We start from the raw sequence: 232,773 nt of genomic DNA on the forward strand, positions 1-232,773 counted from the left end.
AAGAAATGAGTCAATTTCTGCTGCATTTAAGGATATAGACTTTGGCATCTGAATTTTCCTCCTCCCTCTATCAGCCCAATGCTGCTTTAAACATGTTATTTTCTGGCTGTCTTCATTTTCAGTGCACCATTCCTCTGTCATTCTCACTGTCACAAGAATCAATAGCATTAGGAATAATGCAAGAGCATTACATGGGCGGGGGTGTTGCCTTGCAGTAACTTCTGGAGACAGAGAGATGTGCTTTATTAATTTATCATGTATCTTTGACCGGCTCTTTTCCCCTTTGCTCCCTTACCTCCCTTCCAGGGCTTTGTGCTAAGGCTGCGCAACACTGAGAGGCTGTAATGCATATCTTTATTTTACTTAGATCAAGCGGTCAGGAAAAAGAATTCTTCTTTTCCTACAAATATAAAATCACCTTTGATAAATATTACACTAACATGTACAAGGTCTAGGAATGACGAAACTTGCTCCCTGGTTTGTGAGACAGAAATATATGTAATAACATTCCCGCTCAAAAATTCAACAACTAAAACCACTGTGACAATGAAGAGTTTTGCCACACGGAAAATGGAAGATTGCTAGTTTCCCAGTGAGCGTCAGTTCCTTCTCCTAGCCCTGGATGAAGCCAATAAAAATGCTGAGAAATGCTGAGAAAAAGTCACATTCATTGTATTTTATTCTGTCTTACAGCACAACGCAGTTAGAAGACAGGGAGAACAGGACTCTATTACCTTCCTACATGATAACACTGATGGACTGAGAAAGCAAAATCAAATGAGATATGTTACTTGAGTTTCACATAATAATATTTCACAAGGAACAGTTTTTGAAATTGTGGACACACTTTTATTCCTACCACAAATGTCAGTGTAAATGAAACCAGCTCATACCAGGAACCACTGACCAAGAACACCTGCTACTCCTAACAGCAACTGCTTGTTGTACACGCTGTTTATCGACCTATTCCATAAACTGCATTTATTTCTGTTTATAAAGGGTTTTAATGTGAAACTAATAAAAAACATTAAGATTGTTGTTTCATAGTCACTAACACACAGACAACAGAAATGTCATTTTAAAGACACGTTAAATAAAACACTGGTTTACTTTTTCAGCTCTGGCTGCCTAAATCAGCGCTTACTGTAAGGGTATAGGATCAGGCTGACTTGTCAGTACTGCCCACCAGTGAGAAGGAATGCAGTCAACTCCTGAGCTGCCACCAGCAACAATAAAGGACAAGAATCCTTCCACATAAATACCAATTTTATTTTTGCTGAAATCTAGACTTGTTGTTTCATGGTATTTTTATAGACTACACTTCATATGCATTACGTTACAGGAAGCAGTTATGATGCAAGAATATTGTTACAGTCCCTTTTATAGTTATATTATGAAATAGTGCAAAATGAAAGGAAAAAACTGCTTCAGTAGACCACTGAGACAGCATTGTACTCCAGGAGAAAAAACTAGTGCAGGCCTCTGTTTGTAGCATTCAAAAATCTTTCCTCTGCACAATTGTAGGGTTTATTTAGATACTCAGAGTAAGGAATATTTTGCTGTAAGAGAAATAGCTGCCATTTGTTACTGGGAGAAAAGTCCTTTATGAATGCTTGTATAAGACAGCTTTATGTTCCTCTGATATACCATTTACCTGATTTGCCATAAACGTATTGCTTCTTCAAGTACCTCAAAAACAGCAACAAAAAACAGAGGCAGGGTCAGTCAGTCACAAGAGTACACACAAGTAGCTGGAATGCTGCAGTTTCTGTTTAAAAAGAAAATAATTAAAGCAATAGATTGGAACTGCTACTTTTATCTCTGCCTAGCCCATCCCAAATAATACAAAAGTTCTCTTGTGATTGGGAAATTACTACACATTTTAAGTGAATGAAAAAGGTGATGAAACGTTACAAGGAGACAGAGAGGCACGTGTCTTTTTATATGATAGGACAGTATTTATATCATGTCATTATCATCTGAGAGAGATGCATTGGTTTTGATAAGAAGGAGAGAGGTGATTCTTCCTTCAATGGATAACATGGATATGCACATATTTTGCTTAATTTACATCTACAAATACACTTGCATGTCTTTTCCTGATAGTTCATGATGCAATTTATAACCTTCACTTCAGAAACAGCAAGTCTAACATTCCCAGTAATTTTGTAGCACTGACAACATAACAGATCACCACAAATATGGCCCAGAGTCACTGCGGTGGCACTATGGGAAATACAGTACGCACACAGCCTCCAGCATGTGCAGGTGCCAAAGAGGAGGAGAAGCACACAAATCCTTTCCCTTTTGTAGGTTCACATTGTTCCCATTTCCTAAAAAACAGGATTAGGCATGTGTCAGCTACACCAGCTCCTACAATGTAGGGAAACAAAAAGGATCCTTTAGCTGCAGCAGTAATGGGAGATTCTTTATATTTTTCTTTACTCAGAGAAACATTTTGAAAAGTTGTCTTGCAACTGAGGTCAAGGTTGTAAGTGAGGTTAATACAAGTTTCCACCTGTGTTAAGAAGTGATGGAAATGGAAGAGTTTTCTTATTCTCTTCCAAACTAAAATTCACCTGGGAGGCTTTTGGAGACTCTAGACAAGGACTAGTGCTTCATTCCTTTTGTATGGCTAGAAGTATCCCATCTTGCTTCTACAGCATGAAGAGGAACAGGTACTACTGTAACATGCACAGATCCTTTACATCTTAAGTTATTTAGAACAAATGAATTTGAAACTTCCTTATTTATCCTCAGAGGAGTTGTCTAAGGAATTCAATATTCACAGTTATGTATTTTTAAACAAAACACTTAAAATTATATCAGTAGCATACCAGCTGATGGGCGTTTTATGCCCTGTTCATATAAAAGCCCATTCAAATAACTGTGTTTCAGCCTTTGGGGATGGGAGGGAGGGAGGCTTTAGCTGAACTGCACGGTTAGCACTGAGGAATCCCTGCACACATCTCTAGCAATGTAATTTTCATGTTCTTTCTCCAGCAGACAGCAGCACAGTCATTAGAGAATATAAGAGTTTCCCAAAGCTTACTATGCTTCTCCTCTCTACATCTAGCAGTGACTTGTCCACAGTAAGCCTTTATACTCGACTATAAACCCACCAGTATGGGTTTGGTCTACTTAGTTTAGATTTCCTAGTTTTTCACACCAGCTGTGCTTTTTATGTCCCAACAGGATGCTTTGAAAGTCCTACCCTGTACAGCATCATCTGGGGTTCAACACTCAAGACTTTTCACCTGATGCTTCATTTTTCCTTTTCACTTTCTCCAACTGGAATCTCCCTTCCCATCAGAAAAGGCTGGCTAGTCCATCATCATGCACACATATTATTCTCAGCTGAACTGTGTCTTTGGCAATCAGATTGTGGTAAATAAAAGGTATGGCCCAGGGAGGGTTCTCCTTTGGTTCTTATTTGCTTGTGAAGCAAGAAGGAAAGGGATGTTTCTTCTCTCTGTGTAAGACCCAGTTACCAAAAGAAATAATTGTGGAAATTCTGTATCTACCAATCTGCTATCTTTTTCTAAGAAAGACTATTCTGTAATACACTCACTTAACCCAATTATATGATTGGGTTTATCTTTTTACATGTGCTTCTTTCTTTCTGATGGCAAGCTTATCATTGCACTCCGCACTTATGCAAAGCAACCTCTTGGACAAATCTTGCTCGACAATTTTACCAAATGATAGCTGTATTTTAATACGCCTGTGATCCAACAGACAATAAAGTAAACAGGGAAAGCTCTGCTGGAGCCAGACTCTCTGGGCTTTTCAGCTGTTTCTGTATGTAAAACAATTAATATACATGTACATATTCACGCATGGGGGAGAACAAGTTCAGATTTAACTGTCAAGATGCATATGTGCGTACCAGAGTACGCAATTTGTTGTTAATAAAAAAATCTAATAAACAATGCTTTGCAAGTTTACTTTTCATTCGATAAGCTCAATAAACGCAAGTGCTGGCTTTCTCCTAATCTCCTCTCACCAAATAACCTCAACATAACTTATTCTACCCACAGAAAATTTTCACTGTTTATCAGTTTAAAATTGATCACTCTTTTCTTGTTCACTGTTGTAATAATGGCTCTGCAGCTGAAAGAAAAGGGCTTTATTCGCATAAATAAAAGGAACACAGTCATATTCATGTTAAGATATTTCCCTCATATCGTATAAAAATGGAGAAGGAAACTGTTGGAGGGAGAGGGTTGCCACTCTGCAAATTTCTATTAAATGGAAGCAACAATTCCACGGAGTATGGCTACCCAGTTCTGGCAGTTTTTGCCCGCTTTTATTCCACTTAAATTTTACTGAATAAAACTGTCTTCTATTACATCTGCATTTCTATTTGTCCTACTAAAGCAGCATCCTGCTGGCTGCAACACTAAGTTTCACTGAGGTCATCGATAGCTCAAGGTATTCAACATCTCCCTTAGATTCTGATCCAAAATTGATCAAGATAACTGATGTCTTCCTCTTAGCAGAGTACGTTTCACATCACAGTTCCCTGGGCAGGCCCTTTTTCCACCAGGTGGTCTGTTATACTCTACACCATCTGCACACTTGGCTGTTCAGAAATCGTGTTGTTGACATGTGGGTAGGAAATTCCCTTATACCTGAGGCACACACAACTGCACACTGCTGGCTAAGGCCATACTCCCTTAAAGTCAGAGGTGACTCTTCCAGCAATATCGATGGGAGCCGGAATGGATCCCTTTGTCAGCATACCACAGCCCACAAACCCAACAGTATTTGTAAGCTACTAAAGCTGAAAAATTTAGAGGGAAAAAAAAGATATGTATTACATGTGCTGGCATGGCCATAAACAAATTTCACCTACTCAAATGAGTTCCCTCTAGGTGTCTCTCTCCAAAAATATGTCTTCTATTCTTTGTGGACTTTTCTAAATATCTTAATAAAATAGCAGCACATTTAAGAACAGCATTAGAAAAGGCAGTCACATATTGTTAAGCATTTCATGCTTATTTTCCATGAGTCCAGCAGGGGTCATATGAGGGACAGTGACTTTTTTTTGATACTGTTTTCCTTCCACTCCCTCACTTCTCCAGGGGCTGTACAGCCACAGAGGGGCAAAGTGGGAGCTGGAATAGCTCCAAGGAGCCGGGCTCATCCCCTGGGCTGCCGTCCATGACACAGAGTGGTAAAAAGTGCACTGTCCCTTCACCAGCATACAAGTCTTGCTGCAATTTGGCTCTAATGATTCCAGCCCACGACCTCGGGGACGTGCAATTCCACGTGGCGATGTTGCTCTAGCAAAGTACCTTATCTCCTGCTCCATCTGTGTAATTTTTTCCCCATGGTGAAATACAATAGGGCTGAGCTTACTGCCTTACCCCCTGGGAACTTCTGACTATTGAATGCTTGATCTCATAATCCTAATACTGTGTGGAAAAGGGTTTTGATATTTAAAAAGTCTTCCCAAAAGTATTTGATTAAGTAGGTCAGTCTCTTACCTAGATGACATATTTCCCTCACTTTACCAGAGAGCAGTCATTAGGCTGTACTTTCAAGCAGTGTTTTACCACTTAAGAAATTTGCCTGCACTCAGCTAACAAATACATGCGTGGCCTTTAACTGTTTATCTCTGGCTTTCTACATCATTGGTTTGGCCTTGCGAATGCAAGTTGGCACCTGGCCTCAACTCCCACTGAATTCATCTGAGCTGAGGATCTCCAGCATCTTACCAGAAATGCACAGTGTAAATCATCCTTAGGCCTTTTGTATAACCTTTTTCCTTCTTCACTGCCTACATCTTCTGGCCCCTCAGATCTTAAGCTGATACCCTGAAGGGAAGTGAAGGTATTCTGTTGTATCATGACACATTCACAACATATGTGTAGTTCTACTTGATGCTCGTCTCTGCTAGTCTGTTGCTTCACTGCATAACCTCTATTTTGCTGTATTCTCCAGCAGTCCGCAGTCCATCAAAGTTAGTTAAAATATGAAGTTCCTCTCTACAGTCCAGGTGGTTGACATTGGGTTTAATTCCCTTTCCCAGATCCTAGGATTTAATAATTTCTGCAGGTGGTCTACCCCATAGAACTTTATTCCCAAACACCAAGGCTTAAGTTTGCTTTGAAACATCAAGTGCATTTATTTTATTTTACATTTATTTTGATATTATTTTGGTATAATTTCTTCTAAATCTAATAATCACTTGGTTTCATTTTCTGCACTGTATGTATTTTCTTTTGTTCCATCACCCAAGTAGTTGTTTAATGCTTAGCTGTAAATTTGCATTTGTTTGATCTCAGGTGTCTTTCTGCCTAAAGAATTAATGGTGCTTTTGATAATATATACTCCAAAGGTATATTGTTTTGAACAAATCTTTTGACCTACTTGTTTCCATAATGTTTGAGGTTTCTGTCAATGTGATTTCTCTTTATCATTTTTCTTCCCTTCACTCTACCAGAGGCTGATTTTCTTCTAACGACCTATTTCATTTCAATTCAGTAAAACTCTCTTTATTTTTTAATTTTCTTAGGTTACTGAAGTCCCCAGATTCCAAAAACATTAATTTTACATTTTGTCAAATAGAAGGAAGTTCAGTAGATTCAAATAGAACCAGACTGAATAATCTTACCTATGTAACGTCCTTTTTCCTTCACTTTGAAAAATTCAGCAACTGTGGATGAAATTCTTGTTCCTGTGATAGGTTGAACAGAAAATTAAAGTAAGTCTTATTTCATTAGATCTGAAATATAAAACTTGTTGTCTGTTTTCAAAAAAATAAAAAAAAATCAATTCTTTATACAAGTAACATGCAGACACTCCTGATCCATCTAGTAGGAATTTTATTTTACAAAGACCCCAATCTTGCAATCCAATCTGAAGAGGAAAGCCCTTTCACTTCCACTGAAAGCCCAGTGAATCTATGAGGTACTAGGCTTACAGAGGTGTTCTGGCACTAAAAAAACCAGACAGGCGCATAGTAAGATCTTAAAAAATGTACAGAAGGTGAATTCCTATTGAAATAATTTCATAGACTCATAGAATCATAGAATGGTTTGGGTTGGAAGGGACCTTAAAGATCATCTAGTTCCAACCCCCCTGCCATGGGCAGGGACACCCTCCACTAGACCACGTTGCCCAAAGCCCCATCCAGCCTGGTCTTAAACACTGCCAGGGATGGGGCCTCCACAACCTCTCTGGGCAACCTGTTCCAGGACCTCACCACTCTAACAGGAAAGAATTTCTTTCTAACATCTAATCTAAATCGACCCTCCTTCAGCTTGAACCCATTACCCCTTGTCCTGTCACTACACTCCCTGATAAACAGCCCCTCACCATCTTTCCTGTAGGCCCCTTCAGGTACTGGAAGGCCACAATTAGATCTCCCCGGAGCCTTCTCTTCTCCAGGCTGAACAACCCCACCTCTCTCAGCCTGTCCTCACAGGAGCGGTGCTCCAGCCCTCTGATCAGCTTCGTGGCCCTTCTCTGGACTCACTCCCACAGCTCCATGTCTCTCCTGTACTGGGCCCCCAGAGCTGGACGCAGTACTCCAGGTGGGGTCTCACAAGAGCGGAGTAGAGGGGCAGGATCACCTCCCGCGACCTGCTGGTCACATTTCACTCCAGCCCATTTCAGTGTCTGTAACACAACCCATTAGATTTTAAATGAAACAAGCCAACAAAATTGAAACATAATTTTGTTTTTAAAACAAAAAAATCCAAGAATTGAGATTTCTGTCCCATGGAACAATAAAAGGCTGCTTTGGGGAAGGTTCAGGTCATGTGTTCTAAAGGACCTCTGATTTTGGGGTAAAACAATTCATCTCTATGAGCTCTGTCACACGTTCAGAGATGTGCTGAGTACCACTTCACTGTTTCTGCTTCCCAGCAATACCAAGTGCACATGCTCCTGAAGCAGCAAAAGGCCTAATTTCACATCTGCACATACAATCCTTGCACCAACAGAGAATGAAGGGTGTGATTGCTAATTTCAGTTTTCTTTAAAAAAGACTATTTTGTTGAAAGGCAGAAGAGCTTCACAGCCAATAAAACATACTTTTAATAAGTATTACAAATACACCAAAAAGGCAATGTTCAGATTCAGGTTATCACACCCAGTTTGAAGATTTGCTTTCCAGGTCGTATCTCAGAGACGTCTGCATTTGGCTTCAGGAGCAACAACATTTTCAAATTACTTTTCATCGAATATGAGAAAAGTTTCACTAAGTTCTAGCCGATATTGGATCCAACCCAAACTCAGAACTAGTACTTGCAGCATGAATGAAGTGCCTCTTAGAATTAAAATATATTTGAAAGTTTGGTTATATATGGTAGCATCTAACTAGATAGACTGTAAATGTTTATGTAATGATAAACTATTAAAAATTATCACTTACCAAATAGAGAAAGGTTTCTGTAAATACCACAGTGATTTCATCTTGGAAAGAACAAATGTTTAGGAAATGACTGCAAGCAAAACTGACAAGTACAGACACAGAAGAAGAACCCCTGAGCTATCTCAAGATAATTTTGCAAATCACTGTGTCATTTACGCAGCAAGTTTAGGAAGCTGCTAAATTAGCATTCTAGGAACTCGCTGGAAATCTTCTTTCCTCTAACAGTAGCCTCAGCATTAGCTCAAATGCCTTTTAACCAGAGGAAACCTATCCTGCAGACACAGAGGTGCGCTGGCAGCAGCGACACCAGTCATGCAGCTGAGATCGGAGCAAGCGTAGCAGCGCTTCGCTAGATCACGGCCTGTATCTGTGTCCGTGTTTCAGAGGTGGCCACATTGGACAGGGTCTGGTTTATTTTAGAACTTCTTGGTATCTGCACTAAAATAGAGAAATGGTAAAATAAAGAAAGAAAAAAGCAAGCATTTTTATGGTGTAACACCACCATGCTCCTACAATTATCTTGAACGCTTATCATTTAACATTATGAGTTAAGGAGGGAAAAGTGCAGAAATTGTTATGGCAAACTGTCTTAGAGGGGAACCTGATTATAAATATTTGAGAATTGTTCTTTCTTAACAAGACAATTTTATCCATATAAATTGTTGCAATTAGGTATTCATTCATTCACACACTCCTGCACCACTGATTAACAAGCTAAAACTGCAACGGTTAAGGCTATGAAGAATTATACACTCTGTATTCATATGGACTTTTACTATCTCTTTATAACTGATTGAGAATGTTTTCTGATTTATATTATTTAAAAAAAAAAAATTTAAACTGCTTGACAAATATTTCATTGTCCTCATACAGCTCACTGCTGCCACTTGTTTGGAAAAATGAAAGGTAAGTTGAAAAATGCACCTTTTCCATTTTCATCTCTAATTGAATTCTCTCTTGACCCCCTTATTCCCCATGGCTGTATTTCAGGTTTTGATGATAAGAAAAAGAATTTTGTATTTGGATAATACAATTTTCTCACTTGCCTTCGGCGACCTTCAGCTCAATTTCCTCTCCCCAGAGACACTGTATATTATAGAATTGAATCAAATTCCTTATTCATAGAAAAAAAGTTCCAATTTAATCTGAATATTCAGCATTTTACACTGGTCAGGGTGATGGATGGCAAATTGAAATGCTTTTGGTTCAGGTAATCAAATGGTAGAATTCAGACTTGTATTGAAAAAAATAATGAAGTCTATTCAATATTCTCATAAGGTGCAAAAAATGCACATTACACAGTAGAACTGGGGCTTTTTCTTATTACCTAACCAATAACATCTCCATTGCAAAAAGTGTAGTAAAACATTAAGAATTTATGGAGGTTAGAACACGCGAAAAGCAGCCACCGTTGAGGGAAAACACAGGCATCTTCCTAAGAGTGCTCCAATGAACAAGTGCAAAACTGGGAGAAAACCAGATCTGTTCCCAGTATGCACATGTAATATTGAATGCTGGCTTACTGAAGCCTTTTAATATGTTTGTAAATGCTTTTAGAGAAATAAACATAGACTTTTTTAATCACTTCAAGTTGATTAATACACTAAACTACTGTAATGCTTCGTTTCCATCCCCCAAAAGTTTTGTCAAGTAACATTATCAGGTATATCACTATTTCTAAAGGACTACCGGTTTCAATTTTTCTTACTGCTTTTGAAGTTCAGCCCCCGAAAAAACTACTGATTTGAACAACTTCAGCTTGGCACCACCTACTGCTGCAGCATGCTTGGACACTTGGACTTGGACAAGATGTTTCCTGGAAAACAAGAGGATAATAATGCTGCATGAATATGGGTTGGTTTAAAAACTCCATCAACAGTTCCTTGCTTTACTTCTAGAGATACATGGAACTATGGAAACTGTTGGGGGTTTAAATACTGAATTAAAGTTATTTCTTTTCTATTTATTTGGAATAAGGAATGCTTAACTGTAGGCACCACCAGCATTTAATTAAAATTGCAATGCAGCAACCTAAATGTTAAGGCACCATGTTAAAAATGTAGTGCACAGCCGTTATCCAGGCCAGGCTGCTGAGGGGAAGTCCCCTTCGGAGTAACTTCCCCGTACCTGGCAGCCATGAGGTGACCTTCACAACCAGGGAAGAACACGTTTCCTCCCTCCACATCACAAGCAGCTCGCAGGGACAGCGCTCAGACTCAAGCTTCCTACGCGGAAACACGGAGCTCTGCATGATGCTGGGCATGCTCACCGGGCATTTATTTTCTATAAGGAACCTGTCGATGGAGTTCACCTTAATAGCTTGCATGTGCAGTTTCATAGCCACAGGGTAAAGACGGGGTGTGAAGCATGTGGGAAAAGCAGGCACAGAAGCACTCGCAGGAACAGGGTAAGTGCTCAGACTATCAAGGATAATGGCTACGTTAGAAACATTTACGAGTAGAAGCTCTTAATATTGAACTAACTCTTCCAAATTAAGAAGGGCTGGCAGGAAATGGTGAATGCTAGCAGGAACAGTAACTTGTGATCCACCAGCACAGTAAAGGGAGAAGAGCTGAACCTAGAGACACACACAAATATATACATTTCAGTCAAGTCTCAGATAAAAAAACAGATTGCATGTTTCCAACCTAGCCCTGCAAGAGCAATTTAGGAACCAAACACTACATGGCATCACTGCATTGGTGTAATGGTGGTTCTGCAATGAAAGCCACTAACAGGTACAGCGATGAGTAAGAAAATAGAGCCCAATGACTATTCCCAGATCCCTTACTTCTTCAGGACTAGCAGGAAAAGAAGTCATTAAAATCCATTACTTTATACATTAAAGTGAACAGATACCTTATAGATACACAAAGGAATAATGTGTGGGGTGTTTTCCATAATCAGAACCACAAAAATGAACTTAACATGTTATAGAACAGGATTAAAAAATGTGATTTTGAAGTAATTCAAGCAGAAGCTTGCACTCTGTCCTGAATAGGACAGGAAATAAGTGCGTACTTCTGACTAACCTATTAGCTGCATTTCAAGGTCCAGAACACTACGGACATTTGCTGCACGTGCTTACTTCTGCCGACATTTATTTGGAACGTCTTTTGTGAACACCTCTGTAGGAATATAAAAAGTGTAAGACACACATGTGACAGAAATTTGTACAACATAGTACAAAAGGAGATTAGAAAAATGTTTTAATTTTGTTGAAAAGTTGCATTCAGGTCTTGTTCCTTCCAGAAAAGTTTTTAGTATCCTTTCCTGTAGAAGGGCTAGGTACGGAGTCAGGACAGTACGGCTATGTGAGGAGGTGCTTAAAAGTCAGGAAACGCCAGCATTAAAATACTAATACGACCTGGTGTCATGTTACCATGGGGACTATTCCCAAAGGCCACATTAGCCTGTGGACACTAAGCCCCACGGGAGACCTTTCACAACAAGGAACACCAACAGGCTCTTCTGGAGGGCGGTTCAGATCAGGAACCCAGCTCGAGCTCAGCAGAAGTCTGCATCACCCAGATATATTTAGCCCCTGTGAACACTCCCCATACATTCAAATTATACTCTTTAGCCTCAATTATCTTCCCCAGGAGCATGTGGGACATTATGCAAGCTTTGTCTTCTTTTGGCTTGCACTTTTCTCATTTCCATAATAGTCCAGTATTGTTCTAATGACCCAGATCTTTTATGAGTCCAAATATTGGATCTATATCTTGGCAGTTGCTGACCGCTGTCACATTCACACCTCTTTTCAGCTGATAATATTAAAAGCTAAACATTAATTACAGGGACTATTTCTCTGGGACAGACTAGTTGGGAACAGTATAGTCCATCACAGCTGCAGTCTATTTGATAAGCATTTCTTAAGAGCCAGACTACTTGTCTGCTGGGTGTACTGCCTCACTGACGACTGGGGGAGTTGGGGGCTCTTAAAAGGAGTAACTTGGCTCGAGGTGGCCATTTGGTAGCGCGCCTCAAGTGCCTTCTTCAGAGAAGAAGACAAACAGCATTGTGACAGTGCGCAAAACACCTTGGCCCAGCATTCAAAGGGCTTTTGTTCTTCCTCTGTACGCTAACTGCGGCAAACGTGGAGGGAAGCGGAGGCTCCCGTGTTAGCTGGCACACCGCGCGTTAGCTGCTGATATGCTGTGTCTTGTTCACCGTGAATGCAAGCCAGCTTGGGCAGCAATTTAATAAAGCAGCTGAAGCTAATGCCATTTTTTGGCAGCACATAAGAGAGTTTGTTGTAGGGTCACATATATGCATATAAGGGGTCATGTACCAGCAAATTTTCAGGAAATAGTAGACATGCACATTATTAGACTGAATTGCTGTCTGGCTCCAATATCTGAAATATGTAACCAACTCTTCACCCTAAGTCTCAGCGCTCTGATGCATTTAAATCACAAAAACATGTAGGTTTTTTATGTCTTAAACTAAGTTTCTGGAGTAGGAAAAGAATATAAAGAATGTAGCACCAGATCCTATACAGAAATACTTGAAGAGCAACACTGCTGGAATTAGTGCTGCTACTGAAACAGTATTTAGAATAATAAACACTTTTAAAAAATCTAAGATTGCTTCTAAAATCTTGATTTTAAAGAGATTAATCTGGACTTCTTATACTTTTTTTTGATTAGAATTTTTAAGCCATTAATTTTATATTTCCAAGACTTTCTTTGCAACCACAAGGGCTCTTTTTAACGTACGCATTTAATGGAAGATAATATTATTTCATAATCATGGGACTCTGGAGCTAGAGCTTTATAAGAAAAACACTAAATCTTATTAAACTTGTGATAAAATTATTGGTGTTGGCAACCTTGCAGACATATGCCTAGAGCTGCACAGTGTTTTCCTCCTCTAACTACTGTAACTAAAAGGACTTTAATGAGAGCAAAAGAATGTGGCTCTGTCTGCCCAGAATCTTTTGGAATTTTCACTTTTCCCTAATGAAAATGAAAACAAATACTTTTGTGGGGGGTTTTTTCTTTTTTTTTTCTGTAAGCTTTTATGGACATCTGAACTGACTTTTGTAATGAAGAAGGATTAAGCAAACGCAGGGAAATGATAAATGTGGTTTGTATTAGTGTACTAATTAGCTCATAAATTTAGAAATAGTTAATCTTTTCGTTTTGCAGAATTAAAATAGCGGTCAAATCACAGATCAGATCTTGGAACTGGAGTAATGCAGTGGTGAATTAAAACCCCCTGAGCATAGGTGTCTGATCCCATAGCATTATGAAAACTGGAAATTTTGCTACTGGCTTTGAAGAGCACAACGTGAATTTAACCAAAGTTGTAAAATATTACTCAAGTATCCAGATACTTAACAGATAATAATAAAAAAAAAGTGATTTATCAGGTGCGTGCTTCTCATTGTGTTGCAATGCAACTATTAACTATGTTAATTATTTTTAGTTCAGTGAGCTAATTTAGAGCACTGGTAGCTAGCATAATCTTGTGTTTTACTGCAGTTTCCATTTAATGCATATATGTATGTACATAGATATTCAAAGACCATGCCCTAGAAATATACATGTTATTTCAGAAACAGTTCTGGGTGCCAAGTGACTAAAATATACTTGCCCATCACACGATTTACTTTTCTTTAGAACTGTCAGAGTAGAAAAGAGAGTAGAGGCATTAGCTGTTTTACACTGCCCCCTTGATAGTCTGATGAGGACTGCTCTGATGAAACACGGAGAAATGCATACTCTATCCCAAAACAACTTCGGATCTCGGTTCTTCGGACTGGGTCCTAGCCATGTGGTGGAGATGCAAGAGCCAAGCACCCGGGCATGGTTTACGGCATGGTAGCAGACATGCAGTTGGCCAACATTGCAGGCTGCTGAATACAATAGCTCAGAGTCTCCTCTCCCCTCTAATGGTCGCACCAGGACAATGTTAGAAGAGAACTGGGCTTAGTAACACTCAATGTGGAGAATGAATCGACTCCCATTCTCACACCCCATAAACATCCTCATGCACACCTTGTTAAACACCACCCCAGAGACTGCATTTCAAGCAGTTTTCCATAAACTCCATGTGACCTGGATACAAGGCTAGATAAAACCATCGGATAAAATACAGCACTAGAAATATGTGAACCTGGGATTAGAAGATCAGGGTGACTTAATGAGGAACCAGCCTTCACATCTGGATTGCTGTAAACATTGCCCAATCCAAGGCCCCTGTGGAAAAAAACAACACACCAATAGTAATTCAGTAAAATGTACAAGAAATGTTCATTGCTAGCCCTGCAGTGATATGCAGTAGGAATTAATCTAAAACCATGAGGGCAAACAAGTGCTGAACCAATTTTCTTCTTTGGCTTGCAATGCACCTGCTCTTACAGTATCTACATTTTACACTCTCTTTTTTCTTGCAGAAATGTAAATGTTCCCACATTAAACCAACTACTTGTGTAAAGAGATAGCCAGTGACAAGGCCTTAGTCTAACTACATGGTGTGATAAGGAAGAAATAAAATGTGTCTGCAAGTACAGAACGTTTAAATGCCTGTACTCAAGACACAAGCCAGCAAGTTACAAAGCAATCTGTAATTATACCTCCAGCTAGCTCTTAAGGAGTTGTGCACCAGCAAGCTACTAACCAGACCCTGTATTACTGCAGTATTCCACCTCAAAGTAGTAGGAGAGAGAGAAAATTCAAACCAAGTCTCAATATCAGGCTCTTCTGAGAGCACTGCAGACTGCCAAACATGTGCATCAAGTCAGCATTGCTGACATTTTTTTGTCTGCGTATGATGCTACTTCTGGAGGCCATTTGATCTGTAGTTCACCATTCTAGCTCTATTTTTGGTAAGCTGCTGCAAGAAAGGATGAAGTGGCATGGTTAGCTGGTATGGGTGCACAGTTGAAGGGATTCCCAGTTATTACCAATTGCTTAGCCTTTCCCTTCAGCTTAAGTGAGGCTGCATAAGGCACCCAAAGTCCTCCCCAAAATAGTACCAGCACTAGCAATTTTTGAGTGACAGAATGCTAGACTTCATCTTTCACTAAGTGGAAAGCAACATTTATACTTTCCTGAAGTCTCTCTGACTGCATACCATAAGCAGGTTTACAAGGAACATCACCTTGACAGTGCAACCTCAATGAGCCCTTCTGGCCAAAATTTTCAATTACAGCGACTTAAATAAAAATGACCAGCTTGTCAGAGATATTCAGCATACTGGCTTCCAACTAAGCACATTAGGAAACCAGGACACAGTTATTTTAGTGCTTATATATAGGTTAGAACCGAACTTCAGATGCCTAAATTTGAAATTTGTGAAATGTGTCAGCAAAAGCATTGTAAGAAGCCCGATCAAAATGCAATATTCTCCTTAAAGCAACATCCCAAAGAGTTACCGTAGTTCTCTTCCCTATATGACAGGCATATGAAAAGCTCTAAAATAAGGACTCATAAAGATCCTGCAGTAAACTGCATTTTGATCTCAAGCACGGGTTCCACCTCAGCCTCGCACTCTGTGGAACGATGATGACTCTGCTTTTGAGACCAGATGAGACATCATCTAACACAGCCCTGTGCAACCAGGTGAAGGTAATACTGCAACACATTTATCCTACCTAACTTTAGACTTCTAAAATGTGGTTGTGTATACCTCAGATACTAATTGAGATTCTTATTAATTAGTGGAGAGGAACAGGCCATTTTAAGTCATGATATATCTGACCTAGGTTAGATGTCTACCTCAGGATAACATTAATCAGGCCTCAGAAGTGCTGCTTGACTCCCACCAAGTACAGAGGGAGTGGAGACAACTCTTTCATATCCAGATGTCCAAGTAAAGTTATCAGGGAAGAAGCCCAGCCCTCGTTGCAAAATGCTGATCGGGAATGGGAATATTCCCAATGAACACCGCTGTCCTGTGGCACCATAACACTGACAAATAAGGGCAAAGAAGGACTTTTATATTTAGCCATTAGTGTATATTGGCAGTACTGCTAGTATCACCTTGTGTGTCAAGACGGACAGAACAAGGTCAGAAACGAGCTGTATGCAACAGAGCCAACAAGAACTGGAAGGCAGTGTGGCTCTTCAGTTTCTGCACCGGGGTCAGCACCTCCCCACACTACATGGAGGGAGGTGCTGTGCTACACGAACATACTAGTGTGGGTGTACTAACTCCACTGCACTGTGTAGTTTGGCCCAAGCACTCCCATCATTAATTGGTATGAATTGTACCAACACACTACTCTCTTGCACTTCTTCAACAGAGCCCTGCCTTATCTGAAGTGTAGTCTGGATCTTTTACAACAGTGCTAAGTGCGACCCCATTACTTTAACTTTCAGGTATCAGTTGGATATTGCGCACTCAGTACTTTTATATTTAATCATTATTTAATGGACTTTTAAAAGAGCCAATCCTTAAACCAGATAGATACGCTTCCCATAAATTGTAACACACTAGAACATATTTCTGTCTTCCATACATTGAAAGCAACATAGAAAAAGTGCGACTTCTGTACTTACCACGTCAGCAAGAACATGGAAATAGTAGTCAAAAATGCATTTCAAGTTTCAATTCTTGGTGGAAGATCTGAACAAAGACATTCATTTTACGTATTCTTCCACTTTTGGTGAAGTTTGGGTTCATATATCTCTACAAACACACACCCCTCAGTAGATACACTGCTGAGGAGACCTGATCCATCCAGAGGCACCTTCAAAATATCCCTGTCAATTGCAAGTATCAGTACGACCCGGTGATGATGCCCAAAGCACTTTCTGTTTAACAGAAGACACATTAAATTGATTCCTCTCTCATACCAATGTTAATCATGACAAACTCTTGTATTAAAGTCAGAATTAGTGTTGCTTTGAATATACACTAGTATAAATGAAAGAATAGCGCGACTGTGTATATTTCTCAGAGGGGTTTTTTTTTGTTTCTTTTTTCTTATTTCTCCCGTTCCTCTGGGAGATCTCATTGCTAGTTTCAACAAAGGGCATCATATCTATGCAGATGATATCCAACTCTACAATTCTGTCAAGTCACTCTCTGATCCCCTTCTTGCCACCTGTCTTCAACATGTCAATCAACAGATGGCTACACCATCACTAAGGAATGCTTCAAAGGCATTCAAAATGTTTTAAAAGTCCTCTTTGTTCCATGTCTGTAGCTCTGCTATCAGTCTTCTTAATTCAGCCCTTCAGTTCTCAGCCAAAAATCTTGCTGCTATCTGTAACTCAGTTTTTGTTTTCTTTTCCCCTGCCTTAAAGATACTTCTATACTATTTGCAGATATATCCATACTTTGACATCTGCTTCCTCTGTGTTATGTTAAACGCTTTAGTCTAGTTTAAAATAATGCCATTTTGTCCACTTTGGTTTTCTAAAAACATAATTTCTATGGGCAGGAAAGACAGTACTACTCTGCTTTGAAAAGTGAAGACTCCCTCAAAAACTTTCAACACTCTACAGGTTTCCATGAATGCAGAATCTCATTTTAAGACTTGTGAAAACATATTTCAGTGTCTACAGCAGTAAGTCAAAGCCCTCTGATATACTTACAAAAGTACCACTGCTTTTGCTGGAAGGTAATATTATTCTGAATATTATAAAACTATAACTGTATTGATCTGTACTAGATATCTCCTATGGCATCTAGCCTTTCTTACCTCTGTGTCCTCCAAGACCCAAGAAAGTCCATTCCTTCACTTACCCTATTTTAATCTTGTCTGCATTTTTAGGGCTTCTCTTCAAACAACAGAAAGATGTAAATGGTATCATCTCTAATACAGCCTCACTTCCACAGTACTAACATTCCAAGAATTTGTGATAACAACCTACCATAAATCTTTGGAGCATCTGTCATAGTAAAGGAAGAGTGTGAAAGGAATAAACCAAAGTGAAGCACAGCCACATAAGGAAAAAAAAGAGTAGTGGAAGTAGGGATCTGATGTAAAAATAGACAACTTGCTGATGTACAAAATACCAAGGAACGAAGACATATTAGGGCAAGGCTTGGCTATGAAGATCCCATTGCCATGTCTACCTAAAGAACCTTGCAGGAGTGCCCGTGAAGGCTGGCAACAAGTTTCCAGTGCATGTTACCCAGTGCAGAAAGGGGCCACAGACAGATTGGCACACGCTGTTCTCTTATTCAGGGAGTTATCTTTTTATTTGCTATTGCCTCCACTGTCCCCTCATCCTTTCACGTGTAATCCTGTATCAGTAATGGCAACTACAGCAATTACTTGTGCGTAAATATTTTGTGTTCTCCTTCGAGCAGGATTTAACAGCTGGAATAAGCAGAGGTAAGCTCACGCACTCTGTCAGCTCCTCTCAGAAAAAGTCGGCGAGGAGCTCGCTGTGAGCCAGAGGTCAGAACATGAGGTGGTGTCGCAGCAACCCCATGAATTCCGTTCAGGTGACGGCACCGGGGAGGCCCTGGGACCAGGCCGACACGGGCAGGCAGCCCTGCCGCACCTCGGGAACCGCACCCGTCCCAGCGCGGAGAGCAGGGCACCTGAAGGATTACCGATCAGCCCACAGCTTTTGGGGCGGGAGGCCGAACGACCAGCCCGGGCGCTTCAGTGTCCCCGCCCTGCTCCTAACGGCCGGCCGCTGCTGCCGGCCGCTCCGAGGCCGAGGCCGAGCTGGGCCAGGCAGCTCCCCAACGGCAGGGGGAGAGGGGGGCTGTGCCCATCGCCCAGCACCTCGCCGCGACGGGTGCGGACCCTCGGACCCGCGCTCCCCTCTGACGGAAGCGCCACCACGGCCACTCGAGGACAGCGAAACCGCGCTGCCCCCGCAAAGGCCGCTGGGAAGGCAGGAGTCGAGGAAGAAAACCCACCACAGCCCTCCACCGTGACGTCAGGACGCACGCAGAAAACGCCGCGTGCCCCTCCTGAGCCCCTCCTCCTCCCGTTACCATAGTGACCGTCCGCCGCGTCTCCGGCGGGCAGGGAGCGAGGAGCTCTCGCGAGATGTCGGCGGGCGGGGCGGGGCGCACCCGCCGGTGCGGGGCGGGCCGGAAGGAGGCGCGGATTTGAAGGCAGCGGCGGGAGGCGCGGTGTGGCGCAGGTGGGTGGCTGCCTGCCTGCGGCTGTGTGCTCCTGCCGGGCTCGGTCGCGGTGCGCGTCCCGCTCGTGTCTCTTGCATCCCCCCCTTGGGGTCGCTGGCGCGGCGCTAAGCCACGTCGCTTCTGAACTGCTCGGGGGGCGCTTGCCCCTCTGTCCGCGCGCCGTCCGTCCGTCCGTCTCCAGGGGGAGCAGGTGCGTGGCGGTTCTTCTCTCCTTCTCTCCCCTCCCCGCTCCGGGGGCGGTGCCGCCCTCTGCCCGGCCCTGGCGGCGGGGCTGTGCCGGGCCGGCCTTTCCTCAGTGCTGCCAGCTCCGCGGGGACGGCGGCGGCCCCGGTGTGGGGGGTGGTCGCTGTCGCCCTGCGCTGTGGCCGCGCCTGGCTCTGTGCCCGCCGCTTTGCGACGGCCCGCGGGAGGCAGGCCTTTCCCCTCGGGCCCGCCGAGGCAGGCGGTATGGCCGCCCGCCTCTCCCGGCCGGTCTGGGGAGGGGGCCGCTGGTGCTCGGGGGTACCGCTTCGCTTCCAGGCCGGGCTGGTGCTGCCTGCGGCTCGGTGGCACGGCCGCGAACGGGGTACGAGTGTCGGTCTGAGGAGCTAGTGAAGCGGTGTGACACTCAGTTTCAGCAACGGAATAACTTAACCGTGAAGTTATTAAATGAGGACATTTAAAAAGTTTAACTGGTGCAGTACTGTGAGGCTTATAGTTCTGCCATGGGGTGAAGACTGAGGTTTGATTTTAATAGTACATTCTGCTGCTGGGTGTTCATTTCCAAGTTCAAGCGCTCATTTTAAGGCTTCTTTAGCAAAGTGTTTACATATCTGTGGCCTTCTACATATGGATCAAATATTGATAAAGGCTTAAAAAAAACAGGAGGAAGCACAGAGTTTAGTTAAACTGTACCAGATCACCGAGTAATTTGATTGTAGAGATGATGATAGTAACTTGGGTTCTGTTCTCAGTATTTAGCTCTAGTCCTCTGGCTCTCAAAAAAACATATATTCCCCTTGTTTCAGGTGATCAACTGAACCTGAAATCATACTGTCCCAGTTCTCAAGTCACATCAGGTTTTGCATTGCCTTTAAAAAACTGTAAAAGTCAATGTCAAATAGATTAGTTCTTAAAATATCAAATGACGGTGTGGTACCAAGTGGGCAGGCAAATCAAATCCTGAGGAAGGATCTTTGGGAGTTCAGCTGGGCATCACTCATATGGGAATGTATCCTGCACTGCAATATGCAGTGCAAAGAATTTAAATCAGAATCGCAGACTTCAGAATGAAGTTTGAGCCTTTGCTCTTAGCTCATAATTTCTTGACTGAAAGGCTTGCTTCTTAAATCTTAACTGTACTATCACTAAGGCTTTGCATAAACTGTTTAGACTTTTTAGCTCTTAGCAGGTTCAATTATAAGTCTTTCCAAGGCATTTGTCATAATACATGTGTATTTTAATACATGTTCTTGGAGAACACTTGTTAGATAGCTCTTTGAGAAAGTCTGAGTGCAGTTTCTTTCTCTCCAGTCTCCATCATATACATAGTATGATTTTTAAAAGAAACTATCCCCTAGATTTGACTCTGACTGCTTAATGGCTTACACTTACAAAATGATGTTGTAGTCATGTGTTAGTGTGTATCTCACAACACCTGTTGGTATCTTGAGGGAATAAATGTCAAAACTTCATTAAAACTGTAAGATTAAATTTTTCTTAACAGGAACTCTGGAGTCTGTGAAACACTGCAAGTCAAGTGGCATAAGCAGATGATTGTTGAACTTTTAGTTTGAATTTGATCCAACAAAAAGGGATACTGGTAGAAAATGTCACCTGGGAAAGTTCTGCAACCTGTACTGAAAATGAAGGTGGATGAACTCTTTTTGTGCTGGTTGAGTCAGCCTGCAACTCAGTTGATGCTAAAGGACTGCTTGAGAAGAATCAAGAATGAGGAGAAAACAGAGATTGGTAATGGAGATTCAGGAAATAGTAAAAATGAGAGGGTGACTAATAAAAATTCCAATCAATGCATATTAGGAGATACCAGATTGCCTTTGTTATCTTTCAATCCTCCTCAACTTTCTACTATTCTTCCATTGGCAACTCCAGCTGGCCCAAGGAACGCTTCTAATGTTAGAGCAACACGTCGATCCTCAGGAACCAAACTAGTAAGTTTTGTTTCTTACTTATTAGACCTATGTGTTTAAATGGAAGTGAATTTTGTATTTGTGCTATTGGCAAATTATGCAAGTAATTAGTTTCCCCACAGGAGGTGTCGGGAGTGGAGTGAAGCAGCAGCACTGAACATAAAATGTCAATGTTTGTGTGTCATTAGTGTTGTTGGCTAGGTGGCCTAAACTTCCAAAAGACTGTCCTGGCTCCTTGCAGCTCTGTTGGTTTTTATAAGCTATACATGCCTGACACAAAATGAAAACATGAATTGTTTTCTATTTCAAATAACTCTTCTGGCCAGGGCAATATTGCCCTTGCTCTTTAAAACTGCAGAGGGGAAGGCATCTTAAAAATTCTATATCTGGTACAGCTGACTGGATTTGGTATATCTACCCTGCTTTTGAGCTATAATTTCAAACATCATGCGATACTGACCTTTGTTGCAACTACTCTGTGTTTGCATGTTATGTTTGCTTCAGTGGGTGCAGCATACATAAGGAAAAAATCAAATTAAGCGATTCTTGCTTTCTGAAGTATTGCCTCTCCTATGCAGTAAGGTTAGGGTTCTGTATTCTTGCATTTCTTAACAGGCACGAACAAAATAGAAATGGTGGTAAAGCTAGAAATATCCTTATATTAAAAAAAGTAGACTTCAATAATATCCTTGTGTCCACTAAGCAGTGTCCATTGTGGGGGAGAACCTGTATTTAGAGCTGGAGAATGAAAGAGAACTAACTATAAAAGCCAAAACTTAGGCAGATAGGTCAGATAGCCATGACTAACCAGGTGTCATTCATGAAATACATCTCACTTTTTATATAAAAAGAAAAATCTAGCATTCTATTAGATGTAGTAGTTTAGAAAAGCTATTTAGTAAACTAAATAGATCACAGTTGCTGGATACATCTTGTTTTGTGAGAGGTAACCCAAACCAGGTGTTGATGCTTCAGATGCCACGCTTTCAATAACAGGCCCTTCCATTGTTAAATGCAATATAATTGTGGATAAATGTAAGCCCCTGTGTTTGTTTGCAGTGTGGGTTTTTTATAACTGCCTTGACTGCAAATATTCCTTTGTCTGATGATACGAGGCACTATTGTTAGTACAAGACTCAAATTTGGCTCCACTGAATCTGCATATTAACAGACTAATTGCTTTGGTACTGCATGGTACACTCAGTGCTTCCTTTCTAAGGTCTTGATTTATAATAGACAATGCTCTCTGTGCAAGAGTGATGCCCCTGCCCCCAACCAGAGTGGGGTTTTTTTTTAAAACTTGCAGTTCTGTTCAATCTAATTTCTAGCCCTTTTCATAAATTGTAAAAACTAAACTGGTTAGAAAATGATGTGGGGACTGACAAAACTAAGCATTGCATATATGATCTACCTTATATCAAAGGAGTTAAGAGGTATGCTGTTTCTCCTATAGGACTATAAATTCATATAATAATACTGGTAAGTTGTAAGTGGTCATCACTCCCAATCACTCTACATACTTTGATGTCTCACTCAATACACTGGCCAAACCTCCCGGTGTCCCAGGGAAACCTTCTGAGGTTGCTAAGTTAGAGAGGTTAGAGCTGAGGATGTTTAAAAGTTAGTTACTTCTTGTCTGTTATTGGTGTGTAGTCAATGTATATACTTACCTTTTGACCCACAGGAGTAACAACTGACTACTGTTTTGCGCTAAAATATTTAATCTGAAGTGATGCCTTGATTTTGTAAATATTAATTTTCAAATCTAGCTTGGCAACTTGGAGTCCCCACTTAGTTTCAAGACATCATGCTTCCAGTCTAAAGTTTGTCTAGATTGACTTTAAAATAATAGGGACTTGTATTTTATGTGTAATCCCTAGCCAGACGGCAGGGCATGACAATTGATTTACTAATTTTTTTCTTTATGCTCATGCCATTATATTTCCTGTTCTAGTGAAATGTAGAAAGTTACCAGGTGCTCAAGCTATTGTATTGGATAAAAGCAAGCAAAGGGAGAGTTTCCATTAAAAGCCATTGTTACTTGATGTACTTGATCGCTAACTCATGTACTGCAATTTCTCTTTGTGTGTGTTGGTTGATCGCTTTGAGTAGATCTCGTAAAGAACTACTAGAAGAGATTAATGAAGAGTAACATAATCACTTAATTGGGATTGTTTGTATAGTGCTGAGAGAGAACCTAGAGGGTTAGGTTGTTGGGTTTTATTGTTTGGTGGTTGGTTGGGGGGTTTTTTGTTTGTTTGTTTTGTGGTTTTTTTTCCAAGAAGTTGAGCAGGGGGAAGTTTCTAAGCAATAAGAAATTTATTTGTGGCTTTATTCTGCTGAACTGAAGCTTCATCCAAAAGTTTCCTAATCTTTAAGAAGTGTAAATTACATTTGGAGCAGGCATCAGCTCTTAAAATACCACCAAGAGTTGCATAATTGCATGTTCTGCCATGACAGTGTATTTTCTCATGGAAAGCAAAATATACCCCTTTTCCTTCTCATACTTCCATAAACTACCCACTGCAGTGTCAAAAGTAATGCATCTGGTTTTGTGTATTTCATCATGGCTCACAAATTGAGCCACAATGGTTTTATCTAGCTCGTTTGAGTTTGAGGTCCTCGTCTCATTTCTATAAATGGAAGAAAATGTTTGATAGTGTTTTAAAAAAACCTAAGCTTGTACTGTAGGTCAAGTAATACAGATTTAAATTCTAAATAGCAGTCCTGGAAAATGGTAAAAGTTAATGTGCTTAACTCTGTGTGCCTGAGAGTGATATTTGGAAATGGCTTTTACATCCAGCCATAAAGAACTGGAGAATTATTTCTTTTAGGGCTATGTAAGTCCACTTAGGCATCTTACTGAACTCTTTCTTATTGTATATAGGAATTCTTATAATGCAGTGTACAAGCAGTAAACTAATTTTGGCAGGATACATTTTCAGTATTACTGAGCTGAATTACTACATTTGATTATGGGTAAGGTTGCTGTACTCCTTTTCCTGTTCCTTAAAATGTTCCTGCAAACTTTTTGAAGGACACCAAACAATAAAGCTGATAACAGAAAACTATCATCCTCATGTTGTTACTAGGTAGTAAGTATGAATGTGTAGGAAATCACACTTTCATGCTATGGTTACTGTACTTGTTAGAAAAACATGTTTTGCAGAATGGGAAGCATTCTTGGAAGGCCAGTCTTGAAACTAATTAGATATTTAATCTTTAACACCTTAAACAGTAGCATATGAGCAAAACAGTAAGTGTTCTAATGGCAACTGTTAAAACAGCATTGTCCTGGGTTCAGCTGGGATAGAGTTGATTTCCTTCCTAGCAGCTGGTATAATGCTGTGTTTTGGATTTAGGATGAGAGTAATGCTGATAACATATTGAGATTTTAGTTGTTGCCAAGCAGTCAAGGACTTTTCAGCTTCTCATACCAGCCTGCCAAGGAGAAGGTGGGGGGCACCCAAGAAGCTGTGAGGGGACGCAGTCAGGACAGCTGGCCAGAGGGATACTCCATTCCAGATGATGTCATGCTCTTTCTATAACTGGGGGATCTGGCCAGGAGGCGGTGCAGCTCAGGAACTAGCTGAGCATCGGTTCCAGGTAGTGAGCAATTGTGCTGGTGCATCACTTTTGTATATTCTTATCATTATTGTTATTATTATTCTCCTCTTCTTTTTCTGTCCCATTAAACTGTCTTTATCTCAACCCACAAGTTTTACCTTTTCTCTTTTTGATTCTCCCTATCCCATTGGGGAGGCCTGTGTGGTTGTTTTAGCTGCCTGCTGGGTTAAACTTGAAACTAGCATTAAAAGCACTGTAGCTGGCAGCTATTGTATTCAAGGAGATCTCTTCTCTTTTTTCAGAGGTTAGCTTGTAATTGAAGTTTGAGGGTTATATTTTTATCCAAAATTCAGAAGTTGCCATGTGTTTTTGCTGAAACACTAATGTCTTGTTAGAGGAGAATTTGCTGTCTTTCAAGACAGTTGAAGTCTTCCACTGATTAGCGAGTCCAAAGTAATTTCTCAGATAATGAAAGCACTGATGTGGTCTTTATGTTAAAGATGATCAAAAAGCTGAGGTGCTTCAAACAGGAATTTTTTTTTATCTGGACAGGCCACTTAAAGCTAGGTTCTGGAAAAACAGTAATTCAGGCTTAATCCACATGTACATTTTGAAATCTGGACAGAACTCTACCATGACAATTCCTCTTATGGTATGTTTTAGTGTAAGTGAAAACAAAACAGTGTTTGTTTAAGGTATGTTGTGGGTTTTTTTCTTTTAGGGGATGTACTTCCCCTTCACTTGCATGGTGTCTTTCAGAGTGAGGTCAGTGTCTGACTTCATCTGTTGGACAAATACTGTCATTGCAAAGTCCTGGTCATCTTAGTTATATCGTGTGAAGTGCTTGCTAGCACTCTGTATTCTGCAAGTTGGCTTGTGATTTGTATGTAATGTATTAAAATAACAGAAAATTGGAGGCATAGAAAACAATCTTAGTTTTAAGAGAGTTAATTCAAATTTGTCTTGAATATTTTATGAGTGTATTCTTGTACGGAAAGGAAATTCTCAAGTTTTAAAGTTAACAGCTCTAGGAGTAGCTGTCATGGCTTTCTTCTAACCCTTATCACTACTGTACATGGATTTAACAGTGTTTCTGGCACTCTAGATTATCTTAAACATATGGGGTATACACAATTGTACACTGTTCATCACATTGTCAAAAATGCCAGGCCTCAAGGCCTAAAAGATGCCGCAGGCAAGATGTTTAATCCTAACCAGCTGGTGTGCAAGGCATCTGGGGAAACAATTCACAGAATTCCCTATGGGCATTTTGGGGGGTGGTGGTGCAGAGAGAATGTGATATGATCTGAAGTACTTCAAAGTTATTTTCTGTTTCTCTGCAGGGTCAACCTTTGATATAGAGATGCTTCTTGGACTGGTTTCTGTAGATCCTTTGCTTGATAAGCATACTGTTCCTGCCTGTTATCCTGTGATAATTATTAAAGCTCATTGTCTTGTATTTCTGTAATTAGTAATTTTTTTGCTACTTTACTATGTTGCTGCAGTTTCTTCATCACTACCATTCTTGCCAAATATATGTTACCAGTTCTTTGATTCAAATGGAGTGGTACTACTAGAATCCATTTTAGTTTAAAGGGAGACTAGAATGAAACCTTTTAATGTTGACAGAAATTTGAGCATAATAACATTTAACAGTTGCTTTTTGGAACAAGCCAGTTCTTCTGAGGACTTGAGTGAGAGGGTAGCAAGGCTTACACTGCATCCATTAGACCAGTGGTGGACTATCTCCATGTTCTGCAAGTCTTTTTTGGAGGACCACCTTCTACTAGCAAGGAGAGAAACTATGTTCATAAACCATCAGAAAACTAAAAGCAATGACAGTGTTTGAATCCTGTGAGCTTTTCACTTTAGTTATTAAGCTTTGATGTCAGCCTTGATGTTTCAAGTGTCTATTCTTAAATGCATCTGAGTTGCCACCTAGTAAAGTTTAACACTGGAAGCAACATTAACTACTAAGACTGGGTTGCATAAGCTGTATTAGCATTGCACTGCACACCAGGTTATGCTGTGCAGGACTGAGCGTGGTCTAGCACATACGCTCCCAAACCCTGTGTTATGCAAAGCTAGTGTTAATAGTACCATGTCCCATCACTAAGTGGGGAGAATGGTGGACTTGGCTTCCAACTCAAGCCCGTGACTTAAAGGCAGACTGTAAATAACTTGGTATCAAACTGATGTACTTCTATGATGATAAGAGGGTAGTATGACAGATGTCAGCACTAATGTGTTCACAATAAAGGTCCTTCTATGGTGCCAACAAAGGAAGGACAGCCAGAAGTTCATATTAAGGTCTGGAAGAGTGCAGCTGTAGGTGTTCCTAGAAAATCATTAGTTTCAAGTGTGGTGAAATAATAGTAGTCAGCATAAGCAGCACTGCTAGTATGTTGTGATGGTGTTCTTAAGCTTTGCTGTACTGAAAAGCTTGGAATAGAAGAATCTTTGTCCTGACTAGAGAACTAGCTATTCATTTTATGTAAAAAATGAGAAACTGAAAGTTATTCACTGTTGTAGCTTTTTGCTAGTGCTCCTTATTCTAACTGCATCTTGTGCCCTGTGACATAAGTGTTACACTTTTCTTAGCAGTAGTATTAATTCTGTTTACACATTGTGCTTTGTTAGAAATAGTGATCTTCTGTCCTCTTTCAAAGTGGCAGTTGCACTTGAAAGAGAAGATGTTTCTGTCCTACTGGAAACTCATAAATATTTCTTATATGCTGCATCCAGTCTTAAGAGGCTTTGGCATTTCTAGTGCTGAAAAATAATTGAATTCAGAATTATGCATGGCTTTCTTCAAATTTAAAATTCACCTGAATCCTGACACAGGACAAATTCAAATATGTGGATGAAATTTCTTAATCACAGGCACTCTCTCCTGTGTAACTGTCACTTAAAAGCAAACCAACAAAAAAACATAGCTGTATGAGATCATTACTTCCAGTTGCTTCTCTCTGCCCAGTCTTTCAAAACATTTCAGCTTAATTATAGCTTTACATCAGTCATTAAAACAGTTAATTCTTTTAACAGGTGGCTAGTCTGGGGAGAAATTAGATATTGATATAGTGGAGATAGCTCACTCTTTTTTTCTTCAGTGATGCTTGAGAACCCATCTTATATTTTTGAGAACATCTCCATATGCCCTACGCTTAACTGTCAGCAAGAAATAAGCTTGAGGCCAAAGTATGTATGGGCTTCATTACAAAATAATTAATGTAGTTCATCCAGTGAACTAGTTTGTCCACTGATAGACCTAGTCAATGACTGCACAGAATTTGTCAGCAAGCAACGTTATGAGAAAAACCTACAAAATACCAGTGGTAATAGTATATGGCTGAGTCTTGCAAATTTAGAGGTACATACAACTGCCTTGAAAAATCCAGTGAAAGTTAAGTTGCCTAAGTAGTTGCGTTGGTTTGAGAAGATACCAGTTAAGCACTCTTGTTATTTTCTGCGGTCCACAACAAATGGTTACTAAATTTAATGTTCTAACTGTGGCATTAATACATAAATAACTCCTTTGGGTTGGGTTAGTCTGGTGTTCTTGTCTTCAAGTTAACCAGATGGTACTAATGTCTTGGTAGATAAAATTAGATTGTCTTCTGCAAACAACAGATACAATTTAAAATGGATCCATAGAAAGCTAACCAGTGATCGAGAGATGTTTTTAAAAGTGTGTTCTGGTACTTCATGTTAGATGTGCCCCTTTTGTGTAGCAATCGCTATTCTGTTAAAAAAAAAAAAAAAAAGCTGGAAACTATAGAGTCACCCATGCAGCATTCCTTGCCCTCAGTTTACTTGCAGAGATAATGGGCTCTTCGGGCTGTTAGGATGTGTGCTTAAATAACCTTATGCATACTGCTTAGTTTTATTTCATATGGAAATAGCCTTATGTATTTGTTCTATGTAGATCTTACTAGTAACTGCCTGACTTCAGGCAGCAAATGAGATGAGTTGGGAGACTACAAGGAGACTTTCACAACATTTGTATAAACCTCTATGCAAGGAGAATGCAGGGAAAGACCTTATGAGTGGGTGATGAGGGAAACATTGCAAAATATCTGTAAAATGGAGTTGTAAACTTGCCCACTGTGAACAAGGTTTGGTTGGGCCACCTTGACATTATCTTGACAAAACAAGACTTAGAGTTTATGTAATGGCCTGACTTGATCTGGTTTTAGAATTCAACAGAACCAGGAAAACAGCTTCTAAAGGAATAAAACTGTTTAGAAGTTAGATTTGTATTGATGAACAGCTAGTGTTCGAGATCTTGTAAACATTTCTACATATATGATCATCATTGATATATCTTAAGTAATCCTCATCCTTATGGCATACATCATTGACCAAGAAACTGATGGGCTAGATTTTTCTTACTTTCATCTACTAATAATCTTCGTGAATAGTCATCATTTACAGCAAAAACTTTTCAAGTCTTCAAGCAAAAAATAACCAATTTTATTGTATTTCTTGCTGTTAACACACTAAAAAATACCTCCTGAAATTTTGACCACTTGCTTATTTATCAAGTAACAAATTTAAGCTTGGTATTTTAGAAAGAGCTTCTAGACTGTTTGAAAAAAAATTTAAGACTTCCCGTGATAGAGAATGGAGGAAATTGCTAGTCAAGAGTACTGTTGCTGTTCTGGCAATGTATTTATGTGGTTATACCTCTGTGAGTTGTCTTACTTAAGTCTTATTTCTTCATGTGCAATGGTTGCCCCCTTTTGTTATTATACTGGAAGCTAAAGCTCAGTTGGTTACCAGTGATCAGCATCTGTGCTCAGCTGCCTGCCTTTGCTTTGTCCTTTACCACTGCACCCTGCTTGCAAGTTTGGAAGTGCATGGCTTTTCATTTAGCTCTGTAGAAACCAGTGTAGTTTCTGTTGCCTCTCCATTTCCTGTATCAGCAATGATTTTGTACTGATTCATGATCAACACAGTAGTGTTAGTTCAAGAGTAAACGTCTGTAGGGGTTCTACCAGAAATCCCATTGTTGGTTGGTAAATTACAATTTGCAGTCTTACTGACTGACTTGTAGAACAAGGTCTGTTACCTTAAGCTTCCCGATTTGTTGGTTTTGCTTTAAGATCTTCGGAGAGGAAATCTCAAGTGAAAGCATAAGCAAGAAGCTGTCCTGCAGCTGTCACTGACTCAAAATTATTGTCTTGTGATTTCAGGGACTAAATTACATGTCGTGTTAGCCTGTGATGCTGGAATTAAAGTAGTGGTTGTACTTTCATACACCGATCATTCTAGTTTTGGAAATGATGAAATTCCAAGATATAGATGTGTTTTTGAAAGGATTAATTGAAAATTCTGTTCATGTCAAAATGATGAAGTACTGAACAGCTGGTGCAATGTTTAAATAAGTTGCTGGACAGTTATAAAACATTGTCATTCATGTTCTTTATACCAGATTACTCTGTCAACTTTTAAATTAAGGTGACACAAGGTAAATAATACCAATGTAGAAATGACTAAACATCCAAAATGACCTGTGGGACTTTAAAAAGTTGCATAATGCATAGCATTAGACTCTGTTATAAAAGCTGCTGTCTCCTGTAGGAAAATCTCAGTGGCATTCCAAATCAGCCTGAACTGATTCTTCATTTCAACCTGTTCTGCTATTCAGAGGCTTAACTTGGTAAAGCTATAAATGTGTATCTTGTGGACTGTAGCTTCCTCTGTGGATAGTCTCTGTAACATCATGGTTCATTTAAAATGTAAAACCCCAGCATCTTATTAGAGCAACCATGACTTCAATTTGTATAATCTGTACTAGATGTTTTGCTTATGTCTTTCTCTGTTTAATAGCCACCTCAGCAGCAACAATTTGGGTGTACCTGGTTTTCATGATCTGATTAACAGGGTCATCTGAAGATAACGAATAGTAAATCGGCTCTGTCTGCAGAGCACCATTCCTACAACCTGTTTCCATTAAAACTCTGTTTATGCTATATACAAATAAGTAAAATGTAAACTGATAACATTTTCCTAAGATGACAGAGAACATGAGAATTGTTCTGACAGGAATATAAACCATCCATTAACTGTCAGGCTTCAGTTTTATAGTATCTAGTGTTGACGCTTGCTGAAGTTAGTCTGCCAGATGCAGTTAGCAATCTAAAAAGGCCCATGCTATGTCTTTGGAGTCCAGGCAGTGTAATCATAGCAAGGTGACATGTATCTTATCTTGCTTATAATCTGATAACAGCCCATGGCGTGGTGTACATACATGGCATTCTTTTGGTAATGCGCAGAGAATCTGATCAGCCCATCTTTCCTGGGCTACCAACGTGACCATATATCTCGCATCTAACTGGTGTCTTTTTATTCGCCGTCTTGCCTCCTAAAAATTCTGGATTCTCCCAGCAACTGTGGAAAGAACCTCCAGGCATTTCTCTGTCTAATCCAAGAGTATTGGAAAATTTAAGTAATTGTTAGAGAAGGCATGCGCATGCAAGTCTTCCATGTTTTTTTTTAATTGTCTGAGTGTTCTATGGGGGAGGAATTGTGTCTTCCAAGGAAAAAAGTGCATCTAGACTCAGATTCATATGAACTTCTTTCCAATGCCAAAGGATCAATTTCTCCCTGTGAAGGTAGGTTTCTTAACTATACAGTGACAACATCTAGCAGTTTATCAGTGTAGCACATCATACTCAAAACACTATTTAAAAGCAATCCGTTTGGGTAGCTGGTAGCTGGGTATAAGCGTAACAACTTGATTCCTTCTGTGACCTAGACATTGTAGACTTTGTCCCTCTTGGGTTTTGTCAGTGTACTGCTGAAAAGGGGTGACTCCCATCCAAAGGAGATGGATAGTAATAGTTTGTTATTCTGTGCAGCTCAAGTGCATTGTTGTCTTGTTCTCCTCTGGTACAGAGAAGTTAGAAATGGGAAGTTACTAGCAAGAAGCAAGCTACGTAAATGTCTGAAGAACTAAGAATCTAGCTTACATCTGGGTCGATGAAGGGAGAGCAGTGGATGTTGTCTACCCTGACTTCAGCAAAGCTTTTGACGCTGTCTCATAACATCCTCATAAGCAAGCTTAGGAAATGTGGGCTAGATGAGTGGACAGTGAGGTGGGTTGAGAACTGGCTGAATGGCAGAGCCCAGAGGGTTGTGATAAGCAGTGTACAGTCTAGTTGGAGGCCTGTAGCTAGTGGTGTGCCTCAGGGGTCAGTACTGGGTCCAGTCTTACTCAACATAGTCATCAATGACCTGGACAAGGGGACAGAGTGTACCCTCAGCAAATTCGCTGACCTTATAAACTGGGAGGAAGTGGCCGACGCACCAGAAGGCTGCGCTGCCATTCAGCGAGACCTGGACAGGCTAGAGAGTTGGGAGGAAAGGAACCTGATGAAGTTCAACAAGGGCAAGCGTAGGGTCCTGCACCTAGGGAGGAATAACCCCAGGCACCAGTACAGGTTAGGGGTTGACCTGCTGGGAAGCAGCCCTGCGGAGAAGGACCTGGGAGTTCTGGTGGACAAGTTATCCATGAGCCAGCAATGTGCCCTCGTGGCCAAGAAGGCCAATGGTATCCTGGGGTGCATTAAGCAGAGTGTGGCCAGCAGGTCGAGGGAGGTTCTCCTCCCCCTCTACTCTGCCCTGGTGAGGCCACATCTGGAGTTCTGTGTCCAGTTCTGGGCTCCCCAGTTGAAGAAGGACAGGGAACTACTGGAGAGAGTGCAGCGGAGGGCTACAAGGATGATGAGGGGGCTGGAGCATCTCTCGTATGAGGAAAGGCTGAGAGAGCTGGGTCTGTTTAGCCTGGAGAAGACTGAGAGGGGATCTAAGTATCTAAAGGATGGGTGTCAAGAGGAAGGGGCCAGACTCTTTTCAGTGGTGCCCAGTGACAGGACAAGGGGCAATGGGCACAAACTGGAACACAGGAAATTCCACCTGAATATGAGGAAACTTCTTCACTGTGGGGGTGACCAAGCACTGGAACAGGCTGCCCAGAGAGGCTGTGGAGTCTCCTTCTCTGGAGATATTCAAAACCCGCCTGGATGTGATCCTGTGCAACCTGTTCTAGGTGATCCTGCTTGAGCAGGGGGATTGGACTAGATGATCTCCAGAGGTCCCTTCTAACCCCTACCATTCTGTGATTCTATAAAACTGATTATTTGGGATCCCATTAAATCCCTTTTCTTATCCATCAGCATAGGATGGATAGGTTTCAACTCTGTGCATCCTTATCTCATGATGGAGCCAGGGCTTTTGGGAAATGAAAATAAAAATCAATATCTGTGAATTCAGTATTGAAAAATCAGTATCATTGGGTTTCCTCCCCACCCTTGAGTGGGCGACCTTCTCTATAGATGTTAATATTCTTGATTGCTTAGACAGTTATATGGATAAAAAGCAGAATTTTCTTTGCTACTTCCCATTTATTCTTATATTTTCCCATTCTCTAGATGTTTCATGTTTTACAGTACCTGCTCTACTAAAATTCAAGGTCAGTAAATCTTGCTGTGTAGTGTAGTCTCCTGAGAAGGGAATGTTTTGTTTATTGCTCGTAATAAGGTAAAATAACACACTTAGACAACTGAGACTTTAGTCCTTTGTTATAAAGAGGTTTTCCCCTGCAAGGGCCTTTTTGAAGACTTGAGTGGGAGTTTTAGAATTCTTTCCAAAGAGAAGGACTGTTGTTCTTCATTCATTTATTTAGACTGTGTCAACATTGGGTGTTGCTATGTATAGTGTTATGCAGAAAGGTACTGCAGATGCTACCAAGCCTAAGTTGTGTTTTCCCACTTTGTAGGTCACAAAATCTGAGATGAACGTTGCCTTCTAATCTCTCCCCTTGTTTTTCACTCAATACCTTGAGAACTGCTGTTACAACCATGATCTGCAGGCTACCAGTGGTCTGCAGGATTAAAAATCTACAGGCTAGTGTAAAGTCAACAATCATTATGCTTACTGAAGTGTGATGTTGTTTGCAGCTGCTATTATGCAGTAAGTTTTGCATTAATTAGATTTGTTAGAAGTTCAGTTTGAACTGTGGAGCTTTGGCCTGAGTTGGGAACCAAATAATCATCAATCAAATGTCTAATAACTGTACAAATAATGGGACATATCTAGTTCCAGCATCTTCCAGTAGAACAAAGGCCAGGTATGGACTATCTGGTCTAGAAATAACTTTTGAAAATATTAAATAATGGTCATAGTCTAGTCACAATTTTTTGTGAAGACTGAGGAAAAAATGAATCCAGCATTTCAGGGCTTTTTGTCTTGTTTGCTTGTTTTCCTTGTCTAGCAAAGAATTGCTGCTTTCATTTGTCTGTCTTTTAGTTTACTTACATACTTTCTTCTTTGTCTTTCCTGCCTCATCGCAGCTGTGTCTCACTTAGCATCATTAGCTGCATTTTTTTATATCTTTCTGAACTATTTTTTTACTAATCCTGCCTTTTTTCCACTTTAAACATCTGAAATATATCTTTAGTAAATTTAGTGATGCTGTTTCATCTCTTTTTCTATGTTGATAAAGATGCTGCCTTGCCTTAGTTATCTGCTCTTAACTGCTCTGTTCTGTCCCTCACTAATCAGTTACTTTTGGAAAGGGTTACGCTAGTTGCATAACCCTTTAGTTGACTGTTGTGGAGATCTGACAGTTCTCTTTCCACAGTTAACCCAGGAGCCGCTCTAACTTCTGCAGCATCGCAGGCTGAGGGATTCTATTAGGCTGCACACTGTTGCCACTGAGCTTGCTCATTCAGCCTTATTTAAACTGTCTCCAAAGGCCAAACAGGCTTTCTGTCGTCTTTGGTTCACATGGTACTGGGTTGGAGACTGGACCCCAGCAACTAAAGATTTTGTATGGCTGGATACATCTTATTACATATTTAACTTACTTTCTTGGAAGCTTCCTGTAATGCCTGGATGCTTTTTTTCCCCGAAGACTTGAAGTCAGTTCCCCATAATCTCTTAAGACTTGAAATCTGTGGTCAGTATATGCTTCTGACAAGAAATTGCATTTTAGTAGGCAAATGCTTATGGGTGTTTTTGGGGTATTCTTCAGGCTTCTATTTCTTCCACATTACCCAAAATATTAGTGATCCTCACTTTTGTCTCACCTGAATGTTTTTGTGTTAAAGCCACATAAATATTACACTCCTATTGTGTATGTTCTGATCTTTGTTAAAGTGGTAAACTCTTTAGCCACAGTCCCTTGAGTCAGATCCATTCATAGTGTGTATCTTTAGCTTTGGAAGGAAGCTCTGAGCATGCATCTTCCCCTCTGTTTATCTAGCTAATAATAAGCTGCTAGGATACTTAAACAGCTTCGTGGCTGGCATCCAGCACTTCACCCAGGAGAGGATTTTGCCATAGCTTTCACTGGAGAGAATTCAGAGTTAGAATAAATGTAACACTTCACCTGAACACTCCTAGTTCAATCTGGATAGAAGCTGACTTTCCCTTTCTCCTGTGGCTAAATAATGACTGAAAAAGTTAAAACAGATCTTGACCACGTTGCTTTACAAGTGCTTATATCGCCTTAAATGTGGCAATACAAACCCTTTTCTGTTCAGGTGGTGAAAAGGAGGTGTTTAATAGCTGTCAGTGTACTTACCTCTCACAGTGTATTGCAACTAAGTACTCAGTTGCCTGTAGATTCTTCATATATTGCAACCTGTGAACTTTTGACAGCTATATTGCATAGAGGTATGGAAACAACCACCAAGTTTGAAACCAGACTAGTGACAATAGTGCTAAACCAATTTTAGGCTAACAATGGGATTGACTTTACTTCACTGCCTGAGGCAGACATTATATTATGACAACGAAATACAGAATATTCAAAGTACTGAACGTAATATACTGGTTAAGTGGTGACGGACCCTGAGCTCCATTTGAAAATAGGAGGGAAATCTGCAGCTTTTTCCAAAATGGAGTTCAGAACACTGATTTCTTACTGAGGCTGCTTCAGCAGGTTCAGGTGAACTGGAACTCTAGTTGTTTAGGTAAGCTCTCCATGTGGCAGTCAGTAATCTTAATGACATACTACAACCAACTTCAAACAGCACCGTGAATGTAGTAGTGAATGGGAGCGCATCAGCTGGTGAAAAGGGTTGAGAATAGAAAGCAATTTAGGTGAGAAGATACCTTTCCTTACTTTAAGTAAGGCCTATTTTGCCTATGCTGAAATGCAACCTGCCTTGCAATACAACCTTCCTGACCTTCCCCAAACATCTTGGTCTAGAATGGGTATCTGTTGCCAAAGCAGGATTCTTCTCCTACACTTAACACCTCAGTCCTTCGTCTCAAGTTCCAGGCATGCTGCTGTTGTGTGCTGCGTGCCCAGCTCCCTGCTGGTTTCCCTGTGGCTGAAGGGTTATCACAGGTTAGTTGATTTGATCTTCCTAAAAGATGGTGAGTGACAGCCGGTTTTGCTCAATGCAGTTTGATAGTCTGGTCATGCCAACCACAACATGTCTGACTCTTGCCTCGTCAATTCCTTTCTTGTTCTCCCACTTCCGAAAGAAATAAATATCTTCATAACAAGTTGCAATGAAGAAGCAGGTGGGGAAAACTGGATACTAAATGAAAAACAAGAAAACAGACTTCTTATCATTTGCTTTCTAGCAGTTTGTGAGAAACTAAAAAGGATCCAATTAAGACAAATCATGTTTCACTAATACTTTTTCATAGTTTCCTTTTCTAAAACTTATGAGGATATTTACCGTGGGGTTTTGATAATTGTTACATGATAGAAGGGCTATGAATGGATGAATAGGGCTAAAGTTTACCAATAACACAATTTGGGGGTCAAATAATGCAGTTCAGTAAGAGAAACCTTGAACTTAGTGGTGAAAGAGTTGGTTTAGTGTTTCTTGGGCTGTGTACATCTTTGTGTAATCAAGAAAGTGGCCTTATTTAAAGCATAAGCGATGAAAACAGAGTAAGACTGGCCAGATCTTTCCTTTTGTGCTGTTAGTAACTAAACTTGTGCATGACAAGGTACAGATAATAAATGGGCAACATACAAATATCTTAGAGAATTTGGGCGTGCTAAGAGTGTTCACAGCTTGAACTGGAATAGCAAGAGTTGCTATACCCATAGCTATAATGATGATACTTGAAAAAAAACTTCATCAAAATAGCAGCATTTACTAAAGATTTGCTATAGTAAAGGTATACCCATTCACAATGTGAAAACTTCACCACTTATTAATTAATGTACCTAAAACTGTAAAGGAGGAAGGACAGAAGGTAATTTTAATTTCCACAAAAGCTTATTAGTTTTCTGTTTCTGGGAAGCAGATTGCTGTGGACTAAAACATGGCCTCACCCCCCCATAAAATGCATTTGAGAGTCAATAAACTGAAAATAGAGTGGTAGCTGACTCTAACTTAAATGCTACTGAAATGTGATGGGTATGCAATCTAGTACCTGGATGTTAATGTTTATAAAACTTATTTAAGCAAAAAAAAGTATTCCATCAGCTTTTTCAGATTTTGTTACATCATTGATATTTCTAGTGCAACTTTTCTGTAAAACATGAGGTAAAGCAGCATTCCATTGTGGTAACATTTTGCCTCATTTCTGCTACTGTTTTCTGCCTTAGCATTTGAATGATTAGATTCTTGCAATACAGTAATTTAAATCTAGATGAATGTAAAAAAAAAATATTTAATGAAACTCCATGAGCCACTCTGAAAGTCTCTCTGCAGATTTTTCTGTCATTGCCTTCATTTTCCCAGTGTAATCGGGTTCCTGCTAAAGGACTGAAGAGTTTAAAAGAAATTTAATTGCTGTGTAATAAGCCTTATCCTTGGGTGAGGTACTTCATTGAAGCTAGACAGTGAGTGTTTTGTGACAGAAGGAAAAGCTGAGGGGGATGGGAGGAGGAGGAGGAAACTGCAAAATGACCATGGCTGGCCTCTCTGCATTCCTGTAAGGCTTGCTTTTTTTTAAAATTGGAAGCTGCTTTTATAGATGCTCCTCCAAACAGGTTTGTTTTTTTCCATACTGTCCCATTTAGACTTTGGAATGCATGTACGAAAGGGCAGGCCCCCAAAGTGACTTTCCAATCTGTTTTTGTGATTCCAGCCAAGTTCCCTTTAATGTATGGAGCAGGCGAAGTTGAGCTGACTCTCTTATAATATCACAGAACTTGGGTGCAGCTGCTGCTTTAAGTGGCACTGTGTGATAATACAACAGCTCTGCTATTTACTGGGACTCGAGTGCCTGGACTGGCACACAGAGACATTATATGAAATCCGAAAGCATGAGGATAAAGGAGATTTCTTTGCGGCAAGATCCTGATCTAAGGAAGGAGTTGGCATTGCTAGCTCGAGGATGTGATTTTGTTTTACCTTCTAGATTCAAGAAGAGACTGAAAGCTTTTCAGCAGGTCCAGGTTTGTCATCCTCTTCTACAATTAAATTATTGTTGTCAGTTGTACCTTCATAGCCACACAAGTTGCAGGAAATACATGCAAGATCTTCCTCAGCTAGCAGGATTTTGATAGTCTGTTCCTTATATCATGATTTTTCTGTGTTTTAGAAGACTGCAGGTAGTTTTCTGCAAACAAAAAATGAGAGTTTACTGAAGCATGTAGCATAGATAAAGTATGATGCTTGCAGAGGCATATGCAGTGGAAAGTCAGTGTGTTTAATGCTATTAGACTTTTAAAGACTGTTTTCCTTAATCTACATAATCATAATAATCTGCATGCATTTCCCCAGGGGTTTTAATTTGCTGTTTACTGAAATTGGGCATATAAAAGACACTTAACTAGGCTGTAACTTTGCTAACTCAAACATAATATGTTAAAAGGTGCTTTCATACTTACATGATGATCTTGAATTCCTTTAGGTTATGTTTATTTTGGAGTTTGTATTTGGATGAGATCAGTTGCTGCTACGTGGTGCGCACATGTGCCTCTGCTGGTTTGCAGCAGAGAGTTAAATCCACCATTTTAAAGTGATCTCATAATTGAGAATAGAAGCATTTGAAATGTGTAATTAGTAGGAAAACTACTTATAAAGTAAATGTGCAAAGAGATTATCTTTTGGGAGGTAGGAAAAGTGTACAACTTTTATTGGAGAAATTGGAAGTTGATATTTCCTCAAACTCACTTAACTTTAAGGCTTTTGGTGGTATGTGAAAGCATTCACTCTGTCCTTACCTCACCCTCACTTCTAATTCATGTACTAAAGGTATATCAGTGATGGTATGTGTGACTTTTTTTTTACTCTTTGATTAAAAAAAGAAGTTTAGCAGTTGAATGAAAATTACATTATCTTAGCATTTCTGGCTTTTAAAATCATTCTAAATATAGGCTGCTACTTAATTTTGAATTCAGTGCACTAGTGTCCCTTTCAGGTGACCTTCAAGAGAGGGCCATAGAGCCCCATGACCCTAAAAATGTGTTAGCCTTCTGTCTTCTATATTATTATTTCAAATTTGTTTCAGCTGAGCTATACAGGCAATGTTTATTCCTTTGTGCAAAGCAGAATGCAAGTGCTGACCCTGCTATTTTATGCCATTCAGCATAAACTTGTGAATGAAAGGATTTTACGACTTGAATCTTTTGTGCCAAACTGGAGGTAGAGAAGGAAACTTGTTGACTACAGACAGCAGGAAAAGAAAATACTATTTTAATTACCTAAAAGTAGCAGTATCTGTTAATATTTAGGCACCTCAGAGCATGAGGCAAGTTTAGTCTAGTCATGGCATCCCGTTGTAAACAAACACACTCTTACCCTGTGTGGTGCCGCTCCACTTGATCTGTTTTTCATCGAATGGATCACTTGAACTTTTACTGGGCTTTCTTATGTTGAGCTAGAAAACATCTCAGTGTAGTATGGTATGCATATCTGCCAGCAACTAAGTACTTTAAAAAACAGCTTGTCTAATCTGTAGGATTTTTTTCTGTTTTAGCATGCTGCTGGCTATAAAATTAAAATGCAGACAATGAACAAATTTTTCATTTTTGACCAGACTTGCACTTCTTGGATAAATGGCAATTGTAGAATAATGTCTGTTTAAAACACATATTATATTACAGATTAAATTATGTGGGCAAAACAGGCTTAATATGAGTGTGAAACTAAAATCTGATGTCTGTCTTTGCTCAATTTGATATAAAATATTTTATCTGAGGTTCTTTTTTTAAATGGTACTTGATTTGAACTTCATGAGTTTTAGGAGATATTTTTGAAAATACCTTAAAAACAAAGCATGTGTGCTGATAACTGTTAGTATAGAAGATGGACATTCTTTACCTGACACTTCATGTTAATGTTAATTTCAAGTTAGGTGTGTTTCAAAGAATAGCTATTAATCATCTACATAATCATTGAAGAAATTTCATGTTGAAATTAAATTGCTTAGAGTTTTTGTACAATAACTCGAAAAATTTTTCTCATTTCAATTACTAAGCTTCATTGCCATTGGAGTTTACAACCTCCTATACCACTGTAATACTGGCTTTCAGACAGAACAGTTCATGAATATGATGTAAGATTAGAATGCTAAAATCAAGCCGAACTAGAAGCCAGTCTGTTTTTCTTTACTTTTACTACACTCTTCTAATTTTTCATATCCATACAGTTTCTATAACTTGTTAAACAAACGGCAGATTCTCCTTAAGAGGTTTAGTGCTATTAAAGCTAGCCTCTTAAAATAAAAAATGAGTAGTGGTGTAGATGGTGAGGTAACATGTGGCTCAACATCTGCTTGGAGGTGGGTTGGAGTGACTGGGTCTTCCACAGGTTCTGGGAATTCTAAGGCACGGGCTTTTTCCATAGAGCCATGTCAGTGATCTCTGTAGGTAATCCCCTGTGTTTTGGAAGGGGTGGTCATTGGAGTGTAGCAAATCACGTTTCATTAAAATCTTTAAACAGACAACCCGTAGTGAGGTGGGTGGCTCTGGAAAGTGGGTGGAGCAGGCTGTTTCTCAGTGGCTGCATTTATTAATGAAAATTGATAAAACTGAGCAAAATAAGGCTTTCTGGAAAGACTGGTTCCTCAAAAGGAAGATAAAACAATACACAACTGTTGAAATATCCTCTGTTACTTTGAGGAACTGAATTTTCAAATAGGTAACTCTGCATAAAACTCAAGTCTATCATCTCCTGACATTGGTTGTAGGAAAGACCTTTCTTAGGTAATTTAACACCTACAGAATATAGTGAACTGGAAATGCAGCACTTGAAGAGGCACTGTGTCCATCCGCTCATCAATTTCCCTCCAATTTTGGAGGGAGAAGAAACTATCACCATGTCAAATGTACTGGCAACTTCAAGATGTGAACTGAAAGGCTTATTACCTGCTGATAGCTGAGCAGAGTGTTTTAGCCAACAGCTCGTGACATCTCTACCTGTCAGAGCTGGAATATAAGCATCTGTACCCAGGCCATGTGCAGAAAATATGTCTGAAGTTGGAAACAAAATAACAGAATAAAATACAACTGTGTACAGTGACATACTTATACCCATGTAACTTGGTGTTAGCTAAACTAGGAAAATAGGGCAGTTTTTTGGCTAGTTAGAGGCTGTGCCATGTTGTTGAACTTTTAGTCAAATAAATCTGTGCTAATGTGATAATTTTAAAAAACAAAAAAAAAGTTGGCCTAAATCTTGAATTAATCCTCTGAATGTCAGTGCCAGAACTAAGTGCTGGTGTATTTTCTGCTACTTTAACTGCATCATACCTCTGTCTGCTGTTACTGCTTGGTGATTCCTGTAGTTGTATGTTTCACACCTCAGCGTGGAAATGGAGAACTAGTAGTTCTGTGTCCACCTGTTAATGATACTAAGTGCTGCTTATGCATGCTATTTATGTCAGCTGTATGAGAACTATTTCTTTGACTTCTGCAATGCTTCACAAGATTGGTTTTTCTTCTAAGTAAGTTTAGACATTAGTGTGCCTCTTGATCACTTTTGCACTCCTCTGTTACCGAAATGCTTCATAAATGCCTGTGGCATGTTGAAGACAGCAACGAATACAGAGCCTGTAGGGGCTGATGTGTGGTTGTGCTGTAGTGCACTGATTCTTCCAGTTGTGAAGATGATGTTCCCATTTCTGAGGTGAAAAGCATTTGAAAAAGTTTAAGTGAGGCAGTTGGTTTTACAGTTCTAGTCACAGAAGTAGGTTGCGTAACAATTAGAGGTCTCTGGCAGGTCAGCTTTCCTATTAGCACCAATTTTTTTCTGATTTAACATCACTTGGAGACCTTTTCATGCCACAAAGGAAGGACTTCATATCCATTTTTACATACTAGTTTTAAATCAGGCACACATGTTGTTTTTTTCGAGAATAAAACCCAAGTGTTTGGTGGGGGGAATAGAAATATCATTCTGGCTGTAGCATATACTTACACTTGATGCTACTTTGCTCATATAATGCCAGTCATCTGGAGCAGATGCCAGCATTTAAGCTAGAATGAAAATATCTATGCTACCTGCTGAGGCTGCCTAGTTCAGATGAGAAGTATTCCATAAATGGTCCCTTGCTAATGGATTGCTAGGTCTTAACCTCTAGCCTCTTAAGGGACACTGTGAGCAAACTGCTAGTTTTTTACCACGTCTGCAATGGAGACACCAGGTTCGAGCTTAAAATGTATTTGCTGCCCTGTGGTAGCAGCTGCTTTATCTGCTCGTGACTGGTAATAAATTTATGGAAAAGTGTACTGGTACTGTAGAAAAGCCAATGTGGTGCAAGTTTGTTACAGTTTACTTTGCATGCGTGATTTAAGAGTTTAGATGTTAGTTCCTTCTGCAGCTAAGTTTTTTGGGTTTTTTTTGACCCAACAATTCAGACATTGAAGAGTTCCTATTTATTTTTTTTTTCCTGTGGGATAAGAGAGTGACTAGCCTTTTCTCCATTTTAACATACTTCCCATACCTTTATAATCACTAATGCTACTAATAGTAGATGTTCTATGACTGATGGTAGTACTTTGTATGCTACAAAGCCTGAAACAGTTTGGCATACCTTCATGTAAAATATCCTTCAACTTTTACAGGATCAGAGGGGTATGAGATTGTTTTTGCAGTTGTCCAAATCAGAACTTGTTGGGGCATTGCCAGACAAGAAGTTGAGGGAATACTTGCTCCAACTGTTGACTCTGCAGCTCAGTAACAAGGCTGAACTTGTCGATATTTTTCTTGAGTGGATTTTTCTGATGCTCAATTGCACTGAGTGATTGAAATTTGTTTTGTTGTGAACATAGAAGGATGAGAAACTATTGCAGAGTTTAAGAATTAAGTGGATGTCTGTCTTAGCCCTATTTGTTACTTTTGATGTCGAACTGATGGCCTGTCCTGACAAGGCCTGTTTTCTGCAGACAAATATTAGAATTGCCTCAGGTCTAACTGACTGTCATTTTTTCCCCATTAAAATGATGTTTAGGCAGTCATGGCTCCTTTACAGGTAGCAAGTCCCAGTGTGATCCATTGGCTGTGTACAATCAAAATGATTATGTACTAGGAGGATCTTAACAGCTTGTCTCCTGAAAATGGCTGGGACAACAGAATATGCTGGTAAAGAATAACAGTACTGATTTAACCTATGACTGGAATATTTTCTGAGAAAGCTGTAACTATATGACAAACCGGATATATTAGTGACTGGGATACTTGATTTGACATAATTCGTAAAATGGAGGCTGTTTGACAACAACTTACAGCCAGTGATTAATATTTTTGCATCGCTTCTGTCTTAGCACAAAATGTAGAAATTGCCTTTCACAGGATAGATTTTTCTGAAGAATCTTGCTTTTTTCCATTTTATGTCGCTTTTTCCTTTTGTAAATTAGCAGGGCAAGTGGAGGAGACAAAGTATTTTCACTGGTCAGCCACACCGAACTGTTAGAGGATCCTACTTCTAAAGCTTTGGTAAAAGTTTTGTCAGCAAATAAAACAAGTTACTGAGGGACACGCACGTAATATGCAAAGGTCTCTTGTACTCATGGCTTTGGGGGAGTGGTAACTACCTCTTCCTTTTTCCGTTCAATCCCCACACCAGGCCATTTATGAATAAATCATTAAACTCTTTCTAACTACATAACCGTGACTTTCTTGAAGCTGAAGCTCTATGTGACTGTCCAAAAAACCAAACATATGCAGCCGTGTTTGGAGGTGTTTCTACAGCAATGATGCATTTGCAATAGCATCTTCCAGTTCCCAGCAGGACTGCATGATTCATCTAGGTCAGCTATACCAAACTGCAAATCAGGAGAATCCTGGTATTTCCAAAATCAGTTGTAGAGCCCTGGTAAGAGATCTTAGTGCAGATACACACACATATATATATATGTATTTTGTTGAAAGTGAGGGGAGTGGCAAGTGCGTGCTATAATGGTTACGTATCATGCAGAGAAGTGATGCTAATATCTCAGATGGAAAGTTCAGTCTTCGCTGAACTAGTGAAAATGAGGTTTTGACCATTTGAAAGTTTTCCTGTGCTTACTTGTTTATTGCATGTGACTTCTATATGTGTACATGTAGTACAATTTGTCTGTGGTGACCATTTACATGTGCTTTTAGTTGAATGTGTTTATAATTTTAATGTGCAAGATGGTATGTATGAAATGTATTTCATAGTTTTGGGTGGAATCTTTTCCTGGATGCCACTACTTACTGTCTCCACCTAAATGAGAATTAAGATGCTATCCCAAATAGGTTTGTGTAGATGGTGCCCTGCTGAAATATTGAGTCTTGAACATAGAAAGCCCCTGCATAGAATTCTTGTGGCCTGTTTTGGCTGTTTAAATATAGCTTGATTAAATTAAAGGGGAAGAGTTGCTGATTAGTTGTGCCACTATCAAAAGTTTTTGAAATAATACTTTCAGCTTTAGTAAGACTTTCAGGACTACCTAGTGATGATCCTTACCATAGCAATTTCACTCAAACTGGGTGGGTTGCTTCTTTCCCAAGCTATCATGCAATTAAGAGTAACTATCATAGAATGGTTTGGGTTGGAAGGGACCTCAAAGATCATCTAGTTCCACCCCCCCTGCCATGGGCAGGGACACCCTCCACTAGACCAGGTTGCCCAAAGCCTCATCCAACCTGGCCTTGAACACTTCCAGGCATCTACAGCTTCTTTGGGCAACCTGTTCCAGTGCCTCACCACCCTCATAGGGAAGAGGTTTTTTTCAAATAGCTAATCTAAATCTACCCTCCTTCACCTTAACTAGCTGAACTACTTCTTACTCTGCTGTCTGGAGACTTAAAGGGAGAAACTAGCTTCAGGTGGCAGACAAGTAACAATTCTCTCTTTTAACCTCAAAAATCAGAGGTTACCATACAAACAGTGACAAAATAGACCTGAATTCTAGTTTGGTAATAAGCTGAATTTTCCAACACTACATTGTAAAGTAAATATAAATTCTTATCCCTGCCACTTGGTAGCCAGGGATGCTCTGGATGGATTGAAATTTTGCTGTTGAAGTTGATGTTTGCTGTCCAGATGGACCATGTTAGTGGTGAGTTACTGCACTAAAGGTGCAGTAGAATTTGATACTGAGTGATTAAAAAAAAAACCCAAACAAAAAACAACCATGCAAATCAACTAAGTTTTCTGAGCTTTCTATTTGTAGTTTGGCTGTCAGTTGCCAATCCAGGAAGGGTTTTGCCTGACTCAGGTTGTCAGTGGACAGAAGAAGGAACAGATCAGTATAGATTCACCATATGTTTTATCTCAACTTCCAGTAACAGTGTCTGCTCTATGAATTTCTGAACACAACAAGTTTGACATATAACTAAACTAAATATACAAAACGCTTTCATCCTTAAGCATATAAAACAGCTCTACAGCAAATAAGAAATTTAATGTATTTTTAGGCCAGAGCTCTAGTTCTGTCATATTCCTCCTTCGTTCTACAAGTTGTAGTGCAAGTTTGTGTTATGCCTTAGACTTCATTTTTATTATTGTAACATGAGGAAGGATCCTGGACTCCTGACTGCTAAACCTCACAATCTCTTTTGGTTTGCTTATGGAATTGCTCCTTGCTGGACTATGTCAATCCCAGAACCTCAGGGTACTTTAATTCTGCCAAAATGGGACAGAGCAGTGTATGGCTCCATCTCTAGAGTAAAGTTGGTTTGGCATTGAGGATTATCATTTGCATTGAATCACAAGACCAAATGACCATAGACTTTTGTGCAGAAATAGACTTGAGAGTAAACTCCCAAGAACATGCATAAATGAGATTGATAGCAGTCAATCTGTGTAAAACGAAGATGAGCACACAACCTGGCATGCAGGCAGGAGGCTCCCAACATATTTGTCTGGTCAGAATTTGAAGGTGAACATGGAGTTGCTAACTGGAACACAGACTGCATTGGGAGGGTTGCTGAAGCCTGCTCCCTTGTGTTGATTCAGGTGACCAGTATGCATAAAATCAGAAACAGTATAGTTTCAAGTACTTTTTTTCTTCTAATGATATATGGCTAAACTGTATAGAAAAGTGTATTAATTTTTCCATTTCCTTCCCCTCATTGTAGCACAAATTTTGACTACAGACCAAACTGGATCAGAGAAATGATCTGAGTTAAGACTAACAGCAAAAGTAAGCTAGTCTAAAACTGCATCAGAGTTAAAATTAATGGATGTTTATCTCTTACTGTGGAAAGGAAAGAGGATCATGTATGATAAAATTAGTCTCTATAGCACATCCAGAAACAGCTGCCAGTGACTGAAGGATAGCAAGCTGAAGTCCAGGATAGGAAGAAGCAACTGGGACTAAAATGTTTGTTGCCAGAGGACAGACTTCTGCATATATACCCTAACACCTGTTTTTAACATAGGTTCATTCTCCATAGGTATGTCTCTGAGCTTGATCGTTCACATATGTCTTAACTTTCTGACTAACTTAAGCAAGATGAATCATGATCCTAGCAAGGTTTTGAGCCTAATGTAAACTTATTTCAAATAATACTGCCACAGTATTCCTCTAATCTTCCCTATGTTAGTGTCAGAACCATGTTGCTTCTAAGTGGAATCAGCTGTGTGAGATTGGATGAGGAGGAATAGGTGGGGTATTTTAACTTTGCTTTTTAGATGTTTTGGTGATCTGAGCAATTCACCATACTGCTTTACTATCACTAGTACCAACACATGCATTGGTAAACTATATGTGGGAGCAGGGGAAGATGCAGGTGTACTGTGGTGTAGCTTGCCTTATGCCGTTCTGTGGAACTTCATTATTAAGTTTTCAGATTAACTTACTGTGTTTGAGCTAGTTTTCAGGGCAATAGCTAGATTATAGAGAAATCTAGCTTGTAAAAAAAACCCCAAATTTTGAAAGATTTAAGCTGTCAAAGGATTGTTTTTCACAGAGAAAAAGTACTGTTAAGCATATCAAGCTGAAAGGGAAATGGTACAGTCAGTGAACTCTTGCAGTAATAAATCTGTCTTTTTAGTTTGGCTAGAAAGAGACTAATAAAGAGCATACAGAGAACAAGGGAAAAAACATCACTTAACTTGGATAAATGGAAATCAAATGTCTACCACAAGGTCAAGAAAGCTGGTGTTACAGAAGAGATTTTTCTCTGGGCTTGTCCTGAGGGAAGTTCTGGCAGTAAGCTTACTTTACCTATCCTGAAGCAGATTTCTGAAGGCACTTTTAACATGCCAAAATATTTGATGTGTTGGAACAGATTTTTCTCAATTAATGTCTCTTTCCTTCCAAAGGAGACTGACTCCTTTTCTAGACAATAATAGCATAGATCTTTTACCTAGTGTCTTCAAGATTTAAATTTTATATAACTACTGATCATGTCACTTGCTTTTCTGGAGGGAAATGTTGAGTTTTGCTGCACAATCAAATAGATGGTGAGTTAAAGAAGAAATATTCCAGTAATTAGTGGTCAGACTTAAACTGGTGGCTGTAAAAGATCACAAAGATGGGAAGGCTGGTCATGTATTCCTTTTGAGCCTGCTTACTGATAACATTTTCCATTTAACTTTGATAGACTGTAGGATACCTTGTATTCTCTAAGAACTTACTGAATTTAGTAAAGAAGAGACTTTTCATTAAAAAAGGAAATAATGTAGCAATAAGCTTTGAATTCAGTTCATGTGCTAAACAGCATTTGGGTCTCATCGCTACCACCCTGTTGTCCTGTGGGTCTCTGCATTGACTTCCATTTTCTGTTGTATATCAGGGAACTTCATGCAGTATCTGCTTGTGGTGTTGGGTGATTACAGGGATGTCAGGATTTTAAAGGCTGAATAGCATACCTCTGCATAAAATCCTCTTGGCTTATTATGCACTTTGTTTTATCCAGGTAATATTAGCATAAAGTGTGATATATATATATATAAAATAATATATAATATATTTGACCCAGTCTATTGACAAACTAGATTAATTTATTCATTGTTCTTTTGAAAAGTATTGCAACACTTCTTTTTAATTCCCTTGTTAAAAATACTAAGGATTTGAATCAAACTTTTACCTATTTGATAGGTAAAAATATCTTTACTGTATTTTCAGTATTTAATGCCATTCTTTTTGGGGGGATTGTGGTGTACCACTTAGTAAAAACTTAATGTGAAGTTGAGCATAAATGTGAGGTTGAATATTTTGGGGTCTTATTGTCTTGACTGTTGTATGTATTCCATTGACTTTTTTCTAATATGGACATCCTTATGGAAATTCAAATAATACAGCAAGAGCTGAATGCTACCTCTGTAAATATGTTTTAAATGTTTCTTCAGAGAAACAGGCATAACAAATGTTGGTGTCTGTCAGATAGTAGGAAGCATCAGTGTTTCTGAATGAAGTTATCTTTTCCTGTAGTCATGTCAAAACAATGCAAATTCCAAATCAGCTCAATGAGCTTGTACTTAATCAGTAAGCTGTCTAAAAAATATTACATTCATAAACATTTACCTTGTTCCATTTTTCAGCAAGTCCTTTTTAAGTAAGGTCTCACTTCCTTGCATTTCAATCCACATATTCAACCCCTTTTTGGCGTTCAGTACTTCTGGGTGGTGGTCTCTGTGTAGATGTAGATCTAGACTTGACTGAGTATACAGTCTTAAAATGCCTGGGAACGAGTACCTCCTTCCTTTTATTTCAGAACTACATCCCATTGTTGAACCACTCCATCATGGCATCAGCTCTTTCTTTCAGTTCAGAGAGAGAGGGTAAAGGGCACCTCATTTCAAATTCCCTGCTGTCTTCTTTTTTTGCTTAGAACCAAGTTAGCTGCATGCAACTCATCTCTTGGTAAATATAAGAAGACTATCTAGCAAGAAGACTGAACTTCTGTCTTTGGAATGAGGTGTATCCATGTTCTCTATTAGTAAATAACATAGGACTATATTGTAATTAAGATAATAGTTTTGTACCATTATTGTAAACAACTGCTGGACAACAGTTGGAAGAGTTGCAACATAAAATGGGAAGTTTGCCCTTTGAATGGTCACCCTGGTGGGGTATAAATTTCCACTTCCTCCTTTATAACAGTGAAGGTACATAAGTGTTGGACAGTCTGTAAGGTTGTATATGTCAGGTTTTCTTGAATTCTCTTAAAGACAAATTTTACATAAGTTTGTTTACATTATTACAAATGAGGAATTTTCAAGGAATCCTTGCTTCCAATCTTTTTCATGAAACTTAAACTGCAGAGGCAAGTTCACAGTAAGATTACAGATTCTGGATGTTACATATACTTGTTGCAAAGGTTAATGTGCCATTCAGTCGTGACACTGCAGCACATACCTGCTTGAATGAGTTATTTACAAACTTATACAGCTGTTATCCTTAACTCCAAGCACATTGGTTTTTGTGCTATTTCTTGGCAAGTTGCAGTGAAAAATCTTACCAAACCAGTCTCTTTTTTGTTAGTTTAGTTTACTGGTACAGGTATTAAAGGTTTGAACTTGAGCCGTAAGAAAACATAGGTCACTTTCTAAATGTTAAATTGACAACTGAAATGGAATCTTTGCGTAAAGAATAACGAACTGTGGCTGCAGGCTTTCCATTCAAAGATCCAGTGTTAGCAGACTTCTAGCAGTTCTTGTTAATGAAGAAATTCCCTGGTTAAAGATATAATTAATTTTAGAACAGCTTAATCTAACACAATTAGTGCATTTTGATTGCCCTAAAATGACAGAACTGACTGTTTTCATCAGCTTTACAACATCTGCATCTACAGAAGTAGCTAGATGAAATTATAGAAGATAGTGGAGCTTTCAGAGCCCTTCTAGCATCACGTGTTCCTTCATTAGAGCTCATACAGCAGAGTAGTGCCAGTTGTACAAGGAGCCTTTCGGTTGTCAGATGGGATTCAGACTGAGAGAAGAGAAGAATCGCTGGCTCTTCTTGGGAAGGTGAGGAGAGAGAAGAGATGTAACTTTACAGTGCATTAGTTGGAGCTGATAGTTTTGGATGACCTGTTTCTTTCTTTGGTACAGGCTCTTATCCCTGTGTTGACTGACATTAACAGTACAATTCAGTTGTCCAGTTGCAAGTTGCTAGTGGCATTTAAGAAGCATTAGTGTGCTCAGAATATCCGCGTGGCAGATGCAGAGCGAGAGCTGTGCTCTGAGCTGGCTGCTGGATACCATGTGCAATACACAAGGGCATTTTGGGTTGTGCCCTAAATGGTATTCTCACTAGATACCTATACGTAGGCACCACATAAATCATCAGAAGTGATTGTGAAGAGATCGTATACTTTCTAATACAAATTAAGCATTCTTATACTTTCTTCTTTCACTGACTTGGAGAAACAAGAAATATCTTTTCAATATAAGAAGCTATTTTGTCTGGTAGTGAGAGGTTTGTAATCTATAATTGGTTTTGGAATTCAATAAATACACTGTTTTATAGATTAAATATTAGATATTTTTATACTAAATATACCAAATTCAGTCAGAATTAAACATAACATTTTTATCTTGGAAAAATCAATTTTCTTCACATATACATCTTGTCTTCAATTCTGAATCTGTTGCTTATGTTCTTCCTCAAAATCATGGTCTGGAACATGTTTACAATGGACAAAAAGATGAAAACTAAGTAAAAAGCTTTTATTGTATAATTCTTTTAAATAATACCCGAGGAAGTTACACATACTAAAATAGGTCTTACTACAAATCCTGAACTGAGATTTCCACATGCATTTAAAAACAGCTTTTAACCTGGACTAATGGAAATAACTTATTGGGTATTCTGAGGTATCTGAAGTAAATGAGTAGTTTCTGAAATAATATAAAGTTTCCAGTGAACGAATACTTCTGTTGATAACCTTTCTTCTTCTTTTGGGACCTTTTCCAATGTAGTCTTCCCTCTGCCCCTATCTTTTCTTTTAAAATAAAGGGGTTTTTTTAATCTGAGGGTCTACATTTTCCTAGCTGTGGATTTTAAAAATGCCTTGTCTGTCTGTACTAGGTTTTTTTGGAATACTGATTTACCTCCTGTTACCTGAAATGTTCAGGGGACGTTAGTAGTCCATAACTGACACTTAGCCTTTCCTCAGCTGCGGCAGACCTCATCGGGCACCTCAGAAGAATTGGAACACCTGCCACTTTGGTGGCAATCTGAGCAACTTGCATGAGAACGGCTGTCCAGGCAGATCTTGTAAATGGGGGAAAAGGGGAAATAAAATAAAATAACCTTGCTCTTTGGAACCAATGTAAGGGTTTGATTGCCAGTTCTCAAAAGCATTGCTAGCTATCTGGCTGTGTTGTACCAGTCCAAGGAACAGGTCTCTAGTCTGGTTTTGCACAGGGTAACTGCTAGTGCTCTATTAAGTGCTGATGCTGGGTTTCTGAAATGAAACAAGGTGTTAATCCAATTATATACTGTATTTGTACTGCTGATGGTAATGTTACTTAAAGATAGCAACGTTTTATTCTCTATTCTTCCCAAATGTTTGGAAGTCTATGTTTGGAAGGGGTTTTTGATGCTTGGTGACACTTCTGTTTGAGCTGATACCTCATTAGCTGGACTGCTAAAATAATGTCGAGGTATCAAAAGCTGTAACTTACAGGATTCTTAGAAAATGGCAGGCATGACTTTAGGTGTCCCAGATCCAAGGTAACTTTTTCCTCTATGAAATAAAACTTGTAAGTCAGTTGAGGGTAATTCTGCAGCTGTGAACAGGAATGCTGGCTCAACCTTTCTTTCCCCTCCTCTGCATTTAATTCAGGCATTTTTTAGCATGTGTAGCATTCCAGTTGGAGGCTCCTGGGTTGGAACCTTGCAAACTAACATCTGCTGTCTGTAAGCACCTAGTTCTTTCACCGACTTAAGGAAGGATTTTGATTGTGGTTAGAAAGCCAGGTATCTGTACAGGCACTTTTACAAAGGTGATGAGGAGTAAAATGAGGGTTAGAGTTTCTTGGGGTGGTTTTGGGCCTTGGGGTTCCCCTCCCCTCAATTCTGTTTGGAAATGAGAGATGGAATTCAGGGATCTTGAACATATTTAATACTAGGATAAGCCTCTTATAGCATTAACCAGTGTTTTAACATTTGAACAGCGACCCTGGGGTGAAAGGCTTCATGTTTAATTGCTAATTTTGAGTTGCTACAACTCTATTGTTACTTTGCTTGTTATCTTTGTTTCTCTGCTTTATTGGACTTTCTTTTGGAAACTAAGTATTAGGTAAATTCTTTTTTACTGAAGCTAAGTGCATGTAAATAAATAATTTCTCTTGTTACTGGTCATCTTTTTTTTAGTAGTATGGTATATCACAGATTCTTGAGAAGCAGATTTTGAAGCTCTCATGCCATGATTATGTGTAGTTTACAAAAAAAAAAATCCCCCTGCAGGAATCATTTACTACCTTTATAAAATCAAGCATTTTAAGAATTTAAAAAAAAAAAAACAAAACACACACACAACAAACCATCTTCACTGTGACTAAATTGGTGGTGGTTTGTAAAAAAAAAAAAAGTTGTCATGCTTATTGCAAAAGTTTGAAGCTGTGAAACTAGAAATATTTCAAAAGCAATTTCTTTCATGACCTGTGTGTTAAGCTAGATGTTGAAGTTTTTTCTTCTGAATCTGATAATATAACCTGAGTTATTTCAGATGTTTCCGAGAAGCTGTCTAGTGTATTAATCTTGAAACTTCATACATTGAAGACTGAAGTTGTTTTTATTTTTTTAACATCCTAGAAATCTTTCTAAATGACAGGTTTTTTTGGAAATACTCATGAATTTTTCCAATGTGCCCTCATTCTTAACTAGCTTATTCAGCCTGTCATCAGAAATCTTTTTGAAGGTGCGTTGTAACATATAATACCAAGAGGTTGAAGTCATCTGAGGATGACTTATATGTGATTTCATTGTACCTGACTGTCAAATGTGTACTTATCTGTTTAGGTTCAGACAAAGAAGGAAGAAACTTTGCAACCATCACTTAGTCAAAACATTCCAACTTTCTATTTTCCTCGAGGATGTCCTAAGGAAAAAGTGAATATAGATGCTGTGATTGCCAAAATTGAGAGAACTTTCTCTGAGTTTCCAAATGAGAGGGCAACATTAGAAGACATGGGGAAGGTTGCAAAGGTGAGAACTTGTTGGCTGTTTGCTTTTAGTACTGTACACCTATGGAAAGGAAACATGAGTTCTGTGTTTTGTTTTTTGCATTATGTGTCTTCATCTCCTATAAGGGAGTACCAGTAAGACATCACATTCAACATTGTTGGTGGCACAGTTATGTGTGGAAATCTTTGCATTAACTATGTCTCAAATGGCCCTGCATTTTGCTTACAAAAAGAAACAAACATTAAAACAAAACTTGAACTGTTATTTTTATTTGCATAAACAACCAAATACTGAAGGGCAGGCTGTATGTTTTTCTGTGTTCTGTATTGACCAAAAGCACTGCTAATATACATTTTGTTTTCGGGCATCCACACAGTGTTTTTCTCATTTGGCAGTGTCATGAGCCTACATTGTAAAGACATTGAAAGACAGAGATTATAACTTGAGATTATAGCCCTCTAGTCACTACTGTATAGCTAACTTAGAGTTATGGTAGAATGACAAAATACTGAGCTTAGAAAGCAGCAAATATTTTTAACTTCTGCGTAAAAGACAAACTACTTAAGTTTAATTTTCCATTTTATTATATTGAATCAATGCCTGAAATGTTATCACTGCAAGTCATGGTCTTGGTCATGAGTGGCAGGTTCTCATCCCTGGTCCTGTCACTTTAAATGCAAAGTCCAGGGTCAAAGACTTTTCACAAGAGCAGGACTGGAGTCCAGAAACAAGGAGTTCAGAAACTCCTTGTTTGCCTTGCCAGAAGTCTGTAACTGCTCATCTGAATGATAGGGTTCCTGCCTTCCACAGCTCCTTTCCACAGAGAAGTGGGGAGAGGTGGAAGAGATCCTTCCCTCTCAGCAAGAAAGGTGGAAGAGTCCAGCCATGCACTATTTGGTGATGAAAGGCACCCTTCTGAAGTGTAGGGAAAAGCCTTCTAGACTAAAGACAGTATTTGTCAAACTTTTTCTTATTTTTTAAAGTACTTGTTAAACTATTGCATGAGAAGTAACTGTCCTTTTGCTCCAGTGACCTTATACATCTTGCAGTATTCACAATCTTATTGAGATCCAAATGAAATTCTCAGAGGTGCTGGCATGTCTGATGATTCCAAGTCACAGTCAGTTTTAGGCGAGAGAGAGGTACTTAGCTGTTAGGACTGAGGAAGCTTGGAGCAGGCACAGAAGCAGCGCTGTAGCTGGGAAGCAAGATCCTGCTGCTCAGGGCAGGCTGGCCTGCTACTTATGATTGGATAGATGATGTGCATCCTCTAAGCCAGACAAATGTGAATTTGCTTCAGTTCAGAAGCTGTGTAGCTGTGCTGTCTTGAGCTCAGCTTAAAGACATCCAGCCCTGTAGTGGAGTTTACTAAGATGGACTCTCTGTTCAGCTGCTTGGAGCGTGGACAGAGCATCTGTTAGGAATGCGGCAAGTTGCCCTATGGTTTGCTTTCCACTTTTGGATTTCAGCCTAAAGCAGTTGCCTAAAATGAATTATTTTGGAAGGTGCACTTGGTTTCAGACACAGTTTAAAAAAATCTGTGCCTTAATGTTTTCTTCTTAACACTTGTAAAACTTAATTTTTGTAAGATTTATAAATGGGGGAGTAACCCTCAGATAAGCAATCAACAAACTGGCTTGATGTATACTTTCATTCTAGGCTTGTGAATGCCCACTTTACTGGAAAGGTCCTTTGTTTTATTGTGCTGGAGGTGAACGAACAGGATATGTGTCAGTTCATAAATTTGTTGCAATGTGGAGGAAGTAAGTAGATTTTTTTAGAAGTACTGCATTTTTTAATTGAAATGTGATATTTTAAGCTCTGAATGAGATTCAGTCTGTAAAGGGGAATAAACCACTTTGCTGTCAATGGTTGATTATGGCAAACTTGTGCCTGGGAAAATGTAAATAAATCATCGCTTTAACATAAACAAACAAACAAATCTTTATTTACAGTGCTTATAGATTTTTAAAATACTTGGTAAATGACTGGTTGTTTACGGGAAAAGTGAAAACCATGGCCCTCACTTGTAGATGCCAGTTCTGGACAAAATGCTTTTTCTTCTTTCTAGTTCTCTTTCTAGTTCTTAGTTAAAAATGTCCTTTCATGTAATCAATTACGTGGTGTACCCACCTCCGTTAATGTAAATGTATGAGACAGTACTGCTTTGATAAGTTCACTTGGAGTGTACTTTGACATTGGTGATTAGCTTTTGAATTAAATGTTCTGGGCCGTGCTCTAAGGTGCCTGTACAAGGTAGCATGAGCAATTTTCTGTGTAGAGTATTAAATGGAAATATTTATATTTCAGAATACTTCAGACCTGCTATGATGATGCTGCAAAGTTTGTTCATCTTCTAATGAACCCTGGATGCAACTACTTGGTGCAAGAAGACTTCATTCCTTTTTTACAAGTAAATTGCAACTGAAACTAGTTCTGGAAGCACAACAAAATGAGAGCTGGCAAAGCCTTGAATTTTTTAAGCTAAACATACTTTTTCATGGTCTTCATTAAAGTTGACTGATAATATTTAGTGTAACTCACTTTGTATGGTCCACTGAGATGCTAGTGAGTGACTTTTTTTACAGTTAAGATAACTAAGGTTATCCTAAGATAAGGATAAGATGAGGTCTCTTTTTAAGAGCTACAGTAAGATGCACCGATTAAAAATTGTTTGCAGGAATAGCATGTGTCAGAATATTTATGGTTTAGAAGGGCAGTTGAAGACTTAAGTCAAGGAGGCCCTTTGGGGGGCAAAGGAAAAGTAGTGCATGAATTCAAGACCTAATACAGTTTCTCTCAAAGATCAGCAAATGTGTACTAATGAATGAATAAAACCTAAATTGGCTTTTACTGAATCATAGTCACTGGATTACAAGCTACAATGGTTAGCAGTGTTCAAAATCTTCAGCCCGTCTAAAATATAGGAAAGCTTTTGTTTATCTGGCTTCTTTAGAAGGTAATTTTATGTTTAAAAATGTCGGCAGTGTTGTTTACCTGAAGCATGTTGTAAATGAAGTTATCGTTAATGATTGTGGTACTTTGAACCCTTAGTTTAAGGAAGCAGATGTGCTATTCTGTGCTAATTGTTTTATATAGTCACTAATGAATACTGTTTGGGATATTGTCATTCTTTTTGTGTAGGATGTGGTGAATAGTCATCCTGGTCTATCATTTTTAAAAGAAGCATCTGAATTTCATTCTCGGTACATTACCACAGTAAGTGATTTGTATTTGGAAAAGCTATTTTTTGTTATACTAAGTAGGAGAATCAAAATTAAGATTAGTCAATATGTCCCTTGAGAAAAGTTGAGTATGCTGTCAGTCTTCATTTCTACATAACTAGAAATCTTGTGAAGAAAGACTCAATTTCTTAAGCATCAGAATTTTTCTTAATGTTTGTAAGAAATTGCTGAACTTAATACTAGTAAGAGAAACACTGATTTGTAATAGTGTAGGATAAGTTAATAAACATTAAATGAAGAGCAGAATGTTATCTTAAACACTTGAGTATAGCTATAGACTGTACTCATAAGAATCTTGACCTTACTCTGGGTTTAAGGGGAATTTTGAATGAAAGGTCTATAATGTGATTTATGTTCAGTATTAAGTAAAAATGATACTATTGAAGCTGCTTGCCATTTTCCTCTGTCAGAATTTTTCTTTCTAAGCAGGTTTTATACATGAAAAGTTCCATTTCTCTCTTCCTAGGGTCATGTGACAGAAGTATTCTTTCTGTACCCATGGAAAAAAATCAGTGACACTACACTTTCTCAACTGTGGACTAGACAACCAATTCCACTGAAGTGTCAAAAGATTAAAATTCTTGAAAATGATATTCGGTTCACTTTCTTTGTGCATGTGAAAAATAACTTAATGAATATTCTCCAACAAAACACATGCAGAGTTGATCATCTTTTATCCAGCTTATAGTATGACCCAGACCAAAACTGTGGAAGCTTTTTTAAAAGCATTTGGGTTTGGTTCCTCATATTTCTTAGAGTGCCAGCCTATCTAGTATGTCCTGCTGCATTAGATTTTCCTTCTTGCTGTAATGATTACATGAGCTCCCAGAACTTTGTCAGATGTGACTGAAGGAAATGTTCTGCCTGTGAGTAGTTTCTTAATTGATTCTGGGTTGTATCAAAGCCTGCTCTGCTTAAAACTGTGAAAGCTGTCCTGAAGGGCTGTAGGAGGGAAAAGTTCCTGCCATTTGCAGTTACTTTGGAGGAACAGCTTATTTGAGTAGGCCTGAGTCTGGCAATAATGAATAAATTAGTCCTAGCAGTACTTTACTAACAAAACTTAGTGTAGTCTTCAACAGAAATCACTGTTTAATCAAAAATTCCCAAAGTAAACCAGTATTGCTATCAATATAGCAACAATATTTGGAATATTGTTCTGCAGATCAAGAAATGGCAGGAGGACTTTCTGCCCCTTCTTGTCTTATTTTAAGATGGAGTAACTGTTGCCCAGTATACTCTTCTGAAATTCTGTCCTGCAAGTTATTGCTAATAATAGTAGATTATTTTCTCTGAGATGAAATAAGGCATTTCGTACCTTAGCTTTACTTTGCTACGTGAAGCTTTATCTAAAGGATTTTAAGCATTGCAGTTAAGATTTAAAGTCTGTTCATGCTAACTTCCAGTTACAAGTTAAGTGATCCATTTTTCTGATGTGTTTGTATATACATGCATATATATGTGTGTGTGTGTGCATACATACATTACATACATCACTTTAGTGAAGCAGGTGTCTTGAGTGTCATTCAATCATGGAAGCAATTGGTTCTGTCGGGCTGTAGTACAGGTTGGTTGGGTCAGTCCAGGGGTAAGGTTAGGTACATATGTTCAAGGTAAAGCTGAAATATGTAAAAAACATTTGCCCTTACAAATGAGAGATATACATAACATACTTGCAGATTAAATGTAGTATCTGAACTAGGAATTCTTGAAACTCTAATCTCTATATTTGACTATTTCCTCTCTTCTGACAAACCACTGTGCAGCATAGTAAGGAAGACAATTCTCTGACGATTTGCTTATGCTCTGCTTTGATTCACTTTAGAAAACTGTTTCTTAAGCCTGTTCCCAGTTGTCTTTAGCAAACATTCAATTTTGTTTTTATTTTTAGACCAGTTAAATGTATAACAGATGAGATAATGACATGCAGATGGATTGAGTTGCAAAGCTAAGGCAAAACCTTTTTAGAAAAAATTGCTTTGTAGTATAAGCCAAAAATGGGCCTTCCCTAAACTCGCAATTAGAATTGAGCTAATTAGGTTTCAGAAGTAGGCTAGTCTATTCTCCTTTCTGGTTTTATTGAACCAGCTGGTTTTATTCAAAGAGCTGCAGAGCTTGCTGCATGCTACAGTTTAAGCTTTAGTTTAAAACTTTATGAATAAATTACTCTTCTATTTGTAATTTAGAAATTATTGGTTTAAACTATCGATTTAATGCAATTAAAGTCTGAAGTGATAAAAACTTTAAGTCTTTAGTTTGGAAGAGATTTTGTTTGTTGGAAAAGAGATTATTTTTTTTCCAGCTAGTTACTACTGTGTTGCAAATGAAAAGTTAAATGTGCAATATTTAGTCTTGCTGATTAGCAGGTATAATCAATCTCCAGTTAAGCAGAGTTCATAATATGTTTAGATTTTTTGTCTGCTTGAAATGTATATCCGATTGACTGAAATCAAATTGAGGTGAATACTGAATTCAGTGAAGAAACAGAAAAAACACATTTTAAAGTCTTATGATTGTAAACTAAAACTAAGCAAATTATGCTGAGTGCATGGGTTTACCAAAATAATGTACATATGAAAATGATTTAAACAAAAGTATTGGATACTTGGCTGAATAAATTTTTCTGATTCTGATATCAGTCGTGGCACAAGAACTAGTCATATTTCTTGCATAGATTTTTGTTTTTGTTCTTCGGTTAGAAAACATTTATAAACTTCTTTTAATACTAGAGATAAGTTTGTGGGGGTTTAAGTAGCTTTAAATAGAATAAAATTAAATGGTGGGAAAAAACTACTCTCTCTACCCGCAGGAAGTATTTCTGTCAAATGTTGGTTTGTTGTATTTGCAGACTTTAGAAGTAGCAGCATTCCCCTGTACTGTGATCCTTTAACAGTCCCCATTCTATTTCTGTAATTTAATTTATGAACTAAAGTATTGTTGTAGTAAATATAGGTCTTAAAATCTGAAGTAATGAGATTTTAATAGGTTCATTGGATGATATCCTGTAGATATGTAAGACTGAGAGGTAGTGAAATTGTCAATAGACATATTCTGGGTAGCATACAAGTATTCTGCAACTTTACTGTGGGAGAGATGGGTACTGCAGCATTGAAATAAGACTTATCGAAGTGAGCTTAGGTGTAGAATTCAAAATGGTGTGGTAATATGACGTATGAGAGAAGTATCAACCTGCTAAGCAACGAGAAGAATAGAAATAGAGGGGACAGATAGAGTTCTGTAATGCAGCTGAACTAAGACTTATGTTTGACAGATGTTTGGGAGGTTATTTAGTTAGCATACCTAAGATCACCTTTCCATTTTTTTCTTGCAGGTTATACAGAGAATATTTTATACAGTAAATAGGTCCTGGTCTGGGAAAATAACTTGTAACGAGCTCAGGAAGAGCAACTTTTTGCAGGTATATAATAACTAAAATCTTGCAAGACAGATTTTTCTACAAGTTTAAAAACTGCGTTAACAACATGCTTAAGGGAGTAAAATAAGTAGGATTTCTTCTTTCTCCAAAAACCAGTGAAGACTCAATTGCATTCATTCTCGTACACTAGAATATGCTTAAATGTCATCTTTTATCTAGAGCTGTATAAATATTGATGTGATTAGCAGAAGTCTGGCTGATCTCATTCTTCTATGGACACGTTAGTGTTTTATTTTGTGTGTTCAGTCTTTGCTGTCATGCTGCATGGTGTGCACTGCCTCTGAAGATAAAAATTGTTCCACTGAAATAGCATTAGACATTAACTTGGTTATGACAACTCAGATAATTCAACATATGTCTTACAAATTCTTTAATGTGTTCTATTTATCCTTCTGATAATAGAATGTGGCATTATTGGAAGAGGAAGCTGATATTAACCAGCTGACAGAGTACTTCTCATATGAACATTTTTATGTTATCTATTGCAAATTTTGGGAGCTGGATACAGACCATGACCTCTATATTGATCGGAAGGATTTAGCTCGACATAATGATCATGGTATGACAAATGAAGCACCTTTGTTTACATGTATTAAATGACCCATAAACTTTCAACTGAGGAAGTGGTTAACTGCGAAGGCCAATGTTCATGAGTCTGTTGGTATAGCTGATTCTGCTGACTCAGTGAAATAAAGCAGGACAAGTCATCTATGATGCTGCTTTGTGTCTAGCAATACCAAATTCGAGGAAAACTCTGAATTTGAATTCTGATCTTGGCAAAGAAGCAATGGAGAGTATAAATTTGTAAGTGTGTAGGCTTGATCTAAAAAATCATTTAAGTCTTGCTATATTATAAATGGCTGCATTTGCCAGGTTTGGGTCATTACCTTAGAAGTAATCCATTTTACTGGTATTATTCAAGTAGCATGGCTCTCTTGGCAAGGTATGGAAAGAGTAGAAAAAGGCAAACATACATTCAGGTACTTTGCTTATTTTAAAGTTTTGTTAATTCAGCTGCAGTACATCTTGTTTCAATGCTATTTAGAGGCTATACTCTTTCTGCATTCACATTATACAACAACTGTGATTCTGTAGTCTTGCACATTCGTAGCTCTTTTAAATGTTCTTGTAGCTTGTATGGAACTGTTGGGGTTTTTTTTGGATGCTTTGTGTCCATTGTCACCTTAAAAGTATTCCCTTCAGGACTGGAAAGCTTACTTAAGCACAAAGTGATTGTGGAATTTATCCCACATTAAAAAGCATAAACACAATTCTGATTGCTTCTGAAAACTTGCCTACTGAAGTCTGACTACACTTTAGGACCCTGAGGAAGGAAAGCTTCTTTCATTTGAGAGGTTGCTGTACTGAGTTAGTACACTATAGAAAAGGAAGCAGAACTGATAAGTGTCACTTGCAATTTAGTTTTGCATCCTTTAAACCATGGCATATTGGTTAAAGCTTAACAGCTGCTGCTTAATGAGAACTAGACTAAGAAAGAGCATAAAATGAATATGATAACCCTACTTTAGTCTTAAACTTTTTTTTTGCATGTCAAAATTAGGTACTCTGGTTTCATCAGTCCCTTCCTTTTGTACTGCCACTGGTCTAAAATTAGGCTAGATTAAACACTTAAATGTAGTAAGAAAAAGAGTAAAGTATGTAGCTGTTGTTGAGAAGGTTGAACAACTTCAGTGTTTCAAAAGTAAATAAGAAGCAGCATTGCATATCTGAAACCAATTGGCTGTCCTACAGTTCTGGGAATAAATACGAAGTAGGGACCGGTGTCCTTACTAGAATAATACAGTGACAGCATCGCCATAAGTACATAAATCAGATGAACTGTTTGAATGGTTAACCACCTGCTTTATTTATCAGTATTTCTGCAATGCTGAAAAAATTTCAGAGCTAGAATAATGAGAAGTAATTCTCCTTCTGTGAGAATATTATCATGTGCTGCTTTGAGTAACATCCACAAATTCTTCAGGGTAAATTGCATATCCGTTACAGAGGTAGTGCTCAGTTAAGACATGTCTCTCAAATCCCTGAAATGGTTTCAGAATAGAAGCATGGATCAGAACTGTGTCAGAAATAAACCCATGTCAGAATCAGTTAGGTATGTTCATTATGTATTAATGTGCCAATTCTGTTTTGGCTCTTTGCCAAAACCAAGGTCATATAAAATGCAATGGCACTTGAAAACATGATTTATTTGTCAAAGAACTGGTAAATAATGTCTTATTAATCAGCTAATTTTATCACTTTTATTAGACTACTATTTCTGCATCAAATCTGAATTCAAAGCTGGTTGGTTCTAGCTTTGCTTTGGAGACTTTGTGTTAAGTGATCCTCTCCAAGAGGACTCAAAGGGATTAACGAGCACTACACTTGATCTTTCTCACAGTTTATATGTATAAGAGGTTTCCAGTAAACTCTTCAACTAGACAATACAATGCAAAGCAAAAATAACTTGTATACAACTGATACTATTTTAACCCTTTTTTCACAGCAATTTCAAATAGGATGATAGAGCGGATCTTCTCAGGAGCAGTTACAAGGTACTTATTTTGCATACTGATCTAAATCCAATTTAATATTTGCTTGTTAAATTGTGCAATGTTTCCAGAAAAAAGTAACAGTGAATTTCAAGATTTAGTATTGTAGTTTAAACTCTAGTAGTACTAGAGTGCTCTTGGAACCTTTGGCTCAGTCCAAGCTCTTTACTCTCCTTTGTTTACTCATATAAAGACTTGCCATTGGAGATTGTATGGTTTAACAGGGATGGGAATGAGGAAGGGAAGAAACGTTGGCACTGCTGTTTTCCCATCCCTCAAACCTGTAAAATTTTCAAAGGGAATTCAGCTTTTCAGTACTACTTGTAAAATCAATGCTTATTGCATCAACAGATTTACAAAGATGCCTCCAGTTGAGTTCATTCACATTTTTAACAGTCATTCTTCGTTGTTCCCACTTGGATTGACTTCCTTTTGTGTATTTATGGCACTTTACTGATTTTTGAAACATTTTGCTAGCACAATATCTGCAGCTAGAAAACAACTGACAAACAGAAATAGCAAAAGCTGAAATCAGTGAAATGACACTTGGCAGGCATATGTCTAGAGCTTATTCCTTTATGTGAGTGTTTTGGGCAAGACACATACCATATTTTTCTAGACATCTTGAGGATAAAACAGCAAAAAAATTATTTTAGGAATGAAAGGTAATATGTCCAGGAACTGCCTACCTGACTTTTTACTAGAAATGTTGACCATGTGTCTTCAGAATGTATTTGGATGCTGTGTTCTGTTGTATGAGAGTAGAAACAGGCAATTGTGTTCTTGCCATGAACACTTCCTGAATGTTTTTATTTCATTTTTATCTTCATATTTCTATTCCAACACTTTTAGCTAGTGGAGTTCTGTACAACTTTTAAGTTCTCATCACTTCTACCTGAATAGAAATTCTAAAAAGCATGTGTATTTGATGTAATTTTTTTTAATGAATTGAGATATCTCTTTTGTTAACAATTAAGCAGCAGTATTGCTGCCCAGGAAGGAAAGCTGTAACTCCTTCTGCACAGGAGACCACCCTCCTTTTCCAGCTGCTACCTTCCTCTTTAAATACCCATTGCAGTAGAAACAGAACAGCACACAAGTTCTTGTCTGTGACAAGTCACCTTAGGAACACTGCATCTTTTAGGAGATAAACAGTTAATAGCACTAAGGAAAATAATCCTTAATTTTGGTTAGTAAAAGCTAGGTGTTTTAAAAGAAATTTCTATCTTTTCCCTCATGGGCCTTCAAGAGGTAGAAAAGCACAAAAAGATGGAAAAATTAGCTATGCTGATTTTGTCTGGTTTTTGATATCTGAAGAGGACAAGAAGACACCAACTAGGTAAGAATGAATTTATATTTTAACAGAAATAAAGACTGACTTTATTGGTTTTCGAGTCTTTAGGGGCTGCTGATGCTCAGCTGGAACTGTGCTGGAAGAAACTAAATGATAAAAACATGAGTGGAAAACCAGCCCAGCTCGTTGCATCATTCTTATTTATCAGTGTCTTCTATTGTCGCTGCTGTAAAACTTTTCAGAGTTAATCAAATATCATTGTTCCATATGCTGTGTGTGGCCTGCTTACAGGGTCATAGATAAGGGAAATTACAGTCGTTTCATGATGCCAGTGACTTTGGGAAACCATACAGCTAGCAGTAGCTGTAGGGTATTGATAAGAAACCTATTGTGTGGTATGTCACTGGCTTGTTCAATATGAAAAAAATAACTTGGGTTTTGATACACAATTCAATTTTTCATTGGCTCCCTTGAGCTTTTATGTAAAGCCACGTGTATTAGTTCTCTCTTCCCTCCCTCACAATTAACAAGTATGATTTCAAATGCAATGATGTATGGCATGGCAAATACCAGAAACTGTTACCACAATAGGTGGTGGTTAAAGACTTTGTATGGCATTATGGAATGCAGTCTCAAGTCTAGTTTTGCATCTGTAAGTAGCATAGCCTTTAAAACAGGCAACATAAATTCCTGAAATCCTGTATTAAGGCTGTGTAAACAGTTCTTTGCTATTAATTACCAAATTTCAGCATTGAATACTGGTTTCGCTGCATGGATCTCGATGGGGATGGTGCTTTGTCTATGTATGAATTGGAGTATTTTTATGAAGAACAGTGCCAAAAATTAGATAACATGGCCATAGAACCTTTGCCTTTTGAAGACTGTTTGTGCCAGATGCTGGATCTTGTGAAGCCACAATATGAAGGTAATAAAATCTTTTTCTATCTGTAATTTCTGTTTCTTTGGATTAGGAGTTAGTGCACCCTTAAGAGCACTCAGTTGGTCATACAAAGAATATGCATTTAGGTTGTCTCAAAAGTCTGTTAGAGCTTATTAATCAAATGGTCTTCCAAGGGCAGGCATTCATTTTCATACTAAAATTTAATATGCTACTTTAAACTTCCTTGTAGGTTTTTGGTTTGGGCTTGCAGCCATGTTTAGTGTTAAACGAAATTTTGTCACTATCTGGCTGAGGCGATGCTCTCCAGAAAAGCTCTTGACTGTTCTGTTCACTTGCCTCTTACCTGTTCCAGTACTCATTTAGTTGACACTTCTTTAGAGGGGACAGTTTCTAAACAGTGTGTGTCTCTGTAGATCAGTAATTACTTATTTTAGGTTAGAAGTCTATGCTGTCCTTCGGAAATTCATGGCAAGGGGCTTTAAAATAACAGAATATTAAACAGTTCTTAGTTTTTGGCTATTTTATACATTCATTTGAACCTTCATAGACCTGCATCCTGCCTTCCTGCATTTGACTTATATGATCTTTAGCTGATGAAACTTGAGTTTACATTTTACATCTGAAAACAACTCATCAAGTGAGGATGATGTTCACTTCATGTTTGCCCTTCTGTGCTGCTCAATACTAGAAATATTTTTGCATGCCTTAGTAAACGTATTACTGTGGTGTGGAAGAGTGGTAGCTTGCATGTTCACGGCCTCTACTTTTGTGCCGTTTCTGGTGTTTGTCTCACAAGTTGATTAAAACTGTTGTATCCATGGTACACTAGTCTTCAGGGATTTGTTGAACTCAATGCAATGAAGGTCAACCTGTATCTAAACTTAATGTCTCAGTAGCTGACCACAGTTAGCGCTAATAAGAGTTATTATGGCTATACTTTTTAACGTGAATTTCAGTGTGTAAAAGGACTTGGCCTACAGTCTGGTTGCTATTATTGTACAGACTTTGCATTACAAGAAACTTAGAACTTGCTTATTGGCTCTTGAAGTGTTTGTTAGGAATAGCAACCTCTATTGCATATGCTAATGTTTGCTATTTTTATGGTAAAAGAAAGTTGTTGACCATCCTATTTAATGCTTTTGTTTAGCAAATGTGATGTTGTGCTAGTATTTCATGTTCAGACACTTCTAGAATTTCAAGTGTCACTTTAGTTGTGTGTGTAAGATGGTGGCTCTTTTTACTGTCTATAAAATTGTTAGAGAATCAATAAATAGTCTTGCTTATTGCCCACCTTCTAGTAATAAGAATATTTAAATTATAAGAAACTTTATTTTTAAAAGGTAGTTGTCTTTTTTGAGACATGATTTTTTTTTTGCATGCTATGGGAATTGAAATAGCTCAAAACCAGAATTCAAAGCTTCATATTCATATTTAAACCAAGTTAATATGAATTTTCTGGTGAAAACACATTTCTAATGGTAAATAAAAAAAAATTGTAAATGAAAAAGTGTTAAGTATGTTTTAGCTGGAAGCTCAATCCTAGATATCACTGGAATGAGGTGTTAGACCAACATGTGGGGAGCATTTAAGATGAGGTGAAATAAGCTCCAAGGAAAGCATTTATGTTACATAGCCGCCTACGATAGCCTCCCAAACTTAGGGGTTCCCTTCCAGTCTTGTACACTATACTTCTGAAAGGCAGACATTTTCAATGTTTCTGTTCTGCATTTTAAATGAAACAAGATTGATGTATCTGTTCTATATCATGAAGATGATAAAAGGAGGCTGTGGAACACAACCAAGACAAAAGTTATTTAGGGCAATGAAAATGAAAGCCAATTGTGAAGGGTTGATGGGGGTTTTTTTTATAAAAACTGAGTGACATTTGAAAGATGGATTAAGATCAAACTTTTTCTGTCATTTTCCTATACAAAAAAACTAGTGGCATAAAATGACATTTCACTTGGTAGATTTGAAACAAAAGAAGGCACTGTCATTCACTTCTGGCTACATTGTGATACAATTTGCTACTGGATGCTCTGTGTACCAAAAAGCAAAGTCTTTAATTTGTGGAGACCTGAATTTAGTTATTGCGATTTCATTCTTTTTTTTGTTGGTCTTTCAGAGACAACATAGGCATCCACATAAGTGTTAGGTGTCTAAGCTCCTGTTGCAATAAATGGAAACCGGAGAGCAAATCAACGAACCAAATATAGGTGTCTAACTTAAATTGGGAGCTTATATAACTAGGACTCAAATCAGTTGCTTGGTTGTGGAGAGCTGCTGCCACTTGAGATGGCCCAATGCATCAGACATCTGTGTGGGTCTGACAGATATGACACAGGTGCCACGAGGGATTTGTGTCGTTCTGGAGCATCAGCTGTAAACCAGGCAGAATACACAAAGGTACTTCAGATGGCGACAGACAACAACTGTGGCAACCATTTCCACATGGTTACTTATTTTGCTTCCCTCTGATGTCCTTGAGTTACACGTTGTTAGAGGCTGGGACAGTATGCTGAGGAAATACTGTTCTGAGTCTGGCTCTTCTTGAACTCTTCTGTACCATCTGCAGTTAGCTCCTCTTTGATTGACAACAGAAGATTGGCCAGATTTAAGGTGAATCAATAAAAGGGAGTTTTCTTGTATATCTGGTATTTTTCAGTCTTTCTGCCAAAGCTTAACGTTCAGCTTTGAAATAAGGTAACATTTCTGACAATCTGACAAATACTTCTAATTGTTAAGGAATCCATTGATTTGTCTTTAAAGTATAACTTTATATAAACAAACAAACAAAACACCTCTGAGCATTTAGCTTTCCTCTCAAGCAGTAAATATTGATCAGGCTGGACAAGTGTGGCAAACCAGTCTCTATGAAAAATTCCTGTGTGTGAAGCATAGTCACACACTGTCATCTGTCATACTTTTTTTTTCTTTTCAAGTCAGGGAAGAAAAAGGGCTACTGCTAGAGGAGATTTCTACCTGCCACCCAAGCACTTCTTGGGGAGGAATGGCTGGCTTGCTGGTGACTTCTGTCTCTTAAGGAAGCTTAGGCAATTAGCTTAAATGACTTTGAATAGCTAATTGAGGCAGGCTGCATCTCACTCCAACATTTTGAAGGACAGTAGGATGACAGCTAAAGCAAGTAACAGATCTGAAACACTTAAAAGTTTTGTCAACTTTGAAGGACGCTTCTTTAGGTGTGTATTTCATCTACTCCTCTCCCATTGTGCTGAGCATCAGTGACAAATGTTCTTGAGCATAATGATGACTTAACTTTTTAATAACATTCCTCTTTTTTGGAGAAAGGATAACTTCAGCTCTAAATATCTTTCAATCTTCTTTACAGGAAAAATTACTCTGCATGATTTAAAGCGATGTAAGCTGACAAATGTGTTTTTTGATACTTTTTTCAACATTGAAAAATACCTTGACCATGAACAGAAGGATCAGTTTTCTATGTTGCGGGTGAGTATGAAGCTTTCAAAGCCTTTTTAGCGATGTGCTTAACAATTAATATGTTTTTGTATAACTTGCCATGTGATTGTTTAGGATGGCGAAGGTGACAGCCAAGAGGTCTCTGACTGGGAGAAGTATGCTGCTGAAGAGTATGATATCTTGGTAGCAGAAGAGGCAGCAAGTGACCAGTGGAATGACGGGTAAGAATGTACCAGGAGACTTGGTACGAATCCTCTCTATAGAGCCTCACCATCACTGTCATCCCTGATGCTATTTTTGTACAACGTTGCTGTTTATCACCTTTAGCCATGTGCTCAAGTGAGGGAGGAAGAACCTTGTTTGTATCTCAAATTAGATACTCCTTGACAGTTTGTGATTGCATTGGTTTTGTCAAAGAAAAGGTCCTACTTCGAATTTTAGCAGGACAGAAGATTTGAAAAAGCTTCAACTCAACACAAAACACAACATTTAATTTTTTTAGCTTGTTGAATGAATGAAGAGCTTCATTGAGGGCTTTTGGGGGGAAGAATTCTCATTTCTGAACTCAGTTATATCAGCTTAGAAGTATTTTCTCACAGTTCTCTAAGAGGAAATAAGATAATAAATCTTGCTGTTTTGAAAGCACTCCTTTACTTTTGCTATGTCGCTTCCAGAACCTCTCAGAATCCAAAGTCCTGAATCTGCTGTTCATTGTTTTTGTTATTTAAGTTTGTACTTGTTTTCCCTATCTTTTTAATTTGTTTTAGGCCTTAAGTTAGTGGACCAACCTAGAGAAAACACATTTTCCTGTATTTCCTACATCAATATTCTGTTTTTAGATGTGTCTGATTCTTGCCAAGCGTTTAGAGAATGACTAGCTTGGTATTTAAGAGACTGCTTTAAAACCTGAGAAAGCAAAATCCTCTTAACATGGATTTCAGAAAACTCTGTAACAGAAGGAGGGGAGTGAGAGAGTTGCTATCACCCAGCACTTCAGCATTAAGGGGGATCATACTCTTAACTCTTCATGGAATCTTCCACTAGAATTGGTTAATATTACAGAATTAACAAGCCAAAAAGTAACTGAAGCTTTGTTGTGCTGTGAGTTAGGCAATATTAAACCTTCAGTGTTTATCTCACTTGATCTCTTAAGGTCATAGGCTTAGTTTGGGGAAGGTACAGAATAGGTATGTACACTTCTGACAATTGAGACATTGTGATGCCAAGTGTAATAGCTTAAATTTGATGGATCAGAGGAAACAGCCATTTCTGTGGTCTTGCTGGCTGTGAAGTGTTACTTATTTATAACTCAGCTGACAAAACTAGTGGGCTTCTTAAACCAATGAAGGATTCAGATTTTCGGTCCTTGGTTTTAGAATGCCCTTATAAAATTAGCATGTTTAAACCATTAGGAGTCATTTTTTTTTAAGTTACTGGTGGACTTAGGCCACTCCTGACAGGATCAGACCAGCCTCCGCAGTGTCTGCCATCATCTCAGTGCCTGTCAGAGGGGCCCCCTCAATACACCATGGTGAATCAGTGCATCACCCAGTCAACCTGAGAGCCCAGGCTTGACAGGAATGAATAATAGCATTTAGGAGACTTGAGGTGCTGTTAAATCTGAACATCTTAAATCTTAACTGGAACCATTTCCTCAAATGTTTTATACCTTTGCTGGTTTAGCCTTATTTTCTCTCTCTTCTGCCAGATTTCTGTTGCAGTAGTTGTGTGGGGTTTTTTGATGATTTTTTTTGACTCAAATTGTCTCAAGCTCACCTGAGAGTTGATAGTTAAATGCAGATTTCCTGGATTCCATTAAGATCCTATTATTCTGTCTTACAGCTTTTAAAGCCTCGTATAGCTTTGCAGTGGCATACCCTGAGAAACTAGGGGTCTTGTCAGTTAAGACATACTGAAGGTTCAGAAGTTTACTACGTGGTCTGTAAAAGCTGATCCTTAGCTAGGTTGTCAAGGAAGGATTTCAGCTGGTCCTTCAGCGTTCTGTCCTGGGACCACATGCAGTATCATCTGCCTCCGATGAGTTTGTGGCCAAGTGTCCCTTTGTCACTAGCAGTAAGGGACCTGCATGGGAGGAAGTCAGGTTACTCTGCATCTCTGATTAAGGGTTTGAAATTGCTGGGCGGTTGTAGACAAGTGTAATTTTGTAAAGTTCTAAGATAAAGTTTAGGTACAACTTCACCCACAAGTGTGGACAGGAGATCAAGTAAGAGTCTCAAGGTGCTTTGATTCTGGTTCAGTTATGAGCTCATTGACTGCAGCTGTTTCTCTGAGCTAAGAGCATGTCTGTGATTGTTTAGACTAAAGGATTTTATTTTTATGTATTCCCCCCCTAAGATGTCTCTTCTTGTGAAGATAAAAGCCACAAAATTTGCAGCCAGTATTCTGGGGTTGAATTGTTTCTATTATTTAAACCAAAAAAAAAAAATTCATGGTGTACCTAAAAGCATGGGTCTATGGCTTTACACAGAAAATGGACAAAATAAACTGAAATACAAAATGTTTCTCAAGTAAAACTTTCAGATTATATTAAATTCCATAAACTTTAACTCTTCAGTAACTTCTGACAGGTCTTGGACACTTAGTTTTTTCAGGTACTTCCATGAAGTTTGTTCTCTCCGCAGCATAGGCACAAGCTTCTTTATATGCCCATGCAGTTACAGCTTAAGCAATACAGAGAATGTTGTGGAACCTAGGGTATGTAAAGCAGTATCCTAATAACCTTAAAACTTGAAAAAATGCACCTTCACTATGTAAATACAGTCCTTAAGGAAAACTAGTGTGGTGGTGTAAGAATAATGTAGTGGAGTAGGCTGGGATATGAAGGAGATGTATGATGCCAAACCACCCAGTTTCTCATTACTTTTAAACCAGGTGTTTGTAAACACAAGTGATTCATTGGTTGTAGGTTGTCTCTGCTTCTGGCATTAGCAGATTTGTCACAGATCTTGTAGAAAAAAAAAAAAACCTGACAGAGACAAATATTTATCCTATGGAAGCACAGCCCAAAAAAAATCACACATTTTATTACTTTCTGTATCTCTAGTTGGGTTTGATGCATAGGCCATAGCTGCTGGCCCTCCACACAAATGGATAAAAGCTTTTATCCAAGTGTTCCTGAAGTTTTGCTGCTTCGTTTCCTTGGAGTATAGATTGTAATGCTCACTGACAAATTATGAAGTGGTTGTTAATGGAGACAAAGTGTTTCAAGTATCATACACACAACCATATGTAAGATGTGCTTTGGATTGACTGCATAGAAACAAGTGTTATGCTTCATCTTACTGATTTCTGCCTACCCTTATGTCAGAAGCTTGTGAAGACTGTTGCATTTAAACAGCCAAATTAAGATTCTTTTTTTTTAATAGAGAGCAAAGTTAGGATACCTTCCAAATTGTTTGTCAAATAAGCAACTGAATCCAAGTTGTGGGCAAAGAGATTAAAATCTAAAGAGAAGAAAAAGTACTCTGATCTGACTGAGGGAGTCATTGTCAAATCTGACTTAAAGTTTGAGTGCTTTCTAACAGTGAAGGTCAGCAAAAGTGTCTTCAAAACTTAATACTGAAGTAGGACTCTGAATCTTATTTTTTCCCTATAATTGTCCTGAAAAATGAAGCTTATTTTCTGTTGCTGAAGCTGAGAGAAACACAAGACTACTAAAAGTTTCCTTGGTGCTGTTAGGAGAGTTTAATGAACAAAAACACTACCTAAAAATGCTCATAACTTTAGTGTTGTAGAAAAACTTCTTCCTTAAAATCACCTGTCGAAAGGGTTGTAATGCCTGAACTGAGATGACTGTTTGACAATCCAGTATGATTTTTTTATTTGATTACTTCTATAGTACATATTTTCCTGATGTTCCTATTAAAACAGTTGATATGAAACTTGGGAGTGGTATACAGAAATCTTGAAATAGGCTGATTTCTTCATATTTACATGAGCTTTACAAATGGGGGGGGGGAAGTAGTTTTTAGAGGTGTTGTAGCTGTATGGTTATATTCTTATAAAAACCTCTGTGCTGGGAAGTAGCAATAGATTTTTCTAATAATGTGAGAAGTAACTCAAGTAATTTTAGTGCCTAGATGTGAAAACTGGGACAGCATTTCTAAATTTCCTTAACTTAAATATCTTGGAAAGGAATAAAAATGATAGATATTCCATGAGGCCACCAGAGCTTTGGAAGAGGTGGGATTTTCATTTGGTCCCATAATGTTTGAATAACACTTTTCCAAGTACGGGATGGATGGAACCTACAAAGAGTATCTGAGAGATCCTCATGCTGCCATTTTAATGACAGGAAAAGCTGCTGTTGCCTCTCTGTATCACTATGCAATAAACAAATCCAAAAGGTGCGTTCAAGATATTTCTCTTTAAAAGAGAAAAAAATAATCTTTGTCAAAAAGATGGAATTAGTGGTATAGAAGACTATAAATAACAGGTTTGTGAACCCAAACTGCTGTTATGGTAGAATATGCATCTTTCTTCCAAATCCTTGTTTTCAAATGTGTAACTTAGTAAAGTAACTCTTAGGATGACTTTTGTTTCCTGTTCAAATCAGTGGTGAACTTCTGGCAGAAACCCAGGGTGTTCTGTTCACTGACTGATGCTCACACAATTCAGGCCTTAATACCCCTGGGAAGAATGAAATAACAAAAAGGAAAGAAAATCAGGAATTCTTTTTACTCAGTGCTTAATCTTTACCTGATGTTATCAAAGCATCTTTATTTTGCTAGATTTCTTTTACTCAAAATGGCAGTGAAGCTGGCTTAATATGTTTAGGAAGTTTATCTATGAAGTGTTTCAACAGAATTGTATTCACTGTTGATAAATGTTGTTGTTCTTCCTATCTCTGCTGTTAATGCTGCTCTGTATTAGTGTTCACAGTGGATTCTTACTATTTAACTCTTCTTTGCCCTATGCCGTTCTCTGAAAGAGTACTTCTAATCGCCACGTACTGCCATGACAGAGTCACACTTAAGAACAGATACCACAGTTTGTAAAGCTCGTGCTTTGCCTAGTCTTGTTATAGAGGCGGAAATGATCCTGTGCGGAGATGAGATGCAGCATGAGAGATGATGTGCATGAACCTGAGTCAGCCTAGCCCAGGAAGTGGTCAGTTCTTTAATCTGACATCATAAATCTCTAAAGATTTCTGCTTAGTTTTTTCAAATGGCTATCAATTACAGATTTGATCCCACCTGATCAGTGCTGAAGCAGATCTCTTAAATATCAGCCTTCACTGACTTGAGTTAGTTAAATGTTACATTTCATTATCCATCTGTTCATTTTCATCAGCAGCAGGATGTTATCAGTAATTTCTCATTAAACAATTGGCTTTAGCTTTCTAGCATCTGCTTTAAATACACAGTTGGTGGCCATCACTTCCCTGTGCTCATGTGCATTTTAATAACACTTTCAGTATTTGTTCTCTTTTGTTGTAGCTACTGCAGGTGTAGTTTGTTCTACCTAATTCAGCATAATTTCAGCTTTCTTGAAAAGAACAGGAAGGGTTTCTTGCCAAGCACTGAAGTCTTGCATTTGACCATTTCTAATTTAGGAGTTCTCCACTAGAGTAGTGCGTGCTTTGAGTCCTTTCAGTAAAGCTGTGTATCTAAGTTTTGCACATGATGGGAGAGTAAGCTAGCTTAAATTTAAGTCATTATGACAGAAACCTAGTGCTGCTTCTGGCTATGAGTTTTTTAATATAAAATACTGGAAATCAGGCTCTTTCTGCAGGAGTCTTGTCAGTGTTCTAACACTTGGGCGCTTCCCAATGTAGCTGGACTTTCATTTTCTTTTTTTGTTTGGGTTTTTTTTGGCCCATTCCTAGGTATGAAGCAGAACTGAATCCTGTAGACCATCAGAAGGCCAATGTCCTAAAGTATCAAATGGAGAGAAGACCATTTTTTGAAATGCCTTCCCATCTGGCTGATGTAGACTTGGATGAATATGACTATGAAGAGGACTTTGAGTAGTGGTTACTTCTGGTCAGTGCTTGCAGAAGAGAATGGACAGTCTGCAGCAGGTCTGCTACACACCTGTATGTCTCAGTGGGGTTTGTTTTCAGGAAGTCAGTTTAGTTTTGTGCTAAAAAATATTTAATCACTACACTATCTTTTAAATAAAAGAAGCGCATTTGTATGGAATGATGAAACTTTTTGTATTTATTCAATAGTCTATAGTTTGTAAAATAGATTAAAATATTTATTTACAGATGTTGCATAATTCCTTTTTGGAAGAATAACAATATTTGACTTTAGAGAAAAGTAATTTACTGTTTTTATGAGAACTGTATAATTCTCTCTAAGTTGATGTGTGGTGCACTGACCATCTCCATCCCGTACGTGATGAGGTGTCCTGTCCTGGTATGGGAGGTAAGGAGACAATTTATAGCTGGCCTGCAAAGCTTATGTGCTCAAAGAGACAGCTCTAGGGCTTTCGTGCCTTGGCAAGGTGGAGATGTGACTGAGTGCGTGATTAGCGCTCATTTACATGTAGAGTTGTGTTTGACAAGCTGAGTGTATTGGTGCACAAGGAAAGTGAATGCTTGAGACAAGTCGCTTCTCTTCTCCATGTAGTCCTTGTTTGCCCCAACTTTTAGTTTTGCTTGCCCTTTTAAACTTCAGTCTTTTCATCAATGTTCATTATAAAAAGATTATTTAATAATGAAGTCTGGTTTAGTGTTCATGCTTGATCCAAAATAGGCGTGTTAATTCATGTAGAAGGAACCAATTTTTTTTAAATCCTTTGTATAAATGTTACTTGATCAGTGATGTGCACTAATTTGTTGTGGGCTTTTGTCTGTCCCATCTCTTGTTTGCTATTGACACATTCCATGGATATTCATCAGTGTCACAGCAGCTTGAAATTGTTGCCTCACTCTTACTGTTAAACAGATTTTGTTGGAGAAAAAAAATGTACAAAAAGATGTAAGTTATTTTTTGGTTGCAGTGTAGATCTGTTAAAATGTTTAAAAATCATGTTTGTATTTTCAAATAAAGATTTTCATACATGATTTTAACAGTTCTAATTATTATGTTTATATACTGCCTGCAGTTAACTACTTCCTATTAAAGAACCATTTAAGATGATGAGTTATGCATGTACACAGTCTGGTTGGATAATTACACAAAGCTGAATATTCCAAGCAAGCTCTAGCAGGTTTTTCCTCATCTAAAAGCCAGTGTTGCTGAACAGCTGGAACTGGCTCAGAAAAATCTGTTCTGCTCAACTCCTTGTGCAGAGTTACGAACCTGTGTATCTTAAGTAAGGAAACATTTGTTTAGTGAACCTTACCAAGGAAAACTCAAGTCATGTTTAATACCATTCAAAGGATTTTTAAAAATAAAGTCAGCGTTTATTTATTCACATTTTGATGAGTTTCCATTAATGTCAAGCTTCTCTAGCATTGGCCAGATACCTTTCACTATTTGCCCATGGTTTGGGGTTTTTGAACAGTAAAGATACACAGAGGCTTTGTGTTAAGCTCTGTTCCCAAAGGTGCTGTGGGAAAGGATGACCAGCTGCCTTTCTAGAAGATGATCCTGAACTTCTGGTGCTGTTCAAGGGGTGCTGACTTAAACCCTTCTTAAAAAGGGGCTTGTAAATGGCCATGTACAGCTGCAGGTTTCTTACCATGCAGTGATGTTTTTCCATGAAGCACCTGGAGCTGGGTGTGGGGCAGGCCTCTCCTGCAGCTGTTGTTGCTGCTTTGTGTTTGGTGAAGAGCCTGTTAAATCCTGTTCCCTATTGTGCTTTGGATAACCAAGCTCCTTTTTTTTTTTTTTTTTTTCCTGGAGGATTTGCACAGCTCCAGTACAGCAAATTATGGTGTTGCTGTGGAAGTGACTTTTCTTGCAATACATGAACTGGAAAGATGACTGTACCTTCCCCTAGAAAGGTAATTCCCAGCCCAGGTCCTTTGTTACAAGAATTAAAGCATCTGCAGGTTTGATGTGGTCTGAGGTCTCAGTGTTTTCTTAGTCCAAGTCTAGCTGTAGACTTGGTCTATTCTGACTACCTGGTAAGTGTTTAGGCCTAGATCCGTAAATCTAGATGAGGGGAAACATCACTATCACAGTTGAGAGCTGGGAGGGAGTCACAGGGGAACTTAGAACAAGCTGATCTGGGTGAGAATCAGCATTATCTAGTGGACTGCTCCCTCTGTCCTTGTGTGAGCCTAGTGCAAAATGAAACATAATGGGTTTACTGCTGCCCTTCAGGATACCCAATACCTGGGAGATACTCATGCTTCTAGTCATGGGAGCTCACCTTGAACTCCATTAGAGGGCAAACTACAAGGCCAGTAGCACTGCTGCTCTTCTTTCTCCAGACTTAGTATGGGAATATCACTTGCACTTTCAGTACTAATAGATAGCAAGGGTTATGTAGTTTATTTTACACAGTTACAATCCAAAATATATGTATGTATAAAATAAAGCTGATGATAGGATTAATGCAGTATACAATTCCACAGAGCAGTGACAAAGGGTCAGCAAAAGCAGCCAGCACTCCCCAGTCTACTGCCTCCAAAACAGCCTTGAGTGAAGATCGTTTGCAAATTCTTAATGGAAAACTACTTTTGAAGGGCCATGGTAATGGTCTATTTACATTGCCTTTTCAAGCTTTATATTTTCCAAGTAAATACCACATGATCACTGTGTATGAAGGATTTCTTCCAGAGGAAAATACTCAGTCAACTGGTCCACTGTTTCTTTGTTACTTAGAAGCCTTGATCCAAGTCTCCTGGGAACATGTCGTGATCCCCACAGACAACTAACCACTGGAATTTAGAAATACTTTGAGACTATTTGATCCAAGTTTTCAATTTTACAGACCAGAAAGGGCACTGCTAAGTCACCTGCCATCACCCAGCAGGTCACAGCCTTCACAGCTGGGCTGGGGTCAGGTACAAGGAAACAAGTAGATATCCATCTTGATCAACTCAAATGGTAAAGAGTGGATCCAGCAGCGTGCTACCCCCAAGCTTCTCTTGCTTCTTTCATCTAGTTTACAGAGCCTTTGACTCAGTATTTGTCAATACCCTGATTCCAGTCCTTAGGTTGGGAATTGTTCCAAAGGATACAGTTGAGTAATGCTCATAACTCCCACAACCTTAGAAGCGCAACAGCCAGATCAGTAACACCACAAACAGCGATGTGGAAAAATCAACCACAGTGCTAGTACCTAGCTGGTTCTGGGTGGATGCCTACAGGCAGAGATTCGACTTCGTCCGTATCTCCTGCTGCCTTGGTTGATGCCATCACAACCCTATTTCCAGTTAAACGGCTTGCAGAAAAAAATTGGTACCATGTTCTTTGCTCCCATTTATCCTCTCAGCTTCTTAACTTTCCTATAACAGAAGAAAAAAAAAGGATTGTTGGTCTCATATTATCAAGAAAACATACAAGAGCACATAAGGGATCAGAATAAAAGCATAGCCTCTGCCCATTTAGCAGCGTGGCCATAGCTGGCTCTTGGAAAGCGCTATATTTAGCTTCCACAAATGGAAAGAAGCATTTCTATACCACAAGGAGCCCGGAAAAGGCACTATAGGGAAAGGCCACATGCTGGATAAGTAGTGCACTTTCTGTATGTCTTCCATCTTGGTCTACAGATTTAAATTCTTTTATTATCTACCTTCAATAGCAGCTGCTCCAAGCATATAGTACAAACAAACAGTCTACATTTTAAAAGGCATACAACTGGAAGAAAAGGTAGAAGTCTCTTTTTCCTTCTAGTCCTCTTAAAAAAAAAAAGAAACCAAACAAACAAAACCCACCACTCAAATATGAAAAGAAACCATTTGTTCAACTTTACAGGAAAAAACACATTTAAAAAGTCAAAAATCAGACAAGGTCTTTGAATGTGGCTCTTAAATACCAGATAACCAGAGGCACTGGAAATCAAGGGGCTGCCTGAATCACTGCAAAAACACTGTCTGCCAAACACTGGGTTTACATTCTATTAAAGATTCAGAGAGCAGGAGGGAATACGGGAGAAAAACCTGAAGGAACAGCTCAGCCCCTTGCAATGGCTGACACAGCAAGTCCTTAGAGGACAGGAGCAATATCATAGGCTGCGGCACAGGAACCCTCATGGCCTGGGTTTTTTTTGTTTTGGTTTTTTTTTTTTTTTTCCTTCCAGTACAGTCACTGCTGCAAGACCCATGATATCCTTTCACCCCTGTCCCAAAGGGCTGAAAGTTTTTCCCTGCTACAAGTTTCCATTCCAGGGCTGAGCTGAGGCCCAGGCAGACAGCTGCAGTTTTGCCAAACTATAATCTGATCCCAAAGGCAATTGCTACCCACAAGAAAAGCCCCAGGCTATGCTGGCTGCCACTCTAAGCCCACAAGGTTTACACGCCTCCCTTCAAATCCCCAGCTGGTTTGGGGACAACAAATCTCCCCACCAGCCTTGACTGGAAAAAGGGTAAGAAACAAGGGTCACTCTAGTGAGAGCCCCAGGTTGACCAGTGACCAGACACATTTCAAGCCTTTTGCTCTAAAGAGCACAATGCAAACACCACTTCTGAAGTGGACGTTCCCTGCAGGCCGTGCAGCAGTGCCATCTCTGCAATGCGCCAGTAACGGGGAGCACCTGCTGCAAGTGCTGCTTAATCAACAAGCTGCACAGTACAGGGAAAAAGGAAACTGGATCCACCTCAGCACGCACCCTAGCTGGTGATGGCTAGATCCTACAATAAGAATTGCCTTAAAAATGCAGATCAAGTTGAAGGAGGAGACTGCAGCTGGAAAGCGAAGAGCATAGAACCTCTTTTCTCAGCCTGAAAGGGGTCACAAAAGAGCAGCCCCTTTGCTGCTAGATGGGTACTTGTGAGATTCTGAACTCAGACTCATCCACTTCAACTTACAGCTGTCCTCAGAGCTAGAAGACCTGAGCCAGAATTACCTGGTCGGCACCAACCACATCGACATCAACATCTTCCATTGTGTCTTCTGCTTGACCCTCCTCTGAGACATCTTCTGTCTTAATCTCATCTTTGCTGGAAAAAAAAAGAAAAGCTAAGTCTTGAAAAACTTTATAATAGAGATTGCACAGGTGTGCTAAAGGCAGAGTAGTTCACATAGTAAGATCTGCTGCTGAGATATCCACGTAAGGCAGCCCAAAGTTTCTGGCCCAGTATTTCCCAGGTATGGAAGAGGTTATGCTCTGAGGAATTTCCCATAAAGCAGTTTAGAAACAAACCCTTCATCTAAACAGGGGCTGGATCTGTAATCACTTACATGTTTAATAAATTTTTGTTCTGTTTTACTTGTATTCACCAGGTCCATTCAACAAGTGTCCCAAAACCTGGAAAAGCATGTCTTTTCTGGGATTTGTGTTTCATCTTTTAACTTACCAGTATGGGAAATGGCACCTAACACCTCAATAAATGAAGTGTATTAAAGGAAAATATCCCAACTGAACACTTTGAGTGCTTTACAGAGCTCAAAAGTAGACTCTGGACTCCGTGTTTCATAGAATCACAGACTGGTTTGACTTGGAAGGGACCTCAAAGATCATCTAGTTCCAACCCCCCTGCCACAGGCAGGGACACCCTCCACTAGACCAGGTTGCCCAAAGCCCCATCCAACCTGGCCTCAAACACTTCCAGGGATGGGGCATCCACAGCTTCTCTGGGCAACCTGTTCCAGTGCCTCACCACCCTCACAGTAAAGAATTTCTTCCTTGTATCTAATCTTAATCTACCTTCTTACAGTTTAAACCCATTACCCCTTGTCCTATCACTGCACTCCCTGATAAACAGTCCCTCTACATCTTTCCTATATTTCTGCAATACCTCTCTTCCATCCAAGTTCTGTGGGGTTTCACTCAGGTATGTGTAACACAGTAGTTAATAGCAGGTCTGCAGAGACAAGAATCCTCTTTCATTTCCAGAGCTGCAGAAAACGCTCATCGTCAGGCTGCAGCAAAGAGCCAGGGAGTAACCGACACCAGAGCCCTCTAATAAGGACCAGAGACAAGAGAAGTGGGACAGGGAACCCTCCTCCTTCCTCACCTTTTTCTCTGCACACTCAGTATTAGTTCAAGAAGGCAGGGAAGCCCTGCAGCAGTGGGGAACAATCAGGCTAAAGCAGCAAATGTAGATATTGGACTGAGAAAAACAAAACCACAACCTGTCCTTGGGACACAGCCTGTAAGAAAGAGAGGAGGGGCACACACCCTGTGCCATTTGCCCATGGAATTATTACAAAAAACAGAACCAGAGGTGGATAGAGAGACCCCAACCGTCAATACCAGGACAAGTGAAGGAGCTTGTAAGACATACAACTCTCACCAGTATCTTCTCCGGAGCCCTCCTGGACAAAGGAATGGCAAATGTTCCTGCAAGTGCGTCTCTCGAGATTTTAGCCTCTTTCTGCTTTTCCCTGCTGCAGAGGCAAGCTGGGAAGCACGCTGAAGGTCTGGAGCTTTGCTTCCTGCTTCAGTCTGGCTGGTTTCAGGCAAAGACCCTGTAACAGACAGCGAACAGACTTGTTCTCCAGCCTCTCTCAAAGGTCTTGAGATGGACATTTCCAACATGTTCCCCACAGCACTGAAGCAATGGGACCAAGCTCAAAGAGAGATTTGGAGCAAAGCATTCATTTATTGAAGGAACCAGCTAAAAGCCACATAAAAGAAAATCAATTTACTTTGCCCACTGGTCATTTTTGCAATCTAGATTTATGACCTTGGCCCTGGTCCACAAGTGCTATAGGTACTGCTGAGTCTGTATAACCCTCAAGAAAGGAGAGCCTTTGGGACACAAAGGAACAAGCTTTCTGAAGGCAGGTCACTGAAAACAAAATTTCTGAGAAAGCATGAGAGAGAAATTAAAGGATGCTCTGGAAAAATTCCCTTTCCTCCACATACAGCTGCACATGTCTACAGCACTTAGCATTTTTACTAGCAATTGGTTTCATCATGGCTTTACTACATTTAACTAAGAAGTCCCACAGTGAATACCTCATTACAGATTGCAAGTCCATGAGAGATGCTAAAGCCTGTATTCAGCCCACCTAACTATAACTCTTTAAGTTAGGAGTATAATCCTACAAGCTTCCTAGAAATTCAACAGAGAGAAAGACCCCAGAAGATGATTTGGCCCAGATCATCAGGCTGAAGATCCGAATCGCCTTCTGGAAATACCTCTCCTGTCTCAATTATCTACAAGGCCTAAAGCAACAATGCCCTTAACTTAAAAATTGAAAGCAATGAACCAAGTCTCAATGGTACAGACAGATGCCAGAGCTCCATACAGAGCAGAATTCAAGATATTACCTAAATTTGGCTCACACAAAGTCTCCAGATCAACCTTCCTGCTATTGAGTGATGAAGAGGCCTTTAACAACAACAAAGCTGAAGTCAAAAGCTGCGGTTCAAACTGGAAAGTCAACAACATCCAACAGACTGTGGTACTGCTAATGCAAAGCATGAAGTGCATTTTTGCTGGGACACAGCAAATACAGCTGATCCAGAACGGGGAAGTTTTCATACCATTAGACAATTTCCTTTTAAAAGAAGACGTCTTAGACGTGCCCACGGGGGACCACTCTCCTGAACTGCCGAGGACAGAGCTCTCCTCATCTTCATTTGCCAGTAAAGAATTTCTGTACCAAATCAACGGCTGCCATTCATCTCCTCTGCAAGGCAGTGGTTCTGCTATATACCTCTGTAAATAAGCATACCTGGAGAAAACCAAAAGCAAGCATAAGAAAACTCAGTATCTTTCCCCTTAACATCTAGGGAAGCTCTTGCCAAAAAGGCATTTTCCCCAAAGGTGCAGACAGAACTGCTGAAGAAAAAGAAAGGGCATCCCTTTTCTCAGAAATATCTGGCATCTCTGAAATATCTGAATATTTAAAATGTACATGTTTTCAAAGCCAAAAAAGTGCTTGAATTTTAGCATTAGAAACAACACTTGATTCACACGAATCACAGAATTACATCAGTCTCTAGAAAGAATTTCCTGTGCAGGAAAGGTCACTGCCAATTGCTGCTGCCAGGAGCAGTGTGAACGGAGCAGAACTCTGCGAGGATGCACCCCTTCTCCTGGTGGTCTTTTTCTGCCTCACTGACTGCAATGCAAAGGAGATCCCAGGCTAGAGATGCTTCTTGTGATTCAATAGCACAGCAGGTCAGGAAACGGGGCATTTATGCCATGAATGCCTGTTTTGTCAAAATTAAAAAAAAAAAAAAAAAAAAGAACAACAACCAATAAAACCACTTTTCTACAATAGCATCTCAAGCTCAATCCAATTCTCTCAGGTCCCCAGTAAAATTTCAAGTGTCTGCAAGAAGCAGCTAACAGCTCTGCAATTATGACAACACACAGGACGTGGGAAACATTGGTTCAAATCCCTGTTCCGCCTGATTCAATCCACACACTTGACACGGGACGTCCCTGAATCCCAGCTGAAGCTATCGCCTTTTCTGGAGCAAAGAGGTCTCCTTCAAACATTCTTTTTGAAAAACAAGACATTTCTGACAAAGTCTTTCTGACCCATTCCTACTTTACAACAATAAGAAAAGAAAACCAAAGTCTGACTCAGGGTTAAAAACTGGATATTCACTACATTTCAGCTACAGCTCATCACTTTAAAATCAAGCCCAGTGTTGTTAAAACAGACCCCACCTTAGCAAATACCAGAAGTGACAGTTTTAACACCAGCCTGTACAGTATATTATTCCTTCTTTCATTAGGAGTGTGGCCTGGAAAATATCAAGCATTTAATTCGCTTTGCAAAACAAGAAAAGTGGTGCTGGGAGGAGGTTAGGGTAAGCACCAACTCTGAAACAATTAGAGTCACGGACCCTGGGGGCCCCAGGGATCAAGAAACCCTGGTAATGGAATTTGTTGGTTTCGAACAAGCGTGTATTGTAACTACTGTTTTAGGGTCTAATCCAACTGCTATCAATGTCAATGGAAAGACTCCTACTGATTCAGGAATCAGGCCCTTCATGCTGCTTGCTATTCAGTAATTCATTTCTCGCATGCATTTTGTGGCACAGAGCAATTGACAAGTCAGATATTTTACTGCTACACCCTGGGCAATTACAGGGGAGGAGGTTAAAATCCATTTACTTTGATGGTGTTGAAATATACTCCTTTCTAACAAATGCCCATATTCTGTATCTCATCTGTTACAGGTACATTCACATATGTTAACATACAGACCTGGACATCAATCCTATGATTAATAACAAAAATGAAAATAACCAGATGTTTATTTCTAAAAGTTCATGTTGACCTAAAACATTCCATCCAGTAATTTATGATGAAGCTAAACCTAAATATTTCTAAGAGGAAATATAATCTCCAGCCCCTGCAAGGCATTTTAGGCCTCCCAGAATAGAAACTGTTACTCTAGAAACATAGTCTGAATGTAGTTGTGGATAAAATTGCAATTTCCCCCCTTGTGAATTTTATTGTTTCCCATTTGTTCCCAGCAGCAGTGGAAAAGTCCAAAGCACTAAGAACTGAAGGCAAAGAGCATTCCCTGCTAGGTTACGTATTTCCCACAAAAGTTTTCAGTGAATAAACCTACCTGAATGTATCTAATACATTCAGAAATATACTTCTGGAATATATCCAGTGGTCAAGAAGTTAAATATAGCCCTACGAAAAAAATCATCAGGATTTAGCTTTAAATCTACCCACATTAAAGATGAAATATTTTCCTCTTGTTTAATTAAAAGTTACTCATTGGAGGTAAATGAAATGGCAGAGTTTTTCAGCGATGGATTACCAGAAATCCACTCATTGCACAAGCGTCACCATACAGATAATAATAGCTCTTTAAAATCCACATAACATGGACAGAATTGTACAGAAAGTGTTCAAAACCAACTCTAGTCATAGATCTCAAAGATCCTCTCCAAGAAAAATGCAAGAACAGAAAGGAAAGTTATCACTACCCATAGATTACCCACTTTAGATTTACCAGGGTTTGTAATCAGTATATGTTGAATATTTTTCTTCTGTATTTTGCATTTTGGGTTTGAATCCATTTGTTTAAATATTTTGTCTGGGTAGCTGGCAATCATTAATAAATTGTATTTGTCATGTAAAGTAACGGGAAAGTAGACATTTTACCACTCTTGACCCTTGTTATATAGAAACTTGTTGACAATCCCCATAGAAGTTAACCTCCAATTTAAGACAAAGTGACACAGGAGCAAACAAGTTACACAGAGCTTAGCAAGATGTAGTTGTTGGGTTTGGGTTTTTTCCCATTTCTGCTGACTTCTTCTCCAAAGTGTAACTTTTCCTGTCAGGTACTGGAGTGATTTGCTCAGAAATTCAAACAGGCAGATGTGTCTTAATGTTTCATCTTACATTCCCGTGTCTTCATATATGCTCTCAGGAAAATGAAAACAGCTGTTATATATTTTGCAATATTTTTTACAGTATCTGTAAATAGAAGGCTGAAGTACAGAGATCCAGATCCAAAATAAGCAGCAAATAGAAGGAAGGTCAAATAGAAGGAAGAACATTACTTCCCTTCCAAAAATGACTGGAGTTGAGGCAGGTGAAGGCGGCAGTAAGAGACATAATCATATGTCTCTCTGTTCAGACGCATAATGCCCCATAATGCTGAAATAAGGCTGTCATTCCTATATTATTAAATGTAAATATTTAAGCTACTCTAAAACACAGCTGGCCCAGCTGGATCGGGGCATATTCCCCTGTAAATAGTAAATTTTTGAATTTAAATATCCCAATTACGAATAGTGTCGTGTATATTTCTATTCCAAATATATTCCATGGAACTCAAGTAATTCAGTCCTGAAGCTATGGAATTAGATCATTACAAAATAATGATCTGGGCATTACCTCTTCCTCAATCTTTTCTGCTTTGCTTTTCTCTTCAGAAAAGCACTCCTGGCATTCCACTAGCCAGTCAAGTTGCAAATCTTTTCCACCAAGTTAACATTGTCTTTCCCTTAGAAGAATTGCCACACGTGGCCACAACTATGTCTAAAAAATATGAAATAACTACTACTACAAAATTCTACAAGTGTCTTTCAAACAGCCTCAGGGGCAGATTGATTTCAAAAGATCTCAGTAAAGCCCTTGAGCAACTTCTGCAACACTGAAGTGTCCCGTGTACAAGGACACACAAAACACAAACTGTGTATGACTGCACAAGAACTTAACTTACACTAGTCTTTTGTCAGGCTTTAGCAGCTTGTTGGAAAATTCACTGATGATTGACAGAAAGCTCAAGTTAGGAGGCAGGCATTTTCCATCTACTCCAGTAGCTCCCTGAAAAGCAAATTCAATCCCTTCCCTATTGGAAGAAAAATAGAGAGAGAGCAGAGTAATAAAACAGACAACTAACAAAAGCAATGACCATGGACAGGGTGATGTTATGTGGCACATACTTGTGTATCATAGCTACAGATTCTCTAGATTTCACTTGGTCCCAGCCAAACGTCAGTGAAAAGCGACGAGCAAGTTCTTTCATATTTATGAAGGAAGCAGAGGAGAAGTCCACACCGCTACTGCTGTCTTGGCTTTCTGCATGTGTCCGAAACAGCTGCAAAAGAAGTCTCAGATAAGCAACCAGATGTAATCCTACAGGCGAACAAAGCACCAGGAGGACACAGAGCCATGCACAGCAAGCAACAGTGAGCTTACACAGACAGAAGCCTTACAAAAGAGCAGGTAAGCCGTGTGCTTCAGAAGCACACGACTGGAACAACGATAAGGAACTGACACAACAATGACATTGTTGTGCTTAAGTGACAAGCACAAATTAAAAATAAGTAAAAAATGATGCGCGTACACAGAGAACTGGTTCTTGAAGATGTTGCCTCCACTAATCCCATCTCCTGTTGGGATTTCTGAATCAAGCTCAAGAGGCCTAATTTGCCTGAGAGGCGTTCAGACTATCAGAATGCAGATATAAAGCAGCAAGTTTGGCAGCAGCATAGTCCAATTTCTGAGAGTGAGACTGGGCCAAAAGCAAATTAACTATGATTTGGGGGTTTTTTTCCCTAACAGAACCTGGAGGTAGCTTGTTCCCTTCAACCTGTTAACTTTCAAGGTCAAGCAAAGGCCACAAAGGGCCTGTTGTCTATGTGATACCTAAACATGAAGTCCTGACTATGTCAGCAGAATATATGTAGCCAAATGCTGCTTAGTCTCATCTAAGCTCAGATTTCAGGGGCTAGTTCACAGATCTAAGCCCCTGGCAATGTGTGTGAAATAAGCAAAGCTCACGTATCAGTACCCCTGGGGAGGAGCCTGCCCTGTGGCTTACGGCACGACTCCAAGCTAGAAGCTGCTCTGGTCATGGGCAGTGCCGGCAAAGCAGCTGCAAGCCCCAGCAACTGAGACCCTTCAGGAGAGCTGCGACCCACTTTCTTCCAGAAGAAAATACTGAAAATACTGGGGATTAGAGCTGGCCAGCCACAGAGACATTTGTGGTTCCTCGACTTCAAGACAGAATAAGGTCCTTAATGTTTGTTAAGGTTGAGACAGCTACCATGTCCCAAGAAACACTCTGTAATCTCTCATCAATCCTAACACAATATGAATTTGAAGATTAAAAACAAGACAAAAAATCGTGCACAAAATTGCATTTTAAAACAGATGTAATGATTGAAAGGAGTTTTAATTATGACATGCAAAACCAACATACACATAGAAAGTACAGGCAAGGAAACGATTTCTCCCACTTGTTTTTTTTTTTAATGAATTTGAATAATTACAGCAAGCTAGGTAAAAAACTCCAATATGAATACAGCTGTCAGAAGAGCTCTTAGCCTCTTGCTTTAATCTTAACCTTACCTGCTGCAGACAAAGAATCAGTGTCTTGGCACTCTGAATTTTGTTATTGTGCCTCGTCTTGCTTAACGTTTCTTTAATTATGTCTCCAAAATCATTGTAGCTCTATTAACAGCAACAAATGAGAATTATTATGCCCCTTCTTTAGCACTAAGAGTACATAAAACACACAACCATGTTCATGTGACACAAGTTCATAAAACACTTCCAATATCAGAACACCCAAGCTAAAAGATGAAAACTGGACTTTTTATATTATATTTCATATGTAAAGCAATGGTATGCTCCTTTAAGAGTAATGTGAGGATTAAAGTTACACCTGAAATTGTTAAGTATTTATTATAACGAAAGAACAAAGCCTCCTCAGGAGAGAAATAGAGAGTCTTCTGTATTTAAGCAGCACTTGCCTTGGGCCCAATGAAGTAAAGAACGAGATTAGGCTATTTCCAAAGTCCTGTCGACTCAAGGAAACTGCCCCCTCTGTGCGGTTCTCAGCCCTCCCAAAACCCACTTCAGAGTGGCTGAAGCTCGACTAGTTGTCTAAACACTGGGACTTGCATGAAATCTAGGCCATCTGCATATGGACTGTGTGAGCTGTATGAAGTTGACTGCTTCAGTGTGAGAATCTCTACAGTTAAAACACTCTCCCAGCCATAAACTGCTTCTCTGCAATGCCCTCTCTGGAGAAGCTGAGGAGCAGATGCTCAGGCAGACATACCCTCAACTCAATTTTCAGTTACTTTGTCTGCAGTGAGGTACCTTTGCAGAGGAAAGAGGAGAGATTTGTCCCATTCTTGCTTGATTTTACAGCCCTTTTGTGGTTGTACAAGGATTCTGAGCCGTAAGACTATTCACCCCACATCTTTCACAAACACTGCAGTCACTTTCAAAAACTAAAATGCACTGATAGGAAAGCAACCTTATCTACAACATTACCTTCACATAATACTTATAGATCTCAGCAGCCGCAGTCATCTCTACCACATTATACACTATTAACTTGCAATATGCTGCAAGAAGACTCCGCTTTTTGTGCAAGTCGTCAAGTTTGCAACTTTCATCCTTTCTCTCCTCCTCTTCTGTCAGGTCTACGGAAACAAAAGCATTGAAGCTTTGTTCTACTACTTTATTCAAGATCTCTCAATTTTAATGACCAACTTTCATTCAAATAGCACAGACTCAGCTGTTCAGTCAACAAGCTAAGTAACAGATGCTAGTGCTCATTCCTGTGTATATCAGAAAACACAGGTTTATTTCCATTTCAAAGCTTGTAGCTGATGACAGTGAAAACGAGTTACTTCCAGTTTTCTACTCTGATCTTCATATGGCTTTCACATTTCTACTAGTCAGAATTTCCTTGTACAACACTGCTCACAGCTACAGCACCAAACCAAACAGAGCGCAGAATAAAAGGCATAACACACCAAATAGAAGAGACCAGACAAATTGTAACCACGTTTTTTTTCCTAGAATGACACAGATGCTAGAAAACCAACACATAACTCATCAGAAACCCCACAAAAGTTGCCACACACAGTCAACAAAAGAAGAGTTCAGATGAAACTCTCCAAGTGGAATCAACAAAAGTAAAAGAAAAAAGTCATTTCATATCATTAAGAACACATTAAGCCTCTGGAACATGGGTTAATTACTAGCTGGATAACTTGTGGAAAACAAATACTCCTAAGAGTCTTTCAACACAGCTACAACAGTGCTTGGGGAGGGCTTCTTGCAGGAGGAGAGCTGAGATACACTCTTTCCTGCTGTGAATGTAATCTATCAACTGCCAAAAGGCTTCAATCTTTGACCTATAATTTTGATGTGGACTGTTTATGCTTCTGGCATGACTGTGGGCCTAGAAACAAACATAAAGCAAGTGATTTGCAAAGTATCTGCAAATTAGACCTGCCAGCTGTGCACACAGACAAGCATACCCATAGCATGACAAAATCACTCGTTCAGGAAGGAATCTACAATGGCATGACAGGGATCCTTTGTGAGGAGAATGGCAAATTGAAAACATCATACAAAATGGGTCTGAAACAGATCTCAGGCCATCTAATCCAAAACAGGATCGATATCAGTTTCAGATACATAACATATGCAACCTGAAATACAACCTGCTTCAAAAACTCCCAAGACTAGGATACTACAACCTACTTGAGCAATCTTTTCTATTGTATCTCTACCTTTACCAATAAGGATTCTCTTCTACTGTCTCCCTGTTGCAGTTTAGGCCCATCATTTCTCGCATATACACTGTGACCTGAAGAAGTGTGGCACCCAAAACTGAACACAGAACTCCATCTGAACAGCTGAAGGTCAAGAGTTTTACACAGTAATCTAGAACGCAAAGCCTGACGCTTGAATTCGGCCTCAAAACCACAATGAACTAACAATCTATTTTCAAACCACTCCCAAAAGAAACCAGCCTTCACAGTAACAGCCTCAATATGGCATCTGAAAGTGTTTGAAAAAGGCAACAGAGCAACAAGTACTATTTCCCACTAAATCTGCCCTGCACATCCCAAATCAAAATCCACTAGTCCTTTACTTTGATGGCTCAGAAGCGTCCATGCATTGACAGAGTCACACTGTAACATTGCAAGGCCTTCCTCTAATGCCATCATCTGTACCACCAAAGTCAGTCTACCAAATACTTTTACATTCTCACTCATCCCTGCATTACATCAGCCCTTTTCATCCTACAGGTAAATTGGCAGCTATTTCCTGTGGTTGATCCACAGTGGATACAGAAAAGTAACAGGTCAGCCACTTTTTTTGTCAAGGGTCCCAACAAAAAAACAAAAACCAAAACAAAACAAAAAACCAAAACCAAAAGAAAACCCAAAAAAAGACCAGATCTTTTCCCTGATATGTTCTGTGCAGATGACAAATGACAGCGAAAGTGGTAGATGATTGTTTCTCCAGTGATAAAGATGTCTAACCTTTGCTTCCCTCTCCCTCCTCCATGAAAACATGTTCCTGGATGAACAAAAGCAGTTTTTCCTGAAGTGATGTGCTAGGAAGATAATCTAGAAGTCCAGCTGCTTCTTCATTATTATTTGAATCCTGATGACTCAAAATCAGCAACCAGTCACAAAGTATCATGAAGGCCTGTATCAAGCAAACAAAGACAAAGAAGGATTTAGAGACCATGTCTTTAAGATTTCTGTTTGTCCCAACGTGTGGTAAAATGCCACAGCTAAGCCCTTCCAGAACTTATCCCTTGGGATACAGTATATACAAGTATCATGCTTGAGCATCACCTGAAGTTTTTCAAACTTCCATGGGAAGGAAGAAGAGCTCTATTATGCTGGAATATCCCTCTTTTAACACATGAATCACTGGACAATTTCTCCAATTTTTTTTATTTTTAAAGTAATATTCATAGCAAGGCATTAATAAAGCAATGATAGCAACCAGTACAGGGATCAGTCTAATCAGAAAACACAATTATCAACTGGCAAATTATGTCATCCAGGTTCAGGCCTTGATTCTGCAGATGTACCTATGCAGACACATATCTATGCTTGATTAAAGCACTAACTTCTGTAGCATTTTAACTAACATAACTTTGATTTTCCTTTAAAATAAATAGTTGAATTTTTTTTTTAAAGATTTATTTCTCTGCTGAGAGACAAAAAAATTTCAAAAATCAGTAGAAGGAAATACTAGTATGAAAAGAAAGGCAGGCATTTAAAATGAGGACTGAGCATGAATACCAGTTAAGTGATGGAGAAACACAAACCTTTTCTCTTATATCTTTTTCATTATGGTGGAGTAAGCACATGCAAATCTGACTGTAACGTCTCAGCTCTCTTCTTAGTGCAAAAAGAGTCTCCTAAAAATGTATTTAGGAAAAGTGACAGGACAAATATGTTAGGGACTATGATTCAATAGAGAATTACAGAACAAAGAACAGTTGCATCTTTCTTCCACTGATATTATTCATTTAAGATAGCACAGCTGATGACGTTATTAAAGAAGCTGACATCTCACAGTACCAACAGCTTACTAGCTACGAACAACTTAAAAACCATGTCTTGTTTTCAGGCACAATATCTGGGATAGAAAGGTCAATCCATAAAAATATATACTTCCCACACACACTCTGGTGCAGAAACGTGACAAATACTAGTAGGACACGTGCATCTGTCACACCTGCTGAGGCTAGCCGTATTCAGCAAGTCACAAACTTGTTTCTCCAGCTGTAGAATGGGCAGCTCTAATAGCATGTATTCCCTTATTCACTTCAGCTTATCCTTATAAAGCAGTGATACTGATTTCCACTTTAGAGATGTAAGTAGAGTCAAAGAAGCTCTGGTCCGTTCCACCTACTTTTCAATGTGACTTGCCTTCTGGAGTGGCTCTTCTCTCTCGCTCAATTGACTACAAAGGGAACGCAGTTTCGCTACGCTGCTAACTTCAGCACTCAGAAACTTAGACACCTCTATTTGTTAAGATGAATCCCGCAAGAGCAACTATTTGATTTGCCCAGAGCCACATAAAAGACTTGCTGATCCTTCACCAGGTCCCAGCTGTTGCACTGCACTGAGCTCTGAGCAGTCAATAGAAGAGGAATGCCCTTGCAGGACGGCTGGGTTTCACGCTATGCAACTGTATCTTTATAACAAAGGGGATCCATCCCAGGGCATGCTGAGAAGAAGCAGACCATTGTGGGAGGAGGGGAGGGAAGAAACAGTCCTAGAGCTGCTGTCCAGGAAATGTTCTTTTCTGCTCTTGGAACTTCTTTCTCTGCCAACATCCAGATTTGGCCCTGCAGAGTGGGTGGTAACATTGTGCTTCCAATCAAAATCTGCTCCCACATGAAAGGCCGAATTAAAATATGTGCGGCCCCATTATCAGTCAAGCTAACCGTGTCTGGACTGAAAGGCAGAACATATTAGAGCAGTGAGAGATGCGGACATCCACACAGGAATGGAACGGGACGGGAATAGATAGTGAATCAGTCACCAAATGGGGTAACCTCCCAGCTAGCATTTCTCACACAAAACAAATGTTCATGTCAGCATCCTGTTCTGTACACACAGGAGCACCAGCCCTCAGTGTACTCAGAAATCACCATAAAGAGGAGCCACACAGGTACACATTCATACGTGAACCAAAGCATAAAAGAGTTTTCCTCTCTGGTGTGTCAGACTAGACTGTCTCCTGAAATACCTGCCAGACCTTGGCACTATGTAAAACCAATTAAGAAAGTAAGTAGTCAGCTGATGAAAAAATTACCACTTTCCTCCAACTTTTTGTCAGAAATATATAAGTAAATCAAGAAAATAAAAACAAAACAAAGCAACAGGACTTTCTGGAGTTTTCACTGAATATTCTTCGGTGCTTAAAACAAGAAAACAACAAACTGTTTGGCAGCGTAACAAGTTCCTTATCTCCATCAAGCCCCAGGAATTCGATGCACATGTTTTGCAGTAAAAATAGAAGTGAACCATTGTTCACTTATTCTCTTGCAGACTGAAAAAACATAAACACTTTAAAAAAATCAAAAAAAAAGAGGGCAAGACAGAGAGAAAATGCCTCAACTCAGTTTGGTTTTCTCAAGAAAACACACACATTATCTTCTTGAGAAAGCTTTTGGGTTTTTTTTCTGGTAATCTGAGAACAGAAAAGCAACTTAAACTTCTAGAAGCACAACCCTGGGTTTCAAAATTATGTGGAGTGGCCAACCTTGGGAGAATTTTCCGAAACTGCAGCTAGCTGCCACAGGAGAGAAAAATACGTGCACTGGAGAGCTGGCAGGATCATCTGCAAATAAAAACACACCCTTTATTTACATGAAAGGCTCAACTGCAAAAAGCTTAGATTTAAACAAAGCATCCAAGCCTGACATTCTGCATGCTGCTTGCATGACCATTTCTGCACTGTATTTAGACCCTCAAAATAAACATAATAGGTTTACATACAAGTAAATATTGCCTCCTGAGAAACCTCATTACTAAGGTGCCGCTTCTGCAGAACTCTGACGTCTTGACGAGTTCAATGGAAAGTAATCATGCACTAAAAAGGCTGTTCACAGAGGCTAACTTTGGCTTAGCTTCTTAGGATTTCTCTGCAGTCTTTGGTGAAAGGCAGACTCCTCCAGAGGGCAATTCAGACCAGAAGCCAAACCGTGGTGCTCTGATGCTCCAACTAAAAGTGTCCACCTCTACCCACTGGCTGCAGGCTCTCTCTATCCAGCTAAATTCTATCCCTTTCCAAATAGCCTCAAGTTCTCTCCTGAAGATGGAGGCTGATGAACATCCATCATTGCTACAGTACTTCACCTTGTAATCCCAGGATATACCTCCATCTTGGCATGGCTAATGTTTGAGTTGAGGCAACCAGACAATCAAAAGGCCACAGTGGAGACAACTGGTAATCATAAACCATCTTCACCAAGAGTCAGTCGGCAAGCATCAGGTCCAAAGTATTCCAATTTCTGGTTACATGCTATCTATAAGGGGCTCCTCACAGTCCCAACAATTTCATAGGTACTGAGAGCAAGATTATGCAATCAATGGGAAGTACTGAGCATGACAAAGGATCAGTCCAGATGTCAGGTGATTACTCTAGTTTTGGACAATCTCCAAAATAAACAAATCTATGGCATGAATTTACCGATTCCAGTAATGTTATACCAAAGACAGCCTCAGTTTCCTAGACTGAGAAATGGAAACAGTATCTTCCTGCCTCAAAGACACTGACATAAAAGATTATTTACTATTTCCTAATTTTCCTCCTTTCAACAAGAAAAACATCTTTCAATGTTAAGTATTAACAACTCACCAGAACAGGCAAACTCCCATGTTCCATTTCAAACACCAGCAACCTTAAAGTCTTGTCATACAGATTCCACTTGGAGAGATCATGGGCACTGCAAGTGAAAAAGAAACAATAATGATACACTATGCAAGAAATGAAATCTCACCTGACCAAACCAATTAAATGTGTCCTGTTTTACCTTCATTGGATGTACAGCAATAACTTTAAACAGCTAAATATTAATTATAAGGGAGGAAAAATGAAATTAAGTTTTTCATGTTCTAACACTGCAATCTTTAGTCCACAGATTTACAGACTGCATTCCTACCACAAAACTGCAGTGCCATGAGGAGAAGAAAAAGAAGCTTGAGCTCTATACCTTTTCTATACTCTATCCACACTCTCTAAGTGCCCACAAAGGTCAAAAGAACAATTTCCCCGCCCTGCTTTAATACAGTGTTTCTAATATTCTTGAGTGTTCACAACTCAACATTAGACTTCTCTTTGCAAAAACAGAGCAGCCCTAGCATGCAGGATAGGTAAAAGACACATTGAGAAGGCAGCCCAATTCCCCCACCTTCTACTATCTTGCATGATAATTTACTTGGTGAACAATCCCTGGAGAACCAAGCTTTTGAGAAATCCATCTTTTAACAAAAGAAGATCAGATAAACTAAACAAACAAAGCAGATTACATCTGCTGGGAAAAAGACTGCATTCACTATACCCTCTTCAGACTGACCACCAGTTTTGACAATAAGGCAGTGCAAAAGCATCCAGTTAGGAGGGAGGCACCACAGAGAGGATCTCTGTCCACTCTGACATTCCAACTCTGTAGCACACACTTCTTAGCCACATTAAGGCTGATGCTCCAACTTCTGTAAGGAGTCCAAAAAGAATTCTGTATCCAAGAGTACGGTTGTCTAAAGAAGAAACTAAACCTTGTAGCACCTCTGTCCTGGTTTCATCAGGGATAGTTAATTTTCTTCCTAGCAGCTGGTGTAGTGCTGTGTTTTGGATTTAGGGCAAGAATAATGCTGATAACACACTGATGTTTTAGTTGTTGCCAAGCAGTCAAGGGCTTTTCAGCTTCTCATACTGCCCTGCCAACAAGAAGGTGGGGGGCGCCCAAGAAGCTGGGAGGGAACACAGCCAGGACAGCTGACCCAAACTGGCCACAGGGATATTCCATAGCATATGCTCAGTCATGCTCAGTATATAACTGGAGGGTTGGCCGGGAGACGGTGTGGCTCAGGAACTAGCTGAGCATCAGCTTTGGGTGGTGAGCAATTGTGCTGTGCATCACTTGTTATGTATGTTCTTTTATTATTACTGTTATCAGTCATTGTTATTATGAATATTATTCTCTTCCTTTTCTGTCTTTATCTCAACCTACAAGTTTTCCCTTTTTCTTTTCAATTCTCTACCCCATCCCACTGGGGGCGGGGGAGGGAGTGAGTGAACGGCTCTGTGGTTGTTTTAGCTGCCTGCCGGGTTAAACCATGACAACCTCTCATAGGGATCATTTTCATTCTCTTGTGAAAAATCTTGTAAAACCCAACAAACAAGAGCAATTCTCACTTTGCACCTGTTAGGTTAACACTTAAGTATATGGTGAAGTAAACTATGTAAATAAACATCTCACTTATGAAAAGCTGCTACTCTTCTCAGAGCAGAATGCATCCGGGAAATTCCTCCTGCATCCGTACAAAATCCTTCTTCCTAAGTTAGGAAAGTTTGGGAAAGAGAAAGGAATTAGCCAGCGTGGGGCAAGGTAACTGCAATGTTCTCTTCCCAACCAACCCACAAGCTTGAATTACTCTCCTCCAGCCTTCCCCAGTCCCTTCACCTTTAACGATGCTACTCATGTCTTCCTCTACAGCAAAAAGAAAGTAACACATTGACTGCACAGAAATTTTGTATAAGAAAATGTCCCTGTCATTAACAAACCCACGGCAGCCTCCCTAGACTACAGTACTGCTAACAGAGAGTAAAAACTAGCAATTAGGCTACCACAGAAGTGCTAACCCTCAGACTCACAGGCCATTCACAGTCCCTCACACAGTTGTTAGGGATCTCTGGAAAGCTGACTGTTCACATGGTGCTGACTCTCCTTGCTTCCAGCTGCCAGATCACATTCAAAGTAGCTAAAAATATATTAAATACTTTCCCATAGATGCAATTGCTGTAGTTTCCACAAGGATACTACGTGATTATGGGAGATGGTATATACAACCAGGAATTAGAAGGGAGGGGTTCCAGGAGAAAATCTCTTTATTTAGATATGGATCACACTATGAAGGAGTTGAAGAATCCCTGGTCTAGCACTTACCTTGTTTCTCATAAGTACACATTCTCCCACATTGACATAGATATCTATTTAAGACCAACAAAATAAATCCAATCTGAGGTTAGGGGATTTTTTGGCTGGACGCATTTTACAATATCCCAGTGTCCAATAAAAAACTGCCAGTGTTAACTCTCATACCATGGCATGACACCTGTTCATGACGGCACAGTTGATCAGATCAGCTGCAGGCTTCTGTTGTTCAGTTCAGCCAGCAAGCTATTCATATCACCACCAGCTGTTTCTGCTTTTTAGAACTAATGAAAAACTTTGAGGGAGACTCAGCAGTCCTCCTTCAAGGGGAAATTTCAAAGACCCCAAAGCTATACAATCTGTATTAAAGACTGCTGGGTGGTTTGGTTTTGGTTTTTTTTCCTTGTACTATCTCTACAGCCAAAGTGGCAGCACAAAGGGCATCTTATGAAGAAATATGTAGAAGTACAGAACTATACCTTTTGGAGAACAGTCTCATCACCTATAGATTCACAGCACTTCTTAGCTGATCTTGCACATAGTATCTTTGGCACAGTAACGGAGCCACCAGGAAACAACTATGGAGCTTAGCTCAAGAACATTCAGAAGGCATAAAACAACCTGGTGCTGGTGTGGACTACCTCATTTATTATTTTCTCTATTCTATTCCTGCCAAAGTACATCTGCTTCATTAAAATGTAGACAGACAATCTTTTCAGAGGTGCAAACCTATCTTTGAAAGCTCTGCCCCCCTCAAGCAGAGAAACAGCAGGCAAAGAATAGTTTCATATCCTCTCAATTTTATTGTCTTCTTTTTTCATAGGGAACCACTCGGTTTATCACCACAATGAGTCAAACTCACCTTTTCCCAGAAGCCATCTAGTAGCTGGTTAAGCTGTTCCATCAACTCATCTATCAGTTGAGTTCGGGCACGATCCACCTGGCTGTAGATGGCACTTTCTTCACTGCAGAAGATATAATAAGTCCTGGAGGAAGCCTCAAGAACAGACATATCAGAGTGTTTGGCCACAATGTCTTTTACCTCTCTCAGCAAAGCATCCAAATGCTGCAAGTGATAAAAGAGGTATTATAGGCAGATTGTACAAAAATCCACTTGTGCTTTAGACACTTTTCACCAGGTCCATTATCTCTATAGGTCATACAACCAACAGGAAATAAAGGCCAGTCTAAGGAGCAAAGGGGCATGATTAGAGGATACAACTTTTTTCTAGGTTTATAGCTCTTTTTCATTATTAGTGCCTCTGGATCTTCTTAAAAAATGAAGCAACTGCTTTAAGTTCTACTTTGGCAATATACATTTGGCACTACATAAAAATAAAGACAAAGGTAGGGAATAAAAAATGCCTTTCTAAAGGACAGGTGGGTCTCCACACAACAGAAGTTGTCTCCCTCAGCAGCAGAGGACAGAGAATGTTTCAGATCATGTCAGCAACTGGGGTCTTCACTGTTAGTGAGAGGAGGTAACTTCTGCCATTCTGCTGACTCTCTCTGTTCCAGTTAACGTTTTGTGCTGAAATTAACCTAGGAGTGTTCGCCTAACATTACCTCCCTGTAAACATCCCTGCTTAAGAATACATTGCGCTATTTCAAGGATTTCATCTATCCGTTTCTGACCATCCCTCTCCCATCAGCAGATATACTATCTCCAGTCTTATCTTTCAGTTACGATCATTCCCCAGCAGCTGGGAGTCAGTCTTCAAGGAGAATGAAACCTATTCTGTAGTAAACTCCTGGGAGGCACTAGCTCAGACACATGGCATAACCCACCCTCTCTCCACCCAACAACGAAAAAACCCAGAGCCAGGCCTACCACATGAAACCACAAATCATTACCTGCCACGGCCAGTCACAGCACTTCAGAACTGACAATCACTAAGGCTTTTCTTTGGCAGACTCAAATAAAAAAGTCAAGTCTGAATAAGACCACCTTCCTCAAGTTATGAGATCATTTCTTTGTATTTCAACAGTCTCCTTCCTGCTTGTTCGAAGTCACACTAAACTCTGTACACTGTCACATAAATTTAGTACATTCCGCATTAATCGACTACCCCAATTTCTATTCACCTTCTCTAGATGTCCCGTACTGTAAACATCTAAATCATAATACTGAGGAATCTGCAGAAGATTTGCCACTTTTTGTGCATCTGTTGAATACTGCAGAGGAAAAAACAGGATATGAGTACACGGTAGGAATGTTAATGAAATACTTAACATGCATTCACGGAGCAGCTGTTAGTTACCTTTGCCAAGAGCTGAGGAAGCACCATAAGAAAGTGTTCAGTAATTTTGGTACAATCTTCCAATTGTATTTTCTTCTCTTTTACTGACAGAATCTGCAGATAAAGCACTGTGTTTCGATTATAAAATCTCTTACATTCGAGTGGAATTTTACATGTAACCCAAGGTTAACTCACATGCCTTTGTCTAAAGCATATCAAGCTAAGATAAAGATACTCTTCCGTGGAGACAACCAGATGCTTTTTTATTTTTTTGTTAACCTTAAATTAGATGCAAATTGCTGAACAGCTATATCTTGTGGATAAAATGCTCACCATTTGTCAATAACATGCTTCAACTGGCTTTCCTCTAACGCTTATCTCCTTCAACATCCACTACTACTAAGATCTAGAGGTCAAAAGACTGCGCCATTTCATAAAAATAAGCCATTTTATTTCCGAAGACATACCTACCACTAGGAACATGCTGTCTGGCAAAGCACATCAGGCAAAAAGAATGTGATTACAGGACAATAAATAAGACTAAGATGCACTGACTTTTTTGGCTGCACCTCTGCTCACTGGAGGATGACCTTCAGCCGCTTCTCTAACCGTTGCGAGGATAATTTCAATGAGAGCACTTTCATGGGCATCACTCAGGGCTGTAAGTAAATCAGTCTCCTTTCAGCGTCACACAAAAGAAAAATGAAGCTGCAGCAACAGCTAATGTAAAGCCTACTCATTTATCTGAGCAACTGTGGAAGGACACTACAGAAAGGAAGATGCAGTGTTGCTAAACAAACACCTAGAGAGTGTTTGATTTAATTTAAAGAAAATTATTTTCTACATTTACAGAACACAAAAGCAATTATTCCTCTCATGGCTAAACTTTTTAGGGCAGTTGGACTCCCAAAAGCTTTAACAAGGCCTATTCCTACTGACTATTATCTCATTTGCTTATTTGAGTACCAAAATGCTTTAACTCACTGGGTGTACAAACTTTGATTTCAATCACACAACCACCTCCAGTTCTACTACAACAACTATTATTTAAGTTCACTTTAAAATACTTCTACACAAAACTAATCCTTTAGAGCGTTTGACATCTATGAACTCAGCACATTACTAATTTTCTGTTCAGGGGTGAACAATAGCCCAACAACACTGCACTTCAATCAATTAATAATTTTAGATTCTTCAGTTTTGGACAAACAAACAAAACAAGTGAACACTACATAAGCATTATGGCTTAATTACACAAGTATTCTTGCAAAGTTTCTAAACTAACATTATATAAATACAGCATACAGAATACCGAATAAAACAAGTGTGTTGATACAAATATTGCATTGACAGTGCATTGAGTTGCATCTGCTTTATGGCCCTTGGGGAACACAATCTGGGATCCAGGGGTATTACAATATGGAATGATCCTAAACTAGCTGAAGGCAAAGTTCAAAAAACACTATCAAGAGACTCATTCAGACAAAACTAAGCTCTTTGCTTACCCACCTTCTCCATCTTCTTCACCATTTTTTAATAGAAGAGTGGTCATGCACTCCCAGTCCTTCAGAAATTTGCCTGCCCAGTCCCACAAGCTGTCTATGAGGTATGCAACATGTTTGTGTAGCTAGGGATTAAAAACACAAGCTTATAGAAGAAAATGCATCATTAAAAGAAATACAGTTTTGTATGTTCGTCTCCTTTTTTCCAATTTCAGAGCTTGTCATTCACACATATATTCACACACAGTATTCCAACATATTTAGTTTGAGGCTAATGAACATTTAAACACCGTGCCTTCAATTTGATACAAAGCAGGAAAATGGGGACGAAAAGCAGGAAAAAAGCTTGGTTTTCTTTCCTTTGCAATTTAAGTCATCTTTTTAAAACTAGCTGCTGTATTGCTTTTATATTGCTGATGATAACAACCAAAATCCTACCTTGGGACTAGAAACAAGTCAACATTTTGAGCAACGTGCGGGAAATTCTTCACAGAAAGACTCAAAACTCCTGTGCCCGAGACACTTTGGCCAGACATAGGTCTGCACCACTGCAAAAGCCAAATAGTGAAGTAGAGTACTTAAGCTGATAAAACTCTCAGCAGAACTATGCAGTTCTTAGCGTAGAGCCATGGTACAGCAATCCAAATCTGCTGGCAGAAATCACGGACACATACCAAAAACCCCTCACTCAGTGGCATTAGTCTTTGAGGTTGTTTTCAGAAGCTGCTTCGGCACTGATTCTCTCCATTAGCATAGTTGTAAATTAGTTTTAATACAACAGAACAGAAATGTCTTCATTAAAAACTCATCCTAGAGAGCAACAACATCCCAAACACCAAACATTTCAGAGCTCACCACCAGAAACAGCTTTCAAAAGGAAGCCAATAGTTGATTTAACATGTGACACTGGATTTAAAAGCTTACTGCAGGGACTATTCTCCTCACCTCACTCTCCAGGAAAAAACGTATTAATCTTTTCAACTGGTCAGTACTCGCCTCAAACTTCCCTCCTCCTTTGGGCTGAACTTCTTCATCTCCCTCATGACTAAGCAGCCTGCCAACAGAAAAGGAAGTCAGTCCAGTTCTGCCATTCTCCTTATACTCATTTACCAATGTAACACTAATTCTGTCAAGATCCCAAGGATTGTATTTCTTCTAAATGTCTACTTATTTACTCCAAATCACATTAGACTTTTTTATCAGATGAAAGAAAACGAGATTAGATTGTTTTCCATTATGAGAGATCTGTTATCCCTCTGGATGTAGAGACTGTTTCTGACAGTTTCACAGGTACTCTGCCAGCTTTCTGGACAACAGATGCAGATCCCACAGTGTTAAACATATAATGGGGTAGGCATTTGCTCATGCTTGAAAAGGGGCTTGCTCTAGGCTGAATTTAAACCTTAACAACAGAGTAGAGATATTGCTACCCAACATTATTCACATCATGGTACATTTTGGAACTGAAGCTTCTTAAAGACAGCATAGTATCTTGTAAGTGGCAATTCACTCGACTTCACAAATACAGTGGAAAAACTGTTCTTCCTTTTCTGTCTGAAATATGAAGCACAAAATGACACTTCAATTTCTATTTCCCTCTTTATCCAAAATAGTGTGACTGCACTGCTCACAAAAGGTGCTAAGCCCAAAATAAATACAGGAAGGCCGTCCCTGCAGATTAATGGAAGGCCAAAACGGCTTGGATTTAAGAGAAGGACCACACTCCTCAAGGTCAGTAACACCTTATACTTTCAGAAAATGCTTCTGCTGGTATAGTTTATGCCAGCTAAGTAAGTAACCTAAGTTAAAAATGCAGACATTGAGGAGATTTCATGCAAACCAAGAAGGGGAAAAAAAAGCCTAAGCATTTATACTAAAACTTCTACCAGTATGACAAGGGAAAGGAGGTTGTCACTAACATCTCTAACAGACTAGAACAAACATTTCTATACTGGCAAAAGTGCACAGAGAAGAACTGGGCAAACAAGAACAAGGATGAGGTTTACAGGGTCAAAGTGTCCACACTTCACTGGGAAGCTGGGTAGAAAAAGTAATGGCAATCACTTCAATAGCAAAAAGCAGCAGTGTTCTGAGAGGAAAAACATCTGATTTATGACAGAATATTAGGACCAACACAGAAGACTAAGACTAGCAGATGTGATAGAAGACTCATCAAAACAGAAATTTATCTTCATTTGTCTCTCTGTTGGACTTGACTCCACAAACCCCAGAATGTGAGCAGTTCAGCTAGATAGGAAGAGACAGCTAGGAGGAGATTTTGCACATGTGAGAAACACAAATCATTATTATTTCTGAATTTTTCCCCACAAAAGTCTTGCCAAAATGTTTTTATTTTCATTCCTCTTTGTAAGGCAAAATTATTTCTCTCAGTCATAAAGACAGAATATTTATTTCTTTGCTTTTTAGCACGCCAACTCCATTCACTTCATGCAACCATTGTTATAAGAAGCCCATTTATAAGAGTTACTCCTGGGGAAGATAAACCCTGTACTTCATTAACCTGACAGAAAATTGGGAGAACTTTTTAATCTGCTGCATCTCTCATTATTCAAAGCCTTTACAATGTATAAGGCAACTTCCAAAGGGAGAAGAGGAGGCCATTTTTGTGATTAATCACCAAAGCTATGGCAATCCAGCAGATGCCAGGTGATGAATTAGCTTGTAAGAAGCAAAGCAACAGGAAAAGAAAGTAGAAAGAAAGAAGGTATGCTCTCAATATAGCATGGCATCTGTGGATCAGTCAGTTGTTTCATATTCTCTACGTCAGTCTTGCAACTTTCCTCATGCCTGTCGTGCCAGGGCTGTGCAGGGGAACAAATGATTAGCCCCAGACAGCATTTCTCTTCTGATTCAGCAGAAGAAAGCACATCTACTATGATCATGGCACACACTTCCAGCAGAAAAATGAATGCTTAATGTCCCTCTTAAATAAATCGACCTTCATTCTGAAACAAATGAGAATATGCAAGAAGTAGGCATGCAGGCAGGCAGGCAGGCAGAGATACCTTTTATAAAGGAATTCCCCAGCTGCTACTGCAAGCGGACGGTGTGTGGTATAAACAAACTGGTATAGCATTTCACAGTCTTCAGCTGATAATACATCCTCGCAGTTCCTAGGCAAAAATAACAACGGAAGTTATAGTTCAGGTTTATCTGCAAAGAATATTATGAATGCCATGTCCAGCTTTTATGAGACCTGATTCTACACAGCCGTGCAACTTGTTTACACAGCTAAATTTTTGTAGGACGTATCTAAAAATGCTATCAAACAGAATTGGCAGCATTCTTTTACTCACTTTGTACAGAAACAGAGGTCTGTGCAAGCCATGATGAATCAGGTCGACTGCATGGACATGAACATTAGTTTAAAGTATAACTAAAGTTGATTAGTGGTCATGGTAAAAAGAGTAATAGGAATAAAATAGGAAAATCATGCCTCTACTTTATGCTTACATATTCACCATAGAAGATAATAAACAAGAAAAAGCCATTTTGCAGTACAAATTCTTTTAAAATTATTTATTACACACTATATTCTATTACACTAGGCTTACACAGAGTCATATGTAAAAAGGAATCAGAACACATTCTTGATAGCATGCTTTTGACTGTGACCTATCTGCACAAACACGCTCAAAGTCACAATTTTTTTCATTCAGCTACACATCTTGAGAATACCACATGCCAACTAGTAAACCTAGAACACTGTATGCGGGGAAGAAATGGTATTAATATCAACCCTTTACAAAAAGGGAACTAAAGTATCAAGGTTGATTAACCCACTGAAGAAATATCAGAGGATTGAAACCCAAAGCAAGGATTACAGTTTCAAAATGCTGGCTTCGTACTGCCATACCAATGTCATTGGACTAAGCTACTTCAGAGAATGAAAGAGCAACACATGAGATCCTTACACTTACTATAGCCAGGTGGGGGGAAAGGAGTTTGATTCATTACTGCACTCAATCCTCAGGTAGTAACAGTTTAAAACCATCTACAGCTGTGGTCCAATACTTTCTCTAAAACTGAGGATTCACGCTCTTCATTTACTGGGAGTATATCTTACAAAAATTAACAGCCCATCCTGCGCTTGCCCTTTTGTCTCCAAGCCCATTTCATCCTTTAGCATCCTAACAAGTCACAAAGCCCCAAAACATCCTCCAACCTGACTGAAAAAAAGTGAGCTTACATTAGGTGAGAGTATCACTGGAGTGTCCATTGCAAATATTTTTTAGCACAGTCTGGGATTTAAAATCAGTAAGGGAAAAAAAGAAAAAGAAAAAAAAAAAGCACTCATTTCTCAAAGCCAATAGAGGTTGATACCCCCTGAATTTTAGCTTTACAATGCATTTACTCATGTATCACTTGAATTTTTCACATTTTTCCTCATGGGTGGTTACAGCGGTCACTGGAACAGTAAAAAGGTATTTAAATGGAAGTGCGGATGGTATGTCTCCAAAAGTGATGGGTCAATCTCACAATGCTTGCCCTCAATCAAAAAGAAAAGCTGCCTTACATAATTCAGACAAGTTTTGGTGGCATCTTAACATGCAATTCCCTTGAATATTTATTTGCAGTAATAGGACATATAAAAAATGCTCTGAGTATATATTTCATGCAATTAGCATACAGGAAAACATTTATGTGACTCTTATTCAGCCATCTACAGAATTGGGGAAATAGAATAAAAATGTGTTTATTAAGATTAAATAGCAAGAAATTGCAAGAAGTAACATGGTGTGTCAGAGTATATGAATAAGCACCAGTGTGTCCTGTGAAGCCATGAATAAAGTATCAAATTTATTAAACTTCTACAAGTTTAACAAGTGAGAGTAAAATAAAGGCTGACAACACATTGCACTTACAGGAGTAAAAATAGGTGATATAGTAAGTTTTTATATTAAAAGCCTATAAGGAATTTGCTGAAATAAACTAGCAGTCTGACAAGGTTTCTTTCATTCTTTTTAACATTAATCTATTATTTAGATCTTTTAAAGCACTAATTTCTATGAAGCTGCCCTTGTTGTTTTCTCTCTATATATTTTTTAAAACAGCTTGAAAAAGAAGAAATTTCTATATAAACATACTGTGATCTAGAGTGGGCCAACACAGAATCACAGAATGGCTGTGAATGGACAGCACTTCTAGAGATCATCTAGTCCAACCCTCTGCTCAGAGGAGGATCAGCTACAGCAGGTTGCTGAGGGTTATGTTCAATCGGGGTTTGAATTTCTACAAAGTCAGAGACTTCATAACTTCTCTGGCAACCTGTTGCAGTATTGGACCAACCCCATGGTAAAAAACTTTTTTCTTATGCTTAAATGGAATTTCCCGTATGAACATGCTAGTCAAATGTACACTTCTTTTATGTTTGAATTTTTTATTCTTTACATTTCAGGTTTTCTCTTCTTAGCACATTTATGGAAATAGTGAATGCAACACTTGTGTGTCTCTATTTTAATAAAATTCCTTGCCTAAATTGTTTGGATAGCTCAAAGAGCTCAGCAGCATGCCTGCCATCTCTTTGGGTAGATGTTAAGGACTCTGCCTTTCCAGTACAAATGAAACTGTCTTTCCTTAGAAATTTCCTTTCCTTAGGAAATGACCTGGGGGTCATGGCGGGCACCGAGTTGAACATGACCCAGCAATGTGCCCTTGCAGCAAAGAAGGCTAATGGTGTCCTGGGCTACATTAGGAGGAGCATTGCCAGGGTCGAGGGAGGTGATCCTTCCTCTCTACTCAGCACTGGTGAGGCCACACCTGGAGTGCTGGGCCCAGCGCTGGGCTCCCCAGTACAAAAGATGTGGACATACTGGAGAGAGTCCAGTGAAGGGCCGTGAAGATGATTAAGGGACTGGAGCGCCTTTCCTCTGAGGAAAGGCTGAGAGAGCTAGCTGTGACTGTTCATTCTCGAGAAGAGAAGGCTCAGGGGGGAACTTATGAATGTGTGTAAGTACCTGAAGGGAGGATGCAAAGAAGATGGAGCCAGGCTCTGCCCAGTGACAGGACCAGAGGCAATGGGCATGCACTGAAACACAGGAGGTTCGCTCTGAACATCAGAAAACACGTTTTTACTGTGAGCAGTGGCACAGGCTGCCCAGAGAGCTTGCGGAGTCTCCAACACTAGAGATACTCAAAAGCTATCTGGATGTAGTCCTGGGCAACCAGCTCCAGGTGGCCCTGCCTGAGCAGGGGGGTTGGACCAGATGACCTCCAGAAGTCCCTTCTAACCTCAGCCATCCTGTGATTCTGAAATCCCAACCTCCTTGTTTTTAACTTTGTTTTCAAAGAGGCTAGGTATTTGCCACAGTTACATTAATCTACAGCAGTGTTATTTCCTCTCTCCTCAAGATAAGAGTACCTCTGGCCATGTATGAAGCAAATGAGGGGAAAAAAAACCGGGTTTTTTTTTCAGCACAGACTGACCAACACTCATGACACCACTTGAGCACCTGACCTTTTTTTTTTTTTTCTTTCTTGAATGGGAGGAAATACCTGTACGTACTACTGCTAATTTTTACACACTGCTCAACCACTACCCTCTGTGATACAATGAGGTTTATACTCATAACCCCCACTCAGATGAGTGTTTAGGGGTTTTACTTGCCTCTGGAAGTAGCAGCACTTGACTACACCTGCTACCACTAATACCACCACAGTAAATGGGTGCCTTTTTTTTTTTTTTTTTTTTTACATACATAAGCCAATCAACAAACATTCAAAGAATACTTAAAATACAGCAATAACACTGCTGCAAATTTACAGCTCTCAGAATGCCGAGCAACAGATAAAGGTTAAGCCAGAAGTGCCTGCCAAGTGCCTAAAAATAAACAGGCATGGCCTACCACATACCAATGTCATGACATACCATTTTCTCTGCACTTAAGTGTGAACATGTCATGAAGAAGTTGGAATACTCTAGGGGGAGATCACAGACCCATTTTGTTCTGCATATGGCACCACTTGAAATATTTCATATCTTACTTTTTGTTCCATTTTACTGTACACAAGAGACATGACTGCTGGAGTCACATCTCTTGGTCTGTGCTATTGCTTATACAAAGGATAACCATCAAAATCACAACAGTAAAATAAAAATGTACCTGATACACTTTTCAAAGTTTTGCCACACTATTCTTTTCAGTTTTAATGGCTGTGCAGGGAAAGATCTGGCACATGTTATGGGGACATTGGTAATCCAACGTATAGCATCTCAAACAAAAAAAAATCTGTTAATTTTGCATTTTGAATTAAGTTGAACATCCAAATCTGCAAATACATCAGAAAACATTATTCATGCACTGAGCACTATCAACCAAAAAATATACATTGAAAGTATTCTAATGTCTGAGATAAATTTTTTAAGTAGAAAAATTAGCTAATCTGTTCTGTTATCTCCCTCTTTCTACCCTGCTGTCATTGCAGGTATTTCAAGACAACACTTTGGTGATCAGAGAGATAACATGGTTGCCACTACAATATAACAAGAGTCCTTTCCCACTCACTTTAAAATAGGATTAGCATGTTGCGATATACTGTGATTCTATGATTATACTGTGACAGAATGCAGGAAGATACACATTAGACAAATGCTGTATGGTATGCTATGCTATTTTGGTTAAGAAACATAACCCTAGGACACATGCAAGTCTTATTTTTTCTTGTTAACACTTTAGACAGGAAAGATAAGATTTCAGAACAGATCTCAAGGTTCTTGAATAGAGGTGCACAATGGCAGAAAATTGCTGAGGGTAACTTCCAAGACAGCATAAACCCGAGAGGATGGAGAAAAGGAGAAGACAGAGGAGAAAGCACATGCCTTTGTTCCATTTTGGTCTTTCACTTTTGTTTTGTTTGGAATAGGCTTGAAAAAGCACAACCGTAACTCCACGTGAATAGGGGTGTGGTGGACCTGAAGGAATCACAGAGGAGCTGTGAGGAGCTCCATGCCATTCCCTTTTGATAGTACCTAATCTGCTACAAGCAAGTTACTGATGCAAGAAATCAGAACTGCACAGTACAATTTGCTTCACTCCTTCATATGCTACTTCTATCAGCTTCAAGGTAACATTTCTTTATTTTTTCCTCAAAGCCACTAAACAAGACAAATGTGGATAATTTCCTTATTTTTACGCAAAGCAGGTCTGTCTTCAGCTTATTTTTTACAATCATGTGAAAGCACTTTATTATAATAACATTTAAGCCTTCAATAAACTTAACTGGTCTTCTGCACAATGGCTTGTCTGAATAACCTTGCAAGATACAGTGCATTTGCCTAACAAATGTCAATTCCTCCTCCAAAGTCCATGGCTTAGCTATGAAGTAACACAACAGAATCACACAGTTCAACTCTCTGCTGACACCAAATTACTTGTCACGGGACATCTACAGCTACCACTAGAACTAGTAACATGTATTATATTATTTGCCATGGCATCCTTTGCCAAGGCATCCTTTGCCAAATCCTGCTTTCAAGTTTCTCCTACCGTGTAGCCCCTCCCTGTCCAAACTAAAACATCCTTTCCAGTCTAGTTGAGAATTGGAAAAGAGACTAAGATTTTTAAGCACAACAGTGATGTACCCCTATTTGACTCAGGCCTCCTGTGCTAAGCAGGACACTGGGAACTTAAGAGCCTCGCTTTCTTGACTTTTAAGTCAGGTTAAGTCTACTGACCACTGTCAAAGCACTGTGGTGAGAATTAACATATTTACCAGCTCCATTAAATAGTTTTTAAACTATTTATATGATGTTCTCAGTGAGTGCAATATACTCATGCTTCTCACAAAGGCAGCTCTTCCAGATTTCAAACTTAAGAGTTTTGTGTTTAAAATCCAGTTTAATTTCTAGTTACATTTAACTAATGTCATGCAAAGTAATTTTCCCCTTTGTTATTTACACACTCAAGCTATTTGTAGATTTGTGCCCCTACCTGCACCACTTGTAACCTTTTCTCATTTGTCTACTACAGTTACCTAATTACTTTTGCTGCTCTTTTCCAAAATCCCTCTACTCTTTTAGGCAGTTAAGCACACAAAAATGAACAGAATTGTCTGGCAGTAGGCACACTAAACTAATTTGCCTCCTAAAGGCCGATGCTTTCAGTAAGATTCCTTGGTCTCTCACTGTCACTCATGTTTTCTCCCTCTTTATTTCCTTCCCAGTTCTATTCCCTCTCACATCCTTTGCAACATTAATGCTAACAATTATGTATAATTCAGTAGCATTAATAATTTCTATTATGCTAAACCTCATAGGCTCATTTGAGTTTCAGGATCACATCATGCTGTGTAAAAATAGAAAGCTACTAGCCCAAAGACCTTGGCATTCAATTGAGACAACATGCAACAAACAACAAGAAAAAATCTCAGCTGACAGAGATAGGCAAGATGAAAATACAAATATGGATTTGGAAAAAAAAAAACAAAAACAAAAACAAAAAACACCAAAAAAACCCCCAGGTATATGGATAGCAAGAGGGTTTTGAATCAGCATTGGAATTTTTTATTTTATTTTATTTTTTTTACATAATGCAACACATCTAAGTGAATTGAAAAGATCAGTATTTTCACTGCTTCTCTAGCTAGCAAAAGAAAGAATGCAAAGTTTATGGGCCAGTAGTATGCAGAATAGTCAATGTATATTCCACAGGACTGGAATGCAGTGATGGTTAAGAGATGGTCAAAGCTGTTACTAACACACACAGATCACAGCTCCACTGCAACTGTAATACATCACAAAAATAATTAATTAGCAATGAGGTCTTGCTACTATACTTACCCAAAAGACAATTATGTAAGCCAGTAAAAAAGAGCTACTGATATAGTAGATTTTCCCCGAAGAAAGTCACAGAGCAGCCAATGGACTAACTGAAGGAAAAAAAGTTACTCCTGGCCTTGCTTCTTGCCAACATGTCACAAAACAACAAAATATTTATTCCAGGATTAGAGACATGTTCTAAAAGTCAGTATCTGACCAATTAAGATTATATTATTTGTTAAAAATAATCCATGATTCCAAATCATATATATAGGGAGTTCATGAGATAGAGGTGTTTACCAGTAGCTTTAAAAATAGAAACTTGATCTGAAAGGTCTTTCATGTCTCACTAAAAATGCAAGTTGGGCAACTAGAATTCAGTTGCCAAGTGTATCAAGCAGCATTACTGCTCAATATCCAGATGCTGGTTTTGAACTATGAGACACACCTGTTTCAGACACAGTAGCCCTGAAATTTCTTTGCTTCTGCAATGCCAGCAGCAAGTCCTTTCTGACATTATTGTAGGTACTGAGGCATAAGCTTTTCACCTGCTAGAAAAGCATCTTGATACAGGCTCTTCTTAAGTAGTCTGTACATGTGACTGTCTATATTGTCTGCATTCTCTTCACACAGGTTTTATAGACTGGTCAGTACTAGTCTTGTCAAAGAAGAGCTGTCATTGACTTTGCTTATTGAGTCCCCAGTTCCCACTTTCATCACTCCAATAATTAAGCCAAATCAACAGAGCTCAGAGCAGCTGACATGGCAGGGGGGCAGAAAGCAGGATGGCTACTCAAAAGATGAGCAAAAAGAAAGAGAAGTATGTATTTGCTAGGCCTCCATACAGCCTAATTAAAAACAATTTCAAAATGTATTAATTTTACTTAGGAAAACTGCATTTTATGATGGAAAATGTCATTCAGAAAACTTTAGAAGGCATTTATTCACATTGGAAATCATATTTAAGAAAAATTAGGAAAAAAATGCTTCCGGGGAAAAGCAACATTGATCAAACTTTTATAGCAGCAGCTTGCATTAATGAGAACATGATCCCTTATAATAAACAGCTGCAGTGCCAATATAGCACTTGTTAGTTCAGATACAGAAGGAGGGCAGCCATAACTGGTGTACAGCATCTTTGTACTTCAACAATGGTGTGCTGCTCCTCCTAGCACAGGGACACGTTACACACATAGACACAGCATTGTGCTTTGTTCCAATAGCTACACACCATGGAGAACCAAGGGATGTAGAAATAGACGTTGTAAACACAGAAACAATATAACCCTAGCTACTACTAGTGAGGCCCAAACAATGGTACTGCCTTCAAAAAAGCATACGATGTTCACAGCATTGTATGCTGTTCTGATGTGTGTGTTGAAGTAGGCCTAGAGAAATGCCACTCAAATCAATAGAGTGTGAAGTGAGATAAGAGACCATACAGTAGCACTTCAATATACAAACGTTCTTGAAATTTAATGTAAATATCTACAACACCATATTATTTGGTCCGTTAAGGTCTACATCCTCATCTAGCAATGATCAATACTTCTGGCTTAAACAGAAAAGCAAATCCCACAAGGCTGTTGGACAATGCTGTACATGGAAGTAAGCACCTGCATCAGCAGAACTCAACTTATATTCTGAGACAGAAGAGACACTTAATGAGTCCTAACATCTCAGCTGTATGAACAATGAAAGGCAGTGAGGTTTTTTATTCTCATTTTGCATTGCAAAATATGTGAAGAATAAATTCTTGGTCCCTCTTTTTCAAATAAAGCCATTTCTAAAATAAACATGCTGCTCAAGGATGTATCAGAATAGGATTCATATACTTCTGTAACATTAGTCTAGTTTTGCCCCACACTTCCAGCTTGCCATTATCCTACCAAATCTGGCAGGTAATTTCCCAAGAAAACAACTCTTCTGTTAGTTTTCCACTTCAGCAAAACCAAGACATCATACACTTGCTCATTTCCTGCCAGTCAGTCTGCTGTGGGCTCAATAGCTCCCAGGTTCTCTGCCATGGAGCCAAGAATCTGAAAGTCCAAATTCTAGCAACAGCCTCAAAGCTCAGGGCTTCCTGCACCAGGTGGGGAGACCGGGAAGATGGCAGAGTTCCCTGAGCTCCTGGTCAAGGCCTGGCAACCCTGGGACACAAGATGGGGTGGGGACTTCCCCCGAGACAGGCAGATACTCTATTTGAGGAAAGCCAAAACGAAAGCGTGGAATTTGCTTTCAGAGGGAAGTACAAAGATATAAAAATGTAGTTTTCATACTGAAACTCAGCACCAGGGTTTTCTTAACATTGGTATTTCCCACAGAAAGAAAATGCCATGTCTTGAGCAGCTTTAACTGTAACTCATATCCTGCCAGGAGCAACTGTTTCCCAGCATGTAACTGATTACAAGAAGATTCATCAGGACTGTATCTGGATCTTGTTGCCATTAAAACAATACAGTAAATTAAAAAAGAAATTATTTACTGTGACATAAGCATCAAGAGTTTCATGGCTTGAACTGCTACTTCATGGTCCTTGTCCAGAGGCATGGACACAATTCGATCCTAATGGATGTAAAATGACAATAAAAAGATGTAACATGGTTTGTTCTCAATAAACAGATATTTTTGCTACAGCTAGATCATCTACACTAGTAGAGCAGAGATTTATTTTTATTTCAGCAGCTATTTCCTTAGAGACACAAGGCAACTTGATTACTACCAAGTAGTCCCCCAGCCCCTGAAAATTAACAGCATGTTAATTTTTTAACTGAATTAATCATGCAGTAATATGATATTTTTATAGATGTAAAGTATGCGTTCACAAGAAATCAGCTACAGTCTACAAATTAAAAGTGACTGACAACTTGTTTCTAAGATGTTACTACTAGCACTTCAGTATGTTAAATGAAGGTAGGCCTCACATTACAAGAATTATATAATCAGTTTTCCCCATCAACAATAAAGTGCGTGTACCTACACATTACAGAAGCCAGTGCCTCACTGGAAAGACAATTAGGACTTGAGTCATAGAAGTACTTCGTGGAATAGCAGCAACATTCCTGACCTCCAGAATTCTAACTCGGTACACATGCAAACACCTCAGAAAAGAGTAGAAATTTTCCTGTCCTACATACCCAAGAACTCAAACCCCTCAGCGCAGCTGAGGTATATACTTTAAGGTATATTAAACCTTTGGACTTGCTTGTTTTGGGACCAACAGCTTTCTCACTTAACGTATCATTCCTAAATCTCTAGATGCATTTTACTTTGCACCTTCCTTTTTCTCACAATCCAGGTGAGAAAGTGTGGAAGTCCGTGAATCGTGAGTTCAACACTCAAGGGTAACAGTGGGAGCTTGTGGGAGATGGATTGATGGTTATATAATTACATTTCCCATCACTGAGAAACCATGATTTAAACTTTGGAAGATTCCAGATCAGTCTGTATTTTGTGTGAAGCTGTTTGTTTACACGGGAAGGAGGTGTTGTGTTTGGATTGGGGTTTTTTGATTAGTAGGATGGAGTTTGCAATAATCCATTTATATAAGCACCCTCCACACAAGGGGAAATCGCAGGACAGACCGATGGGAGCTATTTCATCAGTCTGTGAATACCAGTCCTGCAGTTGCTTACACAGCTTACAGCAACCTTCCTTTAACTAGAAAGATAAAGGACTACCACAAAACTGTTTAAAAACAGGGGTTAATCTTAGATAGCCAAGTTTCAATCTGAATAATTTATTCTTAAGATACCAATATTAATCTATTTTTTGTTCTTTGAGAACGTACTATAGGTATTTTTTACTATTAGCAACTGTTTTGACATACAGGTAAGCCCTGCACCTGCCACAAAAAGAACATGAATTACCACCATAGGCAGGCATTGATTATGTACTGATTTAGAGGAACTGAGATATCAATCACAGCACTTTGAGTTTTCTCATTCAAATACCGAAAAGGCCCAGGCCTGTAGGGGTAAGAGTAGCTGATGAAATCATTACCAAGGGCAGGATTAAAAAAGTAAAGGGCTTACTTCTTAAATGAGTCAGGATGTTGGAATATGATAAAGGCAGAGTACAGGGTCAGTGCAGTCACAGAACAAGCTCTCAAAATTATAGCGTATCATCTGTAATGTTCAGAAAGGAGATAAGGGATCCTTCTTCAAGATTTATACCGATATGGTGGATCAACAGAGAGCCATTCCCACATCAGCGTGATACATGGTCAGCTAATGCAATATCTACAAGGTTAACCCATTATCAGGAGCAGCAAAAAAAGGGATCTTTAGAGTATGAAATTCTCTGTCATGTGCCAAAATCCAGCATAAAAATCTGGGCTGTTCTGAATGAATGGTGGAGATAATTGACATGTGCATGTTAACACCATTTTGTGCATGAACTAAAGTGAAACAGAAAATTCCATGGAAACACAGGGGAGCATGTCTGCGAAACTCCTTCATCCGCTCAAACAGGCTGTTTCTGCAGTAGTCTAAGCTCCCATCAGCCAAGAGAGTGGGGAGATCAGCTCTGATCAAAATATCAGACCCTGTGTAGATACCCAACCCAGACTGAAAAAATAGTAAACAGTAATCTATTTACCTTGAATCTGCTAGTAAAGAGATCCATCCTGGAAACAAGTTCTTTTCTGCTATAAATTCCTTGTAGTCCCAGAAGACACTTCAGCCGCACTTCAGCTTGCTATAAGACAAAGAAATCAGCTAAGAGTAAAAACATGTATCTTTGACGTTATTCACTACTGGCATTTATATTATGTAAGTAAGAGTTCTTTGTGGGTGCCTGCAGCAGCCTACCCAAATACTGCCTCATCTTCTTTATTAGTAATATCAGTACCATTTCATCTGTGTGCACACATGTCTGTCTCTCTCTCTCTCACACACACACACACAGAGAAAGCCTGCAGTGAGTCAAATTTAAAGGTGACATCAAAGTTTGTGTTAGGTTCCCTAAGAGACAAAGAAACTCTCACAGACTTTACAGCTAATGAAAGCAACAGAATGCAAAAGATGCAGGAATTGTGCTATACACACAATTAAAGATATACAAAGACAAGAGTATGGATGACCTGCTTAATACAATCAGCATGCTTCCTTTCAACATTTGACTCAGTCATTAAACACTGATGAGGACTCCAAGAAATTCTGGTCCAGCAAAAATTCCCAGAGGAAGAAGTACACCTCAGAAATGCACTAGCTTATCATTGCAGGCTCTCACAGATACAGAGTCAAGTGTTACTCCTTCTCCCTATTTCTGTTTTACACTAGAACACTGTATTTTAAGCATTCTAGGAAGAGAAAGGTTGCTTTAAATTTGGCAAAATATTTTTATCCGTGCAAGGTGTTATTTCATACTATTCATACTGCTGCTTCACAGATGTCTCAGAAAGGACTTTTCCTTATCCAGCTTTTAAATTCTTATGCATATTGCTAAATCTTTCAAATAACAAAGCTTTAAATGGCATTAGGAAAGCCATTTTGAGGATCTAACATAGAAAGATCACTGCATTCTGTAAACTTATAATGCTAAGGATATCAGCAGATATACTTAAATGAACTACAGGCTTTCAATCAGTCTCTTCATATTTCTTCCTTAATTCCTCTTGCTAACAATAGCAGTAAGAATAATCAAGGAAACCCAAGAAAGGAGACCACCTACACATAAGCTATCCATTACTACAAGTTCCTGTTCACCTGCTTAGATGGAAAGCAAAGGATGATACACAGAAGCAGGTTTTGACCCACAGTTTTGCATAAGGCAGCTTTTTGTTAGAAATGTAAAACGAAAGATCAACAGGTGACAATGAGTAGTGCTCTCTAATCCGTCTGTGACACCCCAGCAGTACATATTCTATATTGTATTTTAAAATTAAAGGCCTTGTCTGAGAAAGACACTGTTTCCCCCACTTGCTGCTTCCTAGAGCTCAAGGGCTCTACAGCTCAGAACTCACTCACAAACAGTCCCAACTCGGTACCTATCACTGCACACTGGCACAAACTCAGCTCAGCCAGGGTACTGCAATCCTGGCTTCAGCTGCCCTCAGTATTTTATCATGAGGCTTTGCTTGTGAATAGGGACTGCATTTGTTCTTGAGAAAAAGGGGGAAAAAAAAAAGGAAAAAAGTTTGTGATATTTTGTTGGATGGTCATATAGACCTTGGTGCACAGCTAGTAATGTCATTTACACTTGTCAGTCAGGTGGTATCAAAGTGTAGGTCTGCAGATATAAAGTTTAAAACATTAAACTAAGCCACTTGCCTTCTAAGGTATCCTCTTCCCACCCGAAAGCTCTCGGTCATAACTCTGTATGTATATATTTCTTTTAAGTTTTTTTCTCAATTAACTCTAAGAACTAAGAACAAATAACTACTACTACTACTAGGATGAGTTCTGCTGTCTTCCTATGTTTTCAGCTGCTTTTTCTCCTTCTCAGCCACCTCTCCTTTCCTAGATTTGTCACTCCTCATAGTTTCAGAAGTATGTAAAATAGCTTCTTGATCATTCAAAAATCACCTCACTACCTTCAGGTCCGTTCAACAGTAACATAGGCAAGTACAAATACCCAGCCATCTACTCCCCTCACCAAAACTATGATTCTAATCTTGATGAAATACATGCCTGTTTGGCCTTTCAAAGCTGTGACAGAGTAAAAGGGAATTATGTAAGCACAGTTTCAGGATACTCTGAACGCATGCTGTCCCTCAGCTGTATCATAGTATATTTCTACCCTGACCTGCAAACAGACTGGCAGACAACATCAGTAAGACAGTGGGCACCTCTAGTGACCCGAAGAGCTCTGCATGGGCTCCAGCACTGCTTAGACACATTCAGTTACAAGATTTCAGCCTCCCTACTATCACAGAGATGGGGCCATTCAATAAGCCTTGCAAATACAGGCTGGGATCTGGATGATTTGATGGGGTAGGGTTGGGTCATTTTTTCCTCAACATTCTCCAAATAACAAATTGGAAAAACAGGTCTACTTCTGAATTACTCCTAAATAGTGACAATCCAACTTATCTGTCCTACTGAGATAAAACATAATTAAAAAAAAACCCACCCCCACAAAAAGCATCAGTACATACACACAGAGATGACCTTTGGAGCAGAAAACCACTATTTTTACATGAACATTTGAAGAAAGTAGTATTGGTCAATAGCCAGCTGTCTGCCCAGGTGGCCAAGGCAGCCAACAGCATCCTGGCTTGTATCAGAAATAGCGTGGCCAGCAGGATTAGGGAAGTAATTGTCACCCTGTACTTGGCTCTGGTGAGGCTGCACCTCAAGTGCTGTGTTCAGTTTTGGGCCCCTCACTACAAGAAAGACATTGAGGTGCTGGAGCATGTCCAGAGAAGGGCAACGAAGCTGGTGAAGGGTCTAGAGCACAAGTCCTGTGCTCTATGAGGACCAGCTGAGGCAACTGGGGTTGTTTAGTCTGGAGAAAAGGAGGCTGAGGGGAGACCTTATCACTCTCTACAACCACCTGACAGGAGGTTGTAGCCAGGTGGGTGTTGGTCTCTTCTCCCAAGTAACAAGTGATGGGACAAGAGAAAACAGCCTCAAGTTGCACCAGAGAAGGTTTAGATTGGATATTAGGAAAAATTTCTTCACCAAATGGTTGTCAAGCATTGGAACAGGCTGCCCAGGGAAGTGGTTGAGTCATCATCCCTGGAGGTATTTAAAAGATGTGTAAATGTGGTGCTTAGGGACATGGTTTAGCAGTGGACTTGGCAGTACTATGTTACTAGCTGGACTTGATGATCTTAAGGGTCTTTTCCAACCAAAATGATTCTATGAGTCTACGATCCATGATTTCAGAAATTGCCGTAACAATAGCATCAATTTCTATAGCCATTTTGAATAGGAGGCAAAACTAAAAACCCTTTCAATTTCCTGAAATTTGCCAGGAGGATCACGTGGTTAGGACACAGATGTTCGTTTCAACAGCAAGTTCCTGTTTCCACAGAATTTCTTTGGGTATTTTTCATAGTCTAATGAGAAAACCTCAACCACTTGCCCTGAAGTTCCAGACAAAGCTAGTCTAACATGGTGGGAGGTCCCAAGTGTGCATCCACATTTTAACTGTCTTTCCTTTCCTGACTGCTGGTTCCGCCTTCCATTTTCCCCATCCTTCTTCTTATTCATCTCAATTTTTGTGGTCTTGAACACTGAAGCTTTTACACAGCACTTCCCTTCAACTCTTGCCGCTCAGAGCAGCACTCATTTCATTGGATCTGGATGCTGGTTTAGTAGCTATATATGTACCCTTGGAAGAACACTAGTGTCTTTGAGCATGAGTTAGGTGCCTGGGTTTCACAAATGCACTGGGCTTATATGTAAGATTGTTCAACTGTGCACAGCTGTCAGACTTCGTATTAACTGTTGCTCAAAAATAATGAGATAAATTATTTCTAGCAGATGAATGTGAACTACTTAAAAATGTATCTTCATAGCACTGTTCCACAACTCTTACTGGGCCAAAGATTGATCCTCCAATGCAATTTTGAGTGTATTACCACTGAATTTGAAGCATCTTCTTGCACTAGGAAATAGCATTTCACATAAAACTATAAAGTCTCATATCAGGTTATAATGGCAAAATGGTATCTCATGGGGAAGAAAGAATTATTATATTCAGATAAAAAACTCTGAAGACAAAATGTTAATTTCAGTCTTCCTTCCCCCTCCCCTCTCCGCTTTAGAGACTCCCAGATGACTGAACTTAATCTCTATTTACAGCACTGTAGATGATCCTGGCCAGGTTTTCCCCCACCGTTAGAATACTTTTGTCGTTGTTCCACTCTGGGACCTAAATTATTTGGCAAACTTCTCTACATCATATTCTAAAAGAAAATTGGCTCTGGGAGATATCAGTTTCTTGCCACCCACCCCCAACAAGATGGAATGGAAATGCTTATTAAGGAGGAGTAGTGGGAAATAACATTCAGATGTATATAAAAGCACTGCTGCCCCTGTTGCTGCCAAAAATGCCCTGCTCTCATTTTGGAATCGGGCAACTTAACAGTGGCTGCAAATTACAAAGCACAGCCGGGACTGCAACTACCAGTAGTGGCACACTACCAGGTCTCGGCCAAATGTGGAATATGGAAGACTTCTCACTTTATCTCACTCTGCTTGCATCTGCATTGCTTTCAGATAATAAGCTTCAGAAAAACAGCTGTTTCCAGTTCCCAGCAAATGACACTGGATGAGCTATGTGCATTAATCAGAGACACCAGCTGTTAATTTTCACTGTACAACACTGGGAGTGAAGACACATCATCTTCAAAAGTGACTTTTTGGGTTTTTTTTGAGAATTCTCCCCATTGAACATATACTAAAATGATATTCTGATCAAATAAAATTTATGCAGGAAAAGAGGACAGTTCTTGATAGATCCGTTGTTCTAAAAATCTAAATACTACCTTTACAGTAATCATAGAATCGTTTAGGTTGGAAAAGACCTTTAAGATCATGTAGTCCAACTGTTAACCTAGCACAATGCAGGGAAGTAAGAGGCTTTGTGCTCCCCCTCCTGGCTTTGTGGGAAACTACAATTTTATTCACAGAACACAAACATTACTTAAAGTCAACACAAAACTGAGGACGTTTCAGAATTTATACAAAAGCTATATACACTTTAAAAGGTGCCCTGCAGAAGTACAGTGTGCCAATTTCGGTAATTAGCCATTCAAAACAAACATTTAAAATCGCACAGGCATTTTAGAAGCATGAGAAAAAGCATATTTTTGAGTTACTGTTTTCTTTTGATTTTTTGTTTTGTTTTGTTTTGGTGGTTTGGGGGTTTTTTTTTGGTTTTCAAATGTGCTTCTACTCAAAAATAAAAAAAAAAAACTTACCATAAGGAAAATGAGAAAATCCTTTGGGAAATGGCTGGACTTCCTGTAAATATTTTCTATATCCATTTAATTCCAAATGAGAAATACAATACTGAAGACTATTTTACTGTTGGCAATATTTATTTGTTCATTTTTATAAAATAAAGCAAAATTCTAAATGCAGCCATCAAATGTAAAAGGATAATTTTAGTCAACATTTAACACTGCATGTGCTCAAAGGATATAGTCCATTTTACAATTCAGTAATAGCTCCTGATGCAGTAACATATAAAAATAACGGCACACACAGTGGGGGGGCACTGCTACAGAACTGGAAAAATGTTCTCTGCTCTTTAGTGCTACAATGGCTTTAAAAATAAAACATGAAAGGGGGAAGAAATTAAATTATTGTTTCTACCACCACAGTCTTAAATGTCTACTCTCAAAAATGTAAACATTAGGATTCTTTAAAGAAAATTAAAAAAAAAAAAATGCCATCTACTGTCCCCAGTAAGAAAAATTAAAACTTTACCTTATCATACAGCATCCAGCCAATGTACTTTAAGTAGCTATCATTTAAAAAAGCATCTGGGTATGTTTTCATCCAGCTGCCAATTTCTTCCATGCAAGTTGCTCGGATCTCGGGGATCACATCACTGAAATTATAAAATTGTAATATTAATACATTAAAAATACCTAATATGTACTAATTATATTATTTGCGATATTTTTATTTTTTGGAATTGCAGAAGCATGTGCAATCCAATATTACAAGTATCTTCACATTAATGTTCTAAGTTAGTCTTCAATCAACAATTAGACCACTTTTAGCTACAAATGTTTCATGCAATAATTATTTTGTAATTCCGGATATGTTCTTGGTCACAAATGCACTGCTCTAGAGCCAGCAAGAAAAATTAAAGACACATACTTGAGAGGTCCTTTCATAAGCCCAAAGTCTTTAAAATAATTTAACTGCTACACTTTCCTTGACACCATCAGTGTCTCTAGGATGTTTAAGTTGATTCTGGTATCTGGACAATCTAAGCAAGAGTTTCTTGGGAACACAGATACACATCACAGCTTTATTTTTATTCTTACCGATAACGGTTTAGAAACGTCCCTTTGAAAATAGCACTCATCATGTTCTGTATCTCTAGAAGCTTATGCTCATACTGAAATACAAAGAGAACTGAATGTTAATATTGGTCCCCCAATTTATTACACATGAAAAATTTGCATCAGTTCACTTACAATACTACTGTGGTACAATCGTCAGCGTTTACACGTGGTACCACCACAAAATGAGTGATCTATATCTACACTAGCAATTGGCCTTTTTGTAGCTACATCCTGATGAAAGATTTATCAGATACCAACTACTAGCCTGGAAAACAAGGTACAGCAGATAATATGTTTGATATAGTGAGTCTTACTCTATCAATACACAGAAAGATACAGCACAACCATTAAGCAATCTTCACATATAGGTCCAAATTCTCTTTTTATGCACTTAAACAGAGATGGAAGAAAGGCAGACAAGGGAATTTTCAAAATGCACTTCTTCCACAATGAGCATGTATTTTAACCAAGCCCTGAAAATCTATTTTTGAACATATGGAAATCTAAGCCACTTAATAAAAACAATCTCTCATCAACAGCATCAGGAAGGGTGACAAGTTTGTCTCCTCCCTCCCCCCCCCACATTTCCTCTGTTTTCCCCATAAGATCAGACTTATGATGATACTAAAAACCCCTGTCTCACCCAAACACTTCATCCCACAAAAATGGGTTTTCTATAACAGAGAAGTCCATGGGCATACAAAGCTCAGAACAGAGGTAGCTGATTCTAAGGTCAGGAGAGGAGGAACTATGCTTGATGTTCATACATCAAGTCACCTCTGCCCTCAAGCCAGAATCATGTCTTACAGTTATAGGCCTGTCTCTGGGAGTTGATAAGGAGCTGTCTGGCCGAGCAGGGAAGAAATGACAGAAACTGAGCAGCAAGACACAGGTCATACTTGAAGTTATGACCATTTTTACAGTGCCTTACTTACACAGAGACTTACACAGACAGCTATCCTGTGTCCTTTTTCATTCACTGAAATTCAGTTCAAGAACTAACATTTTGGCTTGCAATTTGTATAAACATATGCAAAACTGCGCTCCCACAACACAGAGCTACTAATGCAATTACATGTGTGGGTAAATCCATATTTGTGTACAGATCAAGGGCTAATGATGCCAATCTATAGAAGCAATTAATTGGACAGACATCGCAAGTTAACAGTACATAGGTCAGTTATTACCTTAATCATTTTTGTACCTCTTAATCTAGCCAGTCACCACTGCTCTGCACCACACGTTGGATAAACATATAAACCTCAAAGAACTGCAATAACCCAAAAGCAAGCTGTCAGCAATCCTTCTTTTCATGGGAGATGTGTGAAGATGTAAAAGACACCTGCCTAACCTCTTTCCTTTTTCTCTCTAGTTGGTCAAGCCTGTAATTGGTCCTCTTGCCACTTATCCTCTTCTTCTCCACCTCGTATAATCTTTGAACGTTGTGCTTGTTGACATCAAGGTTCAGATGTACGCTTATAACTGCTGTGAGAAGTTTCATTGCTAAAAAGGAAACAAATCCAACATATTTAGCTTAGCTCAAAGATATTAGCGTAAATACATTCACCACTTTTTACCACAAAAAGGATATGATTAGCCAAATCCAGTTTATTATTCAAAGTACCAACATTACTAGATTACAGCAATTTGTTTTAAAGTACAGTGTTTATTTTAAAAGGTAAACAATGATCAAAAAAGGAAAATTTAGTGATAGTACTGGTCATTTACAAGTTTTGTCCAGAGTTCTAGTCAGAGAAATAATTTACTGGATAACTCTCTCCTTAGTTTATGTATTTTTGATTTTTCTGCAAAAGAACCTAGAGTTGTGGAACAGGTGATTTTCAGTAACCAACCAACCAAAAAAAAAAAAAAAAAAAACCCAATAGTGAAGCTCGCCCATAAAAAACTGGGAATCTTAATATTTTACTTGAATTGACAAAAATTCATGTTTTTCTAAGGATCACTAGATGTTGTTTTGCATAGATTCCAAGTGGGTTTTTTGAGTTTTCAAAGCCAATGGTGTACTTTAGAACAAATTATACTTTAAGTGTTCTTTGCATGGCAGAGAGGGTATTTACTGGCTTTAGGGAAAAAAAAAGTACATTCATGTTGCATGAAAAAAAAAGTGTTACAAGCAATGTTCTTTTTTGCACAGATACCACAAGAATAACAGCTCTCCAAAGGAAGCTTTCATAGGTGAAGCATTTAATGCAAGTTCATCACATTAATTAGTGGAGGGAAGAAAATAACAAAATAGAAAACTGACTGTGAAAAATCAGTTACTGCAAAAATCAAAAAAAAGAATAATCAGAACACAGCATAATTCTAAAATTAGTAATGTCAGACATTAAAGACATTTTCTTTAGAAAGAAAAATTGGTCTAGATCTATCATACATAAAGCATCCATTCAGATATAAATAATTTGTTCCTGTGTGTACTACAGTAACATAGATTAGGAGGAAGGCACTGTCAGCGCATAAGAGAACAACTGCTCCAGTAAAGAGAGCTTTTCAGTTTTGAGCAGGTTTTTTTGTAGACAAGTCAACAAAACTAATGATCTATGGCAACTCTGTGAGTTATTTTACCTGCCAAAGTGCTTGTGTGTCTAAATGCTCTGACCATGGAGTCTGCTAAGCCTGTAAGCAGCGAGATGATAGTGTCCATCAAGTAGCTATCATACAGGATGCTGCACTGGCACTGTTGGACAAGCACTGCAATAAATTCACAGAAATTGGCCTTGAACTTCTTCCAATAGGGTCCTGTTCTGATCAACGGGTAGTCTTCATTGTCCTGCACAAGAAAGAAGAGTCAAGAGAAAACACACTGATTAGTTTTGTTCGTGCACACCATTTACATCTCTCTCTCCCACTGAACATCAAAGAGGGTTTTGCTGACAGTCAGCTTCACCTCACCTCCCCAATAACTTTGTTCATGGTTATTACACCAAAGTAGGGACATGCAACTAGGTTACAAGCAAGCACAGATACAAACTAGCCTCGTTAGAGCTACACTGTCATGACAGCTCACATCTGAGAGCAAGGTATGTGAGGTAGCTGTGAACAGAGAGGTGGGAGAGGGCATGTGAAGTCATGGCATCATAAATAACTCTCACTGCCATAAACCATGAGCACTCCTAGCCTCTTCTACTTCCTTACAAGTAGTAGTGCTTCCCCACTTCCCCGTCCTTCCTTTTTTCTCCAAGTGCATGTTCAAATCCAGGAGGAAACTGAAGTGACTGAAAAAGAGCAGCTACTTTGCCAAATTGTTTTTCAGTGGCATCAGTTCCCCAAGATTGTTTAGCATGTAATTACACAAATGTGTCTTAAACAAGAGATCTGATCTTGGGGAAGTGAAAATAAACATCTGCAGTATGGGGCAGGATGGGACTGTTTTCCTCACAGCAGCACTGCCAGCTTAAGGAATTTATCAGGCTACAGCTTCACGAAAAATACTGAGTTACCTACACTACCAGCACCTAAGTCTCCAAAAACCTCCACAGAACAGTAAACAAGCAGTACCTTTGACATTATGCAAAAAGCAATAAAGCTTACAATAAAGCCACAACAGTGTTCAGAGTACAGTTGACACTGCCAGGAAGAAAGCAGACAGATGGTGGTTCAAATGACTCCTCACACAAAATGGGGCGCCTCAAGTGAAGAGCACACTAGGAAGACTTTGTACATGGCAACCTCAGGCAGTGTGAACATTTATTTCATTTGCATCTCACAGATCCCAGGAATGGCTCTGAATATTAATTTGCATCCTGATAGTTTCCAAGTATGAATGGAGCCAGGGAATTCCAAAGCTTCACTCACTATGGAAAACATAATCCTGAAGGCACGCCACTACTCAGCTGGTCCCTCAGTTGGTGAAACACCTTCTCAGATGTTTTCTGACCTGCAGCTTCACACCCAGAATAACCTCCTGTACTTAGAGCACTTTATGCTCTTCTCTTGTAGCTTTGTTTACAAAGCACAAGATCCACTGCTTTCTTGGAGGAAAAAGAAAAACAAAACCCCACACCACCAAAAAAACCAACACCACAAACACAGACCGATCTTAGGGATGCCTGCAACCTAAAGCACACTGGAAATTTGGAATTTGGGATGCATTCCTGATCAGGTTGCAAGAGTCAGTTCAGAGCCTAACAGTAGTAGCAAATATCAAGACAGAAAGGGAAGTCCCCAGCGGGCACCATTAAGTGCTCCTTGATTGTGACACAGACAGTAGAAAGACAACCTACAACTTCAGGAAATACCTACTTGATCACAGTAGCTTACTCCTCAATATGAAAAGCAGCACAAACACAGAAAGACATCTCACTTCTTAAAAGCATTTCTACTGTCCATGTATATCATACTGTGATACTCATTAACAGTAATATGCATACTGTAAATACATAGACAGCATAATGGGCACACCACTTAAATAAGGCACCTAACTTGGGATTCCCTTAGATTCCCTCCATACCCAGTAAAGAGGAGCAACTCTACTTGCAGAAACCAAGTCAGATTAGGCACTTAACTGGGTTCTTCCAGAGAACCATTCAAATCACTCAGTGGAGGCTCCTGCTTTGACTCATCCTGGAAACATTTCTTTCTTTCATACAGAGTCAATGGAAAGAGAGGAAAATCAAAGTGAAGTGCCAACAAGGAGTTAAGATGAATTCCCCACAATGCTGCAAGTGTGTTTTGGGTTTGCATGGCAAGGTTTTGGTAGCTGGGGGGCTACAGGGGTTGCTTCTGCGAGAAGTTGCTAGAAGCTTCCCCTGTGTCTGACAGAGCCAATACCAGCCAGCTCTAAGACAGACCCACCACTGGCCAAGGCCAAGCCCATCAGCAACAGTGGTAGCACCTCTGGGATAACATAGTTAAGGAGGAAAAAAAAAAAAAAAAAGGAGTGGCAGCTTTTGCAGCCAGAGAGAGGAGCGAGAAGATGTGAGAAACTTTGCAGACACCCAGGGCAGTGAAGAAGAAGAGGCAGGAGGTGCTCCAGGCGCCGGAGTAGAGATTCCCCTGCAGCCCATGGAGAAGACCATGGTGAGGCAGGCTGTCCCCCTGCAGCCCATGGAGGGAGGATGAGGGGGTGTAGCGATTCCACCTGCAGCCTGTGGAGGACCCCACGCCGGAGCAGGTGGAGACACCTGAAGGAGGCTGTGGCCCCATGGGAAGCCCACACTGGAGCAGGCTCCTGGCAGAACCTGTGGACCCGTGGAGAGAGGAGCCCAAGCCAGAGCAGGTTTGCTGGCAGGACTTGTGACCCCGTGGGAGACCCACACTGGAGCAGTCTGCTCCTGAAGGTCTGCACCCCATGGAAGGGACCCACACTGGAGCAGTTCATGAAGAACTCCAGCCCGTGTGAGGAACTCACATTGGAGAAGTTCATGGAGGACTGTCTCCCATGAGAGGTACCTGACGCTGGAGCAGGGGAAGAGTGCAAGTCGTTCTACCACTGAGGAGGAAGGAGTGGTAGAGACAACGTGTGATGAACTCACCACAACCCCCATTCCCCGTCCCCCTGTGCTGCTGGTGGGGGGGAGGAAGTAGAGAAATCGGGAGTGAAGTTGAGCTTGCGAAGAAAGGAGGGGGTGGGGGGAGGTATTTTAAGATTTGGTTTTATTTCTCATTGCTCTACTCTGTTTTGCTTGATAATAAATTCGATAAAATTTTTTCTAAGTTGAGTCTGGTTTGCCCATGACAGTAGTTGGTGAATGACCTTTCCCTGTCCTTATCTTAACCCACAAGCCTTTTGTTATATTTTTTCTCATCTGTCCAGCTGAGGAGGGGAGCGATAAAGCGGCTTGGAGGGGCACCTGGCCTCCACCCAGGGTTAACCCACCACAAAGTGCTGTATGGGAAGAAGCATTACAGAAAAGTTGTTTCTGTTCTCAAAATACTCTTACAATCAAACATTTATGTTTGCAAGAGAATATTTTGATGAAACAAGCTTTTGAACAAACCTGTCTGTCTAAACCTGTGTGCATACATGTGTGTGTAGAGCTTGCTGGAAGGGATGGGGAACGTTCTTGAACACCACTGCAACTTGACATACATCAGCCTGTTCAAAATGCTATATGAGCAATTCATTGCACCCAACTCAATGAGTCACCTTCACCTCCCTTTGAAGTCAATCACAAGAGACAGGCACTTTGAAAGCGTGAGTTGCAAAAAACTACAAAAGAACCTTACTGTGTCCACTGGCCAAGTAACCGTCAGGATCCAAGGATAGGCCACAAATTTCTTATACTGCAACCCGGTTTCCTATAACACATGAAACAAAATTTTAAAAGCTTTTTGATGAAATGCACAGTTGATTCATAAAGACAAAAACATCAAAACCATGCACCATATTTAAAAAGCTACTAAAACTTAAGGCAATTTGTATTACACATGGCTTATAAAATCCAACACATTAAACAAAATCTTGTCCCTTCTCATCTCGTTATTTTTATAACTAATGATAGAAGAAAAACACACTTTTATATAAAAAAAACAGAGTTTTCTTGCTAGAAGTAAGAGACAAGTTGGTTTTAAAATTTATAAGCAAACATATACAAGGTACAATCCTCATTATTAATTCTAAGATATGCTTCCCCAGCAAGTCTAAGTATATATCCCTTTCCAACATTTTCTGACTAGGTACTTGTAGTCGATTTGCCATGCTTCCCCATATTTATATTTCAACCATCGGCCTCCATACCACAGAGGCTTTACCCGCTTGGCTTGCTTGATTGCGGCACATGTTTCACATTGATGGATGACCTGTGAGATGGTGTCCATGCTCAAGTCCACCCCTCGATCACGGGCCCATCTATATGTCACATCTCTTCCTTGATGGCCTGAGGTGTCATGGGCCCACCGAGCTAGAAATAATTCACCCTTACCCTGCCAGTCCAAATCCACCTGAGCCACTTCAATCTTGGCAGCCTGATCCACCTGCTGGTTGTTCTGATGCTCCTCAGTGGCCCAACTCTTGGGTACGTGGGCATCTACATGACGTACCTTTACAACTAGCTTCTCTAGCCAGCCAGCAATATCTTGCCACAATGGGGCAGCCCAGATGGGTTTGCCTCTGCGCTGCCAGTTGCTCCGCTTCCACTGCTGTAACCACCCCCACAGGGCATTGGCCACCATCCATGAGTCAGTATAGAGGTACAGCATTGGCCACTTTTCTCTTTCAGCAATATCTAAGGCCAGCTGGATGGCTTTCACCTCTGCAAACTGGCTCGATTCACCTTCTCCTTCAGCAGCTTCTGCAACTCGCCGTGTAGGACTCCATACAGCGGCCTTCCACCTTTGATGCTTTCCCACAACATGACAGGACCCATCAGTGAAGAGGGCATATGGTTTCTCATCTTCTATTAGTTTATTATATGGTGGGGCTTCTTCAGCACGTGTCACCTCCTCCTCTGGCAACATTCCGAAATCTTTCCCTTCTGGCCAGTCTGTGATCAATTCCAGAATTCCTGGATGATGGGGGGTTCCTACTCGAGCCCGTTGTGTGATCAGTGCAACCCACTTACTCCACGTAGCATCGGTTGCGTGATGTGTAGAAGGAGCCCTCTTTTTGAACATCCAGCCCAGCACTGGCAGTCGGGGTGCCACGAGGAGCTGTGCTTCAGTGCCAATCACCTCTGAAGCAGCTCGAACCCCTTCATAGGCTGCCAATATCTCCTTTTCCGTTGGAGCGGGCCTCGGATCCTCTGTATCCCCGACTCCAAAACCCCAGGGGTCGACCTCGAGTCTCCCCTGGTGCTTTCTGCCAGAGACTCCAGGTAGGGCCATTCTCCCCAGCTGTGGTGTACGGCACATTTTTTACATCTGGTCCTGCCTGGACTGGCCCAAGAGCTACGGCAGGAACTATTTCTTGTTTAATTTGTTCGAAAGCTTGTCATTGCTCAGGGCCCCATTTGAAATCATTCTTCCGGATTACGTGGTAGAGAGGGCTTACTATCAGACTGTAATTCAGAATTTGCATTCGCCAGAAACCCACAACACCTAAGAAGGCCTGTGTCTCCTTTTTGTTGGTTGGTGGAGACATGGCTACTATTTTGTTGATAATATCCATAGGGATCTGACACTGCCCATCATGCCACCTTATGCCTAAAAATTGGATTTCCTGCGCAGGCCCCTTCACCTTACTTCATTTTATGGCAAAGCCAGCCTGCAGCAAGATTTGGATTATTCTCTTCCCTTTCTCAGAAACTTCCTCTGCTGAGTTGCCCCATACAATGATGTCATCAATGTATTGCAGGTGCTCTGGGGCTTCACCCTTTTCCAGTGCAGTCTGGATCAGTCCATGGCAAATGGTGGGGCTGCGTTTCCACCCCTGGGGCAGTCGATTCCAGGTGTACTGGACGCCCCTCCAAGTGAAGGCAAACTGCGGCCTGCACTCTGCTGCCAAAGGGATCGAGAAAAATGCATTAGCTATATCAATTGTGGCATACCATTTGGCTGCCTTTGACTCCAGTTCATATTGAAGTTCCAGCATGTCTGGCACAGCAGCACTCATCGGCGGTGTGACTTCATTCAGGCCACGATAGCGTACCGTCAGCCTCCACTCTCCATTGGACTTCCGCACTGGCCATATGGGACTGTTAAAGGGTGAGTGGGTTCTGCTGATCACTCCCTGACCCTCCAGCTGACGAATTAGCTTGTGGATGGGAACCAGGGAGTCTCTGTTGGTGTGATATTGCTGCCGGTGCACAGCTGTAGTAGCAATCGGCACCTGTTGCTCTTCAACCTTCAGCAACCCTACAACAGAAGGGTCCTCCGAGAGACCAGGCAAACTAGACAATGGTTCAATTTCCTCCGCTTCCAAGGCAGCTATTCCAAAAGCCCACCGGTAGCCTTTTGCGTCTTTGAAATACCCTTTCCGGAGGCAGTCTGTGCCCAGGATGCATGGAGCCTCTGGCCCAGTCACAATGGGGTGCTTTTGCCACTCATTCCCAGTTAGACTTACTTCAGCCTCCAACAGAGTCAACTGTTGGGATCCCCCCGTCACACCAGAAATAGAGATGGGTTCCACCCCTTCATAGTTCGATAGCATTAGGGTACACTGTGCACCGGTGTCCACTAGGGCCTTGTACTCCTGTGGGTCCGATGTGCCAGGCCATCGGATCCACACAGTCCGATACACCCGATTGTCCCGTTCCTCCACCTGGCTGGAGGCAGGGCCCCTCTAATCCTGCTCATCATATTTGCTACTCACCTCTTGCAAAAAGGACTTAGAAGTCCCTTCAAGAGGATCAGAAGTGCGGTCAGGCCTTTCACTTGGCCTGGGGGGCTGCCCAGTGGAAACTGGAGCAACATTCTTTCTGGAAGAGTCCCTTTGTACAGCTGTCTTGCCTTGTAGCTCATGTACGCCTGCCCACAGGGTTGAGGTGGGCTTCCCATCCCATTTCCTCACGTCTTCTCCATGGTCACGCAGATAAAACCACAGGATACCTCGTGGTGTGTACGCTCTGTATCCCCTCTCCAGAGCAGAAAAACGCTTACTCCTAACAGCTGAAGTACGGGTCTGTACAGGTGGTAAGTAAGCGGAACAACCTCACAGACACCTGGGCCAAAGAGCATGGTACGGAGTGGGTGTATCACATCCCCTACCATGCACCAGCCTCTGGGAAAATTGAAAGGTACAATGGACTGCTAAAAACTACCCTGAGAGCAATGGGTGGTGGGACCCTCAAACACTGGGACAGCAAGGGAGAGGGAAAACAATCAACAACAGTACTGATAACAGATATCCACAATGGGTGATAACAGAGAACAATTTACCGATCCCACAACCGACCGAACGCTCAAACCATCCCAGAGCCACACCGAACCCGCTCCTGCCCGACTAGCCCCCTTTTATGGTGAACATGACGTCACATGGTATGGAATAGCCCCCAGCCAGCTTAGGTCACCACTGCGTTCGCACGCTCTCCCCTGGAAGGTGGATGAAATCTTTCTGCGTATCTCGCAGCTCACTCAGGGACAGGGATCAAGTGATCACTTCTGGTTCTGGCTCTTCTTCTTGTTCTTGTGATGGTCCTGGTTCATCATCATCTTTCACTAAGCGAACTGATTTCCTTGTGTATTTCTTTTTGTGTATAGGGGCAACTGATACTGATATGGGTTGATCTTTTGGCTCGGCTACAGTGCCTGTTGCGGGGGGCTTGGGCAGCTGCAGTGCCTGTGGGTCCGCTCTCTACCTCGGGATGGTGCTGTCTACTATCCAGCAGTGTTTGATAGATTGTGGCCAGGGCCCAGCACAGCGCAGTAAGTTGTGTCTCCTTAGAATCCCCGCAGCATTTTTCTTTCAAATATTCTACCATTTTATCAGGGTCTTGAAGTTGTTCAGGAGTGAAGCTCCAAACCATTGGGAGTGAAAGGGTCTCTAGATACCCGCCCATACTCTCCCACATGCCATGCCAGCCCTGACCATTCAGCCTTGGGGAAGATCCCTGGGTGGTATTCTTAGAACAATTTTTGCTAACCCTGAACAGGAGTGGGAAAGCATGCAGGAGACCTAGCAATAGGAATATACTGGCCTGAACATTCCAAGGGTATTCAAAATTCTCAAAAATTGTTGTAACCAACCAAAAGGGAAAAGGGGAGGTGAAAGAGTGGGAGAAGGTATCCCCCCCTGTCTTCCCCATAGATTGGGTGCAATTATTAATCAATTCTGAAAGATGTTGAGTGAGGTATGGGCCTGATCAAAATGCTACATACACGTACCAGCTCAGACTCATGACTGTCGATGATATCTTATCATAAGTCATTATCACACAATACAACAACATGAGAACAGGAACCCCTCTCCCAGAGGTGATAAACAGCGCCACAGGGATTACATAGAGTAAACACGGGTTTACAAAACAGAGCCATGTGACCAAACAGAACATCGTTATGACCAGCAACTGTTTCAATAACATCATAAATGCTTGTAAAAACTTTGTTTTAACACACTTGGGTCAGACTTGTCGTTATCACAACCCCTCGAGCCCCACATTGGGTGTCAAAAGGACTGACGTGGTTTAGTCGTAGCCAGCAGCTGAGCACAACGGCAAAGCCTCAAGGGTTGGGATAAGGACAGTTTACTGGGACAGCAAGGGAGAGCGAAACAATCAACAACAGTACTGATAACAGATATCCACAATGGGTGATAACAGAGAACCGTTTACTGATCCCACAACCAACCGGATGCTCAAACCGTCCAGGAGCCACACTGAACCCACCCCTGCCCAACTAGCCCCCTTTTATGGTGAACATGACATCACATGGTATGGAATAGCCCCGGCCAGCTTGGGTCACCTGTCCTGGCTCCTTGTGAAGTTAACTCTATCCTTGCCAGAACCAGGACAGTACTGTAAAACATCTAAACTCCATAAAATCATTCTGAGCTTTTCAAGTTCTAGAGAAATATTCTCAGCACTAGCGTGACTTGATTTGGAGATGTTTCCTCAACTCTGCAATAGTCCAAGACAAAAGGCAGGAAATCTAGGGTTCTTTATTAGGCTCAGTGAAGCACAAGTATTCCTATCCCCATCTGGCTGTACAGTTATGCATCAAACTTAACTCTTCCGCTGCTAAACATTTCAGCAACAAAACAGGAGAGGGAAGGAAACCTACAAAAGAATGAAGAACTGCTGCAAGAAATAAAATGCCACATAGAGGAAGAAAAGCAGAAGAGAGAAACAGAATAGTTTAAGAAAAAGGGAAAACAAAAAGCAGTGGTCCTGAAGACAAGCCTGTCCCTCCAGTGAGGAATACTGTGGCCCACAAAGAGGACAGAAATGCCTCTGAATTGCTACATTAAAGCCATTTTCTGCTTCCAATGACAGTACAAGTTTTCACAAACTGAAAAGACTGAAGCTGGGAGGGACTGTTTGAGATCATCTAATCCAACCCCATCTGCTCAAGCAAGGTCAGCCAGAGCAGGCTGCCCCATGCCATATGGGACCGGCACCCCCTGCTCCTACCCCCAGTTATGTGGTTAGCATAACTAACGCCATTTTATGAGGCAACCAGCCATTCTCTATGACCCAGGAGGTCATGTTATTTGTTCCCTTTCCCTCATTATCAGGCCCCGAAGGTCCTGTGAACCAAGATGACAAACCAAACAGATTTCTTCTTCCCCTCCCTACCAGCCTCAAGGTTCCCAGGCACCAGGCCAATTACTCCCTTCCTTATCAGCCTTGAAGGTCCCAGGCACCTGGCCGGCCAGGTGGTGGTGATGGCCCTGTCATGGAACAGGGAAGCATAACAGCACACAAAGCACTGTCCATAAAATCAAGGGGTTACAAGGCCTAAGTGGGGAACTTGGACTGGAGCTGCTGCTGGACAGTGAGACCCATGACGTCCCAGTGGCAAGGACACCTCCACAGCCATCTGCTTCCTCCAAGGACCAAGCTGAGTAATTCATATTTTTTTATATGACTTTCAAGTCTAGATTATGATTGTTATATTGATATAGCTAACCACATAGTAAGATTTGACTGGATTTGCAGAGGGTCCAGTGATTAGAAATTTTAAGTTAAATTGTATGACATATTCTGTATTACTTAGGTGATTAGAAATCGTAAGTTCTATTATAAATTCTGTATTATGTTACTTACAGATTGTACTATATTGATTCTGCTTTTAGAAATCCTGTGCCATTCTAATCATAAATTCGGTGCTATACAAATCATAATATCCTGTTAAGAAAATAAAGCTTTAATTGTAACTACAACTAGTGCCGTCATCATTCCGACAAGGATCCCTAAAAGAATCTGTCCCCTCAGCGTCGGGTGACACTGTGTGCAGTCAGCTTTTTAGCATCTTCACAGATGGAGACTCCACAACCTCTCTGGGCATCCTGTTCCATTATTTGACCACTCTCACAGTAAAAGTGTTTTCTTGTGTTCAGGTGAAGTTTCATACATTTAAATTTTTGCCCATTGCCCATCTTGCCTTGCCCTTGTGCTCACTGTCTCACTGGGCACCACTGAGTAGAGTTTGGCTTCCTCTTCCTCATTCCGTCCCATCAGGTATTTTTACACATGAATAAGATCCCTCTTAGCCACCTTCTTTTCAGACTGAACAGGATCAGCTTTCTCAGCCTCTTCTCATTTGAAAGATCATTAATCATCTTTGTGGCCCTTTGCTGGACTCACTCCAGTAAATCTATCTTTCTCTTGTATTGGAAGGCCCAGAACTTGACTCAGCACTCCAGATGTGGTCTCACCAGTATGAGTAGAGAGGAAGGATCACCTCCCATGACCTGCCAGCAATGCTCCTCCTAATGCAGCTGAGGTGGCTGTTAGTCTTCTTTGCTGTAAGGTTGCATTGCTGGCTCATGTTCATCTTATCCACAAGGACACAGAGATCCTACTCTGTAGAGCTGCTTTCCAGCTAGTCAGCCCCCAGCGTGTAGTGGTGCATGGGGTTATTCCTCCCCAGGTTCATGCGGTTTCCTGTTGAAGAACTTCATGAGGTTCCCCTCTGTCCATCTCTCCCGTCTGTTGAGGTCCCTTTGAACAGCAGAGGGACCTAGTCAAGCAGCTGCTCCTCCCAGCTTTGTATCATCTGCAAACTTGCCAAAAGTACACTCTGCCCTATTGTCCAGAACATTATTAATGATGTCACACACTATTGGCCTAAATATCAAGCCCTGGGATACACCACTAGTGACTAGCCTGCAACTGGACTTTGTGCCACTGATCACTACCCTGTGGGCCTGGTTGTTCAGCTAGTTTTCAGTCAACCTCACTGTTAACTAACTCATACTTCATCAGCTTGTCTATAAGGAGACAGTGTTAAGTCTTACTGAAGTCAAGATAAACATCTGCTACTCCCTCGTCATCCACCAAGCCAGTCTCTTCATTACAGAAACCTATCAGGTTGGAATTTGCCCTTTATAAATCCATGCTGACTACTCCTGATTCTCTTCTTGTCCTTCATGTCTTTGCACATTATTTCCAGAATTAGTTGATTCATCACCTTCCCACGGACTGAGATGAAGATGACCAGCCAGAGTTCCTCAGACTCTCCTTCTTGCTCTTCTTGAAAACAGGAAGGACATTTGCTTTATTTGAGTCTTCAGGAATCTCTCCCAGTCACTACAACTTTTCAAAGATAATCAAAAGGGGCCTCACAATGACACCAGGCAGCTCCCTCAGCACTCCCGGGTACATTCTGTCAGACCACATGGTATGTTCAGTCCATTTAAGTGTTCCCTAACCTGATCCTCCTCCACAGAGAGCAAGTAGTCTTTGCTCCAGACCTTCCCTCTGGTCTCAGGGATCTCGTATTTCTGAAAGCCAGTCTTACCAGTAAAGACAGAGGCAAAGAAGCGTTGAATATCTTGGGCTCTTCTGTGTCCTTTGTCACCAGGGCCCCTGCCCCATTTAGCAGTGGGCCCATGTTTTCCTTGGTCTTCCTTTTGCTGTTGATATATTTGTAGAATCTTTTCTTGTTGTCCTTCATGTTTCTTGCCAGACTCAATTCCACTAGCATTTCCCACTAACACTAGTGAGAATTTTGGGAGGAGGCACTGGTACATGGATATAGTGTTGCAATTAATTAATCGAACAGTAAAGCAATGGTTAAATCACCAAAGTGAGCAAGAATAAAGAACTACAGAAAAACCTTTAATTTTCCAATGTTCCAAATGCTATGAACAAACAATATAAATCAAAAGGCAAGATGAGGTACTCAAGCAGATATCTGGTAATATTCTCCACTCTCGTTACTACTCACACTACTATTATCATTTGTTTTCAAAAAATATTTTTGAAATCACAGTAGTCCTATATGGCACTACTCAACTAAATCAGTAAGTTACATTTCCATCTTATTTACAAAAAAGACAAGAGACAACTAGGAGGAAAAAGAAACACAAATACAAAGAGGAAACAACTCACTTGAAAATAACAAACTACTTTGCTCTTACTCCTGCTTTAAAAGAAATTGGTTTAATCCTCAAGCATTTTTTCAACCACCTAACCACCATGGTAAACATAAAAATGGTTGCTTCAGACAATTTTTTTCTATATTAATGCTAGTTCAATACTAGTCATAACATATCAAGAGTAAATTAAACAAGCTGACAGCTACCGTCTTTAAAAATACTAAATTCTGTATAAGTAATTTTAGGAGGTTTTTTTAATCAGTTTATCTAAAAAACAGACAAAGAATTGCAGAATTCACTGGATTTAGAATTAACAAAAAAAAGAAAAAAAACAGAGACATGGAGTATCTAACAAAGGGATCATCACTTCCTTCCATTGGTAAAATGCTTCACTAGAGTAGCATGTCAGAATATTGCCCCAAAAACAAAGTTACTTTGTCTTTATAGCATGCAAAATACCACTTCTAAGGCAACTGCAGCACCTTCCTTTTTGCACACTAGGACAGGTGAAAAGGTTACAGAGCTGTAACACATCCAGTCTGATGATAACAATAATCACATCTTTGTACCTACCAGAGTGCTATTCAGGGCTAATTTAGTTGAGAAACAAGTGCCAGATTACTAATTCATATGGCCAGACACATATCGGATCGTTGCTGTCAAAAATTAGCCCAAGTGCTACTATGCTTCTAAAATGAAGAAAACCATGTTGGCAAATTCATCCTCTGTGGGAATTTCTACAGCAGCTGGTCTTTGAGAGATGCTCAATTAAAGCAAGGTTGATGGCTGCTGCTTGACAAATCAATTCAGAAGTGGCAAATACAGAAAAAAAACACAGAAGCAACTGAGAATGCTGCAGAAAATTTGATGTTGGCATAATTAGCCAAGAAGCACTCAAACAGTGAAAGAGTATTGTAAAGCTATGCATTTTTCTTAACAATCTGCAAGAAATGAGATATTCACTATTGTTTTGACAATGAAAAATCAGAAATGCATTTTTCTTGTTTCAGATGACAGAGTTATAAAAATTCATATTCTCAGTAAAACAGAAGGAAAAGATTAAAATAAAAATATCAGCAAAAAAAAAAATATCAGTAATCCACAACAGGATTTTTAAAAGGACCTATCAACCAAGTACCAAGGAACCATTTACCTGCTGCAATGTTGGGTTATATTTACCTCTATAAAGTTGCTATCAAAAGAACTCCTAAGACAAAGTCATATTCAGGAAGACTGCAGTTAGCTAGCCCTAATAAAACTCTAAAAATAAAAGTGACTTACAAAAAAAAAATAGTATCCTGCTGCTGCTAAAATAGGTTATTAAAACACCAAAGTTCTCCTGTGAAAAGGAGGATTATTTTCCTAAAGGAAAGAAGTGGGGGACAGCTCCTGATAAGCAACAGGAACTCTGTTCAGGTTGGCTAGTAAGGTAAAGCCTATTGTTTATATGAAAAAGCCATGCAAAGTCAAAGCTGTGCCTACCTCATCAAAGGTCTCTGTCATTTTCTGCATTACATCCTTCTTGTGCAAACTTTGAAACATCTCTGCTGTTACCATGCCTAGAAAAGTAATGTTTTAAAAAAGAATTACTGACAAGCATATTACATTAATCAAGTTCAAACCACAGCAAGGACTTAATTTTAAATTTAGAAACATCAAGGAAGGGGGATTCAGGCTGACTTATCTCTGTTTACAGGCAACATGTTACATAGGGAGACATAAATTCATAGAACGGTTTGGGTTGGAACGAACCTTAAAGATCATCTAGTTCCAACCTCCTGCCATGGGCAGGGACACCCTCCACTAGACCAGGTTGCCCAAAGCCCCATCCAACCTGGCCTTGAACGCTTACAGGGAGGGGGCATCCACAGCTTCTCTGGGTGACCTGTTCCAGTGTCTCACCACTCTCACACTGAAGAATTTTTTCCTTATATCTAATCTAAATCTACCGTCTTTCACCATTACCCCTTGTCCTATCACTACATGCCCTTGTAAAAAGTCCCTCTCCAGCTTTCAATTACATTCATTTATAGTAAAAATACTGATGAACCAAAACTGAAATTCACATTACAGAAATCTGCCCTGTGCTGTCTGGCACGGGTATTTTCTCTGTCCATTCATTTACTTCAAGGATTCACCAAAATTTTGCCCACTGCTAGTCAAAGACCCCCAAAACATCTTCCATAAAAGAAGGCATATTAGTCAAACACCTGGAAAAAAATTTTAAAGTGTAGAAGGTACATTCCAGCTGCTTAAACGTATGCAGAAGTTTCAAACTAATGGAATAGTCTTCTTAAAACTCTTACTTGCCATCCTGAAGCATTTCACTAGCAAACTGTCCCCAGCAGTCACTGTGTCTCAATGTTTGTTACGAAACAGACAGCTTCACAACCCTCTGGTAAAAGTAACCACAGTGAGGCAAGAGATTGCTTTCCTAGCCACCAAAGCAGGGACCTTAATTTGCTAGTTGTTTATTTTCACATAAAGATACTAGCAAAGCAAAAGGTACTAGGAAATTACAAAACAAATGGCAACTGAAACACTGTATTTTAATTAGAACGGTCATCAAAAACATCTTCCCTATGTGGGTATTCTGCAAAGCAACGTGACACGCCACTTCAGCAACCTGACCTTGCAAACCGTGTTCAAATACAGCTCTGCAAGTTGGCATGCTGTAAACACAGAGTCAAAGAATTTAAACAGCAGCATTCTTTACTGTTAGTACTGCCCATCTGGAGTTTGTCTTAATGAACAATACAGATTATAAGTACATGATTTACTGGAAAGAAAAATCCCATTTTAGAAAGCACACTTCAGAGTACTCTTACCTACAGACAATGGAAAGGGCTAATAAGAGAGTAAATTACCTTGACAGCCTGAGCACTGAATGAAGAAGTTGATCAGATCAAGAAGTGCCACATTCCTGTCTTGTTTATAAGCTTCAACCCAGTCATCTACTACAGACTGGAACAGATTACAGAAACTCATTAGTCAGGAGCTGAACACAGCATGCCACACTCCACTGAGGACACTCATAATAAAGACACAGACTAACACTGTTCCATGTCCATTAAATTACAAAAATAAACTCCACACCATTTTGTTCCATTTCTAATAGCACATGCAAAAGACTCCTTCTGGGGCAAAATGAAGTCTTCAACGGCTCATTCACAAGTTCTGCTCTAGGCAATGTTGCTATTCACAGACTCTTTGCTCTCTGTTAACAGGGAAAATAACCACAGCTTTAATAATTTTAATATACAAAAAACCAAAAGCCTGATTTCTTGTCAGCACTGAGGTAACAGTTTCACTTTTGTGCTGGTTTTGGTTGGGACAGAGTTAATCCAGGTTTTAATCCTTCATACACATACAGAAACATAATACGCACCTATGTTCACAGAATATGGGTAGGTGGGCTTCCTCTCAATGAAGAAAGTTGCTAGCTATATAGATGCACAGGGAGCCTGACTATTATGCAAACTGCTATCAAATTGTATTGGAATAATGATAAAAGAAAAATACCGAAAGGCAAGCTCCCAGAAAAAAAATGCCTGATTTTCAGAATCTTGAGCAGCCAAAGTTTTGTACTGATAAACCTTTTCTGTATTTTTTTCAAATAATTCTCTTTTCATGTGTTCAGAGATTGCTTTAGGATGATTGGTTTAGGTACATACTTCCTTCCTCTTTTTAAATGTCTGACAGCTACTTTTTCACTAATTTCTTGAAGATGCATTCCTTTCAGGAGTCATGCTCATAAGTTTTCCAATCAAACATGTTTCTTCCCTATCTATGCCAAAACAGAACAAAATTTCAATGCTCCAGAGTATAAATAACTGAAATGACCACTATTTATCCATCTTCCCTCCACCAACTCCTCTCAGAATTCAGAGTCAGAAATACCTGCATGGCCCGCTTCCCCATGCTGACCACTTCAAACAACGTAACTGCCTCAACCACTTCTCCATTCTGCAGCTGGCTCACTCTTCTGCTGCTGGAAGAATTTCTCCTTATGTTTTCACACTGTTCTCGGATCTTCCGTTTCTCTCTCTGAAATGAGTCAAGCAAAGAAAGTGTGTGAGAAAATGTGACACATAATAGCCATTCACAGGTGCATGAATTAGCCCCTAATAACAAGTTTATTTTACTCTCATTGTAATGATTTCCCCAGGGTGCTAACTTTTAACTTCAAGGACACTGATAAAGCCTTATCAAACATGACCATACCAGAAGGGGATGAAAGAAACGATTTACCAGTTTGAATTTTTTTCTCAACACTGAGTCGTAAGCATAAGAAGGTATAACAGGAAAGAAGCTTCTAAACAGTTGTGTACTACCCAGAAGGCATTTTTCAGTGGCAGCTGTGATTTCTAAAGAATAGACAGCAAGCACAGAAGCTCTTCTACATCTTTTCACTCACAGGGTAAACACAGAACTTGCAAATTAACATCAGCTGCACACAATGCACAGCTAAGGAAGAACACACACTGAAATGAACTGACTGTTCAAAAGCCAGCATTGAGGTATTGATGCCAATGGAATTGGCTGTACTCAGTGACTAGATGCACTGTATTGTGATTGTTTTATGCAATACTCCATTTTGTAACAATTGAATGAGACAGAAAATAAATTTGATAATAATAATAAAAAAAAATTAAAATCAACTTACTGGTGTTTTCAGGTTGCCATTTCTCACACAGCTGCCATTCTGCACAGCAGACTCAGGCACAGTCTCATCATGGAGAGCATTCTCTCTGAAGCATAACAAACATGTTGAACAAGTTAGCAGTGAGAACACAGAACTACACACTTCAGTACAAACAACAGAAGAAAATAAAAGTATATATATGTACTTCAATACTTTTAAAGGATTATTTGGAAGTTATGTAATTTTGTTACTAAAACCCAAACAGCTAACTTTAAAAGTATAACAGAAATTTGGGGCCTTTTTCAAACTATTGGCTTTCCTGTAAGATATACAGATAATTAGAAAACTAGCAAAACTATCAAAGATATCAAGGAACTAGAAAGTAAGTAACTGAAACAGAAAGCTGATGTTGACTTAAGGCAGCCTTTGTTGACTTAAGAGCTTTGCACCATGAATCAGTAACACAAGTATGCGTTCACTTTGTGGGTGCCCTGCACAAAACAAGGTAGTAACATTTGATAGGTCTAAAATAAAAAATGAGAGGAAGAAACTGTTTTACTTTGTCTATAAAACATGCTGAAGAAAAAAGACACATAAGAAATTTCATTTGCAGGTCATTGCTAATATGATGGAGGAATAATTTTAGAAAAGATGCACCTTCTGGGAGATCTGAAGCCATACATTTATCTGTAATGAAATTATGCCAATTTTCATCATTCCCAATGCTAACAATACGCTTTGCCAAAGGTCATGTTTGAGTAGATGAGCTGGATCCCACTTGTGCAGCAGGTCCAGTACTGGTAGCTGGTTGCTGTGGCCTCCTTTTAAACTACGGTGGCCAGGACATGAAGCCAGTTGACTTGTACTATAAGAAGGCACAAAAAGAAAGTAAATATGAAAGTGTACAGTCACTTCCATTTTTGCGATACTGCTACAACAATAGAGCGTACTAATACAAATGACCACTTTACAAAGAAAAAAACCCAGTGTATAACAGTCAAGATATAGCCCACTCTCCAATATCCAGTGCCGGCTAGCCCAGATGGAGAATTAACTGTGCTGTGGATGCAGAGCCAGCTCGACTCCAGTTCGGTTCATCAATGCCAGATAAGTACTGTTGTTGTTGTTCTTCCCAAGGCTGTTTCAGTTAGACATTGCAAAGCAAATCCTGAGGCTGAACAGCATCAACTGCAGGACCAAGGTCCTGATGTTATTTCATTAGTGAGAACAGATAGAAGGTTTTATTTAAATGCATCTCTATTTACTTTTTGAATCTATTGGGACATTTCACCATAACCGATGTAGGATTAGGTTTCCAAAGACTCCTACAAAAACTCTATATAAAGTTCTATAAAAATATATCAAATTTCTAAATACAATTATGCAAATGCTTAACTCCCCTCCAGAGAAAAGTCCCATGAAAGTTAAATTCAATGAACGTCTTGTCATAGAAAAGCGCAAAATGTGCCACAGTGTTTGACAGATCGAAGCCAAGAAAATAATTCAGGATGAACCAATCCTTACATCAGTTTTCTGGACTTCAGCACGTTACAGAAAAGAGAGAGATGAACTATAGTTCACAACTGAGTCAGCATGCTATGGTAATAGTTTGCAAAACTTTTCAAATGTTTTCTTTCATTTGTAATTGTGAGCCACAAAAATTAAGTATTTCAAGCACCACCAGAGACTTCCTAGTTGAAAAAGAACAAGCAGCAAGAGATAGCAATATGTACTGCTTTTCTGAGGCTAGTTAGCTCTTCCCAGATTCTTCTACAGACCACAAATAAACAAAAAGAATCCAAACATGTTTGTCAAGGAGTTGCTTCTCCTATGTGATTAAATCCTTTCACTCTTGTTTTCAAAGCAGAACACAACATTATCGGGCTGGACTGACATGTTCTTACTTGCATTGTTTCACTAGAACTTCAACGGAGATGCCAGCCAACATCATCGCAATATGTGTTACCTGTTTCTGCCTTACACCTCAACATAACTCTCAATACACTCTCAAACAATTTTCCTGAATTGTTTGCATGTACTATTAGCAACTCATTCCATCCCATAATGAAAGTAAATGTAATTCATTTGATTACAGCAACTGTAATTGAGTCCAAGTTAAATTAAAACATTTAAATAACAAAAAATATCAGAACTGCTGCAGGACCACTCAGTCAAGTACTTGTCTGATCACGTACTGCTTTTAATATCTCTGTCTAGAATACACTTCTTTGAAGATTTATTAACTCATGCGTCTCTTTCCCAAGAACATCCTGAAGGATGGTACTACAGATGGCGTCTACTGGCCCTGTGCTGCTAACACCAGGCAAAAGGTACCTGTAGCAAAAGGGGTAAACAAAGTAAGTGAATGCCTGGTATATGGAACGGCACCCTTACCAAAGCTCAGCAAAACCTGCAAGAATGAAAAGACCATTGATCTACAGCTTCCTCATGTTGGGCTTACAAAGCCAAGCAAAACAACATCTCTGTGATGAAACCCAGTTGGAGTAACTGTTGCACATATATTAAACATCTGTGTTAAACACTCAACAAATGTAACTAAACACTAAATACTAATACTAAAAAGCCATTTATTTTCTGAACTGCTTTGGTTATTAGTGCACCACAGCACATAGCAATGCCACAGGAAGCACCATGCTACAAACAACCTACACAAAAGCAGTGATTTTTTTAAATTGAGATACTATCAATACTCATCTTTCCCCTTTCTCTTCTTTTTTTTTTTTTTTTTCCTTTTAATACTGATGTTTCCAGTAAGGCTATTCATAAGGCAGGTACTTAAACATTTGCAGGAACTAGACTAAAGTCTAGAAACTGAACCCCATGAAACCACTTAGAAATTAAATGGGGTATTTTAATGTGAGTTTTTATTTGCACAACTAAATTTCTGTTGAAGAAACTGTAAAAAGAATTAAGTCACTCTCTTATCTTCTTGAGCAAAACAGGAACCACTGTATCTAGTTGAGGATGATGCGATCACTTCTGCAGCAAGCCTTATACATAACTCCGTTTAATATCTTTTCAACTACTTGAGTGCAGCACTAGGTTTGACAAATTTTGAACTAGTCTTTTTTTTTTTTTACTCCCCTCTGTTACTCTACACCATACTAAGCATTTTTGCATACCTAAATTCACTGCCTCATATACTGGTAAGAAATAGTTCTCAGCCATTTACTTTGTTTCCATTAGCAATCAGTAAGAAAGCATAGGCAGAATTCCATTCTTACTTCATCCCAATTTTCACCCTTATACCCTGTTACATATGACTCACAGTCTCATTGTTACCTCATATTCCTGACATAACATAGTCCTTTCACTAGTACTTGAAGTATTACTGATGAGATAAATATAGTTGAAGTAGGACAGAAGCAAAGCCCTTCACCCAGTACGCAAACACAATATTATTGTGAGAATTTCTGAGTTCAGTTTTCTCATCTTAATAAACATTTGGAGCAGATTTAGTGACTCACACTTAAAAAGAAAGCTACGTCTTTAAAAGAGATTACATTCCTTTAGCTGTGTAAAAAAGAACAATTAATCTGTTACTGGAAAACTCCTAACTGTAGATTTTTAAAATTATAAATTTCAATACAACTGCTTCATCTTTTAGAAGCAACATAAGAAGCTCAGCTAAACAATTACCAGGTGACCTCCTGGCACTTCTGAAACTAAGAGGTTGGCTTCCGATGAAACATACTGGAAAGGACATATGGGAAGCAATATTAATTGTCATCATGGACTATGAGCAATACATCTCAGCTTTCATTAGAGTTTAATGAAGCAACAGACCTGGAGTAGACTTGCTCAGAAGGTGACAGGATCAGCAAAGGTCGGACTGCAATGAGTAAAAGCATGCAACACTGGAGCAGCTAAGAAGCTTCACTCTTTGAAACTAGACAAAATGTTTTAACTTTACCATTTATTTATTTATATTTGCTCTTTCTACTTCCAAATACCATTCTGTAAACAATGAGATTAATACATTTGGTTTATAGGTTATCTCAACTGATGACTGGAAAAATACATTATGAAAGGGAGAAGACTTGACATATCCCTGATAAAAACAGCTACAGAGAAGCAATGTCCCACTCATTGCCAACTGTAGAGAGTCTACAGATTACTAGCGCTCTTCCCCTTCAGCATCCCCAAATTCACCACTGAAGTGAACAGGAGTTCACTGTTAATCTGCCCTTTTTTTTTTTTTTTTCAAAGCAGGTTCATTTGAACTGTAGTGAATAAGGCACTGAGAAGCTTGTAAGGCCGAGGTCCCTGTCAATCCGTATAAAACACTACACTAAGAAGATGCTAAACAATACATAAAAGGGAATAAAATGGAGATATTAGTAACAAGACACAGTGCATAGCAAATCTCTTTTTTCTTCCCTCTCACCTAAAGTGACAAAGTGTAGACTGCCCCACTATCCACAGGACACAAATTTAAGAGACAGCGCCCTAATTTACCAACAAATTGTACAGACAACCTGCGCCAGGTCTTACTTTTGGCTGGGAAGGTTGCTGGCTGCGTTGGGCTCGGCTATCATCTCCGCTACATCATTTCAGCGGCACAGACAGCAAGCTAACACGATCAGCGCCGGTTTTGAGGAAAACTTCACCAAGATCGGTAGCGTTAAAAAAACTCAACAAAGCTTTGGCTCTTACGGGCGAAACAGCAGCCAAAAAACTGTCAAGAAAAGAAAACAAAAAGAGTTAAATTCCAGGCAACTCCCTTAAAACCCAAGTCAGAAAGCGCCCCGCAAAACCCAGTGGCAGAAGGGAACGCAACTCGGAGTGGAGAGCTCGGAGCGGGACGGCTGCGCCCGGCGGAGCCCTGACGAGGCAGCCCGCACAGAGCCGCCGCCGCCCGGGGCCGCACGGCCCGCTTACCTCTACTCTCCTGCGCCTCGGGCAGACCCCCGCAGCGGCGGCGGCACCGCGCCCCGCGCAGGAGAACCGCCTCAGGGGCTTCGCCACCGCCCCGAAGGGATGTATCAGGCGGCAGGCCGGCCCGGGCCGCGGAGGACCCTCACCCACCCGTACAAACACGCACACCGTACAGCTGCGGGCTAGAGGCGGGCGCGCCAGGGGGAGGCGGCGAGGCGGAGCGGGACGCGGACGCGGCCCAGGCGGCGGCGGGAGGAAGAAAGCGCGACACGGGGCGCGCGATGCGCGGGGGACGTCACTCACCTGCCGCGGGGACGCGCTCCCCAGGCCCGAGCGCGCGCCAGGACCGCCCCCTAGCTCCCCCCTCCCTCGCTGCAGCGACCCGGGCCCCGGCTCCGGCCCAGCGTCAATCACGGCCGTCCCTGGGCGCCACCCGGCCTATCAGAGGCGGGTATCGCTATCACGTGGTCCACTACCACTGCAGGTGGGCGGGGCGGGCGGTGCAGGCTCACGGTGCGCCGGTGCCGTGGGCCTTCCGTAGCGGCCGAGGCAAGGGCGGAAGGACGCGCTGTGTAACGGTCCCTCCCCGCCGCCTTGCCCGGAGGAGGGGGTGGCGAGGCGTGAGGCGCTGCTAACGGCCGCTCGATGGGGCCTGGCCGCTTCTCGCAGTCGCTCCTGTTGCGCTGCCGGCGGGTGGCGGCGGCTTTCGGCGCGGCCGGCTGCCGCTACGGGCCGTGGCCTGCCCGCCCTGTCAGCGCTGCCGCTCGCCTCTGGGCTCCCCAGCGGCCTCCGGGCAGGCGAGAGCCACCGCGGGCGGGCGGGGGAGGTCGGTGGAAGGAGATGGCGGGCGCTGGCGGGGATGATGAAGAAGAGGATGAGGAGGAAGAGGAAGATGAGGCGGAGCTGGAGGAGCTGCTCGGCCCCTCTCCGCTGGTCGTGGAGCCCGGCGCGCAGCGAGTGGCCGTGGTGCACCCGGCTGTCAAGTGGGGCCCGAAGAAGTCGCCGCTCACCACGGGTGCGTGGCTGCGCCGGGGCGGGAGGGGGGGGCTCCCCCCGCGGATCCAGCGGCGCCGCTGTCCGTCTGTCCGTGCCCGCGTCCCTTCTCAGTTTCCCCCTGTTCTAGAGCTGTACGGCCCGCAGGAATACGCGTAGGGAATTACTGCCGGTAGTCTTAAGCACAGCTGTTGTTACAGTGGTAAAACTGCGAAATGTTGTTTGGGTCAACTAGCGAAATATAAACTCGGAACAGATAAAAAGTCGGTGTTTTCTTTTGATAACGTTTTAAAATACGATGTGCTATCAGTGGTCACTCGCAGGTCGGTGCTTTGACTTGTAAGTCGCGAACTTTGTGTCTTGGACAGCAAAACAACTCGGTGCATAGTGTTCAGGTTGCTTAAGGAAACCGTCGGGTTTCCCCCTCGTTAGCAAAACGTGGGCAGCCTGCAGCCCTCAGCGTGCTCCCTGGCCAGGTAGGCAGGAGTCCTTCCGCCCTACGCTCGCCCAGAAGTTGGCTGAAGAGAGGAACACTCTCCCGTCCGTAAGAGACACGTGAAAGAGTCTCACGGACTTGAAGGAGTACTTTTATGCAGTTACTTAGGGATGCAGTCTCCAGTAATTCCTTTATAAGGACTTTAATTAGCATTGCTGTTCTTAAATTTCAGAAATCCTTGCAGCTAGCTAATACATAAGCATTAATCATGCATGGTTAAGATACATGACGAACTTGGCTTGATGTTGTTTCTCCAAACATGTACCTAATTACAAAGTTGTAATAGAAAGGATTAGGCATTTTGTAAGTTAGTTTCATATATAAATTAACGCATATAAAATACTACTTTTTGTATTCAAGTTTATTATGCAGTGAACCTAAATCTAATTTTGTTTTATTAGCGCTGCTAATAATAACAAAATGTCACTTTGCAGAATGAAGTTTTTAACCTTTTCAGAATTTACATATGCATTCCCATATTACAACTGAAAAAAAAGTAAAATACAAAGGCACCTTTCTGTCCAAACATACAGAAGAATAGCAGTGATACCTTTCCATTTATTTAGGCCCTCCAGATTAAGAGCCTGAAGTCTGAACAAATGCTTTGGAATGATTGTTGAGACACTACAGGTACAGCAGGAAATCTGTGCATTTTACAAGGAACACTAACAATATGAAGAGAAAGAGGATCATGGTTATCTTTTAAAATATATTACTTTTTGGACCAAGGTAACCTATTTAATATATCAATTATGTTTTGCTATCTAGAGAAACTTGATAAATCTGTTATGAAAAGAGAATCTTACTCCCATTTGGCAGATGAAAACTGGATCTACTGATCTGATACACCCATGTAGTCTTTTTGATTTCATGAAGTCCTCAAAAAATCAGTGTTTTGGTATGTAGATGTTAAAAAAAAAAAAGTTATGAACCAGAATACAGAATCTGCTGGTTTTAGCAAGTCATAAATCAATGTAGGTCTTTATGAATAAGTAGCAGTGTAGTTAGCAGCAGGATATGCCATATTAGTAATTCTTGAAATATTGCCGCAAAACATCAAGGAATTAATCACGTGGTTTTGCATTCATCTAAAATAACATTTTATTTTACAGCTAGTTAGTTATTTCAGTTGTGGAGGCAAAAAGCTTGGTAGTTTCTTTGCTGGCAATAAAATTAAAAATTCTTATAAATCAACAACCACAGAAATAATTTGTACTGGCAGAAAGATGCTTTGTGTAGTACAATTGCATCCAACTAGAAGATTAATTACTCTGATTAGAGGTAAGATGTTTTCCTCCTTGTGCTAGAGTAGTAGAATTTCAGCGTAGCTTAGTCTTTCCCTGTTCATGTACGTACTGTAGTTATTGGAAATCTGAGCAAAGTTATGATGGTGTATTATAATCTTTTGTCTTTTTTATCTTTTTTTTTTTTTTTTGTATTCCTAAAGCTGAATTACAGATTGCTGAAGCCGTTGCTCTTGTAGATACCCTTCAGAACTGGACGGTTTTAGAGAAAATAATTATTCCGACAAAAAATCCTGACAAGAAGTTTATTTTTGGCAAAGGAAACTTTCAGGTTTTGACAGGTAAGGACTGAGATTTTTCAGGACTGTGTTATTCTAAATGGACGACTTATACAGCTGAACTATTTAAGGATAAGTATGAAGGCTGAAGAGAGTGAATTTTGTTTATCCATCATGCAGGTTTGCAAACAAACTTCAAATATTTTTTTTAAGGTTACTAAAGCAACACAGAATAGAGATAACCCATGCTCACTGAAAATGTGTGAGGCAACGTAATCCCTACATTTACGTGATTGACATAAGCGAAACTGGCGGCTGTTCTTGACATAGCACTAAATTAGTGCACATACAACTGTTCTGAGAACAAAGAATATGATGCCATTTGATATTTTATGAGCATTCTGCTCAGTGCAAAATGGTTTTATATTCTGTATGTTTTAAAAAGAGAACTGACATTTAACACTGTATTTTGTAATGGTTATCCATCTTTTAGAAAAGATTAAAAAATTGCCCCATGTGACAGCTGTCTTCTTGAATGTGGAAAGAATATCTTCACTAACAAAGGTAATTCAACATAATATCAAATCATATTCTTTACATTGGTATTGTTCAGAAGCTATTGATGTTACGAGAAGTAGGTTCAGTTATGACTCTGAATTTGCCACTGGTAGAATATGATGCCACCTGGACTGAGTTTTGTTGAAAGGAAACTTAATTCCTGTTACATTTGTCCAGTTGATATATGTGTTTCCAGCTCTCGTGCATGAAATTTTCCAGCAGCCTAATAGCTATTTATGGTAGACTCTGCTCTCACATTTGCCACTGGCCCCAATTAAAATGTTGGAAAAGTTACTCAAGGTCTTTTTCACAAAACGGAGGTGATAACACAGCTTTTGTTATGAAGAATGTCAACATTTTGGATTAGCTATATGCACAAGTTTCTGCACCTATATGGATAGTGTATTTATTTTCCTGTAGTTCTGTGGATGCTGCATTGTATTTTGAATATGAGGTGTAAATTCAGAGCAAGTTTATATTTGAGTGTTTCAAATATTTAAACCTTCATTCATAACCCTTAAAAAGAAACCATATTTTAAATGGGCAGATTACATTGAAAGGAGGAGCATGCTTCACTTTCTTTTTTGTTTTAACACTGGCAGTAACACAACTGGTGCATGAACTATAGACGCTCTGAAATGCTTAGGCAAACTGAAATAAATACTTTTTAGTTTTTTTGCATGTACAGCATCATGCAGGGTGTAAAGTACATGCAAACTCTGCAAGCAAACACTAATGCTTTGCTGGTAGTTTTGAATGCTTTCCCTGGTTATAAAATGAACAAAGATGGTAAATATCTCTTAATAGATAGTTATCTCAAACAATTCAATTTATTGATGAAATAGAACTTGAAAATGTTTCAATTTTCTGGTTTTTATTCCCTAATTTATAATATGAGTTAGTACTAAATTTGCTTAAAAAAGAAAAAATCTTTTCACAAATCTAGATCTTCAGAGCAATTTAACAGTGTTGATTCAAGAAAGTGTTTGAGAACATTTTTAAACCACAAGCATTCTGGATTTTAGAGATGGCAGAGAGGAACTACTGCAAAATTTATCTTTGCTGAATTAGAGCAAGTTTTTAATTTGTTTTTTGCGTGGTTGGGGTTTTTTAAGTATTTCATTAAAAGCTGGTTATCAAATAATTTTCCTGCCTTTTTTTTTAATTTTGGTAATCTTTTTTTCTTTTCTTATGTTATCCCTACACTTTCCCATACCAGCATTTCATAATTATTTTTTACAAGGACTTAACCACTTACACAGCATATGTCAGAATCAAGAATTTAAGAGCTGTTGTCAGAATCCCTTACAGGGAATGGAAGGATTCTTGCTGAATTTGATGGGCCTAGACCATCAAATTCTACCTTCTAAACTCTCTTTTTCACCTTTCTTCGTGGTCAACCAAATTTTGCCTTTGCATGTTCATAATCATTATCCATCCATTGAAATGGAATCCTGAGATCCTCTGAGTTCAAGTGTCCATCAGCCACCTGTAGCTGTAGTGCTGTGTAGGAATAGATCAACTGATACTGTGGGGGATAGAAAACATGTAAGTTATTTTGTCTTACATGGCTAAAGAAAGAACTAGAAGATGCCTGGGGCGTGAAAGTCTTTGACAGATACACTGTTGTACTTCACATTTTTCGTTGTAATGCCCGGACCAAAGAAGCAAAACTTCAGATAGCGTTGGCTGAAATTCCGCTTCTCAGGTACCTTGAGCTGTGCAAATCACATACTGATGTTTATATATTTTAGTGACTATTTCTTTACAGTAACAAAAATGGTAATACTGTCCTGAAAGAAAAATGACAGTTTCAGTGCTTGCATAGTATACTGAATGATTGATTAGAGCATAGAAATACTTGCTTTATTGTCATTGTTTTAAGCTTCTGCAGTGCTGGCAGGCAAAACCAGAAAGTGTTCAATAGATAATCGTAAAAAATATATTTCTCATTAAAAGGTCCCGGTTCTTCCTAATGTGGAAGATGGATTGCAAGAATGTGTAGGAATTGGATATATGTATCCCGTACATAATTTTGATGGGTTTAATAAGGAAAGCTATAAACAAGGAAGATGAAAGGTATTAACTTGTATCTGATTTTTCCACATTTGTACGTTACATGGCATAGAAATATTTGTACATGGAAGTTGGTGTGAGTTGCATGGATGTATCAGAGGCATCTTTAGCTCTGAAATTTCAGAATAGCCGTTATAATTTGCTAAGAGAGTTGTATGATTTTTCAAACCACAGTTGAGCCAGGAAAACCTGGGGGTTTTTTTGCCAGGCTTCTTGCCATGAGCAGGTTTTATTTAGAGCTCTCTCATTTAGTGGGGTTTTTTTGTACTATTGGAATATCACTACTTCTTCATATTTGTTGGGCATTTTAGGATAGCTTGATTAAAGAAAATTGCTTCTAATTAACTGTTACTCCACCACCAGGTCAAATCTGAAAAATGAGGTGTCTCAGCTAGATCAGCAGAGAGGTGGATCAAGATACATCATGGGCTCGGGTAAAGTCTAAATATTCTCATGAATTAGAGGATTTTTTTTTTCTCCTTAGCCTTTAAACAAATTTAATTGCATCTTATTTTATTTGGAGGAGGCTGCGAGGAAAAACTGTTTGTGTTCGGCATCTAATTAAGTGAACATACAAAAATTTATTGGAAAGTAACTTAAATAATAAAGTTTCAGTCTGTACTGGCTCAGTAAATGGCCATGGAGAGAGTATTTGCTGCCACAGGAGTTTATTGTAAGTGTACATGGTTATTCTAGAGTGATTAGCATATGTTTTAATAATTACTTATCACTCTGACTCTATCTTAGGCAAGAATACATAGTTTTAGTTGCTTATTTATAACTTCATATGCCCTAGTGCTAAGTCACTTGATTTCCCAATGCACGACATCACTTGGTTTACTGTTTCTCTTGTAGACTATTCAGCCAATTATTCATTTGTATTTCTCAGGTGAAACATTCATGGAGACACAGACTCGTATGTTGAAAGAAAAAGAGCTTAAAATTAGGAATGCCCTGGAGAAACTAAGAAGAAAAAGGTCTTTACTTAGAACTCAGCGCAGAAAACGCGAGTTTCCGATTATCTCAGTAATGGGCTATACTAATTGTGGTAAGCAAAAACTCGTGAAATTGTAACACAAAAGAGCTTACATTGTCTAATTTTTAATCAGAAACTCTAGCTAGAATCTCATTTCTGTGCGAATAGGCTTTGTATTTTAATTAGTTTTTAAATTGTGTCATGAATGTATGTCAATTAGATTATAGTTAGGAAAGCAAATGATGCTTCTTGTAGTTAGATTTTTTTTTTTTTCTTCAGTCTTGAAGACGTGTTTTGGAGAAATGCCTAGCAACTATTGTGCCAAGAATTTATATGTTAGTGCTGAAGAGTGTACTGCTAGTGTCCCTTTATATGAATCTTTCTTACTTGATCAGAATGGGTAGAGAAAAGTACACAGGTTTTAGATCACTGGGAAGGCTTGAGGCATAGGAGGAAAATTCAGGAGAGTTGGCAGTTGATCTGAGAAATGTGCTTAAGAGGCACTGTAGCTTTTCATTGATTGATGTATAGTGTTCCGAAATGTATTCATAAGAAAATCTAAATAAAGCTAAAGGGTTTATTCTTTTTTTTTTTTTTAATAGTTTACACAAGTGAATTCATTACAAGGCATAAATAGCCTTTGGACTAGACACTTTTTTCAGGTTACATTACCTTAAGAACATTTCATGTTCTTATTCAACATCTTTATAAAAACAAACCTACCTTGCACTAATTTTGTTATCAGTTATATACTTAAAGATTTGGATTACACTGTATGTTTTTCTTAAATGCCATACTTCCATACTTTTAAAACTGAAGATTTAACAATATATATATTACAATTTTGTACACATAATTGAAATACTTTAAGTAGGGTATATACTGAGCACTTTAATGACTAAATTCTGTGAAATATTCATTGAGTTAAATAAATATCTCTAGTGTTATGTTCATGAAGAAATGCTCAATAAAAACATAAAACTAACAAGCTACATATTATTAAGGGTTGTGTTTAGTGTTGGATTTAACGAGTAAATATTGAGTTGTTTTATTTGACAACAGAAGCACTGAGGAGTGCATAAGTGTATGTTTCCTAATGCTGTCATGGCAGTACTCTTCAGATAGTCTTACAGGTAAGAGATATGGGTAGGTCATTTTGCAGGTCAGTTCCGTTTTGATCATCTTGTGATTTTGCAGCATAGCTTCCAGACATGGGCTTAAATCCAATTCCAAGTTATAAAAGTTAAGACTATGTTTGGATTTCCTAATATCATATAGATAACTAGTCATAGGCTAGATTTAAATTAGTGAAATAGATACGAAAAGATATGTTAAATCATACAACTGACCTGAACCTTGCAAATTAAATTTTGACTTGAAACAAGCCATTAAAATCTTGTCCTTTTCTTTAATTAGGAAAAACTACCTTGATCAAAGCCTTGACTGGGGAAGCAGGACTACAACCCAGAGATCAGCTTTTTGCCACTCTGGATATTACAGCCCATGCTGGCTATCTGCCCTCGCATATGGCAGTTATTTATGTTGACACGATTGGGTTTCTGACTGATCTTCCACATAATCTGGTTGAGTCCTTTTCAGCTACGTTAGAAGAAGTGGCTTACTCAGTAAGTAGTTGACTATTAACATTGAGAAATCAAATTAATTTCCTTTTAGATAATCCTCACCCCTTCAGAAAAGGGGAAGTTAATTGGCATGCTGTTCTTAGTGAAGTATCTGGCTGACTGTAGTAGTCTTCTAAGATAATGAGGTAAGTACCTTACCATAAGCCAATTTTCTGACACTTGAAATTATGCAGAACATATAGATATGAAGAGATTTCAGAAAGGGTTAATTTGGAGTATATGTGTCCTTCTCCATGGTATGTAAACCAGATAAATCAGATTTTGCTGATTAAATATATGAAAACCTAAACAGTGCATCCAAATAAGTTGAGGCTAACTTTCTTGAGAGTTAAAAAATGAAATAAAGCCTCTGGAATGATCTGGTCTTAACTTAAGGTTTCCTAGAGCACGAAAAGTGGGTGATTGTGATGTGATGCAGGCAGCAGGTAATAAACACAAATGTACTTTTCCAATCATTTTCTCATTAAAGTTAGTTTCCTGTGTTACAGCAAAGTGTAAAGCTGCATACACGCAGACATTTAAAGAAAAAGCCTGTATCATCAAAGGTAATGAAATTCAGTGGTAGCTAGATGCCAGAATGCTTCTGAGGATTAGACTTTGCCATTACTATGTAATAATAGGACTTCAAAAGCTGGCTGCAGCTATCCTGTTTGTCTCTTATTGTGCAGTGTTAAATGGAAGGCAAGAAATTTATTTCTCACTAATTTTCAGAAGTTTGAAGCAGTATCTTGAGCAAAGATGACAAAACATTTTGAATGCAAATACTGAATTTGGTTGCTTGGTTGTTATCATGGCAAACGTGATCGTGTATGTACCTGAGACTGATAACTTTTGTATAAAGCTTTCTAAGTGAAGCACCAGTAGTAGTATCTCAGGAACTAAGGATAAGGATAATCTTCTGCATTTTGAATGTAAGAATAGAATTACAAGTTGTGTGGGGTTTTTTCCCCTCATTTTTGAAACAGTTTTTCAGCCATTACTCTTCTAAAACCTTTTTAGAGTTCACTCTTTTTCTTCAGTATTTTTGAAACCTTATTGTTACATAGCCTTGACTTTGAAAATTTGGATCAGTAGTTATTTGAATTCTGAATTCTGTAACTAGCTTGATTGACAGGGTTTGTTTCAGGATTGTTGGAGGCACTTCGTACTCATTATGAAGTGGAAGACTAAGCTGCTACAGATTTTCTTCCATCATGATGCAAAACCCAGTATTGGTTTAATACTGTTTTAGTAGTTCATTTTACAGTGTTACCCTGCCAGTGTATTATCTAATGGATAGGAAAGTATCTTGCATGAATTAGCAATGCAAAAATAGTATAAAATCTCTACAACCTGGTAACTGGTGTGTTTCATTAAGTAACTGTCTTGTATATTGATGCTTGCTAGGATCTGATAGTTCATGTGAGGGATATTACTCATCCAGAAACCATCCTCCAGAAAGCGACCGTTCTGTCAGTTCTGAAGAATCTTAATCTTCCCAGCCATTTATTGGACTCAATGGTAGAAGTACATAACAAAGTGGATTTGATAGAAAGGTAAGCAAGAGATAGTGGGATCGAGTGCACCCTCAGCAAGTTTGCTGACAACACCAAGCTGTGTGGTGTGGTCAGCGGGCTGGAGGGAAGGGATGCCATCCAGAGGGACCTTGACAGGCTGGAGAAGTGGGCCCGTGCGAACCGCATGAAGTTCAACAAGGCCAAGTGCAAGGTCCTGTACGTGGGTCAGCGCAATCCCAAGCACGACTATAGGCTGGGTGGGGAATGGATGGAAAGCAGCCCTGAGGAGAAGGACTTGGGGGTATTGATTGATGGGAAGCTCAACATGAGCCGGCAGTGTGCGCTTGCAGCCCAGAAAGCCAACCGTGTCCTGGGCTGCATCAAAAGAGGTGTGACCAGCAGGTCAGGGGAGGTGATCCTGCCCCTCTACTCGGCTCTTGTGAGACCCCACCTGGAGTACTGCATCCAGCTCTGGGGGCCCCAGTACAGGAGAGACATGGAGCTGTGGGAGCGAGTGCAGAGGAGGGCCACGAAGCTGATCAGAGGGCTGGAGCACCTCTCCTGTGAGGACAGGCTGAGAGAGTTGGGTTTGTTCAGCCTGGAGAAAAGAAGGCTCCGGGGAGATCTAATTGCAGCCTGCCAGTACCTGAAGGGGGCCTACAGGAAAGATGGTGAGGGACTGTTTATCAGGGAGTGTAGTGACAGGACAAGGGGTGATGGGTTTAAACTGAAGGAGGGTCGATTTAGATGAGATGTTAGAAAGAAATTCTTTACTGTTAGAGTGGTGAGGCACTGGAACAGGTTGCCCAGAGAGGTTGTGGATGCCCCCTCCTTGCAAGTGTTCAAGGCCAGGCTGGATGGGGCTTTGGGCAACGTGATCTAGTGGAGGGTGTCCCTGCCCATGGCAGGGGGGTTGGAACTAGATGATCTTTGAGGTCGCTTCCAACCCAAACCATTCTATGATTCTATGCTAAGTGTACTTAAACATTTCTTATGTTATGGAAGCTTTATAATTCTTAGTCTAGAAAAGAGCTCCCCCACTTCTGAATACATTCAATAGTGTTTCTCAATCTTTTACACATGTAACTATGGTCTTAAAAATAATTATCTTTTAATTACAAAAGAATCACTTGAGTCATACAAGAAGCAGCCTCTGTAGGAAGGTGCCAGTATAAAGCAACACAGTTAAATTGTCCATGCTTGGAATATTTTCATAGCCTTATCTTCATGAGCAATTGTTACCTTTCAGGTATAAACCCACTGAGGAAAATGCTTTAGCCATTTCTGCTCTACATGGACATGGTTTAGAAGAGCTGAAAGAAGAAATAGAGAAAAAAATTTTGACGGTAACAGGGAAGAAGATTCTGACAGTTAATGTCAACTTACAGGGACCTCAGCTAAGGTAAATAATTTTGAATTGTAAGAAGGACTTGGAGAAATATGAAACTCTTAGTCTTGCACGTCTTAATTTCTGAATCATATCATACTGATTTTAATCTGTGTTAAGAATTACAGGGATAAATATTAAAGTTTTCTGACCTGTTGAGAAGTAGCTCCATTAGATACCCTGGAGTCTGCTTCTGAAAGTGTCCTGAAAGAGTTCTGTGTGTTAGTACAATAAAACGTACTTCCTGAAAAACCATACAACTGGTCCTGGAGCCAGATTTCTGGTAAAAACACAAATATGAAAGATTTATGAAAACACTGTATCCTATTTCCAAACAGCAAGTAGCAAATGAAAAGTGAAGCACTTCATCTTTTAAAGCATTGAATTACTTGCAACATGTTGACCTAAAACAAAGATCATATTTTATGCAGTGTGTCATAACTTTAAGATGCTAATATGCTTTTACTTCTACAGTTGGCTCTATAAAGAAGCAACAGTTCAGGAAGTAGAAGTCATGCCTGAAGATGGCACAGCCAGGGTGAAGGTGATAATCGGCAGTTCTGCTTTTGGCAGATACAGACACCTCTTTCCTAACAGTAAGATTTTAATGCCGTGAAACTGCATCCTTTTGTAGGAGGAGAAACTGATCTCATTAAGATGTGAAATGAAGTTAATTAATGACCTGTTAGACTGGGTGTTGAAGAGTCTATTTCTTCCCCAGTTGATGTTTTTGAGGCATTTTAGAAATAGCCACTGTTTCAGAAAACTTCTGTTTGGAAACAGTAAGAGCTTTGAGCTCTTACTTGGTGCAAGGACATCACCGCAATTTTAATGTTGGTGGCTGTAAGCTGTGGAGTTCCAACACATGGAAGTCACTGGATGGCATCTGAATTAACCTTCAGAAAAGTATCAAGTGTCCTATGTAAATAAAGCTTTTTACCCCATTTTTCAGAATAAAATATTTATAATAAAGTGTCTCATATGGTCCTTGGAAAATGAAAGTTACTGAACAAAATGTTTGCTATATATAAATAATATAGATATGTTCATGCATTCTGCTTGAATAGATATTTAAGTATCTGTCTTACTGCAGTGAAGCAAAAAACCATAGATTTGTATGTTTAATTAATGAAGTTAGCTGTGAACACCTTTTACCCCTACAGTTTTCTTGCCTAGAGTAGTTTATTCACAGTACCTACTTCTGTGTCAGTTCTTAAAGAGAAAACATTTAAGGTACAGCAAACTGTGGTTTGTGTGTGAAATTCTTTCCCCCCCAAAAAAAAACAAAACCAAAAACCTGATCCATTACCTGAGTTATGAATTAATTACTACTGGGAACCAATAAGATAGTTGGGATCACAGAAGGGAGAAGCAAAACTATTTCAGTCCATACTACACAAAGAGATGAACTTTTATTAGATAGAATAACAAGCCACTTGAGGTTACAAAAGAGAGGCAGAAAAACACTTAGTGTGTGTAATGTAACACTTAATGCATTTAGTGACTCGAAAAAATCAAAACTGAATGACTATTCCCTGTAAAGTACATAAAGGTAAGAACAAGGATAAAAAGCCCTATAAAACAGCATTTAGAAAGTCATCTTTATAAATGGAATGTTTATGTTTTTACTCCTAGATATTCTGCCATTGCAAGAGATTGCACAAGGAGGTAGTATCTTAGCCTTTCATGCTGAGAAGTCTAGGGTGACTCTGATCTGATGTCAAGTAGCAGTTGCTTTCAAACTTCTGAAGACACCTACTGCAAATGTGAACATCTCACCAGACATCTGAACTCAGCTTTTGCATATAAAGTGCATCTAAAAAGTGAGGTATATTGATGAAGCTGCATAGTGAACTTTATACAATGCCTGGTTTTGGTTTAGTCCTGACGCTTGCCCTTTCTCTTAGCTTCGTGATCAGCTGTTATTGCACAGTTCATTTTAAAAATTAGAAAAGCAGGATTAATATGCAGTGGCAAACAGCATAAAAGCCTTAGTTTTTACATAAGCAAAACCTACTTATTGAGAGCAAAAATAATTACAGTGCTACTAAAATAGTTAAAGACTAGGTGTGAAACCCCAAATGAGCACAACAGAAGCCAAGAATCTGTATTTCTAGAGCAGTCCAAGTTTAGAGAAGGCATTTGTTTCACATGTTTATTTTCAGTGTAAGGCGTATTTTGGCAACACCTAATAAAACATATTTCATTACCACAGACAAAAATGTCTAGAGGCTTAGTTTTGGTATCTTTATCACTGCAGAACTGGCATGAGTGATAAAAAGAATAAGTGTTCAAATACACATAAAAACCCTCTTACAAATCGTAAAGAATGTTGTGACTACCCTGTTGGTAAAGGGGCTCAAAACTGATATTCAGTACACAACAGTACAGCCACTTCTAGATCTCCAATGTTAATGATATGATGTATATATAAAAATCACATCAAATAGGATTGTTTATACAGTATCTTTGATATATCAAAAATATTTTTAAACTGTTCCTTTTATTTAACACAAACTATGAAAACAGACAACTGGGTTTCACTCTGATCTAAAAGACTAAGAATTGGGGTTGCAAGTAGTGCAGAATATCTTTACAATTATAAGAAAGATAAAAATCTTATCACAAAATAATTCGTGCAGCTACTGACATATTTCTCCTTCTTCCTCATATGCAAAATAAGATTAAGTTCTTTGGACTTTCAGTATTGTCAACTGCTACAGAATCTAAGCACCTCCAAGTAAATCATACCTGTACCGTAGTTCTCTAGAGACTTTGGCGAGGTCTGCCTGTTCCCTTTTCTGTGAAAGGGCCTTGAAAACCTGATGATGTTGAAAGCACTTTTCTCCCTGAGTCTTTAAAACATCCCTGGTTTAAGTTAACTGGACCTCTATGGGATCCAGGGTGCTTAAACCAGGGCATGTTAACTGCAGACAAAGCCTCTTCTGCTTTTCACAGATGAAGAAGCTGAGAGTGAAATACTGTTTGTTCCACCCCTTTACTTTGACAGTGCAATGGCAGATTAATTTTTGTGTTAAGTTCTATCACATCTTTGACAAAATCATCATTTCCTATAAAGTCTCCAGCAATGATGTTAATACATTCTTTTTTTGATCCCGGATACTGCTGCTTTATCCAGATTTTCAGGCATGGAAGACTCCGGAGTGTCATTTTCTTCAATGATCCAAATGGGTGTAAGAGAATATACCTTAAGTTTTCAGTAAGGTTAATCCCTGCTACAAAGAATTTCTCTGAAACAAAAAAAACAAAAATCAGAAGGTGGCACATTAAATATTCCTTTGAGGAGAACAGAAACTGCTCAGCATCGCATTAACTCCAGATCTTGTTCCTCTGGGAATCATTAAAATACTAACTTCACACTCTTTCTGTATTGTTTCATATTGCTAGAACTGTTGCAGTAGGCCGTCTCCCCTTGTTGCAGTTTAGCTAAATTTGTCTAAATTATTCATTGCACACTAAAGGTTCTCCACTAACTAGTCCTCCTTTGTAAATTGTGTTTGTTTCTGTAAGGGTTGCTTCCAAATGCTTAGCTGTCCCCCATGACAGCCAGCAACACCGGGTGTGTTTTCCCTTGGCCAGGGAGTATGCTTTTGAGCAGTTCTCCCTTTCCTCACGCCATGCGTGCACATCACAGAGCCGCATCAGGGGTTATGAACCGAATTTCGTTCGGCATAGACTACACCAGCGTGCTTGAGCGCTGCTACTGCCTAATGCAGCTGCAGCCTTCACGTGCCATTCTTATAGGGGTTTCTTTATTACAAGAAGGATAGCGTAATGCATTCCCTTGTCACCAGCGCTGCATAAAGCAGCAAGCACTGGATTGAGGAAGCAGTCTCCTGTGAGAAGGGCATGACCACACCAGCTAGCTCTTCCATGCTGAGGGCTGCTTTTTCACGGGATCACGCAAGTGAAGTGAAGTGCCGCAATTTATACAGTCCTATGCGTGTACGTAGACTGATGCATGTATTTGCAGCACCAAAGATGAACGTTGCACTCGCCCATGGGTGGGCAGAGCACTCGGCAAGACGGGCACATCTTGTGCAGGCAGCATGCACAAAGCGATTACATCCCATAATGCTATGAACACCCAACTCCCTAGTCCTACTCGTTCTGCGTTGCTGTGCGTGCCCCTTGTTTCCTCCGAGCCGCTCCTTGTGCCTACCTGGACGGCCCCTCTGCTTCATGCGCTCTAAGAAATGGATAAGAGCCCAAGTGGTAGTTTTGTTTCCCCACCAGTATGGGATCGCGGGCCACAGCTCGCAGTGCTCCTCCACTTCCATGTCCTCTTCGTACGAGACTATAGCCTGATGGCCACGCTGCCACATGGTCCGCAATGTCGGCACCACCTAAGAGAAAGCGTGCCTGGGTTGAAGTCAGCAACACAGCAGCATTCCCAAAGTTCACATACTGAACGTGTGACGTTGCCTTGGCAGAGGCAGTTCAAATAAAACTTCTAAGCATATAGCTCAGTAGGTTGTTGGCTGGGTTACAAGCTGCAGTGGCAATGGGAGCATGGGAACTTCCACAAATTCCTCCTTATCATAGAATCATTAAGGCTGGAAAAGACCTCTAAGATCATCAAGTCCAACCGTCAACCCAACACCACCGTGCCTACTAAACCATGTCCCAAAGTGCCACATCTACACGTTTTTTGAACAACCCCAGGGATGGTGACTCCACGACCCCCCTGGGCAGCCTGTTCCAATGCTTGACCAGTCTTTCAGTGAAGAAATTTTTCCTAATATGTAATCTAAACATCCCCTGATGAGGGAGGTTTCCTCCCTTTCCTCGAACTGTTCAACTATGGTAAAGTACATAACTTATCTTACACCCATGTAAGAAGAAATCAGCCCTCGTGCACATACTGCTGCTGAAAATTTGTTGGGAGAGGAAGACACAGGCCATTTGGCAAAAGGAGGTAGGAGAGGGGCCAAGTCCTACACCCAGCTGTAGGAAAACAGACACAGAGAAGCAGGAATAATTTTGGCAAATGCCCCACATCGATCCAAATTTGTGGCTGTAGCCATCAAAGAAAACTGAACTGCTTAAGACTTGGTAAGACTAGACGTAAGTCTTCAAGAGATGCATTCCGATTTCTGATAATTCTGATTTCTCTAAGTGGAAAGTTTCTGAAACTGGGGTGCCCCAGACATTTTGAATTGAGAGAGGGGAAGACTTGAGTCAGAAACCTCAGACAGACAGACAGGCTGAAACAGGTATTTAAGTGTTTCAGTAAGAAGTGACATTTTCCGATCCTCAAAAGTTACCATCACACATAATTGCAGCCCTTGGACTAGTTTTAATTTGCGAAACCAACATATTTAACAGGTATTGTTTAAGAATGTTGTGGTTAAAAGCTGTATCTGTTGCTTGTGAAAAGAAAGCGGTGGCTTTTTGATGTTCCAATTAATTTATTAAAATAAAAGCCAAAGGCAGTTGAAAATGTTATGTAAATCTTTGAAAAGAGCCGACGGTTGAATGAATGTGGGAATCCCTCTGACTTCATCCAAGAGAGAGTGCAAGCCCTAATTAGGTCAGAAAATACTCCGAAATTAACACACAAGCTACTCAAACTACAAAAATCTGTGGTTGACAAGCCTTTGCTTTACTCCAGTTGCCTTTCTGAAGCTGAAATCTCAAAAAAAAAAAAGAAAAAAGAAAAAAAAAGAAGAAAGTGTGGGATAAGAGCCAAAGAAAAAAGCTACCAGAAATATGTACAGGAGCACAGGTGCTTATTTTGCAAACAAAGCAGAAGTGAAACTGTAGATATCTAACAAGGGATTTTTAAAATCTTAGTAACCCACATCAAAGGAAAACACCTTGAATAGTTAAGGCAATTAAAATTTTATAGAGAATGTAATGTTGTCATGCTGTGGCCTGTGCCAGTACTACATACAGATCTCTACTTAGCAGTTGCTTCCTAAATACTTTGACACTTAACTATTTTTACAACAGAGTTGCAGTCTTGAAAGACAGTAGATACCAGATTATTTTAGAATAAGTGAGCAAGCACGTGGTTGGTTGATGTTAAATCTGACTCTGTGATCCTGAAAAACCCCACAGCTACCTAACCTGCAATGACATCACTTGCAAAACGGTGAGATCCATTGTGGTTGTCACAGACCCCATAGAGATAAAGTGTTCCTGCTTGAGGGAAGTGCTTGGCTTCTCTTTTCTCCAGTGCCCTTCCTCCTCCCGTCTGGACATCCCTTGGAAACATTCTTCTTTCTTCAGTCAAGTGATCTCAAACCATTCATTCATCATCTTCGTACAATGAACTATCAGCAGCAGTTTGCCCCTTTTGCAACTAAAATCTTTTTTCTTTTTAAGAGCTGGCCATGTGTCTGAAAGCCAATTTGGCCATCTTCTCCAGTATTGCTCTCCTCATCCACGACTTATGCACTCAAGGTATTTGGGGAAAACAATAAAACGGTGTCACTCAGGTCTTCAGTTATTCATCTGAGGCCTCAATATTCAGAATCCCCTAGTTTTGCTGAGAATTGTTCTATTTTAACTCTGCTGTACAAAACACTTTGAAATGGTAATACTCACCCGCTACTGACACACCAGCTTCAAAGGCTGAATTCGAATCGCAAACAGGGTCATCATTATCCTGTACCCCTCACATCTCCAGAGAAAACCCTCTGTTCCTGTACATCTTTGAAATGTTAATTGTTTAACTGCTAAAAGCTCCCATACCTTGTAAAAAACAGAAGAAGCTAAAAACCTCAACTTCTAAAGTTTGGCAATCAAACAATTTCTGATTATTTAAATTAAGGCTTTTCTGGAGGATTGGGTGACTGGAAGCACGTTAGGCTGGTTGGAAGGTCAGCTCCAGCTCACATCCAGGAAAGAAAGTCACTGCCACCAGAAATGCACCGAGAGCAGAGATGTTAAGAGGGACCTCAACAGGCTGGAGACATGAGCCGACAGAAACCTCATGAAGCTCAAAGGAAAATGCAAAAGTTCTGCACCTGGACGGACAGACCCTATGCACCAGGACAGACTGGGGGCAGGTGGGTAGAAAGCTTCTTTGCAGAAAAGGACCTGGAAGTCCTAGTGGACACCAAGCTGAACATGAGGCATTAATGTGCCCACGTGACAAAGGTCAACTGCAAACTGGTCTGTGTTAGTAAAGGCACGGAGAGCAGGTCAGGAGAAGGGGTTCTTCCCTTTTATTCAGTACTTGTGGGACTGCATCTCAAGTACTGTGTCCAGCTGGGGCTTCCTCAGTACAAAAAAAGTCATTGACATGCTTGAGCGAGTCCAGCAGCACGCAACCAGAGCGAGCAGAGGATGAAGCGTGACTTGCAAGCACAGGCTGAGAGAGCTGGATCTGTTCAGCATGAAGAGGAGAAGACTCCAGGCAGCAGTGAGACCTGTCCATAAACACTTAACAGGCAGATGTAGAGAAGACTTCTCAGAGGTGCATAGCAAAAGGATGAAAGTCAGCAGACACAAGTTACAGCAAGAGAAATTCTGATTAGATAGACAGAGGGAAAACATGTTTACTGTTAGAGTGGTCAAACGCTGGACCAAGCTGCCTAGAAAGGTTGTGGAAGCTCCAGCCTTGAAGATATTCAAGGATGGACAGGACGCAGCCCAACATAGTGTTGAAGTTGGTCCTGCTTTACATGGTGGAGCTGAACCAGATGACTTCCAGAGGTTACTTCCAACCTAAGCTATTATAAATAGCATAAAAATTCATCTATAATTACTGCTGTGAAAAGGCAGAAAAGGGATTCTTTAAATACTATAAATATAGTATAGACTACATTTATAAACACACACACTTTTTTTTTTTGTAACACAACTCAGACAGGACAGTGGATGGCAGTTGTGTCCCTACTATTGTCCCACAACTCAACAGACATGACAATCAAATTTAACTCCCTCCTCCACACTGTGGCATGTAGGTTTGCTTTATCTACTCCCACTCAATTTTATCAGGTAGAGACCTATCTCTGATGTAGTAAATGTTACTTTTCTTATGTTAAAAACATAGTGAAAGTAGAATATATCTAAAAATTTGGGATCCAAGATCTCACTGTAATATACCATCCTTAAAAATTAGGAAAAATGGATCTAATACTTACATTTCTGGGACACAGTTTACACTGGAAAATCTCTTTTATACAGGCAATAAGATGACAGTGAAGTTTCTTGCTTAATCCATCAAAATTCCTGCAGGCTAAGATAACAACTTCCTGAGGATGCGCTTCCAACCACCTTAACACTTCCCACAGAATATCCTACGAGAGAGTTACGGCAACTTAGAAAGTCATCTATGCTATGCAGGGGAAAGGACATAAACCCCACAGAGCATTGATGGTAGGTAGGGTAGACTCACAAATCACAACAATAAAAGTCAGCGTAGGTTTCTGGAGGATAGACATCTGACGGCCCACAAGGTGATGCAGAGAGACGTACCCCAAGAAAACCTACTTTGTGCAGGTCTGTGCTGGTTTGCTCTGGATGCGGATCTAGCACACTACACTTAGCAGCTTTGTGTTTTGATAATATCCATGAAACTCCTACTGCCTAGAGGCAGGTTAGCAGTAAACTCATCTTGCTAAGCTTCTTTAAGGACAAACAACGTGTTAGTGGCAAACTCAAAACCAGGGAAAAGCTCTGTCCTTGCTTAAGCATGACAGGACCTGTTTTCCTCATTTGTTATGGGCAGTGACAACTTCCTGAAGACTGCGTGTAACTAGCAGGGTAGTCAGGCACTACATCTCACCGTTTACACGAGCATGCCAGTCAACATGAAATCTCAAGGCACGAAAGGGCTCAGGCACACGAGCATGAAACTGAAGTTTAGCCAGTTAGTCTGCAAACGAAAAGCGGCATTAGCTGGCTGTGCCTGCCTGTACAGGTCCCAGCAACTGGGAAAAAAATGTAAACTAGTCCACAGTGACAGACCATGTGTAAAGAGCAACTCACAGTAGTTTATTCATAGTAGCTGACAGATTGTGGGACCTGGACTTGAGACTCTTTGCCTTTCAGTGAAATACCTTTTCCTCAAGAAAAAAAGTGTTTCTGTGATTTTTATTAGGCTTTTAGTACCTTTTTTCCTTTAATAACTTCTCTTCTTACCAGGGAAACAGGATTGCCCTGGGTAGCACCCTGGACAACACAAGATAAACCCCAGAAACACCAGACACCTGGTAGGAGATAGGTGGTGGAGAGCAAGGCACAGCAACTCCGGTTTGAGGATGAGGAATTGATTGATGCTCCAGTCTCGCTTGCAGCTGCTGAAACTAACTTCCAGCCCTGCTGATTTTCTCTAGCTTGAAGTCCTCACATTAGGAAAACAAATAACCCACTCAGAAAACCTTGAACCAGCATTTTCAGATTATAATGTCTCTTAAATAAAAGAAACAACACTGGTTTTATAGCCATCCCAAAAGTAAGGAGAATACCTGTACAGTAATAGTTGTGTAAACCATATGCACGAAGTACAACGTCAAAGATGGATCATTAGCCTTGTGTGCAATCCTAAAATCCAGATACCTAACTCCAGCCTCAAGTTGCTCCGTCACAGTCAGTACCTGAAGGTGAAACAGAAGACAAAGGTCCTGAGAGCTTGGAAGAGATTTGCACCTTTTGTTCAGAAAGCCAAAGGAAGCATACAAAGTTAGCTCTATGACATTTTTCACAGGTCTTTCATCTTTTAAATGGCACTATATGGCACCAACTTGCAACTTTGAAGTATTTTACTGTCTGACGAGAGGCAACCTGATTTCCCTACGGCATATACTGCAGGTACAGATTACATTAGTTTCAGACCCCTGCCCTTGTTGCGTTCTGAAAGTTAAAGATCCATTAACCTGTGTGTAAATACACAATCGCTCTTCACAAGAGTATTTGTATGAGCAAAAATTGCAGAATCATCACCTTAGAAATGCTGTACTCGTTTTATTAGATCAAAGACTTTATCATGGTTGTCTCTGCGGAGCTCACTCATCCTCAACAGACGGAAAAACAAAAATAGAAAAAAGTACTGGCAATTGTTCTTTTTCAGGATAAAGTCTCTTTACAAGTTTGATTTAACCTGTAGAAGTCCCACAAAACAGAGGTTCTCCTCTGTTTTGACTTTCCCTTGGACCTCTCCTACCGGATTTGAGGGCTGAATGGAACAGGTGATAAAGCTGAATTTTTGGGGCAAAAAGTCCCAAATGATGTGTCTCTTACCTATATCAAGGCTCTCTTTGTGTAATAAAATAGCATCAATTTAATTAAAAGCGTTTAAACACTGATTTGTCTCAGTTCAGCCTGCTACGGACAACACTTTTAGGTTTCAGAACGAATACGCTGTACAGATTTAAGCTGGAAAGGATTCAACAAAAGCGAAATCAATACAAGGCGCTGCACCCGAATAACCACATTCATAGCTCCAGTGCTGAGACAGAGCTTAGACACACGGCTGGATGCTCACCCTGCCTAGCATCTAACTTTCTGTTCTTAGGATGGGAATTTAACCCCCCCAGGCTGTGCCTGAGCCACAGGGCTGGGGAACAGCCCTGCCTGGCACGCCCCGGGGCGCAGGTGGTGTGGTGGGCTTGGGCCAGCAGCTCCCTCCATGCCTGCTTGGTCTCCTCTGGGCTGGAACAGTTGAAGAACTGATCCGTGTCCAAGTCCCACCTTCGCTTGGAGCATGCTGGAGGTGGAAGTGTATATGGCTGTAGGTTATATATAACCTTTGTGGCCAGAAAACACCAGATGAAATGGCTGCTCTGAACTGCCCTTTGGGTTAATTAGTTTCTTCCTGTTGACTGCATAGGAAAACTAGACAAATGAGACTCTAATTGGTCATCTAGGTTTGGATACTGAATTAGTGTGAACATTGCCCCCCCAGGGCAAAATTTAAGAGGAAGCCTTGGGGAGCGATGCTGCTTAGTCCTGCAACCTCACACCAGACATCCAGGGAATGAGCAGAAGTTACACACCTGACATCAGCCATTGCACAGGAAAGATTTGGGCCTCTGGAATGACACCCATAACAGCCAGCGCTCAAGCCAGGCACCGCCTCCTAGGCACTGGGCCACCCAGGAACCTGTGGGTCCTACCATCAGTAGGGCTCCTTGATATCTGTTCTGGATGCCAATGGGTGGAGTCAGCGCCTCACAAAGACAACTCCAGCGCCGCAGAGCTAAGGAGGGGCAGGATTGCAGCCCTGCCTCTTTCCCACCAGCACCAGGCCACTTCCTGCTCAGCACGCTGGGTTCGGACCAGAAAATTGCCATTACGATGTGAGGAGCTTGTTTGTCGCCAACAGGGTCACTTCACTGGCCAGCAACCCACAAGTTAGGAGGTATCTACATCTTTCATTGGCTTAAGTCCCAAAGCAAAAAGCAACTCAAGACAAGGCACTGTGCTAAGCGAGTGCCTTTCCACACCAACTCATCACTCCCATTACATATTCGATATCTGGTAGTGTCTGAGATGCCAGTTTGCCAGGGCTTCAAACACAACAAAAAGAAGCCTAGGCATAATTATTGCCATTTATCAATTATTCAGTTCTAATTCCCTAATAATGAACTACTACTTCAATAAGAACGGAAATGAAAAGATTTCTGGCATCAAAGAGGTACCAAAAAAGTCTGTTCTTTAGAAAAATCTTCAAAAGCTACAGCTTAAATCATGATCCACAATTTTGTCTTTAACATACACTTGTGAGGAACAAAGAGATAAGTACTAGCTTAATTTTAGACTTTTAAAAAATTAACTAAACTTTACATAAGGGACCACACCTTAATTCTCTTAATCTTTATGTAAAAAAACCTCCTTTCAACAAGATTTTTGTCTCTGCTGCTGGGTTAAATACTCACACAATATAGATGGGGAAAACAACTGACATCACACAACAGCGACAGTAAAAATGAACAAAGTGCAAGTGCTTTTGATTATAATAATATTAAATGTTATCTATAACAACAATAAACATGTGAAAAAGAAGACAAGTTTCTAGTACCAAGTAGTCAGCTTTAAGCAACATCTTTGTTTATGTATCATCCCCACCTCACTTACAGGCTTGTTCCCCACAAAAGAAGATCTGGTATCTATAGCACCTATCTCATACCCCAATGTGCTGGTTTTGGCTGGGACACAGTTAATTTTCTTCATAGTAGCTAGTACAGGGCTATGGTTTGGATTTGGGCTGGAAACAGCATTGCTAACACAGGGATGTTTTTGTTACTGCTGAGCAGTGCTCACACAGAGCCAAGGCCTTTGCTGCTTCTCACACCACCCCACCAGCGAGTGGGCTGGGGGTGCACAAGGAGTTGGGAGGGGACACAGCTGGGACAGCTGACCCCAACTGACCAAAGGGGTATCCCATACCATATGACATCATGCTCAGCATGTAAAGCTGGGGGAAGGAACAGGAAGGAAGGGACATTTGGGAAGACAAACACCATCACTCCAAGTAACCATTACGCATGATGGAGCCCTGCTTTCCTGAGATGGCTGAACACCTGCCTGCCCATGGGAAGTAGTGAATAAATTCCTTGTCTTGCTTTGCTTGTGCGCGTGGCTTTTGTGTTACCTATTAAACTGTCTTTATCTCAACCCACGAGTTTTCTCACTTTTAATCTTCTGATACTCTCCCCCATTCCACTGGAGGGGAGCGAGCAAGCAGCTGCGTGGGGCTGAGCTGCCAGCTGGGGTTAACCCACAACACCCAAGAACAGTACGCCATGAAAGCGCAGATTTCCGGGCAGCAGGCTGTTCTTTCATTGTGCACAGGAGAGCATGAGGACTCTCAGCACACAATTCAACTTTGCCCAGGCATGACGAGAACGTGAGACAACAGTTACCTGTGTTGTAGACCACTTCATGATAATGGGGTGCACAATGCAGGGTATACATTTGTTTAAGAACTTCACCAGCTTGGATTCATTGCCACTAACAGCGGAGTTTTTATCCAAGCAGTACGTCATAGTGTCGTGACTCCCTGTAGAACACAAAAATACATGTACAGAAAATGGCATTTCTTAACTACTCAAGCACCACAATACATGGTTATATTGCATGTGCACACCGGATGTGCCATCCCATTTCCAAATCACACACCTATATTGCCTGACAGCCTACGTAGTTATGGAAAAAAGGTGGGCTCTTCTACAAAGGTTGCTCACCTGACATTAATAAGCTTCGTGTAAAATCCTTGTCAAGGGAAGGCATTGAGACTTTTCAATAAAGCAGTCCCCATCTAAACTAGACATCATTGTTGTTTACCTCGAAGCACAATAAAATGGCCTGCTTCAACAAGCATCTTCCACTGAAATAATTATCTTGATGTGAAAACCCACTTTTTTCAGGGAATAAATAGCTGAAGGCTGAATTTATCTAGAATTTGTACTGTTTAAAGAGTTGTCCAAATGCAGGATTTCGTACTCCAATCCTATCATCTCTGCACAGGAAAATATGACTGAAAGCAGAAATTCATCTTCTTACACCTTTGAGTGGACCACCTTGGTACTTTAAGCATTTATATCTTAAATATCTGGTAAAAATGCCCTCCTGAACTAAACACCCACATCCCCTACAAAACCAACATAAGAGGTGGGTGCTTAAAAGGTTTCAGAGGCAAATCCAAGTCTAAGTTTACACGTGATAGATGGACAAGATCCACGTCTTATGGACTTCAAAAACCACCTCTTTCCAAAACAAGGAATTACATAGGGACAGGCTTAAGCATCAGAGCCAAGTACAGCCTGCCCAAATATTTGCCTTCTTTGAAGTCTTAATAAATCTGACGCATCTCTTGCATCATGTTTAGATGAAACTCTGTTGCAACTCACAATTTCTTCAGGACAGGCAGCCAGTGATTTTGCTAGCTTTTTCTGTGCCATTATTTCTTCTAATTTTATAAACCATCAGTAAGAAAAGCTAACAATTCAGTAAAGTGACTTGCTGGGATCTTTACAGAGTATCTGCAGGGAAATTGCATATCATTTTGATGTTTTAAGTCTTCTTCCAAGCAAATTGTTCACTGGTGCTAGGAACTGCCTTCTTGAATGGTCAGTCTTACTGGTGCCAATGGCAATATTTCTAGTAGCCAAAGTAAAAAGACAAGATTGTATTTGAAATAAAGAAAATTCTTTGAAACTGTCAATAATAGTTTAATGTTGCACTCAATTTTTTTACCTTTTAAAATCTGGTTTCTGTCTACTTTCATGCTTTAAACACCCAAACCAAGCTCATTGCAGATGGAAGATCAATAATGATGGCATGCAATCAAAGAAGTTTATCTTACAAGATGTAAGAGTCAAACCATTAAATACCCATGGATCAAATCCAAGTCTGAGAGAAGCGAACAGGATTCCATCAATGGGCATTGTATCTACTGATGCCAATCAGCAAACGGATAGTAACCCGTCATTTAGGAGTCTTCTTGTGACGTCAGTGAGATACAGTAATGAAAGGAAGATGGGTATATCCATGACACAACAAATACGATGCAAAGATAGTGAGCTAGCACCAAACCAGGTAGCTTCAGACCTTGAAGCAACATCTCCCCAGCAGCACTGTGCTGAACCTGGTGCAAACACAACACTAATTACTGAGACTTGCCTCTGTCTCCTCATCATGCTTTCAGAATGCACTCTCTCACATTTCTTGCATGCCTTGTTGTCTTCTCTACCTGAGATAAGCTTCCATTTCCAAACTGAGCCTCCCTCAGTCATTGCTTCCTCTGAAAACCTGCCAAAGCTGTCTTGACCTGCTTTTGCTCTGACCTGGACTAGAAGAGTTTTGTAGGTCAGCTGGACAGCCACCAAAATCTTTCAAGCTAATAGCCGGCAATGCTCTGTAAAAGTCCTCCAATGTTTGCTGAAATGGGCTTTTCTTCACACCTGTTCTCCATGCAGGCATATTCACAAGAACAACAAGGTCACTGTTACGGGAAGAGCCAGGAAGTCAAAGGCACACATCAGCAAGTTCTCAGCTTTCTACAACATCCACTGTGAAAGCTTTTTTAGAAACAACATCGTTCCTTTTCCACCAAAAAAAAGCCACTGAGCATGCTACTGACTTTTTGAAGGATTTTTGCAAGGAGGGGGAAGAAGAGAACATGACCTTCTTTCTTCTGTCATAAGATAGCTATTTAACCATCAAGAGAAGAAAATAAGTAAGAAATCTGGGTTTTCTTTATAACATCTGTCCTGGGGTCCTTTCACACAGGATTTATCGAAACCAGAGATGCGCTTGTTTTGAAGTTAACATCAATTTAAATTACATATCCAAGTAGTCACCATGAAATAAGCTTCTGGGTTTCAATTTTAACCAAAACTCCACACTCCATTAGTTCACGGGGGCGGGCGGGGGGGAAGAACCATCCACCACAGTTCTTAGGTCCTCCCAAGGGCTCCATCCACTGAAGACAAGATTTTATTTTCCCACTATCTCTAAAGATACATCTTTGCTAAAGTTAACCTACAATCCTGTAGCCTACATAAAACATTCATCCACACACTGTGCTGCTTACCACCCAAACTACCTGTCGCATCTACAAGTGCGAGAGAAAACATGGGCTAGCCTTTTCTTTAGTACCATTTTTATTGTGGAGGCAAAGGGAACCACTCAAGAGGTGAGAGTCCTCCAGTGCCTCCCCACATGTCAGTGAAAACAGGTTCTCCCGTAACTTCTTTGGACAGAATGAAGAAAAAAACCCAAACTAATCTTCTATTCAAGGCAGCAGGGAAAAGCAATAATATGTAAAAAGGTTAATGATATACAGGTCTGAATGTAGTACCAATGAGGACACCAGCCACAGCGCAGTTTTTGTAAGCAGGGTCACGCAGAAAATTCAACCTCTTTGTTAACAAATGTTTTTATTAAAGTCCCCACCCTCTCTTTTTCATACCGCTCCAGCCTCTTTTAAACAGTACAAAAACAAATAAGGTAAAATGCTATTTCTGTCCTTTTGGAACCATTTTATTGTGTAGGAAGTGGCAAGAACTTATTAGGAAAATCTCATCATGGCCCAGATAAGCAAACGCTCAGATTATTAACACTGATCTGACTTATTTGCACAGTGACTGCAAAAAAGTCCCTCTTCCTTTCCCTTCCAAAAAAGGAAAAAAAAAAAAATCCTTTTTTTCCCCCTGCCCCTCTAAGAAACACCAAACACTACAGACTAAAAATATTCACATACACATCACACAAACCCTCCCCCAAGCCCTTCTCCCACACACTGACCCAAATAATAAAGGTAGCCATCCTGAAATGGGACAAACAGGATGCTCCAACGCTTAAATGACATGCTAACAAAACAGCGGAGAACAAAAGTTGATCTCTACCTGGAAGAGCTAAGTTATAGAGGGGAATATCCCAGAGCTTCTCTGGTAATCGTGACATCCATTGACCATTTTCATGGCACACGTGAACGGAGGTTTGCAAAGGGCCTTCCATCAGTGCCTGTTCTAGGACTTCACAGGATGTTCTGGGAGGAAAAAAGAAAAAAAAAAGAATAAACCATTGCATGTTCTGTGGTTGAATTAATACCATTGCACCTGTGCAGAACGGATTTATTCATGCTATAAAATATCAATCCTTCTCTCAAGTAGTTGCAGAAAAATGTCAAGAGCTTCTCAGCCATAGCATACACTGCTTTTGATAACATTGCATTCCTAAGTTTTCTATACATACTGCACACAATAATTACAATCTGCTTTTACATCTGCCAATGCACATAGCATCACTCATACAGCCTGCCTTGCTGTGCCTTTGGTGGGGCTCTGAACTGGTCTCTCTGAGTACAGCCACTCCAGTTAACATAAGAATGGGACCATGTTGGCTGAGGGAAATGCCCAGCTACCACTGGCAGACTGACCCAGGCTGCATGTGTCTAGTATGCAACCTGGGGCTTTCCTCCTGGTGAAGAGTGGCTACCTCAGAGGTTATCCATATGCACAAGGCCATTGTGCAAGCAGGAAAGAAGCAGTTTAAACCCTCTCTTATTCCCTTTGTCTCCTTATTTAAAAAAAAAACCCAGGTATTTGACCACCCTAGTGCAAAGCCCAATGGAAAAACTCCCATGGATTTATTTGGGGGGGGGGGGGGGGGGGGCGGGGAAGAAGAGATGCAGATCTTTTCATCCTGCATAAACAAATGGTCTCTATATGCCACATCTGGTATTATTATTCTTGGAAAGAAATTCAGATCTCAGGCATATCAACTCATCCCTCCTCTGGCTCTGCAATCTAACATGCCGAGCTTCTGCTTCCTGCAGACCCCTTGTTCTGACACCAGAGGTCCGCAGCTAATCTTGTCCCCTTTTGCTGTGTTTTGTGCTTCTTCTGACAGCACATCACTGCTCACCGAGCGCCACTCTGCTCTAGTCTGACTACCATGTACCATCAGCATGGACAGAGGCTGCAGAAGTTTAACACAACATTGCTATTTACCAGTTGTAAAAGACTGGACAGTCTTTCTCCTTTGCCAGCTCTGAAGCCGACAGGAGCTGTGAGACTGCAGCACACGGCAGCAGGTCCTATACACAGACTACAAACCCAACCACAGGCACTGCTTTTTCTTTTTTCCTTGGGATTCGCAGCTCCCCTTCCAGATCCTTTGGGGCTGCCTAATTCCTCAGATCCCCAAAGCCACCCATGCCCACCTAAAGCAGGCACGCAGCCCCGCAGTGAGCAGGGGGACCCTGTGAGCCCCAACAGCCAGACAGACCTTGGCCTAGCACAAGCTCCTTTGCACTGACAGCACTCCCAGAATGCGTCCAGGGGCGCAGGTTTACCTGCTGCCACCCTCTCCTCCTGCCACGTGCTCTCACCGCCTTGCTTGGGCCAGTGTGGGCACAGACCTACAGCTACGGAAAAAAGCTGGTTTTTTGCCACGCTAGTCCCTTACACCAGTTCACCACCAAGTCAGGACAGCCCAGCGCTGGCCCATGCTGAGGAAGCCCCTGCAGAGGCAGCAAGCCCTGCTTTGTCAGGCTGTACAACAGACCCCTAGGTGTTGCCCAGCCAAAACCCAGAGGCAGCAGGTTCTCAGCCTGGTACAAGCTACCATCAACACCCCAATCTCTGTGGGACCGGGACACTTCACAAGGAGTATCCTGCTGGGCCTGGGGAAAGCCAGCAGAGAGCAGAAACAGCAAGACCAAGCCACACTGCAGTCCTGCAAACGCAGACATGTGACAGATTCACATCTCATCATCATCCTCATCTTCTTCCCACTTCCCTCCACAGCACCCTGAGGCCGGACATGGCAGCCACTGGGAGTGCACAGCAGGAGCAGCAACATCATGTCCCGTACAGAAGCAACTGGACCAGATTTTGGCCTGATGCCCCGGGCAATGCACAGCCCTAGATGCTCACGCCGCCACCTCCAAACTAAGCTGTTACCTTGTGTTTGAGATGTGGCATATCCTTTAAAGAGAAACCGAGGCTTGCCTGGAGGAATTAAACTACAACCGTTAGCTACCGCCTCTCATGACTAAACCCCAAACTCCACAAAGGAGAGCTGTGTCTTCATTCCCCCTTCCAGACAACGCGTTGTTGCCGTGATTCACTAACTACCCTTGCTCCCCTCGTTCACACCAGCTTTCTGACCTGCCCACGGGCAGCCCGAGTGCAGGCAGCAATTACATTTTCAGGACTCCACCGAGACACAAACAATAAATAAGCAATAAAAACCGCAAACGTGCAAAGAAACTAGAGATCACTGTCCTTTAACCTCGGGACACCGAGAGCATCAGATGGGATCTCACCCGGGTTATGCCCAAAGCGTGCCTTGCACACGCCGTCCCACCAGCCCGGAGCGCTGAGTGACGGCCAAATACCACGCAGTTCCGGGAGGGGGATATAATTAACGAATGCTTGATGATGACATAATTAAAACATTTACTGCAGCCAACCCTGAAGCTAACGAACATCACGGGAATTACAGAAAACATTTTGACCAGAACTACCCGAACTGTCACAGCGAGGAGCAAGCTGCCAGCCCCACCAGACACGGGGGCGATACCAGGGGAGACAGGCCCAGCGCCCCCCCCCCGCGCCCAGCGGCTGCGCGGCCCGGCCCGACGCCCCCCAGCCCTCTGCCGTACCCTCCGGGGAGACGGATTCCTCCCTCCTCCCTTTTTTTAATTGTTTTACTTACTCCGATGAACGATTTCGCTTCCATCTCAGCTGCCCAGGGAGACTTGCGCAGCGCTGGCTCCCCCCCCCACGCTGCCCGCACTCGGGCGGGGGCTGCACTGCCCTGCTCCGCCCGCCCCGCCCGGGTCAAGTGACCGCTGGTTTGAGGAAGATGAAGGAGGGGCGAGAGAGATGAGGAAGAAGAGGGGAGGTGGTTCTGGGTAAGTGGCGCTGCCTGAAACGCACAGGTGAGACGCTTAGTGGGCTGCAGGTGTATTGCTTCGGCAGGAGCCTGCAGGCAGGGAACAGGCAGAGAGATGCCGGGGTGGGGGGAACACCACTAATAGCATGTAGCCATCCTTCAACTGCATTTACAAATCTATTAGTTAAAAAAAAAAAAACTTTAAAAAATATATTTACCAATATATACATCAAGTACCTTAATTGCCTGCTTTGTCTGACAGAGTTTCTATTTCTTCGGTTTGCAGAGCTAAAAAAAGAATTCGCTAGTTCTTTCTCTCCTCTTCAGCTTGTACGGCCCCTCATCCGTGGTGAAGTTCACTTGTATTTATTATGGCACCCTGCAGAAATCTAGGCCAAAAAAAAAAAATCTCCTCAAAAAGCTTCCCTGTGTAAGGAGGCAGGAGGTACGTGAGTGAGTGAATGGCAGATAGAGGTAAACATGCAAATCCTCTGGGTGTTTTTGGAAGCAGGGTGCCTTCTCAGCCTCCCCACAGGCTTTCTGGTGTGGTGGAGGAAGCTCCCCTACTTCAGATCCCTGTTTCAAAACCACATTAAAATACACAGTTCCTTAAATAAGGAATGGTGAGCCAAAACTGAAATGGAAAGAATGGATAGAGAAGGTTAACTTCTCTTTCTCCTCTGCAGGGCAGCGTTCCCAGAGAGTTGTCTACAGCAGAACTGGGATCTGACTGCTCCAGGATCGTACCACAGTCACGACTAGGGAAAATTCAGGCTGCTGCAGTGTTGTGCTTCTTGATGCAAGGATGTATTTTCCAGATACTCCCTTTTCACTGTCTCATTTTTGCATGAGGCAGAGCAAAAGGAAGAGCAGTGTCCTTGCACAGAGTAAAACTTGCTGTGCCAACAGCAGCGGCCAGACCAGGTTAACGTTCAGCTAATTAATTGAGTCATTCCCGTTGGTGAGGCCCAGGATGGCAGGGCTGCCTGGGCTTCAGAGTTATGCCACAGTTCTGACTGCTGTTTATATATCAGCTCTTACAGAGTATCACAAAACTTGCTGGAGGCAGATGCAGAATAGACATGCAGCAGGTTGTAAAGCTAGGCACAAAAAGGACAAAATGCCAAAAGAGGTGAAGTAGAGCAAAGGAGAAGGTAAGAAAGAAAAGATGCTACTTAAAGGCTGTGTAGATTTGCACTGTCATGAGAGAAAGTAGCTGAGAAGAATGGTTATGGAGAAGTACTACTGTGCTCTTCATGGAATGAAAGTATGGAAAGTATTTCAAACAGGAAAAGTTAGGAGGAAAAATCAGACAAAGTCAACTTTAATTCTTCATTTACTGAGAAATTTAAGACTACGGAGGTGTGACAAAACAGCAGTCAGGTGGCCTCTGGATACTGCCATGACAAATAAAGTACAACCAGACGTGGTTCTGGTCTTGGAAAGCAAACCTGTGTGAAGTTGTTGGGCCTAGTGGGGAAAACATGACTGTGCAAAGGAAAATTTAAAAGCTATTTTTGTGTTGATTTGAAATGAATAACAGAAAACTCGAAACATGAAACTGAAATCCCAAAACATTTTATTCTGCAGGCATTACAACAGGACTTTACACCGTTGTAATGATGTGAAGTATCTGCTGACTGATGTTCAAACAATTTTACAGGTCTTACCTCAATGGAAATACTCTGTCAGAAAATCTCAAGCCCTCTCCAAACTCTCCTAATCCCCACCCTTTCAAGTCTGAGTCTGGGTCTCAGTTCTTCTTCATTTGCACTGAAATTACTAGAGATGTCAAAAGAGTTGCTCCTGGTTTAGACCTGAGATCACCATCTTTGTAGAGGGATTTAGGAAGCCCATAAAATGAGGACTGACAGGAAATTAATCAGCAAGCGATTAAGCCCTGAATAAGCATGTCTCCTGAGGAGGGGTCAAGGCAAGGAGAACTTTTAGCAATATTTGCAGAAATAATGATAAGGAGATTTCAGTATGAGAAAGCAGGGGGATGAAAAAGCCCGAGATTTCTCAACCCCCTCACAAAACAAATGTCTGTATTGAAAAGACTGACAGTGGAGTTCAAAAGTATTGGACAGTGAAGAACTTACCCAGAAGGAGCTTATCAGATTTTTGAAGCATTCAGTAGTGAAAAGGGTTGAAGCTGGTAGTGTCTGAGAGAATCAAAACAGGCAGGTACAGAAGCTTCAGCGTGGGCATTGATGGAAATGCAGGTCTGATTTATAGCTGTGGATCAGAGTGAAATATTTCTGGTTTGTTAGTCACAGTGACACCAGTCATAGAGCCTTAGACTGGAGTTTATGCATTTAAACAGCTTTGGCTTCCTAAAATATGCTACACTTTGAGGGAAATCAGTTGATTTTTCAGAGGACTTAGAGGTTTATGAGATTTTTTGAATGGTTACAATATTTGGGATGTTGCGTGAGACTTTTTTCTTCCATCCCAGTTTTATATTTTCAGACACAGGACATCTTTTCTCTGTGCTGTAACATACAGAAATACCACTAAGCATTTAAACAACCTTAACTGAATGCCCTGGATTTGGGGTGTTTGTTCTGGGGATGTTTGCAACGTGCTGCCAACGTGTGTGTTTGCTCCTGCCCGGACTTACTGATAAGTCCTCTTAACCCTCACCTAATTTCTGTCTTTGGGAACAAACAGGCAGCTTAATATTTCTGAGGGGAGGTTGTATATCTAGCGTCAGCAGCCACGATGGCTCCTGAGAGGGGTGGTATCAGCGGGGAGGCAGGTTGCAGCACCAGCAAGGTCACTCTGGGCAATAAAAATACCTGGGAAGAAAAATGCAGCCCAGACCTGCTGGGAGCTGTTTTCTGGTTCCCTGTATTTGCTTCTGGGGTTACCAGACCATGGTGGCTACTCTAAACTTGCAGTGCTGTGAGCAGGACCACGATGAGGCTGGGGGACACAGTCTGGAGCCCTCCTTTGCGCCCGATCCCCATGCTCGGTGCTGCCTGTCAACGAGATGCCTCTGACAACCTGGCATTGGCCAGCAGGAAACCTTAGGCAGAAAGATTTGGATGGGATTTAGGTTGCCCAAACACATCGCAGCATGCCAATGCCATCATGAAGGGATGGCTCTGGTTTGGTTGCAACAGGAGAATTCAGTGATAAAATCCAGTGGCTGGTAAAAATGCTACTGTGATGGTTAGACATGAGGTACAATGCTGCTCCCTTCACATGATGGATTGTCAAGAGCCAGGGCTACATGAGGTATGTTATTTCTCATCAGAGTTTTGCAAGATGAGGGAAATGTTTTGACTTACTTTAAAATAACAAAGGAGAATAATAATTAGAGTTTAATTTTATTAGCTAAATTTTAATTGAAATTTTTTGAAAGAAAAAAATTGGGGAAAAATTTCATCAAATTCTTCCAATTTGATACAGTCTTACCAATGACAACTGAGGCTTCAGTGGGCTTGGGGCAAGGTTCAGGCAAAAAAATTTTTCTCTCAAACAGAAACAACTGAAATTTTAATTTCAGTTTAACTACACCAGTGTTTACAAGAAGGGTTAAAATACCATAAAAAACATTTAGTGAAGCCAGTTTACTTCATGTCTGGCACCAGCAGTGTTTAAAACAAGACACTAAAAGTCCTTCCAAGAGGTCAACTACAAAATGGGTTGAGCACTGGAGGTGTGGTGCAAGGAGGGGAAGGGCTGGAGAAATGACACAAGTTTCCTCACTCCATGGGACAGACTCTTGCAACCTTCTTGTTACAACAGTGCTTTCTTGTGGCATATCCTCTTAGGACCGCTGAGGTCCTTCACAAACACTGGTGCCTCTTCGTGATACCCCACCAATGAGCAAAGGCACCATCTACGTTTTTAGAGCTGAGGGAACACAGGACAGGAGGAAGGGAGAAATGAGCAGACGGAGAGAGCTGACGCTGTGCCGCCCCACAGACCGGCTGAGTGAAGCCGCTGCCCTTGAGATGGGGATTTGAAGTAGACACATCTCTGGCAGGGAAAAAAAGATTTTGCACTTCGGGGAAAAAGGGCAAGAAACTCCCACAACAGACTGCCTGTTCACTGTCAAGAAATTCAGTGATGGAGGTAAATCTTAGAGAATCAAGGGAAAGATATTGAGATGGCCACATTAGGCCTGCAGGGCTAGCCTTTGGGGCTGATGGTCTCAAGGCCTCACCATCCTCTATCACTTTGTGATGTCAATTCTGCAAGAGTCCTGCTGCTGAAGCCAGCTCTACTAGTTCAGGGAGAGATAGGAACTATGAGGAAGTACTGGTTTTTCTTGTCATCTTGCAAACAGATAATCAACTTTGTCCACTGGGCCATCACATCAGCAGATCACAAAGGGACAGCTGGCATATGGAGTCACAGGTGAGCTGCTCATAGTGTCCTGCTAAAAAGAGAAGCTTAAGGGGGAGATGAACAAACCTCTCTCCTCAGACCCAGCATCTGAAAACTTATGAACAAGAAAAAAAACAGGCTTTGTTGCTAGAACCAATTCCAAAAGAGAGAGAGAAACTGGGGAGACACAAAAAATAAATGCATTCCTGTCCTCCTCTCATTCCTCTCTTTGCTCTGTTAATTTGTTATCTAGTCCTTCAAAATTGTGCGAACTAGGTAAATTCCTGAGCTGTTTTCTCACCACACTCCCCATTCTGCATGAGTCTTTTTTTGGTGGGGGGCAGCTGAGACAGGTCAGAAAGAAAGCTCTCTGCTTTGATGTCCTGATCTCTGGAGGAGCTGAAGCGACAGTGTAGACCCACACCTTTCATTCAAGAAGGCAGCTCTCAGAGCAGCGTGAGGGGCAGCAGCCTGGGCAGGAGAGGGGCTGCAGCGTTACCCTGGGAAGGGCAGGACCACCAAGACACCGTGTCCTGCCCATGTCTTTCCTGTGTGCAGTTCCTAACTTGGTGGCAGACCATGGAGGAGAGAAGGAGGAGGAAAGACTCTTTTTATGCTTAAATTTATCACTGTGGTGAAGCTGAGGGAGCAGGTGTTGTGTCCTTCAGCAGCCATGAACAGCATCTCACCTTCTTCCTGTCATCAGTTTTGAAAACTAGGCGTCTGCATCCTCAGGGACAGATTTCCAGTGCCTTTGACACTGGGCAAAGGTTGAAGCTAAGAGTGTCTGGTTCTTTAGGCCATCCAGACCTTAACTCCTGTGGATCTCACGTAGGTTAAGCCTGGTCTCATAATGGATCATTAAGGAATAATTGTGAATATTCTTCTGAAGTTGGTGGGTTCTTTTTCCCCCATTCATTACTGATTTGTGCTGTCAACCATAACCATAGCCTGCCATGGAGCAAGACCTTTTGAGGGCCACACTTCAGCACAGAGATGACTCACAAGCTGATACAGGTCGGATAAACTGGGTTCTCAGTGCAGAACCAGCCCTATTCCATGCCCTGCAAAGCTCTACCTGTTGCAGTTTCGTAGACTTGGTACTTCTGTTTCTGGGTGCATTTCATACCTATCTGGGCACATGAGCAAAAGCACGCGACGGTGGATGTCTTTGGCAGTGCAGGTGTGATCTGCATAGAGGTTCATCCTCCAGCAGGACTTTGAACTGCAAACGTCATCTGTGGCAGAGGATTTAGGTGCAGGGCTGATAGCAGCTGAGGTCAGGATATCAGTCTGGGTCAGACATTGCTACTAATAAAGGCTAAATCTACAACAGAAAAATGACATATTAAGCAGTTTCCAAAGGGGCCAGATAACCTAAGAAAGTATGTAACCTTTTATTACATTTATTTATTTTATTACAGAGTAACAAAGCACTGGAGTGACCTCCCACACTACCACAGGGCAGTAATTTATAGCATAGTCATTCATAAACTACATATATCATTGGGCCTTTTTTTCTATCAATCAATGTGGCCTAAAACCCACCGCTCATTGGTGGATTATTTCTCCATCAGTACTAGTGGAAAGCTTCTATCAGGAGTGTGGAGCTGAAAAGTTGCACAAGATACACAAGGGCTGCAGCTACGGGGGGGTTCCACGCTTGCACACTCAGGACAGCAGCTCTGCTGGAAGCTTGTGTAAAAACATTCCAGTTAGTTAACATTTCCCACCCACAGACCAAGTCTGTGTTATGTTTTATTTTGCCAGAGCTAATTCATCAATATCCAGACATACACTTGACATGACCCATCTTCTCCAAACTTTATACAAATAATATAATAAGTACCCTTCAAGTTGTTACATGGCATTCCTAGTTAGAGGATGCTGCTAGCACTGCTATACACAACACACAGACTGCAATCTTGTCTGGCCACAAAAGCAGGTTAGCCAAGCCTCAAAATACAATGTAAACAAACCACCTTCTATTAAAACCAGTGGTAAAAAGCCACCTCAATGCACTGGAAGCTCAGCAGCTATCTGAATGAATGTCACTGTTTGTGCTTGAGGAAGGAGACACAAGCAGGTAGAGAGGAGCTGCTCCAGCAGCGACCAAACCCTACCTGACTGTCATTTGTTTCCTCCCATGAGTTAATTTTCCACAGCAGTTTTCTTTCGGTTGTACTCCAGATGCACTAAGGCTTTTCTAACCATCCCCTGCCCTATCAGGAAAAAAAGTCCACTGCCTCTTATAAATGAATCAAATCCTACACAAGATTAAAGTCTGAAGACTATCTTGTTTGACAATTGGCTTTTCCATGGATTAGGATGTTCCTGACTGTCAGGTTTTGCTGTAAAAACAAAGTCATTTTTTCTTACAATTACATACCTCCGTATCTGTTTTACCTGCAGTGATCATGGCAATGGCAATTAATTAATTCACAGTAATAAAGCACAGTAATAAATCTCACTTACAGGAGCATATTAGCACATTTATTACAGCATATGTATTAGAAGCTGCAGGGAGCAGGGACATCTGTGGCAAGCTGAAATGCAAGTTTTTCCTGTGCCCTGATTACAAGTGAAGAACATGATGGTGCACCCACTGTGCACTATTGCACTTACCAACTTTTTTTTAAATGAATAGCTGTGTTACTGAGAGGAGAGAAGTTCATTTGGTTTGTGGGTGTGATGAGAACCATCAGCTACAAATTCAGACATCACCATAAATATATTTGAAGCATTTCAGATCCTGAAATGATCCTCAGGTCCTCTGATGTAGACAAAACTTTGTATCAAGCCACAGGGTTAGACTCTTATTTTCAGTCTCTGCTCAATACTGAAAGGAAGCTCACATAAAGCAGGTGCAGTGATGTAACCTGGTTATTCAGTTGGATCTGAGTAACCTGGGGAAAGGAGGTTAATACAATCGCAAACAATCAGTGGTTTATAGGAAACAGAAGTTACCAACTAGAGGTTTTGTTTCTCTTTTTTTTTTTCTTTTAAGGAAATGAGTTTTATGCAGTTGTGTCATCTTGTATCTCTTTCTTCCTATTTTCTTACCCCCAGCACTTTTTAAGCCATGAGCTAAGTTCAACTAAAATTGTATCAGCCATAGCATGGAGTTCTTGAAAAAACCTTTTTCTTTAATGTTTGATAACTTGATTAACAGGCCCTTGGGTTTTGGGCCAAATACAGAGCAGTGGACACTGTTGGTCTTCCATGGAGGTCACACAGTAGGACCAAAAGGCCAGAAAGTTCAAGAAAGTTTATTTTCTATTTCTTCCCTCTGCCATAGCTGGAGGGGGCTGATCGCCTTGCAGACAGCTGTACACCATAGAGTGTGCTTGCTGCTGGGACCCTGTCTAGAAAGAGGTCCCGGTGATTCAGCTTTAACCATCTACCTTATAGGCCTTTACATCTGAGATCCTGCAGTCATTTCCTCATGTAGTTGTGCTGCAGCACCAAGTGGACCAAGTCCTAGCAGTCCGTCCCACCCCAGAGCTGCCCAGATTTGGCAGGAGGTTGGACCCCAAGGGTCCTTCCAGACCAAGCCATGTCCCAGGCCAGGAGATGGGACCAGACAGAGAATTAGAAGGAGGCTAACACAGTTAGGGAAAGCCAAACAGTCCTAGCCTCATGGGATATACACCTTATCAGACTAACTTGATTTTTAGATTGGGTTTCTTTTTAGCAGGCTGGGTATTTGCAGCCACACTGTTGTATGCCTTTCTCTCCTCCCATATTATCTTCTTTCTTCCCAGAAATTTCTGACTACAAGCTCACTTCCCTCTAAAATCAACAGAGAGAAAAGAGCACATCTAGCATGCTGTTCATCTAACCTGTTTCAGATCGGCTCAAACGAAGACATACTGCTACCAGAGTTTTCCAACTGGTTTCCACCCCCTGGAAGCCCTTCCTGAGGGCACCACTTTACTAAAGACTCACATTACACGTGCCCTTACTTTTTCAGTGGAATGACCATGGTCTCCAACCTCACTTCCTGCTGCTTGTCCCTTTCCTTTTCATTGCTGATCATCTCAGCAAGGAAACTCAGTCATCTTTCAAAATACCTGCTTTCCTTAGTACAATCGACCAAGGGATGCAAAAAGGTCTGCCTCATACATGTAAGCTTGCTCCTTTCCAAACCTGCTTTCTCCCACTGGATCCTATGATCTTCAAGGGCTATGCCTACAGCTTGGGACATGAAGCTATTGCTCAGCTCTGGGATTGAGGAGCACAACAGGGTTGTGTTCCAGACCCACATCAAGGTGAGATCCAGCCATGCACACGAACCTCTGTACTTCTCATTTCTGTACAAGGAGCTTGGACAGGTAGCTTAATCTGGACAACCAGGAGAAAAGAGCCTGTACTTCAGGACAGAGACATTGAAATTTTTCTGCCCATGACGGGAAGTATGATAAATTTAAAATAGTCACCCATGATGGCTCACAGTGGCACTGTAAGGCAGGTAGGGCAACAAGTCAGCAAGACACTACCATGCTAGAGCAGAGCACAGACAAGAGCTGGGAGTTGGAGAGCAAGCAAACAGCTAAAAATGAAACATTGTTCAGCTGATTCTGCATTCCCATTTTACCCACCAAGTGGACTATTGGGAAGGGAAATTGCTGGTGCCATGTTCTTACTACTGCAGCTTGAAAGCAGATTGTAACTCAGCAGTTAAAGCTATGACAGCACTGTAGGACTGGGCAAAGGGGAAAACAATGCTCTTAAAAGGATAAAAAATTTTCTGAGGACATATCCGTAAGGCATGAAAATATGTGAAAGTTCTTCACTCTTCACCCAGCAGTCCTGAGCTTCCTCATTTTAAAATTAAAGTGAGCATAAAATCCCCTAAATGATTTCAGGCTTGTGGCTGTTAGCATGAGGTTGAGAAACTAGGAGAGGCTAATTCTATGGGAAACACAGGATACAGCTGGAGAAGTTCATTTATCCAGTGGTCTATGTTCCCTTTCATTGCCTTGCTTACCAGAACGTGACTCCCTAGAGAACCAAGACCAGTCATGTGCTTGTGTCAAAATGCTCGCATACAACAGGACAACTGTGAACTTGCAGCTTACCTTTGCTCATGTGTTAATTATGGGCCCTGTATACCAAGATTCGCCCTGATAGCAAGCATTGGTGGACAGGATGTGGTTCTTCCCTCAGTTCCTCCAGCGTGGACTTTCTGCCCACGCTTTCAAAGAAGATCCAACCCACAGACAGACAGACAGAGCTGCTATCTTATTGGCATGCATTAGCGGAACTAACCCAACAGCAGAAGTCCCCAGCTTGCGCAAGGCCTTGGCATGATAATCACGGCTAAGCAGAAGTATTTGCACAATTCTCAGTTATTATTTAATCCAACACCTAGGGCAAAATGTCAGGCTGTTGTCCCGCAAAGGTGCAGAGTGATGTCAAGGGCTGTAAAATTTCTTACTCGGGCTTTCTCCATTCAGGCTCAGAAAAAACACAAATAAAAACATGACACATATTCTGACAGAGCAGCTGAGTCTCAGCCTCCACTTTGAGCAGCACATGAGCAGGCACGTCTCTGCGTATTACTGTCTCTCTCGTCTTGATTAGGCAGGTTTCCTTCCAAAACAAAAGCTAACAATTTTGCTCGCCACATAAGAAATGAGACCTGGAGAGCCTGTTTCTTTCTCCACTCTTCTTTAAAACTTATTTCCAAGGACTAGCACATCTTCTCTTTGAAAAACATGCAGACTGACAGAAGTACAAAGGAAATATGGATTCATATATTTTCCCACAGTTACTCAGTAAACCCAGAAGTCTCTGGGGAGTTTCTTAAATACACACAACGCCCCCGAAGCTGTGCGTGCAGGTGTCCCCCAGGGGAATGGAGAGGAATACAGCTATCTCCTAAACAGAAAATTCCCAAGTATTTAGTCCTTGCATGGGCAGACAGCAAAGGAAAGCTCCTCGTACTAGAGCAGCCAAAGTTCCCGTAGCCATCTCCCACTGTCATCCCTCCCGACACACAGAGCCTTCATTTTCCTGAGGGTATGATGCTCTTCAGCAGCATTTGGATTGCTTCACCCATCAGATCACCTGGAGTTTCATCTGAGGCAAACCTGGCACGCTCCTGAAAGTTGTTCCCTCCGGAATATGAGAGCCACATGGCAGAGCCTGTTGTAGAAAGCAACCTCTAGAGAGCAAGTTATCCCATCCCAAACTAAAATCAGACAAACTGCAGCCTAGAAATGCCCATTTCTCTCCACCAGGCTCTTTTAATGCTTATGGCAACTAGCTCCCCTGATAAGCCGCCTCCAGGAGAGAAGCAGCTCTAATTGGAGCTAATTGGTCAAAGTTACTTTAGGGTGTTGCAGAGAAGAAATTTGCTGACAGCAGGCCAACACTGCATGAACAGTCATGACTGACGGTTCAAGGTTGGATCAACATCCCACGAGATGATATGGCAGTACAAAACAGGCTGGAGTCAGGCGTGGGCACGCAGTTCACCATTAGCCAAAGCATCTGACAGAGATGTTGTGTGTGCTTTTTCTTTACAGCCTGGCTTTATGCCAGCTGCAGAAGGACAGACAGCCAATACCTGGTCCATCACAGAGCCTGCTGGTACTAGAGAAACCGCCCAGCTTTTCTGGCACATTTAAGACATCTGATTAGGAGGAGGTTTTTTAGAAAACCAATACTGTGGGTCATTGTGCCTGACTACTGTGATTTCGTTGAAGAGTCCCAGTGTTAGATTTATTGTGACATCAGAATATGGCTTCATCGTGAACTGATTCTGCCTCAGGTTTTGTCTCAGATGTATCATCTATTTTCAAGAGTATCAGATTCAGCATTTAAAAAGAGTTTCAGTAAGAAACAATGACACCAACAGAGGTCAGTGCATCACCGTAACTCAGTCTCTCCTAATCTTATCTGGTAAAAATAGGTCACCTTGTAAATCATAATTTTTTTTACATGGGGGAAGTGATTTAAAGGATATTTGTAAGTAGCATCTTTTAAGAGGAATCATCCTAGGCACGAGCTTATCCTAAGAATAATAGAAGAAGAATGGACAACAAAACTCCCTATTTTTAAAGGAAAAGAGAGAACTTTAGTGAACCTAGCATTTTTTGACATTTCTTCCGCAACCACACACAAACTTTTTAAGTAGATGTTGAAAATAAATGAGGAGTTTATAAACTCTATGTGGTTTTAATTATTAGAAAGGTCACTAATGTGACAGGAAATGTGCCCTATGAACTACGGCTCACCTTAGGACATTATCTTTGGATCAGCAACCACCTGTACATGGAAATGTGCAGTTGAAATGGGTAAAGCCATTGGCTAAAGTAAACAGGAGGTTTACTTTCTGCCCTGTTGAGATATCTCTAGTGACAGATTGTAGAAAACAGCAACTCTTTCTCAGTAACCTGCCTCATAAGGAAAATCAAGAGCAAATTCCTAGGATAGCCACCTCAACGCACCCCCCCACCCCACCCCACCCCCGCCCTGGCAGCTTCGATGCCTGCATGCTGAGAAGAGATCACCTACACTGAAGAGGTAAGGACACACTCAGAGCTGACTCATGTTACTCCCACTCACTCTTGTGAAACTGGGAGCAAACAGACCTCATTGGCATCGGCCGCAAGTGGGAGGAGGATGGAGCAACAGCAGCAGCAGCCGGAGGAGGAAAGATGGAGTCTGTGGGGCTTGCTATCAGCTTTCCTGGGCATTAATTTTTGCATTCCCTTCTCTCAGCAGTTACTCCCACTGGTTCCCATTACCAACTCGTACTGCAGTCCCCATGTCACCAAAACCCACCAGGTGTTAATGGAGTAGGAGGCAGCAGATGGGGCTCTGCTGGGCGCTCTGAATCTGCTGAAGATTCCTTAAGCAATTCTGTTTGTGCCTGTTACCCAAGAGCAGAGGTCATAGCGCTGATATCTCTCCAGCTCCTCCAGGCAGACAGCCTTTGTGTTTTTCCTAGCAGGGTATCAACTGTCCTTGGTGTCCTTTACACCCCATTCTCATACCAGCAGTATAATGAATATCACATGCTGCAGAGAGGGTTATTAATCACAAAAACCAAAGCTCCTGTCAAATGAGGAGAAACAAATTGAGCAATGCCAGGCTCCAGCATCCCTTAACTGAGAGGACTCCTGTGCCAACCTACATAAACCTCCCCTTGGGAACAGACTTTAGAGAAGACCTCTAAGCACTGGGAAGGCAGAAGCACTGGTGAGGCCGCACCTTGAGTGAGTGCAGTGTTCAGTTTTGGGCCCCTCACTACAAGAAAGACATTGAGGTGCTGAAGTGTGTCCAGAGAACGGAAATAAAGCTGGTGAAGGGTCCGGAGCACAAGTCTTATGAGGAACGGCTGAGGGAACTGGGGTTGTTTAGTCTGGAGAAAAGGAGGCTGAGGGGAGACCTTATCACTCTCTACAACCACCTGACAGGAGGTTGTAGCCAGGTGGGTGTTGGTCTCTTCTCCCAAGTAACAAGTGATGGGACAAGAGGAAATGGCCTCAAGTTGTGCCAGAGGAGGTTTAGATTGGATATTAGGAAAAATTTCTTCACTGAAAGGGTTGTCAAGCATTGGAACAGGCTGCCCAGGGAAGTGGTGGAGTCATCATCCCTGGAGGTATTTAAAAGAAGCGTAGATGTGGTGCTTAGGGACATGGTGTAGTGGTGGGCTTGGCAGTGTAAGGTTTACAGTTGGACTTGATGATCTTAAGGGTCTTTTCCAACCTGAATGATTCTGTGATTCTATGAACACTGTCACTACTCAGCATCACTGCCCAAAGGCACAAGCCTACACCATCACTCAGTGATCTCCCAGGTAACTAATTTTTTTACCAATGCCACCTACATTTGAGAGGGGAGTCCAGGTGACCAGGACATTAAGGTGGGATTCAGCTCATCCAACTCCACAGATACCTGCAGCATAGATGTCCACTGATGTCTGCGCCACCCAGCTATGACTCCTTTTGCAATCAAAGGGAGTAAATAATTAAAAGGTGCGATTCACTAGCCTTGAGTAGACATCTAAAATCAATCTGCTGAGTTACACCCTAGAGCTGCCTGTTTCTCTCCTCCACACAGTGAAGAATTTGTTGGTTTCAAAGCAATAACCTTTCATCAAAGAGCACAAACACACTGTCTGGAGAAGGGGAGAGAGGCGGGGGCAGGGGGGAGGGTGTCTGGCAGAGGGGTCAAGAGCACACAGCTGTGGCCAGTCATCCCAGGAGCACTGCTTGCAAAGTATTCAGTGATCCCGCACTGGAAGACACAGTTCCAGATTCCATATTGTTCCAGGCCAACAAAAGTATAACCTTTCCCAAGCCAAGATATCACAGTCAAGTTTGTCCATGGCACTCTGGTTTTTTTGACAGAAGGATTAATTTATGCTGAATCACTCAAAAAAACTCCACTGTCCCCAAAACACTCATGCTAAGGTATCATCTCAATCTTCACTCCTTTTCTCCACAGCAATATCCCAGGTCATCTGGAGCTTCAATCCTTGGTTTGTAGCTCCTAAGAGAAAGCAAACACCTGCTTGAATCTTTCTGAACATGCATTGAAAAGATAATTTTATGTCATATTTCCAGTGATTGTGACTGTACTGGCTCTCCTGACTTCCCATCACATGAGCAAATTCAAGCTGCTCCAAAGAAGCATGTGCAAGTACTGGGGCAGGAGAAGGTAGAAAGAAGTCTGAAGTGGAATCCAGGTACAGGCACAAAGCACAGCATATAGCAGGACTAGCGAAAGTTAGTCTGCCCTTTCCCTGCCACTCAATATCTGGCAAGGCATTCAGGAGATATCTCAAAACCCACCCATAGGCCTTTACAGATGGGGAAGAGCAGGAGGACAAAGGACACTGGTCAAGCTTTCTGGTAGGAACTGGTAGTGCCTGCAACACGGAAAGCTTCTGGGTCTACATATATCTTCATTTGCTAGAGCGAAGTTAAATACTCTCATACCAGATAATACTTCCCAAGACGTCCAGCATCTTTGCAAAATAATCTTAAAATAATCTCATGGGAGAGAGCAGTTCAGCTTTTCCCCCACCACAGTCTCGCTTTGGATACAAGAAACTGTCAGCAGGCAAGGAAAGCCCTGCAGAGGATGGAGCAAGCCTCTTCAGTTTCCTCTGAGTGTCCTTCCAGGTACAATTTTTCTAGTTCAAGCTGTACTTCCAAATTATGGAGCCCACCTTCCTGTCATTTGCCTTTTCCCACACCTGACAGCAACATGTCCTTCCCCTCTCTGTGCCTTCACATTTCTCTTCATCATCACCTCGGCTTCCATGTTAAATCTCACCTCTGATAGCTCTTTCTCTTCATCTTAAAATCCTTCCAGTATATAAACGCTGTGCTATCAGCTCTTTCCAGAAGATGCCACACTCTTGACAGGGTATTCACCCATATCTTCTCTTCCCTGATGTGACTCGGGTGCTGCTAAACACAGAGTTGAACACTTTCTTCTTTAAGAAGACAGCAACTGAATGAGGATGAGGGTCTTACACCTCCTCAGAGGTTATCACTGCTTGCATTTACAGCTCATGTGAGTCTTATTTTGGTGCAGGAGGAGAACCTGACATCAACACCAACTGTTTCTTCGACTTTCAGGTTGTCAATACTGTAACACACAGCACAAACTCAATAAACCAGTACTTTAAGCAACTCAATCAATCTACAATCCTAGACACAATAAATTAATCTACAGCTATTTCCACCCTTCAGCCATTCTTTATAGGACACCCAGTTCCTGCTCATATAGCTCTCATTTCCAAGAATATTTTCATGTGAATAGAGGGTCAAAGTTCAATGTCTGTCCTTTTTTAGGCTGTGCATTATTACCCTCTAAAATCTCAATTCACATTGACACAGAGAGATAAGAGCAAGAAGGTAGCAAAGATCTGGATTCAAAGTTATGTTTGTGAGTTTGACACTGATGCGAATATGGAGCATGATAGGGTCAAGGTAAAATAAACAAACTATGCAAAGACAGGTCATTTGAGCAGGGCAGCTACCTCTTTGTTCTGCCAAGAACCTATTTACCCACAGTAGGCAGCACTTGTGAACTTTTTATTTTAAGTCAGCTACTTTGTGTCTGTCCCCTCTCTCATTAGCAAAGAGACCATCTTTACAGTTTCTCTTTAAGATAAAGTAGATGATAACAAGAAATAGGTAACCAAAGATTGCTAGAAAAATGATTATGTCTCCTTATCCAGGATTAAGAAATATTTTTACATCTTCTTTCCTGCCCAGCGACCTAGGCACAACAGTAAAAGCTGGTGGAGCCAACCCTACATCCCCATATTTGCCAGTTCCAGGCCTGTGACAGCATGGGGGTATAGCAGCAATGCCACCACAGCCATGATGTTTAACCAGCTTCATTCACATCCTAGCTGCGCTTATGAATATTTGGAGACCCTTAGTTTAGTTTTAATAGGTTTTCTCAAAGACATGTCTTTTCGGGAAGAAAAGGCAGTCAGGTTGTCCCACAAGGGCTAGAAAACACAAAGACCAGTATCTTCCCAGTTGAAAGCCTATTCCCAACACACACAAAAGCATGCAATACAAGTAAGATTTATCCAGCCTGGTATAGGTTAAATATACATTAAAAATAGAAAACACTTTAAAAGCTTATAAAAGGCAGGGTGTACAGAGCAATCCCTTACCAGAGAAGCCAGCTCCCATCAGTCACTGCTATCTTGTTGACAAGCTGGTTTATGTTCTGCCTGTAATCCACATTGGGGAGATACCCCCATCAGCAGGTTACCGCTGGGCAGGCAGCATCCTCTCTGCCATGCTTCCAACCATGTGGGGTTGACCCACAGCAACCCCACATACTCAGTCACCCAGTTGCCATCTCAGAGTGCATCCTCACCAAGGACTATAGATACCATACTGTTCCCTACATGCACAAAGAGAATGAACCCAGTTCCATACCCTCTTCCTTCATGCCTTTGTCCTGCTGAAGACAAAGGGTCTTTGCCGTACTTTGGTTAACAAGGCTGGAGAAGAGTCCCACCATAGTTTTCACTCAACACTTCTTTTTAGGAAGCAAAATCACTAAACAGTAAGTTCTGAAATCTGAAGAGGAAGGAAGTACTAGACCTTTGGGCCACAGAAAGAAATTAATCTTCAAATCTTTCTTTAGTTTAGGAAGCTGTGCTACAACGAGAGAGAACCCAAGACTTGGACTTTGGAGTCTGAGAGCAGCATGCACGGTATCTCCCTTTACAGACAGGGGAAGGAGTGGCTGGAGAATTACAAACCAGTGAGCCTGGCTTGCATGCTCTAGAAAAAAGCTTATGAGGGTATTAAGGATTTCTCAAGTGCAAATTGTTTCAAAACTATCTACTTTCCTTTTCTGGCAGAGCAAATAGCCTAGTGGATAGGTAATTTGGCAAATAATTGGGTATTTTTTATTAAATATCTGCACACACTTCCTACTTTTAATTAAAGGTTGGGACATTTGACTTGCCTCCAAACATCCTACCTTCACATTCCTCTCTAGACTGGGTAAACAGGAAATCTTGCATAATTGTCAATGATGTTCCTTATACCAGTTTGGCATTGACACAGTGCCAGAGCGCATTTAGCACCTTTGCTCTTAAGAACCCCCAGCAGCTTAATTACTATTGGAATTATGACTAGAGGAAAGAACAACAGCCCGGTTGTTGAGCAAACTTTAGAATGAGCTGAACATTTTATTTCTCAATCAAGTTGTCTTTGTGCAGCTCTATGGACTCACCTAACTTCCAGAGCAAGGTAGGAGTGAAGCAGAGAGATCAACCAAGAGCCTCTATCCTGTTTTACCAATTATCAGGTCAAGTAGCACAGGAGCAAAGTGCTTGCTAATGACCTAAATTTATCATCTAGAATAAGTGCCGAAAAATACCTAATGTGGGGTTTACAGTAGACTTCAGATATCTGCATTGAAATAATGCACTTTGGAAAATTCTGTTCAGTTGACAAGTATGTTCAATAGTGCTTAGTGAATAAAGCTCCCTTCTTGGTCCTCTGGATCCTAAATTTCTTTCTGGACTGTGGCCCCATCCAACTGGAGGAGTCAAATATACCACCTACCTCCCTCATGTCACATCGTCCTTCAAAACAGGTAGGACATTGCCCTGGGACATGTGGCTTGACCTGCCTTCTGCCTGATCACAGTGCAGAACCAGATCTCTTGCTTGTCAGCAGGCCAGAGGGCTACCACATAAGAGAGTTGGGCATTATGGATATTTTAAAAGGAAGAAATCAACCCAGCTTGATTCTTTCAAAAGTGCTATGAGGGACGCCTTGCCAGGAGAAAACACTTCTCTTGTACTGGAGAAAACAGTTAATTCTAGGGCAACCTGCATATAGCCCCATGGAAACTGTGTTTAACATTTCTGAATAGCTAACCACAGTTTCTCTACTCCTCCGTGCATTGCTTATTGTGACTCTCCTCCTGAGGCATGCTCATAGTGCAGGTTGTCTGAGGGCTAACTCAAGGCTTTGAATAGCAGTAGTGTAAGGGCCAAATACCTCAGAGAAAGACCCTGAAACATCTGGTCTGGTAAATGATGAGTGTTATTGACCTCTTTGTAACATCACAAAGTGTCAGCATTAAGGATCTGAAAATGTCTTATGTGCTGTGTATCTTTCCAGGCAGTAAAAAGATACCAAATTCAATGCAAAGGCTACATTTCACTGGCTATCTACAGGTCTCAAGCACTCTTAAATAATTTAAGTAGGCTTTCCCTAGAAAATAACTAGAGAAATACAAACAACAGACAGATTAAAAAGAGTTGATTCATTGAGGAGTTGTTACATGTGCACTAGGCTTTTCCTAAAAACAGCTTGTAGATCTCCTGAGATCAGATAGATCCCCACAGAGCTGTATCCTCCAATGGGGCAGAAGCTGCTGCCTCAGCTTGGACCAAAAGGATCACAATGGTTCAGTGAATCCAGCATAGCATTGGGTCGTTATTTAAATAGCCTCTAAAAATTACACCTTGACATCACGCTGTGGTATAATCAGCTCCTGCCAGCATTTTCCAAAGTGCATTTCACTTACACGCAAGATGGTCTCTCTGCCCTTTCTGCAGACCATGCAGTAGAAGTAGCAGGAAGAGGTGAGCAACTTCTTTACTTCCATTGCTCACCTGCTCAGTCTGGCCAGGTTTTGGACAGGACCTGGCTCACTCACTGCAGGTGTGCTGAGGCCTTTGGAGAAACCTCAAATTCAAGAGTCAGCTTTGATGTAGCCATTGGCATAGGAGAAAACTCTGCACGGTATGGGCAAAAGGAGAAATGTTGATAGGCCAGATTTACCCTCCCAGAGAAGAAAGAGGAGGTAATGCAGCAAGAAATCTGAGCAGATATATACAGCATTGAAGGCAGGGACAAGGACTTGAAACCCAATACTGAGCAATATGGACCACAAAGAGACTAGAAGAAAGCTGACAAAAAGTGAAATTACTCTAAGCAGAGTGAGAAACTCAGGAGAAAGAGAAGAAAAGAAAAATGTAATGGGAAAAGGGAGGAAAAGACTTGAAACAGGAGAAGAGCAATATAAGAAGGGGAATAAGAAGGTGAAACCATGCATGCAACAAGAAGATATGTGAAGCAAAGGGAAGTCCACAGCCTCTTTGTACCCTGACCATGTGTGGTTATTCAGCATTTTCATGATAATATCTGAATGTGGAAAAAAAAAATCCATAAACATATTTTAAATATGGTTGCGTAGTTTATTTTCAACAGCACAAATGGTGTCCTGAAGACAGAAGAATTCATGACAAGGCAAACGGAAACAGGCTGCAAGGATGTAAAAATGGAGTCTGGATATGACAAATAAGTCTGATCACCAAGAAAACACCTCAAGGGAGTCCCACAGCAGAGAAGCAGTCCAGTTCAAGTCATCACTCTTAAAATGTTTATTAAAATCTGCCATATCATTGCTGGTACATCACTGTAATATGAAAAGACAAACCAGAAGTCAGATTCTGCTTTGGCAACCACAGAGACCTCAAAATCCCAGAGCTGGTCATCAGAAAGTTCACAAAACTAATCTCAAGCTTGAAGAGGTTTATGGGAAGTCACAAAAGCTACGTAGGTGTAACACAGATTAAGTTTACCTCTCTAACCTATTGCACCAAGCCACAGGCCCACAGCAGAAGGAATATCTTCAGTTCCAAACAAGCACGCTCTCTAATGTGGGTTTAGAAAACCTCACACAGAAAAATTCCGTAGTTCATTGGAATTTTCCTTGTCAGAATTACTACGAGATGCAAGCGTTTCTTCTTGTTATTTAGCGTCAATGTTCAAGCAGCATAGAAATTCTGTGGGATCCCTTTTACACCCAGGCCTGTTATCTGTTTAAAAAAAAAAAAAAAAAAAATGAAAGAAATAGATACATCTCCAACTGAGTACAATGAAACATTCAAATGTTTACAAGAAATATCATAGCAACCTACCCCCATATGGAGGGTCCTCTGCTTCAAGAGCAGCCCAAATAGAGTCATTACATGGAGTTCTTTAGAATGCTTTAAGATTAAGATCTTTAAGATTATCGAACACCACTCAATAATTTTGCTAATTCACACATTATCTGTGTCCCTTACATGCTGTCCTTATCTCTGTATTAACCAAACAAGTTATAGTAACTTTTAACGTGCTTTGCCCATGCAAGACAAGTGGGAGTTTGGAAAACACCGACTCCCTTATAGAGCTGGAGAAATGAGGAACTGAGATAAAAAAGCAAAAGCTCATAATGACCTTTTGGTATTTAATTTTTCCTGTGGGCTCCTAAACTGTGCTGCTTGAGAAATCTATCTGTTCTCAGCCAGGGAAATCTGCTCCAAGCACTGCTTTCAACTAGAAGGTCGCAGATCTCAGATTAGATCCAAATTCCTCCTGGAACATGTCTTCATCCTATTACCAAACTGATAATACAGTTTGGTTGCTGGTTTTGGGGTTTTTTTCTTCATTTCCCCTCATTTACAACCCTTCCTTTTGATGCAGTGGTCAACTTTCAGAGAATGATGGCAATTGCTGATTAAGAACTGCATTTTATTCTCCTAATGTACTTTTTGCTAAATGACTGGAAAATGAAGAGAGAAACAAGTTTTGGATTCAAGAGCCCTAGACAAAAATGTGGATTATTAGTTACTCAAAATGTAGCACCTACTTTTAACAGACTTAAAAAAACCCCAAAATTTTTTTGATTGAGATGCAAAGCTCTGCCCTGGTGAATTTAAGCATTTAATTTTTAAAGGAGCAATCTGTGTTATAAATATTTAGATACCCTGGCACAATTAAAAAATGAGAATTGAGGGGTTGAAATTTCCCAAATTGATGAAAACATAGTAAGAGCCAGGAGCAGGACCCAGTTCCTTACAGTGTATTACAGAATACACGGATCCAGACCCACTGGCTGCCTTCAGATCCCAGCCAGATACAAGGCTTCAGCTAACCAACATATCAACACTTACTAGCAATTTCTCCAAATCTTTCCAAATGCACGAGCAGCTGTGCCAAAGGAGCTGTGCCCGGCCAGGGGATGAGCAACACATCTGGACGAGTGCGTCAGGCAAGCGGGATGAGCAAGGGCAGGGCTGCTGCACCCAGCGGGCACATCGCTCTCAGAGCGTGAGGCTTGGGAGGTCTGATGTATAAAAAGAAGGAAAATCTGCTCACCTTGAAAATCTCTCCCGCGTGAGGTTCCTTGGCTAAGGTGGCCTCATCCAGGCCATCATATGCAGAAGTCACGTACATTTCTGAGTAGTCTTTTCCACCAAAGCAGCAAGAGGTGATCCTCGGAGTAGGCAGCTTCACAGTTTGGATTCTTTTTCCTGGGAAAAATGTGCAATTATTTCCTAATGTCCATTTTCTAGGAAGCATGTAAATACAAATGTGCTATTAGTGCACATGGCGCAGACGTGGCATTTGCTCAGAAGGCATCTCCCCTTCAGACAGAGGTCATGTCCTCAAGGACAGTTTGCAGAGAAATCATATTCTTTCATCTGCCTCATATCTAACACTTTTTCAGCCTCTCCCTTATATCTGCGAGGCTTCATTTCCATTTCTCAAAATGAAACAAGAAAGTATTTGAAGCCAGGAAGGGCAGAAACACTTGGGCCTGGGATGGCTGTCATTCCCTAACAGCGTTTCCCAGTTAAACATTTCAATGCTGAGAATTGTGGGGTTTTTAATTGCAGATTTATAATGCTTCTCACAATAGATATGCAGTGCTTTATTTCCTTTTTTTTTTTTTTTTTTTTTTTTAAGTGGCATTATTAAGAAGTGGATGTGGTGCATCACCAGAATGTGGGAGCAGGGGTACTCAATGTCAGGAGGCAGCGCTCTCTGTGTGACTGGGGCCTGGACCAGCGATACTCATGGCAACCCATGGGGCTAAGAGGGCAATAAACCTTCTTATCTCACCTTCAAACCGCTCCTCCTGGCTGTCTTTCCTCTCACATTTGTAGCACGTAGGTGACACTCAGTATGCACGTGCTGGTAGAGGCCTTACCTGTCTCTGGGTCTATACGAATGACTCTCCCACCATCAATACAGGCCACCCAGAGCTTCCCTTCTGCGTCAATGCACATCCCATCGGGCATTTGCTCCTCCTTTTCTAGATGGTACAAAAGTTTGGGGCAGGCTGCAGGGAGAGTTATGAAGGCAAAGTTACATGGGCTGGTACCAGTTCTGTATCAGATCCCAGTCTAACATGTTCCACACTCTTGGAAACAGATAAGTTCCTTTTCTGTGACAAAGACATGCTGGAAAATTTGTATCACATATGCATTTCGCAGATGTGTTAAAAGCCTAACTCAGTCTGGCAGAAACAAGCCCCCAGTAGACCCATTGTGATTTGGGGTTGTACTGAGTTACGGTTGCTATTATTTTACCAAGGAAGAGAACAAAATGCCTCTGTCTCTCTTGCTAACCCACTAGCTGTCCCCATGCCACGAGTGCCGCAAGCGCAATAACTTTTCCTGGACTTTCATTGCTCATGGCAGCCTGGACGTCTTTTTATGAGCAGTACATCACATAAGTAATGACTTGAATTTAAATGTTGGTAATAAACCATCTTTCATAGGTAAAGATCAAGAACTTTACTTATGTTAATGGCCAATTAAGTTATCAGTTTTGATTAAGCCTGGACACCACCTGCTAGTGGTCTAGGCTGCAGCGTGGATAGGATGGTGGGCACATGTGCAGACCATGGAGCGGTGCCCACAGGCAGCACCCTGCCTGCTCTGACCCAGCACCTTGTGACCGTTACATCACCCAAAAAATAGACAGAAATCAGCACAAAGCCAAGGCCAGGAAACTCAAACTCATTATGCTTTTGTATCTGGGGGAGAAAAAGTAGCATTAAATCTTCTTTAGAAATCTTATCTCCTAAAATCTGTAGAAATAGATTTCTCAGCAAAATGAAATCTGAGTAACTGTAATTATTTGTACAATTTTCACCCATGATTGCACAAATTCCACACTGATTAGAGTAAAAATGTGGTTCAGCCATTTAAATTCCCATGGATTATAATGGATTGATACAGCACAAAAATATTTCAGAGTTTCGAAATGAGGTTACCTCCATTTTGCTTGCACTTACATTTCCTTTTTGCAGGTATTATAATAAAAAATGTTTGTCTAGAAAATGAATTTAAGTAAAATTTGCCAAACATCTGAACGTGATTTTAATTTCAGAATTGGAGCACTCCAGTCACAATGATAACTTGATTATTTAAATACATTTCTGTGATGTACATGCATGCACATTCTGTATTTGTATTTAGGGAGCTAGTACAATCAAAGCATTCCAGTAGATGGCACTCAGGAATAAATAGCATCCTAAAAGCTCATTCTCGCTCTGCAGTATAAATGGCTTCTTCCCTGCAACTCCTTGAACAGGTCTAAAAATAAGCCAACTCTATCCAGAGGAAAGTAAGCTGAAGGATTGTAAAAAGTTTGTTCACCAAATACACCTGGTTTGTAACTAAACGAGAAAAATCACAGACAGCCTGCTGACAAGCTGTACCAGAAGATATGAGATCTGTCAAATAAATCACTGCATATTACACGCCCAGGTCTTGCTGCAGAAAGGGTAATAGCACTACTTGTCTCCGAATTTAGAAAAGCATGTGTACCGATCTTTCCAGTGTGCACATCGTAGCTGAAGGCATGCACGGCATATGCCAGGCTGTCGATATGAAAGAAGGTCCTGTGGTCCAGGGACCAGTCCAGACCATTGGAGATGTCCACCTGGTCTAACTGTTTTATTACCGAATGGTCAGGGAAAAGGGTATAGAGAGCACCTTGACGCCTCGCTCGGACCCCCGGTGCCATCTCTTCAGCCATTGTACCTGAAATGGAAATGGGAGCACCGGTTAGAAAGTAGGAGCTTGTTCCTCGTGCTTGATCAAAAAACTCCTCTAAGTGTTACTAAGAGGTCCTAGGGAGAACGGGACTAACCAGGTCCCACCAGACTGATGAGAAGGAGGAAAAGGAGCAGATCAGGAGCAGCTGCCTCCTGTGGAGGCGATCCTGGTCAACAAAAGAACGAATTTCTGCATTGCCATCAGGTTTAAGTTGTAAACACCAAAGACCCAAAGGAGCAACACAACGCACCAGGGCTGAGGTTTTGCTCACAGTAACAGCCAAGATGCAGGCAAGCATCATGTGCTCTTTTTGTTGTTGCTCTTTGTAGGCTCCTTTTATAATTTAAATGGGCTGTGACCTTAAAATACAGGTGCTGTAAATAACGGTTATCTCAGAAGCAAGTGGAGAATACCACAGAAGTAAATTTTTTTCTTAATGAATTTATGCCTCAGTGTTATGCTCATTATTTAGTTTCTGATTCTCTCTTCTCCAGAAAGGAGAGAGCTGTGCAGCCACAGGATGGAAAGCACTCGAGGGGGCCATTTATGCCTTCTTTTAACTGTGACAGACTGCCTCTGTTGGCCTCCCCTTTTAGAAAACCTCATGAGCTTGTTTTACGACACTTGGCCAAAACCCCTGCTGAAAGCATTGATTCACCGTGCACAGCTAGGAAGGGGTGTGCAAAGCAGGTTTTTCTCTCTTATTCTTGCCCTTAACTCTAGTGACACATCAACTTACAAGCATAACCATGAGTCGAATGAATTTCCTGATTTTTGGCAAATTTGAAATAAGAAGAAAAGGCTGGCTGGCAAAACACATACAGAGCCATTTTCACTCCCATTGGGCACTCTCTGCTTCCAGCGTGGATTGCTGTGCTTGGCTCATCATTTCTGTGGGATGAGAAAAGTTGGCTGCATTGCAACTGGTGGCAAAAGTCCCTCTTGCCTTCAGGAGGCCAAGGATCTCATCCTTGTTTCCCACGGGCTGACCGAGGGGAGGCTGTGCATGAAGGGTGCAAGCCGCAGCTCATCTTCTGCTCTAGGAGCTGCATCCTCCCCTAGACCTCCAGAAACCTTCCCACCGGTGTGAGCCCTTCACTGGCTTTTCACCTCCCGTGTAGGCAAGATATTTGAAAAACACCATCCACCAAGTAGAAGGGAAGCTGTCCTGCCAGATGGCCCTTAACGACAGCCTCTGTCGGAGTATGTGGGATCCCTTGTCCTCCTCCGTTGGGCAGGAACCGAGCAGAGCATTCACAAGACAGCTCGTGATCACAACGGTGGTTTTTGTGGGGAACTCAACAGAGGAATCGAGAACACAGAATAAAATGTACAGAATAAAACACACTGTAATTAGTTCCTCTTTTCTCCGGGGGAAATTTCTGCCAAGAACTTACCAGCAAAAAACCTCCCCTTTGGATCCACTTTCCCATCATTGAACCTGTTGTTTGGTTTATCCTGTTCGAGCTCGAGGATGGTGGTGACTATCTGGGTATCCCAGTCCAGAAAGGCAAACCTGGTCCCCAGGGCAATGATGTAGCCCCCGCACTGCCGCAATGCCACCGAACCGACACGGGCATCTGTGGGTGAGAGAGAGCAGATGACGGGCGGCTCTGGGGCCATCAGTCAACCCTACCCCTCCCCACCTCACCAAGGGCATCTGGGCTTGACTGGGATATCCCTGAGCCAGGAATGGCTGAGCTGATGCTAAGATACTTCTCCCCTGGGATCATTAGACCATCTCACTGGCTCTACGTTCTCCAGATCTTTCCACCATCTGGGCAGACACAGCCATTAGGACTGTACCTTTTCCTCTGCAGGTCCCAAATGAAACATGCCTTCCCATTTGAGTTTAGCAAGGGCAACATGCATGGCCCTCCACACCTGAGCATGGTGCCCTCTGCTTGGCTGGCTCAGGCCACACTGTGCTCCTCAACATGTCGTGGGAGGACAGGGCATGTGGCCCCATGGAAAATAAGGGAGACCACCATGCTGCAGGACTCCTACCAGAAAGGATGGTCAGGGGCATTCAGAGAAGACTGTCAGGATGAAGCGGTGAGTACAGGCTCTTACCCACAGACACGCTCTGCACCTCGTTGGTGAGTGGGCTCCAGCGGCAAACTTTCTGTGAGTTAATGTCTACATAGATGAGTGCATTCTCCCTTTCTTCCCAGACCGGGCACTCTCCCATCCTGTTCTTCTCCTTCACGACAGATTCAATTTTGATGGAGGAGGACATGCTCTGAGGAGAAGAGAGTTAATAACAGATTTAATGAAAAGCTCTCATTGCATGGATTTTTCATGCCTACCATGCTTAAAAGCAGAGTTTGTGAATGGCAAACCCCTCCAAATCCCACATGACAGAGTCATTTAGGAGGTTCCTGTGACATTTCCATGGCCTCATGGCTGGAACTGAGCTTGAGGCACCAAGGCTTCTCCTTAGCAAACCTTTCCTAGATGAGAGACTTTAAACCAGAGCTGCTGATGGGGCACCTGCCTCCAGGCAAGGGAGTGCTGGGGACACAGCCCTGAGCTGGGACCAAGCTATCTGCTGGTGATTTGTGATCCCAAGGGCCCCCCAGACCATGGGGAGGGACTGGTGGGCAGCAGTACTGATGGGTCAGAAGCCTTTTTGTGGAAAAAACAAGGCTCTGCCTTATTAACACGGTTGCATTGACTTGCTCCATAGGCAGATGTATACCCACCCATAATACCACCTGCAGTTTGCCACAGAGGCCACTGCAGGCCAAGTGCCTATTCCCACACCAAGTCAATGTGAATATGCAAACACTGGGAAAGGCTTCTGCCTTTGAAATCCTGCTGCTTTGTTTTCCCTCCAAGCATTTCATCTTCATTGGCCCTCTCACCGCCCCAGTCAGGGCTCCAACCCCTGCCACAGACTCCAAATTTCACCTTGTGCCAGGCTGCAGGGTTTAATTACACCAATTGCTGCTTCAGGGACAAAGCCACCTATGAAGCTCCCACCTCGGACACCTGGTCCTGCTGGGGGTTGTTCATGACCCGGCTGCTCCGTCCCTCCATCCCCGTGGCAGCGGGGTGCCCGCAAGAAAACCAGTCACCCAGCCCAGTCCTTCACATTTGCATTCAGGGCCCATTGATGCCCTCCAAAACAGGTAGGCCATCCCCTGGGCCTGCCCTGCCCCTGCTGCAGTGTGGGATGTGAGCAATAACCTCCACTGTTCAGCTCATACAACAGAAAGGAGCCGACTCACTGCCTCGGTCACTGCTAATGGAGACCACGCTGCTACACCCGCTGGCCTCAGCACATTTTTTCCACAGATCTGAGAGATATTTCTTGGGAGGCAGCCAGTCCCTGACATAACACTATTCCTACGGATTACTGTCTTCAAGAGGGTATTGTTTCCTAGTAGGTGAGCTGGTGATAAGGTTTACAGATAATTAATTAGCACTAATACGCTTCAAAGTATGTGGGAAGAGCCAGTAATCACCATGAGTGGAAACACCAGGGCTGGGGACCAGGGATCTTCCCTGCTCCCCAGACCCAGGCATGCATGGCAAAGAGTCATGCAGCCAAGGTGAGGTCCAAACAACCCATTTATCAAATATATCCTTCTCCCTTCCAAGAAAAATGTCCTTGAGAGACCAGGCAGTAATCTGCTCCGGCACAGAAAGACACAGGCAAACAGCATCAGTCTAAAGTGTAAATGAGGACACGCAGCAAGATGCCAGTAAAACCTCCTAAAACCTGTTATGCCATGCTTGAGCTGGAGGAGTGAGTTTCTCTTGGGTTCAAGTTTTGTGTCATGTGGCTGCTGTATTTGGGACCCAAGGCTTGGAGACACAACTCTGACTTTATTGTATCGTGGTCTGGAAAACAGTGAGCTGCTCTTGCCCCGCAGGAAGACGGGGTTCGGCAGCAGCCCAGCATCCGTCCGTGCAGCTCCCACAGGGGCAGAAAGTCACCAGATCTGCAGCAGCCGGTGTGTGTTTGTCTTGTCGGTTGTTTCATTGATCCAGCTGAGCCTTATTAAACCTTCCTCTTCCCACCAGCTCTCCTTTAATTTACTGCCCCTTCGCCAGCTTCTGCAGCAGCAGAGCAGGGGCCTGGCAGATAAACCACGGTGAGATACTGATGCACAGACCTGTCCCGCGTGCTGCATGAGGAGTACGCAATCACACCATTGATTTCACAAGGCACAGGCAGGGAAGAAACCAACCTGCCTGCACCAGCTACTTGCTTACCTTTCTCACGTGCCCCCTCCAATGCTGCGGAGACCTGCCCTGTCCAAAACCAGCCTCAGCACGCATCCACCTTCCCTGGCTCCACGTCCAGCCTCAGCGTCTTTCCCCTCCACTAAAGAAATTGTTCCTGTGTGTCCCTCCAGCTGTGGGGTTTTTTCCCAAACAGCTGAATTTTTTGGCTCAAATTCCCCACCCTGTTTTTAAAAGGAGAGCAACTAGAAGGGAAGATTTGTGCCTTGCTGGCTGAAGTTTCTCTAATTTTTTTCAAGCAGCTGAAAAAGGAGGCTTTTAACAGAAAATGGTCATCCAACCCTAAGTGGCAGCACTGCCCTCTGAAAGAGTCCCCATAGTGGGCAGGGATGCAGCCCCCAGTCCCACCTCATGCCCGGTGGTCCACCTCCTGCTGCACCCCCCCGCCATGGAGCTACATAGCAGCAGCGCTTCACAGAATACAGCACTGCAGAGGGAAAAATGAGGAACCGACCCCAAAAAAGCCATATTCAAAACATCCCAGCTTCATCGCTCCCCAGGCATCCTGCTGTCTGGCACCTTTTTGTGCGGCACCTCGCACCCTGCTTGCTGCAGCACTGACCCATCAGAGGTGAGCGTGCAGGGAAAAAAGAGTAATTCCAAGCAGAAAGCACCAAATCCTGCCATATTCTCCCCAAACAAAATCCCTGTGGATAAAATCATCCCGTTCACTCTGCTATCCTCTCTGCAACATTTTGTTGGCATATTAGCCTCTTGGACTTGTGCCTAAACCCCTCGTGGAGAATAAGGGGCTGACGGGTGTCACCGAAACGTTTTCCAAGTCAAACTGTTTAAAGTCATCAGAGTTTGGAGACTGTAAGAAAAAATTCCTGATAGGAATGAAAAACTAATGTAAAAACATCCAGTCTGCTCTAAAAACTAACACCTCTTTCTGGTAGCTATTTGAAAATGGCCTTTTTAACCTTCAGTACCCATCCCCCTTCAAATGATCTTGACAAAAACTGGTCATTTCAGTACCTCTAAGATACAGGTAAAATACAAACTAATAACTGACCTTGAAAGGTTTCTTTGTTGTTTCCCTCTCTCCTCCATGCAAGCACAGATCATTTCATTTTTAATTTCAAGCTGAAGCTTTGAATAAGCAGGCGGGCAGTCAAAGCTTTTAAAGTGCACACAGTGAAACAATCGTCTAAACAAACTGAGGAATTTCAAGAACCCTTTTCTGTCAGTCAAACAGCTGAATATTTATACCAAGCTGGAGGACTCCTATGCGAAACTCTGCAGTTCATCGCAACAACACACCTGCTGAAAGAAAATATTGCAAGACCTGGGTTGGTGTCTCTTTTCCAGCGCAGGTCCAATGAAACCAGCTTCTGGTTTTGGCGACGATTAAAAATGTGCAATAGTTGATGTTATCTGCACCGAGCAGGTAACCTTTTACATTTTGCATTCAGTCAGCAGTCACATGAATGATGAAGCACGGACCAAAGCACTTCTGAATGGTCTGCTTCACGGTGCCAGCAGCAGAACATGTGATAGGGAAAAACCCTTGCTCAGTATTTTTCTTATGTCATGAGAGCAGGAGAGGGAAACTGAGATGTTGCACCATTCGGTCGCCCCGAGGACTAGCCCATTCTTCCCAAATTTATGGGCAAATGAACATCTTGGGTGATAAAAATGGGAGGTTAATGAAAGATGCAGGGGAGGGTTTTGTAGTACAAGTCATTTTGAACAATAAGGAAAAAAACATTCTTGTGATTAAGGTGTATTAGCATCTTTAAGACTTGGCTCCTATTCCCAACTGTGCCACAACCTTCTTGTGTGCAAAAGTCATCTGCTCTCCTCGCTGGGCTCCTCACCTTGAATACGCAAAGCCCAATCCCCACCTCAGCAGAGAGCTGTGAGCTGCTGCCTGCAGTACGGCCGGGGAAGGGCTTTGCCTCAGTGATTGCCATGGGTGCTGCAGGACGGAGATACCTTGCTTGGCTTTTAAGACCTTTTTTTTTTTTTCCTTCTTTGGCATCTGCCATTTTTTTTGTCTGTGGAAGGTGAAGGCAGAGGATGCCAAGTGCCTTGTCACACCCAGCCCTGCTCAGCAGAGGTAGGTGCTGACCGGTCCCCCCCTCAGCGGCTGGTCCAGCAAGGTGGGGACAAGGGCAGGCTTGCTGTGGGGACACGGTCCAAGCCAGGGAGCGAGGCAGAGCCACCACCAGCATTTTGGTGACAGGACACCTCTCCGGGTCCTGCCTGCTGCAGCAAGGCAGGAGGCAGGTTGCTGCTGGCGGTCACTGCCCTCACCACACTCAGCTGGGGCAGCAGCCACCTGAGGGGAATCAGCCCCAAACCAGCATGCAAAAGCAAAGCATTTCTTTACTCATGCAAGACTTTAATGAACATTTTAATTTGATGTTCAAATGATTCATGGGATGAACATTTTTCCCAGATAAGCAAATAGCCAAGACAGACCTAGTATTATCCTATCGTAGTCGCCATCGATCCAAATTTGGAGACTAAAAAATTACAGCCCTAAGCCAGAGACAAATTAAAACATTTCTAGTGAAAAAGCCAGTAATATTTCCAAGTCAAACTCCTGCCAAGGTCGCTGCATTACAAGCAAAGTGGTTGTGGGCACCTTGAGGACCCTTCTCAGCCTCCCGGCCAGAGCCATCAGCTCCATCTCATTTCAGCACAAACCTTCTGTCTCTGCTTGCTCTCACAACATTTTTCACATTACTCTCTGCTTTCTTTCTTTTAACCTAAATGATAACTTTGAAGGGAGGTTTATGTAGAACAACATGCATTTTTTTTCACAGTATTTTCAGCTGGAAGACATATTTGAAAGGAAAATTCTGATTTACAATCATTTTAACTGCTTTCATTTAAAAAGAAAAGCAACTAGTTCTCAGCTGCAGAAAAAAAAAAAGTAATCTTTTTTTTCTGCAAAATATTTCCCAAAGAGTTTTCTCTAAAGGAATTTTGATGGAGAAAACCACATTTCCCATTCAGCTCTTTTCTTCTGGTGACTTGACTGACTTCCCCACTACAGGCTGTGGCAAAGTAAAATCAAATCATGCAGAGGGATGAAGCGTTCACCTCACCAGAACTAAAAAAAATAAAGCATACGCTGCTTTCCTGGTGAGCAGCTCAGATGCCGGGTCATTGGTGGTGCTAGGCAGGATGGCAGCCATGAAAACACTGCAGGAGCACGTCTCTCTCATTTACTCAGGTGGCTGCAAATGCTCTGGGGACACCACCGCCACATGTTGCACCATCTCTTGTTCCTGTCGAGTGACTTCTAGACTACCAGCCCAGGTACCGTATTTCCAACTCTTGGCACACCATTTCAACATGCCCCACATCTACCTTTCCAGAGGTCGGTCACTTAAGGAGAAGACACATCTCAAAGGCTTCGTGGACACTGCAGCAGCAGGTGCATGTATTTGTTCCTAGCCAGCCGGCTGCTCTGTTCATTATTTCCACAATGCAAAGAGCCTGCCCACACCACACACTTCATTTGTTTCTAACGTTGCTGGGTTGCAAAGCAGAAGTTTATAGTGAAGTTGGCCAAAGGCAGCCACGCATCCCTGTACCTCTGGCTGACGCCCCACCGCAGTGTCTCCTCCTGGGGTGGGTTCCTCTCTCCTTTCCCACTGCTTTGGTCTCCTCTGATGCAACTCCCAATGCTTCTTTTTATAGTTCCTAGTTTTTATCAACATAAGTTGGGAGAGTGTATCAAGGCACTAGCACACCACATAGATTAATATGGTATTTAAATAATTGTATTTGTCTTCTGTTACCTACAGGCATGTGCTCAGACAAGAGCTTGTTCCTGTGGCTTTGCAAATATTTAGTAAATCCACCGCTCCCCTCTTTTTTTCCACAACTCCCCAAATTACACTTGTGTTTCTTATTCCCCTTGAGGGTCCACCCCAGCTTTCATTACTCTAGAAACTCAACTTTGCATATAATTTGATTGTCCCGATCTCTGAAAGTCATTCTTCACCTAGACAGAGTCATCTTCTACAGCTGTCTCCCTCTTGGAGACAACAGCAGACACTGTTCGAGTTAATGAAGACACAGTTATTAAAAACCCCAGATGGGCACAGGTCTAGCTACTCACCCCAGCAATATCCCACTCGACAACGCTGTCCAAAAGCGAAGCCAAGGCTTATCTTCTCGTGGCTTCGCCCTTTTGTAGGAAGGGCCTGATCCCTCCCCGGTGCTCAAGATGGGAAGAACTGGAGCTCCCTGCGCAGTCAGTGCCACCTGCTTTTATTTCAGCAGAGCTATTTCGCCAGCAAAGGATTACTAGAGTTTTCTCCAGCTTGGTTGGGAATAAATATGCTTCACCTATGACTATAGATTTTGGTCACGAGGGTGAAGAAACCCTTCAGGGCACAGCAGCTCCTCCTCCTGATACAGCTGTTCCTGTCACTGGATTCTTGCTCAACCCTAATTGAAATCAGTGCAAGTCTTTGATCAAAGAGGTGAGTGCCATTAATAAGTGAGAGATTAAACAAAAGTCCTAATTGAGGGAACCGGCAACCGCTCAGCTCTAGTTTGCCAGATCCAGTGCTCCATCATGGGACTGGAGTGAAAATATGCTGGCAGCACCTGTTTGGGCTCCTCAGGGCTGGGGTGCAGGAAGCAGCTACAGCCTCTGCACTGGAGGCTGTGGTGAGGTGTGCTCCCAGGGCATTTCAGCAACGTTAAAAATACAACTCTCCTGGCAGAGTTAACTCTTCCTGCTCATGTGATGCCTGTGAAACCAGCATGGTGAAGCCCAGTGAGTGATCTTGCAGACAGTGGAGGTGGCATTTATTTGTAAAATCTCTACAGAAACTTATTTTACCTGTTCCCGCTCCCACGCTCACAAAGACATGCATGCCCCAGACATCTGCCCAGGGCCACCCATGCATGACATGGAGGATGAGGGCCTCCAGCAGCCACATCCTCCCTGGGTCTCCTGAGTGCCTCTTGGCCAACGGTGACAAATTAATCTTTGACTAAATCTTTCGTGCCCATACAAGCTGTTGCTGTTACCTTTCTAGTGCATCAACAACAGAAAAAAAAGGATTGGCAGGTGCCCTGTGTTGTGCTGGCAATCACCCTACTGCCATCGTGGTGGGGTGAGGGTGGGCACAGGTACAAAACCTCATGGTGCAGGAACCTCTGCAACACAACAGCGATGGTAGAGGGAGCTTGTTTGTGTTTATGCCTACTTATTTTCTGCTGCATCTCTGAATGTCCGTTAGCGATCAACCACAGCAGCCCTACAGCACAGTTCCCGTGCTGCAATTATCACCAGGTTCGTGATTTCAATGCCACTCTCATCATCTCATAAACTCATCAACACATAAACTTTCCCTCTACCGTGCTTTGAGTTTAGTTTGTGGCACATAAAGCAAATGAAGGATGGCGGACACTCAAAGAACAAGCCCTAGCTTCCTTCACCACGCATCTTCTGCCCTGAGGTGGGGCTGCTTAAACCTCCTGGTTTTCCAGCTGCCAAGACATACCCCCACATGCTTTGAAGAAGGAAAACGATGATTTGCACGCCCCTTGGTTCAAAGCAGCACCGAGGCCTCGGTGTGGTCCAGGGACCAGGCAGCTCCCAAGTCGTCCACTGCACACTCGGGGGGCACAGCAGACACAAGCAGATCCAGCAAGAGAAGCCAACTCCTGCAGGCTTGCAGAGATGCGCTGGAGCACCACGACGTACCGATTCTAAGAGCTACCTGCAGAGAACGTGCACAGCCACAGGCTCTCTTGCTGGCAGTCAGCGGGTTACACTCACAGAGCAGGACAGGGACGGATAGCTATTTCAACTGCAGGTGGAGGTGCACAAGCATGGGAACAAGGAACATGTCAAAAGCAAAATCTGCAGTTTAAAAACCAACTGAGCTACATCACAGTTGTTTCAGCACATACAGGCCTGAAGTTACCAGCAAAAAAAAAAAAAAACAGCAAGCCAGTGAATAAGCTTGCCATTTACAACAGGCGCTGTGAAGAAATTGCCCTTTCCTGCACATTTGTAGAAGTGGTGGTCACTTGGGCATGTGGACCTCTCTCTGGCTGCTCTGGGGGAACTTGGTCCAGCAGGACACACGTGGAGTGGTGGTTTCTTTTAAACACAAACGGCCAAGAACGCCTGATGCTTTCCTGTCATCGGATCTCTCTGAAACAGGCCGAGATCTTCAGAGGATGGTCAAAGATATTCTTGATCCCAAAAGTTTGGTTTCGTGTTTAACAAAATGGGGAAAACAATTGGGGAGAGATGGATGATTGGCTCCAGCCCGTCAGAGTTAATTTAAGCACGACCACAGCTGAGGCCTTAAAAATGTAATGTAAAAAGGAAGCTGCAGACACACAATAATCAGCATTAATGTTTCAGTTGTTGGGAACATCATGGGATAAATGATGTTTCCGTTAAAGCAGCGGTAAGACCACAAATGGATATTTTATGAGGAACTTTGAAAATATCTAAAAGAGACAGTACAAGTAGTTTAATAAATAAATCAATAGAGCATCAAGTTGCAAATGAGACAGGAGAATAAACAATAAAAAGAAAAGACATTAAAACATTATTTAATCATAAAAGAAAGTTACAATATTCAGTAGTTTATTAGGGCAAGAATTTTTTAGCACAACAGAAAAAGCACCATCAGATATTTAAAGTAATAGAGTTAAAAGGGGGGGGAAAGTGATCAGTTTTAAAATATTCCATGTATTTCAGTAGTTTTTCATTCTTTCCTGATGAGATATTACAATTGTGTTATCGTTTCAAAGCAAAAAATGCTGAACACCAGAATAACATCTTCCAACTTGTCTTGCTTATGTCAGTCCTCTCTAATCCATTCTGAAGAGTGTGTATTTAACCTGCAAAGGGATGTGGTGGGACTCCTTTCACCCCTAGCCCTGTTATCTATTAAAAGAGAGAGGGAGGGGGGGAAAAAAAAAAAATTAGCGCAATACTTCACCACTATCAGACACTTGCTCTTCTTTCACAACTAGACATGCTTTAATTTAGAAAAGGACCGTGTCCTCCAAGTCGACATCCTACTATGTGTTGCAGACAGCAGCTCACAGCCAGGACCTTCAAGCTATGCTCTTTCTCTAGAGCTCAGTAATCACAGGCCAGAGTCCACTCCCCAAAAGCCTCTCCTCATATACTACTAAGCCTTAATTCTGCAGTTCACAATGGAACCTTCCATATGCACACGTATGGAAGAGCAGGGCTTGAAAACAAATCCCAAGGTGACAGATAATTTAGTTAAAACTAACTAGAGAGTAAATAAGAGATGCTTTTATCTGCCATTGATTAAGGCACAGAAGTGTTTACACACTTTTTCCATGATAAATAGAGAAGTCAAACTGTTGGGAAGGGGAGAAGTAGAAAGAGGTGATGGCATAAAAAATTTGCAGTATCAGCATTGTTACAAATTTTAAACCCCAAAGTATTTTCAAATCTCTAAATACATTGAACTTTCTCGTCCTGCAACAGGAACCAAAAATATGAACAATAGCTTAACATATATGACTGATGTTCTAATAACCACCCTTTTCCTGCTTCCCACCACTCCTGCTACCTGAAAATGCAGGAGGGAAAAAACGGCCTTCTAAAATGGCAGGGAAAAGCAATATTCACCTTGAAAATCCCACCAGCCTGCGGTTGTCGTGAAAGCCACTCTTTATCCATTCCGTCACTGGCAGATGTCACATACATTTCTGAATAATCCTTTCCTCCGAAACAGCAGGAAGTTGTCTTGTCAACAGGAAGTTTCACAGTCTGGAGTCTTTTTCCTGGAGAAAAACACACATGCCCTTTCCTGTTCATCTACTTATGACAAGAAATTTAAACAAATTCTTGTGAATAACCGGCATGCAGCCAGGTGTTCCACAAAAGCGGGTACCAGAGTAGGGGGAGGTCCCATGCTGAGTTTCGGCATACTGATGGGCACCACGACAGGGAGAAACCAGGCTTCTGTAAACTGCATTGTTGACAACGTATCAGTTGACAAATTTCAGTCCCAGTTATCACAAACAAATCCCACCCCCAACCCCAGCCTGTCCTCTAATTAAATGCTAACATCCACAGCACAGACATGTGAATCTGAGCTCATCAGCTAGGGTGCCCATGCAGTCAATGGAAATGGGGTATAATTCCTCCTTAAAATAGGTCACAGGAATCACACCCTAGACCTGCTGACTTCTCTGCTTTTAACTACAAAGGAAGCCTGGAGCGAGCAGACCTTGTACAGCTCTACTGAGGCGGACCTCGTGCTACACCTCTACTGCCTGCAGTTAAGGAAGGTTAATTCCTAGAAGTCTTTCCTGAAATTTCAATAGCCTTTCAAAATCAAGCTTGCATAAAATAAGGATCATGGGACATGTCTGAAGTTTACAAGAAACTTAGAGCTACCATAAATAATATTACACATTTATTCTACCAACAAATAGCTACCATCCTAATGACAGTAGTAAACAGACTGCCTCCAGCCTTAACCAGAAGGCTGTTGAAACACCTTACAGCAGACTTTTAGAAAATTCCTCCTAATTCTGGGCAATAAGTGCTAATACCCACCATGCCTATTTTATTTAGCAACAACTGAATCTCTCCTTCTGTAAATATGTTAAAGTACATGAATCTCCTTACAAAATATTTTATTTCCCTGGCCTCTCAATTGCACGTGTGAAGGGCTTGGTGCTCTCACAGTAACTGTTTAGCGATGCGTTGAAATAGCAGGACAGTAACTTTGATGTTGGGAACCCTACAAGGAGAAAGAAAAAGTGGAAAGTTTGTCCCACTTAACACCTGAGAGAAGTTTTTGGTCAGCTTCAGAGTGGGGCACTATTTCCCAGGAGGTGCTTATGAAAGCAAGCACCTGTCACCCCCTTTATGTGTTCTAAACCCTTTTCCCTCACCCAAAAAACTGTGCCTCGGTCCCTTGCAGCACTGCAATGAACTGACAAAAGCACAGACCAAACGGCTTCACCTGTACCACAACACGAAGCGAGGCACAGGCACAGGCAAAAGCAGGGCCACACTATGAAGCCATTGGTGCAGTCCTGGCACAATTGTTGCCCACCTAGGTGGGTATGCTGCTCCCCAGAGACAGTTTGGGCAGTTTGGGCTCTGTCTTGGTGTGCAAAGTCAGCCTGGCTATGCAAAATGAGCTATGATATGCCAAATAGTGCAGAACTAAAAGACACTTCCTGATCCGTTTTACTCGCTAGTATGGATTAACTAGTACATCCAGAACACAGGACTGAGAGGGAATTGCCTTTGTTTCATGGAAAACCCTGACAAGGGCTGGATACTTTTAAACTGTATTTTAATCCCCAAATAAATAAAAGTAAACAGCAAGCGAGCAGCGGTGCAAGAGCCCCTTGTATGCAATAGCCAGGGAAGTTTCAGCACTCTGGGATTCCTGATGCTGTATAATGAGCTTATTTGGCATACACTTTGACCCACAATGGCCAAAGTAAAAATCAAAATTGAGGTGAAAAAAAAAAAAAATTCAGTGTAATGGTGTTTAGATTGTCAGAGATTATTTGCATGTCTGGTTACCTGTTACTTCCCTGACAAGAGCAGATTTTTCAAATTATCTAGAAAACTGGGAGAGAAGTCCTGTCTGTTGCCTGGTGTGACAAGGACCAATACGAGTCCCAAGACAACGCTCCTGCCAACTGGCTGTAGCGGCACTTTGTGGTTATCCAGTCAACTGGCAGGGGAAGGATTACATGGCTACATAGTGGCTTATGAAATGCTCCAGAGGCCACCCTAGAAATTGGCTGACATCAAGTCTGGGAGAAAATGAGTGGGAAAGGCATTCAAAGAGAAAAAACATGCACTGTAGGAGGAGAGTCATGAGCTCCAGAGACAAGGGAAGAGACCCCGGCTGTACTTGCAGAGCGGTCTCAGCAGATAACGGCCCAGAAGATATTGTTTACAAAGCTCTAAGATGAGCAACGTCTTCCTGGAGATGCAAGAAAATCTGCACCTGGATGTTTTGAAATCCACCTGAAGTAATTCATCTATGTTTGATATCTGTAGAAGAGAGAAACTTAGCAGATCTCTTAGACCCTGTGCAATCAAAAGATATGAAATACATTCATTAGGAAGAACTGTAAAATATTCAAATCCTCATTAAAAGACATGATTGCATAAAACTAGCAGGTCCCTAAACGATCGGAAGGTATGACAAGATTTGTCAATGTACAAGTTAGACATCCCTTTCGAGCCCTTTGCAAACCCAGCGGGATCAGTCATCACAGCCTTTCTCTGTAGCACATCCTGAATCTAAAGGCAGCAGCTACCTAGGCTAAAGAAGCCTAGACCTGAAAAGCTGCTTCATTCTGAACCTCAAAATCTTCATTTAGAAAAGATGCCAAACCAACATCTCACCCACCCCCCTAAAAACGCTGTCCAAGTTTTGCTATCAGTGAAACCCAAAAATCCCTCATGTGCTTTAGATAAGCTCTTTATCAGTGGATGTATCTGCAACTAGCTGATAGTCATTCAAGCCACACTTAATAGCTATCGTGCATTAAAAGAGAGGCTTTCGAGGAGTCATCTTCAAACCTGTCTGGGTCATCTCCCTAAATAGTTACAATTCACTCAGAATTCAGAAAATGGCAGACTGTAGATACCACTTTAAAATGATAGCACACAGAGGGCAGATAAGCATGAGATATTCACAAAGGTGGCGGCTCTTTTTGACATGGACACTTCACCTAGGAAACTTATTGCTACTGTTTGCTGTGGGTGCTGTGAGTTTTACATGGGTGAGGGGAGAAATCCACTGGCAGCTACTGATACATCGAAATCACATCCAGCTCTGAAAGACTCTGAGCTGGGCATAGTTGGAGGTTGGAAATGCATTAGGGATATGGTCTCTGCTTCCCCTATTCTTACAGTCTCCCTGTGCATCTGCTTATGGACACCATTCCTGCTAGCCTTCCCTTCAGAAAATACCTCCAAAAGGGAGGAGAAAAGGGAAAACAAGTGAAAAAAGGAAAGCCAGTGAGGAAAAAGGTAGAAACAGTGAACCAGAGAAGAAAAATGGTAGAGTCCGCTGCTCCAGGAGGGTATTCAAAAGGCTGGCAGAAGTCACCAAGGAGCGCTCTGCCCACCAAAGGGGAGGATGTGGGACCAGAAACAGGTTCCAGAGCTGCTGGCATCTCCCAGCTAGAGCTTCCTCCTCTTAGGGCTTGGGAGCAGACTCTGCAGGACAGGAGGAAGTCCCGCAGGCTGGCAAGACCTTGGATGGGTACAAATCAAAAGGCAAGGTGAAAAGAACAGTCTGAGCCTCAAGTAAGAGGTTCCAGCAGAGTCAGAAGCAAGGTTGCAACCTGACCTGTCCGGTGCACATGTGTGCCAGGCCCTGCTGCACGCTGCAGAGGAGGCATGTGTCAAGGGACGCTGGCCTCCCTGAATCTGTAGCCCCACAAAAGCCCTAGACTTCTGTTAGGGCTGGACCTGGGTTCAAGAGACCCCAGATGCAACGCAGTGCAGCTGCTCCTATGCTGCATTATTCAAACCTGTGCTGTCTGGGATCCGTCAAAATCACGCTCCCGTTCTCACCCACTGGCCCCTCACAGACAGCGTGGTTCAGTCTCTCGGAAGTGCTTCACACGTGTTTATTTACCCAGACTACATCATGCCCAGCACACCACCAAAGTCCAAATGAGAGTAGCAATGAACGACAGGCTCAGACAATGGGCACACCCAAGACGTTACTGTGGGAATGATAAAATGCTGTGGAATTCATTAAATATTTTTTATTATTCCAATTGCAAAATTTATCATGTAAATAATTTTCAACAAGAAAAAAAGTTGCTGGCAGCAGTGACATGTGGGGCTTGTATTAACCTCAGTAGGCTGCCCAAAATAATACACTAAGCTGAAGAAACAAGACAAAAAATGGCTTAAGTCATCTTTGCTATTTCATGGTTTATGCATTTTCTTCTACATCATTTATCAATAAGGTAAACACTGATCTTAACTTTGGAGGATGCAAGAGGATGCTAACTCAAACAATTCACAAGTATAATGCTAATATCCTCAGCAACTTTACCTTTTCCAGCACAACAGAGTCTGGGAACAAAGGGGACTTATTGACAAAGATAACTTTTGAGAGCAGGGACATATAATTGCTTTTAAAAAAAAAAAAAAGTTCTATTTTTAAAAAGAGCAGATATACCATTTGTGTGAGAGGAAAAAAACCCCTCTCGTTCTTTGCTTTCTTTGGTTTTCGGGTTTTTTTTTTAAACACAGAATTCCAGTCCACCCTTTGCAAGAACTTACCTGTCTCAGGGTCAAGACGAATCACTCTCCCACCATCATAACAAGCTACCCAGAGTTTGCCTTCTGTATCAATGCACATCCCATCGGGAATGCTTTCCTCTTTTTCCAGTCTGTATATACTCCTACGGTTGCCTGCAGGGTAGAAAAACCACAACAAAACTAAGCGAGATAGTTGTTAAAATTTTTATCAGTCACAGCCCAGCAGAGTTATTATTCGTATTATTATTTTCAAAAGCTGTGCTGAAGTCCTGCTTCTTTCATACCAAAGAGCTCAGATGTGTCTGCTGCCCTGTTTGCTTCCTGAGACAGTTGTTTCTCAGTGTGAAAGCCTGTGGATCAATTTCTGTCCACTGAAAGTATAATCCTTTTTTCTGGTGTTCTTTTCTAGTGCACCACTCATGCCCCCTACTTACAATATTAAATGAATAACTGAATAAATTAATGTTATATATTTATTCAGAAAGTTAATTTCTTGTTTTAAAAGCAGTTTGGCTCATTTCAAGTATGGGTCGCTTCCAGTCAGAGAACTGGAGACATTTCAAACAGATTGCTGGAACGTGCCAATAATCACTGTTTCAACACAAAACTGACCTTCAGATATATAAACTGAAAGTTTATATAAACACAGAGTTAGGAAAAGCATCAACTTCAAAGGCATACTGTCAACCTAAAAACAAACAACTCTTTCTGAACTTTTATCCACTGTTTTTAAAGAAAATTAAAACCAACTTTCCAACATTGTTTATTTATGCTCTGACAACTTCAATGTTTCTCCTATGTAGCAATATTTTTAATGAGTTTCCTTTGTGCTCCTGGGGATTGTCAGATTGCCCGCAGAAAGAGAGTAAGCGAGCGCGGGTGAGAGAGAGAGGAGAATCATTCTGTTTCCTAAAGAAAAATTCAATTGTAAGCCATAGCAGAAAGACATCAGGACAATATGCTACACCTCAAAAGACTTTAAATTCACAGTTTTAAAACTAAATATCAAATTGATTGGGTTCTTTTAAAGCAAAATACTGCAGTCCATGTACTCAAAAGCAAATTATTAGTTCAAGTCACTGGAATTTTTCTTTTGCCCAAGTTTGCAGAAACCCTTAAGGGGTTGTTTTGTTTCATTTTAAATAAATGAAGGAAGAAGAGTTTTGAGTTACTGCTTTCCAGTTGCTGCTTAGCTCTGTCTGCAGAATCTTCATCTAAGAGCTTATATTTAAAAAAAAAAAAAAAAAAAACAGGGTGAAAAAAAAAATCTAAAGAAGCTAGCAGAGGTTTTGCACAAGACTACAAGCTTTCTGTTAAGTTTGCCGATGCTGTCAGTAATAAGAAACAGGCAGCCACAGAAATCTAGCCATACAAGAAACACTTAGCCCTTTTTACACAGGAAGATCAGATATGCATTGTGTTTAATAACAGTAGTCCATATTAATACTCAAACTCTGCCACACAATTTAAATACTTTATGGCATTACCAACAGCCTCTGACTAGTTTGACCGAGGAGCCTACACAGGCGTAGATGAATGTTAATATGGCTTCTGTTGTTTTGTTCTAAAGAGGTTTCTGAAGAAGCGCTCCCAAAGCTCTGATCATCTCTGCCTAATAACCAGAATGGAAACAAACATCACAATCTTTAAGCACAAACGATTCTTTTAGAATACAACGATTCATACCAATTTTTCCAGTTTGGAGGTCATAATCAAAGGCATCCACTGAGTAGGACAAGCTGTCAATGTAGAAGAAGGTTTTGTGATCCAGCGACCAGTCCAGCCCATTAGAAATGTCCACCTGATCAAAGTGCTTCACTACTGAGAGGTCGGAGAAGAGCGTATACAGAGAGCCCTGGCGTCTTTCCAGCACAGCAGGTCGAATCTCCTCAGCCATTGTACCTGTGTAGAGCCAAAGGGGAGAAAGCAGGTTCAGAGTGCATGGGCTCTCCTCCGGGTTTGGCGGCAGCCCCTCGCTATGATGATGACCACATTACCGATGGAGAAAGGAGCAGCGCGATGGCTTCGGAAATTTGGGGGAAAAAATGAGTTAAAGGGAAAAGAGAAAAGTAGATTTCAAAAGTGCTTGCTTTTAGCAGAAGATGACAAAACACAGCCTTTTTTTTGTTGTTGTTGAACTGTGGCAGAAATGGTGTGCAGCGTGATTTCTGTTAAATGTTTTATTCAGTCATTCAAATATTAAGAAAGGTGTGGTCAGCATTTAACTTCCCACAAATTTTTATTAAAGTCTTGAATAGCAGAGAGACGAGTCTTACTAAAGCCTTTTCAAAGCCAAATCTCACTACTGTGGCTCAAAGTTGGCATCTGAGACTGGCTCTTGAGAGGCTGGGTAAAAGCAAGTTAAGGTAAGTAAGCCAGGGGACCCAACTACAGGGCAGGTTTTAAAAACCAGGAGGACAGGATCATGGCACAGCTGAGGCTGGAGGGCACCTCTGGAGATTATTCAGGCCCAGCCCCAGCTCAGAGCAGGGTCAGCCACTGCAGGTTGCTCAGGGAAGCGTTCTGTCTTGAAGATCTCCACAGATGGAGTCTCCACAACCTTTCTGGACAACCTGCTCCACTGTTTGATCATCCTCAGTAAAAGAGTTTTCTTACATTTAAACAGAGTTTCCTGAATTTCAGTTTGTGCCCCTTGCCTCTGGTCCTGTCACTGGGCACCACTGAGTGGAGCCTGGCTCTGTCTTCTTTGCTCCTGCCCCATCAGGTACTTACACACATGGATAAGATCCCCCTGAGCCTTATCTTCTCTGGGCTGAACAGTCACATAGTTTTTAGAAATACATCTATAAATTCTGATATATGAAGAATAAACCCCACAATATCATAAATTTCTCACTGGAAAAGTATTTTCTATTGGCACTCTGCCAGCATTCAAAACAAGCATGCCAACAGGGAGGAGACAAGGCCAGTGTCTTTAAGTAGGCAGGCTCTGAATAGTGGGCCTCTTTTTTTAAAAATAGTCCTGTTAAGGTGGTGTCCGGGTGATACAATTAGATTTGTAAATGGGATTAAACTCTGCTTGAAGACAACAAAAACAAATCCCCACCATTTAGCTACGAAGGAACACTGGCTGCATCTACAACTGATCACTGCATCTCGTCACCAAAACCTCATGGAGCAGCAGAAGGAAGGAACCACTTGCAGCGTACCTGCGAAATACCTCCCTGCAGGATCCACTTTCCCATCATTGAATCGGTTGTTTGGTTTATCCTTGTCCACATGAGTAATGGTGGTTACCAGCTGCTCTTTCCATTTCAAAGCAGCAAACCTGGTTCCCAGGGTGATGACATAATCCCCAGATTTCCGGAGAGCCACAGAGCTCACGGGAGCATCTAGAAACAGGGTGAAATGGAAAAGAGGTAAGTAGTATGGAAAGACATTTCTTTTCTGCCCACTTTAGACGTGCAAGTAGTCACACCAATCTCAGGGAGACCACAACAAAACTGATGTTTAAATACATAGAAACAGATTCTTTCATGCAGAGAGGGCTTACTTAACACAAACAAAAAGTTGCTACAAAGAGAATCACCAGTTTGGGACACATAAACACAGGGAACTTGAGTATGACCACCAGTCCCAGGAGTGATAATCATTACCAGCACCTGGTTCCGCTAGGTGCTTAAAAAAAAAAAAAAAGAATATAAAATGGGGGACAGATACAGACATGTATGCTTTTTACAACAGGTTACCGTGTGGGTTGCCTCCTCCCCAAGGGAAAAATTGATTGCCACAAGAGCTCTGGAGCAACTCTGTTTGTTTAGCACAGCTAAATCAGGGTAAATGAGCCCTACATGGCCGTTCAGCCATAACTCATGGAGACAGAGAGCATCTCTGCACTGGGACAGGTCACGCTGGGCAGGAGAGCCACCCCCCTGCATCACACTCTGCCATGCAGTTCAGACGTGATTCAGTAGCACCAAAAACGCACCAAGGAGTGGCAAAGCTTTCCAAGAGTTAAAGCAAAACAGAAAATTAGTAAATGCTCCATGGTTAGTTTGCACTCATTTGAGCTATTATACAGGAAAACCTCAGCTGGAAGTTATTATAAAGGAATTAGTATAAAAAGAGAGAAATGAATGTGAAGAAAACATTTCTGTAAAAGCCTACAATGAGACACAATATAAGGAATAATAACTTTAAAGAGGGCAATAAAGTCTGGGATAATATGCATGGTACTAATCACCAACTTTCTAATTTAAAAATAAAACATTTCTTGTATTTATAGCTTTGCAGAGGTATAATTAGGTAATAGTTTCACAAAGACTTATAACCACCAGCAGCCACCACTGTTGCCAAGAGGAGCTGCTCCTTTCTGGCTGCTGCGCTTGGCTTGAGGCATCCCTTCCCTCTGCAGCCACGGCAGCAGTATCACCATGCTAGAAACCCAAATACTATTATCCCCCGAACATCTGAGATGCACCGCTGATTGCAAGCTCAGCTCTCACAACTCCTTCACCCAGAGGCGTGTGACCGCACTGCTGAGGCTGCTGGTGCTCTGGGCTCATCTACACTGGGTGAGCGGGTGCCACTTCTCCTTCCCGTGCCAGTAGAGAGGTCGGCAGATCCTCAGCCCTGCCTGGCACCTGCCAAAGGAAGTTGTTTTGCTGCTCGCCCGATTGCCAGTAACCACGCCAATAAAAGCGCTTTTCTGCCTGCACCAGCAGCAAGGGCTTTGCCGGCAGCGTGGGAACGCAACTCCCCACTCTCCCAGCGAAACACCTGGGGCCACGACCCACAGGAGCACTTCTACCTGTGCAGCCCCCCCGGGCCTCCCTCCCTCCCACCCTGGGGGGAGCAGCCCCCAGGCAGTGTCAGCCCCCCTGGCTGCCCCTACAGCCACAAGAATGGCCCCATACCTTCACCAGAAAGCACCCCAGGGGAAAGGGGTGTATCAGGCTAGCCAGAGGGACCGGCCACCCTACTGCACGCTGCGCAAACACAGCCAAAGTGAGCCTATCAGCCCTTGCACCCCGCTCAGCCCCCAGCCACCCCGGAGGCCTTTGTTAAGCAGCAGCCACAGGAATTGATTTATCTGCAACACCATTTTACGCCAAACAGAAAACTGACCATAAGATCTCACCCTCCGGGCAGGGTTATGGATGTAGTGGTGTTTTCCCTGTGGAGTTGAAAAGGGCATTTGAAGTTGTTGCTAAGTGTGGGGTTGCTGTAATTCTCTATGAGCTTCAGTAATGAGTAATTTCTCTCTGTTTCCACTTTGGACATCAACCGCTATTTTAATCACATGGCACTGCTCGGGTGTTTGGGGTTTTTTCGGTCTTTTAATCATGGTATTCCCAAAGGCACAGCTATTAACTGTAACTATTTTAGTACTAAACAGAGGAAACAGAAGGAAGTAAAAGGAAAATGTAGCTACTTCAGCTACTTACTATCCCTTCTACATCTCCAGAGAGGCCACATGTAAAAGATTACACTTTTGAGAGTAGGTCCGAGTTCGGGTGGGGGAAGGCGGGGAAGGAAGCACACTCACTCAGCTAAGGTGAGAGGAAATAAGTTTCGGAAGCAACATTTCCAAAATTAGTATCAGGCCTTCTCTCATCTTAAAACTGGTAACTACAATAATTTGAAAGGCAGATAAGCCCAGATCAATTTATTGTAAATAATGTGAGCAGCTTATGGGTGGACAGAGTAAGTGATTTTCACCAAGTGTTACTGAACATGAGAAAGTAATAAATCCAAGTACTTAAATCATTTAAGGAGCTGTCTTCAGACAGACAAATATTTACGTTGTCATATCCAGAAGTAAATCTGCAACTCTTTCTTTATGAGAGTTAGCACATCTCTTCCTTTCTGGAAGAAATACTTGAACTATGGAGACTCTATACAGTGACGCTGTTACCTTAAAAAAATATCATCTTCTTAAATCATTATGGGAAATTTTCTTCCAATGAAGAAAATGTTATGGACATTGCTCATTCAAATCAGTAACAAAACTCCCACAGATATCAACAGCAGAACTTTACCTCTGGGACAAAGAGGGAACAAAAGAGAGCTGTGAACAACTTATAGGAAAGAAAAATAGATCAAACATAACCCAACAGCACAAAATCATAAGGATCTGAGGACTAAAAATCATAAGGATCAGGACTAAGTCTGGCCGGTATGCAGTGTCTGTGCACAGCACAAGCCCCAGTGTCCTCCGTGCCCTAGGAAAGTCAGGTTTTAGGGAAAGGTCTCCGCAGGATGAGCACCGTGCAGCTGTAGAAGGATGGAGCCGCAGAGGGATGGAGCCGCACCACCACCTGCCGGGGTCCTGCCCCTGTTCGGCAGGCACACAGCGCCAAGTCAGAACACACAACTTTTCCGTTCAGCAGAGCGTTTTTCGAGCCATTCCTTACCCACAGAGATGGCCTGCACTTGCTTGCTGACCGAGCTCCAGCGGCACACCTTTCTACCCGTGATGTCCACGCAGAGCAGAGCGCTTTCCTCCTCGTCCCAGACGGGCGACTCCCCAATCCTGTAGCCCTCGTTGGCAACGCACTCGATCTTAATGGATGACATACCTGTGGAGAAAATCGCCTGTGAGTGAACGACTCACACGTCCAACAACGTGCATTTCCCTCCCCCCGCTCCCCGAGCCTGCGGGGCAGCGCGGCCCGGCCCAGCCCGCCGCGGAGGGGGGGGGGGGGGGCGCCTGGGGCCGGCCGGGGCCCCGCCGAGCACCCCGCGGGGCGGTGCGCTGCCCTACCTGCCGTCACGCCGGCAGGCAAATTTGGGGGGAAAAAAAACCAAAACAAACCCAAAACCAAACCACCAACAAAAACGGGACAAACAATAATAAAAGAAAGGAAAACAAATAAATCCGGGGGTGCGGATGAGCGCCGGGCCCGGCAGGGAAAGGGCCCTCCGCCGGCGGGTCCACACCCGCACGCCCGGCTGCTCAGGCGCACCTCCCGCGGCGGCGGCATTGCTGCGTGCGTGGGACGGTGTAATTTAAACGCAGATACACACACACACATATATATATATGAGAGAGAAGAGTAATAAAAGAAAAACACCGTACACACACAAACACACACACCCCGCCGGCCCTACCGGTTTCCAGCAGCGCAGCCAGAGGTCCCGGCCCGCCGCCGCCGCCGCCGCTCTTATAGCGGGGAGGGGAGCGGGGAGGCGGCCACGCTCCGCCGGGCTGAGGGGCCGCCGGTGGCCGGGCCTCGGGTGCCCTCGCCAGGGGCGGGCGCGGCTGGGGCCTGAGGCTGGAGCCGAGCCCGGCCAGCCCTCCGGCGGGGGGGCGGGGGGTGGCACGGCCATGTCGCCCTCCCGGCCAAGGCCGAGCCGCCTGGCACCCTCTCCAGGCAGTGCTGTAAGGCCAGCGCAGATAACGGGCAGCAGGGTTTGCTCGAGCTGGGGGTCTCGGCTCCCCCTCTAAGAGCTGCAGGGAGGAAGAAGAGTGAGAAGAGATTTCTCTCCACGGTGGCCAAGTTTCTCTGCTCCCTGGAGAAGGTGGTTTCCGACAGGCCTGGTTTCTGCATGCCTTCTCCTAGCTGTGGTTTAAGGCGTCCATTGGGCCTTGGGCCCGATTTTCAGCACCAGGGATCTTTCTCCACAGCCCCTGCAACATTTCCCTGGTTACCCAGAAATGCCATGCCTTCCTTTGTGCCCCTTGCTGTAAAGCCTCAAAAACTTCCAATGACGTGAAGCAAATGGCTACCATCAAAATTCCTGCATGCTGTTCTCCATTGCGCCTGCCTGTCTCAGTGCTGTGGCCACTGCGGCTCCCAGGCCTCAAGCCGTAAAGCAAAAGGCACGTCGTAAATGCCAGCTCTCCTCTTCAGCATCCCGTGATAAATTGCCTTTTGATTTGGATTCGGTCATCCCCGTAGGGATCCGTGATATAAAAATTACTTTGGTCTCGCTGCTCGGTGTCTGATGTGTCTTCTCCCAGCAACTCGGGGTGCACCAGGTAGGTACCAGCTGGCTCACCGCCGTGTCCCCATGAATCAGCATGAACTTGGCTGCTCTAAAACCCACCTCTCCCCCAGCCAGACTCTTGTTTCCAGTTGTCACTTTTAGCAGCCCCTTTATTCTAAGGGGCATGGCCCAGTGTCACACACCAGTGATTGCACAGCACCCGCTGGGGTCTTTTACCGGGCAGCCCTCTCACAGCTCCTGTTGCAGATTTTATACGTTCCTTATCATACACCTTCCTACTGGTGATTATCTCCTGTCAAGCATTTTTACCAGGTTACCTTTATTCATACAGCGGGTGCTCACACCCCAGATGTCATTTGGTCATTTTTTTTTTCTTTTAGTGGTACATTTGGAAAGTTCGTGGGCTACATGTCCTTACCGACATGTTTCATGCAGGCTTCCCTCGATGGACTACTAACATGATATTTATTAACTTAATGTCACCTTACCTAAGCAGTTCCACTTTTATTTTACAGGCTTGCGTAGCACCACTTCTGTGCTTAGCATTGAATTTTCTCTTTCTGCCCCCACCGCGGTATCATACAATAAACAGCAGGATTGTACCTCAGATCTGAGGCAAGCAAATTATTAGTGACTGGCAACACAGAAAACAAACATTAAAAAAAAAAAAGGTGCCACAGTAGTTCTGTTTCTTTCAGACATTTTACAACAAAGACAGAAGATCCAGAGGTTTAAAATTTGAAAGTATGCAAAGAACTCATTGAGAATGTGTAAGTACAGTGAAATGTAATTTCGCTTTTCACAAAGCTGAGCCACATTTGCTGCTCCCCCACTGTCCTTGCACACCACAGGGCCATTTGGGATACATGGCCAACACAAGAGCGTACTGAGCTCAGCAGCAGGAGATGCTCACACTCTCAGCCCACCTGGGCAGCCTCTCTGCTCCTTGCTGACTTAGGCGTTTGCCAGCATGGTTTGGAGGCATCAAAACAAGCTGTGTGTTGGCACACACCTTGGGAGAAGATTAACAGCTTCTGCAAGCGCCAGGTTACAACACAAACTCTGGTCCTCTTTCGAGCTGCCAAATATTTTGAACTTGGATCTCTAGTTACATGGGACAGTACTCCTGCCTTGTCTTTTCTGTAATGGTTAATCCAGGCTTTTTGAAAGGTAGAGCATGGGGGAATTTATGGGGGGATGCCTTCTCAGAGAGCATCAGCTGAGGTCTTCTGCCAGCACAAGTTCACCAGGGGAGAGAAGGGTGCAGGGGAGGTGGCTGCCAAAGGTGGTGCTGCCATGTGGCTTCCCCGCCGGGAACTTCCCACTGTTGCATCGCAGCCATGACATCTACTCCACCGCCTCCAAATCCCAGTGATGGGGAGCACACGCAGCACCTCCGTGGCTTCCAAAGGAAACGGCCGGTGGCCCAGCATTTATTCCACATGGTAGGGCACATTGCACACTTACTCCTCCTGCTTTGCAGGGAGCAGGGCGAGGGGAATCATATTATCGAAACCACTAAGAGTAGGAGGAGTAGTAGATGTGCGACGCGGGAGGTCCTGTAAGGTGAAGTCACAGCCCTCACCCAAGCCTGCAGGTTCCCTGAGCCTGCCACAAGCCATTATCCTTCTCACCAGTCAGGAATGCTCAGCAGTTCTGGAGAATGGCCCAGTGTGCCACAGAGCTGGGAAAGTCCCCCCCACCCATAAGGACTGCAAGGCAAGAAGGGGTGCTGGACCATTTTAGGGCTTATAAAATGAAACTAGTTTTTGCTTATGCTGGTTCCTGGAAGGTCGCAGTTGTCCTCTCCTTTTATGAGCCTGATCTTATAATTTCTTCGCCTTTAGAGCCATCTTCATCTTTTTTCTTTTGCCTTTAGTCTTCTTGTTTTACTTCTGCATTAGTCCTCCTCCCTGCTTGAAGGCTGTAGGCCTTATCCATGCCTGGTACAAAGAGCAAATGTCATACATCTGATGTCCATATCTTAAAGGTGTCTCCGAGCACCGCACGAGGGGAGCCCGTCGGGCCTCCTCCACAGCCGGGCAAGGTGTGGCTGAGAACGAGGACTGTGCCAAGGGCACCGGAGCCCAAAGAGCCACTACCTCAGGGTCAGCCCGCCCTGCTTTACATCCATTAGGGCATCACAGTGAGCACGTGGGAGTTCAGCACTAGCAGATAATACTGCATTTTGGGCAAGGGGGGGGTGACCACTACAACAAAAAAGCCAACACCAAGTGAGAGCAAAGGTAGAAACAAAAGATGGCACTGCCATGCACTTGTTTTCAGCCAAGTATAGTTCTTAGAATTGACTTGCGTGTCTGGACCAAGCTTTTCTTTGTTAGTAAGCAACAAGTAAGTTCAGGAGAGATCAAACTGCTGTGAAGCCTCAACTGTTTAATGGTCTGGATGATCACAGTTGTTCGTGCATTTAAATACTCACGCATTTTGAACATTTGCCAAAGTGCACCATCTTCCTGCTTTGCAAATGTGTCCTTGGGAGAAAGTGGCACGAGAGCGTTAAACAGCAGACTTGTGTCCATTGATTCATTTATATATTACGTCAAGTCTAACACTCATTGCTGTCACACTGTCACAGAAGTTAATGCAGAATGGATTAAGAATCTCAAATGGGGAATCTTTTCTAAAAAGGATTGCATCAAATTACTGCAAAGTTGTATTGAAGCATTTTGCCTTGAAAGTCCAGTTTCTCTCACAGAACCAGCAACAGTACTCTCTACTTACTACAGTTTATTACACAGACTTCTTTCAGCACAGTTTCTTACATACTGTCTACAGTCTCATGAAAAAGCATCTCACACCTAAGAACGTAACGCTATAAGCAGACATGTTATGTGACCCCCTCGCGGTGCAGCCAGCTTCTCAAGCGTTTCACAAACACCCCTCACACCGTCACACGTGCACCTCCAACATCTTTGCCATGGGAGCACCTGCAAGCGCTAGTTCCTGTCACCTTCAGCTGCCTCACAAAGCGCGAGTGTGCAGCCTTCTGTCTTTCCAGCCCTCCGCTCTGCACTCCGAGCAGCCAGGGAACAGGGCGCTTCAGAAAGGACAAGTGTTCTTCAGTGGAGCGTGGCCAAGACATTGTTCATTACTCTTCTGCTCTTTGGACCCCCCCCCCCCCCCCCCCCGTGATCTGGATTTGCATTTTGCTTGCCTCAGGATAAAAAAAGAGCATTGATATGTGCTACGGCAGCTGCAAAATTATAGCCACAATGGAGGCTGTGCAAGGGAGCCAGGACTTCAGGGAAAAGCAGCATCTTTCATTCAAGTAGCTGATTTAGCAACAGTGCTTTCAGTGTTTGTGGCTTTCAGGCACACAAGCCCTTCTTCAGGCCCAAATCAGGAGCAAACTTCAAATTAACTGCAGGCTTAGGGAGACTGCTCTGAGCTTAATTCAGTGTATTCAACCAGACAATTTGAGAGAAGTCTGGTTTCTGCATTAGCCATTCGTAACGAGTGTAAAGTGCAACTTGCTTATGGATATTCTGGATTACCTGGCTCATCCAGCTTTTGGCCTCCGTGCTTCCTTAAGCCAGGAGGGATGGCCGGTTTGTTGTAGAAGGAACGATCAGAAGGGAGAGGGTAAGGCAACGCCCCAGCTCCATTTCAGAGGAGATAACAGAACAATGGCTAAGCCCTAAGTTTTGAAGGAGGGGAACTACTTTGGTCTGGCTCCATTCAACAGATGCAAATGGACCCTAAAGTGGCAGTGATGCCAGGGCAGGGGTTCCCAAGGTACTCAGCACCACCCTTCTGAGATAAGAGTGGTGAACTACAAAGGAATGCAACCAGACACAGTGGTTTCAGGTGAAGTGGGTGGGCTAGGTTTTTTTTTTATCCCCTCAGATATCTCATTCCCTTACTAGGGCTTGCACTTCCAAAGGTATAACCAGAGCCATTTTCCCAACTGGCATGTAACGCATTTTATTTTTATAGGTACTGCTCCAACGGAGTCCTTATGGTTGCTGAGACCACAGAAAATAAGAGTGGCACATCTTGATGTCGGTCACAAGCTCAAGGGCTTTTCAGATGACCAGCTGATTTCTCGAAGGCATCTTCCTTTATACATTGCTGTAGTGCTAGGTTTTAAATTCTTCCTCAGGACAGTGGCCCACCAGTTTGGCCAGCAGAACATCTCTAGAGCTGTTACAGAACTCCATGAAAATACACCTTGTGTCCCTGCCTTGCCCAGTGCTCTTCCCCAGGAGGGCAGCAGGTGGGGCAGCACCTGGGGAAAAACAACAGAAACCGGAAAAAATGTCTCGAGGAGGGTTAAGTCAAAAGAAACCATAAAGGTGTCATTACAGAGCCTACCTGGAGATTTAAAACAATGTCTTAGATAACGCAGCGTAGGTGAGGCAGATACCCAGCTTCAGGGTTGCTGAGAAAGCGATGGGAAGGCAGGGAGGGTTTGCCCAGCCTGAAACAAAAGACAAGAGTCCCAGAGGGCAGGGCAAGGTGGATCCAAGAGGTTGTCCCAGCCAAAAGAAGCCTACTGGAAAAAGAGAAAGATTAGCTGGAAGCTGCACTCACAGGGGCAGGGAACTAATGGGCGAGTATCCAAGGCTGGTTCTCCTTACATGGCGCAGTCAGGCAAACTTACCCAAGCTATCTGCAGAGGGGGGTTAACATGAGGAACAGAAATAGGCATGCACATCTGCTACTTTCAAACAACTTACCCAGCTGCTATGTAACATTTTGTTTCAGAAATCTGTGCTTGCAGTCACTCTGATCCACATCTGTCACATTGCTGCAGAAGAGTCCCGCGGTTGCCAGATGTACGGACCTGGTTGGGAGGGGAGCCGGGGAGCAGTTATCCCAGGATAGTCTCTGCAGGAGGGGCATGTTGCAGAATTGTACCCCAACAGGGACAAAAGCCTGTTCAGCCATGGAGCTGGCATAAAGGAAGAATCAGACGCAGCAGCAGACAGGCACCTCTCATGAAACCAGAGCCCAGAAGCCTGCGAGTCTACTTCTTCCTAAAGAAGCCGCACTGAGGCACTCCATTGTTTTCCATCTCTGCCCTTCCCCAGTGTTTTTCCCTTGCATGCCAAGCTCCCAGGTTGTGCAAGAAGCTTCCTTTTACTCATTAATTCACATCAAAAGCATTTTTTCCCAATAGATGTGTCAATTCCCTGCAGTGCTAAACCTTCACAAGTACTGGGATCATCAAAATTCACAACGATCAGAATGACTGGTTTCACTGGATTATCTCTGCAGCTCACAGAGGCAGGCTTTGAACACTTGGAAACGCTCAGTCCCTCCCAGGTGTCAGACACACATCATGTGCCGGCAGTACGGGCTGTACTATATATGCCTGGGCCTAGTCATCAGTGAGGTACCACATCAAAATCGGGTGAACGTTTCAGGCTTATTTTTAAGAGTTAAACATTTCTAATTCCCCTTTCTATGGTTTGGGATTCACAGTGCAAAGAAAATACTCTACAAATGACGTACGCAAGTTATAGCTGAGAAACATTTCTCTTTGGACAAAGGCATAAATGATGGTGCTGGGAATCACCACGCAGCCCCTGTTAGCGCTTGAGAGCTTGGCCTCTGTCAACAAGCAACCGCACTTACTTACTTGTAAAGAGTCTACAAACCAAGAGCAGCTGTTTCCAGAATATCAGGGATACCATTTTCCTTCCTTGGCCCTGTCTTTCCCACATGCCAGCCACAAGCAGACTGTACTTGCAAAGGGACTGAGTCCGCCAGTCAGAAAGTCACAAAAAGGGAGTCTGTTGCAAGAACGCCTTTAGGAAAGGAGAAATCCTGGTCCTGGAAAACGGCTGACAATCCAACACTTACTGCTTCTTCCTAGTGTAAATTTTTGCTCTCCCCTGCATGCACCTTTCCTGCCTTTTTCCTTTTTTTTTTTTCCTCCTGTTTTCTTTTCAGCCGAGGGACTTGTTGCTCTATTTCACCCAACCCACCTCCAGCTCTGCTCCCAGCCCACCTGGGGCCACCTGCCCAGCCACTCCTGCCTGCACGCCAGGCCACGAGCACGCTGGTTGCTCAGCTCGCGGCTCGCTCTGCTGCTGCCTGACCCACTGCAGGCAGGAGGGTTGCTGCTGCCACCAACTTGTGGAGTGCAAGTCCCGGTCTCTCCTGAACGCTGCCAGCTACGGAGCCAATTGGGGCAGGAAGGATGCTATTGCATCGGTTGTGCAGCTACACCTGCTCCCTTCTTTCAATCTTCCTCCTCTTCTTTGCCTTCTCCCCTGCTCTTGCACAGGGACTGGATCCTCTTTGGCAGCAAGGTATATCTACAGACAGGAGCAGCCCCAGGTTCACAAGCCCTGGTCCTGATGGTGAACCTCAACCACCCTGATACCTGTTGGAGACACAGCACAGCAGGGCACAAGAAATGCATGAGGTTCCTAGAATCCATTGATGATAACTTCCTTCTCCAAGTGACAGAGGAGCCAACCAGGAGAGGTGCCATGCTGGACCTTGTTCTCACCAGCAAGGAGGGGCTGGTGAGGAATGTGAAGCTCAAGGGCAGCCTTGGCTGCAGTGACCATGAAATGGTGGAGTTCATATCCTTAGGGCAGTGAGGAGGGCACAGAACAAGCTCACTACTGCTTCAGGAGAGCAGACTTTGGCCTCTTCAGGGACCTGCTTGGTAGAATATCATGGCACAGAGCCCTGGAGGGAAGAGGGGCCCAAGACGGCTGGCTGATATTCAAGGGTCACCTCCTCCAAGCTCAGGAGTGATACATCCCAACAAAGAAAAAGTCAGGCAAAACCACCAGGCTGCCTGCATGGATGAACAAGGAGCTCCTGGGCAAACTCAAACAAAAAAAGGAAGCCTACAGAGGGTGGAAGCAAGGGCAGGTAGCTTGGGAAGAATACAGAGAAACTGTCCGAGCAGCCAGGGATCAGGTTAGGAAAGCCAAAGCCCTGACAGAATTAAATCTGGCCAGGGATGTCAAAGGCAACAAGAAAAGCTTCTACAGGTAGGTCAATGATAAAAGGAAGACTAGGGGAAATGTGGGCCCACTCTGGAATGACACAGGAGACCTGGTTACTCAAGTTATGGAGAATGCTGAGATACTCAATGACTCTTTTGTCTCAGTCTTCACTGGCAAGTGCTTGAGCCACACCACCCAAGTGGTAGAAGGCAAAGGCAGGGACTGGGAGAATGAACCACCACCCACTGTAGGAGAAGATCAGGTTTGAGACCATCTAAGGAACCTGAAGGTGCACAAGTCCACGGGACCTGATGAGATGCATCCACAGGTTCTGAGGGAACTGGCAGATGAAGTGGCTAAGCCACTCTCCATCATATTTGAGAAGCTGTGGCAGTCTGGAAAAGGGGAAACATAACCCTCATTTTTAAAAAAGGAAGACCCGGGAACTACAGACTGGTCAGTCTTACCTTGTGCCTGGCAAGATCATGGAGCAGATCCTCCTGGAAACTATGCTAAGGCACACAGAAAATAAGGTGATTGGTGACAGCCAACATGGCTTCACTAAGGGCAAATCACACCTGACAAATTTGGCAGTCTTCTACGATGGGGTTACAGCATTGGTGGGTAAGGGAAAAGCAACTGATGTCATCTACCTGGACTTGTGCAAAGCATTTAACACCATCCCACACAACATCCTTGTCTCTAAATTGGAGAGACATAGACTCAATGGATGGACCACTCGGTGGATAAGGAATTGGCTGGATTGTCACACTCAAAGACTTGCAGTCAACGGCTCAATGTCCAAGTGGAGAACAGCAACAAGTGACATTCCTCAGGGGTCGGTATTGGGGCTGGCACTAACACATTTGTCAGCGACATGGACAGTGGGATCGAGTGCACCCTCAGCAAGCTTGCCGACGACACCAAGCTGTGTGGTACGCTCAACATGCTGGAGGGAAGGGATGCCATCCAGAGGGACCTTGACAGGCTTGAGAAGTGGGCCCGTGTGAACTGTATGAAGTTCAACAAGGCCAAGTGCAAGGTCCTGCATGTGGGTTGGGACATTTCCAAGCACAACTATAGGCTGGGTGGAGAATGGATTGAGAGCAGCCCTGAGGAGAAGGATTTGGGGGTGCTGGGTTCATAAGCTCAACGTGAGCTGGCAATGCATGCTTGCATCCCAGAAAGCCAACCATATCCTGGGCTGCATCAAAAAAATTGTGACCAGCAGCTCAAGGAAGGTGACTCTTGCCCTCTGCTCTTGTGAGACCCCAGCTGGAGTACTGCATCCAGCTCTGGGGCCCCCAACAAAAGGACATGGAGCTGTTGGAGCAAGTCCAGAGGAGGGACACAAAGATGATCAGAGGGCTGGAGCACCTCTCCTGTGAAGACAGGCTGAGAGAGCTGAGGTTGTTCAGCCTGTAGAAGAGAAGGCTCCAGGAAGACCTTACAGCAGGTTGCCCAGAGAAGCTGTGGATGCCCCCACCCTGGAAGTGTTCAAGGCCAGGTTGGATGGGGCTTTGGGCAACCTGGTCTAGTGGAGGGTGTCCCTGCCCATGGCAGGGGGGTTGGAACTAGATGATCTTTGAGGTCCCTTCCAACGCAAACCATTCTGTGATTCTATGATCACAGCACCGGCCAGTGGGAGCAGGGGGAACTACAGCAACAGGTCATGCAAAACGAACGTAAAACCTGGGAATTTGCTTGCACTGATTTGTCCTTTGCACACGCATGCCAATAGCTGGCTGTTAAGTATTCATTTGTGCGCATGTACAAGAGGAGGGATAAGACAGAAGGCCTGGCTATGGCTCCTCCTCTATAACTTAATTTTTCCAACCAGGGAAAACCAGTCATACTAAGGCACAAGCAAATATATTAAAAAGTGAGGTCAGGGCAGCAAATGTTCTGTTACATTTGCTCAGCTAG

General features: G+C 41.4%; 6 protein-coding genes and 1 long non-coding RNA gene across 18 annotated transcripts; 2 read left to right on the plus strand and 5 right to left on the minus strand.

Moving 5' to 3' along the window:
• The first annotated feature begins 19,377 nt into the window (after positions 1 to 19,377).
• Positions 19,378 to 75,529, plus strand: PPP2R3B (protein phosphatase 2 regulatory subunit B''beta). Of its 3 annotated transcripts, none has more exons than XM_075737033.1 (14): positions 19,378 to 19,452; positions 21,159 to 21,603; positions 53,468 to 53,653; positions 55,292 to 55,395; positions 55,943 to 56,045; positions 56,777 to 56,851; positions 60,206 to 60,292; positions 60,713 to 60,869; positions 62,817 to 62,865; positions 64,112 to 64,201; positions 64,906 to 65,081; positions 68,407 to 68,525; positions 68,610 to 68,716; positions 74,344 to 75,529. In XM_075737033.1, the coding sequence occupies exons 2-14, from the start codon at positions 21,262 to 21,264 to the stop codon at positions 74,486 to 74,488; spliced, it is 1,740 nt and encodes a 579-aa protein (XP_075593148.1). In that variant the 5' UTR covers positions 19,378 to 19,452; positions 21,159 to 21,261; the 3' UTR covers positions 74,489 to 75,529. The 3 variants fall into 3 exon arrangements, with proteins under 3 accessions (XP_075593148.1, XP_075593157.1, XP_075593163.1); XM_075737042.1 differs by lacking the exon at positions 19,378 to 19,452 and adding an exon at positions 19,750 to 19,898; XM_075737048.1 differs by lacking the exons at positions 19,378 to 19,452; positions 21,159 to 21,603 and adding an exon at positions 38,303 to 38,530.
• LOC142598465 (uncharacterized) lies at positions 35,112 to 39,068 on the minus strand. The gene is made up of 3 exons (XR_012832659.1): positions 38,966 to 39,068; positions 38,487 to 38,694; positions 35,112 to 36,707 (listed from the first exon to the last, which is right to left on the minus strand). It is a non-coding gene; the product is annotated as an uncharacterized LOC142598465 (long non-coding RNA).
• Positions 75,530 to 76,887: 1,358 nt separating the features above from the next.
• Positions 76,888 to 145,810, minus strand: LOC104643131 (cohesin subunit SA-2). Of its 5 annotated transcripts, XM_075737022.1 has the most exons (34): positions 145,627 to 145,810; positions 144,940 to 145,123; positions 140,446 to 140,530; positions 139,680 to 139,826; positions 139,454 to 139,566; positions 138,647 to 138,743; positions 137,262 to 137,338; positions 127,091 to 127,162; positions 123,488 to 123,692; positions 122,253 to 122,404; positions 120,881 to 120,954; positions 120,312 to 120,435; positions 114,526 to 114,624; positions 112,412 to 112,491; positions 103,175 to 103,282; positions 101,094 to 101,202; positions 100,156 to 100,273; positions 99,202 to 99,305; positions 98,668 to 98,760; positions 98,492 to 98,581; positions 97,269 to 97,472; positions 95,732 to 95,808; positions 94,111 to 94,198; positions 93,013 to 93,090; positions 91,064 to 91,156; positions 90,261 to 90,429; positions 88,249 to 88,400; positions 87,316 to 87,417; positions 85,905 to 86,059; positions 85,682 to 85,810; positions 82,014 to 82,204; positions 80,815 to 80,989; positions 79,425 to 79,518; positions 76,888 to 77,865 (listed from the first exon to the last, which is right to left on the minus strand). In XM_075737022.1, exons 7-34 carry the CDS (start codon positions 137,334 to 137,336, stop codon positions 77,857 to 77,859), a joined length of 3,219 nt encoding a protein of 1,072 aa, XP_075593137.1. In that variant the 5' UTR covers positions 137,337 to 137,338; positions 138,647 to 138,743; positions 139,454 to 139,566; positions 139,680 to 139,826; positions 140,446 to 140,530; positions 144,940 to 145,123; positions 145,627 to 145,810; the 3' UTR covers positions 76,888 to 77,856. The 5 variants fall into 5 exon arrangements, with proteins under 5 accessions (XP_075593137.1, XP_075593102.1, XP_075593112.1 ...); XM_075736987.1 differs by lacking the exon at positions 139,454 to 139,566; XM_075736997.1 differs by lacking the exons at positions 139,454 to 139,566; positions 145,627 to 145,810 and adding an exon at positions 145,327 to 145,591.
• Positions 145,811 to 145,818: 8 nt separating this feature from the next.
• GTPBP6 (GTP binding protein 6 (putative)) lies at positions 145,819 to 157,442 on the plus strand. Its single transcript, XM_075737059.1, has 10 exons — positions 145,819 to 146,338; positions 148,260 to 148,397; positions 148,828 to 148,898; positions 150,470 to 150,600; positions 151,332 to 151,402; positions 151,858 to 152,016; positions 153,361 to 153,569; positions 154,974 to 155,122; positions 156,333 to 156,485; positions 156,945 to 157,442. The coding sequence occupies exons 1-10, from the start codon at positions 145,969 to 145,971 to the stop codon at positions 157,084 to 157,086; spliced, it is 1,593 nt and encodes a 530-aa protein (XP_075593174.1). The 5' UTR covers positions 145,819 to 145,968; the 3' UTR covers positions 157,087 to 157,442.
• Positions 157,443 to 157,740: 298 nt separating this feature from the next.
• On the minus strand, positions 157,741 to 175,738 carry PLCXD1 (phosphatidylinositol specific phospholipase C X domain containing 1). 2 transcript variants are annotated; one of them, XM_075737074.1, is made up of 7 exons: positions 175,614 to 175,738; positions 172,796 to 172,938; positions 169,310 to 169,446; positions 165,914 to 166,042; positions 164,588 to 164,743; positions 160,654 to 160,837; positions 157,741 to 159,721 (listed from the first exon to the last, which is right to left on the minus strand). In XM_075737074.1, exons 2-7 carry the CDS (start codon positions 172,905 to 172,907, stop codon positions 159,423 to 159,425), a joined length of 1,017 nt encoding a protein of 338 aa, XP_075593189.1. In that variant the 5' UTR covers positions 172,908 to 172,938; positions 175,614 to 175,738; the 3' UTR covers positions 157,741 to 159,422. The 2 variants fall into 2 exon arrangements, with proteins under 2 accessions (XP_075593189.1, XP_010311824.2); XM_010313522.2 differs by lacking the exon at positions 175,614 to 175,738 and having other exon boundaries at positions 172,796 to 173,003.
• Positions 175,739 to 194,832: 19,094 nt separating this feature from the next.
• Positions 194,833 to 208,046, minus strand: LOC104630810 (regucalcin). Of its 3 annotated transcripts, XR_012833597.1 has the most exons (8): positions 207,830 to 208,046; positions 201,568 to 201,736; positions 200,892 to 201,074; positions 199,264 to 199,479; positions 197,637 to 197,768; positions 196,802 to 196,956; positions 195,241 to 195,477; positions 194,833 to 195,074 (listed from the first exon to the last, which is right to left on the minus strand). XR_012833597.1 is itself a non-coding variant. In XM_010297907.2 (7 exons), exons 2-7 carry the CDS (start codon positions 201,731 to 201,733, stop codon positions 195,427 to 195,429), a joined length of 903 nt encoding a protein of 300 aa, XP_010296209.1. In that variant the 5' UTR covers positions 201,734 to 201,736; positions 207,830 to 208,046; the 3' UTR covers positions 194,833 to 195,426. The 3 variants fall into 3 exon arrangements, 2 of the variants coding, with proteins under 2 accessions (XP_010296209.1, XP_075599057.1); XM_010297907.2 differs by having other exon boundaries at positions 194,833 to 195,477; XM_075742942.1 differs by having other exon boundaries at positions 194,833 to 195,477; positions 199,432 to 199,479; positions 207,830 to 208,002.
• A 2,235-nt stretch (positions 208,047 to 210,281) lies between these two features.
• Positions 210,282 to 223,248, minus strand: LOC104630436 (regucalcin). 3 transcript variants are annotated; one of them, XM_075737123.1, is made up of 7 exons: positions 223,073 to 223,248; positions 222,376 to 222,540; positions 219,169 to 219,351; positions 217,685 to 217,900; positions 216,020 to 216,151; positions 211,358 to 211,512; positions 210,282 to 210,634 (listed from the first exon to the last, which is right to left on the minus strand). In XM_075737123.1, exons 2-7 carry the CDS (start codon positions 222,536 to 222,538, stop codon positions 210,584 to 210,586), a joined length of 900 nt encoding a protein of 299 aa, XP_075593238.1. In that variant the 5' UTR covers positions 222,539 to 222,540; positions 223,073 to 223,248; the 3' UTR covers positions 210,282 to 210,583. The 3 variants fall into 3 exon arrangements, with proteins under 3 accessions (XP_075593238.1, XP_075593246.1, XP_075593229.1); XM_075737131.1 differs by having other exon boundaries at positions 223,059 to 223,127; XM_075737114.1 differs by lacking the exon at positions 223,073 to 223,248 and adding an exon at positions 222,726 to 222,914.
• Positions 223,249 to 232,773: the final 9,525 nt, after the last annotated feature.

This window comes from Balearica regulorum, chromosome 1 (assembly GCF_011004875.1).
Source record: "Balearica regulorum gibbericeps isolate bBalReg1 chromosome 1, bBalReg1.pri, whole genome shotgun sequence".
NCBI classification, from domain to species: Eukaryota; Metazoa; Chordata; class Aves; order Gruiformes; family Gruidae; genus Balearica; species Balearica regulorum.

Excerpts from the sequence above, each read along its gene's own strand:
- LOC104630436 (XM_075737123.1), bottom strand. The coding sequence starts at position 222,538 with ATGTCATCCATTAAGATCGAGTGCGTTGCCAACGAGGGCTACAGGATT. Across the intron at positions 217,901-219,168 it reads TGCAGGGAGGTATTTCGCAG|GTACAATGGCTGAGGAGATT; the intron begins GTACGCTGCAAG and ends GGCTCTACACAG. Across the intron at positions 210,635-211,357 it reads AGGCTGGTGGGATTTTCAAG|ATAACAGGGCTAGGGGTGAA; the intron begins GTGAATATTGCT and ends CTCTTTTAATAG.
- GTPBP6 (XM_075737059.1), top strand. The coding sequence starts at position 145,969 with ATGGGGCCTGGCCGCTTCTCGCAGTCGCTCCTGTTGCGCTGCCGGCGG. Across the intron at positions 146,339-148,259 it reads GAAGTCGCCGCTCACCACGG|CTGAATTACAGATTGCTGAA; the intron begins GTGCGTGGCTGC and ends GTATTCCTAAAG. Across the intron at positions 155,123-156,332 it reads AAAGTGGATTTGATAGAAAG|GTATAAACCCACTGAGGAAA; the intron begins GTAAGCAAGAGA and ends GTTACCTTTCAG.
- LOC104630810 (XM_010297907.2), bottom strand. The coding sequence starts at position 201,733 with ATGTCCTCCTCCATCAAAATTGAATCTGTCGTGAAGGAGAAGAACAGG. Across the intron at positions 197,769-199,263 it reads TGTGCACACTGGAAAGATCG|CCTGCCCCAAACTTTTGTAC; the intron begins GTACACATGCTT and ends CTCTCCCTGCAG. Across the intron at positions 195,478-196,801 it reads ACGCGGGAGAGATTTTCAAG|ATAACAGGCCTGGGTGTAAA; the intron begins GTGAGCAGATTT and ends TTTTTTAAACAG.
- LOC104643131 (XM_075736987.1), bottom strand. The coding sequence starts at position 144,983 with ATGATAGCCGAGCCCAACGCAGCCAGCAACCTTCCCAGCCAAAA. Across the intron at positions 127,163-137,261 it reads TGACAGAGACCTTTGATGAG|GAAACCGGGTTGCAGTATAA; the intron begins GTAGGCACAGCT and ends CATGTGTTATAG. Across the intron at positions 95,809-97,268 it reads TAGATGGCTTCTGGGAAAAG|GAAGAAGGATTTTGTACGGA; the intron begins GTGAGTTTGACT and ends TTCCTAACTTAG.
- PPP2R3B (XM_075737033.1), top strand. The coding sequence starts at position 21,262 with ATGTCACCTGGGAAAGTTCTGCAACCTGTACTGAAAATGAAGGTGGAT. Across the intron at positions 21,604-53,467 it reads GATCCTCAGGAACCAAACTA|GTTCAGACAAAGAAGGAAGA; the intron begins GTAAGTTTTGTT and ends TTATCTGTTTAG. Across the intron at positions 55,396-55,942 it reads TTTGTTGCAATGTGGAGGAA|AATACTTCAGACCTGCTATG; the intron begins GTAAGTAGATTT and ends TTTATATTTCAG.
- PLCXD1 (XM_010313522.2), bottom strand. The coding sequence starts at position 173,003 with ATGGTATTAATTCAACCACAGAACATGCAATGGTTTATTCTTTTTTTT. Across the intron at positions 169,447-172,795 it reads CTATAACTTAGCTCTTCCAG|GGAGTCACGACACTATGACG; the intron begins GTAGAGATCAAC and ends TGTGTTCTACAG. Across the intron at positions 160,838-164,587 it reads GTAAACTGTGTCCCAGAAAT|GTGGTGCCGACATTGCGGAC; the intron begins GTAAGTATTAGA and ends GCTTTCTCTTAG.